The sequence below is a fragment of the Dasypus novemcinctus genome, chromosome 12 (assembly GCF_030445035.2).
Source record: "Dasypus novemcinctus isolate mDasNov1 chromosome 12, mDasNov1.1.hap2, whole genome shotgun sequence".
Classification (NCBI taxonomy): Eukaryota; Metazoa; Chordata; class Mammalia; order Cingulata; family Dasypodidae; genus Dasypus; species Dasypus novemcinctus.
This window is the reverse complement of record NC_080684.1, coordinates 85,998,931-86,220,441: the sequence shown is the minus strand read 5'-3', so window position 1 is coordinate 86,220,441 and position 221,511 is coordinate 85,998,931. Positions and strand designations below refer to the sequence as shown.

Genomic DNA, 221,511 nt, shown 5'->3' with positions numbered 1-221,511 from the left:
ATTTAAATATTCTTCTGCCCCCACCTACTTCTCCTCACTTTCATGGACTCCAACTCTACATGTTGGACTGTTTTATATTGTTCCATAGCTCAGTGATGCTCTATTCATTTTTTCCAGGTTTTTTTTTCATCTTCATTTTGGGTAATTTCTTTTGTAATGGTCAAGTTAACTTGTCTTTTCTTCTTCTTGTGATGTCTAATATGCTGTTAATCTCATTCCTGTCCAGTGTGCTTTTTAACCCTAGGGGTTTGATTTGGGTCTTTTCATATATCTTCCTTTTTTCTTGTTGTCATGTTCTTGTTTTCCTATACCTCCGTGAATATGTGGTGTACATTTATAATTGCTGTTTTAATGTCTTTTTCTACTAATTCCATAATCTTTGTCATTTCTGAGTCAGTTTCTATTGAATGATTTTTCTCATTACAGGTCTTAAATTCCCATTTCTTTACAAGCCTGGTAATTTCTCTGGAATGTATGTTTAACATTTTACAGTGCTGGATATTTTTGTAATCCTTTAAATATTTTGGGGTTTTACTCTGGGATGCAGCTAAATTACTTGAAAACAGCTTAATGTTTTTTGAGATTTACTCATAAGCTTTATAAGGTGGGTGCAAAACAGCCTGTAGTCTAGGACTAATTTCACCCTACTATTTTGAAGCAATAGCCTTCTAAAGGCTCTACACAGTTCCTTATATGTTGGGAAGTCTTTCTAGTCTGGCTAATGGGAACATAAACTCTTCCCAGCTCTACGTGCACTCCAAGGATTGTTCTATCTGCTCCCTTCCAGTAGGTCTGTTTCCAGCCTTGGTAGTTTCCTCAAATGCATGCACTAATCACTACTCAGCTAAAGACTCAAGGAAATCCTCTGCAGATATCTGGAGTTTTCTCTTGGTACAATTTTCTCCTTTCCAGTACTCTGACTGCCTTGGCCTCCGTGAACTCTGAACTCTCTCCTTTGCTCAGATAGGTCACCAAACTCGGCTGGGTTCCCCCTCCTTGTGCAGTGGTCTGGAAACTCTCCAGGCAGTAAACTAGGGTGATCATTAGGCTATTACAATTTTGTATTTTTTGTTTTATCTTCCTTCTTTCAGGGATCACAGTCCTGTACTGCCAGGTTTTTCAAAGTCTGAAAACCATTGTTTCATAGATTTTGTCGTTTTTTAGTTTAAGGAAGGGCAAATCTGGTCTCTGTTACTCCATGACCATAAGTGGAAGTCTGAAGCTTCAAATTTAATAAAACTCTTAAATTTAATTAGAATGTGAACTCCTTTGAAATCAAGGTGCTTGTCACTCTTTTTTACTGCTAGCACCTAGGACAGAGCCTGGCACACATTATTCATCCAATAAAGATTTCTTGATTGAATGTGGTTCTGTTTCTTCCCAACATTATCCTTATTGAACTTTTTTCCCTTTAATTCTAACCATCATTAATTGGTTCTCTCCCCCAAAATCAATGTTGGTGTGGTTAAAATATTTTCATATCATTTCTAAAAAAATGTTTAAAAAAAAAAACAACCCTAGAGAGGACCTACATAGACTGTAGGTACCTCTGGTTGACTTTACCTGCTGCTAATTTCTTGAGCAGAGTCTCTAATCAGTCATGTACCTATCAGATGCTGGTCTATTTCAGTGACCTAAGTTTTCCTCAAAGGAAATGCCTCATAGGCCAAAATTATTAAGCCTTTCCCTGGTCCAGCATTATAATTTATTACCTGTAGACTAGAAAGTGCTAGGAAATTGCTGGTATTGGTACAATAACTCCATTTCTTCTAAGCTACCAAGCCAAGTGCTAAAGAATGCCTTGAGTGTCTTGGGCTCTTAAATCAGATCCTCTTTTAGAAGGATAAAGTAAAGTTAACTCAAAATCAATAAATGTACTAGCACACAGTGGGCATTTAGGTTTCCTCCATCATCCCTATGGTTCATCTTCCATCTCTACTAGCACATTTGCCCCCTTGAAAAGTGGAATGACATGACAAGAGTAGAACTATATATATATCATTCCTGCATTAAGAGGGGGAAAACCTTTCTTTTTTTCCCTTATTTAAAAATCACATGTGGAATTAATGGAAATGCTTTTTTTGAAGTGAAAATAAGATGCTTAGGTAATATATTCTCCCCAAATTAAAATGGAATATAGTGTATCGTAAGAATGCCATCTAACAAGCCACAGCATAAATGGCTTATTAATGCTGATTTTCAAGGGAGCATTTCCTAACATATTGTCCTTGCTCTACATTCATTTTTCACTTTGGAACACTTAATATAGATCCTTAAGTCCCTGAAGAATTGGCATCACTTAAGCAACTTTGCTGACAGTCCCTTGACTCCTAGGACTTGTCAAAGTTAAAACACATAACTCTTTTTCTGATTTTTCTGGGACATAATATGTTAATTCCTATATATTTCTTCTATACATTGGCCTCATAATAATTATACATTTCTAGAAATGCTGACCTCACTTCAACCTTCTCTCTTTTGACAGGAAGCCTTGGGGTAGTCTTTCCTTTAAGTAAGATAATTTAATTATTTTCAACTTTATGGAATAAACTGCCCAAACAAGTCAGTAAAGCAATAATGGTAGAAGTAAAACATATCTCTGTACAGTTAATTTATTAAACAGAAATTGAGTTTGATTTTACAGGTGAATAAGTGCTGAAACATTTTGACAACAGAACTTCTAAGGTACAATGGATTTCTGCAATAACACGGGGATGGAAGGATTGAGTTTAATTTATTTTTCCCTTCTCTTACTTATATTAATAATTTGAGGGCAGAGCTTTTCAATGATGCTGTAATTATTAGGCCCAGAGATTTTAGTTGACATAAGGTTGCAACATTTATAGTGCAGGAACAACGGGACAAATCAAAGTCAAAATAAGTTTCCCCTTCAGGAGCACACGGGAGTAGGAACAGCTTGTTCACTAACTGCACAGATGAAGTCATTTTTGTTGTACTGATATTAAAGATTTGACTTGAGAATTTTTCAGTTCCCTCTTGGTCTGCAATATAATGCTGGTGACAGGTATTTAAGAACCGCCTTTTCTGTCCAAAAGGTTCACTGCCTACTGAATACTATCAGATGGTGCATATATGTAGGTAAACCGCTCCCAACTGCTTGAAGCACAGCAGACCCTGTGTGTGGCAGGAGTTCCTCAGCTTTTAACTTTCCCCTTTGGATTTCAGAGCCCTCATTTAATTTTCATTCTATCTATCATCTAACTATCTATCTATTTAAACTTGCTTACCCTTCAGGGACACTGAATAAAGTTTTGCTTTATTTCTAAAGAGGCAACTTTTATTTAAAACAAACTTACTTGGTTCCTAAATGCAAAGAGCCATGCAAAACCTAGTAAAATACTTTGCATGATGTCTCAGATCCTTGTTTAAGTTTATTTTTATTGTATAATCAGTTCCATTTGGTGGAGAATCCTTGAGGCTATTTTACATTCTGTTAAATGCTAACATACACCAAATTTGTAGCATCACAGGGATTGTTGGTGTGAAGCAGGAAGATTCTGAAAAATTAGGGCAAATTAAGCTAAAGGTCAATGCTATGATCAAACGTTACATTTTACACTAACCCACAGAAGAGGAAAAAAAAAAGAATTGGAAGCCCTGCAGTTGACAGGAATACCCTTTCTGAACAGTTACTCACTGTTACCAGTGTGAAAGCAAAAGATCCTTCAAGTACTTGCAATTGTTGTTTGATGTTCTAATAGAGATATTGGCTCCAAGCTCTATGCGGGAGAGGAGTATTTTGCAATAACCTCTTCTTTAGAAAAGTTGAGCCTATTTGGACATGTCCGACTATGACTTGCTCTGATACGAAAGTTATTAATACAAGAGACTTTTCCCTCCTTGTGTGCCTTTTAATTGCCCCTAATAATGAACCCTTAATTTTTTTTTTGTTTAAATGATTTGTATAACATACAAACTGTACAGAACACCATGGCCATTAAAACAAGCCTGCAGTTGCACTTATCTCCATGGAAATGTTGACATGCAGATAAACAATCCTGGACAATAGAGAAGAACGCAATAACCTGTTTATTACAGTTTTAATTCCTTCCTAGTGCACATGTTGGCAAGTTCCCTACAAGACAAAAGGTCAGAAAAGTCAGAGGAGATAAAATTACTTTGTTATTGCAGTAAAAAATGCTTGCTGTCCAAAAGAACAATAATATGCACCACATAAATAATTGTAAATTTTCTAGTAGCCATATTAAAAAGTAAAAAGACTCATAAAATATATTTTAATAATACATTTTATTTAGCCACATAGATCTAAAATATATTTCAAAATGTAATCAATAAAAAGGATTAATAAGATCTTTTACATTCTTTTTCTCATACTAAGTTACTGAAATTCAGTGTATATATATTTTCTCTCCCCCTCCCCCGCCCTGCTGTTTTTTCTGTCTGTGTCCATTTGCTGTGTGATCTTCTGTATCTATTTCTCTTTTTGTCTTCTCTTCTTGTTTTTCTCCTCTAGGATTCACCAGGATTTGATCCTGGGGACCTGTGATATGGAGAGAGGTTCCCTGTCAATTGCACCACCTCGGTTCCTGGTTTCTGTTGTGCCTCACCTTGACTCTCCCCTTTGTCTCTCTTTTGTTGGGTCATCATCTTGCTGCATGATTTACTTGCACAGGCACTGGCTCACCACACGAATACTTGGCTCACCGCGCCAACACTGGCTTACCATGCAGGCACCCCTTGACCAGGAGGCCCCAGTGATCGAACCTGGGTCCTCTCATATGGTAGGCAGAAGCCCAATCACTTGAGCCACATCCACTTCCCTCAGTGTATATTTTACACTCACAGAAAATCTGAAGTTGGACTAATCATATTTCAAGTGCTCAGTAGCCACCTGTGGCTTATAGCTACTGTGTTGGATGGAGTAATTCTATAGAGAAATATATATTCACTGTATTTTTAAAAGAAATAGTTTCATCAGTGGAGAGGCCTTACAGTTTTCCCCCTGGTCTTGCTTAGAGGCTACATGTTCTTTTCCACAGGGAACTGAAATGCTCCTGTACAGAATGAGTATGCATCAAGAAGCTGTGCATGTTACAAGGAAGCAAGTCCAGTGCAGAACCTCATGGTATTTTGCTTCCCTGAGTCTTCTATATTAACACTGTGCCCCCAAACCAAAAGCAAATCTTGGCTTCTGGTTATGGTATTAATCTTCTAGAACCATTCCTACTTCAGGGCCTCTGACCTAGCAGCCTGCTTCTGCAGCTGATTCAAACCCAAGAGGAGACTCATCTGCTTCTGATGGACGAACTGCTATTGTCAACCTGGACAGCCTCACAACCAACACATTTCAGTGTCTACCATGAGCTAAGCAGTAGCTTAGTTCAGACCATTTTCAGCTCAGATCCGAGGTTCTCATTTGCTTTCATTTTGGTAGCATCCTTACCCCAATTCTCAAGCCGTCCTCCATAGATTCACAGAAGACACCTTTCTTAAACAGATCTGATTTTTCTGCTTTCATTATGGATCTCTTTCATTATGGATTTCACTGCCGATAGAGTACTAATTCTGGTGCTCATATATATGACACCCATCCCACCTGGCCCCAACCCATCTCTCAAGCTACCCTCTGTCTAGTTACCTAATCTCATGGTCTCTTTCCCACGTCCCACTCCCCACATGTCCTCCAACCACACTCCAACTTCTTGACATCCTGACCATACCATATCACATTCTTTCATGCCAGGTTTATATACACAATTTCTTTTGCCTAGCATGCACTTTTTCCTTTTATCTAACTGTCAAAATCTTATTCATTCATTCTATAAATTCCAATTTAGTGTCTCAGTTTCCTTACTTAATCTATGGGGAGTTGCCTGCTAATCTGAAAACAGTGATAAGAAGTCAAGAGCCGTCTTCTTTTTAGAGGAAGTGTTTCTTCAGTTTGTTTTCTTGCTAGCTGGCTTGCTTCAGAGAAGACCTATTCCTACTACCATGAAAAAGTCTAATAATGTTCAAACTTCTGCTCTCATAATGCCCTATGCCTATCAAGAGTAATCTCTTAGGATAAACAAGTAAAAGCTTTTTAAAAAGTTTCACTTGAAAGGAAAAATTAATGCTTTTTGATGTGTCAAGAAGGGTTAAAAATACGATGTGGACCTTTTAACATGTTTTTTGGGCTGAGTCCACATAAGCTCTCATTTTGTGAGTATTTGGTGTCCCTTTAGATTTTCCAATGCAGTTTCTCATTTATGCTTTTTACACGAGAGCTATCAACATTTCACCCTCACACTTAAGCATGTCCCAAATCAATCTCATTACCATCTCTCTAAAGCCTATTCTTCTGGACTCTGAGTTCTGGAAAGGATGTAACTTGGAGTTATAGTCAGCGTGTCCTTCTCTGTCATCCTGACAACAAATTGGTTGCCAAGTCCTCTTATTCTATCTCTGAAGCATCCCTGACATTCCTTCCTTCCCTGCTGCTCCCACTGCCAACACCCTCGTTCAGATACCCCTAATCTATACCTTTGGAGTCATCTCCAGCCTTGTTTTCCTTCAACTCCTAAATTCCAACCACTACTAAAATCATCTTCTAAAGCCCTGCTCTAGGCATGTCACCTCCCAATTCAAAAACCCTCAACTCCTCTCTGTTACCTAGTAAGAGGAGTCTCAACTCTTTAGCCTGACATTCAAGGCTCACCCATGCTCTGACCTCAACATAACATTGTAATCTGACCTTTTCCTCCTCCCTTACATGTACTCTGCCCAAAATATATTAATCATCTCCCAAATACACCCTGCCCATTCCAGCATCTGGGCTTTGTTCAGGATGTTCTTGTCTTTCTCACTTCTCATACACAAACACACACACACACACGTTTATAATGTAAACTGTAGTAAGGGTCCTAATAGATATATGAATATATGATTGAAATATCACCCCATCCCTCAAGTGCCAATCAATATGCTACTATCTCTTCCATGAAGCCCTTCTGGATTCTCCAGCAGGAAATACTATTTTTTTCCTTATACATACTCTATTCAATATATCTATTCTGATCCTTACTACAGTTTACATTAAAAACTTGTTTATGTGTGTGTATATAAGAAAGAAAGAATATCTTCTTTTCTCTACTAAAATTATAAAGTTCAAAGAAAATTTTAAAAATAAAAAGTAGAAAAGAAAAAAGATAAAAAAACAAAAATATTTTAAAAAGAAAAAAAAACAAAGTGCATTTCATTCATTCCACAAAAACTTATTGAGTACCTTCCATATGCTAAAAAACACTAAGCAAGACAAGAACAGAGTATCTAGTCTAAGAGGCCGGCATTGCCATCTCTCCTTAGCACCTAGTATGTATCTTGTACTTTTGTAAGTATTCAGTAATTATTTGTTGAATGAATGACTGAATTCCCAATTTATCTGGAAGACATATATCCAGAAAGTTTTGTTTTCAGGACAGAAAAGTAAGAGCAGGAAAGAAATAAGTGAAATACTATTCATCCATAAAAAGGAATGATGTTCTGATATATGGTACAACATGGATGAACCTTGAAAACACTATGCTAGGTGAAATGTCAGGCTGAAAAGGATAAAAATGGTATGATTCTACTTAATGAAAAACCTAGAATGGGCAGATTCATAGGGACAGAAAGTAGATTAGAGGTTATCAGTTCCTGGGGGAGAGGGGTGAGGGAGAAGGGGAAGTTATTGCTTAATGGGTACAAAGTTTCTGTTTGCGGTGATGGAGAAGATTGGAATGGATTGTGGCAATGGAAACACAATCTGGTAAAAATAATTAATTCCCCTGAACTGTAGACTTAAAAAAGGATTAAAATGGCAAATTTGATGTTATATACTATATATATATGTTATCACAATAAAGTTTTTATTAAAAGAATAGGAAATGAATTTAAAAAGCTTCAGAGCCATGTTCACAGCATACGTGTGTTTCACTCTTGCAGTTGGGCCTCAGAGACCCTGGCAAGCCCTCACACAGAGCCCTTTGCTCTCAGTTTACACACAGTTCTAACAATAATAATCATGACAACAATCACAGTGAGCCTGGGTATTTGATTTCCTAACTCATATCAGATGAGAAGAGGCAAATTTAGGAGTAGGGAGTAGAAATGGGAGAGTCAGTCACACGGACATCAGCAAGATTGACAGTCCAGCAGCAGGGAGGACCCAGAAAAACTAAAAAACCAAAGCAACAATAAAAACACAGCAATCTGCAGTCATTTAGAATAGGGACAAACAGTTCTGCATACCTCAGAAGGGCCTAAGGGCTTCTCAGTGTTATAGCACAATACCACTTTTAATGACAATCCCGAGCCATCAAGCTGGATTATATTTATAATGCACTGTTTTCGAAAGCAGGGAAGATAACTATATTGGACCTGTTTCCATCCAAGATAACTGAAAGTAAAACTTTTGGTGTTTAAAAGGATAAATCTTCAGCCATCTATTAAACTCACTTATCCAGAACGACTCTCTCTCACTCCGGACCCCCGGGTTCTGGAGCCAGGATTTTATTGTACTTCCTTGCATTACTTGATTCATTTGCCTAAGAACATTTGTTGGCTCTCAGCACCTAGTCCAATTTTCATTCAGTACGTTTTATTTCCATTTTACTTGCACAACACTTTAGAAGGGCCAATGGAGGACACAAAAGATTGGGAAAATCTAGACTCTAGGCTTATCTTGGGGGAGCTCAAGGTGTGGTTAGGCTCAAACCAACGTAAGGACACAATAGAGTGAGATGCAAATAAGTGCATGGTGGCATACAAACTTTGCAATGAAGGGTTGTTTGGGAAAGCAAAGGAGTTAATCAGGAACGATTTCTTAGGGATGAACCTTTGAGCAGATGTGGAAGATTTGGGGAGGGCATTTCAGGTAAAGAAAACAGCACAGGAGGAATGCATTCTAGAAGCAAGAAAGAACAAATTGTGTGCAGGCGATGGCAAAGAGCTGGCCTCACAGGGCTGAGAGGCCCTGTTCAGGAATAAAGCGAGATGAATTTGGAACATTTCCACTGTTTTCATCCAATCCCTGTATTCCTTCTAATGTCACATGAATGTAAAGTTCCACATTGTTTGAAAAGCTTCCCCCCCCATCAGATTAGCACTCTGTCTTCAATCATGTCATTTTGTTTTAAGTTTTATAGCACCTTCCTCCAAAGAGATAATTGCAAAAAAGTTTATGTAACAGCTAGCAGCAAGCTGCAAAGCTGTCTTTAACTATTTGCCTTCTCTAAATTCATTTTACAAATGAAACCAGAAGAAATGGAAAGTTCCTCTTTGGGTTAGAATCTCTGGAGGATCTTACTACTAGAAGGTAGTGCTGCGAATGTATCTGAAGCTCTGGGCGATGGTTAATAGATTCTTGGAACATGGGGTATAAACACAAACAATAGCTTACTTTCTAAATCTCGTTAACTGATAAAAACTGGGAATTTAAAAAGGTCTAATTGTTTGTTTGTTTGTTTCCTTTCTCGCTGTACTGTAAGGTCTGGGAGAGTGGGGTATTTCCCCCAGGGTCTAACCCAGAACCTATCACAGAGATGGAACTCAGTGAACATTTGTTGAATGAATGACTAAATAAATGATTGAATGCAAGACAAATTTATTAACACTTGACTAAAGTAAAATCATATATTTCTCAAAATAAATTATTTTTATTTCATTGGCCTGAATTGGCTGACAATTCTTGTGACTGGCGAATCATGCTTTTTTAACAAATTAAAAACAAACCGCAAAATCAGGATTTTAGAGTCATTCTTTCGCAGATGTGTTTGTTGTAAGTCCAATACATGCATCCTGTTGAATTGGCTGCTTTGTGTAATTGAGAGCCAATTCCAATGTTCACATGACAATGAAATCTCAAGCTTAAATTTATTAATATGTTGTTTTGGCAGAACACCAGGCCTCTTAATAGCAAAATATGGAGAGACAGGATATTAGTCTCCAAATACTTGAATTTGATTTTGAAAATAAACTCATGTTGTTCTTAAAAAAGATCATTCATAAGAAGATGTTAACTGTGAAACTGTGAGACTATAAAGCTATTTAAAGGAAAAATAATCCAGGGGACAGAAAATCAAACACATCTTCAGTATGGTGTTTGGTTGGAGTTCCTGTTCAAGGAAGGCCCAAGGGTCAAAATATTTAAGTGTTTAGGGGCCTACCTGAGCAATTTTGGTCCTGAGTATTTGCCAACCAACCAGTCAGGCGAATTCTAATAAAGAATCCCTACAAATAATTTGCCAAATACACTAGGACATGGAACAGAAGCACTGCATATTCAACCAGATGGATCCCAGAGAAGAATAATACATCAATTCTAATAATCATGGCTATCATTTATTAAGCACTTCTCAGGTAGGTGTGCAGCACTATGCCACGTGTCATATAGATATTGTTTTATCTAATTCTTACAAAACCCCTTTTGAGCAGATCAGGAGACCAATGCTTTTTAAAAAATAGATTAAGTATATTGCTCAAGGTCAACAAACCTATAAATAGGAAAGGCAGGATTTTAACCCAAGACTGTTTAACACCAAAGCCTTTGTTCTTAACTACTCCATTCCATTCCTCTATTCCTCAAAGGGGGTCCTAGAACTGACAGCATCAGCATCACCTGGAAGCTTGTTGGAAATCAAAGTCTCAAGCTCCACACAGATCTACTGAATCAGACTATCTTGTTGTGAGCTGCAGGAGTCTGTTGTCATCAGCTCTCCAGGTAATTCTAACGCACACTAAAGGTTGAGAAGGATAGTCTACTCTATTTCTCAAAACTTTAGAAAGTGTGTATAACATTTCGCTTTGCTAGTGCAAATTCTTAAAAATAAAAAAAAAACAGAAAAGAGATATCACATCCGATTCTTTGTTTGAGCCCATGTGCACAATAGTCACCATAGCAGGGGTTCTATTTCCTACAAATAGAATATATAAAATGAGCTCCAATGTAAACAACCCAATAGCATTATTAGCCATCTAAATTATGAACAAGGGCTATAGCAATTGGAATTCTTTCAAGACCTGCCTACACATATTGATTTGGAATTAAAATGGTAATCACTTAGCTCAGTCTAAGTTTTAACAGAGAAAACAAATTTTTACTTTAAACTCAGAAATGAGAATCTTGCCAAGAGGGCAAGAAAAGGCAAGAACAACCATCTAGCGTGCTGTGACAAAAGTGAAATATAGTACATGAAAATGGCAGTCAGAATTCCAGTCTATTGCTATGAGTGATTATCTTGCCAAATAATGATATGTATTGACATTAATGCTGAGCTGTCAGTGGCATGTTATATGGACTTTGAAATTTACTAAAAAATGTTACTGGAAGTCATTCAAATATTTATAATGGTGTAATAGGTGAACTGGAGGCTTTTTCTTTCAAAAAATTTTTTGTTCCAAACTTCTTGATGAGGAAATATTTGGAAAAAACACAATAGATTTATATAAAGACTTATATGGCTGAAATTGATTTTTGTTTCCCTGGGAATTTAAGAATCTTTTTTAATAGTTGTGAGCTGGTGTACAGCTGCAAGAGGTTGGTTTAATACAGAGCCAATATTTATGCTTCTTGATAGGACAAATGAGAGCTCTTGTTCTGTTTTCTGTCTCATTTACTCTGAAAGCCTGGCAACACCTGGGATATAATACTTCTTCAAATGTTTCTAGACTGTTCTTCACTGTTTTGTATTTCATCCTCAGGCTGCTTTATTTATAATATTATTAAACCTCAGAGAAACCCATATAATGGGAAAGAATGGAGAAATTTTGTGATTTTAGTGTTTTATTCTTTTTTAATAGAATTTACATGAAACTGAAAATTGTTTGAGTCTGTTTTGCTAATTTTCAAGTAATGTGCCCATACCTTTCAACAGCATAGCTTAAACAGATGCGTAAATTATATTATATGATAAATATTATGGCTAACACTTAAAGTTCTACAGAAATTAGTCTCTTTCTAATAGGTATAAGAATGTTTATGTAGCTACTTGCTATATTTAAATGAGACAAACCCAGTCTTGCAGAAATACGTCTTTTGCCCAAATGCAGGTCTAGCAAAATTGCTACCAGCAGCCCTCACTGCTTAATAATTTCCAGGTTCTTTCTAGACTTATTTATTTCTCCTACTTACCATTTTCCTACTATATTGAGGATCTACAAAAAGCTAGCACTATGCTAAGTACTTTTCCTGGAAATCCTATGTGCACACTCACAGGAGGTCTTAACGGCTTAGATTCCAAAGCTGTAGAGCTAATATTTGGATCCCAACTCAGACATTTCCTATGTGGGAGATGCTGGACAAGTTATTAACCTCTCTCTATCTCAGGTTCTTTATCTATAAATGAGTATATGAATAGTTGCTACCTCAGGGGCCTGCTGTGAAAATTAAATGGCCTAATTCATATAAAGCCCTCTGACATATGGTAAGCAGTCATGCAAAAAGTGTCTGTCTACAGACATGTGCTGAGAATACCAATGTGTCTGTAGACAAATTAATTTATACTTCCTAGATCCTAATTCTTACCAACAGTTTTGTTTTTTTAAAACAAATTTTATTGATACATATTAATAAAGCATACAATTCATCCAAAGTACAATCAATGGTATTTGGTATTATCACATAGCTATACATTTATCAGTTCAATCATTATTACAGCATTTCATTATTTCAATAATAATGATATTAATAAACAAAAAACAGATAGACAAGAAAATTTTTTGCCTCTCAATCTGTTTCCCCTGCTGTACATAGTTACTATTTCTGGCAATTCTTGCACAATTGTTTATTTATTTATTAAGCAGTTTTATTGAGATATATTCACATACCAATCTATCAAAAGCGTATAATCAGTAGCTTTTAGTGTAATCACAATGTTGTGCATTCATCACCACAAAATATTTTAAAACAATTTCATTACTCAAAAAAAAACAAAACAACTCCACTACTTTAGCAGTCACCTCTCAATTCCTCTATCCTTCCCCAGCCCTACATAACCACTAATGTAATTCCATCTTTCTGAATTGATTCATATTTATATTTTATATAAATGGAATCATACAATATGTAGTACTTTGTGTCTGGTTTCTTTCACTTAGCATAATGGATTTTTTTTTGTCTGATATTACCATTTGTAGCATTAACATACATTTATTCAGCTTCAAAGAAAAACAGTCTTATATATACAATTTTACCCATATTCATATTTCACATGTGCTTTTACTGTGCTATGGAATTCCATGTTACATTTTTAAGCTTTCTTTTTAGTAATATACATGACCTTAGACTTCCCCTTTAAACCACTTTCATACTCACATGATAGTACTGCTAGTTACAAACATTATGTTGGGCTTTCACCTTTTCTGTTCATTTCCAAAGAGTAAGGCACATCCTTTTTACCAATTCTGCACCAGTTAACCCTCAGCTTTCCATTCTCTAAACTCATTCTATTTTCTGGTGATCCATATTCAAGTTACTAACTCCATGCGATTACACAATATATTTAGTTCTTAATAGGGCAATCATACAGTATTTGTCCTTTTGTGTCTGGCTTGCTTCACTCAACATAATGTCCTCCAGGTTCATCCATGTTGTCATATGCTTTACAACTTCATTTCTTCTTACAGCTGCATACTATTCCATCATGTGAATACACCACAGTTTGTTTATCCATTCATTGGTTGATGGACACCTGAGTTGTTTCCAACTTTTGGCAATTGTGAAAAATGCCGCTATGAATATCAGTATGCAGATGTCTGTTCATGTCACCGCTCTGAGTTCTTTTGGTATAAACCCAGGGTGGTATTGCTGGGTCACATGGAAAATCTATATTCAACTTCTTTAGAAACTGTACCATTCTACATTTCCACCAACAGTGAATAAGTGTTCTTATCTCTCCATATCCTCTCCAACACTTGTGTCTTTTAATAGTGGCCATTCTGATAGGTGTGAAATGATATCTCATTGTAATTTTGATTTGCATTTCCCTAATTGCTAGGAATGTTGAGTATTTTTTCATGTGTTTTTTTTCATTGTTTTTGTTTTGTTTGTATTGTTTGGCCAAATGTCTACAAAAGTCTTTTGCCCATTTTTTAATCAGGACATTTGTCTTTTCATTGTTGAGTTGTAAATGTCTCTTTATATATCATGGATATTAAACCCTTATCAGATGTGATTTGCAAATAATTTATCCCATTGAGTCAGCTGCATTTTACCTTTTTTTTTTTTTTTTTTTTTTTTCAGTTTTTTTTTTTTTTTTTAATTTTTTTATTTTTTATTGACTTTGTAATAATATTACATTAAAAATATATATGTGAGGTCCCATTCAACCCCACCCCCCACCCCCCCTCTCCCCCCCCCCAACAACACTCGTTCCCATCATCATGACACATCCATTGGATTTGGTAAGTACATCTTTGGGCACCTCTGCACCTCATATACATTGGTTCACATCATGGCCCATACTCTCCTCTATTCCATCATGTAGGCCCTGTGAGGATTTACAATGTCCGGTGATTACAAAGTTCTCTGTGGTGCAAAAGTGTTTAATTTCCCCAAGGTCCTATTTATCTGCTTTTTTCTTTTTTTTTTTTTCTTTTTTTAAAGATTTATTTATTTATTTTAATTTCCCCCCCTCCCCTGGTTGTCTGTTCTCGGTGTCTATTTGCTGCGTCTTGTTTCTTTGTCCGCTTCTGTTGTCGTCAGTGGCACGGGAAGTGTGGGCGGCGCCATTCCTGGGCAGGCTGCTCTTTCTTTTCACGCTGGGCGGCTTTCCTCACGGGCGCACTCCTTGCGCATGGGGCTCCCCCACGCGGGGGACACCCCTGCGTGGCAGGGCACTCCTTGCGTGCATCAGCACTGCACATGGCCAGCTCCACACGGGTCAAGGAGGCCCGGAGTTTGAACCGCGGACCTCCCATGTTGTAGACGGACGCCCTAACCACTGGGCCAAAGTCCGTTTCCCTGCTTTTTTCTTTTGTTGTGCATGCTTTGGGTGTAAGATCCAAGAAACTATCTTGAAGATGTTACCCTATATTTTCTTCTAGTAGTTTTAGGGTCCTGACTTTTATATTTAGATCTTTGATCCATTATGAGTTGATTCTTATAAAGAATTATATTCTTTTTTTTTTTTTTTTAATTTTTTTATTTTTTATTGACTTTGTAATAATATTACATTAAAAATATATATGTGAGGTCCCATTCAACCCCACCCCCCCACCCCCCCTCTCTCCCCCCCCAACAACACTCGTTCCCATCATCATGACACATCCATTGGATTTGGTAAGTACATCTTTGGGCACCTCTGCACCTCATATACATTGGTTCACATCATGGCCCATACTCTCCTCTATTCCATCATGTAGGCCCTGTGAGGATTTACAATGTCCGGTGATTACCTCTGAAGCACCATCCAGGGCAGCTCCATGTCCCGAAGACGCCTCCACCTCTCATCTCTTCCTGCCTTTCCCCATACCCTTTGTCCATTATGTCCACTTTTCCCAATCCAATGCCACCTCTTCTATGTGGACACTGGATTGGTTGTGTCCATTGCACCTTTATGTCAAGAGGAGGCTCAGATTCCACCTGGATGCTGGATGCAATCCTCCCATTTTCAGTTGTAATCACTCTAGGCTCCATGGTGTGGTGGTTGTCCTTCTTCACCTCCATCTTAGCTGAGTGTGGTAAGTCCAATAAATCAGATTGTAGGTGCTGGAGTCTGTTGAGGCTCAGGATCTGGCTATCACATTGTCAGTCCAGAGATTCAAATCCCCTAAATATATCTTAAACCCCAACATTAACTGCACCTCCAGCACATTAGCATGAAAGTCTTATGAAGGGAGATCCCATCTGAGTCCAGATTCATCACACATAAACACCATTTCCAAAGAGGGGCCATCTGCCCTGGTAGTTAACCCCATCGGCCATGACCATAACTCCCATGGGTCTCTTTAGCCCTCAAAGGAACCAATATCTGGGGGTTGTATCTGCTTTATCTGTCTCTCTGACTCTGCTCAGTTGTGCATGAGGGCAAACCTTCTGCCAGCCTCCAGACTCTTTTTTAGAAACTCGTAGCCATATAAACTCATTTCTCCTTTCCATTTCCCCCTTACTTTAGGTCAAACAGCATTTTAAAGTCATGGTATTTTATGTAGACATGGATATTCTGCTGATCCGCATTGAACCTTCCGTATAAGGTCATTTTCCAGTTGCATCATCAGTTGGTAGTTGATAGTGGTCCCTCGTTGCCAGGGAGGCTCATCCCCGGGTGTCATGTCCCACGCTGGGGGGAAGGCATTGCATTTACATGCTGAGTTTGGCTTCGAGACTGGCCACATTTGAGTAACATGAAGGCTGACAGAAGGAAATTCCCAGGCACAAAGTTGCTCTAGGCCTTGTTATTATTTTGGGTTTATCAGCTCACAAGCATAGTCATTAGTATCAGGGGCTCACTGTTGAACCCTCACTCCCTCCCGGTCCCCACCACTGTACCTGGGAGACTGTCGCTGCTCCCCTAGGGACCACGACAGAGCACCACTGGCCAGGAACCCAGTACCCCCCCCTACTTTGGTTTTTAATTGTTGCCACTATGAGTATATCCAAACATTACCATGCACCCTGGACATATGTTCTGTACAGCTCCCTGTCAGTCATATATCATCTGTCATTGGTATCCCATACCAGTATCCCTCCATTGCCATTGTTGAAACACTCTGTGATCCAGAACTCCCCGAAATTTGAAGCCCAATATAATGTCATGGTCCCTTACTAGGGAATGGCATATAGCGATGAGTTTAAAGGATAGATAAAGAACTTGGATAAAGTTAGATAAAGAACTTAGATAAAGAATGTTGACTTGAAAAAATTCCACATCCTATTTTTTTCTTTTTTTTTTTTTTTCTTTTTTTTTTTTTTTCCCCCCCCCCCCCTAATTATTCAGCTTTTCTTCACAGGAGTCCTAGACCACAGCAATGTATATATATAATATACAGCACTCCCACACATCCACCAGAAAACCTTTTCCCTTCCACAGTGATACTCTTACGCCCTATTCATATCATATTTACTTAAAGTGATGTACAGAGTCTGAGACATTAGCTTTCTAACAAGGTGACATCTGTGTTTACATTATGGTGCATACTTTAGGATACACAGTTCTTTACATTTTTAGTTATCCTATGTTTTACATTATGGTTTACATTATCAGTCTGTCATCTCCTATATGTTATGGTGTAATATTACATGTTTTATATCCATCCTTGTGTACTCTCAAGAAACTCCTCTCTTACCCCCCATTTACTTTGGTTCCACACATTTAACGTCCATTTTCCCTTCCACCTTGGTGCCCTCAGTGATAGCCAACCTCCGTTTCCTGAGGAGCCACTTCCAGAGATAGATGGAATAGTGTTCAGGGCGTAACTTGCTCAACTGCCCCAATGCCCTGGGAGCCACCCTTTCTCTCGAGGGATACAGTTCCCTCTATTGGATGGCATTAGTCCTCCCCAGGATGTGGGTCCACCCCCACTCTCACTACTTGGGTTTCTACCCCATGGTGTCACCCACTCTGGCAGAATGAGCATTTAGACATTCCCCAGGAGCCCGTCCTGCATCAGACCCTCCCCTCCGAGCATTCTAAACAGGTAACCCTCTTTATTATATTTTGATATGATTTTCTCGGCATTTTACTCTCCACCAACACCTGACCCTCTCCTGGTTCGTATGCTACCCCTCCCTCCCCCCACTTTTGGGCAACGTTACCCACCCGTCCCTCCCCAGCCACCCTCAAACCCGCAAAGCCCCAAGCAAAGGCAACCCTTTGCCCCCCTTTTATCTCTTCTTTGTGTTCATACTTACCACCATCTCGTCTTAAATTCCACCCCTGCAGACATCGGCTCATATCCTTCCTCCACCCTCCGATTTCCTGCAAGCCTATCGTTCAGTCTCTTGCTATCTAGGGCAGCTTGTTTATTTCATATCATTGAGGTCATGTAGTATTTGTCCTTCAATGTCTGGGTTGCTTCACTCAACATAAGGTTCTCAAGATTCATCCATGTTATCACATGTGTTTGTAGTGTGTTTGTTCTTACAGCCGAGTAGTATTCCATTGTGTGTATATACCACATTTTATTGATCCACTCGTCTGTTGATGGGCATTTGGGTTGATTCCAACTTTTGGCAATAGTGAACAATGCTGCTATGAACATTGGTGTACATATATTGGTTTGTGTTCTTGTTTTCAGTTCTGCTGGGTATATTCCCAGCAGTGGTATTGCTGGGTCATATGGCAAATCTATGGCTAGTTTTTTGAGAAACCGCCATACTGTTCTCCAGAATGGTTGGATCCTTCTGCATTCCCACCAGCAGTGTATGAGTGTTCCCCTTCCTTCACATCCTCTCCAGCACTTGTATTCTTCTGTTTTTTTCATAGCTGCCAATCTTATGGGTGTAAGATGGTATCTCATTGTGGTTTTGATTTGCATTTCCCTGATAGCTAGAGATTTGGAACATTTTTTCATGTGCTTTCTTGCCATTTGTATTTCTTCTTCGGAGAAGTGTCTGTTTAAGTCTTTTTCCCATTTTTTAAATGGATTGTTTATCTTTTTATTTTCAAGATGTAGGAGTTCTTTATATATGCAAGTTATAAGTTTCTTATCAGATATATGATTGCCAAATATTTTCTCCCACTGTGTGGGCTCCCTTTTTACTTTCTTGACAAACTCCTTTGAGGTGCAGAAGGCTTTAATTTTGAGGAAGTCCCATTTATCTATTAGTTCTTTTGCTGCTCGTGCTTTTGGTGAGATATTCATAAATCCATTACCTATTACAAGGTCCTGTAGATGTTTCCCTACACTGCTTTCTAAGGTTTTTATGGTCTTGGCTTTTATATTTAGGTCTTTGATCCATCTTGAGTTGATCTTTGTATAAGGTGTGAGATGGTAATCCTCTTTCATTCTTCTACATATGGCTATCCAGTTCTCCAGACACCATTTGTTGAATAGGCCACTCTCTCCCAGTTGAGAGGGTTTGGTGGCTTTATCGAATATTATGTGGTTGTATATGTGAGGTTCTATATCAGAGCTTTCAATTCGATTCCATTGGTCTATATATCTCTCCTTATGCCAATACCATGCTGTTTTCACCACCGTAGCTTTATAGTATGTTTTGAAGTCAGGTAGTGTGATTCCTCCAATTTCGTTTTTCTTTTTCAGTATGTCTTTGGCTATTCGGGGTCTCTTTCCTTTCCAAATAAATTTCATAGTTAGTTTTTCTAGTTCCTTAAAGAAGGCTGCATTGATTTTTATTGGGATTGCATTGAATGTGTAGATCAATTTTGGTAGGATAGACATCTTAATAATGTTCAGTCTTCCTATCCATGAACAAGGAATAGTCTTCCATTTATTTAGGTCTTCTTTGATTTCCTTGAACAATCTTGTATAGTTCTCAGTGTATAAGTTCTTTACCTCTTTAGTTAAATTTATTCCTAAGTATTTGATTTTTTTATTTACTATTGTGAATGGTATTTGTTTCTTGATTTCCTCCTGATCTTGCTCATTATTGGTGTACAGAAATGCTACTGATTTTTGCGCATTGATCTTATAACCTGCGACTTTACTAAACTCATTTATGAGTTCTAGAATCTTCGTTGTAGATCTCTCAGGGTTTTCTATGTATAGGATCATGTCATCTGCAAATAATGAAATTTTGACTTCTTCCTTTCCAATTTGAATGCCTTTTATTTCTGGTTCTTGCCTCAGTGCTCGAGCAAGTACTTCTAAGACAATGTTAAATAGGAGCGGTGACAGTGGGCATCCTTGTCTTGTTCCTGAGTTTAGAGGGAAGGAGTCTAGGATTTCTCCATTGTAAACAATATTGGCTTTAGGTTTTTCATATATACTCTTTATCATGTTCAAAAAATTTCCTTGTATTCCAATCATTTGGAGTGTTTTTATCAAGAAAGGGTGCTGTATTTTGTCAAATGCTTTTTCTGCATCAATAGATATAATCATGTGATTTTTTTCCTTCAATCTGTTTATATGGTGTATTACGTTGATTGATTTTCTTATGTTGAACCATCCTTGCATACCTGGGATGAATCCCACTTGGTCGTGGTGTATAATTCGTTTAATGTGTTGTTGAATACGATTAGCAAGTATTTTGTTAAGTATTTTTGCGTCTAGGTTCATTAGAGAAATTGGTCTGTAATTTTCCTTTCTTGTGATGTCTTTGTTTGGCTTTGGTACTAGGGTAATGTTGGCATCATAGAAGGAGTTGGGTAATGTTCTTTCTGTTTCGATGGTTTGGAATAGTTTCAGCAGGATTGGTGTCAGTTCTTTACGGAATGTTTTATAGAATTCACCTGTGAAGCCATCTGGCCCTGGGCTCTTCTTAGTTGGGAGATTTTTAATAACTGATTCTATCTCTCTGCTTGTGATTGGTTTGTTAAGATCATCAATTTCTTCTTTTGTCAATATGGGCTGTTTATGTGTTTCTAGGAATTTGTCCATTTCCTCTAGATTGTCATTTTTGTTGGAATATAGTTTTTCAAAATATCCTCTTATGATAGTCTTTATTTCTGTGGGGTCAGTGGTGATATCGCCTTTCTCATTTCTTATTTTGTGTATTTGCATCTTCTCTCTTTTTTTCTTTGTTAGTGTTGCTAAAGGTTTGTCAATTTTGTTAATCTTCTCAAAAAACCAGCTCTTGGTCTTGTTTATCTGTTCAAGTGCTTTCTTATTTTCTATTTCATTTAGTTCTGCTCTTATCTTTGTTATTTCCTTCCTTCTTCTTCCTGTTGGGTTACTTTGTTGTTGTTTTTCTAATTCCTTCAAATGTGCAGTTAGTTCTTCAATTTTTGCTCTTTCTTCTTTTTTGATATATGAATTTATGGCTATAAACTTCCCTCTCAGTACTGCTTTTGCTGCATCCCATAAATTTTGGTATGTTGTGTTATCATTATCATTTGTTTCAAGGTAGTCATTGATTTCTTTTGAGATTTCCTCTTTGACCCACTGTTTTTCTAAGAGTGTGCTGTTTAATTTCCAAATCGTGGTGTGAAATCTGGGCTTCTGTCCCTTGCAAATCTCCAGCTTGACTCCGCTGTGGTCAGAGATAATGTTTTGTATGATTTCAATCTTTCTGAATTCGTTCAGCCTTTCTTTGTGGCCTAGCATATGATCTATCTTGGAGAATGATCCATGTGCGCTTGAGAAAAATGTATATCCTGCTGTGTTTGGGTGTAGTGATCTATATATGTCTATTAGATCGAGCTCCTCTAATATACTATTCAGATGTTTTGTTTCTTTGGTGATTCTCTTTTGAGATGTTCTGTCCAGAATTGATAGTGGTGTATTAAAATCCCCCACTATAATTGTAGATGTATCTATTCTTTCACTTAGTTTTTCCAGCGTTTGCCTGACGTATTTAGAGGCACCCTTGTTAGGGGCATAGATATTTATGATTGTTCGATCTTCTTGACAGATTTTCCCTTTGACTAAAATGTAGTATCTTTCTTTGTCTCTCACAATTGTTTCACATTTAAAGTCTATTTTGTCTGATATTAATATAGCTACTCCTGCCTTTTTTTGGTTATTGTTAGCTTGTATGATTGTTTTCCAGCCTTTCACTTTCAATCTCCATGCGTCTCTGGGTCTAAGATGTGTCTCTTGTAGACAGCATATGGATGGGTCATATTTCCTTATCCAGTGTCCCAGTCTGAATCTTTTGATAGGTGAGTTTAATCCATTGACATTCAGTGTTATTACTATCAAGGAATTATTTGTGTTAGCCATATTTTGATTGGATTTGTGTTTGTCATATTTTGTTTGTATATTTTTTTTGTCTTTTTTTTTGTTGTTGTTGGTCTTATACTCTCCTCCAACTTTGCCTTTCCTGTTTTTTCCTTTCTTCCTGCAGAACTCCCTTTAGAATTTCTTGAAGGGGAGGTTTCTTGTTGGTATACTCTTTCAGTTTCTGTTTGTCTGCGAATATTTTGAACTCTCCATCATGTTTGAATGCTAGTTTAGCTGGATAGAGTATTCTTGGTTGGAAATTTTTTTCCTTTAGTACCTTGACTATATCATACCACTGTCTTCTTGCCTCCATGGTTTCAGAAGAGAAATCAGCACTTAATCTAATTGAGCTTCCCTTGTATGTGATGGTTTTCTTTTCTCTTGCTGCTTTTAGGATTTTCTCTTTGTCTTGAGCATTGGATAATTTGACAAGTATATGTCTTGGGGTGGGCCTGTTGGGGTTTATGACTTGTGGAGTGCGCTGTGCTTCTTGGATATGTACATCTGTCTCTTTCAGTAGATTTGGGAAGTTTTCAGCCATTATTTCCTGCAACACTCTTTCTGACCCCTTTCCCTTCTCTTCACCTTCTGGAATGCCTATAATACGTATGTTTGAGCGTTTTGCATTGTCATTCAGGTCCCTAAATCCTAATTGGATTTTTTCTATCTTCTTATTGACCCCTTCTACTATCTGTTTGATTTCTGATGTACTGTCTTCCACATCACTAATTCTCTGCTCTGTCTCTTCTAGTCTGCTGATATTTGCTGCAAGTGTATTTTTGATTTCTTGAACTGTGGTGTTCATTCCCATCATATCTGTTATGTTTTTGCGTATGTCTGCAATTTCCCCTCCAAGTGATGTCTTCATGTTGTTAACCTCTTTCATTACTGCATCAAATTTGTCGGTGATAAATGTTCTGAGATCTTTCATTGCTTGTGCCAAGTTTTGCTCCCCTTCGTGATTATTGGTTTGTTGATTGGATTCAGCCATGTTTTCCTGATTATTGGTTTGGTTCGTAGATTTTTGTTGCTTTCTGGTCATCTCTTTATTTTGACGAATTTAATCAGTTCCTTAGCTTCTTTGTCTGCTCTTGGAGGTTAATTAGTTGTTATTTTTGCACAGGTGTTATATCTTCTCTTTGTCACTTTTTTCTTCTTATTCTAGTTACTTGTTGTTGGTTAAGTTCACTTTAGAGGAAAGTATTAGTGTTGGGGAAAGGCAATTGTGTAAGCAAGGGAAAAGTGTAAAGTTGTATTGGTGATGTATGTTAATAAAGCAGGAATATGAGATCTGGAAGGATGGAGGTTAGATTCATGTAGATTGTATAGGGTTATAGCTGTAGGTAGAGTACCTTTTATGAAGTTGATGACTGAATTTGGGAGGAATATGGTATGAACTACACAGCTATTGTTTTCATGAGAGAGGGAAAAAGAAAAGAAAGGTAATAGTTTCAAGAGTGGATAATAGACAGAAAACAGAACAAAGGTATTAGAAATTAAGAGTTAGACACTTTGTGGATCAAAGAACGGGAGGTGGGGGATGGAATATAGGAGAGACAGTAGATGATAGTGGATATCAAGATGCAGGGGAAGGGGGATAGTGTAGGTAGCCTAAATCAGTTCACACAGAAATGAGGCAGTGGAGGATGGGAAAACCCAGCAAATGTGAGGTGTTCCCTGTAGCACCTATTGTATACTTGAATTAAAGTAAAAATAAGTGGAAGATGAGGGACAAGAGGGAAAGAGAAAACCGAAAAAAAAAAAAAAAAACAAACTAATTATAATAAAGAAAAAAGAAAGGCAAGAAGAAAGGAAGAAAGAAAAAGAGGATGGGCAAACGGTGGGGAACGGATAGGGAGAAGAGAGATACAGGTACACACGTGTCACAATTGCAACACTATCTAAAACAACAACTTCCCCCCGCTTTGCCCTAAAACCCCCCCGTCTGTCTGCCCAAATGGGTCTGCAAGCACCTCCCTTCCCACAAACCCCCAATAGGCCGCCCAGGGCCCACGAACTCCCCAGTACTGCAGATGCTCAAAAAAAAAAAAAAAAAAAAAAAAAATTAAGTAAAATTAAAAAAAAACAAAAAAAACAAAAAAAAAACAGAAACCCCTCCGCAGGCCCGGCTCCGCCCGCCGCGGAAGCTTGGACCGGCTCTGCCCGGCTCCTCACGCCGCCTTGGCCTGGCCTGGCTCCGCCCAGCTCCGCTCGCTACAGCGGCCCAGCCGGCTCCGGCATCCACCTCCCGCCACCGCGGCCTGGACCGGCCCTGCCCGGCTCCGTACCCGCCGCGGCCTGACCCGGGCCCGCCCGGCTCCAAACGCTACCGCGGCCCGCAGCCGGGGCCTGCACCGGCCCCGCCCGGCTCCAAGCGCTACCGCGGCCCACAGCCGGGGCCTGCACCGGCCCCGCCCGGCTCCAAGCGCTACCGCGGCCCGCAGCCGGGGCCTGCACCGGCCCCGCCCGGCTCCAAGCGCTACCGCGGCCCGCAGCCGGGGCCTGCACCGGCCCCGCCCGGCTCCAAGCGCTACCGCGGCCCGGCCCGGCCTGGCTCAGCCCCACCGAGCGGGGCTAGATGCCTCGTCTCCGCCTACCCAAGAAGGGAATCCTCTACAGGTAGCTGGGATCTCCGTGTATATTTCACAGACGAATCCTCTCTGTTACCTTCCCTCCAAATCGATGTCCAGACACCTCCGGACCAGCAAAAATCCTGAAACAATCCGGTCCCAAAGAGTCTCCAACGCCGCCCAGCCGATTCCCTGCAGAAGACTCTAACAGGGATGTTCACTCAGCCGCCATCTTGCCCCCTCCAAGAATTATATTCTTATATTCTTTAGTTTATGGATATCCAGTTCTCCCAGTACCATTTGTAGAAGAGACTGTTTTGTCCTGTCAACATGGACATAGTAGGTATATCAAAAAACAGTTGGCTGTAGAGATGAGGATTTATTTCTGGACTCTCAATTCTATTCCACTGATCAATGTATCTGTCTTTATGCCAATACCATGCTGTTTTGATCACTGTAGCTTTGTAATATGTTTCAGGCCAGACAGTGAAAGTCCTCCCATGTCACTCTTCTTTTTTAGGAATGCTTTTGGCTATTTGAGTGCACTTTCCCTTCCAAATAAATTTGGTAATTGCCTTTTCTATGTCTGCAAAGCAAGCTGTTGGAATTTTGATTGGTATTGCATTGAATCTATAAATCAGTTTGGGTAGGATTGACATCTTCACAATATATAGTCTTCTAATCTATGAACACAGAATGTCTTTCCAATTGTTTAGGTCTTCACTGATTACTTTTAGCATAGTTTTATAAACTTCTGAATATAGGTCCTGTACTTCTTTGGTTAAATTGATTCCTAAGTATTTGAGTATTTTGTTGCTATTATTGTAAGTGGAATTTTTTCCAAGATTTCATCCTCAGATTTTTCAATACTAGTGTACAGAAACATTACTGATTATTGCATGTTGATCTTGTATCCTGCTGCTTTACTGAACTCATTTATTAGCTCAATTAGCTTTGTCATAGACATTTCAAATTTTTCTAAATATTGGATTATGTCATCTGCAAATAGTAAGAATTTTGCTTCCTCCTTTCCAATTTGGGTGCCTTGTATTATTATTTTTTCTAGTCTATAACTGCTCTACCAAGAACTTCCAGCACAATGTTGAATAACAATGGTGACAGTGGGCATCGTGGTCTTGTTTCCTGATCTTCAGGGGAAACTTTCAACTTTTCTCCATTGAGTGTGATGTTGGCTGTGGGTTTTTTATATATGTCTTTCATCATACTGCAGAATTTTCCTTCTATTTCTATCTTTCAAAGTATTTTTTTCAAGAAAGGATGCTGGATTTTGTCGAATACCTTCCTTCAATTTGTTGATATGATATATTATGGTTAATTTTCTTATGTTGAACCTGGAATAAATCCCACTTGGTCATGATCTATAAGTCTTTTGATACGCTGTTGGATTCTATTTGCAAGTATTTTGTTGAGAATTTTTACATCTATGTTCATTAGAGGGATTGGTCTATAATTTTCTTTTCTTATAGTGTCTTTATCCAGCTTTTGTATTGGGTGATGTTGGCTTCACAAAATATGTTGGGTAATTTTCCTTCCTTTTCAATTTTTTGGAAGAGTTTAAACAAGATTGGTGTTAATTCTTCTTGAAATGCTTGGTAGAATTCACCTGTGAAGCCATCTGATCCTGGGCTTATCTTTTTTGAGAGATTTTTGATGACCAATTCAATCTCTTTAAAGGTGATTGGTTTGTTAAGTTCTTGTATTTCTTGTAGCATCAGTTTAAGTTGTTTGTGCATTTAGGAATTTGTCCATTTCATCTAGGTTGTCTAGTTTGTTGGTATATAGTTTCTTATGGTATCCTTTTATGATCCTATTTGTTTCTGTGGGGTCAGTTGTAACTTAAGACCATTTCATTTCTGATTTTATTTATTTGCATCTTCTCTCTTTTTTCCTTTGTTAGTTTAGCTAGGGGGTTGTTGATTTTTATTGATCTTCTCAAAGAACCAGGTTTTGGTTTTGTTCATTTCCTCTATTTTGTTTTTCTCAATTTTATTTATTTCTGCTCTAAATTTTATTATTTCTTTCCCTCTGCTCTGGAAATGGTTTGCTGTTCTTTATTACTTTCTCCAGTTGTTCAGTTAGAGTTGAGTTTAGCTCTTTCTTCTCTTTTAATATAGGCTTTAGAGCTATAAATTTCCCTCTCAAGACTGCCTTTGCTGTATGCCATAAGTTTTGACAAGTTGTGTTCTCATTTTCATTCATTTCTTTTTTTTTTTTAAGATTTATTTATTTATTTATTTATTTAATTCCCCTTCCCTCCCCCCGGTTGCCTGTTTTTCTGTGTCTTTTTGCTGCGTCTTGTTTCTTTGTCCGCTTCTGTTGTCGTCAGCCGCACGGGAAGTGTGGGCGGCGCCATTCCTCGGCAGGCTGCTCCCTCCTTCGCGCTGGGCGGCTCTCCTTATGGGTGCACTCCTTGCGCGTGGGGCTCCCCTATGCAGGGGACACCCCTGTGTAGCATGGCACTCCTTAAGCGCATCAACACTGCGCATGGGCCAGCTCCACACGGGTCAAGGAGGCCCGGGGCTTGAACCACGGACCTCCCATGTGGTAGACAGACGCCCTAACCACTGGGCCAAAGTCTGTTTCCTATCATTCATTTCAATATATTTGCTGATTTCACTTGCAATTTCTTCTTTGACATACTGATTATTTAGGAGTGTGTTGTTTTAGCCTCCACACATTTGAGAATTTTACTTCTTTCACGTCTAGTATTGATTTCCCGTTTAATTCCATTATGATCTGAAAGGTTGCTTTGTGTAATTTCAATATTTTTTTATTTGTTGAGAGCTCCATTGTAACCTAATGTTTTCTATTCTGAAGAACAATCCATGGGCACTTGAGAAGAATGTATAATCTGCTTTGGGTGCAACAGTCAATATATGTCTGTTAGGTCCAACTCATTTATCATATTGTTCAAGTTCTCTGTTTCCTTGTTGATCTTCTGTCTGGTTTTTCTATTGAATGATGTGAATGGTGTGTTAAAGTGTCCAACTATTACTGAAGAAATGTCTTTTTCTCCCTTCAGTTTGCCAGAGTTTCCCTCATGTATTTTGGGGCAACCTGGTGAGGTGCATAGATATTTATGACTATTATATCTTCATGGTGGATGTTCCCTTTTTTTTTTTCTTAAAGATTTCTTTTTATTTATTTCTCTCCCCTTCCCCCTGTTGTCTTTTCTGTGTCCATTTACTGTGTGTTCTTCTGCATCCACTTGCATTGTCAGGCAGCACTGGGAAACTGCATCTCTTTTTGTTGTGTCATCTTGCTGTGTCAGCTCTCCATGTGTGTGGCACCATTCCTGGGCAGGCTGCACTTTTTTTCACATGGGGCAGCTCTCCTTGCGGGGCGCACTCCTTGCACAGGGGCACCCCTACACAGGGGTGCCCATGCATGGCACACACTCCTTGCGCATGGCAGCACTGCACATGGGCCAGCTCATGACACGGGTCAGAAGGTCCTGGGTATCAAATCCTGGACCCTCCGTATGGTAGGCAGACGCTATATCAGTTGAACCACATCCACTTCCTGATGTTCCCTTTTATTAATATATAATGGTCTTCTGTATCTCTTATAACTTTTTTAGCATTTAAAGTCTTTTGTCCAATATTGGTATAGCTACCCGTGCTCTTTTTTGGCTACTGTTTGCATGGAGTATCTTTTTCCAAACTTTCATTTTAGCTGGTTTGTATGGATGGCTTGTGCTTTTTTATCCATGCTGTCAGCATATCTGTTCTGAGTGGAGAGTTTAACTCATTCACATTTAATAATATTACTGTAAATGCATTATTCACTTCCAAATTTCATTCATTGGTTTTCATATGTCATATCTTATTTTCATCTATTTACTCTTTTGGTTACCCTTTCTGCTGTTCTCTCTTCCATACTCTCTTTTAAGCCTCTCTCTCATATTTTTCTGTCAGGATGTAAGTCTTCCTTTAATATTTTGTATGAACTTTCTTATTTTCTGTTTGTTTGTGAATACTTTAAATTCACCTTCATATTTGAAGGATATTTTTGCTGGATAAAGAATTCTAGGCTTGCAGTTTTTCTCTTTCAGTATCCTAATTATAGCATATGACTATCTTCTCACCTCCTTGGTTTCTGATAAGAAATTCACACTAAATCTTACTGGGCATCCATTGTATGTGATGCTTTTCTTCTCCCTTGCTGCTCTCAGATTTTCTCTTTGTCTTTAGCATTTGACATTCTGAGTAATATATGACTCAGAGTAGGTCTTTTCACATTTTTTCTGATTAGGGTACACTGTGCTTCTTGGACATATAAGTCCATTTTTTTTTCATGAGAGTTGGGAAATGTTCAGCTATTATTTCCTTAAATACTCTTTCTACCCCTTTTCCCCTCTCTTCTCCTTCTGGAACTCCAATGACCTGTATGTTGTTGTTTCTCATATTATAATTCCACTTACAGAGCCTCCATTCTATTTTTTCCAATCTTTTCTCTTTTCAATTTCAGCTGTTCTTCTGTATCACTTATTCTTTCTTCTATCATTTTGAGTCTGCTGTAGTATGCCTCTAATTTTTTTTGTTGTTATCGTTGTTTTCTATTAAACACTTTTTTTATTAAAGTTAATAGGTCACAAAGAACGTTACATTAAAAAATATAAGAGGGAAAAAAAATATATAAGAGGTTCCCATATAACCCACCCCCCATGCCCCTACCCCCATCATTTTTGTAAATTGTATTTTTTTGAAGATATATACATCTCAAAAAAATTAGGGATACCATTGGGTGGAGCTTTGCATGCTTTAGGGGTGCTAAGGTTGGGAGGATGGGTTAGATGGCCCAAGGAGTTGGGGTGAGAGCCGGGGGGAGCAGTTGAATATGGGAGAATCTCAGGTATATGGTTGAAACTATAAGGTTGAGAAAACTCTTTAGAAAATATAATAAGAAAGGATTACATGTTTAAGGTGCTTAAGAGGGGGCATATGGAACAGGGGCAGGCTGCTAGGGAGTGTGTGAGTGCTCAGTTTGTCATAATGTGTTAAATCATTGGGTGGAGACCATACAATGAGTGTGAAGGTGTACCCATGTCCTGGGGAGACCTGATGTTCTCAAATGGAGAGAATTGTGTCCCTGAAGAGAATTGGTGGCTCGGAATGGGTTAGGGCAGTCTAGTATGTCAAGCCCTCAGCATTGTTGCAAGTATCTGTAAATCTGATCCCTCAAGTAGTGAAGATTGATTGTCATTGTGGGCTCCGAGGGGAGGGAGAGAGAGGTAAAGAATAGATGGAAACAGGGCCACTGGGGGTCAATGGAAGTGCTCCACAAGATCACATAATGATGGATATAGAACATGTTAATGTATACCAAAAATGTATATAACTCTATAAGCTAAAATGTAAGCCATAGTGTAAAACATCAGGAAACTAAAAATTTAGAAATTTGTACAGTCTAAAATGTAAGCCATAATGTAAACCAAAATGGAACCATATTTGATAGCTATGTTTCAAAATCTGTACATCAGCTACAGCAAATATAACATGGACATATAAAAAGATCATTGCTAGGGAAGGGGGAAAAGGTTTGATATTGGATATATGGGAGTCCCCTATATTGTATATGTGAATTACTATTATCTAAAACTTTTTTGAAGACAAAATTAAAAATTAGAAAAAATATTTTTTAAGGAATGGATGTAGACTCGGAGGAAGAAATGAATGAAAGTGCCTTGCCACTGTACATTCAGGGCAACACCTATTACAGTGATGAAAGGCAAAATATTAAAAACAAATCTTTATAATATTGTTCATTTTTATTAATACACCAATTTATTTTTACTTTATCTTAGTATTTCTAAACTAGTATGTATACTTCTAATCTTTAAACCCATCACTATATTTCATTTGCCTATTAATTGAATTTGGCAATACATTAGGCTTCATTGTTGAAGAAATTTTGGGCCACAGAGAGGTTCAATTATGGTAGAGGAGGAACACTGGTGTGGGGTGTTATTGATGGGAGGGCACATGGTTGGGAGGGAGTTCTCCAGGGCATGTATATAGGGGACATAAAAATGTTTGGATATATGTTGGGTATTTTCAGAGTAGCTACAGTTACAAATGACAACTGAGGGACTGCTGAATTCCTAGCCAGGGGAGCTCTATCACATTCCCCAATGGAACAGCAATAATCCCCCGAGTGCAACGGCAAAGAACAAAGAGGGATTTTCCAAAGATGAGCCCTTGATACAGATGACTATGCTTATGAGTCTGTGTGCCTGAAGTATGAACTAGGCCTAGAGCTGCAGGGTGCCTTAAAGTTACCTCCTGAGAGCCTCCATGTTGCTCACATGTGGCCACTCTCTAAACCAAACTCAGCATGTAAATGCATTACATTCCCCCCAGCAAGGGACATGACTCCTGGGGATGAGCCTCCCTGGCACCAAGGGATTACAACCAAGCACCAGCTGGTGATGTGAATTGAAAAAGACCTTGAATAAAAAGGTCAACTCAGACAAGCAGAATATCTCAACCCATATGCAAGATTATGCATTAAAAACTGCTTTTTGACCTTGAATAAAAAGGGAAATCAGGAAACAGACTTGGCCCAGCAGATAGGGCATCCATCTACCACATGGGAGGTCCGTGGTTCAAACCCCAGGCCTCCTTGACCCATGTGGAGCTGGCTCAGGTGCAGTGCTGATGTGATCAAGGAGTGCTATGCCATGCAGGGGTGTCCCCCGCGTAGGGGAGCCCCATGCTCAAGGAGTGCACCCTGTAAGGAGAGCTGCCCAGTGCAAAAAAAAAGTGCAGCCTGCCCAAGAGTGGTGCCACACACACAGAGAGCTGACGCAGCAAGATGACACAACAAAAAAAGAAACACAGATTCCCATGCCGCTGACAGCAGCAGAACGGACAAAAAGAAGAACACACAGCAAATGGACACAGAACAGACAACTGGGGTGGGGGGAGAAGGGGAGAGAAATAAATAAAATAAATCTTTTTAAAAAAGTGGGGGGGAATAGCAAAGACAAATAAGTTTAGATGGCTTAGAGTCTTCAAAAAAGAGTCAGGAGGTCATCATAAGGGTCATGCTTACTCACTCCTCAGAAGGATGCAGAAACAGCCAAAGTGGATACAACCCCATGTACTGGTTCTCCTGAGGGCTACAGAGACCCACAGGGATATGGTCATGGCAGATAAATCCGGAGCTCAGTACCATGTCAGTGGGTCCTACTTTGGAATTTGTGTACCTGAGTGTGATAGAGTCAGACTCAAATGTGAACTTTCTACACATGCCTCTTCTGTCACTTTTACTGAACTTTTGGTTGGTGCTAGTGTTGGTGTGTACTTAGGAGACTTGAATCTCTGGACTGTCCACATGCCAGATGGGCCCTGAGCCTCAGCAGAGTTGAAACTCCTACTCTCTAGTTCATTGGACTTACGCAGGTCAGCTAACAGGGAGGTGATGATGGTCAGTCACCACACCAGGGAACTGAGAGTGCCTACAACTGCAAGCAGGAGAATTGCATCCATTATCCATGCAGAATCTAAGCCTTCTCTCAATATAGAGGTGGAGTGGACATCACCATTGCAGGACCCACAGAATGGAGGAATAAAATATGTATTAGAGTGGATTTACTGATATCCTACTATAAAACTTTTGTGGCTACTAATAGAAGAAATTGTATCATTGATGGGGTGAAAGTGGCCACAGTAGTTGCTGAGGGCAGGGAGTGGGAAGAAGAGATGTGATGAGGGGACATTTTTGGGACTTTGGAGTTGTCCTAAATGATATTGCACGGTCAGATGCTGGACATTATATATCCACCCATAACCCACTGAATGTACTGCGGGAGAGTGTGAACTACAGAGTAAACTATTATCCACATGTTGCATCAGTGTTCCAAAAGGTGTTCGCCAAGTGGGATGAGTATGCCACAATGATTGGTGTGGGAGGAATGGAAGGGTGGAGTGTGGGTTATATGGGAACCTCTTATGTTTTTTGTTGTTTTTTTTTACAGCTTTATTTATTTTTTATTTATTTCTCTCCCCTTTCCCCCACCCCCTGGTTGTCTGTTCTCTGTGTCTATTTGCTGTATGTTCTTCTTTGTCCACTTCTATCCTTATCAGTGGCACAGGAATCTGTGTTTCTTTTTGTTGCATCATCTTGTTGTGTCAGCTGTCCGTGTGTGCAGCACCATTCTTGGGCAGGTTACACTTTCTTTCGTGCTGGGTGGCTCTCCGTACGGGGCGCACTCCTTGCGCGTGGGGCTCCGCTATGCGGGGGACACCCCTGCGTGGCAGAGCACTCCTTGTGCACATCAGCACTGCACGTGGGCCAGCTCCACATGGGTCAGGGAGGCCCGGGGTTTGAACCACGGGCCTTCCATGTGGTAGACGGACGCCCTAACCACTGGGCCAAGTCCGCTTCCTCTTATGTTTTTTTTAATGTAACGTTCTATGTGATCTATTAACTTTAATTTTAAAAGTTTTACTTAAATAAATAAATAAATGTGAAAAAATGTGTATTAAAAATGTACTGAAAAATGAAAACTATTATAAAGCTTAGTTTTTTTATAGTTAATCTTGATTTTTTTTCTTATGGGGAGGTCACCCCCCTCACCCCACTCCTCCTGCCATAACAAAAATCTCCTGCATCATCATCAGACATTCATTGCATTTGGTGAATACATCTCTGAGCACCGCTGCACCTCATGGTCAATGGTCCACATCATAGCCCACACTCTCCCACATTCCACCCTGTGGGCCATGGGAGACCATACAATGTCCGGTAACTGTCCCTGCAGCACCACCCAAGACAACTCCAAGTCCCGAAAACACTCCCACATCTCATCTCTTCCTCCCACTCCCTACCCCCAGCAGCCACCATGGCCACTTTCTCCACACCAATGCCACATTTTCTTCGATTACTAATCACAATAGTTCATGAATAGAATATCAGTAAGTCCACTCTAATCCATACTCTATTCCTCCATCCTGTAGACCTTAGAATGGTTGTGTCCACTCCACATCTATATCAAGAGGGGGAATAGATTTCAGATGGATGCTGGATGCAATTCTCCTGCTTTCAGTTGCAGGCAGTATTGACTTCCTGGTGTGGTGGTTGACCTTCTTCACCTCCATGTTAGATGAGTGGGGTAAGTCCAATAAACCAGAGTGTAGGAGTTGCAAGTCTGTTGAGGCTCAGGGCCTGGCTATCACATGGTCAGTCCAGAGATTCAGGTCCCCTGGGTATACATTAAACCCCAGCACCAACTACACTTCCAGTAAAAGTAAAAGGAGAGACTTGTGGACAAACATCGCATCTAAGTCCAGCTCCATCACACAGAAACACAAACTCCAAAGTAGGGCCAACTGAGATGGCACTGAACTCCATCTGCCATGACCATAGAACCTGTGGGTCTCTGTAGCCCTCAGGAGAACCAATACCTGGGGTTGTATCTACTTTATCTGTCTCTGGGACTCTGCTCAGGTGTGCATAAGGGCAACCCCTCTGATAACCTCCCGGCTCTTTTTGGAGACTCATAGCCATAGTAACTCATTTGTCCTTTCATTTCCCCCTTTTCTTCAGGTCAAAAAGCATTTTTAATTCCTGGTATTATATGTAGACTGAGATATTCTGCTGGTCCGAGTTGACCCTTTTATTCAAGGTCATTTTCTAGTTACATCATCAGCTGGTACTTAAAGCTTAGTTTTTAACGTTTTGCCTTTCATTACTGTAATAGGTGTTGCCCTGTATGTACAGTAGCAAGGCACTTCCTTTCATTTCTTCCTCAGAGTCTACATCCTTTCTTTTTATTTTTTCCCTGCTTCTTAATTTTGTCTTCAAAAAAGTTTTTGATCACAGTAATTCACACATACAATATAGGGGACTTCCATATATCCAACATTTCCCCTCTCCCCAGCAATGATCTTTTTACATGTTCATGTTATATTTGCTGCAGCCGATGTACAGATTTTGAAAAATAGCTATCAAACATGGTTCCATTTAGGTTTACATTATGGTTTATATTTTTAGACTGTACATATTTTTAAATTTTTTAGTTTCCTGATGTTTTACATTATGGTTTACATTTTAGCTTATAGACTTGTATACATTTTTGGTGTACATTAACATGTCCTATATCCATCATTATGTGATCTTGTGGAGCACTTCCATTGCCCCCCAGTGGCCCTGCTTCCATCTATTCTATACCTCTCTCCCCCTCCCCTCAGGACCCCAGTGACAATCCATCTTCACTACTTGAGTGATTAGATTTACAGATACCTGCAACAATGCTGAGGGCTTGACATACTAGACTGCCCTAACCCATGGGAAGCCCCCGATTCTCTCGATTCTCTCTCAAAACATAATTCCCTCTGTTTCAGAACATCAGATTTCCCCAGGATGTGGGTATACCTTCACACTCATTGTATGGGTCTCCACCCAATGATATAACTCACTGTGACAAAATCGGCACTCACACATCACACACTCCCTAGTAGCCTGCCCCTGTACCAGATGCCTCCCCCTTAAGCACCTTAAACACATAATCCTTCCTTATTATATTTTCTAAGGAGTTTTCTCAACATTATAATTTCAACCTTATACCTGACAGTCTCCCATATTCAATTGTTCCCCCCAGCCCTCCCCCTAATTCCTTGGGTGATCTGACCCATCCTCCCAACCCAAGCCCCTCTCAAGCCCCCAAAACCCCACCCAAAGGTATCCCTATGCCCCCATCTTATCCCCTCCCTTTACAAATACTTACCTCCATCTTATCATAGACTTTACCCATGTAGACATCAGCTCATAACCTTCCTCTTTCCTCAAATTCCTTTAAGCCTATCTTCCTGTCTCTAGCTCTCTGGGACAGCTGGGTTTCCTTGTTTCATATCAGAGAGGTCATGTAGTATTTGTCTTTCAATGCCTGACTTGCTTCACTCAATGTAAGGTCCTCAATATTCATTCATGTTATCCCATGTGTTTGTACTGTGTTCCTTCTTATAGCTGAGGAGTATTCAATAGTATGTGTATACCACATTTTACTTATCCATTCATCTGTTGATGGGCATTTGGGTTGATTCCAACTTTTGGCAATAGTGGATTATGCTGCTGTGAACATTGGTGTGCAGATGTCGGTTTGTGTCCTTATTTTCAGTTCTTCTGTGTATATACTCAGCAGTGGAATTGCTGGGTCAAATGGCAAATCTATAACTAATTTTTTGAGAAACCACCAAACTGTCCTCCAGAATGGCTGGATCCTTCTGCATTCCCACCAGCAGTGGATGAGTGTTCCCATTCCTCCACATCCTCTCCAGCGCTTATAGTCTTCTGTTTTTTGATAGCTGCCAGTCTTATGGGAGTAAGATGGTATTACATTGTAGTTTTGATTTGCACTTCCCTAATAGCTAGAGATTTTGAGCATTTTTTCATGTGCTTTTTAGCCACTTGTATTTCTTCTTTGGAGAATCATCTGTTCAAATCTTTGTCCCATTTTTTAAATGGGATGTTTTGCTTTTTATTTTTGAGATATAGGAGTTCTTTATATATGCAGGATATAAATCTCCTATCAGATATATGGTTACCAAATATTTTCTCCCATTGGGTGGGTTCTCTTTTCACTTTCTTGACAAACTCCTTTGAGGTGCAAAAGGCTTTAATTCTGAAGAAGTTCCATGTATCTATTTGTTCTTTTGCTGCTCGTGCTTTGGGTGTGAAGTTCATGAAGCCATTTCCTAGTACAAGGTCCTGTAGATGCTTCCCTACATTGTTTTCCAAGGTCTTTATGGTCTTGGCTCTTGCATTTAGGTCTGTGATCCATCTTGAGTTGATTTTTGTGTAAGGTGTGAGATGGTAATCCTGTTTCTTTCTTTTGCGTATGGATATCCAATTCTCTAGGCACCATTTGTTGAAGAGGCCATTCTCTCCCAGTTGAGTGGGCTTGGTGGCCTTGTCAAATACCCATGAATGTATATATGAGGATCTATATCAGAACTCTCAGTTCGTTTCCATTGGTAAGTGTGTCTATCCTTGTGCCAGTACCATGCTGTTTTCACTACTATAGCTTTATAGTATGTTTTGAAGTCAGGGAGTGTGATTCCTCCAATTTCATTTTTCTTTTTCAATATGTCTTTGGCTATTTGAGGCCTCTTTCCTTTCCAAATAAATTTCATCATTAGTTTTTCTAGTTCATTAAAAAATGCTGTGTCAATTTTTATTTGGATTGCATTAAATCTGTAGATCAGTTTTGGTAGGATAAGACATCTTAATAATATTTAGTCTTCCTACCCATGAACAGGGAATATTCTTCCATGTATTTAGGTCTTCTTTGATTTCCTTAAACAGTGTTGTATAGTTTTCTGTGTATAAGTCTTTTACATCTTTAGTTAAATTTATTCCTAGTTATTTGATTTTTTAATTTACTATTGTGAATGGTATTTGTTTCTTGATTTCCTCCTCAGATTGCTCATTATTGGTGTACAGAAATGCTACTGATTTTTACACATTGATCTTATAACCTGTGACTTTACTGAACTCATTTATAAGTACTAGAAGCTTTGTTGTAGACTTCTCAGGTCTTTCTATGTATAGGATCATGTCATCTGCAAATAGTGAAATTTTGACTTCTTCCTTTCCTGTTTGGATCCCTTTTATATCTGGTTCTTGGCTCAGTGCTCGAGCAAATACTTCTAACACAATGTTAAAAAGAAGAGGTGATAGTGGGCATCCTTGTCTTGTTCCTTATCCTAGAGGGAATGATTTTAGGATTTCACCATTGTAGATGATGTTAGCTGTGGGTTTTTCATATATACCCTTTATCATGTTCAGAAAGTTTCCTTCTATTCCTATCTTTTGTAGTGTTTTTATCAAGAAAGGGTGTTGTATTTTGCCAAATGCTTTTTCTGCATCTATAGATATGATCATGTGATTTTTTTCCTTCAATCTGTTTATGTGGTGTATTACATTAATTGATTTTCTTATGTTGAACCATCCTTGCATACCAGGAATGACACCCACTTGGTCATGGTGTATAATTCATTTAATGTGTTGTTGAATACAATTAGCAAGTATTTTGTTGAGGAATTTTTGCATCTAAGTTCATTAGAGAGATTGGTCTGTAATTTTTCTTTCTTGTGGTGTCTTTGTTTGGCTTTGGTTCTAATGTGTTTTTTATCTCACCTATCATGTCTTTCATTCCCATGCACTCTGGTATTTTTCTATTCAAATATTCAAATTCATTTTGTGCTCACTCAGTGTCTTCTTTTTTTTTTATTTATTTATTTTTTATTTTTATTTTTTTATTGACTTTGTAATAATATTACATTAAAAATATATATATATGTGAGGTCCCATTCAACCCCACCCCCCCACCCCCCCTCTCCCCCCCCAACAACACTCGTTCCCATCATCATGACACATCCATTGGATTTGGTAAGTACATCTTTGGGCACCTCTGCACCTCATAGACAATGGTCCACATCATGGCCCATACTCTCCTCCATTCCATCCAGTGGGCCCTGTGAGGATTAACAATGTCCGGTGATTACCTCTGAGGCACCATCCAGGGCAGCTCCATGTCCCCAAGACGCCTCCACCTCTCATCTCTTCCTGCCTTTCCCCATACCCATCGTCCACCATGTCCACTTTTCCCAATCCAATGCCACCTCTTCTATCTTCTTGATATCCTTTATCTCTTTAGCTGTATTATCTTTCAGCTCATTAATTTGATCCACTTGGGTGCATCTCTTTGATTAGCTCTCTCAAATCCTGTGTCTTTTCTGGGGCTTTGATATATTCCTTTTCTTGGGCCATTTCTTCCATTTTCTTACTATGGCTTGTATTTTTTGCTGATGTCTAAGAATCTAATTAGGGTGGTGAGCTTACTCAGATGCTCAATTTCTCTTTTGTAGGGTTTTATTTGCAGGTGGCTGTGTGTTACTGCCATTTTTTGATTCTCAGTTCAACCTGTTCTGGATCTTTAGGATTGTCCCCGATAGTTGCTCAAATCTGGGTGCTGGACCCAGTAATGGGCTGCAGACCCACTTCTAGTGCCTTGGAGAGGGAGGCTGGAAAGACTGGAAAAAACCTTAACTTATTTACTTTATTTTCCTCATGTGAACTTCTTTGTTCTGCCAGCAGACGGTGCTTTGTGGCAGGCCTCTCAGTTCATTGCCTGCTTTGAGTTTTTGTTGCAACATGAACCAGATCAATATGACAGTGGTTCCTGTCTGGAGTCTAAGAGCCTCATAATTCAAACTTTCTCAGGTGCAGTTCTCCAACCACCCACTGGCAGCCCCAAGTTGGAAATAATTTCACTCCCCATTTCACCCTCAGCAGCCTATCCTGGTCAGTAGAAAGGGAGATTGAAAGGCTCAGATCTCTTTTGTCCCTTGCTAGATCCCAAGGCAAACAACAGCACTGCCCCACTGTCCTGGAAAGGCTCATGGGTCATAGCAGACAAAATTTGTGGGTCAATAGGTGAAACAGCCTTAGGCTGAGCCACTTTCTCTCCCCTTTCCTGGGAAGGTGGATCCCTGGGACCCCTTTGTCTGTAGCTGCTGGCCCCAAGGCCTGATAATTCAAAAGTGTCTATAGTGCGGGGAAGTGTGCTGGCATTTGCAGCTGCATTTTCTAACTCAGTTTGCCATCGCAATTCTTTTCCATTGGCCCCCTCCCTCTGGGTAGTGTCTCATCTTCCCCTGGTCCTAAACCCTAGAAGACTTTTTCCAGGCTGTTTCTGCCTGTCCTTTATTTATTTTCTGGGAGAGAAGAGACTCTCATGTCTTTCTAATCCACCATCTTCCTGGAAGTCCAACAGAGTTTTTGTTTTTGTGTTTTAGGAGGAATCTGGAATTAAACCTAGGACCTTGTACATGGGAAGCAGTGCTCAACCACTGAGCAACACCCCCTTCACCCAAGATACTTTTGATATAATATTCATCATCTTTACTAGATCAGAATAAGAGCAAGGATCCTACCTGTTAGTATAATGTAGTGGTTACAATCATAGGCAAAAAAAAAAAAAAAAAGTTCATGGGCACTCTCTTTGCATTTTTTTGACAAGGGAGTAAAAGGGGAATTGGGAGAACTCCTTGCCTGGCCCAGAGAAGAGAGGTTCTCACATTTGAGGCTCTTATCCAATATTAAAGGTTTGATTATTTCTATAGACACATGCATTGCGCAAGATAGTTCAGGACTAATTGACAAATTAGTATTAATTGGTAGGGATGGAAGAAGTAAGGATTCTACCCAAAATATCTCCCCATCACATCTTAGGCCAGACATTTTTTTTTTTTTTTCTAGTTTCTGGGTTAGGGAATGGGGAGTTAATGCTTAATTGGTACAAAATTTCTGTTTGGGATGATGAGAAAGTTTTGGCAATGGATGGTGATGATAGCAGGACAACATTATGGATGTAATTAACACCATTAGTTATATATTTGAATGTGGTTATGGGGAAATTTTAGGTTTTATGTATATTATTGGAATAAAATATATATTTTTAAAAAGCATAGGACTGTATAACTTAAACAGGGAGCCCTAATGTAAACTATCAATTATAGTTAATAGTACAAGTATAATAATATCCTTCCACAAATTGCAATGAAAGTACTACCCCAGTGATTTATAGTAGGTGGTATATGGGAATTCTGTATTTTCTGCATGATTTTTCTATGAAGTTACAACTTCTCTAATTTTAAAAATATATATTAAAAAAAAAAGTTTAAAAAAAGGTCATGGGCAATAATAGCAGAAAGCCGAAAGCCTTTGTTTCAGTTCTTGCACTACCACATTCTACCAATGTGATCTTGAGTCAGTTGCTTAATCTGCCTGTGTGTCATAGGGCTGTTGTGAGGATTAACTCAGCTAATACTCAGAGAGTGCTTGGGACACTGCCTAGAAGGCAGTAGGTGGTCAATGTATAGTGACCATTGTTTTTTTCCCCCTCTGGACCTCATTTTCCTTGTCTATAAGGTGGAAGTAATAAATAAACAAACAAATTTTAGGGAATTGTTATGGGGTAGGCTAGTAGTTCCATGAGGGCAGGAATCATGAATGTCTTTTCACTGCTATATCCACAGCATGTAGCATAGATGCCTGCCATATAGTAGGTATAAATAAAAATGAAGGTGAATTAACAAGTGAATTATATATGTAAAGCTCTTAGCACAGTGCCTAACAGATAGCAAGTGCGCAATAAATAAGGACACTTTATTTTTAATGATAGTATTCTCCAGACTCCCTTGATAGAGTGTTTGCTCAAGCCTGACCTCTGTCCATACTACTGTTTTGTGGGGTGTCTTCACTCCCTGGAACTAAGACCTCCAAGTAGCTCTACCCAGTGGCATCATAGAATAACTCCTCCAACTTTGACTTGGAAGGAGTTAAGGTAAAGGCTCTGGGCTGGAAATCCAGGATAGTGAGATTCAAGAACTGGCTCAGCAATTACCTACTTGTGTGACTTTGGACAAGTTATTTCACAAAATTGAATCTGTTACCTCAATGTAAAATGATTGGTTAGAATTTTAAAATTCCCATAATGGCTCTGGGTTTCTACAATTTTAGAAATTACATAATAACTCTTTCTTCCTGCACATATGAACAATTATTTTTATGGCTTATTCCTCATGTATGTAGCACATACACACAAATGTGTGTATGTGTGTTTATATGAATCATCAGTGCCTACTGTGAATATTTTCATATAATGCAGGGACTTTTCTTCTGGAATACTGGATTTTTCTCTCCTTATATATGTTTTTTGGAGAGGCCTGCATGAGAGTTGTACATTTAATTGTGACATCCACATTAGATTAGAAATGTAAAGAAAGTCTTAATTAAGAAATTTTTTTTACTTAAAATTTTTTTAATTTGTCTTTTTTTTTAAGATACATAGATCACAAAAAATGTTACCTTAAAAAATATAAGAGGTTCCCATATACCCCAAACCCCACCCCACCCCACTCCTCCCACATCAACAACCTCTTTCCTCATTGTAGCACATTCATTTGGTGACTACATTTTGGAGCACTGCTGCATCACATGGAATACAGTTTACATTGTAGTTTACACTCTCCCCCAGTACATTCAGTGGGTTATGGCAGGATATATAATGTCCAGCATCTGTCCTGAAATATTAATGACCTATTTTATCCATTCCAGTCCAATGTGATTTCCTTCCTCCATTCTCGTCCGTTTTTTCTTGTTTCTGTCAATGATTTGCCATTTATCATGTATCCAACTGGTCTGATGGTGTGCCTTTTCTTTCTGTATAAGAATAGGTATTATTTATTAATTGCATATTATTTTCTAAGCTCCACATAAGGAATTTATGTTTATGATCATCAATTCTTACAGTAATCCTAAAATATTACAGATGAGGAAACTGAATTTCATTCGTGCGAAGTAGGTGCCTGATTTCAAGCCATAGTAATCGATGGAACCAGAAATTGAAGCCAAGTCTGTCTGATCAAAGTCAGTGCCCTTTCTCCACTATACTGCCTTTCAAACAGCTGTTTGCCTTGCCAAATCCAACCGTCTAAAAACTTCCCTGGAAGTAGGGATTGTTTATTATATTTATTTGAACCTCCACTTTTACCCCACCACACACACACACAGGTCGTATACACGGTAGATGCTCAGGAAATGTGTGTCAAGTAAATGGAAGAAGAAAAGGACACACTGGGCCCCCTCTTTTCTCTTCTAGAAGCTCTTTCTCTGGATCAAAACAGGAAGTGGTAAGGTTGTCACATGATGCAAATCATGGAGTTGTAACAAATGCCAACTGATTCTGAGTCATCAGTCAACCTTATTCCCCTCTTTTTCCCCCAGCACTTAGTGTATTCCCCTCTTAGGAAAGTTTCTGTAGGTAGCAGCCGTTGTGGAAGTGTTGTGGAAGGCTTGAACACTGCCCAAATTGGTGGTAGGGATCCCTGAGACCCTTGGATGCTCTATGCCTGAGAGTTTTCACTGGTATCATTAAAGTATATTTTAGGAGAAGTTGATTAGCTCTTTAGTATTATTACCACAAACACATATTTTGAAGATTGCAAAAGTAAGAAATTGAGCAAGGCTGTTTTTTTCTGGTCGTGAATGACCTCGAGAGAGCTCATTCTTAAAAGGAATAATAAATGAAGTTTTGAAATCTTTACTGGGTACTCTTTTAAATAAAAAAAATAGATTATCATGATCAATCTGTAAAGGCTGCATTAGTCACGTTGAGCTGACAGATGTTAACAAGCAGCCCCAATATATCAGAGGCTTTAAACAATTTTTAAAAAAATTTTTTTAAGATTTATTTTATTTATTATTTCTCTCCCCTTCTACCCCCTACCCCCGCCCACCCCGGTTGTCTGTTCTCTGTGTCCATTTGCTGCGTGTTCTTTTGTCCACTTCTGTTGTCCGCGGCACAGGAATCTGTGTCTCCTTTTGTTACGTCATCTTGCTGCGCCAGCTCACCGTGTGTGTGGTGCCATTCCTGGGCAGGCTGCTCTTTCTTTCGCGCTGGGTGGCTCGCCTTATGTGGCACACTCCTTGCGCGTGGGGTTCCCCTACACGGGGGACACCCTGGCGTGGCACGGCACTCCTTGCACTCATCAGCACTGTGCATGGGCAGCTCCACACGGGTCAAGGGGGCCCAGGGTTTGAACCGTGGACCTCCTGTGTGGTAGATGGATGCCCTATCCACTGGGCCAAGTCCGCTTCCCAAACAATAAAAATTTATTTCTAATTCATGCAATAGTGCATTGCAGAAATTTGTGATTGCCCAATGATGCCTCAAATAGCAACTCAAGGGCACAGGCTCCTTCTACCTTGTAGTTCCACCTTTTCTAAATTTTTAGAGTCCTCTCCATTAAGTTTCAAGATGAGAGAAGAGAGAATTGGGAATATTAAGCAGAAGATTCTTATAGACCAGGCATAGACATAATACATATCAGTTCTACCCACATCCCACTGACCAGAATTCAGTTGCATGGCTACACTTAACTGCAACAAAGGCTGGGTAACAAAATCTAGGTGAGTGACTATCTTGGTTTGCTAAAGACTGCCAATGCAATATACCAGAAATGGGTTGGCATTTATAATGGGAATTTATTAGGTTAAAAGCCTACAGTTCTGAGGCTGTGAAAATGTCCAAATCAAGGCATCATCAGAAATGCTGTCTCACTGAAGGTTGCCTGTAGCCAATCAGGCACATGGCAGGGCATAATTGTGGCTCTGCCCAAAGCAAGGCATCAAACAAAGCTCTCTTCCCAAACTCAGCTGTGGGCAATCAGACATATGGTTTATCTCTCCCCTCTACTCCAGCCCACCTCTCTTTCAGTCACTCAGGGGACTCTTTCCACGCCTCTGGTTCTACTGGTTCCAGCCTTTGGCCTAGGGACCTCTCTCTCAGCCTCTCCAAGTTTCTCTGTTTCTGCCACTTTTTCCCAGTGTGTCTGCTTTTAGGCCTCCTTTATAAAGGACTCCAGTAAAATGACTAGGATCCACCCTGGGGCCTGCAATCTAATCAAAGCCCCTTAACTGAGATGATCTCATCAAAAGTAATATAATCAAAAGATTCCTTAAATGAATCTAACCAAAATACCCCACATACAATAGGCTTACATGTACAGGAATGAGTTAGCTTAAGAACATAAATATCCAGGGTCTACAAAAAACTTAAATTAGCACAGTGACCAGTGAGAAAAGGAAATAGGTAAAGTAAATGCATATTATCCAGCATTATGGGTTTAGCAATGGCCCATGTAAAAAGCCAATAAATGGTTGCTCTTGTTACTATTAGTACCTTTAACACAATTTAATACTCATTATTTGAGCCCTAATATGATTCAAAGCCAAGTATCAATTGTGGGATGTGATAAATAAGACAGGACCTCTGTCCTGAAGGATTTGGTGCTTCCTGAAGGAATAGAGCTCTCAACCAACTCTAATACAGATAAGAATAAAGTAAGGGTAGGGAAATGGATGTGCCTCAAGCAATTGGGCTTCTGTCTACCACATGGGAGGTCCAGGGTGAGATTCCTAGGCCTCCTAGTAAAGGCAGGCTGACAGGCAGAGAGCTGGTGTACAAAAATGACACAACAAAAAGAAACACAGGGGAGAGACAATAAGAGATCCAACAGACCAGGGAGCTGAGGTGGCACAAGAGATTGAGCACCTCTCTCCCACTCCAGAAGGTCCCAGGACCAGTTCCTGGTGCGCCTAAAAAGAAAACAAGCAGACACAGAAGAACACACAGCAAATGGACACAGAGAGCAGACAACGGGGGCAGGGAGGAGAAGTGAAGTGGATAAATAAATAAATAAATAGTTTCTTAAAAATAAGGGTGAGATAGAGGTGCAAGTCTTTTGTAGCATACATTTGAATATAGGCCTGTCTGCCCCAGCTTTAAGCCTCTCAATGCCAAGACCTGATCATTTTAATCTTTGTATAACTGGTCTTTAGTCAGTACCTGACAGTAGGTACTATAAAAGTATTTTTTTTAATGAAGAAAATAAAACGATGTTGGGAGAGTACAGAGAATGAAATAATTACTCATGGCTAGGAATTGTTTTAACTCGTTCACTGCAAAATGCTAGCAGATGCAATTCACATTGTAGTCATTGTTAATGGCTCCCCATAGAATTGTATAGTGCACAACCTCCACACATGTATGTGGCAGCCCTGGGGGAAAGTGTAATCAGAAAACAAGGGAATTAAAAGTAACTAAGGGGAAGTGGACTTGGCCCAATGGATAGGGCATCTGCCTACCACATGGGAGGTCTGCAGTTCAAACCCTGGGCCTCTTTGACCCATGTGGAGCTGGCCCATGCACAGTGCTGATGCACACAAGGAGTGCCCTGCCATGCAGGGGTGTCCCCTGCATAGGGAAGCCCCACGTGGAAGGAGGGTGCCCGTAAAGAGAGACACCCAGTGCGAAAGAAAGTGCAGCCTGCCCAAGAATGGCACCACACACACAGAGAGTTGACACAGCAAGATGATGCACAGATTCCCAGTGCCACTTATAAGGATTGAAGCAGTCACAGAAGAACATACAGCAAACAGACACAGAAAGCAGACAACGGGGGTTTGGGGGGGGGGGGGAGGGGAGAGAAATTTTAAAAAAAAAGAAAAGTCATGGAGAATTTAAAAAAAGTAACTAAGTAAGAGAGGACTTTTCCAGCCTTTATATCCTCCCTCCCCAAGGACCTTAGAAGTGGGTCTGCAGACCCTTACTGGGTCTATGGCTCAGATTTGAGCAACTAACAGGGAAAATCCTAAAGACCTAGAATAGGTTGAACAAAGAATCAAAGAATGACAGAAACACACAGCCTCCCACCAGTAAACCCCTACAAAAGAGAGAAATTGAACATTAGAGTAAACTCACCATAATAATCATATGGGGGGTTGTTTAGTTTTGTTTTGTTTTGTTTTGTTTTGTTTTGTTGAGGTACTGGGGCTGGGTTTGAACCCTGGACCTCATATGTGGGAAACTGATGCTCAACTACTGAGCCATATCAGTTCCACTGAGTTTGTTTTTCCATTTGTTTACTTGTTGTTGTTTTTTGCTTGATTGTTTTTAAGAGGCACCGGGGACCAAACCTGGGAATTTCCATGTGGGATGCAGGCACTCAACCACTTGAGCCATATCCACTCCCTCTATTGGGTTTTTTTATCTTACCTATCTTGTCTTTATTCCTATGAGCTGTTATTTTTCTATTCATGTTTTCAGATTCTTCTTTGTGTTCTCTCATTGTCTTCTTCATGTCCTTTTCTCTTTAACCATATTTTCTTTCAACTCATTAATTTGAGTTTGGAAATTTGTATGAATCTCATTAATTAGTTGTCTCAAATCCTGTGCCTCATCTGGGGCTTTGATATATTCCTTTGCCTGCATCACTTCTTCCATTTTCTCAATATGTTGTTTTTTGCTGATGAATTTACTCTGATGCTCAACAGAAGCATACAACAGCAGACTGTAAATGAAAGAAGAAAGAATAAGAGATACAGAAGACAGAACAACTAAAATTGAAGTGAGAAAAGAACAGGGAGAGAAAAGCATGGAAAAAATTAAGCAGGGACTCAGAGAGATGAATGACATCATAAAGCCCAACAACATGTGTCATGATGGTTCCAAAAGGAGAAGAGAAGGGAAAAAATGCAGAAAGAGTATTTGAGGAAATAATGGTTGAAAATTTCCCAGTTCTCATGAAAGAAATGAACTTACATGTCAAACAAGTACAGCATACTCCAATCAGAGTAAACCCAAATGTCAAATGTTAAAGATAAAGAGAAAATTCAGGGAGCAACAAGGGAGAATCAAACCATCACATGCAAGGAATGCCTAGTAACACTTAGTGTAGATTTCTTATCAGAAACCACGAAGGTGAGAAGACAGTGGTATTATACAATTAGGATACTGAAAGAGAAAAATGCCAGCCAAGAATTCTTTTTCTGGCAAAATTGCCTTCAAATATGAAGGTAAGTTTAAAATATTTATAAGCAAACAAAAACGAAGGAAGGAAGGGAGGGAGGGAGGGAAGGAGGGAGGAAAAATCTGCCTTTCAGGTAGCCTAAAACCTAAAAGAAAAACACAGGAGTGAGAGGGTTGAAGGAGAATGTGGAAAGAAAGAATAGCAGAAAGGATAACCAAAAGAGTAAAAAGACAGATGAAGAAGTATATGTGGCTCAAGTGATTGAACTCCCACCTACCACATGGGAGGCCCCTGGTTCAGTTTTGGTACCTCCTAAAGAGGATGAGCAAGACAGCAAGCTGATGTGATGGGCAGGCACAGCAAACTGATGCAATAAGATGATGCAACAAGAGACAAGAAGAAAAACACAATGAGAGACACAACAAATCAGGGAATGGAGGTGGTTCAACTGATTAGCACCTCCCTCCCATATCAACAGACATCCCAGTTTCAGTTCCCAGTGCCTCCTGAAGAAACAAGGAAGGCAAACAGACACAGTACAAACAACAAAGGGGTGAGGAGAATTTTTTTAATTTGTATAAAAAATAACACAAAAATAAGATATGACATATGAAAACCAAAGAATAAAATGGTGCAAGTAAATAATACATTTACAATAATATTATTGAATGTGAATGGATAAAACCCCTAATCAAAAGATATAGGCAGCCAGAATGGATTTTTTTAAAAAAATGAGCCATCCATATGCTGCCTACAAGAGACTCATCTTAGACCCTGGGATACAAACCAGATGAAAGTAAAATATTGGAAAAAGATACTCCACACAAACAGTAACCAAAAAAGAACAGGGTAACTATACTAATATCAGACAAAACAGACTTTAAGTGCAAAAAAAAAGGTTATAAGAAATACAGTATGTTATGATATATTAATAAAAGGGTCAATCCACCAGGAAGATATAACAGTCATAAATATCTATGTACCTAACCAGGGTGCTCCAAAGTACATGAGGCAAACTTTGACAAAACTGAAGGAAGAGGGAAGCAGATGTGGCTTAAGCAATTAGGCTCCTGCCTACCACATGGGAGATCTGTGGTTTGGTTCCCAGTGCCTCCTAAAGAAGACAACAAGGTGGTGCGACAGGCAGATGTGACAAGCTGCCACAGCAAGATGATGCAACAAGAGACACAAGAAGAAAAATAATGAGACACACAACAAAGCAGGGAGCAGAGGTTCCTGGTGCCTCCTAAAGAGGATGAGCAGGATGGTGAGCTGATGCATCAAAATGACGCAACAAGAGACATGAGCGAAAATGTAACAAGAGATACCACAAAAGCAGGGAGCGGAAGTGGTTAGGCAATTAGGTGCCTCCCTGCCACATCAGAGGTCCCAGGTTTGCTTCCCAGTGCCTCCTAAAGAAACAAAGAAGACGAACAGACACAGCAAGTGCAAACAATGAGGGGGTGGGGAGAGATAAATAAAAATAAATCTTTTTAAAAAACAAACAAAAAAAGCTGAAGAAAGAAATAGACATCTCAAAAGTGGACATGGTGGCTAATGGGTATGGGGAATGGCAGGAAGAGACGAGATGTGGAGGCGTCTTAGGGACTTGGAGCTGCCCTGGATGGTGCTTCAGGGGCAATCACCGGACATTGTAAATCCTCACAGGGCCCACTGGATGGAATGGGGGAGAGTATGGGCCATGATGTGGACTATTGACCATGAGGTGCAGAGATACCCAGAGACGTACTTACCAAATGCAATGGATGTGTCATGATGATGGGAATGAGAGTTGCTGGGGGGGGAGTGGTGGGGTGGGGGTGGTGGGGTTGAAGGGGTCCTCATATATATTTTTTTAATGTAATATTTTTACAAAATCAATTAAAAAAAAAAGAAATAGACATCTCTACAATAATAGTTGGAGACTTCAATACACTGCTTACATCATTAAATAGAACAGTGAGACAGAAGATCAACAAGGACAACAAGGAAACAGAACTTGAACAATATGATAAACAAGCTGGCCCTGACAAATAGAACATTACATCCAAATCAGTGGGTTACACTGTGCTCAAGTGCTCATGGATTTTCTCCAGGATATACAGTATGTTAGGTCACAAGGCATCTCTCAATAAATATGGAATGATTGAAATTATACAAAGCACCTTCTCAGATCATAAGGGAATGAACTGGGAATCAATCATAGATGGGGAAGGGAAACTTGCAAATGTGTGGAGGCTAAAGAACACCTCCAAAATAATCGGTGGATCAAAGAAGAAATAGTTAGTGAAATTAGTAAATATATTGAGACGAATGAAAACAACCTATCAAAATTTATGGGATACAGCAAAGGCAGTCCTGAGAGGGAAATTTACAGCCCTAAATGGCCATATTAACAAAGAAAAAAGAGTCAAAATCAAAGCTCTAACTGGGCAACTGGAGAAACTAGAAAAAGCAAAGCAAGCAGATTGAAATAAGTAATAAAGATTAGAGCAGAAATAAATGAAATTGAGAAAGAAAATAAAGAAAAATTTAAAAACCAAAAGCTTGTTCTTTGAGATCAATAAAATTGACAAACCCATAGTTAGAATAACAAAGAAAAAAGAGGGAATATTCAAATAAATAAAATCAGAAATGAAGGGGGACATTACAAAGACCCCACAGAAATAAAAAGGATCCTAAGAGGATATTATGAGAAACTGTATACCAATAAACTGGACAACCTAGATGAAATGGACAAATCTAGAAATACACAAACAACCTACATTGATGCTACCAGAAATATTAGACCTTAAAAAAACCAAACACATTTAAAGAGATTGATTCAGTAATCAAATATCTTCCAAGAAAAAAAAGTTCAGGGCCAGATAGCTTCACAGGTGAATTCTACCAAGCATTTCAAGAAGAATGAACACCAATCCTGTTTAAACTCTTCCAAAAAATTGAAGAGGAGGGAAAATTACTCAACACATTTTATGAAGCCAACATCAACCCAATACCAAAGTCAGATAAAGACACTACAAGAAAAGAAAATTTCAGACCAATCTCTCTAATGAATATAGATGCAAAAATTCTCAACAAAATAGTTGCAAATAGAATCCCACAATATATCGAAAGACTTTTACTCTATGTCTGAGTGGGATTTATTCCTGATATGCATGGGTGGTTCAACATAAGAAAATCAATTAAAATAATATGCAACATTAACAAATTGAAAGAAAAAAAACACATGATCATCTCAATCAATGCAGAAAAGGCATTCAGCAAAATCTAGTATCCTTTCTTGAAAAAAAAAAATCTTCCTTCAAAAGAAATAGAAGGAAAATTCCTCAATATGACAAAAGGCCTATATGAAAAACCACAGCCAACATCATACTCAATGGGAAATGGTTGAAAGCTTTCCCTCTAAGATGTGGAACATGACAAGGATGCCCACTGTCACCACTGTTTTACAATATTTTGCCAGCAAACAGACAAGAAAAAAATAAAAGCCATACAAATAGAAAAGGGGAAGTAAAACTCTCACTATTTGAGGATGACATGACCCAATATTTAGAAAAATGTGAAATGTATACAACAGAGCTACTTGAGCTAATAAACTAGATTGGCAAAGTGACAAATGATCAAAATGCAAATGTCAGTAATGTCTCTGTACACTAGTATTGAACATTCTGAGGAAGAAGTCAGGAAAAAAATTCAATTTACAGTTGCAACAAAAAGACTTAATATCTAGGAATCAATTTAATCAAGGAAGTGCAGGACCTATATTCAGAAAATTACAAAACTATGCTAAAATAAATCCAAGAAGATCTAAACAAATGGAAAGACATTTCATGTTCGTGGATTGGAAGACTAAATATCTTGAAGATGTCAATTCTACCCAAATCGAATTATAGAGTCAATGCAATACCAATCAAAATTACAAAGGCCTATTTCACAGAAATAGAAAAGACAATTACCAAATTCATTTGGAAGGGAATGTGCACAGGTAGAATTCACCTGTGAAGCTATCTGGCCCTGAACTTTTTTTTCTTGGAAGATATTTGATTACTGAATCATATATCACATTAACTGAATGTTAATGTGGCATATTATGTTAATTGATTTTCTTATGTTGAACCGCCCATGCATATCAGGAATAAATCTTACTTGGATTTTTTTTTCCAAGAAAGGATACTAGATTTTGCTGAATGCCTTTTCTGCATTGATCGAGATGATCATGTGGTTTTTTTCTTTCAATTTGTTAATGTGGCATATTATGTTCATTGATTTCTTATGTTGAAGCACCCGTGCATATCAGGAATAAATCCCAGATTTAAGCCAAAAGCATCCCTAAAAAGAAGAGCAATGTAGGAGGACTTGCACTGCCTGAACTTGAAACACATTACAAAGCTACAGTGGTCAAAATATCATGGTATTGGCATAAAGACAGATATGTTGATCAATGGAATAGAATTGAGAGTCCAGAAATAAACCCTCACCTCTACAGCCAACTGGTTTTTAACAAACCTACCATGTCCATGTTGATGGGACAAAATAGTCTCTTCAACGAATGGTGCTGGGAGAACTGGATATCCATAAACAAAAGAATGAAAGAAAACCCCTCTCTCACTCCCTATAAAAGAATCAACTCAAAGTGGATCAAAAATCTATATATAAAAGCCAGGACCATAAAACTACTAGAAGAAATTGTGAGGAAACTTCTTAAAGACATTGTAGTAGATGGTGGTTTCTTGGATCTTATACCCAAAGCATGCACAACCAAAGAAAAAATAGATATATAGGACCTCATCAAAATTAAACACTTAGTACCTCACAGGACTTTGTCAAAAGGGTGAAAGAGCAGCTAACTCAATGGGAGAAAATATTTGGAAATCACATATCCAATATATAAAGAATGTATATATTCTTGATATATAAAGAGATGCTACAACTCAACAACAAAAAGACAAATGACCCAATTAAAAAAACGGGCAAAAGACTTTGTATTAGTCAGGGTTCTCTAGGGAAACAGAATCAATAAGAGATATCTGTCAATAGTATGCAATTTTATAAGAGTCTCTCATGTGACTGTGGGGATGCACAAGTTCAGGTTCTGCAGGCAGGCTGTAACCAGGGGCTCTGATGAAAGTCCAGTGAAGGTTCTTCACGAGTTCTGGGAGATGTTGGCTGTCCAAAGACGAGCTGGGCAATTCTCACTCAATGCTGGAATCACTTCCCCTTTTAAGGCATTCAACTGATTGGATAAAGTGTCACTCATTACTCATGGCAATCTCCCTGATTGATGTAATTGTAATCAGTTATCTATGATTTATCACTGCAGGAAAGTCAATGGTGACTAAAGTCCATAAATGCCCTTGTATTACAGTTAGCCTAGTGCTTGCTTGACCAAACAACTGGGCACAATTACCTGACTGAGTTGACACATTAGCCTAACTATCGCAGACTTGAATAGACATTAATCCAAAGAAGAAACACAGATGGCAAAAAGTCACATGAAAAAATGTGCAGCATCACTAGTGATTAGGGAAATGCACAGCAAAGCTACAAGGGAATATCATTTCGCACCTTTTAGAATGGTCACTATTAAAAAGACAAAACTACAAGTGTTGGAGAGGTCTAGAGAGATAGGAGTGCTTATTCATTGATGGTAGGAATGTAGAATGGTATAGCCACTGTGGAGGACTATTCGGCAGTTCCTAAGGAAGTTGAATATAGATTAGCCATGTAACCTGGCAATACCACTGCTAGGTATAAATCCAGAAGACCTGAGAGCAGTGACATGAACAGGCATCTGCACACTGATGTTCATTGAAGTTTTACTCACAATTGCCAAAAGTTGGAAACAATCCAGTTGACCATCAACTGATGAATGGATAAGCAAACTGTGATGTATATAAATAATGGAATATTATGCAACTGTAAGAAGAAATGAAGTCGTAAAGCATATGACAACATGGATGAACCTGAAAGACATTATGTTGAGTGAAGCAAGCCAGACACAAAAGGCAAAAACTATATGATTGAGCTATTATGAACTAAGTATATTGTATAAATTCATGGAATTAATACTAGAATATGGGCCACCAGAAAATAGAATGAGGTTAGAGAATGGAAAGCTGAAGGTTAATCTGTGCAGAACTGGTAAAAACTTGTTTGGTAATCTTTGGAAATGAACATCATAGCGTTTATAACCAGCAGCGCTATTGTATGGGTATGACAGTGGTTGAAAGAGACTGTCTAAGGTCATGTATATTACTAGAAGGAAAACTAAAAAATGTAACATGGGATTGTATAACATTGTGAAACCTCAAGTGAAATATGAATGTGGATAATATTGCATATATAAGACTTTTTTTTGAAATGGAATAAATCTTATGGGTGTTAATGTTACAAAATGTACTAGCAGACAAAAAAACCATGCTAAATGAAAGAAACAAGACAGAAAGTACTACCTTTTGTATGAATGCATTTACATAAAATGTAAATACAAATCAATTTATAAAGATGGAATTACATTAGTGGTTATGGAGGACTGGAAAAAGATAGAAGGATTAAGAGGTATCTCCGAAGGGAGTGGAGTAGGTTTTTTGTTGTTGTTGTTATTGTTGTTAAGTAATGAAATTGTCCTAAAATTTTTTTGTGGTGATGAATGCACAAATTGTGATTATACTAAAAGCCATAGATTATACACTTTGGATAGATTGTATGCTATGTGAATATATCTCAATAAAATTGTTTTAACTATATATATTATTATCAAAAATTTTAAAAACAGAATGACTACTCTGTGGAAGATAGGCTGGAAAGATGAAAGGCAGGGAGAGCATGTAGAAGACCACAATCATAATTAAGCTGACGGATGAAAAAGACCTAACTGGGACCGTGACAAGTCGGTGGAAAGGAGAGGATTACAGGGACTTTGTGACTTACTGGCTGCCCCAGATGAAAGAGAGGAATGAAAAATTACTCCAAGCATGACTTGGAAAATAGTGGGGGCAATTAACTGCAAAGGGAGACAGGGTTTTAAAAAAGGGGAGATGATAAAAGCCATTCATGTAACGAAAGAAGTAAAACTATTTCTATCTGTAGACAACATGATCTTATATATATAGAAAATTGTAAGGAATTCACTAAAAAACTATTAGAACTGGAAAGCTGAAGTGGCTCAAGCAGTTGGGTGCCCACCTATCACCTGGGAGGTCCTGGGTTCAGTTCCCGATGCCTCCTAAAAAAGAAGAAGCCAAGCAGGCACAGAGAGCACACAATGAACAGACACAGAGAGTAGACAGTGAGCACAAACAACAGGGGGGTGGGGGAGAGAGAAAGAAATAAAATAATCTTTAACAAAAAAGGGTACGCATTTTTTAAAATCTATTAGAACTAAGAAATGAATTCAGCAAGGTTTTAGGATTAATTCCCAAAAATCAATTGTATTTCTATACACTTGCAATGAGCAATCTGAAAACAAAATTAGGAAGATGATTCCATTCACAATAGTATAAAAAATCCTTAGGAATAATTTTTTTAAAGGGAAATAATGGGTTCAAGTTGGTATGTATTGAGTCTCAGGTGCCAGCAAGACATTTACATAAATACCAAGTTCAAGCTCAGAAAACAGGTGAGATGAAGGTTTCTAAACTATCATTCCATGGATGATGGCTGGAACCGTACGGCCCAGGTAGAGAGCATATAGCAATAGCAGTGGCTTAACAGGATTGTGTATGTGTGCATGTGTGTGTGTATGAAGGAGGCAGGGGAGGGTTGTTCTGGCTTATCTATTAGCAAATAATAAATAAACTACCCCAAATGCTTAAAGGGTCACTTATTTTACTCACGATTTTGTGGGCCAGGAATTTGGGAAGGATTGGGCCAGGTAGTTTTGTTCCACATGGTATTAACTGTAGTAGCTGGACCTGAACAATCCACTCCAAGATGGTTCTTCCACTCATGTATACGGGGCCCCAATGCTCTGCACATGGCGTTTCATCCTTTGAGTTTTCTCCATATGGTTTGGTTCCCCCTGACAAGGTAGTCTCAAAATAATTCAACTTCTAACAAGAGGCAGAAAGTAAAAGCTGACGTGCCAATAAAGGGCCATACCCAGGTGACACAGCACCATTTCTGTTATATTCTCTTGGTCAAAGATGCCACAGGGCCCACCCATATTCAAGGGAGTTGAGAAATACACTCCATCTCTGGAAGGGGTAATTGCATGGTCACATCGTAGGGGGGCATGTAGGCTGGGAGATATTTGGGGGCCAACTTCAGAAAATACTTCATGTTACATGGGTGTTCAGAGGAGCTTTTTCCAAATATGACTATTATACATCTGAATTTTGAATAAGTTGCACAGGAAATTCTGACAATATTTTTGGCTATGAGCCAGTGATAAAGAACATTTAAAAAAAATTTTTAATTAATAGAACACAAGGAATGTTACATTAAAAAACATAAAAAAACAAAAAACATAAGAGGTTCCCATATAACCTACTCCCTACTCCCTACCACATCATTATTGTAACTTGTACTTTTTTGAAGATATATACATCACCAAAAAACTGTTACACTAAAAAATATAAGAGGTTCCTGTATACCCCCCACCCCTCCACCCCACTCCTCCCACACCAACAACCTCCCCCATCATTGTGGCATACACATCACACTCGGTGAACACATTTTGGGGCACTGCTGCACTACACAGATAATACTATACCCTGTAGTTCACACTCTCCCCCAGTACATTCAGTGGGTTATGGCAGGATATATAAAGTCCAGCATCTGACCCTGCAATATAATTAAGGCAACTCAAAATCCCAAAAATGCCCCCACATCACATCTTTTCTACCTTCTCCCTGCCCTCAGCAACTACTGTGGCCACTTTCTCCACCTCGATGCTAAAATTTCTTCTATTACTCGCCACAATAGTTTTACAGTAGAATATCAGTAAGTCCACTCTAGTCCGTATTTTGTTCCTTCATTCTGTGGACCCTGGGATGGTGATATCCACTCCACCTCTAGACCAAGAGGGGGATTAGATTCCACATGGATGATGGATGCAATTCCTCTACATAAAGTTGTAGGCACTCTTGATTCCCTGGTGTGGTGGTTGACCATCTTCACCTCCTGTTAGCTGACCTAGGTAAGACCAATGAACCAGAGAGTAGGAGTCACCACTCTGCCAAGGCTCAGGGCCCAGCTGGCACATGGGCAGTCCAGAGATTCAAGTCTCCTGAGTATGGACCATGCCTAGCACCAACCATAGGTTCAGTAAAAATGACAGAAGAGGGATGTATGGAAAAGTCACATCTGAATCTAGCTCCATCACACTCAGGAGCACAAATTCCAAAGTAGGGCCCTCTGACATGGCACAGAACTCCAAATCCATCTGCCATGATTATATATCCTGTGGATCTCCATAGCCTTCAGGAGAACCAGTACCTAGGGTTGTATCTATTTTGGCTTTTCCTGGGATCCTGCTGAGGTGTGCATAAGCATGACCCCTCTGATGACCTCCCGACTCGATGAAGAACATTTAAAAAGTGGCTCAGGATTGAAATGTTAAAGGAAGAGTAACTGCATAGGGAGTTTCTGCTAATAGACCAGAGAGGAAAGAAACAAATTAGAAGTATTATAGGAGCCAAAGGAGGAGAGAATTTCAAGGAGGATTATGATAAGAAAAATTAAATGGTGTGGAGACAGTGAGAATGAGAAGTAAGCAGAAGATGCTGAATTTGGCTTGAAAAGCTCTCCAGACACCTATGAAATCTGTTTCAGTTGGAGTTGAAATCCGAATTCAGAAACTTGTAAAGTAAGTCATGAGTCTGCAACCAGAATTGGTACTTTTTTTTTTGAGTAATTTAGCCATCCTCATGAATTCTTATTTGTAAGGATTGAAATAGCAGTTGCTAACAGCAATAAACCCTGTTCTGTGAATAAAATGTTGTGACAAAATTTCAAGTCAGTAAAGATGTGAACTTCAAGTAAATGGGGGGCATTTTCCTTATGCTGCTCTCCATTAGCTTTTCTAACAATTTAGTTGGTATTTAGTTTGATGCTTTTCTTTATTTGGGATATGATTCCAGAATCACATAGTTTATCAGTTAGCTCTTTCTATATAACAAATCATTCCAAAACTCGGTGGCTTAAAATTAGGAGCCAGCAAACTACAGCCTATGGGCCAGACCCCTGTTTTTAGAAATACAGTTTTTATTGGGATACAGCCATGCCTATTTGTTTACATATTGTCTATGATTGTTTTTGTTTTGTTTTGTTTTGTTTTGCTCTATAGCAGAGGGGAGTTGTGAAAAAGACCATATGGCTTGTGGACCTAAAATATTTATTATCTGGCCCTTTAAAAAAGTTTGCCAAACTCTGCTTAAAATAATAACTGTAAATTATTGCTCATGAGTCAGCAGGACAGTTTTTCTGGCCTCACCTGAACTCATTCTTGCCTCTATGATCACTTGTGACTTAGGTAGGCAGCTCTGCTGACCTTGACGAGGCCCATGTGGTGGTTGATTAATTGTCATCTGGTCAACCAGGCTTTGCCTGGAGTAGCTAGGTTCTTCTCCACATGACTTTTCATTCTCTAACAGGCTGGCCTATTCTTGTTCAAATAACAGGAGTAGAGTTCCACTAGAGCAAGTGGAAACATGCAAGGTCTTTTGAGGCCTGGGCTCAGAAGTGAAGCACCATCATTTCTACCATGTTCTAGGTCAAAGCAAGTCACAAGGCAAACCCAGATTCAAGAAGTGGGGAAACAGAGGCTATCTGAGGATGGGAGGAGCTGCAAAGTCATACCGTAAAGGACATGAATGCAGGAAGGTGTGAGGAATTACAAAAATCCTTTGCAATCAGTCTGCCATTTATATTAATAATATAGAAAGCACAGCTGGCTGGGACTTGAGAAAACTGAATTCAAAATCTGGCTTGGCTGCAAACTCACTCTGTAACCTTACACAAGTCACTCGGTCTCTCTGGGGCTCAGACTCCTTAGCTCTAAATTCTATAGTAATACTAAAAATTCCATACTCTGTTCTTGTTTGCATTTAACAAATGTTTATTTTCGTGAAATATTTTTTAACTAGACTTGAAAATACTCTGTTTTCTAGTGTGGTATTACTTGGGGCCAACATAAGGGAAAACATCTGCTTTTATTTCATTCCCTTGACAGGGATTCTAAATATTTGTAATTTACATGAAAAAAAAATTACAACAGTCATACTGGGTTTCTTTCAAATGTGAAGAAAGAGAAAAGGTTTTCGCAAATGAGGATGAAAAAAGCCACCTTAGCAGGAAAATAATTTGAAGATGGTGTTTTTCAGGATGGCTCACAAAATGCCCCCAATTCCTTGCCTTCACCAGGAAGTACTGGTAGATAGATTATGTAAGAGAGTGTTAGGTGAGTGCTTACCAAAAGAAGGGTTATAGTGACTGGATTTGCTGTTTATTTGTCAATCCCTTTCCAAATGAATCTAGGAAGACAGTGGTTTAAGCCTGGACTTTCCTGGGATCAGCCACTGGGAGATCCTTTGAGTAGCATCCCCCCTGCTCTACCTCCACAAGAGCTCTCTCGGGGATCTGCTTCAGCAGAACTAAGGACCAAAGCATAGTTTGCACAGTCCAGCCTGGGTTTCATGAGGATCTGCATTCTTTGTTATCTGGTTCTCAGTGATACTTTGGGATACCTCTGAAGACGACAAGCCAATTAAACTACCGTCATCAAAGAAATTATTACCCAACCTTCCAATTTCCAAATCTAAGCCCTTTCCATTCAGTCTTGTCCCTTCCTCTACCCCCTAAGCTACTCCCTGCTCAGTCCCAACTCCATGTCTTTGTTCATATTTCCCATCTTCCTCTTTCTCCAGGCTAAATTCTGTCTCTACCTTGAAGCTTCCTTTGCCAACTCTGGGCCTCTCTGACCTCTCCCACCCAGAAATGAACTACCCAATAATAAGTCAGAGGTCTCACTCTACTACCACTGCCCCAACACACACACACACACACACACACACACACACACACACGATAGGAAATTAATGAATGATTCCAGAATGAAAAAATTTCATTTTAAACTTTAGCATAGGTAAACTTTGTGACATTTCAAGAAATAACATTTTATTCTGCATAGACAGGGTGTAGAGGTACCAACATACTGTAGTTTTTTTTCAGTTTAAGGCCTTTAAAGTTCTTAATTTTTTGCTAATCACTCTTCTGAAATTATAGTGCATTTTTTGTGTTTACCATACATGTAAAAATATTGGCATTTAGCTTATATTGTCATTTGTATGTGTATGGTATAGTAGCTGAGCACATGGATTCTAAAGTCAGACTGGGGAAGCGGATGTGGCTCAAGCACTTGGACTCCCATCTACCATATGGAAGGTCCAGGGCTCGATACCTGGGGTCTCCTGGTGAAGGCAAGCTGGCTCACACAGCAAACTGGCCTAAATGGAGAGCTGGCCCACACGGAGTGCTGGCGTAGCAAGATGACACAACAAAAGGAGACACAGAGGAGAGAGAATAAGAGTTCGCAGCAGACCAGGGAGCTGAAGTGGCACAAGATATTGGGCGCTCCTCTCACACTTTGGGGGGGTCCCAGGATTGGTTGCCAGTGCCCCCTAAAGAGAAGATAAACAGACACAGAAGTACAAACAGCAAATGGACACAGAGAGCAGACAATGGTGGGGGAGGAGGGTAGTGGCTAAATAAATAAATTTAAAAAAAAAAATAAAGCCACCTTAAAAAAAAAGTCAGACTGATGTGGTTAGAAAATTGACTCTAATACTTACTAGCTCTGTGACTTTGGGCAAAGTATTTGTGGTAGATGGTCTCCAAGCATGGCCATCATCAATTCCATCCCTCCATGGACACTCATGCTAATCCTCCTTTGAAATGAAATTTGTTACCCCTTCCCTTAAATCTGGGCTGGCCTTGTGACTGCTTTGACCAGTAGAATGGGAAAGAAGTATCATTCTGAAATTTCTGAACCTAGGTCTTAATAGGACTAATAGCTTCTATCTCTTTCCTCTTGTAACCTCTTGGAAACCAGCTGCCATCCTGTGAGAGGCACATGTAAGAGAACGGACATGCTCTGGTGGACAGCCCAGAGCTATGCTCCCAGCTGACAGCTAGCACCAATTGCCAACCACATGAGCGAGCCATCTTGGATGTTCCAGCCCAGTAGAACTTCCAGATCATGGTAGGCCCCAGACAACATCACATGGAGCAGAAGAACTGTCCAGATGAGCCCAGTCAACTCACATAATTGTGAGATAAAATAAAATAATTGTTGTTTCAAGCCACTGAATTTTGGAGTAGTTTGTGATACAGCTATAGATAAGATAAACAGTATTTAACCTCACTAAGGTATGGTTTCTTGTTATGTAGAATGGGATCAATAGTGGTACCTATCTCATAGGACTGTTTTGAGGATTAAAAGAGATGAAATGTATGGTAAGTGCTCAACGCTGTGCTTGACAAGTATTAGGAAAATCCATATGCTCATTTTCATTATTTTTTTTAATCATGTGAGGAAAGGCTAGGTCACCGGTTAAAGTAATTTCAAGAATCAGAAAGAAGATGTTAGTGCAGAAAGTGGTAGGGACGGGGAGTAAAGAAAGGTATAGAATATAAATGGATCTATCGTTTATTGGCATCTACTATGTGCCCGACCCCAAGCTAGGTTTTCATGTATATGATCTCACTTAATCTTTACAGCAAACTTGTTAGACATTTATTTTTATCCTCATCTTTGAGCTGAAGTTCAGAGAGGTTAAGTAGTTTACCCAAGGTCATACAGCCAGGAAGTAATGCAAGTACTTCAAGCTCCTGGCATTATGAATACAAAGCTTATTCCTTTTTTGTTTGTTTGTTTTTTCACCTTCTCATACACTTTGGACAGAGGAGCTTCCTGAGATCTTCCAGAGCTTAATTATTATTCTCAATGAGAAATTATATATTAAAGCAAATTCTATTCAACCTAACCAAATTCTGTCTCTGACAAGAATACCGAGGAAAACTTAAGAACATCTCCCAAAGTCCTTCACTTCCAGCTTTATAAATATAGTATAAATTTATTGCAAATCTAGTACCAAGGAATTTAGAAAACTTAGATGAAATGAGTTATTTTTAGCTTAAGTCACTGCTGGGAAATAATTTCCAGGCATGTAAGGCAGTAGTTCCTTTTATTTTCTCTGAAATTTTTACCTTCAACCCTCCTGGAAGGGTGGCCTCTCATGCCTGTATACCTTGCTGCTTAATTTATAGATGGGAAGTTATTTTATTTTACAGAGCCAGTGTGCTCATAAGGTCAGCACAAAGCTGATAGGAAAACCCAATCTAGGCCCCTCAAATCAGGCCTCCAGGATCCTGGCTGAAAGCTCACCACAGATCTGCATCCAATAATAAAATCCTTGAATCTGGGAGCATTCAACTCATTCCTGCCTTCTCAATCTTTTAAGTGCCTCCTTCCCATGCTCCTTCTTTTCCTTTCCCCAATCTCTTGCAAAATCTTGTTCCAAAATGTCAGTCAACCATCAGCTAATGGGATCAGAAATTGCCTTATAATCACAAAATCCTCCTGGTCCCTGGCCCAAGGGGCCCCCATTACATCTAGTGTCCCAAGATGACCTCGTAGCCTTCATGACATAAGAAGACATTTCAGAGCAGCTTTATAAATGGAGAAACTCTTCGTTATTTTTCCAAGGGACCAAGAAAAGAAAATGTTATGAACAAGGAAATTGTTGGTGGGTCATTGGCCAGGAAACTGAAATTTGAACATTGAACAATTAATTTGAGGATAATATAAACAGGTTTCCTTGTACAGATTTTAGGAATATGATATGAATAGGCTGTTATTTTGAGTTCTAGAATGTTCCTCCACCCCCATCACCAGGAGTTGGCCTTCTTACTCTTACTACTCTCTACTCTGCTGGTTGTTCACTTCATCGACGACTGCTGTTATAGTACAAATGTGAACTCTCTCTGTGACTGGTTTCATTTGGTTGCCTTGCCAACATTTATTCTGGTTTCCTCTTGTGTTGCTGACACACTTTTTAAAGGGTTCCATTATGCTAGTTTTTTTTTTCCTATTCCCTTTTCAAAGGAAGATCTTTTTTTAAAAAAAAAAACTTTTTGTTTAAAGAAATAAGGTTCCTTCTTGTTCTTTGTCCTCTTTCACAATTACAGCCATGTAATCCATAAGGAATCCATTAAAGTGTAAGAAGCTTTGAAGCTGCTAGATTTGTGTGTGTGTGTATGTGTGTGTGCTGTTTTTTTCTCTTTCTTTCAGAATCTTGCTGCTGCCAACCACTGATTTAGGAATGTTTAGGGGTATATGCCAATTCAATAATCAAAATCATTTTGGTACTGGGAACCCAACCACAGTCTCTGTAGACCAGTGGAATTTATTGCTTGCTCCAGTTTATTAAGTAATAGTACCAACAACTTGAATAAAGAAGAGTCTGATAAGATGTGATATAATGTCAGGATAATTCATTTTGATCACAAAACAATGCTTGTTTTGAATTTGTAATATTAAAAGCACCAATAGCCTGATGGTCCACAGAGGCTGTGGACCTTGACCTGGTGTGGGAACAGGATTCATAACTCACTTCAAGAGTCTCAGTAGAAACTTCTGGTTTTCTGCTACATGCACATCCCTGTTTTCATTCCAGAAGTAGTTATCTAGTCTTGATTATGGGCCAAGCCCTATGCTAGGCATTGGGACCACAGTAGTGAACAGGATAAACACAATTCCTGCCACATGGCACTTATTGCAGGAAGATATCTTGGCTTCATAAATTACTTGTTGTCTGGACATTTGAGGCACACACAAAACAGAGTAATGGTGAAGCTTGTGTATTCTAGACTCTGACTTGACTGTGTTCTAGTGCAGACTATACCACTCCAAGTTGTCTTATCTTGGGTAATTTAATGAATGGCCTTGCTAAGATTCAGATTGCTAAATAGCAGTAGTACTTACCTCATGTATTTTGAGGCTTATGCGAAAAAAAATAATCCTTTTGCAGCTTTTAGCAAAAAGCCTGGTTAATAGGCAGTAGTAGTAGTAGTGGAGATGGTGATGGTGGTGGTGGTAGTGGTAATGGTAGTAGTAGTAAGAGTAGATGGGCCACAGGGACCATCAACAGAAAAGGCCAATTGTCCTCATCCAAGGAAATGCAGCACCTTACTGCCCAGCAACCCAGTACAGTTTAGCTGACAGTTCCACCTTGGCAAGGATCCCTCACACTACCTGAGCTCTGACATCTCTGACCCCAGCAATGCAACTCCCCTCATCACCCTTGATACTTCCCATCGAATGCTGTGGCTAAAGACACCTGCCATCCTGTAATGTAGACTCTTCTCATCCCTCTGTCCATTGGATTTCAGCAGGAGTCTCATCCTGCTCCACCCTGAGCTCAGAATTAACAGATTGGGAACTTCCAGTCATGCTGGAGCCCTCAGGGCTCTCAAGAGACTCATATTTCTTATGGCCCCTGTATCATCTACCACTCTCCTCACCTCTGCCCCCTTGGACAACCCTGATTTCAAACATTTGTCTCCAAAAAAGCATTCACAGTTATCATTTGGCCACCATGTGCTCTGATGGTTTGAATGTGACTGCCATATCTACCAGCCTCCTCCCAAGAACCACCAGGAGGTTTTCCTTAAAACTTGGCACAAGTTTTGGGGTTGCTCTGCCCAAACTATGACTCAGGGTCTAGATTTCAGCCCTCCTAGTGCCTCTGCACCTTCACCTGTCCAGCAGCTGCCACTCCTAAATCACAGGAGAGAGAGAAGCTCACTTGGTTTCCATTCAAGGGATCCAGACACAGAAAGAACCCATGGAAGCCAATCCACCCACTCCCTTCCCTATGAGGTGAGCAGGCATAGAAAATCCCACCTGACTCCAACCAGCCCATCTGCCCCCAAAGGCCTTCCTATAACCAGCTTGCGAGTTAAGAGCAAATTTAAAGGAAATAAACCTGAGTTTCCTCCTAACAGTAATAATTCTATTCATTCAAAGCTTACTGAGTGTCCAGTGATTGGTGCTATCGGAGAGAAAAGTCCCAGCTATTGGTCCTTCAGCAAGAAGCTGACTGAGCTGGTCTGAGCTAGCTTGAGGCAAGAACAGGCTGAGACAGAGACAAATCTCTGGAAGCTCCACCTTTCCACAACCAGAAAGTTCCCGTTATTACATCATGTACTAGATATTCTCTGCCATCCCTTTCCTATATATATGAAGTATAGTACAGGGACAGAATCCTTTTCCTGGAACCATTTCTGAGGTGTACCTAGCTCTGCCCGAGCAAGCACACACCTATCAGATGACTGCACCCCATGATATCCATGCATTCTGCTACCTTTCTAACATGTCAGCATGTCTTAGTTTCCTAAGTGGCTTAAAATAACAGAAATTTCTTACAGTTCTGGAGGCTGGGAGTCTAAAATTAAGGGGTCGGCAGGGCCATGCTTCTTCTGAAATCTCTAGGGGAGAATCCTTCCTTGCCATTTCCTGGCTGCTGCTGATTCCTTGGTGTATAGCTACAGCACTTTACTTTTTGCCTCTGTTGTCACATGGCTCCCTCCCTTTTGTCTTTTCATCTCTCTGTCCAGATTTCCCTCTTCTTTTAAGGACATCAACCATATTGGATAAAGGCACACCCTAACCCAGTTTAACTGCATCTTAAAGATCACATCTTCAAAAGAACCTATTTCCTAAAAAGGTCACATTCCTAGGATTTAAATATTTGGGGGGGACACAGTTCAAATCCTAATGCCCTGTAAACCTTGCTTCACTATATGCTGCTTGCTGCTTCTCAGGTGTGTGTCTGTGTTGCCCCAGCAAAGTAGCTGGGATGCTGAACATAAGTCCCTACACACACAAAGTTTACAGTCTTATGGAAAAGAAACCAAGGGGAATAATGATATGAACTTACTTATGGACAGCTCAGGTAAGGAGGGACTTTGGGAGGCCATTCCTCCATCTCCACCCCCAGGCAGTAGATACATGTGCAGCAATCATGATCTCAACCAAGATGCATAATTCTGCCCACTTAGCAAAGTCCTGAGGACTACTCCTTTGAGATACATAAAGGGGGCCAAAACTGATTCCTACACTCTCATTTTCACCCTCTAGGGAAAGGGAAGGCTCCACCCCCTCCCCAGATCTGTACCCTAATTCCTACTGGAACAAACCCAAAAGGAGAAAATGTTCACTAAAGTGGAACTAGTTTTTGTGGAGAATAAACTGCTCACTATTTGCTTACATTCACTCACTGAAGAAAATTAATAGAGTATACAAGTTTTGGCTATACCCATAAGTAATATTTCAACAAGAGAAGACACTCCAAGTGAATGAAAACATGGCAGTTGGCCATTTGAAATGAGATGACAAAGCTAGGAAAATACTCAGGCCTGGGCTGTTCTGTTCAGGTTATGCCTTACGTAAGTGTGCTGAGCTGTGGGGATGAGGGCCTGAGGGAGTAAAGGGGTGTTAATATCTGGCTTACACCTCTCCCTCTGTATGTGTGTGGGGGGAGGGTACATCACCTTAGAGGACAGGACATCATATTTTTACTTCACACAAAGACACTCACTAAGCCTACAGGAGGCCACTTCTCCTAATTTATCTGCCAAGTAGGGTACCTTTCAAAAATTTGTATATGCTAGCAGGTACTCCTGAATTCCTTCATAGCTTTCCCAAACATGATGCTTCTGAGAATAAGTACTACTAGTACATTGAAACCTCCATCCACAAATTAGAACTTCCTAAAGGGCTTGAACTTATATGGACTTTGGTCTTCTACCAGAGGAAGACCAGAAGCTGTAGAGAATTATTGGCTTTGTTCCTTTAGAGGTTTTTCCTTTTAAACTGTTTATTTTGAGATATGGTAGATTCACATGCAGTTGTAAGAAATAGTATCAAGAGAGCTCATGTGCCCTTTACCCAAAGTTCATTTTCTTAAAAACCAACATTTACTGAGCACTCATTTTTTACAGGCATCAGAAAAACAAAGATGCCTCAGACGGAACCCCTGCCCTTCAGGACCTTATATTGTCCTGATTAAGACAGACTCAGAAGGACCCTTTGATGAAGTTCATTGTGCCCTGAGAAAAGTGAGCATTTTAGGAGAAGAATTCTGGCAGTATCTTGGAGGATGGATAGGACTTTTCCAAGAGAAGTGGATGTTGGAAGGGCATTCTGAGAAGAGAAGACAGCATGAGCAAAGGCTCAGAAGTATGAAATAGCGTGGTGTGTGCTGGGAGCCATTCAATTAATTCAGCATGTATGGGAGTAAAAAATTCAAGAAAGTGAGTTCAGAGGCATCTTGGGAATGAGAAGGGAATGCAGTATGATCCTGGCCTCCCACATTCATGCTAGGGAAATGAAAAACAGATGGGAAATATGTTCCCAAACATGGCCCAAGCATGGCTCTCTGAGAGAGGCAAGAAAGAATCTCATTCCAGACTGAGGAGCCTACTTCCAGCCCCTGGCTCTTGGCCTACTTCCTTCTGTGACCTTCACCCAAAGCCAAGGACAGGAAGTCTAGCTCACCTCCTTCCAATGGAGCAGAAAAATTCCTCTTCTCCTACACAAAGGCAGCAATTAGAATGAAACAGTATCACCTCTACAAATCTGGGCTGCTACTTTAGGCAGAGTGAAGTCTAGCCATTCTCAGCTCCCATGTGGTGTGATGAGTGTCCGTAATTGTCAGGTGCCCAGTGAAGGATGTAAAAGATAATTGATTGCGCTGTCTGAAAAACTCAGCAGAGAGTTACCAAAGTGAGAGCTGCAGGGCAGACCACCTCAGCTGGAGAATCAAATGGAAATAGTAGCCAGACTTTAAAGAACTATACAATAGCTAAGATAAGACCAAGTTAGCTAGGAGGTCCCCAGGTCCTGAACTGAGCTGAAAGACAACAGATCTGGAGGATTCTAGCCACAGATTCCCACAGAAGATTCTAGCAGAACAAGGAGTGGCCAGATAGGCAGGGAAGAGCATTTCTTCAAGATGGTAAGGATCCAGGAAGTAGCATGGCACCAGCATGCAAATATGAGTTCCCACTTTCCACCACCATGGAGATGAAATAAGCAAACCCAAGCAACTAACAGACCAGGTTCAGGAGAATTCAGGGAAAGGATACTAATGAAGTCAATGTAAGTTTCCTTGTTACTCAATAGGATGAGGCTCTAATAGGAAGATTAGATCATTTATAGAAAATAAGAACGCTAAGTTTCTTTGAATAAATGACTCTGTATATAAATGATCAACCCCTCTATATGTCTTTATAGACATTCCCAGTCAGGTTTTAGATGAAAAACTTCTATTTTAAAACTCAATTGCAAGGATTCTATGCTGGTTGGTGACTTCTGAATCATGTCATACTCTCTGCCAGTGCTAAAATATTCTCTCTGAAGAAGAGATGAGCTTGTTTTTCACCTGTCCTCAGGTCTAAAGAAATAACAACTGGTACCTCTCCAGAAAGTGGGACATGATTTGCTACTTAACAACAGAAGGTGCATGTAAACCTTGTATCTGTGAACTGGTTTACTTCTGTATAATTGATTTCATAGTGTTCCACCTTGAAACTGAATGGGAAAGGGGAGAAAACAGTGTAGAATAAAGAAAAAAGTGGTATCCTTTAAGGGCAGGACTTAGAATTCGGTGGCTTATGTGTCACTGATGACTATATTTTTAAGTGTGTTCTTTAAAATAAAGCAATTTTATTAGCGAACCTTGCTGTATTAATAAACAAACCTCAGGGGAGTGGGTATAGTTCAGTGGTTGAGTGCCTGCTTCACATGTATGATATCTCAGTTCAATACCCTATACCTTCTAAAAAATATAAAAAATAATAAATAAATAAATAACAACTTCCAAATCTCCATGGCTTATGACAACATGTTATGTGGAGGCTGAGGTGGATCATGGCTCTCTGCCAGGGCCTGACTCTGCTCTGTCTTCTTTTTCCAGAACCCAGACTAAAAGAACAACTGCTATGTGGGATGAAGCTGTTCTCCTGGCAGAGAGAAAGAGAAAGAGAGCTGGCCAAAACTCAAGCTATATCTAAAACCTTCTGCTCAACATAGAGAATGCCATAATAACTCACATTCCATTGACCAAAGCATGTCACAAAGCCAAAGCCAAATCTAATGAGGTGGGAACATAGACTTTTCCCATAGGAAGCCCAGTAAATCATGTGCCAATAAGCAGGGATAATATAATATAATATAATATAATATAATATAATATAATATAATATAATATAATATAATACAAACTCATTATAGAAAATTTGGAAAATATAGAGAAGTTTAAAGAAGAAAATTTAAAGTATCTATAATCCCACTATCATTTTTATGTATATGTGTATAAGTTTGCTTGTTTTGCAAATTTAGGATTATATAATATATACAAGTATAAACCTGCTTTGTAGGCTTCCTGTTTATATAAAATCATATATTGAACTATTTCCCACATAAATATTATTTTAAAATATCACTTTAGTGCCTGCATAATATTCGTATCAGTCAGGATAGACTAGGTTTTGTAGCAATGACAAACAATTCTCTACTTTGTTTGTTGCTTCAAACAACAAGAGATTTATTTCTTATTAAGGCTACATGTTCAGTGCAAGCTGGCACAGAGGATCTGCTCATCTTGTTTACTCCAGAACTGAGGCAGATAGAGTAGCCATCATTTCAAATGCATCTGGCTACAGTACAAAAGAGAAGGGAGAATATAGGCAAGCATGTGACGGCTCTCAAAGCTTCTACTCCAAAGTAGGCCAAAGTAAGTGTGATTTGTTTTTTCAAATGACCACAATATTTTGCAGCTCCTCCAAGCAAATGATTGAGACTTTCTCTACTCCTTGACTCTGGGCTTGGCATTGGGACTTGCTTTGGCTAATGAAACATGAAACATTAGCAAATGCAATGTAAGTAGAGGCTTGAAAAGTCCTTCTGCATTGGTGCTTGCTCTCTCTCTTAATGCTTTCAGAACAGCCCAAGGTTGACTTATGGCTGAGAGAACACTTGGAGAGAAAGGCCTAGCTATATTAGCTGTTCCAGCTGTCCCAGCCCCAGGTGAATCAGCCCAGAACAGAAGAACCAACCAGCCAATCCACAGAATTTTGAGATTGTTTTAAACCACTAAATTTAAGGGTGTTTTTTATGCAACAAGATCTAGCTTATACACATGTTTACATCTAATTTCAACTGAGAGGGAGCCATGATTTTTTGAAGAGTCTTAATGACTACCTCAATCTTAAATCTTTATATGTTAAATAAATAAAATTAAAAGAAATAAAAATAATTTTTAAAAAATTTTATGTGTGCCATCTTTTAACCATTTTCTTATTGTAAGAATTGCATCATTACTAATATATTATAACTATAAAAACACTACTATGGATATCTTTTTTTGCATAAATCTTTATCCAAGTTTCTGATTATTTCATTATAATAGATTGGAGAATTACTGGATCAAAATTTAAATCTCTTAATAATTACCAAATTATATACCGTATAATTTTGTATTTATATATCTACCAAACTAAGTGGGCCAATGTCCCTGCACACTCACCATCATTGAGTATGAGCGTGTTTTCTTGGATGTTAAAATAGATACCAAAGATGGCATCAGATTAGGCAGACAAGGCTCAACTCACTCTCTAAAACAATAGAGAAAGAACCAAAGCAGGAAACCTGCTTTGGGGGTCACCATACCAGGACAGTGCTTCACAACTCCCAGGAGAATTAGGGACAAAGAGATGAAGAACCTGAAACAAGAAACTGTGAGTTACTAAACTTCCTGGTGGCAGGAAAGGCTCCCCTCCCCAACCCCTGACTTATTAAACAGGATAAAACCCTGGCTCATTGCAGCTGGCTGAGAGGTAAGCAGACATCTTCCTCCCTATCAGCTGTTGAAAGGGAAAACGGAGGGGTAATCAGGGAGCTTTTCTTCAGTGAATTTGGCCAGCAGAGTCGCTTTGATTCTCAGCTCTAATCAGACCAAAACAAAGGGAAACTGAAAACACCTCTGTGGAAAGGTGAGCCAAAAAGTCTGGAAATTGCATGGACAAAAACTGTAACTGGGTCTCTCTGTTCCCTAACTTCTGGAAGAAAACCTGTGCCCCATTAGTGAGCCCCTGGCATGATTTTGACAAATGAAGCACGGTAATTTTAAAAGATTTAGTATAAGTTGAATATCAAAGAAGAGTTATGAAAAAATAATAACAGTAGGCAAGAGAGAGAAATTGGCCAATGGAATAAATTCACCAACATATCCAGATGCCTACACATCAGCAAAAAAATTACAAGCCATACTAGGAAACAGGACGAGATGGCCCAGCCAAAGGAACAAGCCAAATATCCTGAAGTGATACAGGCTTTAAGATAATTCATCAATGGGGAGTGGATTTGGCTCAATGGATAGAGGATCCACCTACCACATGGGAGGTATAAGGTTCAAATGCAGGGCCTCCTGATCCATGTGGTGAAGCTGGCCCATGTGCAGTGCTGATGTGCACAAAAAGTGTCGTGCCATACAGGGGTGTCCCCCATGTAGGGGAGCCCCACACATAAGGAGTGTGCCCCATAAGGAGAGCCACCCCGCGTGAAAAAAGTGCAGCCTGCCCAGGAGTGGTGCTGCATACATGGAGAGCTGATGCAGCAAGATGATGCAACAAAAAGAGACACAGATTCCTGATGCCACTGACAAAAATACAAGCGGACACAGAAGAACACCCAGCGAATGGACACAGAGAGCAGACAACTGGGGGGGGTGGGGGCAGGGGGAAGGAGTGAGAAATAAAAATAAATAAATCTTGAAAAAAATACATTAGAGGCACATATTGCAGATATGAATTGCTCAAAGACAGAATTAGTGATTTCAAAGACAGAACATCTGAACTGGAAAAGACAGGAGAACAGAAAGAGAAGAGAATGGAAAAAATGGAACAGGATCTCAGAGAATTTAATGACAATTGAAATGCAAAAACATATGTATTAGTGGTGTCCCAGAAGGAGAAGAAAAAGGAAAAGGGGCAGAAAGAATATTTGAGGAGATAATGACTGAAAACTTCCCTACTCTTATGAAAGACATAAATATCAACAACTCACCCCAAATAGAATAAATTGAGATAGACTTACCTTAAGATACCTACTATTCAGAATGACAATTATCAGAGATAAGAGAAGTTTCTGAAAGCAGCAAGGAAAAGAAAGCATCACATATAAGGGATGTATGCCAATCACTCATCAGAAACTATGGAGGAGAGAAGATAGTGGTATGAGGTATTTAAGGTACTAAAAGAGAAAAACTGCCAGTCAAGAATTCTGTATCTGGCAAAATGAAGAGGAGTTCAAAGTCTTCACAGACAAACAAAAACTAACAGAATGTATTACCAAAAGATCAGAATTACAAGAGATACTAATGGGAGTGTTGTAGCCTGAAAAGAAAAAACAAGGGTGAGAGACTTGGAGAAGAGTGTGGAAATGAAGATTATTAGAAAGGATAAATTAAAGGGTAAAAAGACAGACAATAGTACAAGATGACAACAGAAAGCCAAAGTCAAAATGGATGAAGTAAGTAATGTCTTTACAGTAATAACATTGAATGTTAATAGCTTGAACTCCCTAATCAAAAGACATAGAATGATAGAATGGACTTTAAAAAATATGAGCCATCTATATGTTGTCTACAAGAGATTCACCTCAGACAGAAGGACACAACCAAGTTACATGTGAAAGGCTGGAAAAAGATATTCCTTGCAAATAACCAAAAAAGAGCTGGAGTAGCGATACTAATATTGGATAAAATAGATTTTAAATGCAAAACTATTATAAGGGATGAAGAAGGTCATTATATATTAAGAAAAGGGGCGATTCAGCAAGAGGAAATAATTATACTAAAAATTTATGCACCTAACCTCCATGCCATAAGATACATGAGGCACATACTGGCAAAGCTGAAGGGAGAAATAGATGTCTTAACAATAATAGTTGGAGACTTCAATATGCCACTCTCAGTATTGGATAGAACATCTGGACAGAGGATAAATAAAGAAACAGAAACCTTGAATAATATGATAAATGAACTAGACCTAATAGATATCTACAGAGCACTGACCCCCAAACAGCAGGATACACATTCTTTTCAAATACCCATGGATCCTTCTCCAAAATAGACCATATGTTGAGTCACAAAACAAGTCTCAATAAATCTAAAAAGACTGAAATTATACAAAATACTTTCTCTGATCATTAAGAATGAAGCTAGAAATCAATAATGGACAGAAAAAAAGGAAAATTCATAACTGTGGAAATTAAATAACATACTCTTAAATTATCAGTGGGTCAAAGAAGAAACTGCAAGAAAATTAAGCAAATATCTTGAGATGAATGAAAATGAGAACAGTATCAAAACTTATGGGACACTGCAACAGAAGTGATGAGAGGGAACTTTATAGCTTTCAATGCTTACCTTAAAAAAAGAAGAGGGAAGCAGATTTGGCTCAATGAATAGAGCATCTGTCTACCACATGGGAGGTCTAGGGTTCAAACCCAGGGCCTCCTGACCCATGTGATGAGCTGGCCACGCACAGTGCTGATGTGCGCAAGGAGTGCCGTGCCATGCAGTAGGGGAACCTCATATGCAAGGAGTGCACCCCATAAGGAAAGCCACCCAGTGCGAAAAAAGTGCAGCTGCCCAGGAGTGGCACTGCATACCCGAAGAGGTGATGCAGCAAGATGATGCAACAAAAAGAGGCACAGATTCCCAGTGCCACTGACAAGAATAGAAACAGACACAGAAGAACACACAGCAAATGGACACAGAGAGCAACAACTAGGGAGGCAGGGGACGACGGGGAAGGGGAGACAAATAAATAAAAATAAATCTTTTTTAAAAAATTAAAAGAGAGAGCTAAAACTGAAGGCCTAACTGCACACCTGGAGGAACTAGGAAAAAACAGCAAGCTAATCCCAAACCAAGCCAAAAGAGAGAAATAGTGAAGATCAGAGCAGAAATAAATAAAAACAAAAGCAAAAGCAATAGAATCAAGAAAACCAAAAGTCGGTTCTCTGAGAACATCAACAAAATCGACAAACACTTAGCTAGACTGTCAAAGAAAAAAAGATAGGAAACACAAATAAATAAAATCAGAAATGAGAGGGGTGACATTACCACTGACCCTTCAGAAATAAGAGTGATCATAAGAAGATACTATGAACAACTGTATGCCAAAAAAACTTGTAAATGTAGATGAGATGGACAAATACCCAGAAAGACACAAACAAACCTACACTGACCTTAGGAGAGATAGAAGACCTTAACAAACCAATCACAAGTGAAGAGATTAAAACAGTCATCAAAAACCTCCCAAAGATTAAAAGCCCAGAACCAGATGACTTCACAGTTGAATTTACCAATCTTTCAAAGACGACCTGTATCAATCTTGCTCAAGCTCTTCCAAAAAAATTGAACAGGAAAGAATGTTACCAAACTCATTTTATGAAGCCAACATCATCCTAATACCAAAACCAGATAAAGATACTATGAAAAAAAGAAAATTACAGACCAATATCTCTTGTGAATATAGATACAAAATACTTGCAAACAGAATCCAAAAGCACATTAAAAGAATTATACACCACGATCAAGTATTCAAGGGTGGTTCAACACAAGAAAATCAGTTAGTGTAATAAACCACATTGATAAATTGAAGAAGAAAAGTCATATGGTCCTTTCTATTGATGCAGAAAAGGCATTTGACAAAATACAGCACCCTTTCTTGGAAAAAAAAAAAAACTCCAAAAGATAGGAATAAAAAGAAGGTTTCTCAACATGGTAAAGTACATATATGAAAAACCTACAGCTAGCATTGTACTCAAAGGTGAAAGGTTGAAACTTTCCTGCTGGAATCAGGAGCTAGATAAGGATGCCCACTGTCACCATTATTATTCAAAGTGCTAGAAGTTCTATCTAGAACAATTAGGCTAGACAAAGAAATAAAAGGCACCCAAATAGGAAAGGAAGAAGTAAAACTTTCACTATATGCTGATGACATGATCCTATATTTGGAAAATCCTGAAAAGTCTACAACAAAGCTACTAGAATTAATAGACAAGTTCAGCAAAGTGGCAGGATACAAGTTAACATGCAAAAATCAGTAGCATTTCTATATATTACATGTGCAATCTGAGGAGGAAATAGGGGAAAAGTTGCATTATTTTTTTTAAGATTTATTTTATTTATTTTTCTCCCCCTCCCCTCTGCTATCTACTCTCTGTGTCCATTCACTGTGTGTTCTGCGTCCGCTTGCATTAACAGGCAGCACTAGGAATGTGTGTCTCCCTTTGTTGCGTCGCTTTGCTGCGTCAGCTCTCCGTGTGTGTGGCACCACTTCTGGGCGGACTACGCTTTTTTCATGCAGGGTGGCTATCCTTGAAGGGCGCACTCCTTGTGTCGGGGGCACCCCTATGTGGGGGTGGCCCTGCGTGGGACAGCACTCTTTGCACACGGAAGCACTGCACGTGGGCCAACTTACCACACGGGTCAGGAGGCCCTGGGGATTGAACCCCTGGACCCTCCATGTGGTAGGCGGATGCTCTATCAGTTGAGCCATGTCTGCTTCCCAGTTCCATTTTTAATAGCAACTAAAATGATCAAATATTTCGGAATAAACTTAACCAAAGACATAAAGGATCTGTATAAAGAAAACCATAAAACTTTGCTAAAAGAAACTGAAGAGGACTTAAATGGAAGGATATTCTGTGTTCATGGATTGGAAGATTAAATATCATTAAGATGTCAGTTCTACCCAAACTGATTTACAGAATCAATGCAATCGCAATAAAAATCCCAACAGCCTTTTTCGTAGAAATCAAAAAGCTAATAATTAAATTTATTTGAAAGGGTAAGGGGCCCCGAATAGCCAAAAATGTCTTTTAAAAAAAAGAACAAAATCGTAGGACTCCCACTTTCTGACTTTAAAGCATATTACCTAGCTACAGTTGTAAAAAACAGCATGGTACTGGAATAAGGACAGATGGATTGACCAGTGGAACTGAATTGAGAACTCAGAAATCGACCTTTACATCTATAGCCAAGTGATTTTTTTAAAAGATTTATTTATTTATTCTCTCCCCTGCCTGCCCCCCCACACCCCGGTTGTCTGTTCTCTATGTCTATTTGCTGCGTCTTCTTTGTCCGCTTCTGTCATCAGCGGCACGGGAATCTGTGTTTCTTTTTGTTGTGTCATCTTGCTGTGGCAGCTCTCTGTATATGCAGCGCCATTCCTGGGCAGGCTGCACTTTCTTTCCGGCTGGACGGCTCTCCTTACGGGGCACACTCCTTGTGCGGGGGGCTCCCCTACGCGGGGGACACCCCTGCGTGGCAGGGCACTCCTTGCGGGCATCAGCACTGCACATGGGCCAGCTGCACACAGGTCAAGGAGGCCCGGGTTTTGAACCGCGGACCTCCCATGTGGTAGATGGACGCCCTAACCACTGGGCTAAGTCCGCCCCTAGCCAAGTGATTTTTGACAAGGCTATTAAGTCCATTCAGCTGGACCAGGACAATCTATTCAACAATTGGTGCTAGGAGAACTGGATAGCCATATCCAAATGGAAGAAAGAAGACCCCTATCTCACACCTTATACAAAAATTAACTCAAAATGGATAAAGGACTTAAATATAAAAACAACCAAAAACAGAGGAAAACATTTTCAAGATCTTGTAGTAGGCAATAGTTTCTTAAGCCTTACAGCCAAAGCACGAACAACAAAAGAAAAACTAGACAAATGGGACCTCCTCAAAATTCAACACTTTTGCACCTCAAAGGACTTTATAAAAAGGATTTGGCAATTACATATCTGATAAGGGTTTAATATCCATGATATATAAGTAGATCATACAATTCAACAACAAAAAGACAAATGATTCAATTAAAATATGGGCAAAAGACAACTGTCCAAAGAAGAAATACAAATGGTGAAGAAATACATGAAAAAATGTTTAACATCACTAGCAATTAGGGAAATGCAAATCAAAACTACATTTCACACCTATTAGACTGGCCGCTATTAAAAAGTTAGAAAACTGAAAACCTTGGAGAGGATGTGGAGAGAGAGGAAGGCTTATTCACTGTTGGTGGGAATGTGAATGGTACAGCCACTGTGCAGGACTGTTTGGCAGTTCCTAAGGAAGTTGAACACAGGCTTGCCATGGGACCCAACAATACCACTACTAGGTATATACCCAGAAGAATTGAGAGCAGTGACTCTAGTAAATATCTGCAAACTGATTTTCATAGCAGCATTATTCACTATAGCCAATGCTGGAAGAAACAACCCAGGTGTCCATCAACTGATGAACGTATAAACAAATTGTGGGGTGTACACATGATGGAATATTATGCATCAGTAAGAAAAACTGAAGGAAGTTGTGAAACATATGACAATATGGATGAACCTGGAGGCCATTATGTTGTGTGACGCAAGCCGGAAAAGGAAAAATACTGTATGAATAAGCTATTATGAACTAAATAATTAAGTGAAATATAAATATATTATGTGAAATATGAATGTAGGCAAAATTGCATATATGACTTTTTCTTTGAAGTTGAATGAATGTAGGTTAATCTACAAAATGTTAATATCAGACAAAAAAAAAAAGCAATTATACTAAGTGCAGGAGACCAGACATAGAGTACTACCTATTGTATGAATCCCTTTATATAAAATGTAAATATAAATCAATTTATAAAGATGAAATTAGATTAGTGGTTTTGTAGGGCTGGGGAAGGGACGGGGCATGGAGTCTTTCTTTTTAGAGTATTGAAATTTTTCTAAAATTTTTGAAATGATGAATGTACAACATTGCGATTATACTAATAGTCATTGATTACACAATTTAGGGAGAGCATATAGTATGTGAATATATCTCAATAAAACTGCTTCATCAACAAATAAATAATTGTGCAAAATATTTTTTTAAATGTTAGGCATAAATGATCACTATGAAATGTGAAAAAGTATGCTATAAAATTATAAATCACAATTTCATATATGTGTATATTTATAATATTGGAAAGATATAGCTAATTTTTTAGTTATTTTTAGATAAGGAATCAGAGGTGATTTTTGTTTTCTTTTTTAGATTTTCTATATCTAAAAATGTTTAGTAATAAGTACACGTATCTTTTAAAACCCAGAATATGACAGTTATATTATTTTGATAAGTGTGCCAGGGCAAATTAAGAGAAAATTAAAAAATTAAAAACATTGTTAGTACAGTTTAAGTTTGTAATGAGTTGTTTACTGTACACTGAATGCTTCTGACAGTAATTATAAAAAAGGCATAAAATTTATTTCTGAAAAAAAATTATATAAAACAAAGACAATTAAAAATCCTCCATTAAATCATCAATTCAAATGAAGTCTAGGTAGCAGTAATCACAAACTCTTGCCATGTGAATCTCAACTTTGAGTGGAATTTAAAATGTTAATTTTTAAGTGATGATTATTTAAACGAAAATTAACAACCTAATTTTGCTGTGTTATATTTTACTACAGACATTTTTCCTTTATGACTATATATTTTCCAGAAAATAAACATTACTTCGGTATACTCTCTAATAAAACTGGCTGGACTATACAGATTATTAGTTAAGTAGACCTTCCAATCTGTAAGGACAAGGATCTGACTGTTGAATAAGCAAAGTGGCTGATAGTTCTCACGTGTCACTTAAGGGAGCTCGGCTCATGCCGGGTTCTTCAGGTTTCCTCAGGCTCCTCTAGGTTGCTGATTTCCAAATGGGAGTGAGTGCCGCTTCTGGAGATTTAAAAATATAGATATTCTCTATTTCCTTTCTTTACCTCCTACCAATTGGAATTGGGAGCTTGAAGGATATATATATTTTTCACAAATGATTATGACATGCATGTCTTGTTTAGTAAACACTCCTTTAAAATAAAAAATAAAAATAAGCAGATACCATACAATGGCTTTTTTTTTTTTTTTTTTTTTTTTTAAAAGATTTATTTATTTATTTAATTTCCCCCCCTCCCCTGGTTGTCTGTTCTTGGTGTCTATTTGCTGCGTCTTGTTTCTTTGTCCGCTTCTGTTGTCGTCAGCGGCACGGGAAGTGTGGGCGGCGCCATTCCTCGGCAGGCTGCTCTTTCTTTTCACGCTGGGCGGCTTTCCTCACGGGCGCACTCCTTGCGCGTGGGGCTCCCCCACCCGGGGGACACCCTTGCACGGCACTCCTTGCGCGCATCAGCGCTGCGCATGGCCAGCTCCACACGGGTCAAGGAGGCCCAGGGTCTGAACCGCGGACCTCCCATATGGTAGACGGACGCCCCAACCACTGGGCCAAAGTCCGTTTCCCAAGGCTTATTTTAAATAACAGAATTTAATTGGCTCAAAGTTTTGAGGCTAAAAGAAGTCCAAAATTGAGGAATCAGAAAGGCCATGCTTTCTCCCTGAAGACGGTGGCGTTCTGGGCTGGCTAACTGGAGATCCTTAGTCCTTGGTTTTTCTGTCACATGGCAAAGCACATGGAGGCATCATCTTTCTCTTCCAGGTTCTGTTGACTTCTAGCTTCTGGCTTCTTCTGTGGCTTTTCCTTCCTGGTTCTTCCTTCCATATCCAATTTCCTTTGCTTATAAGGACTTAAGACATATTGGATAAAGGCCCACCCTTAATCCTTTATGACTTTTTGGCCATACACATTAACTAATACCATCTTAGTTTGGGCATACCTTAACTAAAAGCATCTTCAAAGGTCCTATTTACAAATGGATTCACACCCATAGGACCAGGAGTTGGGACCTGAACATGCCTTTTGTGGGAGACATTATTCAATTAAAAGCCACCTTTTTCAATTTCATGGGGGGTGGGGGGGGTGGGATCTTATTTAAATTTTAATTTCTTTGCAAATTGAGGTTGATTATTTTTTTTTATATGTTGTTAACAGTTAGGAATTCTTACACAACACTCAAAATGTGTACAATGAACATTTCCTTGTTTTTCTACATAAACTAAAGCCAACCTGAGTACCCCACAGGATTAAATCGGCAGGAAGCTCAATACCAGATATCTTTCCCTGTTTCCTCTCCCTCCCTTAGACGGTGGGGAGCCTGGAACTCTACAAGGATCATGTGAAGATGATGGGGCTCTGTACTGGTGCCTCATGTCCCTCCAACTAGGCACAGGGGAAACCTCATGAAGGGGAGACTTCACCTGGGTTCCACCATGTCTCATACTTGGACATACCCTTCTGACATCATCCCAAATCAGAGACATTGGAATGTGCATAGGATAAATCTTTAACCACCTGTCACTTGCCTGATACCACATTCTGTCAGCACCACAAGAAGGCAAGATGCAGACCTTTAGTTCCCTTTACCTGGCAGAGTTATAATTTGCAAAAGCTGAAGTGTGTCTTGTGGGGTAGGAGGAGGTGAAGGTAGGTGGCTGGGATGACTGGAGGTCGATTATGTGTATTCCTTAAAAATTCCAAAATGTTTTCTTTTCCCAGTGGAATATCCAGATGTCTCAGAGGACAGATGTCTCAGAGGACTGTTTTTTTCATACCATTGCTCTGTGAAAAAGCTTCATTTCTATTAAAAATTGGTGGGCGTCACTTTGGTGGGTTGATGAATCAACAGCTATTCTCATCCATTGGGGTGGTCAGTGGACCCAAAACCCAGACAGAGTTGCTTGCCTCCAAGAAGAGTATAGTAGTGTGTTCAACTCTTCTTTCAAGAAAAGTAGCTGAGTGTAAGAGCAAAATCCTCATAAAGGTAATTAACCAACTCTCTGTAGGTTCTACTGGCCTCTATGTTACAGAGGTGAGACAGCACAGGGCCAGGTTGCCTGCATCTAAGATGAATGAAGAATGGGCTAGAAACCACATGAAGGCTGCAATGCAAAACACGTTATGAGGTAAGGCTTGCCAGTGCAATCTGTGTACACTATTTTTTCTATAAAGGAATGCCAACAAAGGAAGCAAATGGAAATAATTTCCAGTGTAGGCAACTCCCCTGCCCCACACAATAGAGCTAGGGCAGTGGATGTAAAAGCAGGCACAGGAATAGGGACCCTTGAAAAGGCAGATCAGAAAAGGGGTCAACTCTCCTACTTTGTATTTTTCACTAGAAAAGAGAAGGGTTTTATATGGGTTCCAATGCAGCTGTTTTAATCTTCCAAGTCTACTTGGAGTCCTTTTGATGTAGTTACTCCACCACAAAATCTCACATCTCCTTAAGGTTCAATTTCAGCAAATGGCCTTGAAAAAGCAATGTCTCTTTTGAAAGAACGGAAGAGCCTAGAAGCCCGTGGGTTCAATGGGGCAATGTCTAATGACAACCTGCTCTCCAGCCTCCAGGATGACAAAACTTCACAGACTGGGAGAGAATTCCACCGGCAAGAATGTCTACTCCTGAGAGCTCACTCTGCCCTCATCCCCCATTAACAAAAGCAGGTATAAAGTAAATATTCAACGTCAATACACGTTCCTCTCTGCCAATGTAGTTTGGCACTTCAATATGAGTAAATAGTTTATGAAGCAGAGTTGAACTTTTCTATAACATTGCGTTAAGTGATGAACTCACATCTGTGTACTAGGTTAACTTAAATTAAATATCTATCGAGGCAAGCGGACTTGGCCCAGTGGTTAGGGCATCCATCTACCACATGGGAGGTCCGCGTTCAAACCCTGGGCCTCCTTGACCCATGTGGAGCTGGCCCACGCACAGTGCTGATGCATACAAGGAGTGTCCCCGCATAGGGGAGCCCCACAAGCAAGGATTGCACCCCGTAAGGGGAGCCGCCCAGCGCGAAAGAAAGTTTAGCCTGCCCAGGAATGGTGTCGCACACATGAAGAGCTGACACAACAAGATGACACAACAAAAAGAAACACAGATTACCATGCCGCTGACAAAAACAGAAGCGGACAAAGAAAAACACGCAGCAAATAGACACAGAGAACAGACAACTGGGGGGGTGGGGGGGTAGGGGGATGGGGGGAGAGGAGAGAAAGAAATAAAATAAATAAATCTTAAAAAAAAAAAAAAAGAATCATAGGGGGCACCTAAATTCAAAGTCTAGCTCCAGCACTTATTAGCTCATGGCCTTAGATAATTTGCTTTTCTTCTTCCTCAGCTGTAAAACAAGGATGCTAAAGACAGTGTCTACCTTCTAGGATTTTTGTTAAGAATGAGTTAATACTGGACTGACAATGTGATAGCCAGATCCTGAGCCTCAACAGACTCCAGCACCTACAATCTGATTTATTGGACTTACCACACTCAGCTAAGATGGAGTTGAAGAAGGACAACCACCACACCATGGAGCCTAGAGTGATTACAACTGAAAATGGGAGGATTGCATCCAGCATCCAGGTGGAATCTGACCCTCCTCTTGACATAGAGGTGCAATGGACACAACCAATCCAATGTCCACATAGAAGAGGTGGCATTGGATTGGGAAAAGTGGACATAATGGACAAAGGGTATGGGGAAAGGCAGGAAGAGATGAGAGGTGGAGGCGTCTTTGGGACATGGAGCTGCCCTGGATGGTGCTTCAGAGGTAATCACCGGACATTGTAAATCCTCACAGGGCCCACTGGATGGAATAGAGGAGAGTATGGGCCATGATGTGAACCAATGTATATGAGGTGCAGAGGTGCCCAAAGATGTACTTACCAAATCCAATGGATGTGTCATGATGATGGGAACGAGTGTTGTTGGGGGGGGGGGAGAGGGGGGATGGGGGGGGGGGTTGAATGGGACCTCACATATATATTTTTAATGTAATATTATTACAAAGTCAATAAAAAATAAAAAAATTAAAAAAAAAAAAAAGAATGAGTTAATGTCTATAAATCATAAAACATGTAAATCCTGGCATATAGTAAATATCCAATAAATATGAGCTATTATTAAAATCAGCTATTAAAGTATATAAAGAATAATGGTGGGAAATGGACTTGGCCCAGTGGTTAGGGCGTCCGTCTACCACATGGGAGGTCCGTGGTTCAAATCCCGGGTCTCCTTGACCCGTGTGGAGCTGGCCCATGTGCTGTGCTGATGCACGCAGGGAGTGCTGTGCCAACCAGGGGTGTTCCCCGCGTAGGGGAGCCCCACTTGCAAGGAGTGCACCCTGTAAGGAGAGCCTCCCAGCACAAAAGAAAGTGCAGCCTGCCCAGGAATGGGCCGCCCACACTTCCCGTGCTGCTGACGACAACAGAAGCAGACAAAGAAACAAGACGCAGCAAATAGACACAGAGAACAGACAACCGGGGGGGAGGGGGGAATTAAATAAATAAATAAATCTTTAAAGAATAAAAAAATAAATAAATAAATAAAAGAGGGCAATTTTAAAAAAAAAGAATAACAGTGTGCCCAAAAGGAGCAAAATTTAAGTTTATTCTGCTCTCAAATCAAAGGTATGCTTTTAAAAAAAAATTTTAAAGAGCATTTCGCAAGAATCTTTTCAATAACAGTATGAGCACAAAGAAGAAAATGAAAGCTCAGAGATGTTAAACAACTTGCCAAAGATCACCTAGCAGGAAGGGGCTATGATAGGATTCAAATCTAGGTCTTACTCCTCCAAATTCCTTGCATTTTCCACAAAGCATCACTTGTTTTTAGATGCAAGGAATTGTACTGCTTTTCGCTCTATTTTTCATTCATGCCCTACCCATGTATTTTTTGCAAAGTGGTTCCCAGGCTAGATTTTTCTATTAGTAAATAATCAAAAGGGGCACCCAAATTCCCCAATGAAGGAATTATGTTTTCTATTCCCTGACACAGCTCAAATGTAAATATGCCCTTTATTTGATCACATAATATGTTAGCCCTAGAAGACACTTTGAAGAAAGGGATCCAATCAGGGTTCATCTCAGGAATAGGGGTAGAAGAGCCTTGATCCACCTTGATTGCAATCTGGATAACTGGGCCTGATTCTGATTGACATTTCAGGCTCATCTGGAGAGGGGTGCAAAGAAGAGCTGAGTAAGTGAGGCAAGGCAGGAGTGAGGCTTCAGGACAGCGCATGTGTTTTGAATGGGCAATTTTTGTAACAGAAGCAGTTTGGAGCCAGGACTGGGGAATCCCACTACTAAGTGGAATGTTGTAGCCATTTTCAATGTTCCTGAGATAAGGGCCAATGGCTCTCATTGTAGCTGGGAAGATTAAGTCAGACACGAGAAAGAACTTACTCTGAAAGTTATGAAAGGTAGGCACAAATGTGGTTCTGCTTTCTTTGTGAATTTGAATAATATACAGGAAAAATATCTTTCATAGATAGACCATGAGTTGGGCCAAGTCTGCTTCCCCCTACTAGGAAACAGGAAGTGAAATCAAAGAAAGTAATGGTATAATGGTTCTGAGCTTTGGTTCCTCAGTCAAAACAGACCTAAGCTCAAAACCTAGCTTATGGGAAGCAGACTTGGCCCAGTGGTTAGGGCGTCCATCTACCACATGGGAGGTCCGCGGTTCAAACCCCGGGCCTCCTTGACCCGTGTGGAGCTGGCCCATGTGCAGTGCTCATGCGCGCAAGGAGTGCCCTGCCATGCAGGGGTGTCCCCCTCGTAGGGGAGCCCCACACAAGGAGTGCACCCTGTAAGGAGAGCCGCCCAGCACGAAAGAAAGCACAACCTGCCCGGGAATGGTGCCGCACACACGGAGAACTGATGCAACAAGATGACTCAATGAAAAGAAACAGATTTCCAGTGCCTCTGATAAGGATAGAAGCGGTCACAGAAGCGCACACAGCGAATGGACACAGAGAGCAGACAACTGGGGTGGGGTGGGATGGGGTGGGGTGGGAGAAATAAATAAAAAATAAATTAAAAAAAAAAAAACTAGCTTACTAGTTGGGTGTTTTGGGCCAATTTCCTTAATCACTCTGATCTTCAATTTCTTCCTCTCGACATTATGCTGAGTGAAATGAGGCAGTTCCAAAAAACAAATATTGTATGATCTCACTTATATGAAATAATTAGAATATGCAAATTCATAGAGTCAGAAACTGGAATACCAGGTTTACCAGGTTTACCAGGTTTACCAGTTTACCAGGGCCAGGATACGGGTAAGGAATGGGAGTTAAGGCTTAATTGGTACAGAGTTTCTATTTGAGGTGATAGGAAAAGTTTAGTAATGGATGGTGGTGATGGCAGCACAATACTGTGAATCAAATTAACACCCATGAACTGTGTATTTGAATGTGGTTAAAATGGGAAATTTTACGTTGTATGTAAGTCATCAGAACAGAAATTGAAAAAAAAAATGTAGAACTGTATAACGCAAACAGTGAACCCTAATGTAAACTATGGACTATAGTTAGTAGTATAATTATAATAATATTTTTTATCAATTGTAAACAAAGGGACCGCACTAATACAAGGTGTTATTAATTGGAAAAATTGTATGGGGGCATGTATGGGAACTCTGTCTTTTCTGCATGTTTTTTTTTCTGTAAACCTACATCTTTTCTAATTTAAAAAAATTTTTTTAAGAAAAAAAGGGGATCACTATATCCCTATCTCTGAGACTGATTGTGAGGTCAAAATAAAATAAGTCCAGTAATATGGAAGGTGTTCAATAAATATTCATTTCAACCTTTCTTCATGAATCTTTCCTATTCTGTGACTCTATGATTCAGCACTTCCTGGAATGCTAAAGCCCTAGAAACTTTCCAGAGAGCTTAAACTGCTTAATTTCTAGCTTCCAAGCTCTTCCCAGCATGACTTTATGAGAGGTGAGTGGTAGGGATGGAATCAGGAGTCAGGCAGGCTAATTGGACTTTACTTGCTGGTCCAATAGGCCCCACTTGGATTCCATTTAATCCACTGTTCTCATGAGGACAGAAGTGGTATTGTTGAAAGTAAGCTGCTCCATGCAATGTGTAGAATTAGGGTGAGGTGTGGCTATTGCTCGCCTGCCCGGCTGCCTCTGGAGATGAGGACCTGAAATCTCCAACCTGAGGTTCTGAGACTGTGACCTGGCACAGGACAGTGGGAAGGGCCCTGCTTTGGGGGTGGGGGGGGTGGGGAGGAAGTGACCAGAAGCTCAGGGAGCAGCCAAACTGGCACCTCCCCATATGACTTGGAGACCCCAGTCTCCTCATGCGTAGAATGAAAGAATGAGATCAGGTACATGCTGAAGACTCTCCAAGCTCAAATTTCCTCTGAGCCTCCAATGTAGAGAATTTCTCTCAGTGGGAAGTGATTTCTCTCTCTTCTGTTGGTTTCTGGGGACTGTACTCCTGAATCTTGTTTGTGATTTCTCTTGAGGAAACATTTTAAAACACTATACAAATTCTTCTTCCTAAATGGGGGGTTTTGTGGAAGGACCGCCTTGTTGGGTGAGGAGATATTCAATTCAGTTTCTGTCCTTTGCTTTATAAAAGGTCTCTGTTCAGTAAATATTTATTAAACACCTACTATACACATAGTTCTGTGCTAGTTGGACAGTACAAAGAAAGGCAGAGCAATGTACCATGTTGGATAACAGCAAAGGTTTAGGGGTAGTTCTAGTTCTACCACATCCTGGCTGTGTATCTTTGCGCAAGTTACTGATCACCTTTAAGACTCCATCTCCCAACCTATACACTGTAGATAATACTACTATGTACTTCACAGGATTATTTTGAGGATTTAAGTAGATAATACATATAAATGGTGATGGTGAGGGAAGTCAGGGAGGAAAAATGGCCTGGGTTTTTACCACTAAAATACCACCTTAGAATCAATAATTCCATAAATCTCTTGGGTTCGGCTTGAATAGGGAAGTCTGGCTGCCTTGTTCAACCTCACAGGAAAATGGCAAAGAGACAATAATTGAGAAAAGTCTGTGTAGATCCGTTCTGCCCCCCTCCCCCACACACACACACCCTTAAAAAGTCTTATTTTGTAAGCCTTTGTACCCAAAGTCTAGGAAAACATTTTTAATTGAAAAAGACTTAGATCCTAACAAAGTTTGTTCTTCTTTTCACCTGTATATATATTTTTCCTTTAAAATGACTTGTGAAGGAAGGAATTTCTCTCTCAACTCATAGACTCTATGTTTAGTCCAACAGGAACTTCCACTTACATCCAATGTAGCTGCCCTGAAGTGAACACAAACCATCTACAAGCAGCTGAAAAGAGTTGCTTGGGTGATTTTTCTATCTATAAAGGTAAAAGGAAAAAGTAAGATGTGACCTATCCTGATTCTATCCCATTTCTTTCTCCAAAGAAAGAGAGGGAGGGAGAGACCAAGGTAGAGGAGTATTATCGCAGTAGCTTTCCATTCAGCTGGGGAAGGAGTTGCTGAAGTCCTTCTGGTTTTTTGAACTTTGGTTTGCCCTTTTGTGCTTAGTTTGGGGAGAGATGGCCATTACTGCAATCCACTAGTGCTCCCTATTGCCCATTTCTGGAAATTAGCAGGGTGGCATGAACTGCTAAACTGTAATCTTATTTTGAAAACCCCTAAACTTTTCTGACAAGGAAATCTAAAAAACTGAAATTGTGACTTCACCTTAAACTCACTGAGAGGCAGTTTACAATGAAGTTACATTATTATTTCATAGACTCATAGAATGTTAAGAAAGGTCCTCAGAAAATATGTTTTTACCAAGTGTGGATATTAGTTCTGAGTGATATAGCAGTTATGTGAAACTAAAGGGGTTAGGAAATGGGTTTAGATAAGCATAAAGTAAACATTAAATAATAAGACTTTTTACCATCCAAATTCTCAGAGCCTTTAATATGATTGTGTATCTCACAAGGGGAAAAGAAAATTTCCAACTGTACTTAAGCACAGAATTACTTTTTAGATGAAATTCTTGTAGGACCAATATTCCAGGGCACAGACGTGGAAAGTGCTGATCTAGTCCAAATGAGTCATTCTACAGATTTGGAAACTGAGTCCTAGAAAGGAGCCAGTGATTTGGTGGTAGTAGAGCATGCAAGGACCCCGGTCGGGTGGTGTCCAGTCTCACACACCTTCTCCTCCACCAGGGTGCACCTCCTTTTAATTAATCTATAAAATCTCTCTATGCACAAAGTGTGTTTATTTGTGGAATGAGGAATGGTATTGCCTTCTGCTAAGGGTACTGGGAAAGTTAAATAGACCTCATTTAAATATGTTTGAACCCTTTGGGAAGGAAAACTTGTTTCAGATATTTTCCATTCAATTTCTCTCTCTCAGAAAAAACTCATTGCTTTATAAAAAGCCTCTAGTCAACAAAAAACTTATAGAACACCTACTATGTACATAGCTCTGCATTAGTTGGGCAGTACATAGAAGGGCATGATAATTTACCAGGTTGGATAAGAGTAGTTTCGAGGGTCAAGTTCTGGTTCTGCCACATTCTGACTGTATACATTTGGGCAAGTTACTTATCACTTTTAAGACTCAGTCTCCCCACCTTTAAAGTGGAGATAATACTAATATACACTTCACAGAATTGTTTTGAGTGTCTATTTAGGTAATACATGTAAAATGTTAACACATATAAGCAATCAGTAAATATTAGTGTTATAATCATTATCATTATTGTAATCCTTTTCATTGAGACTTGGCCTTCAAGGACTTACCAGCCTAGTTGGAGAAAGAAGACAACTTTAAATTACAATCTAAGGGAATGGAGCAGAGGTAGCAAATAGCTTCCCTGTCACTTGACAATTTTATTCAACTTTTAGTGGCTGCCTCCAGTGCTGTGTAGAGAATAATTCTGAGACTATTGCCAGCTTCAGAGGCAAAAGCACCAAGATCAACTGGTGTTTGTCATGGGAATAGGAAGTGTGGACCTCTGTTTACAGGGCAGGTGTTTGCCACTCTCGGAATGAATAATGAAATGCCAGGTGTGGTAGATTAGACAAAACAGTCATTTCTGGAGGAGGTAAAGTAGCTATACCTGGAGGATGGGTATACTATGAATAGAAGGAAATGAAGCAGGGCAGGGAGGGGTATCTGGAACCAAGAATAAAACACACATGGTCCATTTGGGTGGCAGTAAGTAAACCAAGTGTTGGATGCTGAAGATTAGCTTTATAAACATGGTAAGCAGAGAAGCCAAGCTGGTCACTCAACATCAAACTGTCTCATGATTCACATAAATTCCATCATTGTATTGGACCATGTCCTGCATTTGAGGTTCAGAAAATATGGACAACATTAAGTCTCTAATACCATCTTCTCTACCAGGGAGCTATTCAAAGGCTCTTTCCCATACCACTTACTCATGAAGACCATCCTTTGGTATTAGGATGTAGCTGCTATTTAGAGTCCTTCACTGTAGTGCACTTTAGAGAGTCCTTACAAATGTTTGCCATCATGTATAGATGACATAGTAGCCCAAGTTGAGGGTCTTGACAAATGCACACTAGGAAAGAAGTCATTGAAAAGGAGAAGAGTCTATCAGAAACTGTTTAGTTAGGACTTGTGTAGTAGTTACAAGTGACAGAAACCTAACTCAAACTCATTAACCAAATGTGGAAGTTTATTGTAAGGGATAATGTGAAGTATGTGAAACACAAAAGTGAGAATGTGCCTAGGGCATAGGAACACCTGGAACCAAACACTCAAGGCACCATTAGGGTTTTCTCTTCTTGTCTGCACTTACTGTCTTCATTAGCTTCATTTTTCACTCTAGCTTTCTCCATATGGTGAAAAGCATGGCGGCCAAGAGCTCCCAAAAAAACAGCATATCTTAGAGCTTTGGTCACTAGAAAGAGATATCTTATCACTTCTTTTCTGGTTCCAAGTCAAAAAGTCTCAGAGAAGGGCTCATTGAAACAGTTTGAGTCAGGTAAACTCCAAAGAAATCCCCCGGGACCAGAAAGTAATAAAACAACATGGCAACTCCTGTGGGAACCACAAGGTTGAAGCTGAAAGAACAGGAGATGCTGACCTAACAGAACAAAAGGTGCCTGTTACATCTGCCCTGACTTTTTCATGCCAACTCAACTTAGCTATCAGGAAACAATTCCATTCACTCAGTTAATAAGCACTTTTCGAGTGTCTGCCATGTGCTAGGTAACCGTGCTAGATTTTAGGGGCATGAAGATGAATATGATGCTTTTTCTATTATGTGCCTCATAGAGTGCTAGGCACTCAGAGATATAAAGAAATATAAAATAATTGATTAGGGACCTCTAAGGATTTACTATGTAACTGGGAAAAAAAATGACTAATGTATGTATTTGGAGACATACATTAAGCTGTCTGTGGAGTGGGTGTAGCCCAGTGGTTGAGTGCATCTTTCACACATATGAGGATCCGGGTTCAACCCCATATACATTTAAAAAAAAAAGAGTTAAGCTATTTGGCATGGATAACAAGGGTAAGAGAAGGTTCAAGACAAGTGAGGTCAGGGAGACCTGAGTAGTCAGGAAGCATCTTCTTCGGGGTCTTTAAAGAGTGAGGATGTTTCCGTTTATGACTACATGTGTTGAAGTGCAGTATTTTCACAACATCACACTAAATGAGGTCCTCTGCTCAAAGTTCTGTGCATCTGGAGGCATTCTGGAATGCAGCTGTCAGCCAGTGGCCCTCGTCCTTTCTCAGAGACAGGGCTACCCACCCACAGCCCTTCTGATAGCCTTGTTTTTAATTGCTGTGGCCTGTTGGATCAAAGCCTCTGAGTTTGATGCAAGTTCAAAATAATTTCCTTCAAGGATTAACTCATCTTTCTGGGCTTAGGGAGCTACACAAGCAACATCTGGTACAGCCTTCAGAGGGATTTTTCACCCAAGGAGTTTCCGATTTCAACATGTGAGCCATCCTGCTGAGTAACATCATCGATGGGAAACAGCACTCAGACCTTATCTCGTAATGAAAACTCCATATAATACCCCACAGTCATGTTTTGCACATGACTATAATAAATGGCACAAACTGTAACAGGTTTCTTATTTTATCTCTTGCCAAAATGACTGAATTCCAGATTGATGGGGTTGAAATCCCCTTGTGGGTTTCCTGGGGGGCCTTTCCTTAGGCCATCTTAGCCTATTAATAACACCTTCCCACGCATGGGCTAGCCCAGGGGCTCACATTTTAATGTAGTCACAGGGAATCTCTTGGTCAGTTACTGTTGGAGGATCCCATCTGACACCCCCTACCTTTCTGCCCAGCCTCTCTGGAAAATCCTTGGTTGGGACCATCTCCTAGTCTCGATTTATTCTGCCTTTATTCTTCCCTGCTATGTTTTTTATATTCGTGGTTGTGTCCCTTGCATCCCATGGGCTAATCCCACCATCCCTGGATTGCCTTCAAGGTCAAAATTTTACCATGTTTTGAAAGGTGAAACACTGTCATAGCCAATACTTGAGTGCTATGTGGTAGGGATGTATTGTTATAGGAGGTATTATCACTGCCCTTGACTTACCAGTGAGGAAATCAGACTCAGAGAGTGTGAGTGCACTGCCCAAGTACAAGATACAAACCCATGACATTTTCACTCCGATGATTGTGTGTTCTTTTAAAGGGATAAATATAGAGGCCCAAGAAAAAGCTATAGGAGTCATGCAGGGGAAGGAGAAGGAAGCAGGAAAGAGAAATTAGGAAACTCCAAAGAGTAGTGGCTTGAATCCAAAGGAGGAGAATTTTGAGACATGGTTAACTGTGTCGAAAGCCAGAACAGGTCTGAAAATATTGAGACCACTGGCATGAAGAAGGCCATTGGCAAATGTTTCCAAGAAAAACTTCAGTTGTGGGTCTGGGAGAGCTTATGAAGTGGGTAGAACAATACAGACCACAAACAAAAGGAAAGAGCTGCTAAATAGATGGTGGAAAATAAAAATTTTTAAAAAGTAAAACAAAAAGACAAAATAAAGAAAAAAAATAGAAATAAACAGGTAGTAGAATAAAGTGGAGGGCTGTTTTGTTTTTAGGACAAGCTTGTCAAAAGGTAGGAAAATATGAGAAAACTGGAAAGAATAGACTGAATGATGCCATGGAGTAGCAGTTCTCAAAGGGTGTTCCGGAACGTGTTAGAAATGCAAATTCTTGGGCCCAACTCCAAATATACTAAACTTGATACTGTGGGAGTAGGGCTCGGGAATTGTGCTTTAACAAGACCCCCAGGTGATTCTGATGCAAGCTAAAGTGTGTGGGCTTCTGCTATAGAACAGTGGTTCTCAGCCATGGCTGCACATTGGAATCATCTGGAAAGATCATATGTCTGTCCCATTTCCAGAAATTCTGATTTAATTGCTCCGGGCATTGGAGTTTTACAGAGCTCTCCAGGTGATTCTAACATGCAGCCAGAGCTGAAAATCAAAGATGTAGAGATAGAAGAGAGTTGAGGGTGTAAAGTCAAAAAGGAGGTGGAAATGGATAATACAGGTGCAATGCAGAGCCTTGACTGTGCCAGGTGTTGTGCTAAGGCCATGCTTTTCCAAGCTTTAACGGACATGCAAATCACTCAGCACATTCCCATGTGCTTTATAGACATTGCTTCAGTGAATTCTCACGACAAGTCTATAAGGCAGGTGCCATCACTATCCCCATTTTACAGATGTAGATACCAAGTCTCCAAGAAGTTACCTGACTTACCTGGGGAGACACAGCTAGGAAGTGGCAGAGCTGGAACTTGAAAATCAGCTCTCTGAGACTCCAAAGTATTCATTCTTGGAATACTTTCAGGTTGTGCTCAAAGAAGAGGTAAAGGTACTGAATTTGATCAAATTTCTTCCTCGAATGAGGGTTTCTCTGAGCTAGGTGCCCCCCCCCACCTTCAAATGTGCTCCCCAAAAACTGAACAACTTGTAATTCCCCCCAAACAGCATATTGTCTCCAGCCTCTGTGCCATGGAACACGTGAACTCCTTCATGTGGAGTCTCTTTTCCCATTTCACCTCCATTTAGCAAACTCTCTCCTCCTCCAAGATTCATCCAGGTATGACCAACCCTGGGGAGCTGAATCAAGTGCTTTAGTTAGTGTGGTCCATAGACCAGGGCTTCGCAAACAAACACCAACTAACATGAATCACCGGGGCATCTTGCTAAAATGCAGATTTGGATTCAGAGAGTGTTTGGGCAAGTTCCCAGGTGATGCCCATGCTACTGGTCCTCAGAACACACTGTAAGAAGCAAGATCATAGGATGCTGTGTCTTGGCACTTACATTTTACTATGATGTTCGTTGGCTGTTTCTCCACCCCACTATAAATACTTTTTTTTTTTCCCTCAATTTTCTATTCCACTATAAATACTTGACAGCAGAAACCCATCTTATACATTGTTAAATTCCCAGAGCCTAGCACTGTGGCTTGCGTGGAGCAGACACTCAATAAATGTTGAATGGATGAATAAATGAATGAGCTCACAGGATGGAAAGATAAATAGGAACCAGATTGTGAAGGTCCTCAGAAGCCATACTAAAGAGTTTGAAATTCGTCCTGAAGTTATGGGACCACTGAAGAATTTTAAGTAAGAGCGTGATATATCAAATTTGTGTTTAGAAGGATTACTCTGGGCAGTGTGTAAGATGAGTTGGAAAGGACCAAGATGGAAGTCAAGGAAACAGTAGCAAGCTCTGGCACTAGTTCAAGGAAACAGTTATGATGGCATGAACTAAGGCAATGATGATGGGAATGGGGAGGAGGAGGAGGATCCAAGACCGATAGATGGGATGACCACAGGTCCCCATGTGTTCTGGACAGACCAAGTTTATTCCAGGTATAATTATTAATAGCACACCTTTCACTGTCCAGTATGCCCTAGTTTAGACGATAATTATCTGGCCACCCCATACATTTGGAGGTCAAGTAAGTAGAACATGGGTGGGAACAGAGTGAGGGATCTACGATGATTCTCAAGTTTCTGCCCTGGGGACACAGTAGACGGTAATGCCATTCACCAAGCTAGAACCCAGGAGGCGAAGCAGTGCTTTGAGGAAAGGGGATCGATTGTAGGAGGGAAAGTTCCTTTTTAAAATAAAAATATGTAAGTAAAAAAGTGAGTCACTTATGAGCATTAAGTAAATCGTAATACATAGCATGAGGAAGACACATACATGGCTGAAGTTTTTGGAACACTGATGGCAGGTATCATCAAATTGAGAATATCCTCCCTTCCTACAGTTCTGAATTAAGTTAGACCCAGAGCAATTTGTTATTTTAGGAAAACTGCCCTAATCTACCATTCAGACTGCTGCAGATGGGGTGTCAAAGTGGCCAGTTCTGGTCTTTGTTTCTCACTCCCCATTTTCCTGTCAAGTCACCACTGCATCTCCTCCAGACAACCAAGGACTTTTGACTGTCTTCAGAATTCACTGGATCACTGATGATGGTGGTCATTTAGTCAAAATAACGACTTACCACGCCAAGGCATGGTTAATTGAGTTGGAAGAACACATGGCCTGGTTTGATGGTCCTGAGCCAAAGGTCAAAAAACACCAAAATGTTCCACCTCATTTATAGCCTCATGACCCAAGAGCCTTACTAATCTTTGCTCATCCTTGCCAAATACCTCAGCTTTTTTCCTCCCCTAACAACATGTCAACAACTCAGTAATTATTTAATAAACTTCAGAACATACCTTTGCTTCTTCTCTTGGCAAGAGAGACCCAGGATTTTCCCGGTTTCAATTTCAAGGTGGCTCTCACTTAAGGGTTCCAAATGAGGTCAAAAGGAAGAATAAACTCATCCACGAGAGCCTTTTGAGGGAACTTTAAAACAAAACTGTGGCTTTTCAAGTATTAAGAAGAAATGACAGACTGAACTAAGTTCAGTATTAATTTTAATACACGTGTTAAAGGTTATGTGAGCAGCTGTCAAGATGCTGGCCAACTCTAAACACATCATTCTTCACCTTAAGTCAGATGTCCTGGTTGGTACTTGGGACTAGCTACTCTGGGCTGACCCTGAGCAAAAAGATTGTTAAAGAAGGTGAAATCTGTCTCTCAGACTTTCCTGTCACTTGTGCAACTATTAGCCCAATGAGCAACATAGAACAAGACAGCCAGACCCTGACTCCTTTACCACTTCCTGCTGCTGCTTCAATCCCAGAGGAGACTTTGTATTACATGCAGTAAGTCTGATGCCTAACCAATATGTCTGACAACTGTGAACACTGCAGACTTCTGCCTAGCCCAGTGGCAGCCTAAATGGCCTTGAGGTTGCCTCCCCTCTTGCCCCTGGGCCCCACCATGACTTCCTCAAGGAGTTCAGAGCAGAAGTTCCCCACAGGAGACCAGTCCCCAGTTCATCTTACTGCACTAACCAGAAGCAAAAGATATAAAGAGATGAGAATCCTAAGAAATCACACCCTTCCACCACCAGAGCCATAATCATACTGAGAGTCCCTGCCCCTGCCTCCCTACCCAGTGGAATCCTTGGCCACTTCAGTGCCCCCACCACCCCAGGGTGACATGCGGGTGTGAGGGAGCTAATCTCAAACTTCCACCAAAGATCAGGTGCATCATACAAGCCATCTCTTTTACGATGTCTCCCATCTTGATTCCCAGTACTTCCCCCACCCTACCCCACCCCATTTCTAAGATACAGAGAGTTCAATCAGGACCTGCCCTTTTGAAGCAGCAACCATTTCTCTAAACACGCCAGTCAGGAGTTTCATCACTTCAGGGACTCATATGAGTATAGAAAAGCTGACAAATGACTTCATACTCACATGATAATGATTGATAATCACATTGGTAGCATGGAAAAGGTTGAATTTGTGAGTCAAAGCCCTGGGTTTGATCCCAGCTCCTTCATTTGGTACCTGGTGACAAACTCACTGCACCCTAATTTCCTCATTAGCACAATGGGGATAACCATGAGGCAATCCCCTTCTCACAGTGTCTGTACTATGGGAGATGCTAAATCAATGTTAGCAGAACCTGAGTGAGAATGCAAACAGGTAAAGAAATCTTCTTGGAGGTTAAACAAAAGTCCCTGAGTACCTGGTACTGAAAACATTTATGATGCCCCCTACAGTGGGCTGAATGGTGGCCCCCAAAAATGATATGCCTCTATCCTAATTCCTGGAACCTGTGACTGTGACCTCTTTTGGAGAAAAGAGTCTGCAGATATAATTATGTTAAGGGTCCTGAGATAAGAAATCATTCTGGATTGTCGGGATGGATCCTAAACCCAATGCCAAATGTCCTGATAAGAGAAGAGAAAGGCAGAGGGAGATTTGAGACAGAGAGAAGAGAAGACAGACACATAGAGGGTGATGTGAAGATGGAGGCAGAAACCAGAGGGATGGGGCATAGCCAAGGAAGTTAAGGTTTGCTGGTTTCTCAACTCATTCTGTCATTCTGCACGCACCACCAACCTCCAAGGTCAGGGAGAGGCAAAGGTCTATGAACTCCTCCTGGTGTTCTGTAAGGGGTTAGTCTCACAAAAAGAGGAAAGGGAATATTACACTTGATTACTGATGTCTATAAAAGCACAATCTTCAAAAGGTAAGGAAGCTTCAAAGAAGTTATTGATTCTGAAGAAGTGGGTTTTGATGGAGTTGACTGTTTTTTTAAAAACTTTGGATTGTCATTGTGATGAAGAAGTTATAGTAACAAACATTTAGTTTAGTATAAATTATTTCTACTCTGGTGGATAAGCTCAATAAAGGTCATAGGTCATATCCCAACCTTAAAAAAAAAAGGTAGGAAAGAAGTGAAAAAGAAGTGGAAGTCCTGTAAAGAGATACAAAAAAGGGAAAGTGGGTAGAAAAGGGATGAAATTAGAAGAGGTAATAACTAAAGTGCAAAATCAGAATAAAAATCCAAAGCAGTGAGCTGAAGACACTCGACCATGAAAATGAGGACAGTCGGAGTCAGAGGAGAGGACAGAAGATAGAAGCATTCTGCTTTTAGAAGTCTTGCACCTGGCCCAGGTGTTTAAGTAAAAGAGGGAATGGAGATTGAAAGTGTTTGTCCCACACCATGTATAGAGAATCCAGCAGGCACACATTCTTAAGATGAACTTACATTTAACATCCTCATTTTAGAAGTGTATAATACTTTGAAAGGATTCCAACAAAAATGTTCAAGTAAAAAGGTACTCAGGGCAAGATGACAATCTCTGTCAAATTACAGATGTAGTACTCTATGTTCCAGCATCCCACTTATGGGATTTCTCCTACAGATTTGTTTGCACGTGTATGAAAAGATGTATGTATGAGGTCATTTGCTTGTTATTGCAAAGGTTTGGAAACCACACAATTGTTCATCAATAGGGAACTCGTTAAATAATGATGGCACAGCTATCCAACAATACTATACAGGTGTAAAACAAAACAAAAAACAATGTACTGATAAGGCAACACCTCTAAGATATACTGCTAAGTCCAAACCAGAAGTTTCAAAATGGGATATAGTATGTTACCTTTCGGGTGAAAAATAAGGAAAACATTTTTAAATGTTTGGTTTTGCTTTTATTTTCATTTAAAAATCTCATAAAAAGTAGATATCTGAAGTGGAAGGAGTGAACTGAGTATATGGGGATAGAGGAAAGTAACAAGGCTTTTCACAATATAACTTAGATTGTTTAGATGTTTGAATCATGAGACTGTATATCATTTATTTGATTATTTTTAAATAAGAAAAACTGGTTCTGAGAATAAGAGTTGTGAGTGGGGGCAGTTGACTCCACTAGACATTTTTCCACCCCAGCGCCTATGGTTCCAGATAATGGCAGGTTACTATATTTGCATATTGTGAGTTCGAAATTGTATGTACCCTAGGAAATCATGTTCTTAAAGCTAATCTATTCTGTGGTTGTAAATCTATTCTAAGTAGGACTTTTTTAATAGATTACTTCAGTTAAGGCATGGCCCAGAGTGGATCTTAATCTTCTTACTAGAATCCTTTATAGATGGGATGAATACAGAGAAAGAAAGCCATGTAAGCAAGAAACTAAAAGCAATGAAACCTGGAAGAGAAGGGAGAGACCAGCAGATGCTGTCATGTGCCCTGCTGCCATGTGGCAGAAGTCCAGGATCACCAGCAGCCAGTCGGCAGAAGCAAGTATTGCCTTGATTCAGTTTTCTCAGCCTGAAAACTGTAATCTTGTAAGCTAATAAATTCTCTATTGTTATAAGTCACCCCATTTAATGGTATATTACTGTAAGCAGCCTAGCAAACTAAAACAGATTTTGGTAAAAGGAGAGTGGGGTGCTACTTTGCAAATACCAAAAATGTTAAAAATAAAAAATAAAAAAAAAAGCCTTTGTAATTGGGTGATGAATTAAGGGAGGGAAAATTGTGAGATGCTTGCTAGAAAAGTCCTAGATTGCTTTGAAGAGACTGTTGGTACAAATATGGACATCAGAAGGTACTTCTGATGAGGCCTTAGACAGAACTGATGAATTATCATTGCAAACTGGAAGAAAGGTGACCCTTGTTTTAAAGTGGCAGAGACCTTCACAAAATTGAATCTTGGAAGAATTTAAAAGTGACAGGTTTGGATATTTAGCTGAGGAGATATCCAAATTAAATGTGGAAAGTCTGCTTTGTTTCTCCTGGCAGCTTGTAATAAAATGTGAGAGGAAGGGGATGTGCTGAGACCTGAACTCCTGGGCATAAAGAAACAAGAAACTGATGGCTTAGAAAATTCTGAGCTTCTGGAAAGTGAGTCCCAGAGAACAGTGCCCCAACTGATGGTTTAACTGAACATGAACCAGTCAGCCATTTCAGTGCAAGTCAGGACTAGAAATGCAGTTATCCAGAAAGGAGCTGTTGAAAGTTAAACTGCTAAACTGACAAGTTTTGCTAAACTGACAAGTTTTGGGTGAGATCTGTATGACTAGAACCACTGCCAGCATGGACTAAAAGGAACAGAAAAGGGACAGATTGAAGGAAAAATGACTTCAAGGACAGAACCATGGAGGCTGAAGTCTGGACCAAAAACATCTTCTCAGGCTAAGAGCGCAAGCCCACCTATGTGTGGAAAGGGTGAGTATGCCCCAGGACTTGGACAAGCCATGCCTTCTGCCTTGTTGTTAAGGAAGAATGTTACCACCCCAGTTTTCTCAGATGCCTGGGGGATTGCAGAGTCTAGCCACCACTCTAATGCTTGACAAGGGTGGAGCTGAGACCCTAGCCATCATCCCAATGATCAAAGATGTTGAACTCTTCACCCCAGGGTTTGGGGAGAGCATGGTCACTGCACAAGCCCTTGGAAAGGGTGGGACTGCCACTCCATCAGGCCTGGAGGACAAACCATCATTCCATAGATAACTCTCAGACTTTGAAATCTAACAGAATATGCCCTGAAAGATTTCAGAATTGTTTGGGACCATGACCCCTGTTTTCCTTCCAATTTTTCCCTATGGGAATGGGAATGCTTATCTTATGACTATCCCTCCATTGTATATTGGAAGCAGATAACTTATTCTCTAAGTTTCACAGGTCCACGGACTCAGGGGAATTGTGCCCCAGGACAGACCACATCTATATCTTATTTTGATGAGGCTTTGTACTTAATGTTGCTACTGAAATGATTTAAAGCTTTTGGGATATTGTGATGGAATGAATGTATTTGCATATGGAAGGACCATGTCTTTTTGTGGTCCAGAGGGTGGAGTGTGGTAGTTTGAAACTGTATGAACACCAGAAAATCCATCCTGTAGGTGTAAACCTATTGTAAGTAGGACCCTTGGAATAGGTTACGTCAGTTAAGGTGAGGCCCAGGGTGGGTCTTAATCTTCTTATTGGAGTCCTTTATAAATGGGATGACTACAGAAACAGAAAAGCCATGGAAGCAAGAAGGTGGGAGAAATGAAACCCAGAAGAGAAAGGTCAGACCAGCAGATGCCACCAAGTTCCTTGGATGTTGCAAAAGAGTCAAGGATCACCGGCAGCCAGTCTTCAGGAAGAAAGCATTGTTTTGATGCCTTGCTTTGGACATTTTTCTCAGCCTCAAAACCGTAAGCTTGTAAGCTAATAAATTCCCATTGTTAAAGCCAATGCATTTCATGGCATATTGCTTTCAGCTGCCTAGCAAACTAAAACACACATGAAGGAAATTCTTTTGCATTTGTATCAGCCAGGACTCTTATAAGTGTAAGCATCAGAAATCCAACTCAAGTTTATTGAAGTTACAAAGGGACTTTAATTGGCTCACATAACTGAAAAGTCCAGAGGAGGACCTGGCCCGAGGATGGCCAAGCACAAAGCATTGCTTATTGCTGAGCAACTGCCTGAGCTGCAGGTTTACTACGCATCTCAATGCACCCTGGTTTCTTAAGCCATAAAGCAGGTTGCTGGTATCTACTTCAAGATTTTCTAAGCATTGATCTTGGAGGACACCGCCACCCCTAATATGAGTGTGGGATGCTGTTGCCCTCATTTTAGAAGATGAGTTTGCTGGGGGTGACCGAGGAGAGTCAGCAGCTTCTCCTCCAGTGCTTGAAGCTGTGGTTGCTCTCTTGTGCAACAGCCACGACGCAAGCAGGCATATGAGATTCTGGACTTGAGAATGTGGGGTATTCAGAGCCAGACCAAGGAAATGTGTGTGGGGAGACGGCTGGGCTTGCTGGCTTGCCAGAATCAGGGAGTGGGAGAGAACGGGATAGCACTTATCTCCTTCCCACTCCCCCTTCCTCATTCCAGGCCCAAACACCAAACCAGTATGTCTCCAACTGAGTAAAAGATGGGAACATGGGACAATGCCACATGTAAAGGATGTTAGGAAACCAAAACACAGCACAACACTGATGTATTTAATTTGGTTTATGGAAATGGAATTTCTGTGGAATCCTGTGTTCATATTTTTTTAAAAAGACCCGTTTGATTAGGAATCAGGAAAACAAACTGAAATCTGTTGCCATCTGGCTGCAGGACTGTCTGGAAGCCACAGAAGAACCTCTCTGCCTCAGTTTCCTCAGAAAATGTGACAACTCGCCTGAACAACCTCACAGAAATTAAATAAGAATACAAGGAACTTGAAAGAGTATAAAAATAACTTTGAAGTTAACAGAAGGTATTTTTGTTATCTAACTAGCTTTCATTCACTTTTTTAAAATCTGAAAAGCTTGTTATTTGGTTTACTCTGAGTTAGGTTGGTTTGGGGGCGGGGGGCAGGGAGGGGTACCTGTAATTCCACAAAGGATTCTGCTGCTTTCTGCTGCTTTTTGCCTGCCAGGATCCATTTCTCAGTCACTTTTGAGAAACAACCTTCACCACCATCAGTCCAGTGGTTTGGGAGTGTTAACCCCATCCTTGCTCCAGGGGTGGACATGTGCCTCAGGTCTAACCAATCATAACATCACACTTCCCTGATTCAGGGGTGGGCATATGACCCAAGCCAACCAATCAGAGAAAATGAGTTTAAATTCTCGGACTTCTGTTGAAACATTTGAGGAGTCCTCTCTTTCCGCTGGATAGGTTGTGAGCCTGGGGCTTCCAGAAGCCTTCTTACTCCCTCTGGGGGAACACCTGCCCGAGAGTGATGCCAACTGAGAGGAAAGCAGAGCTGAAAGAAGGAGAGAGTAGGGAGACTCCTGGTGGCACTTTGGGTCTAGCCATCCCTAAAGCCAGCTCTACCCATGGACTTTTTAGTTACTTAAGTCATTAGGTACTTTTTTCCTTCAACAAATCTGAGTTGGGTTTCTGATGCCTTCAATTCTAAGAGTCCTGATGATGGCAAATTTCTGATACTAATGTTTGAAAACCTCTATAAAAATGAAGCAATTATGCCCACATGCAAAGCTGCATGGATTAACAACTATAATTATGTTTAAATGAGACCTTTATATAGTTCAAGTGGTGTGATAGTTTTCTCCTAAATAGACATAATTCATACAAGTACCCAAACAATGTTTTATAATTTAAGAGACACGAATTACTAAAATAAAGAAATATTTCATTTTATTTTACTTTTTCAACCACAAGGTCCAAGAAAATGCAACTTCATAGAAATTAATAACTGTACCAAAATGTGGATAAGGCAGGCCTTAGAGGTTGCACGGAAACAGCAGAATGTGATGATCTGGAGTGGTTTGGGGTCTTCTCAGTTTGCCAAACCAGGTGTACATTTTTTGTCTAGCCCATGTAACAATTTCTGTGGCAACTGTCCAGGTTGAAGAGAGTTGTCATAGAATGGTGAAGCCCAAACAACTGAAACATTTACAGTACATAAAGCAAAACAGTCAACATTTCTTGGTGATACAGACTTGATTTATCGTTAAACTAACTAGAAAACCAGAACTCATCCCATTATATAGTATACTGTATACTGAGTCATTCCTTCATTTGTTCATTCATCTAACAACCAGCGAGTATTTAAAAGCACCTACTATGTGCCAGGAGGCACTGTGTTAAATGCTAGAGTTATAAAGATGATTAAGGCATGTACTCTGCCCTCAAGGAGCGCTCAATCTAACTGTTACAAACTTTAGGTGTGAAAATGAAAAAATGACAACACATTGTGAGAAGTGCTTGATAACAAAAGTCTGTTCAAAGTGAGGCATGATCCTCAATTCCTTCCACCACAGGTTCCAAGAGAACAGTACGTGGCGTTCCTTCTCTTCGGAATAATGGAGGCTGCTGTACACAGCCTTTATTACTGTCTTTCATTCCAGCATGACAATGGGGGATCCACAGCATCGTTATAAGTTACAACAGACCCGGAACTGATTATCAGGTTCCCACTGCTGATGCGGTTTGTCATTGCAGAGGTCGCTGACTGTGGCTGAGCTTCACCTTCACTCAACAAAGAGCTTTTGAGGATATACCACATGATCTCCAGCCCTAGACAGCCTCTCAAGCTGTCCAAACAGACCTCCCTGTCCTTGGTCTATGACCTTGAAGTTCAGTCTTGACTTGGCCAGGTCCAGGTTTGTGTTCTAAGGGTCTTCAATGTTCAAACCTAAGCCTTACCTCTCAAGGACCACTGCTTTCCCCTAAGTGACTTGCTTCTCACTCGTCTTTTGTGCCTTGGGTAAAAAGATGGAATCTATAGTTTCTGCTTAAGGCAAAGGGCCTGATTCACATTTCCTATGTGTGTGAATCTTGAGCCTCAGGCATTAAAAGGAAAAGCAAATAAATAGCACCCAGAACCTAGAAGTTTCTGAGGTCCCTTCTCCTTTCTCCTTGTCTCTCTGAGGCCTATGTTCACTTTGACATGTTTACTGGCATAAAACTGAAATCAAGACTTGTGCTTCAGCTTCTGGATTATGCCAGTAACAATAAGGAGTGGTTTTATCAATAGTATGGTTAGAGTGCCTTTCACAGGTTATCTTTTGCAGAGTTTTTGTGTAGGCACAAGTCTCCTTTCCACAACCCTGCTTTCCTGAGACATGCAGAGAACACTTTCCCCAGCAAAGCCACTATCTAGCATCTGGAATCTGCCTTGCTGAATCCATCCCACCTGATTGCCGACTAGTAGCATGGGTGAAAGCTGTGGCCCTGTGAGCTGGAAGGTCTAAGGAGGAGAGTTTGAAAATTGAGCTCTTTGGTATTACTTAAGAGATAATATGCACAGCAGTATTGAGGCCTCTCAAGAGCTTTAGTCCATCTAAAAATCTGAGTACCTTAGTTAGTGTTAATTTATTAACTAAATCCATTTTAATTAGATAAAGGTCATTATAAGTTGACCTTTATAAATGTTCTTGTGATATAAAATGACACATTCTTTAAAAGTGAAATTTTAAAAAGTAATCGCCTGGATTTTACTTTTTGAAGAAAGTATTAAACTCAAAATTTAGTGTATTTCCATAAATTACACAAAAAAAACCAGAATCTGTATAAAAATAAGAGCTCTCCATTTCCAATAACACCTTATCTTTTCTGTATATGAATTTGTTAATATAAAAAGTGTGCCCTAAGAAAATTATAAAAACATTGGTACAATGTCATAAATTACCTACATTGTCTAGGAAAACATACCTTTAGAAATAGTGCAACTATTGGAAATTCTTTCTTAATGAAATTCAAGTCCTGGATGAGCCATTCGAATCAGGTCAGCATCCAAACCCTGTCCATCCTCTGTACATTTAGAAATTGTCTGTGACATTTACTGACTGAGATATAATTCTTCTTTCTTCAAATGTCATCATTGATTTCTGTGGATATCCTCAAGGTGACACTCTTTATTAAAGAAAAAAAAAAAAAGTTTAAAAGAAGGTAAACAATTCCAGTGCCAGCTATGAAACTCTCAACAGCTCTGCATCCCCTGATTGATGATCACACTTTGCTTTGTGAGATGCTTGACTTGGGTCCTAAAGGATTTTCTTGGCTTTCTATATCCTTTAGCATATCATTAACTTGCTTCAAAATGTAAGATGTTCCCTGTTTCCAAATCTGATAAGATCCACCTTCTCTGCCTCGGCAACACTTTTTAATTGCTCACTTTATTTTTAAAAAAGACATATTTCATATTTTTTAAACTACTAAGAGAGACATCCTCAAAAATAATTAGGATGTATGACTGTAAACATTAAGAGGCAGAAGACATAGGAAATTTTATGGGTTTGGAGCACAGTTAAAATGCTTCCCTTTAGGAATAAGTGAAGTTGCATTAATGTGCATTTTTTCCAAAAAACATAAGAATAAAAAGAAAGGAAGATAGTACCCTTAATATTTAAAATGCAAGAAATCTTCTGAGGATTCTTACTAGTTCAATTTATAACATTTGAATTGATAAACACCTACCTGGAAGTCTTGGATGAACGTTAGAAAGTAGAAAATAAAACCAAAGGCCACTGTCCACTCACAGATTGCACTCACTACGTGGTATATATAATCCTGATAGCAATAATAAAGAAACAGAAGTTAGCTTCAATCAGTGTACATACTGAACTAATAATGAGAAAGTTAGACCAGTGGGAAAAGCTGTCCCCTGAGCATAAATCAGCTATGCAAATAAAGGCACTGTAGAAAAAGATGCAGGCACCTGGACAAGGAGGATGTTCAATGCAATTATTTAGAAAGTTTTCTTTGGCTCTCACATGCTCTGGTTTTAAGACTTTGTCTATAAATTTTCAAAAGCAGAATATGGACCACAAAATGACTGATACAGGGAAGTAAATGTGAACTCAACAGAAGAAATAACTTTCTGCACAAGGCACAACTTGCTCCATCATGGCTGGGAACCCCAAAGTTGAAGGGCACACGAAATCATCCAGAGAATGTTCGTGCTGTCATGCCAAGGAATGAGAGTATGAATCTAGACAAAATTGCCTGACCATTAGTTTTCATGTTTCCCTATTACTACAGAAAATACCAGCTTAGAAAATATTTCTGCTTAATGCTCTAAGTAAAGAAAACTACATCTATAGACATCTATATGTAAACTAAGTCTGTATCTTCTTTGGGATGGGAATGAGAGGGTGGAAGATGAGAATAAAAATTGTTAGGAGTTCCAAAATCAGCTGCCTGTTTGGGGCGAATTAATGAAAAGAAATGGAACTTGTGAGCCCATACCTCATCAGCTCAGTTCCATTTTCACCAAATGGAAATGTGGTCCCAAAACTGCTTTGAAGGAAGTGGAAAAAAAAAGCCAGCGTGCATGTGTGTATTCTCATTTTAAATAGCCCTAGCACCTGACGTTTTATTTGTGATGGAAGGTCTCCCCCAAGTGGCTATACTGTGAAGTACACCTAGGGCTGCTCTGCTATGAATTGTTTTCAGGAAGAGGTTCTCACCAATGGAAAGAACTGAACACCCTTCAAATGAGGCTAATTCCTTACACGTCAAAGGAAACTGCCTTTTATGTGGGTCTAACCTAATGACTGATCTACTCATTTTAAAGTTACATTCAAAGGAAGTATTTTTTTGAACTTCTGTCTGGGTCATTCTCTCCCTCACCATCATCTTCCATCTCTCCCTGTCTCTGCTAGCTTTCATCTCACATGAGCACCCACTATCTTGCAAGATGCTTCCCCTGGCCCTAAAATCCCCTCTAGCCACCTCTTTCATCCTTTTCTTCCTCTTGACAACAGTTCAGAAAAAAGACTGGGTATATAATTGATAGCTGAATGAATGAACCATTTTCTCTCCCCACGTCTTCAACCTCCTACAATTGGCTTCTGATCCCAACACTCTACTGAAACTTCTGTTTGAAATACATTAGCAACTCCCTTATTGCCAAATTAAGAGAACTCATTCTTAAAAACTCTTCAGCTACCTTTGCCTCGGTTAATCATTTCTCTCTCCCTTGAAAAATGCCCTATCCCATAGCCTCCGGGATAATATCTCTTCTCATTCCTTAGGACAATTAATTACTGTTGCTTCTGCATTTACACTACATGTTATTCAAATTAAAAGAAGTTTAGCTTGTCTTTTATTCTCTGCAGTATTACATTTAGCAGGAAATAACTGGCTTTTGTTCCCATTGAATTATAAGCCCCTGAAGGCAAAGGACCCTCAGTCCATGGCTGCTCTTTCCACAGCCAGCCCCAGAAGCTAGAGTCTTGCTTGTGATAGGGAGTGGGTCAGTGAGGTTGGCTATCCTATATTTCTGGCTCTTCTCTTCACCTGTGACTCCTCCCTTTTATTTCTCCTTCACAAGGTATGATTTCTCCACCTGCCCCTTGACAACAGCTCTCCTGCTGTCCTCTCTCTTTGCTCTTGGGACATCGTTCATTCCCCTGCATGGCTTCAAGATGAAATACCACTTTATGTACCCAAATGTATGAGTCAATCTCGATTCCAAACATTCAGTTCCATGTGTTCAGATGATCGGTCTGGAAAACAAGCTATCCTACCCTTTCCTTTCATGGCCCCAATCCCACCAGAGGTCTAGTCCACTTTTCTAACTGGACATTTCTCCTGAATGTCTCACTGAAGCCTGAGATTCAACAGTGCTAAAACCAAACTCACGAGCTTCCCGCCTAAGAAACCATCTCTCCCTGTTAGCAGCCATATCTCTGTTCATGGCAACGTATTCTTTGGTTCATACAAGATAAAAACTGGGAGGTCACCTTTGATTCATCTAGCCTCTTCAATCTTTAGCAGGCACCCATCAAAAATTTTCCCTCTTTATTTCCAATCTAGGCAAATAATGATTTGAGATCTGAATTAGCAGAACAGCCCTCTCCCTGCCCTCCTAACTCCTGGCTTTCTCCTTTTCAACTTACCCTGTTGCTGCCTTTCTCCGCCCTTCCTCCCCTTCCAGCCCCCGCCGCCCTTCCTCCCCTTCCAGCCCCCGCCACCCTTCCCTCCAGTCCCGCCCATATTACCAACCTACAATCTGCCCTCTTCCCCAGTAACTGCTTACGGCATATTACCAGAGGTCTGCCCCCCCAGTTTTAGCCAATCCGCAGCCACCCCTCCGCCCTGCTCTCCCCTTCATACTCCACCCCCTTCCCTGCCTATATAACCAAGTGTACTTCCGCAATAAAAGAGACCTGTTCTTGCGCTCAAGCGGTCTCCGTGGTTTTTCCTCAACCGCGCGTCCCCCACGCCTGGAGAACCAGTGTTCCCTCTTGGAGCACCCCCCGCCGGCGGTTCGGCAGGAGCAAGCCCCCCCGACTCTTGGGCCTGAGCGAGGACGAAACCCTCACGCTCAGCTACAACTGGCATCCAACGTGGCAGCTCCTCCCCCGGCCCCTCTCTGCTGCTGCTGCTGCTGCTGCTGCTGTGATCGTCCTCCTCTCCAGGTAGGGACCCCTCGCCGTCGTCCCGTCCCTATCCCGTCATGGGCACCTCTTTGTCATTGCGTCAGGTGCCGCAGGTCAGGGCCCTCGCTGCCCTGCTCGATGCCAATGGAGTCCGCGTCTCCTTGCGGCAGCTACAAAAGTACTGGGATCTCTTGCTCCCTTTTAATCCGTGGCTCGCCACCTGCCAACTTTGGAGCCCGGACACATACTCTCGACTCATAGATCGAGTCACTTCTGCCATGGAGCACGAGAAACGCACCTTCCCAACAGGCCTCTTACCCGTTCTCGTTGCCATTCACGCCTGTCTCCTTGGCGCTCCGACCGAAGCCGTTTATGAAGCTTCTCCCAAACGGCCTCTAGACTGTGATCCCGATGAGTCCGCTGACACTGACTCTCTGTCTAACCAACTTGCTGCTGCTCTCGAGCGCAAACCTCCCCGCCCGAGCTCCCCGCAGCAGACAGAAACCACTCCTGCCGCTCCCCAAGATGGCGGACTTCCCCCTTCTTCCCCCACTTCTGCCCAAGATGGCACACATCCGGCTTCTTCTCCACCAGTGTCCTCCTCCTCCCGCCTCTACCTGCCTCTTCCTGCCCAGTCAGCTCAGGTTCAGGCCCAGAAACTGCATGGTCGCCATCTTCCGCTAAACCGGAAACGCCCCTCGCGCCATTTTGTCCGCTGCCGGATGTGGCTGCTCCGCCATCTTGGCTGGCGCCCGGAAGGGTCCCGCCGCCATCTTGTTGTTGCCCAGAAGCCGCTAAGCCGCCATTTTCTCACCCGTGTTCCGCTTATCCCTTGCCGCCGCCGTACGGCAATAGCCCTTCACCTGCCTTGGCTGCTCCATCAGTCCCCAGTGCCACGTCTTCTCAAACTCCCCAGCTGTATCCGCTGAATCCGCAGCCCACGCCGCAGCGACCCCAAACTTGGCTACCCTTTACAGCGGAAGAGGTCAGGACCCTCCGCAAAGCTGTAAAGGAAGACGGGATTGGCAGCCCTTATGCGCAGCAACTACTTGAGGAGTTGGGGACCCAACTCGTTCTCCCATATGACTGGATTGCACTAGCCCGTGCCATCCTGACACCGGGTCAATTTACTGAATGGCGCGCCCATTACCAAGCGGCTGTTGACCGGCAAATCGTGGAGAATGCCCAAGCTGGCATCCTCGATCCCTCCGATGCATACACGGGGACCAACAATTATGCAGACCCTCGTTCTTACCTCCAAATTGACCCAGGGTTTTGGCACCGGGTAAAAGTCCTCGTCCAGCGGTCTTTCTCTCTAGTTATCACCAAGCAGCCCACCAAGCTCGTGCAACTGCTTCAAGACTCTAATGAGACTTTCCCAGCATTTGTCGCCCGCGTCCTGGAAGCCTGTCAGTGGAAGATTTCCAGTGAGGATGCCCAGTTTGCGCTGGCCAAAGAACTTACCATAGACGGATGCCTTGCGCCATTCCGAGCCGTAGTCCTTCCCATACGTGATAAAGCTCTGCACGAGTGGGTCCTTGCTTGCCGCGACGTCGACCCGCAAGTCAAAACGCTCACCGCTGCCTTTGCGTCTGCCATGGCTGTTTCATCCACCTCCACTTCCGTCTGCTTTCGATGCGGCCAGCCCGGCCATTTTGTCCGCGAGTGCTCTCAGCCAGGCCCAGTGCCTCGCTTCGACCCGCCGTCTCGGCGATCAAGGGGCCCTTCTATGCCATGTCCGCGTTGTGGGAAAGGATATCACTGGGCCCGTTACTGCCGTTCTGTCCAAAGTCCTCAGCAGCCTTTAAACTCCCAGCGGGGCAGGCCTCAGCCCCTCCCCCAAGAGGCCTCCAGAAGAGTTCCCAAGCCATAATGTGGACGATGCCCATCACGCACTGCCAGAGACCCTCATTGGAGCTTAAAATCGATGGGCAATGGCTCGACGGGCTCCTTGATTCCGGCGCTGAAGTCTCCTGTGTTCCCTTTGAAGTCGTTGCGTTCAATCACTGGCCCCTAGAAACTGGCCCTCAAGTCATTGGCGCCACGGGAGCCACTACCTCCTGGAAAACGTCCCAGCCTCTGCATTGGAGCGACCGGGAAGGCCACGAAGGCCAAATTCGCCCACTCGTCCTTTCGTCTGTCCAGACCATCTTATGGGGGAGAGATGTCCTCAGCCAGTTAAAGGCCCGAATTACCACAGAGGCCTTCTCAGCTGCGCTGCCCCCCCCCACTAGGGGCCACTGCTCACATCTCAAGACCTGACCCTATTCCTCTGGAGTGGGACACAGAGGAGCCCATCTGGGTCGAGCAGTGGCCCTTACCAGCTCACAAATTACAAGCTCTCTCCACCCTCGTCCAAGAGCAGCTACAGGCAGGGCACATAGAGTCATCCACTAGTCCCTACAATTCACCAGTCTTTGTCATCAGAAAAAAGAGCACTGGCAAATACTGCCTTCTCCACGATCTCCGCGAGATCAACAAGCATATCAAACCAATGGGGTCACCTCAGCCAGGATGCCCGCACCCCACTGCAGTCCCCCAACATTTTCATGCAGCAACCATTGACATCAAGGACTGCTTTTTCTCTATTCCTCTTCACCCGCGAGACTGTCTGCGATTTGCGTTTACAGTCCCACGCACCAACAACCAGGGCGCAGCGCTTCGATTCCAATGGCGAGTGCTACCGCAAGGTATGCGGAACAGCCCAACCATATGTCAGCTCTATGTCAACCATGCCATTGAGCCGCTGCGCTCAAAGTTTCATCCAGAGCAAACATACATTCTCCACTATATGGATGACCTTCTCTTAGCAGCGAGCTCCAGCGCGCTCCTCAATGACCTGCTCTCTGCAGTGATGACAAACCTTTCAAGCCTCGGACTTACCGTGCAATCAGAAAAAATAAACCTCCAACCTCCTTTTCAATTTTTGGGCTTTCATTTTCATCACTTCATTCAGCCCACAAGCACACAAATTCATGTCTCTCACAAGATGACGCTGACTGAACTCCAACAACTTTGCGGACAAATCAATTGGCTTCGCTCGGCGCTGCCCATCACAACAGCGCAGATGCAACCCCTCTTCGAGCTCTTGCAGACCAAAGACAGCCCACCAACTGCAGCCACCCGCAGCATCACCATCACTCCTGCTGCTCGAGAAGTCGTCCAGCAAGTTAGCGCCGCTCTGCAGCAATGCCGCCTGGAGCGGTTCTCCCCTAACCTTCCAATTTTGGCTTTAGTTCTGCCAACGCCAATCACTCCCACAGGTCTCTTGTGGCAAGATGGCCCTCTCCTTTTTCTGCATACGTCAAAGAGCAAACTCCCGAAAATCTGCCCTTTTACAAGGGCCTGGATTGCGTTGGCCACTGACTTAGTACTTCTCTCCATACAAACGTATGGCATCCCGCCACACACCATTGTCTGGCCTTTCGATGCCAAGGAAGTTACCTCCCTCATCATGAACAATGCCCAAATGCAGAGCCTGGTAGAGCTCTTTCGCGGCTCCTTTGACAACCACTATCCTCATCACCGATTGCTGCAGGGAATGTCTCAATTGGCGTTTTCCAACCCGTTCCATCCATTGCCCGCACGGAACCCAATCCCCTCAGCCATCACTGCCTTCACAGATGCCTCAAAAATGGCATTTGCAGCCATTATATACACTCCTGGAAATCCTGAGCCACAGCAACTGCTGTTCACAAATGACTTCTCTGTTCAAGCAGGTGAGCTTCTAGCCGTCGCTGCAGTCCTTAACCTCCACCCAAACCAGTCTCTCAACATCTTCACTGACAGCCTATACACCCTTCAAGTGTGCCGCAGCCTCCCGCTTGCCACTTTCTTACCGAGTGACTCAAACATTGACCGAGCGCTCGCCTTCGTACAGCGACTGCTTGAGGCGAGGCAGCAGCCTTGGTTCATTGCTCATATCAGAAGCCACTCTGGCCTACCAGGACCGCTGGCTCAAGGGAATGACCTCGCTGATGCTTCTGTGTCCAGCCGCCAGGTAAACCCAGTCCTCCTCCATGAAAGCCCTGCCGACGGGCCGCGACTTGGAGACTTTGTCAATCAAGCTAAGCTCTTGCATTCCCAATTTCATTTCTCTGCGCGGTCCATCCGAAAGCTCTTTCCAGACATACCCATTGAGACTTGCAAACACCTTGTGCGCGCGGGCTGGACTTGCGCGCCATTGTTGCCACTTGGACCTTTGCAGCCTCAAGGTGTTAACCCCCGCGGCCTCCGCCCAAACTCAAGGTGGCAATTAAATGTCACTCATGTCAGTGCATTTGGCCGCCTCAAATATCTTCATGTGGTAATTGACACCTTTTCGCATCTGTGCTATGCGGTCCCTCTTGCGGGAGAAAGTGCTAAACACTGCGTCCAGGCGCTTCGCCAAGCTATTTTGTTCATGGGAATTCCATGGGATCTCAAAACAGACAACGGACCAGCGTATTGCAGTGCCTCCTTCGCCAGCTTTGTGCAAATGTATCACATCACGCATCATTTTGGCATTCCATACAATCCACAGGGGCAAGGAATCGTCGAGCGCACTCACCAACAGCTCAAGCTACTCATTCAAAAAGAGAGGGCCTCTTCTCCCCACAAGGCCCCAGCCGACGTCGTGACTGCCTGCCTCATTCATCACAATCTCCTAACCTTCGATGACCGTGGACTCTCCCCCACCCATAAGCACTGGGGACCCATGTGGCAGCCCTCGCAAGTTCCCCTCGTCCATTGGAAAGACCCTGCCACAAATCATTGGCAAGATCCAGCTCCCCTCCTAGCACAGGGGAGGGGCTTTGCTTGTGTCTTTCCAGATTCTGAGCCGCAGCCGCTCTGGGTTCCTGGGCGCTGCATCCGGCCTGCCACTGACCCACTAGTTCCACCGAATGATCAACACCCTATGCCTTCGATGCCGCACCGTCAGATGATGCCTCTACACAGCCTCGCAGCCGTTCTCTTCGTCCTGGCTTCCCTCACTCTCCCAGCCGCTGCCAACCCGAGTCACCAGCCCTTCAATTGGACCCTCTCCCTCTGGCAACAAAAAAGGCTCCTCGCCTCGAACGTAACCGCCTCCGCCCCCTCTTTCACTACTGATGTCGCCAACCTCACTGGACGCACGAACCTTCCGTCTTATGAGTGGGGGGGACACAACCCCGCTGCCACAGGTTTCTCCACCTACTCCAGACCGCACGCCTATAGCTTCTTGTCTTCCTCTCCTTACTTCTCCCCAACTACTCCTCCCCCTCGGGCGAGGGGTACAGGGGCATCACAGGCCCGTTTCGCTGGCAAGGCTTGGCGCGCGCCAGGCGCCGGCGTGCGCTGACCCTAATGGCGGGCACATGCATCCTGGCCAGATGCTATGCTGTCCGCTCACGACCGGCCGGTCCTCGTGGTCTCCCCCCACCCCTCGTCTTATCCCCGTGCCCATCCCTATAACCTCCTTTTCCTCCTACTCTTCCTCCTAATCCTTGTCTTTTGTTGCTGTGCACACCGAGCCATTCACACCCACCGTGCGCACCAAAACTTGTTGCTTCAATTTCTTTTTAAAACAAAAGGAACAATTGTTGCCGCCTTTCTCCGCCCCTCCTCCCCTTCCAGCCCCCGCCACCCTTCCCGCCAGTCCCGCCCATATTACCAACCTACAATCTGCCCTCTTCCCCAGTAACTGCTTACGGCATATTACCAGAGGTCTGCCCCCCCAGTTTTAGCCAATCCACAGCCACCCCTCCGCCCTGCTCTCCCCTTCATACTCCACCCCCTTCCCTGCCTATATAACCAAGTGTACTTCCGCAATAAAAGAGACCTGTTCTTGCGCTCAAGCGGTCTCCGTGGTTTTTCCTCAACTGCGCGTCCCCCATGCCTGGAGAACCGGTGCTCCCTCTTGGGGCACCCCCCGCCGGCGGTTCGGCAGGAGCAAGCCCCCCCGACTCTTGGGCCTGAGCAAGGACGAAACCCTCATGCTCAGCTACATTACCCAAGTGTTGCTGCCAGCTAATATTCCAGTAATACTCTTGCACTTTACTTTCCTATTCGAAAGACCCCAAAGGCTTGCTCCCTAAATCAAGTATCAGCCTTTCTGCCTGCCTCTTAAAGCCTTGCAGAAGCTATTCCCTTGCCAACTTATCCCCTGACCACATTTATTTCTCATTCTATCCTGAAATTAATTATCTATTGCACCAGAGCTTGTCTCATCTGTTCTCCTTACCATTCTAAGTTTCCTCTGGTCTCTATCAGCCTCAACCACCTTATTCCCCTGCCTTTAACTGCCCACCCTCTTACTGAGCATAGATGGTTGAGGTGGTTAAGAATTGGGATTATCCTGACAGCTAATTACTATGCACACATTGCCAAATAATTGGACAGTAATTTGATTATATAATGTATGTACACCACATTTTTCAACTTGCTCCAAAAAGTGGCAACACTTCTTTCTAGGCTTTGGCCAGCCACAACTCTCATGTAACCAGGTTACAATCATACTGAAAGTGACTTAAATTTTACCTTTTCTTTTGGATTCCACTCCAGTTTGGTTATAGAAATTAACGAAGCACAGGCAATCACTAAAAAAGGAAACTGTTAAGGAAACCACAGAAGAAAACAGGTCCTTTAATGTTGATATCAGATCAGTATAATAATGTAATCATTTACAGTGTTAAAACATATTAATATCAACATTTCTGTAGTTAATTTACAACCTTAAGTTCGGTTATTATAGCAGTTAAATTATAACACAAAAATAGTCATTTCTTAGCAAACTTTTTTCAGTTACAGATAGTAAAATTTTAATCTGTGGCTATAGTTTGCTTAACCTTGCATGTTTCTTTGCTTCCAGTTAATCAAGCTGTTTAAATTTGCTCAAAAAGGTTGACAGAAGTCTAAAATGGGTCCTTTTTGTGTACTTGCTTCTGAATGAAAGTACTTTTTCCCTAAAATACTATTTCAAGGTAACAGTACGAAAGAAAGCTTAACATTAGGAACATGGTTATATGCTTTGTTGTTAAATTTATCAATACTAGGGCGTGATTCCTCTATGCTTGGAAATTGTCATTAAAATTCTCCTTCCCTAAGACGGAAAAAAAAAAAAAAAACTCCAACCATATTCACACTTCAAATTTTGTGAAGTTTCTATTTTAAAAGAGAAATGTAAAGTTTAACATTCAGAAGCACATGATGTGTCACTCAGTTTTGCCCACTTTAAACCATACTCAACCCAGACTAACGAAACTGTCTCTGAATAAAATAGTTCCCTATTTCCCACAATCTGACATTATTGCCATTTTTAATGACTCTTCAGCTTTTTCTGATTTGACTACAGATGGTATTTCGTAAGATGAGAAATTTTCTACCCCTTAAACACTAGTTTTTTTAGATTCTTTGCTAAATATGTCTTTAAAGAAAGAAGGAAGAAAGTAAGGGGAAGGAAAGAAAGTGATGAAAGAGCATTCATTTCCTCTAAATTAGACTATATAAGCAAGATAGAGTTATATTTTATTTTATTTTCACATACTACTGAATTAGAATAGAGAATGAAATCAGTAATTATAAAATGAAAAGGCCAAAATGTATTTTAAATGACTTGGTCTCAATATGGATGAGTATATCAAACCAGCTTTTTATCATCTACATAGAGGGAGAAAGGAGAGTCTGGCCTCATGGGACTTCACAGGACTATTACTGTAAGTACAATATCAATATTTGGTGTCTCTAGCTAAGCACTACAAAGGAAAATAAATATTTTCACATGACTCATAAAACTGACCCTGTTTGAAGGAAAGTAAACAGAGATTAAAGTGTTCCTACATTTTTCCACACTCCTTTCATCACCATTCTTTTCCCCAATGAGTTGAGATATTTTCTTAATGATTTACAACTTTTCTCCCAATTGTTCTTCTGAAGTGTATAGAAACTTGGTTGTTAACCTTTGCTTATTTCATGCTATTTTTTTTTTGGCGGGGGGGGCGGGGTGTCAAGCCTGTGAGAACAAGGATACTGGGCACCACTGCTGCGCAGGAAACGGCAGAAATGGCCATCCGGATGTGGCACATCAAGAGGCTGTTCCAGTGAGGATAAGCTTTGTAAGAGATGATAGACTGCAGGAGTGTGTACACGACACCGCAGATGAAAGCCAAAAGGGCACCCCCGTCATGGACCACTGGGACGGCTAACTCCTGGAGAGAGAATCACAAACATGCCGTTGCTTGTTACTCTCATGGAGCGTCAACATTGATACCCAAGCCCTCACTCTGTTTCTCAAAGCCATCCGTCATCTTTGAGGATCCGTCATCTTTGGAACGTGGGGCTGCTTACACAAGAAAAAACCTTCCACACACTAAAATAAATGCCAAGAACTTGGTTGTTCCACAGCAAACTTGGGAAAATGAGACCAAAAAAGAATGACAGCTACCTTAGGGGTGAGAGAGTTGGGTATGCTGAGTTTCGGAGTCTGACAGACCTGGATAAAAATCCTAATTCCACCACTAGGTTCTGAGACCTTAGTTTCAAAACTCAATTCCTGTTACCTGTGAAATGGGGGTAATAATTTCCCCAGTAACTCCTTAAAAAAAATGCCATAAGTGTACACAAATTGTTCCAAGATGGTGCCCATGGTGGCTTGATATATTTCAGGCCTCCTATGCCCCAATAATCTCTACTAGTCTCCCCCAAGCTACCCTAAATCAACATACAATCAAAGTAAGTGCTTCTCTTGTGCTCCAACGTGAACTTAAAGAAGCCCCCAGCTCCCCACCATCTTCTCACCTGCTGCTTCAACCAGACAGCAACCCTATGCCCAGGCTATGCAGTCTTGTCCTTGTACATGCTCATGTCCGACAGATCCAGGAGCCTCACATTAGGCTTCTTTCCAGTGTTCAACAGGTACCTACCTCCAGGCACCCACAACATTTAGACTGAACTACCGTGTCTTGGCTTGAACTCGAAAACACAAGCTTTGCAAAGGAGCAATTTAAAGTGTGGTCCAAGAGAGCCTGTTTTTGGCCACAGGAACCCAGCTGGCCCCCAGATATTGTCCACACTTTCTTTTTTTTTTTTTTTTTAAAGATTTATTTATTTATTTAATTTCCCCCCCTCCCCTGGTTGTCTGTTCTTGGTGTCTATTTGCTGCGTCTTGTTTCTTTGTCCGCTTCTGTTGTCGTCAGCGGCACGGGAAGTGTGGGCGGCGCCATTCCTGGGCAGGCTGCTCTTTCTTTTCACGCTGGGCGGCTCTCCTCACGGGCGCACTCCTTGCGCGTGGGGCTCCCCCACGCGGGGGACACCCTTGCGTGGCACGGCACTCCTTGCGCGCATCAGCACTGCGCATGGCCAGCTCCACACGGGTCAAGGAGGCCTGGGGCTTGAACCGCGGACCTCCCATATGGTAGACGGACGCCCTAACCACTGGGCCAAAGTCCGTTTCCCTGTCCACACTTTCTATTCTCAACTCTTCTTTGACATGGGCCACAGTATTTTTCATCAAGGTTGTTCAACCTCAAGCTGAAGCATGAATTAACTGATGATAAATTTCCATCTCTACATGGGAAAGGGGGTTTTCAAAAAAAAATATTTGCTAAGGAAATCAAACTCAGGAAGATGAGGAGAAATCCATTACTTGTTTTGTGTATATTCAAATAGGGCTGCATTAACATTCTCCAGTTTGTCCTATCCGTTACTCAAGTGCTAGATATAGATTCCCTATGAAGCACAGGACAATAGATTTAGAGAAGTTACAGATGAAAAGTAAAATACATTCTATGCCCTTGAAAATTGTGTACACCTCTAAGAATTAAGGAAAATAAATCATTTTCCTCCTTGAATGTGAGGCACAATAGGGTAATGGATGTGAAACAAAAGGTAAAGCATTTATAGCTCAAGGACTCACTTCCAGGAACAATCTTCCAAGAATGCTGGTACTTTTTGCTCTCCTTTTTCTTTTCCTGCTAAGTAAATCCATGTCTGGAATTTACATAACTACTTTCCTCCAATTAACACTGGCAAGGAATTTGCTTCCTTCACTGTGACCAATCCTTTATGATCTTAATCTGCAAACTTCATGGACACCCACATTAGCCACATCGGCTATTTGTAAGGTGTCTTTTTCCCACAGTACAATATGTAGTCGCTCATCAAGGATGTATTTTAGAAAGGAAATGTATTTGTATTTATAATGTGTCTTTTTTCACAGTGCAATATATAGTCACTCATCAAGGATGTCTTTCAGAAGGGAAATGATTCTTAGATCAGACATGAATTTTGGATAGAGAATTAGAATTCTGAAACCTTTTTCAGACCCCTTTTGAGAAACTCTCTTGCTAATTTAATAATATCAAATATAGAGAAAACTAGAATATTGAAGAGGGTTATACCATGGAAAACTTCTTTTCCAAAGAGGAACCTTCTCAAGGGAAAATAAAGCATTGACAAAACTTAGTGAGGACACACCAAAAAGGAGCTACCACTCCCACCTGCTCAGGAAAGAGGGGTATCTGTGAACCTGATAAATGTAATTTACTGCTACTCAAGAAAAATACCCAAGTCAATGCTCTTATATTTCTGAGCCTTCTCAGAGTAAGAGTTCAAGTTGGTTTGCTTATCGCATGCTGAAAATGAATTACAGGATATCGAATAAGGAAGTTGTAGAGCTATATTTATGGAAACAATGAAAAGGCAAACACTTTGCTCCCAGAGAAGGTAAAGACGATATTTTTAGTTTTTCAAGGAAACCTTAAAAAGAACAAAAGTTTAATTTTCTAATCATCTCTGTATTCTTTCTAAAGTTTGGCTTTCATGGTTTAAAATTTGATATCTGGATCTCTCATGATGTTGAGTTGTTCAGAGGATAAAGGGATCTATCATAAAGTGAATACTGCGCCCCACCAGACCATTCATATCCACACTATACTAGGCAAGTTAGATCATTCCAGGTCTCCTTTTTATATGTTTTTCCATCGTGCTTTCTTGCTCTAGAACGGTGAGTTGTGTCCATGCTTCTTTCCTCACAGAGATGTTCTCATTCTGACATTCATTAACTTTCCTACAGTCTCTGGATAGACAGCCTTGGTTTGAAGCCCAGCTCTGCCATGCATAAGTCATGTGATCTTGGGCAATTACTCTGGACCTCTATTTCCTCATCAGCAAATGGGGAAAATAATAGCACCTCTCATTATAAAGTTATTATCAGAATTTTATGAGCTAAAGCATGATATATTTTCATAAACATGTCTAACAGAAAAATTCCAATAATTGTTTTTATGAAAAGTGCACACTGTCATAAAATGAGGAAATGTCACAGAGAGCCTCTCCCACGTAACAGATGTCACATGCCACCATGCATTACAGCTCTTTGTGTGCATGTCTTATTTCCTCATATAGAAATAACAAGGGTAGGAAAGTCAAATAGAGCCAGAAGTAAACTGAGTTCACAAAATACCTTCCATGAAGCCCTATACACTGCTTGGGGGCGGGGGGGGGGGGGGGGAGGGTGCTACAAATTTCACTCTCTCCTTTCCAGCCCCCAGTATTAAAGAAGAAGGACTAATCATAGGGTTTGTAATGCCCAAAAACTAAACTAAAACTGGTTGACCCTGAGACCTGAGAGCGTATCCCTGTCCCACGGGTCTGGGTGGCCCTGAAGAAGACACTGTGTAAGGCAGGGCACCTCCCCTAACACCAGGTAAACACAGCAATGAGTCTCCTGAGGGGACTTTACTGTAACCTTCCTCCCTACTGACAGGTGGCAACCCCAAGTGCCGTGCGGAAGAGCGACGCCATGAGGCCCACATGGTGGAGGTCACACAAGACTCTGAGGCTCATCTGACGTCATGCTGGCACGGATGGTAGGGAATCGGTGGGAAGGAGGTCGTACAGGCAGAGGGCCTGAGGTTACCAGACTCCCAGACCAACACCTGGGTGCAGCTCGGTGACGCTGCCACTTCAGCTTAGAACCACAGACCTTCACGGCCAGCTAAGTTGAGGAGGATGGTGACTTCTTGTGAAAATAAGATTACCAAAGAGCACCTCAACTCCGGTGGGAAGAAAGTTAAAGGAGTGCCTCTGTGCAGAACCAAAAGTCCTCCAGGAGTAACTTCCCTCCTGCTCTCAGAGACAAGAGGTGATGGAGAAGGCAGGTCCGCTGTCACGATGCTGACAATGAGCATGACAGCACAGAGGACCGACTGTGGGTACTGGACCTTATCCCACTGAATCCTTGCAATAGCCCTATGGGATGGACATTATTACAGCTAATATAAATTTGAAACACAGCAATTAAATGTTTTTAAAATATTAAATATTGTCTCTGTAGAAAAGTGGGTTCCATGCTTCCCTGAAAGAGCCCTGGGATGAAGAGGAATACACAAATTAGAATCATAAGGGCCTTTTCAAACACCTGACACATAATGAATATATCCAGGGAAGCAGATGTGGCTCAACTGATAGGGTGTCTGCCTACCATATAAGAGGTCCAGGGTTAGAACCTAGGGCCTCCTGGCCTATGCAGTGAGCTGGCCCACACTCAGTGCTGATGCACACAAGGAGTGCCGTGCCATGCAGGGGTGTCCCCCGCATAGGCGCATAGGAGAGCCCCACGCACAAGGAGTACACCCCGCAAGGAGAGCCACTCCATGTGAAAAAAGCGCAGTCTGCCCAGGAGTGGTGCTTCACACACAGAGGGCTGACACAGCAAGATGACGCAACAAAAAAAGAGACACAGATTCCCAGAGTTGCCGAGAATGCAAGCAATAACACAGCAAATGGACACGAGAGAAATCAACGGGGGCGGGGGGAGAGGGGAAGGGAAGAGAAAAATAAAAATAAAATAAATTAAAAAAAGAAAAGGAATATATCCAGTAGACTGAACAGTAGTCACCATACAAGCTATTTTGCTTCAGTGGGCCATATTTTGGCTCTGTAACTAATTAGTGGAGTAAAAAGTCATTTCACCTCCATGTACCTAGAGCCTCACTGGCAAAAAGGAAGAGACTGGGTATGGCTCTTTTTTTCTTTTTTTAAGATTTATTTATTTATTTATTCCTCCCCTTGTGGCTTGTTCCTTTTTCGTTTGCTGTTTCTTCTCTGTGTCCATTTGCTGTGCGTTTTTTCTGTATCTGCTTGTCTCCCTTTTGTTGCATCATCTTGCTGCGCCAGCTCTCTGCTGGCACACGGGCTGTCAGCTCTCCACAGTACATGGGCCAGCCTGCCTTCACAAGGAGGACCCTGGACGTGAACCCAGAGCTTCCCATATGGTAGGCAGGAGCCACAGCTGCTTCCCTGGGTATGGGTCTTTGCATTGGATGCCAGAGGTTCAAATGGTAAGTGTCTGTAAACACACACAAACACATGCACTCACACACACACTCGCATGCACAAATATTTTCACACTCTTAGTGAAATCATTACAATGACAGAAGTAGCTCTCATGATGCTTTGAACCACATCAGTAAGAACATGGAGCAATGCAGAATCCCACAGCATCAGCGCAAACTCTCCTCCCACCATCATACAAACAGGTACCCTCACGTCTCCTAAGTACCAGGCAGGACTGACTTTCAAAGGTTAAAGAATTTTTTTCTAAAAACAAACTACCCCAATTTTTATAAACTCATTACTATGGGTTGAACTGTGGTCCCCAAAGACATGTCCAAGTCCAAAACCTGTGAAGGTGACCTTATTTGGAAATAGGGTCTTTGAAGATATGACTGGTTAAGATGAGGCCAAACCCAATGTCTGGTGTCCTTTTAAGGTAGAAGAACACAGAAAGGAGAAGCCATGTGGAGATGGAGATAAGGAGGAAGGCCATGTGGACATGGAGGCAGAGACTGGAGGGATGCGTTTAGAAGCCAGGGAGCACTGACGATTCCCCACAAACATCAGCCTAGAAGAGGCAAGGAAGGAGGAGTCTCCCCTGCCGACCTCTTGATTTCGGGCTTCTGGCCTCCAGACCTACACACGATACACTTCCGTCCCTTTCAGCCACCTTGTTTGCCACCTTGTTTGCCAGTTAGGAGACTAAGGCCCTCATCAACCACTTAAGAGCTGCCTGCTATTAAAACGGGAAGTAAAGCGCCTGGCCGGGATCCCACTCTGGGTTCAGCAACGGTCTCCCTGCTCACTTCTGAGCTCCCAAGCCTTCTGTGCTCCTGCCTCTCTCTCCCAGACACAGATACTCAACCGCCCCCAATAACTGCAGAAGACACAGGTCATACCTGAAAATTGGCTACAATGCCCATTCCGATACATCCCACCAATCCAAGAACTAATGACACCAAGTTAAAAACAGGAGTGCTGAAATAGTAAAATTGATTCTGCTTCTCTACTATTTTATATCTTGTGTACATCGTGGCTGCACCTGAAAAAGAAAGGGGCTTTCATGAATTTTCATTATTTGGGTTTTTTTTTTTAGAATGATAATCATAGAAGCAGTTTTGTATTGCTTTTTAAAAACTTGTGCTTTCAATTTCCTGCTTACAACAGTTTCCACATTCATCCACCCCTGCCTTTCCCTATCCCATCTTACTCTCTTCCCATGTGATGGAGACTTTTACACACACAAACACTCCATCTTGATTGTTATCCTTTCTACAAAAATGCTAACATAGTACATGTGTTGTTGTGACTTGCTTTTTTCCCTTAACAATGTACAACAGAGGTATTCCCACATCAGTACAAATAGATCCACCTCATCGTTTTTAGGGATCTCATCATGGTCTATGGCATGACACCATATTAATTTCATCATTCTCCTAATGCTGGGTTTTTACATTGCTTCCATTTTTTCCCATTACAAACAAAGCTCATTGAACATTATTGTATATAAATCACCAGGCACCCTTTCAAGTGTTTCTGAAAGACCAATTCCTAGAAGTGGTATTACTGAGTCAAAAACCTGCATAATGAAAATGTTGAGAAATACCTCCAAACTGTTCTCCAAGAGATTGTTAACAACTTAGTCTCACTGCAGAGTTTGAGCACAATTCTACATGCCCTTCCCTTTTTAATTACTGTAAATCTAATGAATGAAAAATGGTAATCTGTTGGGATAAATTTGCATTTTCCTGATAATTAGTGAGACTGAGTGGCTTTCAGTAAGTCTGTTGGCATTTGATATTTCTTCTCCTTAGCATTTGTATTTCTTCTTCTGGAAATTATATGTTTATAACTTTTTCCTTTTTTTTTTTTTTCCTTATTTTTCTCCTGGATTTATTTATTCATTTCAAATGTGCAATTATTTTTTTTTAAGACTTATTTATTTATTTCTCCCCCCCACCCCCACCCCTTGTTGTTTTTGCACTTGCTGTCTGCTTTCTGTGTCCATTCACTGTGTATTCTTCTGTGTCTGCTTGTCTTCTCTTTAGGTGGCACTGAACTGATCCTGGGACCTTCTGGAGTGGGAGAGAGGCACTCAATCTCTTGTGACAGAGTGCACAGGCCAGCACTCTGCATCGGCTAGCTCTCTGCTCGGGCCAGCTCACCACAGGGGTCAGTTTGCCTTCACCAGGAGGCCCCAGGAATCAAACCCTGGATCTCCCATATGGTAGATAGGAGCCCAATTGCTTGAGCCACATCCGCTTCCCTGCATTTATTTTATACATTAAGCACATCGTTAGTCTATACTCTATTATAAATCTTACAAATATTTTCTTCTAGTCTCTTGTGTTTGTCTTTGTTTCTTGTGTCTTTCATCATTTAGAAGTTTTAACTTTTTATTCACTCTGTGTCAAATCTTTCCTATGTAGCTTCTGGGTTGTGTAGAAGCTTAACCTTTTCCATGCCAGAGTTTTAAAAACTCCTACGATTTAATCCTTTTATTGTTTTGCTCTTCATGTTTAGTTCTTTAATTGCAATTAAATTTTATGTAAGGTGTGGTGAGGCACTAAAGATATGGTTTTCCAAATAGCCAGTCAATTACCAAATACCACTTACTGGTTTGGAGATAAAATATAGTCTCCATGAGAGCAGGCAGGGGCCTTATCTGTCTGGTTTGTTGTTGTGACCCCAGCACTCAGTACAGGCAAAGAGCCTATCAAATAATAGATACTTAATAAATGAATGTTGAATACACCAAGAGCTATCAAAATTTTGGATAAATTCCTTTTAACGCAGGAAATGTACAGAAAACTCATAAATACACAAAGAAATTACTAAAAGGGTGTGCACTTCAGCATTGCCACTGCAAAATATCAGAAACCTAAATGTTCAAAAACGAGGGATGATTTTTAAAATTACAGTACACCCATGTGAATGATATTATGCATTGTTAAAAGGACAAGGTAGATTTGTATGGATTGATTTTGTGATAGCCATAATATTTTGCTGTATTTTTAAAAGCAGGCTAAAAACTAATTGATTATCATTTCAATGATTTTTTTTTTTTTAGTATATGTGCCTAGAAAAGATCTGGGTGGAAAAACATGAGAGTGTTCACAGTGGTTTTGGTGGAGCTATTACAATATCGATGCATATTTTTGCTTTTGACTTTCTACATTCGGATTTCTGTTTTCTGACAATGAGCACAAACTACTTTTTCAAATAAACAATAATGCATATGCTGACATATGGATAAAATTTTCTAGAAGGATAAACAAGACAATTTAACACGGTTCCGGGAAGCAGACTTGGCTCAATGGATAGGGCGTCCGCCTACCACATGGGAGGTCCACCGTTCAAACCCAGGGCCTCCTGACCCATTTGGAGCTGGCCCATGTGCAGCGCTAATGCACACAAGGAGTGCCGTGCCATGCAGGGGGGTCCCCTGCATAGGGAAGCGCAACGCGTAAGGAGTGCGCCCCATAAGGAGAGCCACCCAGTGCGAAAGAAAGTCCAGCCTGCCAGGAGTGGCGCTGCACACAGAGAGCTGACACAGCAAGATGATGCAACAAAGAGACACAGATTCCCGTGCCGCTGACAAGAACAGACACAGACACAAAAGAACACATAGCGAATAGACACAGAGAGCAGACAACTGGGGGGAGGGGCAAGAGAAATAAATCCAAAATAAATAAATCTGGCAGCGGACATGGCCCAGTGGTTAGGGCGTCCGTCTACCACATGGGAGGTCCCCGGTTCAAACCCCGGGCCTCCTTGACCCGTGTGCAGCTGGCCCACGTGCAGTGCTGATGCGCACAAGGAGTGCCGTGCCACGCTAGGGTGTCCCCCGAGTAGGGGAGCCCCACGCGCAAGGAGTGCACCCCGTAAGGAGAGCCGCCCAGCGCAAAAGAAAGTGCAGCCTAACCAGGAATGGTGCCGCAAACACGGAGAGCTGACACAACAAGATGATGCAACAAAAAGAAACACAGATTCCTGTGCCGCTGACAACAACAGAAGTGGACAAAGAAGACACAGCAAATAGACACAGAGAAGAGACAACCGGGGTGGGGGTGGGGGGGAAGGGGAGAGAAATAAATAAATAAATCTTCAAAAAAAATAAAAATAAATCTTTTAAAAAATTAAAGATAAAAACAATGGTTTCCTCTGGGGTGTAGGCAGATAAGTACATATGTATAGACAGGGAGACTTTCACGCTTGTTTAACATGCATATTCTTGGGCCCCATTCCCAGAGGTTCTGGTTGAGTAGACCTGCAGTGTGACCTGGGAACATGCATTCTAACCATACCCTAGATGATTTTACCATAAATAAAACATTAGCTTGAGCATTAGGTATTTTTACTTACAGATGTGCGTTGCTATAAATTATAATAACTTTAAAAATCAAATTACATTTAAAATAAAAATTTGACAAGTTTGGTGTTTAAAACCATCTTCAGCAAATCCTCTGGCAAATCACCAAATAAAGCACAAACTTGTTTTATAATGAGGTCATGAATAATTCTGGATTTTTAGTCACTTAAGTTTCTTAAAGTATAACAAAATCATAATCACAAAGACTGTACTTTTAAAAAATTATTCACAAACTGTAAATATTATACTTCACTTGAGATTGTGTTTTTCATTTATTTATAACTATTGTGTACTTACCTAGAAATGCAGAGAAGTTTATCATGAATCCAAAAATACCACTTTCTGGAGGTGTTGTTCCTGTATCACTGCAAAATAAAAGAATGTCTGAATTATTAAAAAGGACTTGTGTGGTATATGAATATATCTCAATAAAATTGCTCTTCTAAAAAAAAGAATTCTAGTTCAGATATCCGGGCAGGCATGTATTTGGCAGACTTAACATTGTTCATTGTGTTTGTTCAACCACTTTGAATTCTGTCTGATTTTGTTCTAAGGTATTTTCATGTTGGCTCTCAAAAATCTAAAATTTATTTTTCTACCAGAAGACATTACTTTTTTTTCCCCGATAGTGAAAAGTCATAAGATGTTTAAAATGAAAGGTATTGGTGTTTCTCAAATGATAAAACCTAATAAAGATGTGTCTACAGTTTTCAGTGAAGACCTGAACTTGACCATTAAAAAAAATCTAACATCATATTTGAAAATGATATTATTGGGATTATAAATATAAATACATCATTTTCATTTTTTGAATAATTTGGCATATGTTCAAAATAGTTTACTTTGCTGAAAATACAATGTTGAAAAGACATTAATATCTATGTACTTTATGGAAACAATAGGATATTATTAATTGTGTAATATATAATTAATTGTGAAAAAGCATATAACTGTGATAAGGCAATTATTTTAACAAAAAATAGTTTCTATATTTTTATTTCATATGTATTCTATCAATTAATTAAATGAATTGGGGGAGTGGCTATAGCTCAGTGGTTGAACACCTGCTTCCAATATATGAGGGCCCAGGTTCAACCCCCAGTACCTCCTAAAAAAAAAGAAAGAAAGAAAAGGAAATGAATTGGGAAGTATTGTCTGACATGTTCTGTTTTCTATTAACTATCACAAAGTTTTAAATTTTTACATTTTCATAATGCTCACATAGAGCAAATTTTCCAGTCTAAAATTGATGGGAAAAGAGCTCCCAACAAATAACAACATCTACCTATTCTGAGTATTTTCACATTGAAAAACAGCTCTGAAATTTTAAATAATGAAAAATTGATCACACTGAAAAGATGCAGTTCAAGGTATTTGAAGATTTCCACAAGAAGCCTGCATGAGCAGAAAACAGGGAACTTTTAAGTTTTGTGAACACTTAAATTTTTAATATTTCAAGAGGAATATAAAGAGGTTAATATTCCCTCTAACAAATGCCTTTACTCCCAATTATTTCAACCTCGAGGTCACTTGAAAACCAAAAGAACATGCGAGGCTTAGTATTTAACATTACCACCTTTCCTGCAATATCCATTTTTTTCATGCTAAGGTGGGATTGGGGTGGAGGACTTGGTTTGCTGTGAGGGAGACCCTTCTGAGCACATCATGCGCGGGCAAAGAGCAGAAGGGACCCCCATCACAGGAGAACAGCAGAAAGAGCCTACATCCTGGGGCAACACTTTTCCCAGATTACCATCTCTCACAGGACAATGAAACCTTCCTCTGCTGGCCTCAGGGTATAAAAACAGCAGTGACCAGGTGACTCAACCTAGACTACTTGTTACCACAGGTCTAAGAGTGATCTGTTGGGAAGCAGATTTGGCCCAACGGATAGGGCGTCCACCTACCACATGGGGGGGTGCAAGGTTCAAACCCCAGGCCTCCTGACTGTGTGGAGCTGGTCCACGTACAGTGCTGATGCGTGCAAGGAGTGCCCTGCCACGCAGGGGTATGCCCCGCATCAGGGAGCCCCACACGCAAGGAGTGCGCCCCATAAGGAGAGCCGCCCAGCGAGAAAGAAAGTGCAGCCTGCCCAGGAATGGCACCGCCCACACAGAGAGCTGACGCAGCAAGATGACGCAACAAAACAAGACACAGATTCCGGGTGCCGCTGACAAGAATACAAGCGGACAGAGAAGAACACACAGCCAATGGACACAGAGAGCAGACAAATGGGGTGGGGGGGCCCAGGGAAGAGAAATAAATTTTTTTAAATTTAAAAAAAGAGTGATCTGCCACCTCAGGAGTGGGAGGAAAAGCAGCTATGTGTTGGGAAGATCATTGTTTGCTTGTTGATGGAAAAAGGGAATGACACAGAAGAACAAGGAGGATATCTAGGGGCTGGATAGTTACAGGGACGAAGATACTCTAGCAGGAGATGGGAAGCCCAAACTCGGGGGACTATCAATGGCAAACCAAGACACCTGTCAAAGGCCCTGAAGTGCAGTTCCCATGGCATCAAACAGACAATCTGAAAAAATTAGAATCTCAGGGTAGTATTTTCTTCTTGTTATGTATACATTTAAAACCACACAGAGAGAATCAAAAGAACTTTTTAACTAGTCATTCTAAATGTATTAGTATTTGATGAATGAATATCAGTACCGGCAAAAAAAAAAAAAAACTTTTTTAACCTAATAAATGCCATTTATTGAGCATTTACTACATACCAGGTTACTGTTAGATGCTCTCCATACATCATTAATTTCATCTTCATAACCCTAATCTGGGTCCTATACCAATCCCATTCTACTAACAAGGAAACTGAGTCTGAGACATTACATAAGTTGGTCAAGGTCCCAGAGCACCTAAATAGAGGAATGAATTTTCCAATCCAGATCTGGCTCCATGGTTTTTCTGTGTCCCACTAAACTTTAACACCAGGCAAGGAACAAAGAAGGCAATTAGAAAAACAACTGGGGAGGACTTCCAGGAAAATGGTGGCTTAGAAAGACACAGGACTCTCTCCTCTCCAAGAAAAATGACTAGAAGACAGGCAGAAACGGCCTGGGAAAAAAATGTTCTAGGGTTTAGGACACCAGGGGAAAGCTGGATACCACTCAGAAGAGAGGGCATTCTTTTCCTGAAAAGAATCTCGATGGAGACTGGGAGTGGAAGCAGCACCTGCTGCGACCGGCGCCCCTCCCCCACCCTAATGAGCATACAATTTTGAGGGGACCGCAGGGATCCACCCCCCCCCCCCCAGGAAAGGGGAGAGAAAGGGATGTAGCCAGGGGCTGATCCAATTTTTGGCCCACAGATTTGATCTGCTGTGTCCCAAGGGCACTTCCAGGCCAGGTAGGGCTGAGCCATTTCTTAGCCTCTAAGCAGGACCCTCTGTCACACTGATGGAGTCCTCGTTGCAGCAAACACACTCCCACCTGGGTTTGAACCGTCAAAGAGCGCCATCTGCTTGCTGACCAAGGAAGTGCACGTAAATAAGAGAGGCTTTTTCTGGCCTTTACAGCCTCCCTCCCCAGGGCCTTTGGAAGTGAGTCTACAACCCATTACTAAGTCCAGGGCCCAGATATGAGAAACTAACAGGGGGACAATTCTAAAGTCCTAGAAAGGCTGAACCAAGAATCAGGGAATGGCAATAACACAGCTTCCTGCCACGAAATCCTACAAAAGAAAGAGAAAAATTGCCAGCTGAGAATTTCTTTATCCAGCAAAATTGTCCTTCACATATGAAGGTGAAGAAAAGATCAGTCAATACATAATTAGCTATTCTGGAAAAAATAAAGTTGGCTCCTTTACACTGTAAAAAATAAAATAAAAAATTATATCAAAGTATAAGGGGCCCCAAATAGCCAAAACCTTTTTAAAGAGCAAAGTTGTAGGTCTCACACATCCCAATTTTAAAACTTATTACAAAGCTATAATGGTCAAAACAATGGTACTGGCACTATGACGGATGTACAGACCAATGGAATTGAATGGATAGTTCAGAAAGAGACTCTCACATCTACGGCAGTTTTAGTTTTCCTGACTCTTGAAACAAATTACATGCAATGGGTTCGCTTAAACAATGGGAATTTCATGGCTCATGGTTTTTAGGCTAGGAGGAGTTCAAAATCAAGCCACATAGGGAAGCGGACTTGGCCCTGTGGTTAGGGCGTCTGTCTACCACATGGGAGGTCTGCAGTTCAAACCCCGGGCCTCCTTGACCCGTGTGGAGCTGGCCCATGTGCAGTGCTGATGCACGCAAGGAGTGCCCTGCCAAGCAGGGGTGTCCCCGCGTAGGGGAGCCCCACGCGCAAGGAGTGCGCCCCGTAAGGAAAGCCGCCCCACACGAAAGAAAGTGCAGCCTGCCCAGGAATGGCACCGCACACACGGAGAGCTGACACAACAAGAAGACACAACAAAAAGAAACACAGATTCCCGTGCTGCTGACAACAACAGAAGCGGACAAAGAAGAACACGCAGCCAATAGACACAGAGAACAGACAACTGGGATAAGGAGGGGGAAAAGGGGAGATAAATAAAAATAATAATAACAATAAAAATTTTAAAAATCAAGCCACATTAAGGTGATAGTTTATCTATGCGGCTTTTTGGGGCTGGTTGCCAGCCTTGGTCCTTGACTTTTCTGATACACGGTAATGCACATGGTGGACCCTCCAGGCTTCTCTCTTCTCTTCCATGTTCTACTGACTTTCAGCTTCTAGCTGCTCCCTTGTGGCTTTCTCTCTCTGTGGCCTTTCTTATAAGGCCTTCAGTAATAGAATTAAGATCCCTCCTGATTCCATTGAGCCACACCTTGACTGAAGTAAGCTCATCAAAAGGTGCTATGTACAACAGTTACATGCCCAGAGAAATGGATTAAGTTTAAGAAGATGTTTTTCAGGGGTACAAAGCTCTAAACCAGCACAATGGCCAATTCATTTTTGGCAATAGTGCCAAGTTTACTCACTCAATTAGGAAAGAATAGTCTCTTCAACAAATGGGGATGGGAAAACTGGATCTCCGTTGGCAAAAAAAAAAAAAGAGGAATGGCCCTATCTCCTATAAAAATTAACTCTAAGTGCATCAAAGGCCTAAATAACAGAACCAAGGCTATAAAATTCCTAGAAGCGAATTTAAGGAAGCATCTTCAGGACCTTGTGTTGAACAATGGTTTCTCAGACTTTACACCAGAAGCATGAGCAATGAAAACAAAAATTAGGTACCTGGGACCTCATCAAAATTAAAACCTTTTGTACAACATCTATAATAAAAAGTAAAAAGCAAACCTACAGAATGGAAGAAAATATTTGGAAGCCCCATAGCTTAACATCCAGAATTTATAAAGAAATGCTATAACAACAACAAAAAGACAAACAACTCAATTTAAAAATGGGAAAAAATACTGTGAATATATTGTGTAACATATTGTATGATTTTTAAAAAGTTTATATGTATCCAGTACATTTCATTGAGAAATGTATGTTTTTATGCAAGTGTGTTTTCTTTTTCTTTTTAAATTATTGTTTATATTTTCAATTACTTAATGTACAAAATAAAGTTTTAAAAAATGGGCAAAGGACTGAAAAGACATTTCTCCAAAAAGATACACAAATCACCAAAAAGCAATGAAAGGATGCTAACATCATTAGCCATTACATAAATGCAAATCAGACCCACAATACTTTTTCACACCCACTAGAATGGCTACTATTATTAGAAGCAAAAAAAAAAAAAAAAAAGTGTTGAAGAGGTTGTGCAGAAATGGGAACACTCATTCATTGTTTGTGAGAATGTAAAATTGGGCAGCCACAATGGAAAACAGTTGGACACTTCCTCAGAAAGCTAAGTATAGAATTATATATGACCCAGCAATCCTACTTCTATGTATATACCTAAAGGAATTGATAGCAGGGACTCAACGTATTTATATCTGCACACCAAAGCACATTAACAGCAATATTCACAATTGCCAAAAGATGAAAGCAACCCATGTGTTCAGCAACAGATGAATGTATACAAAAAATGAAATGTTATTCAACTGTGAAAAGGAATGAGTTCTGATACGTGCAATATGGATGAACCTTGAAGACACTGTGATCAGTGAAATAAGCCAGACATGAAGGGGAAAATATTGTATGATCTCACTGATACGAAATCATTACAATAAGCACATTCAAAGAGTCAGCATCTAGAATAATGGTTACCAGAGGCCAAGGTGGGAATAGGGAATGAGGAGTTAATACTTAATTGGTACAGAATTTGTTTGGGGTATTGGAAAACTTTTGGCAATGGATGATGATGAAGCACAACATTGTGAATGTAATTAACATCACTGAATTATATATCTGAATATGGTTAAAAGGAGAAATTTTAGTTACTAGAAAAAATTTAAAAATCAAAGCAAACAGGGGACTTGAGGGAAGATGGCAGATCAGAAAAACAGGGTACTCTCTTCTCTCCCAGAAAAATAGCTAGAGGACAGGCATCCAGGCTACTTCTAAATGTTCTAGGATTTATTTCACCAGGGGAAGGCTGGACACCGTCCAAAAGAAAGGGGCACAGGAAAAGAATATTGACAGAAAGACTGAGTAAAAGCTGCAGCTGCAGCCACCAGCACCCTTCCCCTACCCTACAAACAGACAGTTTTGAATCCTCCAGCCTCAGGATGGCAGCTCTGGGCAGAGGGGACCACAGGGATAGACTCCTCAAGAAATGGGAACGAGAGAGACACACACCTAAGGCTGATTCAGCTTTTGGCCAACAAGTTTGGTCTGCTGTGTCCCACAAGCACTTCCACGACAGGTCGACCTCACTACTATTTGCCCTAGAAACTGCTACAGAACTAGAGAGATGAGACCTTCTCAATTACCTTCCCTACTGATCGGGACTGGCTGTTAAGGATGCAGAGGAAAGGAGAATTAGTTCCTACCCACAGAATGGGAGAAGACTGCCAACAAAGGTTGGAGAACAGCCTCTGAGAAAGTCTGAACTGCTAGGCTCTGAATAGCCTTGAGGCAAAACCCTCTGTCACACTGATTCAATCCATGTTGCTTCAAACACACTCAGGGTTTGAACTGAGAAGCCTGTTGAAGAGCACCATCTGCTGGTCAACCAAGGAAGGACATGTGAAGGAATTAAAAGTAAATAAGGAAGTGGGTCTCCCTCCTTAAGGCCCTTGGAAGTGGGTCTGCAGCCCATGACCCAGTCTGTGGCCCAGATTTGAGCATCTAACGGGGTCAATCCTAAAGACCTAGAAGAGGATGAAACAAGAATCAAAGAACAGCAGTAACACACAACCTCCAGCCACTAAACCCCTATGAAAATAATATCACTGAATGTGAATGGATTATATTCCCCAATCAAAAGATATAGACTGACAGAATGGGTTAAAAAACATGAGCCATCCATATGCTGCCTACAAAAGACTCACCTTAGAACCACAGCTACAAACCAGCTGAAAGTGAAAGGCTGGAAAAGGATACTCCATGCATACAATAACCAGACTTGACCAGGGGTAGCTATACTAATACCAGACAAAATAGACTTTAAATACAAAGAAGTTACAAAAGGTACAGAAAGTCATTATATATTATTAAAAGGGACAATCTTCCAGAAAGAAATAATAGTCATAAATGTCTACGTATCTAACCAGGGTGCCCCAAAACACAAGCCCAACTCTGGAAAAACTGAAAGGAAAAACACATCTCTACAATAATAGTTGATGACCTCAACACACCACCCACTTCATTAGATAGAACAACAAGGAAACAAGAGAAATTGAGCAATATGAGAAATTAAGCACCCTAAATCAGCCAGAGTTGAATTCTTCTCAATTGCTCATGGATCTTTCCCCAGGATAGAAACACATGCTGGGTCACAAAGCAGGTTTCAATAAATATAAAGAGTTTGAAATTATACAAAGCACCTTCTCAGATCATAATGGAATAAAACTGGAAATCAAAAATAGCCAGTAAAGAGGGAAATTCACAAATGTATGGAGGCTAAAAAACATACTCCTAAATAATCAGTGGGTCAAAGAAGAAATTGTAAGCAAAAATAGTAAATATATTGAGATGAATGAAAACTAGAACACAACTCATCAAAACTTATAGGATACAGCAAAGGCAGACTTGAGAGGGAAATTTACTTTTTTTTTTTTAAAGACTTTATTTCTCTCCCCTTCCCACCCCCCCCCGCCCCAGTTGTCTGTTCTGTGTCCATTTGCTGCGTGTTATTCTGTTGTTGTCAGTGGCACGGGAATCTATATCTCTTTCTTGTTACGTTATCTTGCTGCGTCAGCTTTCCGTGTGTGCGGTGCCATTCCTGGGCAGGCTGAAATTCCTTTCACGCTGGGCAGCTCTCCTTACGGGGCACACTCCTTGCACGTGGGGCTCCCCTAACTCGGGGGGCACCCCTGCGTGGGGGGGCACTCCTTGCACGTATCAGCACTGCACATGGGCCAGCTCCACACAGGTCTAGGAGGCCCAGGGTTTGAACCGTGGACCTTCCATGTGGTAGACGGACGCCCTAACCACTGGGCTAAGTCTGCTTCCCATCGAGAGGGAAATTTATAGCCCTAAATGCCTATATCAAAAAGGAAGAAAGAGCTAAAATCAAAGATCTAACTGAATAACTGTAGAAACCAGAAAAAGAACAGCAAAACCAAAGCAAGTAGAAGGAAAGAAATAATAAAGATTAGAGCAAAAATGAATGAAACTGAGAACAAAGAAATAGAGAAAATTAACAAAACCAAAAGTGGGTTCTTTGAGATCAATAAAATTGACAAACCCATAGCTACACTAACAAAGAAAAAAAGAGATAAGATACAAATAAATACCATCAGAAATTAAAGGGGGATGTTATGACTGATCCCACAGAAATAAAAAGGATCATAAGCGGATATTATGAGAAACTACATGCCAACAAACTAGACAACCTAGATGAAATGGACAGATTCCTAGAAAAACACAAACAGCTTACACTGACTCTACAAAAAACACAAGAACTTAACAAACATATTTAAAGAGATTGAATCCATCAAAAATCTCCCAACAAAGAAAAGCCCAGGACCAGATGGCTTCACAGGTGAATTTTACCAAGCATTTCGAAAAGAATTAGCACCAATCCTGTTTAAACTCTTCCAAAAAAACTGAAGAGAAGGGAAAATTGCCCAACATATTTTTTGAAACCAACATCACACTAATACCAAGCCAAATAAAGACACTTCAAGAAAATTACAGTCCAATCTCTCTAATGAACATAGATGCAAAGATTGTCAACAAAATACTTATAAATAGAATCCAACAGCATATCAAAAGACTTATATACCATGACCAAGTGGGATTTATTCCTGGATGCAAGCATGTTCAATATCAGAAAATCAATTAACAGGGAAACAGATGTGGCTCAAGCAGTTGGGCTCACATCTACCACATAGGAGGTCCAGGGTTTGATTTCTGGGGCCTCCTGGTGAGGGCAAGCTGGCCCATGCAGCAAGCTGGCCCACACAGAGTGCTGGCCCACATGGGAGTGCCACGCCACATGAGAGCGCCGCCCCGCACAGGAGTGCTGGCCAACGCGGAGAGCAGGCACAGCAGGATGATGCAACAAGAGACGAGACACAGGAGAGAAAATAAGAAGCCGTAAAAAAAAAAAAAGCCATAGCAGAACAGGGAGTTGAGGTGGCGCAAGACAGATTGCCTCTCCCACTCCAGAAGGTCCCAGGATTGGTTCCTGGAGCTGTCTAATGAGAATACGAGCAGACACAGAAGAACACACAGTGAATGGACAGAGAGAACAGACAACCGGGGGAGGGGGGATAAAATAAATAAATAAATCCTTAAAAAAAAAAAAAAAGAAAATCAATTAACATAATACACCACCTTAACAAATTGAAGGGGAAAATCCAAAAGATCATCTTGTTCGATGCAAAAAAGGCATTGGACAAAACCCAGCATCCATTCTTGATAAAAACACTTTGAAAGATTTCTACCCAAACTGACTTATAGATTCAATGCAATACCAATCAAAATTCCAACAGCCTACTTTACAGAAATAGGAAAGGCAATTACCAAATTTAATGGGAAGGGAAGTGCAACTGAATAGAAGAGCCATGTTGGAGGATTTCACTGCCTGAACTTGAAACATATTACAAAGCTATGGTCGTCAAAACAGCATAGTACTGGCAAAAAGACAGACATATCAATCAGCAGAATAGAATTGAGGGTCCAGAAATAAACCCTTGCCTCTATGGCCAACTTGTTTTTGACAAACTTATCAAGTCCATGTTACTGGGACAAAACAGTTCTTCAACAAGTGGTGCTGGGAGAACTGGATATCCATAACCAGAAGAATGAAAGAGGATTCCTATCTCACTCCTTATACAATAATCAACTCAAAATGGATCAAAGATCTAAATATAAAAGTCAGGACCATAAAACTACTAGAAGAAAATGTAGGGAAACATCTTTAAGATCTTCTGGTAGGTGATAGTTTCTTGGATCTTACACCCAAAGCATATACAATAATAGAAAAAGTAGATAAAATGGTCTCCTCAAAATTAAACACTTTCGCACCTCAAAGGGCTTTGTCAAAAGGGTAAAAGGCAGCCGACTCAATGGGAGAAAATATTTGAAAATCACATCTCCAATAAGGATTTAATTTCCATAATATATAAAGAGATGCTAAAGGACAACAATGAAAGACAAACAACCTAATTAAAAAATGGGCAAAAGATTTGAATAGACATTTGTCCAAAGAAAAAATACAAATGGCAAAAAAACACATGAAGAAAATGTTCAATATCACTAGTGATTAGAGAAATGCAAATCAAAGCTACAATGGGATATCATTTCACACCTATTAGAATGGTCACTATTAAAAAGACAGAACTACAAGTGTTGGAGAGGATGTGGAGAGATAAGAACACTTATTCACTGGAGGTGGAAATGTAGAATGCTACAGCCACTATGCAGGACTGTTTGGCAGTTCCTAAAGAGGTTGAATATAGACCTGCCATGTAACCCTGCAGTACCACTACTGGGTATATATCCAGAAGAACTGAGAGCAGTGACATGAACAGACATCTGCACACCGATGTTCACAGCAGCATTATTTAAGATTGCCAAAAGTTGGAAACAACCCAGGTGTCCATCAACTGATGAATGGATAACAAACTGGTGTATTCACACAATGGAATACTATGCAGCTGTAAGAAGAAATGACGTTGTAAAGCATATGACAACATGGATGAACCTGTAGGACATTATTTTGAGTGAAGCAAGCCAGACACAAAAGGACAAATACTGTATGATTGTGCTACTATGAACTAAATATATTGTGAAACACATTGTATGATTCCATATATAAAAAATATAAATATAAATCAATTTATAAAGAGAGAAAAAAAGTAATTGTGCAAGAATAGCCAGAAATGAGAGCTGTGGACAGCAGAGGAAGCATAAGGAAACCAAGGGGTGATGGGTTTTCTTATTTGCTTTTTGTTTATTATTATTATTGAAATAATGAAAGTGCTCTATTGATGACTGAGGTGATGAATGCACAACTATGTGATTGTGCCAAATACCACTGACTGTGCACTTTGGATGAACTGTATGCTTTGTTGATATGTATCGATACAATTGATTTATTTAAAAAAAAATTAGAACATAGATCACCTGAAAATACAATGAGGTTAGAGAATGGAAAGCTGAGGGTTAACCTGTTCAGAATTAGTAATGAGCTGTTTGTCAGTCTTTGGAAATGAATAGAAAAGGTAAAAGCACTTCACAGTGTTTGTAACTAGCAGTATTATTATGTGGGTGTGACAGTAGTTGAAAGAGCAAGCCTAAGGTCATGTATATTACCAGACGGAAAGCTACAAAATGTAACATGGGGAAGCAGATATGGCTCAATCACTTGGGTGCCCACCTACCACACAGGAGGTTCCGGGTTCAGGTTCCAGTGCCTCCTAAAGAAGACAAGCAGATACTGTACCTGCAGCAACGAGCTAGATGCCCAAATGAGCAGATGCCACAAGGCAGTAGACACTGTAGCCTGCAGGAAGCAGATGTGGCTCAGGCCTTGGGTACTTGCTTTCCATGTGCAAGGTCCCATCCCATGTGGGAGGTCCCGGGTTCGGTTCCGGGTGCCTCCTGAAGAAGGCAAACAATGAGCAGACAGATGAGAGAAACATGTGTGGGGAGGTAAAGATTAAAAAAAAAGTAGGGAAGCAGATTTGGCTCAATGAATAGAGCATCCGCCTACCACATGGGAGGTTCAAGGTTCAAACCCAGGGCCTCCTGAACCGTGTGGTGAAGCTGGCCTACACACAGTGGTGATGCGCGCAAGGAGTACCATGCCACGCAGGAGTGTTCCCTGCATAGGGGAGCCCCACGTGCAAGGAGTGCACCCTGTAAGGAGAGCCACCTCATGCAAAAAAAGTGCAGCTGCCCAGGAGTGGGCTGCACACATGGAAAGCTGACGCAGCAAGATGATGCAACAAAAAGTATATGTGAATTACCGTGATCTAAAACTCATGTGAAGACAAACTTAATAATTAGAAAGAAAAATAAAGAAAGGATGTAGACACTGAGGAAGAAATGGAAGAAATCGCCTTGTCACTGTACATTCAGGGCAACACCTATAGCATTGATGAAAGGCAAAATGTCAAAAACAAAGCTTTTTCATTTTTCCATTTTTTGATACCCCAATTTATTTTTCCTTTATTTAATTTTTCTAAATTACTATGTATTCTATATCTAACCTTTAAATCCATCACTATATTCCATTTTACTAGTTAATGGAAATTGACAATATATTAGGCTTCCTTTTTAAAGTTTTGGACTATAGAGAGGTTCAACTATAGCAGGGGAGGAACGTTGGTGTGGGGTGTTATTGATAAGGGGCACATGGTTGGGAGGGAGTTCTCCAGGGCATGTACACAGGGTACATAAAAATGTTTGGATATTTTCATAGTGGTTTCAGTTAAAAACGACAACTGAGAGAGTGCTGAGTCCCTAGCCAGGAGAGCTGGATCACATTCCCCAATGGAACAGCAACAATCCCCCAAGTGCAATGGCAAAGACCAATAAAGATGGATGGTCCAACAATGAGCCCTTGATACTGATGGCTCCGATTATGAGCCTGTGTGCCTGAAATATGAACTAGGCCTAGAGCTGTAGGGTGCCTAAGAGTTACCTTCTGAGAGCCTCCATGTTGCTCAAATGTGGCCACTCTCTAAGCCAAACTCAGCAAGTAATTGCATTACCTTCCCCCAGCATGGGACATGACTCCCGGGGACAAGCCTCCCTGGCACCAAGGGGTTACTACCAAGCACCAGCTGATGATGTAACTAGAAAAAGACATTGAATAAAAGGGTCAACTCAGACCAGCAGAATACCTCAGCCTATAAGGAATAACAGGTGTTAAAAACTGCTTTTTGACTTTGGAATAAAGGGGGAAATGGAAAGGACAAATGAGTTTATATGGCTATGAGTCTCCAAAAAAGAGCAGGGAGATTATCAGAGGGATAATGCTTACGCACGCCTCAGCAGAGTACCAGAGACAGCCAAAGTATATAGAAACCCAGGTACTGATTCTCCTGAGAGCTATAGAGACCCACAGGTTCTATGGTCATGGCAGATGGCTCTGGAGTTCAGGGCCATGTCAGTTGGCCCTATTTTAGAGTTTCTGTTCCTGAGTGTATGGATTTGGACTCAGATATGACCTTTCTACACGTGCCTCTTCTGTTACTTCTACCAGACCTGTGGTTGGCATTTGGGTTAGTGTATATTCAGGAGACCTGAATCTCTGAACTGTCCATGTGACAGCCAGGCCCTGAGCCTCAGCAGACTTGCAACTCCTACCCTCTGGTTTATTGGACTTACCCTGGTCAGCTAACAGGGAGGTAAAGAAGGTCAACCACCACACCAGGGAGGCAAGAGTGCCTACAACTGCAACCAGGAGAATTGCATGGATGATGCAGCCATCATCCATGTAGAATCTAAGCCCCCTCTTGATGTAGAGGGGGACTGGACATCACCATCCCAGGGTCCACAGGATGGAGGAATAGAGTATGGATTAGAGTGGACTTACTGGTGTTCTCCTGGGGACCTATTGTGATTAGTAAGGGAAGAAATTGTAGTATTGATGTGAAGAAAGTGGCCATGGTAGCTGCTGATGGTAGGGAGAGTGAAGAAGAGATATGATGTGGGGGCATTTTCAGGATTTGGAGTTGTCCTGGGTGGTGCTGCAGGGACAGATGCTGGACATTGTGTGTCGTGCCATGGCCCACTGGGTGGACTGGGGGAGAGTGTAGACTACTGCCCATGTGGTGCAGCTGTGCTCCAAAATGTATTCACCAGGTGCAATGAATGTGCCACAATGATGGAAGAGGTTGTTGATGTGGGAGGAGTGGGGTAGGGGTGATGGGGGGTATATGGGGATCTCATATTTTTTTAATGTAACATTTAAAAAAAAATAAAGGGAAAAAAAAAAAGAGACACAGATTCCCGCTGCTGCTGACAAGAATGTAAGTGGACACAGAAGAACACACAGCAAATGGACACAGAAAGCAGACAACTGGGTGGGGGGGGGGGGAGAGAAATTTTTAAAAATAAATCTTTAAAAAAAAAAGTAACAAGGAGTTGTATAGCATAATAAAACCTCATGTGAAATATGAATATGGGTAATATATATATAAGACTGCTTCTCTTTGAAATGGAACAAGTGTTATGTATGTTAATGTTACAAGATGCTAATATTAGGTACAAACAAAAAACAAAAAACATTATGCTAAGTGAAAGAAACCAGACACAAAATACTACATATCGTATGATTCCATTTATATAAAATGTAACTATAAATCAATTTATAAAGATGGAATTAGATTAGTGTTTATGTCTGGCTGGGGAAGGCTAGAGGGACTGTGAAGTGACTGCTAAGGGGTGTGGAGTTTTTTTTTCTGGAGTAATGAAATTGTTCTAAATTTTTTGTGGTGATGAATGCACAACAATGTGATTATACTTAAAGTCACTGATTGTACACTTTAGATGGATTGTATTGTGTGTGAATATGTCTCAATAAAACTTTTTAAAAAAGCAGCAGAGATGGTACAATACAGTGAATCCTTTTTTTTTTTAAAGATTTATTTATTTATTTATTTCTCTTCCCTTCTGCCCCCCCCCCCCGCCCAGTTGTCTGTTCTCTGTGTCTATTTGCTGCATGTTCTTTGTCTGCTTCTGTTGTTGTCAGCGGAACAGGAATCTGTGTTTCTTTTTGTTGCATCATCTTGTTGTGTCAGCTCTCCGTGTGTGCGATGCCATTCCTGGGCAGGCTGCACTTTCTTTCGCGCTGGGTGGCTCTCCTTATGGGGCACACTCCTTGTGTGTGGGGCTCCCCTGCGCGGGGACACCCCTGCGTGGCACAGCACTCCTTGTGCACATCAGCGCTGCACATAGGCTAGCTCCACACGGGTCAAGGAGGCCCGGGGTTTGAACCACAGACCTCCCATGTGGTAGACGGATGCCCTAACCCCTGGGCCAAGTCCGCTTCCAATACAGTGAATCCTAATGAAAACTATGGACTATATTAAATAGTACAATAATATTCTCTCATTAGTTGTAACCAAGGTACCACACTAATGCAACATGTTAAAAATGGAGTGAGTATATGGGAACTCTATTTTGTGCATGATTTTTCCATACTCCTACAACCTCTCTAATAATACCAACAATAATAAAATCAGTAGGACCTTATGGCACCCTGCTTGACTCTCCCCCACCTCTCACCATCTCTTCACAGAGCTGGCGCACACTCCCAGTGGGTAGATTCCAGTTCCAGAGGGAGCAAAGTAACCCTCATGCACATACTGGGAGTATATACTTCTGGCCCAATCTGGTGGTAATCTGAGGGACTCACCATTCCAGGATTTGCCCTGAAGGTAGAAGGAAGCTCACCTAGTATTCCTACAGAATGCTATGGGACAGCAGTCAAGTGGCTTCCTAGGGGCAAGGGATTGCCAGCTGTAGAATAAATAGTGCAGTGCTCATGTCTGTGAGGAAACCGCTTCAAGGAAAGAGGGGTCATCCAGAACTGTGTAAATGAGGGAATTCCTAGAGCCACATGAAATTGCCCAAAACAAGACAAGACACATGCAGAAAGACTCAGAGAGGCCCCTATGATTTGGCCTGGAGTTATTCTCCAAACTCATTGTACGGATAAGCTCTGAAGGAGACCACTTGCACAGGTCAATCCATAAAAACTGGGAGAGGTGTTTCTTCTTTGCTCCTCCTTTTTGTTGTTGTTCTCATCTCTTGACATTCAAGGAAAGCCCTGTCCTAACACCACTGACACCTCAGAGTCTAAATTCAGCAATATAATACACTGAAATATCAGAAGGTCCAAGTTTCAACAAAAGATTATAAAACATAAAAGAAACAAGAAGTGATGGCCTAGGCAAAGAAGATTAAAGCATGAGAAAACATCAATGAGGGCAGCGGACTTGGCCCAGTGGATAGGGTGTCAATCTACCACATGGGAGGTCCGCGGTTCAAACCCCAGGCCTCCTTGACCCGTGTGGAGCTGGCCCATGAGCAGTGCTGATGGGTGCAAGGAGTGCCGTGCCACACAGGGTGTCCCCGCGTAGGCGAGCCCCACGGGCAAGGAATGTTCCCGGTAAGGAGAGCCGCCCAGCGCAGAGAAAGTGCAGCCTGCCCAGGAATGGCATCGCACACACGGAGAGCTGACACAACAAGATGATGCAACAAAAAGAAATACAGATTCCCATGCTGCTGACAACAACAGAAGTGGACAAAGAAGACGCAGCAAATAGACACAGAGAACAGACAACCGGGGGGAAGAGGAGAGAAATAAATAAATAAATAGATAGATAGATAGATAAATAAATAAATAAATAAATAAATCTTTAAAAAGAAAAGAACCATCAATGAGGATCAGTCCTGGGACTTCACAGACAAAGGCTTTAAAATAGAGGTCCTGGGAAGCGGACTTGGCTTGGGCATCCATCTACCACATGGGAGGTCTGCAGTTCAAACTCCGGGCCTCCTTGACCTGTGTGGAGCTGGCCCATGCACAATGCTGATGCGCGCAAGGAGTGCCGTGCCACGCAGGGGTGCCCCCGCGTAGGGGAGCCCCACACGCAAGGAGTACATCCCGTAAGGAGAGCTGCCCAGCGCAAAAGAAAGTTCAGCCTGCCCAAGAATGGTGCCGCACACATGGAGAACTGACGCAACAAAAAATAAATAAAATAAAATAAAAGTCCTAAATTAGCTAAAGGAAAACATGGACAAAAGAACAAAAGGAAATCAGGAAAATGACAGATGGACACAACAGATTTTAGAGAGATGGAAATTATTAAAAGAAACCAAGCAGAAGTACAGACCACAGTAATAGAAACTAAAACTTCCCTGGAGGGGTTCAACAGCAGATTGGATCTGGCAGAAGAAAGAATCAGACAACTTGAATGTAAGACAATTGTAATTATTCTGTCTGAGGAGTAGAAAGAATGAAAAAAAAATGAACAGAACCTGAAAAACCTGTGGGATACTTTTAAACATACCAATATACACATCGTAGAAGTCCCAAAAGGAGATGAAAGAGAGAAAGGGGCAAGGAGAATATTCAAATAATGGCTCTAAACTTCCCAAATTTAAGGAAAGACATGAATATACACATCTAAGACACTCAACAACTCCAAATAGGATACATCCAAATAGGCCCATGCCACGCCATGTTACAGTCTCTCAATGCCAAAGATAGAATTCTGCAAGCTGTAAGAGCAAAACTGTCTTCCAAAAATGAGGGAGAGATTAAAACATTCCCAGATAAACAAAAGGTGAGGGAATTTGTCACCACTAGATCAGCCCTACAAAGAGATGCTAAAGAGTTCTGCAGGTTGAAAGGAAAGGAAAATAAGACAATATATCAAACAGCACGAAGAAATAAAGATCTATAGTCAGAGTAATTACATAAGTAAATATAAGTGCTAGTACTTATTGTATCTTTGGTTTGTAACTCCATTTTTACTTCCTACAGGATCTAAAAGGCAAATGCATAAAATGTAATGCTAAATCCGTGGTTTTGAGCTCATGATGTATAAACATGTAATTTGTGAGAAATACGTAAAGATTGGGGGACAATAGGGTGTAGGAAGATAGTTTATGTATATTATTATAGTTAAGCTTGTATCAAAGCAAATGAGATTGTTAAAGATTTAGGAATTTAAGCCTCAGGATAACTACAAGGAAATACTGAAGAAAATACAAGCTCATAAAGACAGAAATTAAAGTACAGATTGCCAGGTACAGGCAGCAGGTAAAATAGGGAGTTAATGTAAAATGGGTATAGGGTTTCTGTTTGGATAGATGGGAAAATTTAATAATGGAAGGAGTTAAGGGTACCACAAGAGAGTGAATGTGATTAATCCCACTGAATGATATACTTGGGAGTGATTAAGATGTAAAAGTTTACGTTGTATATGTTCCCACAATTAACAACAAAAAAAAAAACAGCAACTAAAGAGACAATGGTTGCTGGACGTTGTGTGTCCTGTCGTGGCCCACTGGGTAGACTGGGGGAGAGTGTGGACTACAATGTGGACCACTGTCCATGTGCTGCAGCGATTCTCCAGAATGTATTCGCCAGGTGCAGTGGATGTGCCACAATGATGGAAGAGGTTGTTGATGTGGGAGGGGTGGCGTGGGTGGGGTGGGGGGGTACATGGGGACCTAAAATTTTTTTAATGTAACATTTAAAAGAAAATAAAGAAGAAGAAGAAGAAAAAAAGAGAGACAATGGTAATTAAAGGCAATATATGACGATGGCCTAGATTTAACAATGGAGGAAAGAAGGCTCAAAAGGAAGTTATTGGGACATATGAAAAAAATTTGAATGTAGACTATACACTATATATCAATTTTAAATTTCTTGAACTTGATAACTGTACTTAAGGAACATACATTAAGTGAATATTCTTGTTCTTAAGAAATGTCATGACAGTATTAAGGGTTCAAGGAGCATGACGTATCAAGCTATACTCAAGTGTTCAGAAAATGGATTGATTAACTAGACTGACAGATGGTTGTGTTTATAGATTTAAGGAGATTAAGTTTGAAATTATTTCAAAATAAAAATTTCATTCTGAACACTAGAGGAACAATTGAGTTTGTAGTTAGAACTGGATGAGATAAAAGTCTCTGGACTGGGAGTGGGTGTAGCTCAGTGGTTGAGCACCTGCTTTCCAAGTATGAGGTTCTGGGTTCAATCCCCAGTACCTCCTAGGGGGGAAAAAAGTGCCTGGACAGAACTTGTTAGGAGTAATGCTTCCATAACTTGCTGAGCTGCCTTTTGCGAGCTTTCCTTTTTTGTTTTTTTTTTCCTTGCAATAGTTCAAAAAAATTTTTTTAATTTAAAGGTCTCTTGTTTCTCAATGAAAAATGCTCTTAAAAGTCAATTTATGATTTTGTATCATAAATAGATTTTGCATCACAGTTTCTGATGGATTTTAGAATCCAGGTGAACATAACACCAAGGGAGTAACTGAAAGACCCTATGGATTGCCTTTTCTTTTTAAGCTCAAACTAACCAATCCCATTGTCTAAGGGCAGAGATAAGAGTACCATGGGTTCTAAGAGATAAGCTGTAGCTGGGAACCTGATCCGGAAAACTGGTCCAGGAACCTGGGGAATCAGTGAGAGGCAAAACCAGTTACCTCCCAACCTGGCTTAAGTAGTCTTTCTACCCAGCTCCCACCTACCACGTGACTATGCACCTGTGGTTTAAGCACTGCGGTTCTTACCCTGCCCCCAGCCCACCCACCACCTCACTTGCCTCTTTGTTAATAAGGTACTTCCTGGAAACCACTGCAGGGATAAGGAGAGCCTGTAGTTTAGAAGCTGTTGAAGCCATTATGTGCACACGGTTGTTTCTAGGGTAGGTCGTGCCTAGGAAATAGCTGATGTCCACATTTCCTGTGTTTCTATTTCTACAAGCTAAGCTGACCATGGAAAATTCCAAGTGGTTCATGTAACATCCTTCGCCAAACTAATTTACAGGGTTTAGCCAGTGTAGCACCACTTGATGTTCAAAAGGAAACAATATAAGCCTTTCCCAAGCTTGCCAAGCTCTGTTCTTTAAATCAATGCATGTGATTCCACTACTCCAAAACCTGGAGTTACTGGTGTGTTTGGGGGGACTTAGATGCTGACACAATGCTTTATCTACATTCCCAGCATACAGTGTATTAGGTTGTCCTTAAATCCTAAGTACACGACTTGGAAGCTTGATCAGGACTTATAAGCTTAAAAAAAAACAACAACAACAACAACAATGCAACAGTAAGAAGAGACCATTTCCTTTACACAATATTTAAATGTATTAATTAAAATGAATTAGTATAATAAAATACCATATTAGGTTCTATTAAATATCTTTAGTTATTAGAGCTAACATTTTGACAGCTTTACTTGGTGATGATTATTCTTGAGTGGCAAGCATATTTTTTAAATTACTCTGTGGAAAAGAAGCAGAATCAGAAAGTAATGTTATTTCCATTTTTGGTACACTTCCAGCAGTTAAATCAGACCACCTTAAGCTGAACCCTTGAGGAAGATCAGTAGCAACCATTATCTTTGTTCTTTATTTACCATACATTTTTAAAATGTTGCAAAAGAATGTATCATACTTGGTAAGCATGGACCTTTTAAAATTAAAATGTTATTGAAAATGCTTTCAGTTCAGCAACATCTTAGCTATTTGTTCTTCTGTGCTGTGTCATCAAAGTTTAATGGGTATTGTTTCACAACTGTAGATATGTTTGTGTGTATATTTGATTTTTTTTAGGAGGTACTAGGTATTGAACGCAGGAAGCAGGTGCTCAACCACTTGAGCTACATCCACTCCGTTTGATTTTTATGAATATGGTAGTAAGTAAAAACATAAATTAATAAGTTTTTACTCATAATTGTAAACAAGCTACTCTTTTCTCTCTCTCAATCAATCCAAATGACCTCTTTTTTTTTAAAGATTTATTTTTTATTTCTCTCCCCCCCCCTCCCGCCATTGTCTGCTCTGCATCCACCCACTGCATGTTCTTTGCGTCTGCTTGTATTCTCACTAGGCAGCTCTGGGAAGACCCTGGGACCCTCTGGAGTGGGAGAGAGGCAATCATTCTCTTGCGCCACCTCAGCTCCCCGATCCACCGCATCCCTTACTGTCTCTCCTCTGCGTCCTGCTGCACGATCCTGCTGCATCAGGTGTCCGCGCAGGCCAGCACTCATGCACGGGGCAGCTCTCCCATGTGCAGCAGCACTCCGTGTGGGCCATCTTGCTACACAGGTCAGTTTGCCTTCACCAGGAGCCCTGGGCATTGAACCCTGGACCTCCCACATGGTAGATGGGAGCCCAATCACTTGAGCCACATCTGCCTCCCCCCAGGTTTCCTCTTTATTTACTCATTTAGCAAACTTTTTAAAATTAGTAAGCACCTTCTAAGAGTCAAACTATGGTAGGTGATGGGGATGTAAAGATGAAAAGAAAACAATTCACCACTTTCAAGAAACTTAATATCTAACCACAAATGCAAAGATTCATATCCACCACTGTAACTGAATGCCTTCTACATAACGGGCACTTTTGAAGGCACAGGGAATATATGGTGAACAGAACAGAAAAAGGCGCTCCAGGGAGCAGATGTGGCTCAAGTGGTTAGGCACCTGCTTTCCACATGGGAGGTCCCAGGTTTGGTTCCCAGTGCCTCCTGAAAAAACAAAGACAAACAACAAGCAAACAAACGAAAAACCAACTCGGGGGAGCCAACGCGGCTCAGTGGTTAAGCATCAGTTTCTGACTTTATGAGGTTCTGGGTTCATTCCCTGGCCTTGGTAAACATTTTAAATAAAAAAATAAAAAGGCTCTCCATTGTGGAACTTATTTTTCTGTGGTAGGACAGAAGCAATAAAAATAAAAAATAGTAGCAATGAGTAATGCAAAGAAAAATAAAGCTGGATAAGAAGACGGGGAGAGATGGGTAGGCTGCCTACTTAGGACAGGGTATTCCGGGCAGGCTACCTTGAAGAGAGACCCAAATGAAGTGAGGGAATGAGCATTGGAATACCTGCACCAGGAAACTTACAGAGGAAACAGCAAAGTGCAAAGGCCTTGAGGTGGAACTGCAAGGAAGACACTGTGACTGGAATGAGTCCAAAGAGGATGTGTGTGTGCGCCTGGGTACTGGGGGGAGGGATCATGGAAAGCTCCTTAGGGCATGGTAAGGATGTTATTCTAAGCACAATGGGAAGCCATTGAGAGCTGAGAACAGGAAAATGATGTGAAGTTGATGGATGCTTTTAAAGAATGTTATACAAAGACAAGTGGGGTAAACACAGAATGAGGAAGACCATGGAAGTAGTTTGTCAAGAAGTGACAGTGGACTGGACCAAGGTGGTAATGAAGAGAGAGGTGAAAAGTGGTCAGATTTAAGGAGCATTTTTAAGGGAATTCTCTAGAAACCATTCTGTCTGGACTACAGGTACTAATGCTACAAATAATAATAGTTAAATTAACATTTGTTCAGTGCTTATACTGGGCCAAGCACATCATATTTAATCTTGACAATAATATTACAGGGAAGATGCTTATCATCCCCATCTTAAAGATGAGGAAACTCTATCTTAGAAAAGTATAATACCTTGTGCATCTAGGCTGTCCAATTTCAGTGGACACAACTTAGGAATTCTTCTCTACTGTGCTCTATTATGTTTCTTTAAAACTATTATTCTCATTTGTGTTTACATTATTACATATCTACAACCAGACCTGCATCAGTTCCAGAGCCTTCACTAAGATGTCCTTGGCTTACAATAACTCTTCGGTGCATGCTCTGGACTGTCTGAACTCTGCAATCTCTGTCAAGGAGTATGTAACTTTTAGGTGAAGCACTTTTGTTCCAAATTGAGATTGCTCCCTTATATTTGAAAGTTGCCAACCCTGCATCAGTCAAGACTTCCGTAAAATTCCCTCACTAATGTCATTTTTAGTAGAAATAACAGAGGGGAAAAGTTGACAATTTTATTTAGTTCAGTGTAAAACAAAATTTGATGGACTTAAATGATAATGGATAATTTAAATTAAAATTTGAAATGATATATTTACAATTGTCTCAGCAGCCTAACAACACTGTATTCCTAACCTCTATTAGTTTTCCAACTCTGAAAGTTTGGGTTCTACAATTAATTCAACTAATTGCTCAAATTAACTAATTTATGTTATGCTTTCTTGACATATTTAAAATATTAAATTACAAATGCTCATCTCAGGGAAGATACTTTTCTAACTAAAAGTTTTAAATGACAGGCCTGCTTTTTTATCTTTATGATATTTAGGCTTAGGGATACTAAAGGAGATAAAAAGCACTGACTGCACTGTGACGACTCAAGAGTCATTAACAACATACCAGAATGTGAGGCTGTATGATCACAGAGCTCATTATCTAAATATTTATTATCCCAGTCGCCTAGTTATAGTTGAAAGGGGAAGTAAAAGTCACTATTAAACAGGAAAGCATTAAAAATTATATGTCTAGGTACACACTATAACATTTTAACTTCAAGCAATAAATGTACATTCATTTGCCTGTCTGTTGATGTAGGACCAAGGCTGCTACATGAGTACAGCCCACTGTATATCTTTCCAGCATATAAATCACAGTCATAATGAATTATCTCATTTCCAGTTTTGGTTTCTTTAAAGTTTCTTTAGCATTCAACAGTTGTCTTAGAAACTACAATTCTTTTTTTTAATCACATATCAACACTTCTACATATATTTAGTTAAAGCCTACAATTGCAATAAAAAATAATATTGGCATAAACACAATTGGGAACAAACACACCTGACATTTGATAAGGCTACAATGAAACAGATGGGAGGAAAACTGAGCAAACAGCCCAGAGAATAGCCACCAGGGTTTGATTCCCGGGGCCCCCCGGTGAAGGCAAGTTGGCCTGCATGGCAAACTGACCCGAGCAGAGGGCTGGCCCATGCAGAGTGCTGGCCCGCACAGAGTGCTGGTCCACACGAAGAGCTGGCACAGCAAGATGACACAACAAAAAGAGACACAAAGGATATGGGAACCCAGGGTATCAGAATTCTCAAATTACCTCAGCTCTAAGCGACTTCCCTATACGAAAGTTGGGGAGCCACCCTAGGTAGGCATTCTAATCCATTCACTGCCATGTATGCTCCCAGACATGGGTGCTGTAACTGTGCCAACAAACATAGAATGTATTATATTTCCAAGGGCTTTTGTATATATAAACTTACTCGAGCTTGTCAACAGCTCTATTAGGGCAGGGGTGTTCAGCCCCATATGAAAGATGAGAGAGAGGATGTGGCTCAAGCAATTGGGCGTCCACCTCCCACATGGGAGGTCCCATGTTTGGTTCCTGGTGCTTCCTACAGAAGACGAGCAAACAAGCAGACAGACAAGAGAGCCATCTTGGGGCATGGGGGATTGAAAAAAAAAAAGGTGAATGCTGAGACCACCTTTCCAAAGAATATACTAGTTATCAGTGAAATAAAAGGCTTTTGAAATAATAATATTTTGGATATATTGGGTTAAATAAAAATATTTAAATTTAAAAAAAAAAAATGCTTCCAGGAAGATGGCAGACTAGAAGGACTCGGGACTCTCTTCTCCTCCAGAAAAATAGCTAGAGAACAAGCTGGGACAGCCTAGAAAAGGGTTTAGGACACCAGGTGAAGGGTGAACACTGCCCAGAGCAGAGAGGGACAAAGGAAGGAAATCATGATGACAGAATTGTGAATTGAAACCAGAGGCTGCTGCTGCCGGCACCATGCCCCACACTAAAAACACTTTAGAACTCTCCGGCCTCTGTGACTACAGACAAAGGCGGATCCAGGGATCTACCACTGCAGGAAAGGGGAGAGAGAGGGACACAGCCTAAGGCTTCTGACCCACAAGTTTGGTCTGCTGTGTCCCATGAGCCCTTCCAGGCCAGGTGGGACTGCACCATTGTTTGCCTTGGAAGCCAGCAAGGAGCTAAAGATATACAACCCTCCCAATCTCCTCCCTTACCAACAGGGACTGATTATTGAGGACTCAGAGGGGAGTGGAAGTATTTCCAACCCGAGAAAAGGGAGAGGGCCGCCAGAGAAGGTTGGAGAACTGTCTCAGAGAAAGTTTGAATTACAAGGCTCATGGCCTCCAGATGGGAAGCTCTATCACATCGATCCCATCTGTGTTGCAACCAATACATTCCAATCAGGGAAAATTAAAAAATATGTAGGGGAAGCAGACGTGGTTCAACTGATAGAGCATCCGTCTACCATACAGAGGATTCTGGGTTCGATCCCCAGGGTCTCCTGACTCGTGTGGTAAGTTCACCCACACACAGTGCTGCCACGGCAAGGACTGCCATTCCACACAGGGGTGCCCCCGCATAGGGGGGCCCCATGCGCAAGGAGTGCACACCGTAAGGAGAGCTGCCCAGCACAAAAAAAGTCCAGCCTGCCCAGGAGTAGCACTGCACACACGGAGAGCTGACGCAGCAAGATGACGCAACAAAAAGAGACACAGTGTCTGGGTGCCATTGACAAGAATACAAGCAGACACAAAAGAACACACAGCGAATGGACACAGAGAGCAGAAAATGGGGGGGGGGGGCGGGGGAAGGGGAGAGAAATAAATCTTTAAAAAAAATCTCAGAGATAAAGAGAAAATTCTCAGAGCCGCAAGGAAGAAGCAAAACAGAATCCACCTTTGCAGGAAATATAAAGGAAGCCTCAGAGCCTGAAAAAAAAAAAAAAAACAGACAGACAAAAATAAGATATGATGTATGAAAACCAAAGAATAAAATGGAGAAAGTAACTAGTGCCTTTACAGTAATTTCATTGAATGTGAATGATTAAACTCTCCAATAAAAAAATACAGGCTGACAGAATGGATTTTGAAACATGAGCCATTGATATGCTGCTTACAAAAAACTTACCTTAGACCCAGGAATACAAACTGGCTGAAAGTGAAAGATTGGAGGGCTGGCCCATGCGCAGTGCTGATGCGCGCAAGGAGTGCCCTGCCATGCTTCAGTGTAGGCTGTTTGTGCATGTCTAGGAATCTGTTCATTTCATCTAGATTGCCTAGTTTGTTGGCATACAGGTTCTCATAATATCCTCTTTTGGGAAGCAGACTTGGCCCAATGGATAGGGCGTCCGCCTACCACATGGGAGGTCCGCGGTTCAAACCCCAGGCCTCCTTGACCCGTGCGGAGCTGGCCCATGCGCAGAGCTGATGCACACAAGGAGTGCCCCGCCACACAGGGGTGTCCCCCACTTAGGGGAGCCCCACGTGCAAGGAGTGCACCCCATAAGGAGAGTCGCCTAGCGCAAAAGAAAGTGCAGCCTGCCCAGGAATGGCGCCGCACACACGGAGAGCTGACACAACAAGATGACGCAACAAAAAGAAACACAGATTCCCGGTGCCGCTGATAAGGACAGACGTGGTCACAGAAGAACACACAGCGAATGGACACAGAGAGCAGACAACTGGGGGGGGGGGGAAGGGGAGAGAAATAAATAAATAGATAATAAATAAATAAATAACACATGGCAATTATATTAAAAAAAAAAAAGATACCCCACACAAATAGTAACCAGAAAAGAGCAGTGGTAGCTATACTAATATTGGACAAAACAGACTTTAAATGCAAAAAAGTTATAAGAGACACAGAAGACCATTACATATTATTAAAAGGGACAATCCAAAAGGAAGATATAACAATCATAAATATCTATGCACCTAACCAGGGTGCCCCAAAATACATGAAACAAACTTTGGGAAAACTGAAGGGAGAAATAGACATCTCTGCAATAGTCACTGAAGACTTCAACACCCCACTCACATCATTAGATAGAACTAGAAGGAAGATCAAAAGGAAACGGAGAACTTGAAAAATATGATAAACAAGCCAGGCCTAACAGACACACACAGAACACTGCATCAAATGCAGCAGGTTACAAATCCTTCTCAAGTGCCCATGGACCTTTCTTCAGGATAGACCACATGTTAGGGCACAATGCAGCTCTCAATAAATATAAAAAGATTGAGATTATGCAAAGCACCTTCTTTGATCATAATGGAATGAAACTGGAAATCAATAATAGACAAGAAAAAAGACACGTGCAAATGTGTGGAGGCTGAACAACACACTCCTAAATAAGTGGGTCAAAAAAGAAATTGCAAGTGAAATCAGTGAGTATACTGAAACAAGTGAAATTGAGAACACAATTTATCAAAACTGATGGGATACAGCAAATATAGTCTTGAGGGGGAAATTTATAGCCCTAAATGCCTATATTAAAAAAGAAGAGCTAAACTCAAAGATTTAATCAAACAACTAAAGAAACTAGTAAAAGAACAGCAAACCAATCCTAAAGCAAGCAGAAGGAAAGAAATAATAAAGATTAGAGCTGAAATAAATGAAATTGAGAACAAAAAAACAATAGAGAAAATCAATAAAACCAAAAGCTGGTTCTTTGAGAAAGTCAATAAAATTGACAACCCCCTACCCTAGCTAGACTAACAAAGAAAAAAAGAGACGATGCAAATACATACCATCAGGAATGAAAGAGGGGAAGTTACAATGCCCCCATAGAAATAAAAATAATCATAGAGGATATTTTTTTAAGATTTATTTTTTATTTATTTCTCTCCCCTTCCCCTCCCCCCTCAGTTGTCTGCTCTCTGTGTCCATTCATTGTGTGTTCTTCTGTGACCGCTTCTATCCTTATCAGCGGCACTGGGAATCTGTGTTTCTTTTTGTCGCATCATCTTGTTGTGTCAGCTCTCCGTGTGTGCGGCGCCATTCCTGGGCAGGCTGCACTTTCTTTTGCACTGGGCAGCTGTCCTTATGGGGTGCACTCCTTGCACGTGGGGCTCCCCTAAGTGGGGGGCACCCCTGCATGGCAGGGCATTCCTTGCGCACATCAGCAAGGGCCAGCTCCGCACGGAGGCCTGGGGTTTGAACCACGGACCTCCCACGTGGTAGGCAGATGCCCTATCCATTGGGCCAAGTCTGCTTCCCAATAAAGGATATTATGAGAACCTGTATGCCAACAAACTAGGCAATCTAGACGAAATGAACAAATTCCTAGAAATGCACAAACAACCTACACTGAAGCTACAAAAAATACAGGAACTTAACAAACCAATCACATTTAAGGAGATTGAATGTGTCATCAATAATCTCCCAGCAAAGAAAATTCCAAGACCAGATGGTTTTAATGGGTGAATTCCACCAGGCATTTCAAAAAGAATTAGCACCAATCCTGTTTAAACTTCCAAAAAATTGAAGAGGGAAAATTACCCAACACATTTTATGAAGCTAACATCACCCTAATACCAAAGCCAGATAAAGATACTACAAGAAAAGAAAATTACAGACCAATCTCTCTAATGAACATAGATGCAAAAATTCTCAAAAAAATATTTGAAAATCGAATCTAACAGCATATCAAAAGACTTATACATCACAACCAAGTGGATTTATTCCTGGTATGCAAGGCTGGTTCAACATAAGAAAAGCAATCAACATAATACACCACATTAACAAATTGAAGGAAAAAAAAAAACCACATAATCATCTCATGATGCAGAAAAGGCATTTGACAAAACCCAGCATCCATTTTTGATTTTTTAAAAAATGTGAAAAGATAGGAACAGAAGGAAAATTCCTCAATATGATAAAAGGCATATAAGAAAAATCCAGAGCCAGCCTCATACTCAATGGCGAAAGGTTGAAAGCTTCCCCTCTAAGATCAGGAACAAGACAAGGATGCCCACTGTCAATACTGTTATTCAAAATTGCACTAGAAGCTCTAGCTAGGGCAATTAGACAAGAAAAAAAAATTTTTTTTTCTTTTCCAAATAGGAAAAGAGAAAATAAACTCTCACTGTTTGCAGATGACACGATCTTGTACTTAGAAAATTCTGAAGTATCCATAACAAAGCAACTTGAGCTAATAAATGAGTTCAGCAAAGTGGCAGGATACAAGATCAAGACACAAAAACCAGTAATGTTTTTGTACAGTAGTATTGAACAATCTGAGGGGGAAGTCAGGGGGGAAATTCCATTTTCAATAGCAACAAAAAGTATCAAACACCTAGGAATTAATTTAACTAAAGAAGTACAGGACCTATATGCAGAAAACTACAAAACAATGCTAAAAGAAATTTTAAAAGACCTAAACAAATGGAAAGACATTCCATGTTCATGGACTGGAAGAATAAATAACGCGAAGATGTCAATCTTACCCGAACTGATTTATAGATTCAATGCAATACCAATCAAAATCCCAACAGCTTTCTTTACAGAATCAGAAAAGACAATTACCAAATTCATTTGGAAGGGAAAGTGCACCTGAACAGCCAAAAGCATTCTGAAAAAGAAGAGCTATATAGGAGGAATTTCACTGCCTCACCTTGAAACATATTACAAAGCTACAGTGGTCAAAACAGCATGGTAAGATAGACACATCAATCAGTGGAACAGAACTGAGAACCCAGAAATAAACCCTCACCTATACAGTCAACTGGTTTTGAACAAACCTACCAAGTCCATGTTAACGGGACAAAACAGTCTTTTCAAAAAATGGTTCTGGGAAAATAGTATATCTATAACCAAAAGAATGAAAGAGGACCCCTATCTCTATAAAAGAATCAACTCAAAATGGATCAAAGACCTAAATATAAAAGCCAGGACATAAAACTACTAGAAGAAAGTGTAGGGAAACATCTTCAAGACCTTGTAGTAGGTGGTGGTTTCTTGGACCTTATACCCAAAGCACGTGCAACAAAAGAAAAAAATAAATGGGACCTCCTCAAAATTAAACACTTTTGTACCTCCCAGGACTTTGTCTACAGGGTGAGCAAATATTTGGAAATCACTTGTCAGATAAGGATTTAATATCCAGGATATATAAAGAGATGTTTACAACTCAACTATAAAAAGACAAACAATCCAATTTAAAAATAGGCAAAAGACTTGAATAGACATTTGTCCAAAGAAGAAATATTAATGGCAAAAAAACACATGAAATCCTCAACATCACTAATGGTTAGGGAAATGCAAATCAAAACTATGAAATGTCATTTCACATCTATCAGAATGGCCACTAGGGAAGCAGATGTGGCTCAACCGACTGGGCTCCCGTCTACCACATGGGAGGTCCTGGGTTCAATTCCCAGGGCCCCCTTGTGAAGGCAAGCTGGCCTGTGCCCACAGAGAGCTGATAGCCTACGCCCATGGAGAGCTGGAGCAGGCAATATGACACGACAAAGGGAGACAAGCAGACACAGAGGAATGTGCAGGGAATGGACACAGAGAGCAGACAGCAAGCAAGCTGCAAGGGGCAGGGAATAATTTTTTTTAAAAAATCACACACACACAAAAAAAAGAATGGCCACTATTAAAAAGAGAACTACAACTAATGGAGAAGATGTGGAAAGATAGGAATACTTATTCACTGTTGGTGGGACTGCAGAATGGTGCAGCCACTGTGGAGGACAGTTTGGCAGTTCCTAAAGAGGTTGAATATAGACTTGCCATGTGACCCTGCAGTACCACTACTGGGTATATACCCAGAAGAACTGAGAGCAGGGACAAGAACAGACATCTGCACACCGATGTTCATAGGAACATTATTCATGATAGCCAAAAGTTGGAAACAGCACAGGTGTCTATCAACCAATGATTGGATAAACAAACTGTGGTCTATTCACACAATGGAATATTATGCAGCTGTAAGAAATGAAGTCATAAAACATATGACAACATGGATGAACCTGGAGGACATTATATTGAGTGAAACAAGTCAGACACAAAAGGACAAATACTGTATGACTGTGTTACTATGAACCAAATATATTGTGTAACATACTGTATGATTAAAAAATTTTTATTATGTATCCAGTACATTTAAATGAGCAATATATGTCTTTATTCAACTATGTTTTCTTAACTTTTAATTGTTTATATTTTAAATATTACATTATTAAATGTATACAAAATAGTTAAAAAGAGAGAGAGACAGAGACAGAGAGACAATAAGAGACACAGCAAAAAAAAAGAGACACAGAAGACCAGGGAGCTGAGGTGGCACAAGAGATTGAGCATCTCTCTCCCGCTCTGGAAAATCCCAGGATGAGTTCCCAGTGCTGCCTAAAGAGAAGACAAGCAGATACAGAGGAACACACACTGAATGGACACAGAGAGCAGAGAGAGAATGCAAAACAACCAGGGCGGGGTGGGGACGAGGGCAGGGGGATAAATAAATAAAATCTTTTTAAAAAATTCATACACTAACTCATTTAGTCCTCACAACCACCTCACCAGGTGGGTACTATTAATAACTATATAGCAGCAAGGTAACTTGTCCAAGCTCATACAGTTGGAGCATATGATGGAGTCATATTATAATGAGGCCGCCTATTCCAAAGCTATTGCTCTTAACACCACCTCAATCCCTCTTGTATGGTTACCAAATGTAAATATCCAACAACAGAAGAGAAGTTAAATTAATTTTAAAGTGAAATTACAATCTTGTAAAACATGGAAGAATTCATGAAGTCAGCGAATATGGTATAGGAGAAGGCAGGCTTAGAACCAAAGTCAATGAATAAATTAGGGGTTGGCAGAACCAATTAACAATTAAAAAGGAGAAAACTGACAAGGTTAGTGTACTAGTCAGCCAAAGGGGTGCTGATGCAAAATACCAGAAATTAGTTGGTTTTTATAAAAGGCATTTATTTAGGGTAGGAACTTACAGATACCAGGCCATAAAGCACAAGTTACTTCCCTCACCAAGGTCTATTTGGAGCAAGATGACTGCCAATGTCTGCGAGGGTTCAGGCTTCCTTGGGTTCCTACGTTCCTAGGGTTTGCTTTTCTCTGGGTTCAAGGTTCCTTTCTTCCTGGGGCTAGCTTCTCTTTCCTCTGTGAGCTTACACCCCTGGGCTCCTGCTTAAGTCTTCAGCATCAAACTCCAACATCAAAAACCCTCGCATCAAAAGCTCCAACTCTGTCCTTTGCAACGCCTTTTATCTGTGAGTCTCCAACCAACAAGGGCTGGGGAATGGGTGGGGACTGGGTGGGGACTCCATGCCCTAATGATAACTCAATCATGCCCAGGTACAGTTCAGATTACAAACATAATCCAATATTTCTTTTTGGAATTCATCAATTATATCAAACTGCTATAGTTAAGGGAAGTGGATTTGGCCCAACGGATAGGGTGTCCACCTACCACATGGGAGGTTCCCGGTTCAAACCCCAGACCTCCTTGACCCGTGTGGAGCTGGCCAACGTGCAGTGCTGATGCACACAAGGAGTGCCCTGCCACACAGGGGTGTCCCCCGTGTAGGGGAGCCCCATGCGCAAGGAGTGCCCCTCCTAAGGAGAGCTACCCAGCGCAAAAACGTGCAGCCTACCCAGGAATGGTGCCACACACACAGAGAGCTAACACAACAAGATGATGCAACAAAAACGAGACACAGATTCCAGGTGCCACTGACAAGAATAGAGTTAGTAACACAGGCCCCTGTGACATAATCTTATTCACTATTCAAGCAATATCTACTGAGTACCTACTATATGCCAGACACTGTTATAGGTGCTAGAAATACAGCAGTGAACACACTCCAAATCTCTATCTTCAGGGAGCTTATGTTCTGCATGAGACCAACAACAAACATCAATATCCTTACGCATAAATTAAGAATGGCTCTTGAGACTTGAATAGATATTTTTTCAAAGATGATATACAAATAGCCCATAAACACATGAAAAGATATTCAACATCTTTAGTCATTAGAGAAATGAGATCCCACTTCTTGCCCACTAGAATTGTCATTATTTTTAAAAATGGAAAATAAGTGTTGTGAGGATGTGGAGAAATTAGAACTCTCATGCATTGCTGGTGGGAATGTAAAATATGGCAGTAGCTAAGAAAACAGTTTGACATTTCCTAAAAAAGTTAAGTATAGAATTATCATACCACACAGCAATCCCACTTCTCCCTATATATGCAAAAGAATTGAAAACAGTAACTTAACTGTTACTTTAAGTTACACTTAAATCAACACTATTGATTTATGGATGTGATTGTGGCTGAAAGGGTAGTCTAGAGAGTTTAACATTAGTTGAAGGATAGCTGGAGGCTAAGATAGGGAATGTATAACAATGATTTTAGCAATAGATAAGGACTGTGGTTAATAATACAAATACAGGAAAGGAAAGTTTTTCTACTACAAGCTGTTAAGAATGCAGTGATACATGGGAAAATACAACTAATGTAATTTATAGACTATAGTTAGTAAAAACATTGTAGTGTTTTTTGTAGCAAAAGCAAAATTCGTACTATACTAATGCCTAAGATTAAAAAAAAAAAAAGAATATGGGGTTTGGCTTTGTGAGATATGAATATGATCAAGCTTTTTTTTCTCTTCATTTTTTTCATTAGTAAAGAGACCTTGACTATATCATTTAACTAATCTGTGTTCAGCTGTGTCTTTCTGAACTCTAGAGGAACAATTGAGTTAGTAGTTGAAATTAGATGAGATAAAAGTGCCTGGACAGAACTTTTAGGAATAATGCTTTCATAACTTGTTGAGCTGCCTTTTTCTGTTGTTGTTTTGTTTTTTGTTTTTTTTAATTTGAAATAAAAAGTTATTTAAGGGAAGTAGATGTGGCTCAACTGATAGAGCGTCCACCTACCATATAAGAGGTCTAGGGTTCGAACCCAGGGCCTCCTGGCCCATGTGGCAGCTGGCCCATGCACACTGCTGCCATGCACAAGGAGTGCCATGCCACACAGGGGTGTCCCCATGTAGAGGAGCCCCACGGGCAAGGAGTGCGCCCCGCAAGGAGTGCCACCCTGTGCAAAAAAAGTGCAGCCCACCCAGGAGTGGTGCCGCACACCTGGAGAGCTGATGCAGCACAATGATGCAACAAAGAGACACAGATTCCTGGTCCCGCTGAGAATCCAAGTGGACACAGAACACACAGTGAATTGACACAAGAGTGCAGACAATGGGGGGCAGTGCAGGGCAAGGGGAGAGAAATAAAATAAATCTTTTAAAAAAAGTTATTAAAAAACAAACAGTAACTTAAACAGATAATTGTATGCCAATGTTCATAGCAGTATTACTTGCAATAACCAAAAAGTGGAAATAATTCATGTGTCCAACAATAAATGAAAAGATAAAATGTGATACAGTTATACAGTGGAATAGTATTTATCCATATAAAAGAATGGAGTTCTGATACATGCTTCAACATGAATGAACCTGAAGACATCACATAATAAGCCAGACATAAAAGAACAAATACTGTATGATTTCACTTATATAAAATATTTAGATATGCAAATTCATGGATACAGAAAGCAGATTAGAGATCACTAGATATCAGGAGTGGGAGACAGAGAGTTATTGCTTAATGGTTACAGTTTCTGTTTGAGGTGATCAAAAAAAGTTTTTGTAATGAATGATGATGATGGCAGCACTGCCTTGTGAATATAATACCATAGAATTGGATATTTGAACATGGTTAAAATGGGAAATTTGTGTTATATATATATTACCAATAATTAAAAAAAGAATAAAGAAAAAAAATGAATGACCCTTGGGTAGATTAAAGACATCAAACATTTTTCAAAAATTTATCTCTTCATAGCTCCCTTCAAAAGCCAAATGTGAGGGAAGCAGATGTGGCTCAAGTGGTTGAGCTCCCACCTATAACATAGAAGGCCCTGGGTTCAGTTCCTAGTGCCTCCTTAAAAGAAGACTGGTACACAACAGACACAGGAAATGCAAACAACAAATGAAGGGGGTGGGGGAAAATTAATTAAATCTTTAGAAAAGAAAAGCCGAATGTGAAATAAAGGGCTGTGTATCTTTCAATCATAAAGTATTGGAAAAATATGCAACCCCCCTTAAAAAATAGCAACTGAATCATTATTTGTTCATTTTAAGAATTAGCATATCATTGTGATTATAACCTAAATTACAAATAACTAAATACAACATAAAAGTTATTTTCCTAGTTTTTAGTTTCAATTTTGTAGTTAAAGACTACAAAATTTTGGTGCCCTTTTTAAAGTGGCTTAATTCTAGAAGACCCATTTTTCTGCATATCACTTAGGACGGATTGTGGCCATAAGAAGGAACAATGAGGGTAGCCAAAGATCATAATCTGTCCAACAAAACCGTATTTGCACAAAGAGTGAGACAAGTGTAATTTAAAAAGCAGTATCAGCATTTAGAATTGGTAAAACATTAAGAGGAAAGGCCACTGAATATTCTGAAAGCATGGGACATGTGCCAGAGAAGAGGCTATAAAAGTTCACCAGCTATAAGAAGTAGATTCAAGATAACCTGTAGGATTTAGCCAGAGGAAATATAAGAACCTATCAAGTTTATGTGTTTATGGGTGTTGCTTTGCAAAAATCTATTCTTTTGAGGTTTACATTTATTTGTGCTCGGCTTGGATTTTGACATCTTTTGAATAAATGGCTTCATAATATAGAAATTTTGTGTTATGCTATTCCTACTTGTTAAATGTAGTGTTTGTTTGAATCCCTTTTTTTTTTTTTTTTTTTTTTAGGAAACCCATCCATTTGGCTGAAAAATAAATAGCAAACAGAAAGTATGCCAGAAAGTCTTATTTGCATCCTTATGCCACCTCTCACTCCCCCATCTACTCAAGTCTGGCTGACCACAACCTTCTCCCTCTGTTATACACAGATAAAACCACTTTTTACTAGTTCCTTTTTGTAAGAAAATACAAATATATATTACTTTTCTCCTTTCTTTTTCCACTAGTGGTAGCATACTTTGTGATGCATCTTGCTATTTTCTTGGAGATTTCCTGATACTAATGCATTGATGATAATAAAGGAAGTTTGCTATGAATAGAGAAATTTCACTTGAGGTATTCTTTGGATAAATTATTTATGTAGTCATTCTTCTGTTGATGGACATAACTATTATTTCCAATTTTTTGTTATTAAAAGCAATGCTATGAGTAATTTTGTAGCTATACCATTCTTCACATGGCCATGTATACCTGTAGCATACATTTCCAAAAGAGAAATTGTTGCATCAATGGGGAGTGTGTGTGTCCCTCCGTAGAACTGCTTCAATTTACATTCCCATCCACAATGCATGTCAGAACATGTTTTCTCAAATTCTCATCGATAGTGTTATTCAACACCTGGTTTCCTGCTAATTCAGTGGATAAAAACAAGGCTTTGGTTGGGTGTTACTTTGAAGTTTTTCTTCAAATTGAAAACTTTAAATTTAAATTTTAAAATGTTCAAGAGTTGAGCATCTTTTCATATGTCTAAGGGCTGTCTGTCCCTTTATCTAATATACTGAAAAGTAACAATGTCATGAGAAGAAAATATCTAAGAGGAACCTGATTGGGTTCCATGATATATTGGAAGGAGGGCCTCCTTATGGTTCTGGCTCTTATATAAAGCAGAATGCTCTTATGTAAAGTGTTCAACTATGCTAAAAGCATCAGAGCAACAGCAGGTTGGTTGGGCATCATTAGTGTGTAAAAGATTCTCATCCACTCCAAAATGTACTCATCAAATGTAATGACTGTACCACACGAATGAAAGAAGTTGTCGATGTGGGAGGAGTGGGGGTGTGGAGAGTGGGGTATACGGGAACCCCTTATATTTTTTAATGTAACATTTTGTGTGATTTATGTATCATTAAAAAAAAGATAATAAAGGGGAAAAAAAGATTCTCATCCTGAGAACCATGCAAATTACTGACCAACCAAATGATCTATTTACCATTCCCAAAAGGGGTCTGTTCTGCCCTAGGGCACAAACGTGGCAGCAGAATAATGATATCCACAGCACAAGCTCAAGAAATATTCACTCAACATTTACTGAGAGTCTTCACGGAGCTTACATTCCAGTGCAGAAAAAGACACTCAAAGTAATAAATAAGAAAACTATATAGTTAGAAGGTGGTAGGTGCTATGGTGAATAATAAGACTGGATATGGGGGATCAGGAATATGAGGGTGCACTTTTAAATAGTTTGATCAGGGAAGGCCTCACTGATATGATAATATTGAAAAAAGACTTGAATGAGTTAAAGGAGAAAAGCTAGCATTATCTGGAGGAAAAGTGCTCTGGGAGAGAGAACAGCTAAGGAGAAGGCCATGAGTTGGAAATACCTGGTGCATTCAAGACATAGTAAGGGGAAGCAGATGTGGCTCAAGCAACTGGGCTTCCCCTACCACATGGGAGGTCCCGGGTTGGGTTCCCAGTGCCTCCTAAAGAGAAGAGCAGACACAGAGAGCACACAGCAAATGGACACAGAGCAGACAGCAACGGCAAAACAATGATGGGGCGGGCGGATAAATAAAAATAAATCTTAAAAAAAAAAAAGACATAGTAAGGTGTTCAGTGTGGCTGGGAGAAATGCAAGGGGTGGGGGGGTTGGGAGGTTAGAGGTGGGGAGAGTGGGACACATTGCCATCAGAGCTCAGTTTTAAGAGATGAGATCAGATGTTTGTGGGTCAAATGGAGAAGTTCCTGAGAGCCCCTGTGGCATTACTCCCATCGCTTCTAGACATCTTGTTCTTTTCTACATCTTGCCCTTGCCTCAACAGGTTGGTTTTTTAGAAAAGGCAAAGGTAATCCAGTGCTCCAACTGCTCACATCATAGAGAAAGTAAGTAACCCCAAAGCTCCAGGCACATGTGGACAATCAATAGACATGTCTGCTGGCTGATGCCTCCCAGCAACTAGGGGATAATCTCATCCCCTTAGTCTGCTATTATTCTGCTGGTCCTGAAAGGTTCCTTTTGTTACTAAATTTAAGACCCTATCTCCTTGGAGTGTCTGGGGTGTGAGCCTCTCACAAGTCCTGTCACTTATTTTCCCTTTCCTAAATGCCTTCATTTCAGTGACATCAGACACCCCCACAAAGACCCCAACCCTGTCCCTGACAGACTAGTTAAGGAGTATCAAATATTGTTTGTCCCTGAACTTCGGCTCTGGAGAGCAAACCCAGCTACTATTCTCTCAATAAAAAGTATCACGGGGACAGCAGCTCTTTCTTTTTACTCAAGTCTAAGGATCTACCATGCTTCAGAAATGAGAGGAGTGAGACACTGGCACTTGGGACGGATACGCCAATGAGAAAACAAGCCCACGTTTCTGCGGGGGCACAAGTCCCCATGGAAAAGTCTCCTCAATGTATAGAACGTCTTTTCTTGCGTGGGCAAAACCAAAACTGTTACTGCAGATATGTTTCTCTACACGATTTTCCATATTGCTCTCTTCTTTGCATCTTTAAACTCTTGCTCCCTCTAGCCTCTCTCCCTTCCTACCTCTGCCACCCCAAAAAAAAACCAGTACAGGACATTGTTCACTCTCAGGGAGGGAGAGGCTCTACAACCTCCATCACGGATTGGTAAAACACCTACCTCTGCCACCCCAAAAAAACCAGTACAGGACATTGTTCACTCTCAGGGAGGGAGAGGCTCTACAACCTCCATCACGGATTGGTAAAACACTTTGGCATCACCAACTCTTATCAACTTCCCAGCCAAATTTTGCAGACCCACAAAAGTCACCCCATTTAGATAAGAATGAATCATATTATTTAAGGGATGCCTACCCTGGGCAAGGCACAGAGCTGGGAAAAATACAGGGTGAGTCACTACTTTGTACCTGGCACTCACAAAGTGACCCTCTGGGAAGGTGGAGGCCAAAACACATGAAAAGTAAAACAGCAAAATGACAAGAGATGGCACAAAGTGTTGACAATTTGAGGGCTCTGACTTTGGAAGTGCAGTCCCCAGAGGGACCGTGGGCAGCTCCACCAAGGGAGAAGCTTAAGCCAGACTCCCAAGGACCCAGAGGTCACTAAGGGTTGTCTTTGGCATGGGACAGATCTGGGTGTGAATTCTGCCACCACCATTTACTAGCTGTGACATCAGCATCACATTGATGACATTTTGTCATTGGCTTAAACTTCAGTTTCCCTGCATGAGAAATGGGCCTAGACCCTCTCTTCATTGGGAGGTCGAGAGGTGAAATGTGTGCTGTTTAACACAGGGCCTGGATCTACCTCTCACACACTCAGTAAATGACAACTACAGGAGCTTCCCTTTGTTTCGTGTCGCCAAAGCATCTTCCCAAGGTTCTGTCCCACAGCCAGTCTGAAAAGTTCTACCATTGGAACGCCTCCTGGTGCCACTGTTCAGTGTTCAACGTCAAGTCAGTGGTGCTCGCCTCCACCACCCCCCCCCCCCCAGCCTCCCTACACATCGCAGGGGCGCTCCGTCCTCTTTGCCCGGGATGCCTCTTCCTTCCTCCCCAGAGGCGCTCCCCCACCATCCCTCTGCCAGGTCCCCGGCCCCTGCCACCCACCCTGCCCCTCACCTGATGTAGGGGAGGAAGGGGTTGACGTGCCCGGAGAGCACGGCGACCACGTAGGAGATAATGAAGGCGGCGGACGACCAGGTCACCAGGAGGAAGGGGACGAAGGCCATGCCCCTCAGGAAGCACCACATCGCGCCGCGGTCCGCAGAGCGCTGCGCCCAGTGGGGCCGGGGCGCGCACACGGCGGGCGGGCGCAGGCTCCGCGACGGCCGGGCGAGGCGGCCCGGGAGGGCGGGCAGGCGCGGGCGGCGGAGCGAGGCTGCTAGCGGCGCGGCGGCGGCCGGGGCGGGGTGGGGCGCGGGCTGCCCCGGCTTGTTGCGAAACGCGTGAAGTCACAAAGCGGCCCCGGGGCCGACGGGGGGCGCGCGGCGGCGTCCCCGCGGGCGCGACGCGGGAGCCCGCCGGGCCGCGGCGGGCCGGCTCCTTTCGCTTTTGGTTCGGACCCGCGGCGGGGGTCGGCGCGGGCGGGACCGGCCGCCCCTCCCGGCCGCCCGCGCGCGCCTCAGCTCTTGCGCAACTCGGGAGAAGTGGGCGCCCTCCGCCCGGCCCCTCCTGCCCGCGGGGTTTCCGGGGTGCCGGGCTTCGAGCCCCGAGGGTCCCTCCCGTCCAGGGCCAGGCGCCCGCGCGTCGCGGGGGAGACGCCGGCCCCGCGCGGTGGCCCACGCCCCGCGCCGCGTTCGGGGACGTGCCCCGGGCTTCGGGGGCGCGGACGGGGTACACCTGGCTGGGGAGCCCCTGAAGAGCCAGGCTCCGCGGGGCCGGGGTGCGCCTGAACTCCAGCCGAGCCTGCGGGGGCCCCTCGTGCTGCCCACACTTCTGCTTTTCTCCAGAGCGGACTTTCAGTATTTGTTTCCTAGAAATTCGATTTCCCTTTCCCCCCTCACGGATCTGGGTTAGCCCAGGCTTGGAGCGCTGACCTAAGCTGCGTCTTGGTGTCTCGATCCGTTTCGATCCCTGCGAAAGGGATGTGTGTTGTGGGGCGTTGGCATGGCGACTTTGGGAGAGAGTTTGCCGAGTCTGAGCCCTACCCTGGGTGCCGAGGTGTGCGGGCACGGGTGACCACAAGTCGGGTTCATTCCGGCCACATCGACGTTTTGTTGGGCACCGCCGCCGCTAGGGGAGGACACAGACACAGCAGAAACTGGACTCCGAGACTGACACATGACAATAAAGTTAAATTATATGGAATATTAAATAAGAGGACATGTTAAAAACAGAGCTTGGCCGGGAGGGGGGTGAGGCGAGAAGGGGAGGGGTTTGCAGCGTGCATGAACCTGGGACCGAGGAAGGTTTCCTGGCAGATGACACAGATTTTTAAAAGGTAAATAATTGATGAGTTGTCCAAGGCATGGGACTGTATGACGCAGAGAACCCTGTGGTGGATGGACTGTGGTTAACAGTACAAATATGAGAACGTTCTCATGAACTATAACAAGTGTGCAATACTAATACATGATAATATTAGGGTGGTTTATGGAAAAACTACACCAAAGGTAAGCGATAGACTATAGGTAGCAGTAATGTTTTGATGACGTGCTGTCATCATTTGTAACGAATGTGCCATAACAGTGCGCGGTGTTCTTTGAGAGTCCTATATATAGTGCGTAATTGATTTATAACACAACTTTTCTAATTAGATCATTTAAAACATTATGCTAAGTAATAGAAACTAGATACAAAGTACTACATATTAAGATTACATTTATATAAAATGGAAATATAAATAAACCTGTGGAGACCAAAATAGATTAGTAGTTATATAAGGCTGGGGATGGATACAGAGATTAAGCGGTACTGTTAAGGAGTAGGGGGTTTTTCTTTTCAGAATAAAGAAAATGTTCTAAAATTGATTGTGGTGATGAATGCATAATTCTGATTATACTAAAATCCACTGTACACTTTTGATGAATTGTATGATATGTGACTATATCTTAATAAAGCTGCCTTGTAAAAAGGTAAATAATTACTAACCAAGGAAAGATGAAATTAGCTTCTCAGGCTGAGGAAACAGCAGGAGCAAATGCAGACTGTGAAATTGCTTGGCTCCCTGGAACTACAAAAGTGCTTAAATATTAAGTGCTAGGCAGGAAATGGAGAGATGGACCAAGAGGCCAAATCACTGGTAGTGAAGAGATCTCTGGGTTTTAAGCAAGGAACAGGGACAGACTTGTATTTCAGGAGATCACTGTGGCTGTGGGATGATTGCCTTTTTTGTTTTTTTTTAATTTTTAAAAAATTTGTGTAAGTTTTTTTTTTTAATTTCTCTCCCCTTCCCCACCCTGCCCCCACCCCCAGTTGTCTGCTCTGTGTCCATTCGCTGTGTTTCTTCTGTGTCCACTTATATTCTTGTCAGCAGCACCAGGAATCTGTGTCTCTCTTTGTTGTGTCATCTTGCTGCGTCAGCTCTCCGTGTGTGCAGCACCACTCCTGGGCAGACTGCACTTTTTCGCACTGGGTGGCTCTCCCTACGGGGCACACTCCTTGCATGTGGGGCTTCCCTACACCAGGACATCCCCTGCATGGCAAGGCACTCCTTTCGCGCATCACCATTGCGTGTGGGCCAACTCATCACACGAGTCAGGAGGCCCTGGGTTTGAACCCTGGACCTCACATGTGGTAGGCAGACGCTCTATCCATTGAGCCAAATCCATTTCCAACCTGTTTTTATTCATTACAAAATTCGATTCCACCATATTGAATAAAGCAGAAGTTTCAACTTAAGGCTTTTTAAAAGTTGCCATCCACTGTATATCTCTGCCTAGTTTCTGTACTCTGAAAAGCACTCCTTTCCCCTTCCCTCCCTTTTCTCCTTTCCTACTCTACTACTGATTCATCTTACTTTAAAAACCCTCCCTTAGGCAGAGGAATTATGGCATTGGAGGAAACTTTCCTTTCAGCTGTTTATGTAATTCCCATAAGTTATCCAATAGACTGGTTTTTTTTCCTCCTTTTTTTATTTAGGAGGCACCAGGGATTTGAGCCAGGAAATTGTACATGGGAAGCAAGTGCTCGACCACTGAGCTACAACTGCTCCCACTAACTGCTATTTAACCTAAACATAATTACCAGAATAGTCTGGTTATAATGGTGATAGGTATTTTTCTATTTAAAATAAATGTGTCTATATACATATATTTAAAATAGGCCTATAACCAACCATATATAGTTATATATTTGCTATCCACGTAGCCCTCAGAAGCCCAGCATTGCTTCCCCTCCAGAAGCTTTGGATACCACAGGTCTGAAATACTCTCTCCTTTGAAGAGTTAAGTTTATAGTGGTAAGAAATGCAAAAGTCAAGGAAAACCACCTTGCTGAGTACCTGTGGGATATATTTTTTTAAAGTTGTGTTTCTCTTATTGATTCCTGGCTTCTAGCAAAGAAAGTAACAGCAACTCAAAGTAAGGGTCTGGATGGAATGTCCTTTTGAGGATGAAGTCATTCTTTCTTGGTGACCACTATTTAACCATTACTCAGATATTATTATCCCCTTTTTATGGATGAGGAAACTGAGGCTCAAGATTATGCAGCTAATGAATAGAGGTGCAGAATTTGAATCCAGGTCTTTCTGACCCCAAAACCATGACTATGAGGAATTGTCTCTCTTTTAAGTCCTCAAACTCCAGAAATACAGAAGGAAGTTTCCAAAGATATATTGCAGTTATGTAGCAGTTTGATTTAATTGATGAATTCCAAAAAGAAGTATTGGATTATTTTTGTAATCTGATCTGTACCTGGGCATGATTGAGTTATGATTAGGGCTTTGATTGGCCAGGTCATTAGGGCGTTGAGTCCCCACCTTGGTGGGTGGGGACTAACAGATAAAAGGCACAGCAAAGGACAGAGTTGAAGCTTTTGGTGCAAGGGTTTCTGATGTTCAAGTTTTGATGTTGGAGTTTAATGCTGAAGACTTAAGCTGGACCTGTGGGAAGTCAGCACACAGAGGAAAGAGAAGCCAGCCCCAGGAAGGAACCCAGAGAAAAGCAAGCCCCGGAAACGTAGGAACCCAGGAAACCTGAACCCTCACAGACATCGGCAACCATCTTGCTCCAAACAGAGTTTGGTGAGGGAAGTAACTTATGCTTTATGGCCTGGTACCTGTAAGCTCCTACCCCAAATAATACTGTTTATAAAAACCAACCAGTTTCTGGTATTTTGCATCAGCACTCCTTTGGCTGACTAGTACAAGTTACCTCTTATTTTTGTATTTTTGTGTATGTGTAATTTATTTGTGCATGGATGCATTTATGCAATTTGAAAAAATTTCATGAAGTAATATAGTATAAACAATAGAAAAGCACCCATACCTCCTTGCCAATAAGTCGACTTTCTCAATTTGCTTATTTCTGTTTGGTTCTTATTCATAAGAATAATAAAAATCCAATTATAGTAATAGTCTGATTATTTTTTATTTTTACTTTTTTAAAGATTTATTTATTCCACCACCACCCCCACCTCGTTTTTGAACTCACTGTCTTTCTGTGTCCATTCACTGTGTGTTCTTCTGTGTCTACTTGTCTTCTCTTTAGGCAGCACTGGGAACCAATCCTGGTACCTTCCAGAGTGGGAGAGAGGCACTCAATCTGTTGTGCCACCTTAACTCCCTGGTCTGCTGCATCTCTTATTGTCTGTCCTCTGTGTCTCTTTTTTGTTGTGTCATCTTGCTGTGCCAGCTCTCCACAAGGGCCAGCACTCCTGTGCAGGCCAGCTTGCCTTCACCAGGAGGCCCCAGGAATCAAACCCTGAACCTCTTACATGGTATATGGGAGCGCAATTGCTTGAGCCATATCCACTTCCCATGATTATTTTTTATGTATCAAATGTTTTACTCCATGTTGTTGCAATCTTCAAGTTATCCCTTGAATTGATGAACTATAATTTACTTCACTGTAAATGACTAAACATTTATATTTCCAGATTTTTCTCTATTTTAAATATTAAACACTTCAGCTTCTTCTGTGTTCAGTTTATTTTTCTTTAAGATAAATACTCATGAATAGGATTGCTCTGTCAAAAGGTCTGAACATTTTTAAATCTCGTAAACATCCTAAATTTCTTGAAAGTATTGTATCAATTCCATTGCCTCCAACAATTATAAGTTTACACAATTCAAACTGCAGTCCTTTGGCTCACCTATTGAAGGTGATTTTTCATTCCTAGAGTTCCTATTATATTTTAAGGTAACACATTAAGTTATCTTTGATTGAATACTAGGCATTATAGTTGAAAATTTTTAGAAATAATTTTAGGTCTTGAATGATGTTGCCTTTCTCCAGAGAATATTTTTGTTTATTTCTTCCTGGTACCTGGACAGTTGCTATTCAGCATCAAGGCCATCCCATTTTAGGTCTTGAGATTTTCTAGGCCACCAGATAAATTGATGTCAGACTTGTGGCCTGGATAAGGATGAGGGGTGATTATATCTTGCTCACCCCTACTTTGGCCTCACGGGCCTGGCCTCCAGCACTTACTCCCTCCCCTGTAGGCCCTACCTAGAAACTAGTCAAAGGCCTCTTCAATGGCATTTCCTATATTAGCAGATATCCCTGGGCAAAAATAGACCAGGACCTGGGCTCGCCTCTCTTGATTTCTATCTCTTAATAGATCTTGGCCCAGTAATTCATTATTTGATGCTTTTAGGAAAATACCTTTAAATCTCCCAAGATTTTTCAGTTGTCTGAATTACCTAGTCCACCATTAGGAGAAGCAGAAGCTGGGGCATTGCATTAGGTCAGGGGTTCTTAACTTTTTATTCCACAGACCCCTTTGTCAGTTTGGGGAAAACCACAGACCCCTTACAAGGTCCATGCTATACTGTGTATTACTTAAAAAATATATCACACTTGCACCAATACATCCCCACAAGAATAATCTTTTTTTTGAATTTCAATTCAAGCTCATGGACCCCTGGTTAAGAACCCCTGCATTAGATCCATTTCTTTTTTTAGAAATAAATTGTCATGTTTCTCACAAAAGCAACTTTCACAGTTCAGCAGCTAGGTTACTTGTCGTTACTGAAGTCTTTAATACAGATAAAACTATAAAATTGTTACTGTATAAAATAGCTTCACTTATTCTTTATGTTTTTATTCATGGCAGTAGAAGCCTCAATCATTTCCCTATTTTAAAAGTTGCAGTATAGGAGACCAGCTGTAGCTCAGTGGTTTGAGCACTTACTTCACATGTATATGAGGTCCCGGGTTCAATCGCTGGTACCACCAAAAAAAAAATTGCAGTATCTTCCCTTTGAATGTGGACTGGTCTTAGTGACTTACTTCCAAAGACTAGAGTATGGAAAGGGAAAAATAGTAACTTTATGAGGAGAAACCTGACAGACACCACCTTAAAGTGATCAAAGTTAACATTGCCTTATCAATGTTTATATAATGAGATATCAAGATATGATGGGATGAGAAGGAGCTTCAGCTCTGTGGAAAAGTCTTCCCCAGGACACATAACCTTAATTTAATAATGAAAAAACATACAAACCTAAATTGAGAGACTTTCTGTAAAATACCCAGATAGTATCTTCAAAAGTGTCTCCAGGTCATGAGAAATAAAGGCAAACTGGAGGAGATTAAGGACACTTGATGACCAAATGCCCTGTGGTATCCTGGAGCAGAAAGAGGCTTTAGTAGAAAAACGGTTGTATTAGTCGGCCGAAGTGGTGCTGATGCAAAGTACCAGAACGCTGCTTGCTTTTATAAAGGATATTTATTTGGAGTAGAAACTTACAGTCACAAGACCCTAAAAAGTCTAACTCAAGGTACCATACAGGTACCTTCTCATCCAAAGTCTGTTCCCACATGTCAATGCAAGATGGCTGCCAACATTTACAAGGATTCAGTCTTCCTCTTTCCTCTTAAGGCACCGTGGGTCCAGCTTCCTCCAATCTTAGTTGTAGGCTGGCATAGGGTTTGTCTTTCTTCCAGGGGCTCATTTCTTCCCAGGCTCAGCTGCTGTGGGCTCTTCACAAGGTCAGCTGTAAACTATCAGTCTCATCTCTTCTCCCGGATCTCCAGCATCAAAACTAACTTCTCTCCTCTGCCGTGTCTTTTTCTGTGTGAGTGTCCATCCACCAAGGGTGAGGACTCAATGCCCTGCTGACAGTGGCCGAATCACAGCCTTAATCTTATTTATTTTTATTTTTTTATTTTTTTTAAGATTTATTTATTTATTTATTTAATCCCCCCCCCCCCCCCCCGGTTGTCTGTTCTCTGTGTCTGTTTGCTGCATCTTGTTTCTTTGTCCGCTTCTGTTGTCGTCAGCGGCACAGGAAGTGTGGGCGGCACCATTCCTGGGCAGGTTGTGCTTTCTTTCGCGCTGGGCGGCTCTCCTTATGGGGTGCACTCCTTGCGCGTGGGGCTCCCCTACGCGGGGGACACCCCTGCGTGGCGCGGCACTCCTTGAGCGCATCAGCACTGCGCATGGGCCAGCTCCACACGGGTCAAGGAGGCCCGGGGTTTGAACCGTGGACCTCCCATGTGGTAGGCGGATGCCCTATCCATTGGGCCAAGTCCGCTTCCCTAACCTTTGAATTTAATACAGTCAAAGGGTACCACACCCAGTTTACAAACATATCTCCTTTTTGAAATGTATGAATATCAAACTGCCACCATGGTGAAATCTAAATAAAGTCTATAGCTTAATTTTTTATATAAACTTTATTTTTAGAATAGATTTAGATTATGGAAAAGTTACATCAAAATTATAGGGGATTCCCATATAACCCCGTTTCCCACATTTTCCCCTATGAATAGCATCTTACATTATTGTGGTGCATTTGTTACAATTGATGAACCAATATTGAAGCATTGCTACTAGGTAAGGTCTATAGTTCACATTATGTTTTACCCTGTGCATTGTACAGTTTTATAGGTTCTGATAAAATGTATGATGGCCTGTATCCACCACTACCATATCATGCAGACCTATAGCTTAATATCACTGTACCCATGTTAATTTCTTAGTTTTGACAAATGTACCATGGTTATCTAAGATGTTAATATCAGGAAAAGCTGGGCATAGCATATATAGAAACACTCTGTACTATCTTTGAAACTTTTCTGGAAATCTAAAAGTATTCCAGACAAAAAGTTTATTTTAAAAAGTTAGTAATTTATTCACCAAAACTCAATGTTAAGTTTTATTTATTTTTATTTTTTTATTTATTTCTCTCCCCTTCATCGCCCCCCCCCCCCCCCCCCGCCCAGTTGTCTGCTCTCTGTGTCCATTCACTGTGTGTTCTTCTGTGTCCACTTCTATTCTCGTCAGCGGCACGGAAATCTGTGTCTCTTTTTGTTGCGTCATCTTGCTGCATCAGCTCTCCATGTGTGCAGTGCCATTCCTGGGCAGGCTGGGCTTTCTTTTGCACTGAGCAGCTTTCCTTACGGGATGCACTCCTTGTGTGTGGGGCTTCCCTGCGCGGGGGACACCCCTGTGTGGCACGGCACTCCTTGCGCACAACAGCACTGCATGTGGGCCAGCTCATCACATGGGTCAGGAGGCCCTGGGTTTGAACCTTGGACCTCCTATGTGGTAAGCGGATGTTCTACCCATTGAGCCAAATCCGCTTCCCCCAAATGAATTTTCTAAATTATATTGTAAAAGCAGAAAGCCTACATTGTGACAGAAATTATTAGATATCCATCAAAGATCTATGCTTCTTTTCCTTTGTGTAGTTTTTGCTGGGGTGTAGCTTCCAGACAGGACTTCAGTTCCCTAGCCAACTTGCATGAAGGTAGGATCATAGGACTATTCTTGCCAACAGAAGATTTGAGTCATTTCCTAGTACTGGTAGTTAAAAAGCAGCCATGACTTCTTCCCTTTCTTTTGTCCCTTGCTGACTGGATGCCAATGTCCAGGATGAGCTTGGAAGTCATATTGTGAATAGAGACTGTCAACTTGCTCTGAAAGAGGCAGAGCAGCCACCCAAGCCCCACCCACCTAGCCAAAGATTCATTTGGATCTTTATGTGAAGGAGAAACTTAAGCCTCTGACGTTGAGACCTTATCTTACAAATACATCTGCTTAACCTGACAGTCCCACCCTGTCAATCTCATCTTAACTACATTGAATTACATGGTCATTATGGGTTCAGAGAAAAGCTCAGACCAATGTAAACAAGCATTGCTATGAAAACAAAACAGGAAGAACTGAAAAGTGAATAAAAGAATGATTGCATTTCACCACATATAAAATTAAATCAAAATAGTATATTTTTCAATGGCAGGGTCACACAGATCATTCCTCCCAAGTAACTTATCATCTTTCTTACAAGGGTCCTTGGAAATAATCATGTAAATTTATTTGAAAGTGTGTAACCATTGCTCTGGAGAAAAAGGGACCCATACTGGTGTGTACCATCTCTTTAGAAAACACCATACATGCTATAAGTCCTATTCTCTCTTTTGGGGTCCAGAGGAAACTTAAAACAGCTCTTGAGGGGATGGGGGTAGGATGCAGCAGTAGTCCTTCTCCTGGCAAAGGGTCACTGTGACAGTGGGATTGTATAAATGACACAGCCCACACACGTGCATGGCACTGCTCCCTGAGTTTTGAATGGATTCTAGGCCCCGTTCCCATATATGGAGGAGTCACCCCTCTGTACACAGAGGCAGGATATTTCAACATGTTTTCAGCATGTTTTTGGACAAAACTGAGAATATACAGTGAACCAGTCTATTCTAGTGCCTTAGCGATACTAGTTTCTTGTACATAATTAACCTTGAAAGATATATTGTTCTTTTTCTTTTTAAACTGTTCACCTGGCAGACTCTTCCTCATTCTTCACATTTTTCTCCTAGAATGCCAGCTCCATGAGATTAGGGATTTGTTGCTGTTTTGTTCAATGTTTTGTTCACTATTTCCAGGCCAAGAATAGTGCTTGACATAGGTGCTTCATGAATATCTGTTGAATTAATTCACTTCAGCCATCATCTTCTTCAAGAAGTCTTCTCTGACAACCCCAAGGTCTAACTTCTGTGCCATTCTTCTGCATCTGGAAGGATCCTGGGGCTGCCTCTATTGTAAATTTCACAATGTGAACTTGTCAGCTTCTAACAGACTCTAAACTCCTCGTGAACAGGAACTGAATCTTCTATATGCTTATCTCCAGTGTCAAACACTAGCACAAAATACATGTTTAATTTTTTTTTTTAAGATTTATTTTTTATTTATTTAATTCCCCTCCCCTCCCCCGGTTGTCTGTTTTCTGTGTCTTTTTGCTGCGTCTTGTTTCTTTGTCCACTTCTGTTGTCGTCAGCGGCACGGGAAGTGTGGGCGGCGCCATTCCTGGACAGGCTGCACTTTCTTTCGCGCTGGGCGGCCTTATGGGTGCACTCCTTGTGCGTGGGGCTCCCCTACGCGGGGGACACCCCTTCCGTGGCGCGCCACTCCTTGCGCGCATCAGCACTGCGCATGGGCCAGCTCCACACGGGTCAAGGAGGCCCGGGGCTTGAACCGCAGACCTCCCATGTGGTAGACGGACGCCCTAACCACTGGGCCAAAGTCCGTTTCCCTACATGTTTAATTTTTATTGAATATTTAATATTTACATGTACAGATAAATACTCAATGCTAGTTGAATACTATTACCTAGAAAATCCGGTCTTCATACATTTGTATGTACCAGCAGTAACCTAGCATCTCATTAGAGACACTGTTCAACCCTTATTGCTGAGTACAGAAATCAGAAAGTGGCAAAGTTTGGCAATTACTTAAAGGGGAAAAGTACCAGAGTCCTTCATGGGAATGAAACCTGTTTTGAGGACTTCCTGTAATAGTGATAGTTACATGTGGGAATTTCCATTATAACAAATGAAAGTAAGAATTTCTAGTAAGTTTCATGATGTTGGACTTTTTTCCCCCTCCCTTCCCCTTATGAATAATTTCTAAATTTACTGTCAAATATAGGAACTCAGATGACCTGATTTTCTCAGTTTGCCTATTTTAAAATCTCTATTCACTTCAATAAGCCTGTATAGGGTTTTCTTATGAGGTGCATAGCTGTCATTACCTATGGAAAAACTGAGATAGGATGCTCACATTTACAAAGATCTCCTTGATTTATTTCTTAACATAGTAAAGATACTACAGATAGGAAAAAAGAGGTCTTTGTCAGCCTGTTGCTCTTTCAATAAACATGAATTGGACAAGATTTGAAAATGGCTGACATCATGACAGAAATTTCTGGTCAGCAGGCAAGCGTTTGCCCTCCTCCCCACCCCATCCCCAAAGTAGGTTTTTTGAGGGAGGGATTTCTTTCATAATTCTATTAATTTATGCTTTTTTGAGGAACTATCTAAGATTTGTGGTACATTCATTCAACAAACTGATTGAGGACATACAATTTGTCAGACATTATGCTTTATGATTAAAGATATATAAATATAACAGTCAATGCCTCAGATCAAGATGATCTCAGTGTTTGGATGAACTTGGTTTGTTCAGGGGATGATAAGCGGTCCAGGGTGATTGGGACACATGAAGTTAAGGCTGGAAAGATTGGGAATGATGACATTGTGAAGATTATATTTTACCTTGAAAGGAACAAGGAGACAGTGAAAGTTCGTGAGTAAGGTAGTATCATTATCAGATTGGTTTTTTGTGGTCATAACACCAGCAGCCTTTGTGTGGATAACTGGATAGCTGTGGGGATTAATGGTAAAGAGGACCTTTTATGAAATACTAAAGCTATAACTTAAGGCAATGGGCTGTAGATGGAGAAAAAGGATTTGGTGGCCAATTGGATCGGTGGAATAAGAGAGATAGAAGAGTTGAAGACAGGGTGGAGTTGATTCCCAGCTAGTGAGGATCAAAGGATATTAATCATTAATTGAGCTAAGGAATAGAAGTATAGAGGATTATGAGTTTGGTTTTAGACATCCAATAGTTTAATCAACCATTTGAGATATCTGTAGTATACCTAGGCAAAGATGTTTGGTAGGGGGTTGGAAGTCAACTTGGGAGGCACCAGTGGACAGGACTAATACACCAACAGAAGTAACGAAATCACTGAGGGAGGAAAGCAAAAGTGGCTCAAGTAGTTGGGCCCCTGCTTACCACATGGGAGGTCCCGGTTTCAGTTCCTGGTTCCTCCTAAAGAGCACAAGTAAGACAGTAAGCCGACGTGACAGGCTGGTGTGGTGAGCTGATGCAACAAGATGACGCCATGAGATGACACAAGGAAACACAATGAGAGACACAACAAGCAGGGAGCGGAGGTAACTCAAATGATTAGGGGCCTCCCTCCCACATGGGAAGTCCCGGGTTCAGTTTCCGGCACCTCCTAAAAAAGAAGACAACCAGACAGCAAGCACAAATGAGGGGAGGGAGGAAAGAAAGAAATTTAAAAATTAATCTTTAAAAAGAAAATCACAGAGGGAGCAAACGCTGCAGTGAAATCAAGCACAGTGAGAAAAGAAAAGATTGGTATGGGCAGATAAGCAGTCATTGATGATCTTCATAAAAATAATTTCAGTAGAGTGGTGTGAGAACAAGTTGGACTGCAGTGGACCAAGGAGTAAAATGGGAAATGCTCATGTTGGTGCTTAGAACAGAATCCTATCTGAGTAATAGTCTAAGGATTCATGAGCAGAGAAAACAAGGGATGAGGCAAGGTCACAGAGGAGGATGGAGCAAATAGGAACAAAAATAATCTTACTTTTCAGAAGTTTTAGAGTTTACTGATCTCAGTCATATTATTTCTGTGCCCCTGCAGTTAAACTGGACATACTATGAAGGAATTCTTTCCATTCTGGTCAAGTTTAATAACTCAGCCCCTAAAGAGTTGAAGGATTACATAACAGTAGTGAAATATATTCCAAGTCCAGTAAAGGGTAGACATGTGACCCATGAATAACTGTTTCCTGCCATATTTATGGACAGTCAACCGCCTGAGTCTTTTAGGAAATCATAACTCTGCACTGATGTTGGAGTTAGAGAAGTTCCTTAGAGATCATCTGGTCTAATCCTTTGAATTTTCATAAAAGGAAACTGTAAAATCAGAGATATAACATGTCCAAATTCAATATGTAGCAGCAGAGTCTTGACCATAACCCAGGTTTCATGATATCATCCAGGGCCTTTGTCCCAATATTATTTTGGTTAGGAAATTAAACTCTTCACACAGAGAATGGACACAGACAGCAAGAACAGCAGGGAGGGTAGGGAGGGGGGAGAAAAAAAATAAAAGCAGTGTTCCATATAACCATTTTTTTAAAAAAAAGCAAATGAGGGGGAAAAAAAAGAAAAAGAAATTAAAGTCTTTTTTATCTGCATGATTTTTCTGTAAATCTAAAACTGTTCTATCAAAAAAAAAAAAAGTCTCTTAAAGACTAGCTCAAAGTACTTATCAGCAGACCAAAATCTGAGATGATATGCATTCTGATTCCTTCTAAGTCCAGATTGTTGTGCTTTTGCTCAATTCCATAATCATTACCTTCTTTAGTATTTACTGAGCTCTAACATTTTATGGCCAAATTTAAATATTATATCTCAGCTATGCAAAAATGTAAAGCTTCTTGATTTTCTATAACTAATCTAAAAATTGTGCTAAGAGGAACCCAGACAACTTCTTGGGAAGTAAAAGGGGGAAGAATGAAAAAGGACACTCAAATTTGCAAATTAAAGGAGGCGGTAACTGGTATAATATTGCAGAAATACCTCTCCAAATAGTTTGTATTCTGTAATCTGTTTCCTTCCCTTTGCAAAACATTCTTATCTTTACGGTTGGGAAAGGTTTATTGTCTCAGAGAAAGAGAAGGAAAGAACTAGCTTTAGGTTTAAAAGAAGATTTTCTAAAAGGAAAATCTGCCCAGAGAAGCCTTCATCTGGTCTAGTGGAAAATGGGGGACAAAAGGGTTAGACACAGTGTGTATTATGGGCCATGCTAAGATCTTCAACATGTTATCTCATTTACTCCTCTCAGCACCCTTATGAGACAGGTTATTATGCCTATTTTGGAAATGAGGAAACTGAGGCTTAGAAATAGTAAGAGAAATGGTATCAAATCCACACTAATTAATTCCAGAGCCTATTATCTTGAGCAGTTCCCTGTAATGTTTTCCTTATAGGTCTAGTTCAAGGGTTCTTAACAAGGACTCCATGAGCGTGAACTGAAACTCAGAAAAACATTATTCTTGTGGGGATGTGTAGGTGTGAGTGTGATATATTTATTAAATAATGCACAGTTTAGTATAGACTTAGTAAGGAGCCCCTAGTTTTCACCTGACTGGCAAAGGGGTCAGTGGAACAAAAAAGGTTAAGAACCCCTGGTCTAGTAGGATACTTAAGATGAAAGCTTCAGTACCCAATTAATTGATTCAGGTTATATATATTACCCTAAAACATTGTGTCAAGAAATCCCAAACATCATTCATTCAACAGGCACTTATCAAGTGCTTACAATATGTTAGTCAGTGTGCTCAGGGCTAGGTGTGTATTAGTTAACAAGCTGCATTTGATAAAATTGGGGTAGTTGACCAATAGGAAGTCTTCATCTCTTGTCAAGTTCTCAAACCTGAGCCAGTTTTTAGACCTGGTACTTGTTGACTAAGAGGTGGCCAGGTCATTAGGAAAGAACTTTGAAATACCACAGATAATTCTTTAATGATTTCCCCAGTCATTCCTCAAATGAACCTATAGCCACTTACTTAGTTGGCTATGTACTTTATTTGAAGGCTATCAAACACAGGGTCTGAACTGACAAATATTTAAAGGCCCAAAAAGTTATCAAGGGAGATTTTAATTTGATAATAGGCATATTACATCTTTAATATATATGACATGCAAATACTTTTTTCTTATAATCTAGTTTTCTTTTGACTTTATAGAATATATAATTTGTCAAAATAAGGTTTTAATGGTTATGAGGGCCTTTGTGGTTTTTGGATTGCCTCCAGCAGACGTATTACCCTCCTAGTAGCAAGTTGAGTACATTGGATGCTCTCCATCCTGTAAGAGCTAGCACTTCATTCTCAATTGAATGGTCATCTATTCTGACCATGGGTTTGCCCTACCTGCCCACAGAGGCTTAGCCAGCATCACTATCCTGGGGGCTTATGGGTGCCTAATCCACATACATGGAACCCCATGAAACATAGCATCTAACTATGGACCCACCTCACAGTGAAGGATGTGTGGGAATTGGATCCCATGGGATCCCCTGCTTGTATCATGTACTGCGCCCTCCAGAAACAGTCGGCATTATAGAACAATGGAAAGGTGTGCTGGATAGCTAAAATGACAGTTTGGAGACAATACTCTGTAAGGATGGGCCACCTTATAGAATCAGAGTCCTTTATGGTGCTCTGCCCCCAATAGGAAGAATACATGGGTCAGAAAGCCAAAGACCCAATGTGCTAATCACCTCTTGCTCGCCTTGCCAGATTAACGTGATTTCATAAGGTAATATGATGTAATGTGATGTTATGTGGATGTCCAGCTGGTTCAGATTTCTTCTGACTATATTATGGAAGAAAGAAGAGTATTAATAGCTTTGGAGCCCCATTCCTAATGCCTAGTGAGGGACTTTGTACTTCCTGTCCTTGCCATTGGAAACTTGCAGTGTAAGAGACCCTGGTCCCCAAAGGGAGTGCATTCCTGCCCTGGGACACAGCAACGTCCCCACTGAATTAAAACGCACAGTTGTCACTGAGACATTTTTAATCAGGGACCAGCATGCAAGAAGAACATTTACCACCAAGGCAGGAGTAATTTATTCTGATCAGCAGGAGGAATTAGAGTTGCCATTACACATGGCAGCAGGAAGGAATAAGTGTGGTAATCAAGTAAATTACTTAGGCAGTTCTTGTTGTCCAATTTAGGCTGTGAGTAGACAAGTACAGCAACCCAGGTTTGAAAGGAGTATGTTTTCAGGGGCTCAGAGCACTCTGGAATGAGGGTTTGGTTCATGCTGCCAGGTAATCTACCAAGACCAGCAGAGATGGTAATTGAGGGCAAGAGAAATTTAGGATGAGTAGTGGAGAAGAGAGGTGATGAGTACTAGCAGCAGCTCTGAAACCATCTGCAGGTAAGAGGGCTGTAGTTTCTACCATGAACTTCCCTCAGGAAGAATGGCCCACCTGGACCTTGAAGGACCTACTTCCTTAACAAGTATGGAGAAATGGATCCTTACAGCACAAGGGGTGGACTATGGAAGTCATAGAGTAAGACTACTGAGACCTTCCTTCAAGATGATTGGTTATGAGGAGGGCAGTTAGTTGAAGTCTCCAAAACCAGAGCCTTTGCAATCTCTCACTATGAGCCAAGACTGTGCTCTTCCTGGGCAGCTCCCAGATAATATATCAGCATAATGAGGGCATTAGGGTCTAGTGATTTATGCCCAATCAGGACCTCTCAGTGGGCAATATTTACTCTGGATCTTTACTTTGGGCTGGTCAAGGCTTTCTCAGATCTGTACTGTAGTTTAAGGCTCATCCTACCCAGCTTTTGATTCTTTCCCCTCTCCTTTCACAGATGTGAGACCTGCATCACAGTCTAAAGCTCTTGCAGCCTATTCCTGGTCTTCCACTTCATCTTTCACAAGCATTTATTCCTAATAAATATCTCACACTTTTAAGTCTATCTTGGTATCAGCTTACCAGAAGACCCAACCAATTCAAGAACAAACTAAATGGCTATTAAGAGTTACCCAAAAGTGACCATAATTAAAACAGCATAGCAATGGCATAGGAAAAGACAAATAACTTCATGAATGTTTTCCCAATAACTGTACTTGTACTGCTGCTGGCACATGAAATATTTTGGAAGTATACAAATGAATGTTTGAATTTTTAAACAGTTATGTGTTTGCTTTTGAAGTTTTTATTATTTTTTGTATTTACTTTAATGTATAGTAATGACAAAGTTTTTTCCTTAAATGTATTTAGCTAAAATAAGTGAGTTAATAGAAGGAAAAACAGCAAGCATGACAGTACAGAGGCTAGCAGATAAATCCTTGAAATGGTTCAAAAAATACTATAGTTTGGGAAAAATTCTAGATCACTGGAACAAAATAGAGTTCAGAAATGTGCTCAAATAAATAAGGGCACTTAATATATGACAAAAGTGACTTTAAATTTTAATGGGGAGAAGCGGATTTGGCTCAACTGATAGAATCTGCCTACCACATGGGAGGTCCAGGGTTCAAACCCAGGGCCTCCTGACCTGTGTGGTGAACTGGCCCACGCACGGTGTTAATGTGCGCAAGGAGTGCCATGCCATGTAGGGATGACCCCCACATAGGGGAGCCCCACATGCAAGAGTGCGCCTTGTAAAGAGAGCCTCCCCACACGACAAAAGTGCAGACTGCCCAGGCACACAGAGAGCTGACGCAGCAAGATGATGAAACAAAAAAGAGACACAGTTTCTGGGTGCCGCTGACAACAATACAAGCAGACACAGAAGAACACACAGCAAATTGACAGAGAGCAGACAACTGGGGGGTGGGAGGAAAGAGAGATAGATAAATAAAAAATAAATCTTTTAAAAAAATTTTTAATGGGGTTTTCTATTTAATAAATGGAGATGACCTGATCATTTCTCTGAAGGGAAACAAAATTAGTTTCCCCTCCTATATATACAAAAGTAAATTCCAGATGGGTTAGATATATAAAATATGAAAATTAATATAATTTTTTGGAATGAGGAACACCTTAAGTAAGACAGGAAGTTTCAAAAGCACAAAGGAGCATATAAATCTTTAAAACTTTATTTTGGCAAATGATATGTTACATAAAACTAAAAGAAAAACTAGATTCTAAGGAGGGAAATGCAATCTATATGTGCTGAAAAGGGTGGTACATCTATTAATAAGTAAAACTTAAAAAGAGATAAACAATACCATTGAAAAATGCATAAAAAGTATAAACAGGCTAATTCCCAGAAAGGGGAATGCAAATGGACAACAGGCATGAAAAAATGTCCAACTTCAATAGTAGTGAGGGTAAAACAATTTAGAAAAACAATGAAAAACCATATACATATATTCATATATTTGTATGAATATGGTACCTAGAGAGAATGGCACAGGATTTGGGGGGGAATTTTATTTTCTTCCTATATATTTTTCTTCTTTTACGTATTTAAAAAAGATTTAAAAATAGGCAAATAAGAGGTAAAATGTAAAGAACCACAACATTAGATATAATGTGAAAACAACAAAATCCACAGCTGCACATTTTTAAAAAGGTAAGAACTAACATGTTTAAATGGAGCTTGAGAAGGAGAGGGTAGACAGAGGGAATAAAAGCAATAATTAAAGAAATAATGATTGATAATTTTCTTAACCTGATAAAAGACGTGACTTTATAGATATTGATATAGGAAACAAATGTATATCTAGCAGGATAAAATAAGAAGGTATCACAACTGATATTTTTAAAAGTCTATAGCCAGCAGTGGAACTGCAGAATATCAAAAAGAAAGAAAAATACAATTTAAAAGTTGTCAGGAAAAGACAACTGACTACTGACTTCTCAACATCAACAATGGAAGCAAGAAGAGTATGGAATATCTTCAATTATCTTTAAATTCATGAGGAAAAAAAACTCTTTCAGGAATGAAGGCAAAACCAAGACATTTCAGATAAACAAAAACTGAGAATTTTTTTAACCAACAGACTTTCTCACTTAGCCAACATCTATATGCTGTCCTTTTTTTTTTAAGGATTTATTTTATTATTTATTTATCTTCCCTTTCCCTCTCCCCCATTGTCTGCTCTCTGTGTCCATTTGCTGTGTGTTCTTCTGTGTCTGCTTGCATTCTTGGCAGCACCAGAAATCTGTGTATCTTTATGTTGTGTCATCTTGCTGCATTAGGTCTCTGTGTATATGGTGCCACTCCTGGGTGGGCTGCACTTTTTTCACATGGGGCAGCTCAAAGTGGGGTGCACTTCTTGTGCATAGGGCTCCCCTACACAGGGGACACCCCTGTGTGGCACAGCACTCCTTGCTCACAGCAATGCCACATGTGGACCAGTTCACCACACAGGCCCTAGATTTGAACTCTGGACCTCCTATTTGGTAGGCAGACACTCTATAATTTGAGCCACACCTACTTCCCATAAATGCTGTGCTTTAGAAAGAACAATTTCTATTATTCTTGTCCCAATATTCGCAATATTCTAGAAGGAAGATCTGTGATTCAAAAAAGAATGGAGAGTGGAAAGTGGACTTGGCCCAATGGATAGGGTGTCCACCTACCACATGGGAGGTCTGTGGTTCAAACCCCGGGCCTCCTTGACCTGTGTGGAGCTGGCCCATGCACAGTGCTGATGCGTGCAGGGAGTGCTGTGCCACGAAGGGGTGTCCCCCACATAGGGGAACCCCATGCGCAAGGAGTGTACCCTGTAAGGAGAGCTGCCCAGTGCAAAGGAAGGTGCAGCCTGCCAAAGGATGGTGGCACACAAATGGAGAACTGACACAACAAGATGACGCAACAAAGGGAAACACAGATTCCGGGTGCTGCTGATAAGGATAGAAGCGGTCACAGATGAACACACAGCAGTTGGACACAGAGAACAGCCAATTGGGGGGAGGGGAAGGGAAGAGAAGAGAAATTTTTTTTTAAAAAATGAAAAGATCATAAATTCTAAAAAATGTAGGGAACTCTAAACAGACAAACAAGTTTTTATAAATGGCGAATAGACTATGTGTGGATTGGGAGACCCAATAGGGTTAAGACGTAATCTCTCCAAATTGATCTAAGGATTCAATATCATCCTCATCGAAATTCCTGTAAGCATTTTTTAGGAATTGCTAAGCTAATACTTAAAGTTTTTGGAAATGCAAAGGACCTAGAATAGCCAAAACATTTTTAAAAAGAAAAACAAAGTTGAAGGATTTACACTATCAAATTTCAAGACTTTCTATAAAGCTATAATAATCAAGGCAGTATAGTATTGGTGTAAGGAAAGACATAAAGTTCAATGGAACAGAACAGAAAATTTAGAAACACACCCACAAATATAAGGTCAGATTATTTTTTTTAATAAAAGATGTCAAGGAATTCAATGGGAAAAAGAAATTATTTTCAACAAAAGGTGCTGAAATGGAGCAGGTGTAGCTCAGTAATTGAGTGCCTGCTTCATATGTACAATCCAGAGTTCATTCCCTGGTGTCTTCTTGATCCATATCTCACACCATATATAAAAAGTAACTCAATTATATGGCTATGAGTCTCCCAAAAAGAGCTGGGAGGTCATCAGAGGGGTCGCCCTTAAGCACACCTCAGCAGAGTCCCAGAGACAGCTAAAGTAGATACAACTCCAGGTATTGGTTCTCCTGAGGGCTACAGAGACCCACAGGTTCTATGATCATGGCAGATGGAGTTTAGTGCCATGTCAGTTGGCCCTACTTTGGAGTTTGTGTTCCTGAGTGAGATGGAGTTGGATTCAGATGTGATCTTTTTTCACAAGCCTCTCCTGTCACTTTTCCTGGACCTATGGTTAGCGCTGGGGTTTAGTATACTCAAGGGACCTGAATCTCTGGACTGTCCATGTGATAGCCAGGCCCTGAGCCTCAACAGACCTGCAACTCCTACCCTCTGATTTATTGGACTTACCACAACCAGCTAACAGGGAGGTGAAGTCAACCACCACACCAGGGAGCCAAGAGTGCCTACAACTGCAAACAGGAGAATTGCATCCATCGTCCAAGTGGAGTCGAGGCACCCTCTTGATAGAGGGGTGGAGTGGACATAGCCATCCCAGGGTCCACAGAATGGAGGAATAGAGTATAGATTAGAGTAGACTTACTGATACTCTATTCTGGAACTAATGTGATTAGTAATGGAAGTAAATGTAACACTGAGATGGAGAAAGTGGACATGGTAGCTGCTGAGGGTGGGAATGGGAAGAAGTGATGTGATGTGGGGGCATTTTCAGGACTTGGAGGTGTCCTGGGTGGTACTGCAGGGACAGTTACTGGACATTGTATGTCCTCCCATGGCCCACTGGGTGGACTGGGGGAGAGTGTAAACTATAATGTGGACCATTGACCATGTGGTGCAGCAGTGCTCAGAGATGTATTCACCAAGTGCAATGAATGTCCCATGATGATGGAGGAGGTTGTTGTTATGGGAGGAGTCGTGTGAGAGGGGTAAGGGATATATGGGAACCTCATATTTTTTGAATAGCATTTTAAATAATAAATAAAGATGAAAAAAAAAAGTAACTCAAAATAAATCATAGGGACTTCAGGGAGATGGTGGAATAGAAAGACATGGGTCTTTCTTCTCCTCCAGAAAAATAGCTAGAGGAGAGGCAGAAACAGCCTTGAAAAAGATCTTCTGGGGTTTAGGACACCATGCAAAGGTTGGATCCCAGAAAAGAGAGGGACAAAGGAGGGAAATCATGGATGACAGAACTGTGAGTTGAAATCAGCATACTAAAGACACTTCAAAATTCTCAGGCCTCAGGGCCTGCCGCTACAGACAAAGGGGGCTCTAGGGATCTACCATCTAGGGATCTATCAAAGGTGAGAGAGAGGGAAACAGCTTAAGGCTGACTCAATTTTTGGTCTGCTGTGTCCCACCAGCCCTTCCAGGCTGGGTGGGACCACAAAATGTTTTGTTTTGAGAGCCAGAAAAGGACTGGAGAAATCTGACCCTTGTGATCTCCCTCTCTTCAGGCTGGAACTGATGGTTGAGCATGACCCAAAAAAGGGAAGGAAGAGGGACACAGCCTAAAGCTGACTCAGCTTTTGACTCACAAATTTGGTCTGCTGTATCCCAGGAGCCCTTCCAGGCCAGGTAGGGCTGCACCACTGTTTGCCTTGGAAGCCAGCAAAGGACTAAAGATATACAACCCTCCCAATCTCCTTCTCTACTAACCAGGACTGACTTTTGGGGACTCAGAAGGGAGTGGAAATATTTCCAACAGGGGAAAAGGGAGGGGTCTGCCAGAGAAGGCTGGAGAACTGTCTCAGAGAAAGTTTGAATTACAAGGCACATAGCCTCCAGACATAAAGCTGTATCACATTGCTCTGGTCTGTGTTGCAACAAATACATTCCAACCAGGCTTTGAACTGAGAACAGCCAAAAAGCACCATCTGCTGGCAGACAAAGGAAGTGAAGGCAAGACAATTAAAAATAAATAGGAGAGGCTTTTTCCAGCCTCTAGCCCCCCTCCCAAAGGCTGTAGGATGCAAGCCTATAGCCAATTACTGGGTCCAGTGCCCAGTTTTGAGCAACCTGCAGGACAACCCTAACAATCCAGCTAATCATTTGCCTAGACATCAGCAAAAAATTACAAGCCATGCTAAGAAAAGAGAAGATGTGGCCCAAGAAAAGGAATATACCAAAACCCCAGAAGAGAGGCAGAATTTGAGAGAACTGATCAGTGAGATGCACACAAATTTCCAAAATCAAATTAATGAGTTGAAAGACAATATGGTTAAAGAGATAAATGACATCAAGAAGACATTGAAGTGCCTCTCACCCTGCAACACACCTGCAGTCTATGTCTCAGATTATGTACTCTTATTTTGTTTCTTAATAAATTCTTTATTCCCTTGCCTAAAAAAAAAAGAATTTGAGCATGTGCAAAGAATTTGAAATCCTGACAGAAAAGTAACAGAGCTCATGGGAAGGAAAGAGACAATAGGTGAGATTAAAAAACACACTAGAGGGGAAGCGGACTTGGCCCAGTGGTTAGGGCGTCCGTCTACCACATGGGAGGTCCGCGGTTCAAACCCTGGGCCTCCTTGACCCATGTGGATCTGGCCCTTGTGCAGTCCTGATGAGTACAAGGAGTGCTGTGCCACACAGGGGTGTCCCCGCGTAGGGGAGCCCCAAGCACAAGGAGTGTGCCCCGGAAGGAGAGCCACCCAGCACGAAAGAAAGTGCAGCCTCCCAGGAATGGCACCGCACACATGGAGAGCTGACACAACAAGATGACTCAACAAAAAGAAACACAGATTCCCATGCTGCTGACAACAACAGAAGCAGACAAAGAAGAAGACGCAGCAAATAGGCACAGAGAACAGATAACTGGGGTAGGGGGAGAAATAAATAAATCTTTAAAAAAAAAACACTAGAGGCATACAACAGCAGACTTGAAATGATAGAAGAAAGAATAAGTGATACTGAAGTTAGAACAGCTAATATTGAAGACAGAAAAGAACAGAAAATAATGAGCAGGGGCTCAGAGAGTTGAATGACAACACAAAATGCAACAACGTATGTGTCATGGGAGTTCAAGGAAAAGAAGAGAAGAGAAAAGGGGCAGAAAGAGTATTTAAGGAAATCATAGCTGAAAATTTCCCAACTCTCACAAAAGAAATGCACTCATATATTCAAGAAGCACACCATACCCCAATCAGAATAAATCCAAATAGACCTACTCCAAGACATGTCTAATTTTACTCAGATGTCAAAGATGAAGAGAAAATTCTGAGAGCAGACCATCACATATACAAGGGATGCCAAGTAAGACTTCATGCAGATTTCTCATCATAAACCATGGAGGCAAGAAGACAGTGGTATGATACAATTAAGATACTGAAAGAGAAAAACTGCCAGCCACAAATTCTTTATCCAACAAAAGTGTCCTTCAGGGAAGCGGACTTGGCCCAGTGGTTAGCGTGTCTGTCTACCACATGGGAGGTCCGCGGTTCAAACCCTGGGCTTTCTTGACCCATGTGGAGCTGGCCCATGTGCAGTGCTGATGTGTGCAAGGAGTCCCGAGCCACGCGGGGGTTCCCCTGCTTAGGGGAGCCCCACATGCAAAGAGTGTGCCCCATAAGGAGAGCCATCCAGTGCGAAAGAAAGTGCAGCCTGCCTAAGAATGGCGCCACCCACACGGAGAGCTGACACAACAAGATGATGCAACAAAAAGAAACACAGATTCTCATGCCGCTGACAACAACAGAAGCGGACAAAGAAGACGCAGCAAATAGACACAGAGAACAGACAACCGGGGTGGGGGGGTGGGGGGCATAGGGGGGAAGGGGAGAGAAATAAATAAAAAATCTTAAAAAAAAAAAGTGTCCTTCAAATATGAAAGTGAGTATAAAATAGTCATAAACAGAAATTAGGTGATTTCGTAAAAAAAAAAAAAATCTAAATCTGCCTTTGCAGGAAACATTAAAGGAAACCTCAGAACCTGGAAAAAAAAGACAGGAGAGAGAGACTTGGAGGTATGTATAGATGAAAGAATAGCAGGAATGGTAACCAAAAGAGTAAAGACAGGTAAAAATAAGATACGATATATGAACCAAAGAATAAAATGGTGAAAGCAAATAATGCATTTACAGTAATATCATTGAAAATGAATGTATTAAACTTCCCAGTCAAAAGAGTTAGGCTGACAGAATGGATAAAAAACATGAGCCATCCGTATGCTGCTTACAAGAGAATCACCTTAGACAAAGGTACAAACCAGCTGAAAGTGACAAGTTGGAAAAAGATATTCCACGCAAATAGTAACCAAAAAAGAGCAGAGGTAACTATACTAATATTGGACAAAATATACTTTAAAGGCAAAAAGATTTTAAGAGATACAGAAGTCCATTATATATTAATAAAAGGGACAATCCACCAGGAAGATGATGTAACAGTCCCAAATATTTATACACCTCACCAAGGTGCCCCAAAATACATGAGGCAAACTCTGGCAAAATTGAAGGGAGAAATAGATACCTTTACAATAAGTGTTGGAGACTTCAATACACTGGTTACATCATTAAATAGAACAACTAGAAAGAAAATCAACAAGGAAACAGGTGGGGCATTTTCAGGACTTGGAATTGTCCTCAGTGATATTGCAGGGACAGATACAGGACATTATATATCCTGCCATAATCCACTGAATGAACTGGAAGAGAGTGTAAACTACAACATAAACTATAATCCATGCTGTGTAGCAATGTTCCAAAACGTATTCATCATACTGGTATGGGATACCATTGACAGGTGATATATGGCTGACAGGGAGCTGTACAGAACATATGTCCAGGGTGCATGGTAATGTTTGGATATACTCATAGTGGCAACAATTAAAAACCACAGCAGGGGGGGTACTGGGTTCCTGGCCAGTGGTGCTCTGTCGTGGTCCCTAGGGGAGCAGCAACAGTCTCCCAGGTGCAGAGGCGGGGACCGGGAGGGAGTGAGGGTTCAACAGTGAGCCCCTGATGCTAATGACTATGCTTGTGAGCTGATAAGCCTAAAATAAGAACAAGGCCTAGAGCAGCATTGTGCCCGGGAATTTCCTCCTGTCAGCCTTCATGTTACTCAAATGTGGCCAGTCTCGAAGCCAAACTCAGCATGTAAATGCAATGCCTTCCCCCCAGCGTGGGACATGACACCCGGGGATGAGCCTCCCTGGCACCGAGGGACCACTATCAACTACCAACTGATGATGCAACTGGAAAATGACCTTATATGGAAGGTTCAATGCGGATCAGCAGAATATCCCTGTCTACATAAAATAACATGACTTTAAAATGCTGTTTGACCTAATGTAAGGGGGAAATGGAAAGGAGAAATAGTTTATATGGCTACAAGTCTCTAAAAAAGAGTCTGGAGGCTGTCAGAAGGATTGCCCTTATGCACAACTGAGCAGAGTCTGAGAGACAGATAAAGCAGATACAACCCCCAGGTACTGGTTCCTTTGAGGGCTAAAGAGACCCATGGGAGTTATGGTCATGGCCGATGGGGTTAACTACCAGGTCAGATGGCCCCTCTTTGGAACTGGTGTTTATGTGTGATGAATCTGGACTCAGATGGGATCTCTCTTCATAAGACTTTCATGCTAATGTGCTGGAGTTGCAGTTAGTGTTGGGGTTTAAGATATATTTAGGGGATTTGAATCTCTGGACTGACAATGTGATAGCCAGGTCCTGAGCCTCAACAGACTCCAGTACCTACAATCTGATTTATTGGACTCACCACGCTCAGCTAAGATGGAGTTGAAGAAGGACAACCACCACACCATGGAGCCTAGAGTGATTACAACTGAAAGTGGGAGGATTGCATCCAGCATCCATGTGGAATCTGAGCCTCCTCTTGACATAGAGGTGCAATGGACACAACCAATCCAATGTCCACATAGAAAAGGTGGCATTGGATTGGGAAAAGTGGACATGGTGGCTGATGGGTATGGGGAAAGGCAGGAAGAGATGAGAGGTGGAGGCGTCTTTGGGACATGGAGCTGCCCTGGATGGTGCTCCAGGGGCAATCACCGGACATTGTAAATCCTCACAGGGCCCACTGGATGGAATGGGGGAGAGTATGGGCCATGATCTGGACCATTGACCATGAGGTGCCTAGGTGCCCAAAGATGTACTTACCAAATGCAATGGATGTGTCATGATGATGGGAATGAGTGTTGCTGGGGGGGTGGGGAGAGGTGGGGTGGGGGTGGTGGGGTTGAATTGGACCTCATATATATATATTTTTAATGTAATATTATTACAAAGTCAATTAAAAAAAAACATATTCATCAAATGCAATGACTGTACCACACTAATGGGGAGGTTGTCAATGTGGAAAGAGTGGGGGGTTTGGAGAGTGGGGTATATGGGAAACTCATATATTTTTTTTAAGATTTATTTATTTTACTTATTTCTCTCCCCTTCCCCACCCCCGACCCCAATTGTCTGTTCTCTTGTGTCTATTTGCTGCGTGTTCTTCTTTGTCCTCTTCTGTTGTTATCAATGGCACAGGAATCTGTGTTTCTTTTTGTTGCGTCATCTTGTTGTGTCAGTTCTCCGTGTGTGCAGCACTATTTCTGGGCAGGCTGCACTTTCTTTCACTCTGGACGGCTCTCCTTATGGGGCACACTCCTTGTGCATGGGGCTCCCCTACACGGGGACACCCCTGTGTGGCACAGCACTCCTTGCACACATCAGCACTGCACGTGGGCCAGCTCCACATGGGTCAAGAAGGCCCAGGGTTTGAACTGCGGACCTCCCATGTGGTAGACTGACGCCCTAACCACTGGGCCAAGTCCACTCTCACTCTTATATTTTTAATGTAACATTCTGTGTGATTTATGTGTCTTTGTTAAAAAAGAAAATATAAAAAAGCACAAAAACCCACAAGGAAACAGGAACTTGAATAATACGATAAATGAGTTAGACCAGACAGACATAAACAGAACATTGCATCCAAACTCAGCAGGTTAACTTCTTCTCAAATGCCCATAGATCTTTATCCAGGATAGGCCACATGTTAGGGCACAATGTAGCTCTCAATAATTACAAAAAGATTGAAATTACACAATGCACCTTCTCAGATTATAATGGAATGAAACTGGAACTCAATAATAGACGAGAAAAAGTGAAATTTCAAATGCATGGAGGCGAAACAACATACTCCTAAATAATCAGTGGGTCAAAGAAGAAATTGCAAGTGAAATCAGTAAATATATTGAGACAAATGACAATGAGAAAACAACTATCAAAACTTATGGAATACAGCAAAGGCAGTCTTGAGGGGGAAATTTATAGCCTCAAATGCCTATATTAAAAAAATAAAGAACTAAACTCAAAGATTTAATCGAACAACCAGAGAAACTAAAAAAAGAACATCAAACCAATCCCAAAGCAAAGAGAAGGAAAGAAATAATAAAGATTAGAGCAGAAATAAATGAAATTGAGAATTTAAAAAAAGAGAAAAAAAGCAAAACCAAAAGCGGTTCTTTAGGAAGATCAATAAAATTGACAAACCCCTAGCTAGACTAACAAAGAAAAAAGAGAAGATACAAATAAATACAATCAGAAATGAAAGAGGGAAAGTTACAAATAACCCCATAGAAATGAAAATGATCTCAAGAGGATATTGTGAGAACCTGTAGGCCAACAAACTAGACAGCCTAGATGAAATGGACAAATTCCTAGAAATGCATTAATAACCCCTATTGATGCTACAAAATACACAAAAATTTAACAAACCAATCACATTTAAAGGAGATTGAAGCAGTCATCAAAAATCTCCCAGCAAAGAAAATTCCAGGACCAGATGGCTTCACAGTTGAATTCCACCAAGCATTTAGAAAAGAATTAACACCAATTAATTGAAGAGGAGGGAAAATTACCCAACACACTTTATGAAGCCAACATCACCCTAATACCAAAGCTGGATAAGCATATTATAGGGAAAGAAAATTACAGACCAATCCCTCTAATGAACATAGGTGCCAAAATTCTCAACAAAACACTTGCAAATAGAATCCAATAGCATATCAAAAACTTATACATAATGACCAAATGGGATTTATTGCTGTCATCAAGAGTAGTTAAACATAAGAAAATCAATCAACATAACACAGCACATTAACAGTTTGAAGGGAAAAAAAAACACATGATCATCTCAATCGATTTAGAAAAGGCCCTTGACAAAATCCAGCATCCTTTCTTGATAAAAACACTGCAAAAGATAGGAATAGAAGGAAAATTCCTCAATATGATAAGAGCGATATAAGAAAAACCCACAGCCCACATTGTACTCAATGGGGAAAGGTTGAAGCCTTTCCCTCCAAGACTGGGAGGATGGCAAGAAGCCCTCAGTCACCACTGTTATTCAACATTGTGCTAAAAGTTCTGGCTGGAAATAAATGAGTTCAGCAAAGTTGCAGGATACAAGATCAACATGCAAAAATTAGTAATGTTTTTGTACACTAGGAAAAAATTCTCAACATCACTAATGATTAGAGAAATGCAAACCAAAACCACAATGAGATATCATTTCACACCTATTAGAATGACTGCTATTAAAAAGACAGAGAACAACAAGTGTTGGAGAGGATGTGGAGAGATAGGAACACTTATTCACTGTTGGTGGGACTGCAGAATGGTGCAGCCACTGTGGAGGACTGTTTCGCAGTTCCTAAAGAAGTTGAATATAGACTTGCCAAGTGAACCTGCAATACCACTATTGGATACATACCCAGAAGAACTGAGAGCAGTGACAAGAACAGACACCTGCACACCGATGTTCATAGGAACATTATTCATGATAGCCAAAAGCTGGAAACAACACAGGTGTCCATCAACCAGTGAATGGATAAACAAACTGTGTTCTAGTCACACAATGTAATATTATACAGCTGTAAGAAGAATGGAGTCATAAAGCATATGACAACATAGATGAACCTGGAGGATATTATGTTGCGTGAAGCAAGCCAGACACAAAAGGACATATACTATATGACTGCATTACTATGAACCAAATATAGTGTGTAACATATTGTATGATTCAAAAAACTGTTTATAGGTATCCAGTACATTTAATTGAGAAATATGTTTTATTCAACTCTTTTCTTTTTAGTTTTTAATTTGTTTATATTTTCAATTATTAAATATACAAAATAAAGTTTAAAAAAAGTTCTAGTTAGAGCAAATAGACCAAAAATTTTAAAAAATTAAAGGCATCCAAATAGAAAAGAGGAAGTAAAACTCTCACTATTTGTGGATGACATGATCCTATACTTAGAAAATTCTGAAACGTCTACAACAAAGCTACTTGACCTAAGAAATGAGCTCAACAAAGTAGTAGGATATAAGATCAACATGCAAAAGTCAGTAATGTTTTTGTACACTAGTATTGAACAATCTGAGAAGGAAATTAGGGGGAAAATTCCATTTACAATAGCAAGAAAAAGACTCAAATACCTAGGAATCAGTTTAACCAAAGAAGTACAGGACCCATAAGGAGAAAACTATAAAACAATACTAAAAGAACTCAATGAAGACCTAAGCAAATGGAAAGACATTCCATGTTAAAGGATTAGAAGATTAAATATCATGAAGATGTCAGTACTACACAAACTAATTTATAGATTCAATCCAATACCAATCAAAATTCCAACAGTCTACTTTATAAAATTAGAAAAGGAAGTTACCAAATTAATTTGGAAGGGAAAGTGCACCCAAGTTGCCAAAAGCATTCTAAAAATGAAGAGCGACATTGGAGGAATTTCACTGCCTGACCTTGAAACATGTTACAAAGCTACAGTAGTCCAAATAGCATGGTACTGGCATAAATATAGACACAATTGATCAGTGGAATAGAATTGGGAGTCCAGAAATAAACCCTCACCTCTACAGGTTGACAAACGTAACAAGTCCATGTTAATGGAACAAAGGAGTCTCTTCAAGAAATGGTGCTTGGAACTGGATATCTATAACCCAAAGAATGAAAGAGGACACCTATCTCACTCCCTATACAAGAATCAACTCAAATGGATCAAAGACCTAAATGTAGAAGCAAGGACCACAAAACTACTAGAAGAAAATGTAGGGAAACATCTTCAAGACCTTGTGGTAAGTGGTGGACCTTACACCAAAAGCATATGCAACAAAAGAAAAAATAGATAAATGGTACCTCTTCAAAATTAAACAGTTTTGCACCTCTCAGGACTTTGTCAAAAGGATGAAAAGGCAGTCAACCAATGGGAGCAAATATTTGGAAATCCCATGTCCAATAAGGGTTTACTATCCATGATACACAAAAAGATGTTACAACTCAACAAGAAAAAGACAAATAACCTGATTTAAAAATGGGCAAAAGACTTGAATAGACATTTGTCCGAAGAAGTAATACTACAAATGGAAAAAAAAAAATGAATAAAATGTTTAGTATCACTAATGATTAGGGAAATGCAAATCAAAACTACAATGAGATATCTTTTCACACAATCAGAATGACTGCTATTAAAAATAGAGAACTATAAGTGCTGGAGAGGATGTGGAGAAATAACACTTATGCACTGTTGGGAATGGTACAGCCACTGGAGGACTGTTTGGCAGTTCCTAAAGAAGTTGAATATAGATTTTCCACTTGACCCTGCAATACCACTATTGGGTATATATCCAGAAGAACTGAGAGCAGTCACACAAATAGATATCTGCACACCTATATTCATAGCAGTGTTATTAATAATTGTCAAAAGTTGGAAACAATCCAGGTGTCCATCAAATGATGACTGGATAAACAAACTGGTATATTCACACAACAGAATATTATGCAATTATGCAGCTGTAAGAAGAACTAAAGTCATAAATATATCTGAAGGACATTATGGTGTGTGAAGTAAGCCAGAACCAAAATACTGTATGATTGTGTTACTATGAACTACATATATTTTGTAGCATATTGCATGATTCCATTGATACAGATGAAAATTGATTAGCGGTTATGTAGGGCTAGGGAAGACATGCTAAGGGGTGTGGAGTTTTCTTTTTGGAGTAATGAAATAATTCTTTAAAAAAAATTTTTTTTTGAGGTAGCAGGGCCAGGGTCTGAACTGTGGACTTTGCATATGGAAAGTTGGTGCTTAACCAGCAAACCACATCAGCTCCCCTGAGTTGGCCCACACGCATGTTTCCCTATTGCTGTCCCTTTTTTCTGTTTGTTTATAGGAGGCACCAGGGACTGAACTCAGGGCCTCCCATGTGGGAAGCAGGGACTCAACTCCTTGAGCTACATTGGCTGCCCTCTAAAATTTTTGTGATGATGAATGAACAACATCATGATTATACTAATCAATTATACACTTTTGAAAGATCAGATGGTATGTGAATATATTTCAGTGAAGCTGCTTAATAAATAAATAAATGTGCAAGAACAGCCAGAAATAGCAGCTATCTACAGCAGGGGAAACAGAGAGAGGTTGAGAGGTGAAGAATTTTCTTGTTTGTCTGTTTTTTGTTCATTATTATTATTATTATTGAAATAATGGAAATGCTCTAATAATGATTGAAGTGATGGATACACGAGTATGTCATTATACAAAATGCCATTGATTGACTTTGGACGAATTGTATACTTTGTTAATATGTATTAGTAAAATTGATTTGTTAAAAAAAAATCATGAAACAACTCCAGTTTAGAGTAAAAAGAATATCTTAAGAGTAATTTTGCTGAACAAGACAGGGGCATAAGGTTAAAAGCATTTCCATAAAACTTAGTTGTTGGCCCCCTGAGGGCTAACGGATGAGGCAACCAATCAGAACAGCAAACAGATGGGTCCCCTCCCCAACATTAGGAAGGGGGTGGAGGAAAGGCCTTAAAAAGGCCTAGCCTGGAGCATGTCACCCTGCAACCTGCCCGAAATCATGTCTAGGGCTGTGTACTCTTTCTCTTTTCTTGTTTATTAAAAAATTCCTTACTTCCTTGCCTACTATATTAGTCAGCCAAAGGCATACTGATGCAAAATACCAGAAATTAGTTGGTTTTTATAAAGGGTATTTATTTGGGGTAGGAGCTTACAGAGACCAGGCCATAAGGCATAAGTTACTTCCCTCACCAAAGTCTATTTGGAGCAAGATGGCTGCCGACATCTGCGAGGGTTCAGGCTTCCTGGGTTCCTACGTTCTTGGGGCTTGCTTTTCTCTGGGTTCAAGGTTCCTTTCTTCCTGGGGCTGGCTTCTCTTTCCTCTATGAGCTTACTTCCCAGGGCTCTAGCTTAAATCTTCAGCATCAAACTCCAACATCAGAAAACCCCCAACTCTGTTCTTTGCCACACTTTTTATCTGTGAGTCCCCACCCACCAAGGCAGGGGACTCAACTCCCTAATCATAGCTCAATCATGCCCACATACAGATCAGATTATAAGCATAATCCAGTATCTATTTTTGGAATTCATAACCATATCAAACTGCTACACCTACCCTAAAGCAAAGTAAAAAAAGAAAAAAAACTTAGTTGTGTAGCTTTCCAGGAACAAGACTGTTAAATACAAAATTTGCTTTATTAATGAAACTAAGCTGTATTTCAAAAAAACCTTGTGACATTCCTTTGGTATTTAGGACATAAAAACACAAAGGCAGGAAGTGAACTTGGCCCAATGGATACAGCATCCACCTACCACATGGGAGGTCTGCGGTTCAAACCCCGGGCCTCCTTGACCCATGTGGAGCTGGCCCATGCGCAGTGCTGATGCACTCAAGGAGTGCCCTGCCACGCAGGGGTTCCCCTGCGTAGGGGAGCCCCACGTGCAAGGAGTGAGCCCCATAAGGAGAGCCGCCCAGCGCGAAAAAAGGTGCAGCCTGCCCAAGAATGGCATCGCACACACAGAGAACTGACACAACAAGATGATGCAACAAAAAGAAACACAGATCCCCGGTGCCGCTGATAAGGATAGAAGCAATCACAAAAGAACACAGTGAATAGACACAGAGAGCAAACAACTGGGGAGGTTGGGGGAAGGGGAGAGAAATAAGAAAATAAATAAATCTTTTAAAAACACACACAAAGGCGTTGCTATTGTGTAAGTTAAGCCTCTGTGGTTGTAACTGTAAAAGAAACCTGGGAAACATGAGCAACATCTTATAACTGGAGAGTCTACATGATTACTTTGCACTAACATTTGCAGGATGTTCTTCCAATTTTAAAACTGTACTACCGTGTGTGGCCTTTTTGAAGTCTACTCTTGGCCCTAGTAAAATGTAGTTTGAAACTTGTAAACAACTGTTTGCCAGAAACATCATTCCTGTAACTATGCAAGTTTCCTCTTTTTCTACCCTTCTCCTGATCTAATTGTAAACCAATCCAGTCTGAAGGCCATAGCTGTTACTCTCTTGCCATTTGGTTCTTTCAAATGCATCCTTATACTCGTGCACAAAAATTGAGGAATAAGTGCCCACTGCTTTTGGTTTTGAAAAGAAAAAATAAGTTTGCATAGGAAATATCCAAGGAAAATGAGGTAAAATAATTTGGGCAGTAAATAGGAAATGCTCAACAAACACTGAGGTTTTGACTAATGAACTTTCTTTTTAAAGATTTATTTTATTTATTTCTCTCCCCATCCCCCCTGTTGTCTGCTCACTGTGTCCATTTGCTGTGTGTTCTTCTGTGTCCACTTGCATTCTTATCACGAGGCACTGGGAAACTGTGTTGCTTTTTTTGTGGCATCATCTTGCTGCATCAGCTGTCCATGTGTATGGTGCCACTCCTGGGAGGGCTGCACTTCTTTCGCGTGGAGCAGCTCTCCTTGTGGAGTGCACTCCTTGTGTGTGGGGCTCCCCTACATGGGGGAAACCCCTGCGTGGCATGGCACTCCTTGCACACAGCAGCACCTTGCGTGGGCCAGCTCCACATGGGACAGGAGGCCCTGGGTATCGAAACCTGGACCCTCCATATGGTAGGCAGATGCTCTATCAGTTGAACCACAGCTGCTTCCCTAACTAATGAATTTTTGTTTTTTTCTCAATCCGATTTGAGAGAAATGTATCTTAATATAAAAGCATGTTTGTTTTTTTAAAGATTTATTCATTTCTCCCTCCCCCTCCCCCATTGTTTGCCCTTAGCTGTGTCTGTTTTTCTTTCTTGTTTCTTTTAGGAGGCACTGGGAACTGAACCTAGAACCTCTAAGATGTAGGAAGGAGGCACCTAATCATATGAGCCACCTCCATTCCCTGCTTTGTTGTGCCGCTAATTGTTTTTTCTTCTTGTGTCTCTTGTTGCGTCATCTTGTTGCATCAGCTTGCTGCACCTCCTCGATGTCTTGCTCGTTTTCTTTAGGAGGTACCAGGAACCTCTGCTCCCTGCTTTGTTGTGTGTCTCGTCATATTTTTCTTCTTGTGTCTCTTATGTCATCTTGTTGTGTCAGCTTGCTGTGCCCACCCATCATGCAGCTCACTGTCTTCTTTAGGAGGCACTGGGGACTGAACCAGGACCTCCCATGTGGTAGGAGAGAGCTCAGTTGCCTGAGCCACATCCCTGAAAGCTTGTTTTTATCTTACCTAAAGAATTCCTGAAACTAATTTCCAGCAAATCTACGCATTGTGAAATGAAAAGAAACGCCAGAAGAATGCCTCTTTACCTATTGAATTTAGTAGTGAAATGTGAAATATGAATGAACCTAGCTCCACCTTATCTGAAATGCAACTTCTATGCTACTGCTTTAAATTAAGAACACAAACTGCCTTTGATAGGAGTAGGACTTTCCCCATTGGAAGGGGACTAATATGTACATTTTAGACCATTTTGTTTTGAATATATTTCACAGGAGATAAACCTGCAGCTCCTTTGTACTTGATGACTGAAAAAACAAATCTATTTTGGTTTTTTTTCATGAGCTTCTCTCTAATCACACTATCCCTAATAACGAACTCTCTTCTTTTCTACCCTTTAGAGCTTACCATAGTCATTTCCTCACCCTTTCAGCCTGAAAGGTCAGGGGCACCAGTCTTTTGCTATGACATTTGTCTTTTGCTGTGACCTTTACACTTTAGATAAACTAACTCTAGAATTTAGTGTCCTAAACTATATCAGTTGACATCACTTGGCTTTATGCTATTTCCATAGAGTTGGTTACAGTGACTATAATAAATGTAGAGCAAATTTTGTAGCAAAATATCAAAGTATAACTGACAATCTTCCAGAAAGCAGACTGCACGGTATAAGAATCAACCTATTTATTTCTGCACTTAACATGGCAGAGTTAGATAACGGTGTTTATGGATAATAAAAAAATATATAGATTTAGTGCCTAGTATGTGGTAGTATTGCTATAAGGAACAGAAAGTTAAAAATCAATAAGGAAAACTGTGGAGATCACAAAGTTTCAGAAGCTTGGAGATTACAAAATGATCCAACTTTCAAACATAAGGGTAGGAGTTAGGTTTTGCAAATAGGTAGATTCTGCAACTATATCATCAAACCATGGTGGCCATGAAATTGATGGCTCTTGACCAGGTGTCCATGAGCTTGAAGTGAAATTCAAAAAAAACACTATTCTTGTGGAGATGCATTTGTGTGGGTGTGATATATTTATTAAACAGTATGCAGTATAGTGTAGACTTAGTAAGGGGTCCATGGTTTTCACCTGACTGGCAAAGGGGTCCGTGGAACAAAAAAGGTTAAGAACCCCTGCTTAGAATCTATTGTCAAATGGATGGCTTTGTGAGAATATAAGGGAAGTAGAATATGTTAGGAGGCTGGAAAGAAAGAGAGAGAAGGGGAGGAGATAGGAGGGGAGGGGAGCAGAGGAGAGGAGAGACAGTGTTTGAGCAAACCTAAAACTTTGACAAGAATTGGCAAGGTACTAGGCAACAAAGGAGGCCTTAATGAATTCCAAAAAGCCACTATCTTTTGAACTACATTCTCTTATTTGTAGGTAAAATCACTGTTTTGTTTTGTTTTTTTTTCAGAGGTACCAGGGCTGGGGATTGAACCTGGGACCTTATGTGTGGGAAGCCAGCACCCTTAGCAACATGGGTTGCCCTGAGTTGGTTTTTATTGTTTTGTCTTTTGCTGTTTATTTTTGTTGTTGTTGTTCTCAGGAAGCACGGGGAACCGAACCTAGGACCTCCCGTGTGGGAAGCAGATGCTCAACCTCTTTACCACATCTGCTCCCAGTCTACTCTTGCTGACTTAAGAGAGAGGAATTCAGCTGATTTACCCATGAGCCATTAGGCAGGCTTAACAGAGTTTAGGTTACATTTATAGGAATAGCTCCAAAACCTCAGCTGAACTGAGCTGCTGTCTCCGCTATGATCAAGAAAGGTATCCTCAGGATGTCTCCCACAGAGCTAGAAGCCCCTCCAGCAGTGCAGGTTTCAGATCCACACAACATCTGCCTTGACTCACATTAGCAAAAATGAAGGCCCTTTGCCCTGTTCTCTCCCCATGACACTCAGTCCCAGATTAAAATATCCCATGATTTCACACTATTAGGAGAACCTGAATCACATCTGGAACCCTATCTCCAGCTATCTATTATTATCTCTCAGCTCCAAATGCACCTTTCAGAACCTGCTCTGGACTCTAAGCATTTCTCCCATACAGTGAATGTGCTGCTACACTTGGCCAGTAGAGGGTGGTAGAAAGACCCTTAAGAAGAAGGGATCTTTCTTAACCCAGAGGAGAGAGTTCTTTGCTTTTTCCTTCTCCAGCTACACAGTTAGCGTGTAGTGAATGAGGAGATCAGTTCACTGGTTCTGTGACCCAGCCATGCACACCCAGAGAGCACGGCCTCTCAGTGACCTTGCAGCCCTGGCCAAGGCCTGGTGATTTTGTGGCAGTTCCCTAATGTGAACAAGTCTTGCACCCACAGGGATGGCCCAACTCCCAAAGTGAGCCTGTATTCACTCTAACATTTGTGAGTTGTAACAAAATTAATACTTAAAGGGAAATTTGTAGGTTTGAAAACATTTACAAGAAAACAATAAAGACTGAAAAAAAAATTGAGCTAAGCATGACATTTGAAACTAGTACAAGAGCAACAGAGCAAACCTAAAGAATAAGAGGAAATGAAATTACAAATATCAAGGCTCCAATCAATGAAATAGGAAACCACGAAACAGTAGAGGGGATGGGCAAAGGAGTAAGTTGATGCTTTGAAAAGATTGTTTAGGGAAAAATAATGCAAAGAGAAATAATATACAAAATGAACAAACATAGAGTAAATAGTGGCAGACATAACAGAGATTTTAAAACCTAAATCATATGGAAATCCCCTGTTAAAAAATACTCCAGGGGGAGCAGATGAAGCTCAAGTGGTTGAGCTTCTGCTTTACATATATGAGGTCCTGGGTTCAATCCTTAATACCTTCTAAAAACAAAACAAACTAATGAAAAAAACAACTCTCATTGGAGAGGAAATGTAGCTCGGTAGTTGAGTGCCTGCTTCCCATGCACAAGGTCCTGAGTTCAATCCCCAATACCTCCTAAGGGGTTAAAAACACTCCAGGCCCAGATAATTTTGCAAGTAAGCTCAACCTCAACATTTTAGATTTGTTCACCATAACATTCTAGTTTCCTTTAATAATGCATTGCAGTTCTAGTCATTGAAACTTTATTAACTCTTTATTTGGCACTTTTCTCAGAGGAAAGTATATTAATTTGTATAATAAATTTTTACCAGTTGGCTACAAAATGCAAGGGACAGGGCTAAAGGTAGGGATACAATTGTGAAAAAGATGAGCAAATTCCTTGCCTTTATGGTGCTTATATTGCAGTGGACAAACAAGAAATAAATATCAAATAATAAATATTTAAAGCATAGTCATGGGAAATGGATTTAGCCCAATGAATAGGGCATCCACCTACCACCTGAGAGGTCCAGGGTTCAAACCCAGGGCCTCCTGACCCGTGTGATGAGCTGGCCCACGTGCAATGCTGTTGTGGGCAAGGAGTGCCGTGCCGTGCCGTGCCGTGCCGTGCCATGCCGTGCCATGCAAGGGTGTCCCCCACATAGGAAAACCCCACGCACAAGAAGTGTACCCCATAAGGAGAGTCGCCCAGCGCGAAGAAAATATAGCTCTGCACAGGAATGGCGCCGCACACATGGGGAGATGACGCAGCAAGATGATGCAACAAAATGAGACACAGATTCTGGGTGCTGCTGACAAGAATACAAGTGGACACAGAAGAACACACAGAATGGACATAGAGCAGACAACTGGGGGGAGAGGAAGGGGAGAGAAATAAATTTTAAAAATAAGTCTTTAAAAAAAAGTATGATTATGAGGTGGGCTATGAGTGGGAGGCTCTTTGTCTCTTAATAGATAACCTAAGCTGTCTGTGACTTGTGGGTGTGGGACAATAAGAGACTGCAGTCCTGCCCTCAGTAACCATGGCGGCGACTCCAGTCCCAGGAAACGGTTTAACAATGCAAAGTCTATAAACTTTAAATATTCAGGGAAAATGCAGACCAAATGGGCTAGAGGCTTATCTGGAATGTGTGAAGTCCATGCTGGGGGCTTGCCTAAGATGTAGAAGATATATGCTAATTCAAGCCTATTGAAAACTGAGACAAAGGACCATTTGGCCTTTCTTCTCTGTATAAAAGGGACTCAGGAGTCTTGTTCGGGGCTCGGGATTGAAACAGAAAGCTCCCAAATCTGGCCAGCCGTCAATAAACCATTTTTCCTTCTCAAAGTCGTTCCTGAGTCCTGGCCTTTCTATACGCAAATAATTGAACCTCTCTCAAATTCTACAACATTTTGGGGGGCTTGTCCGGGACTGCAAACGAGGCCAGAGATGGTAGCATTTTGCTGCCCCTTGCAAATCCCCGAGGAAGCCGGGAGGACTCGGGTGAACCCCAAATCTGGGCACCCCTGGATTAAATTTAATCCAGAAAAGATGTGGGCTCCACCAGAATCTTCCCAACAAAAATCAAGGGCAGTGGAAGGTCTGAAGAGAAGGATTCTGGGAACAAAAAAGAACTCAACATGGAAGAAGGTAAGACTCCCCGGGTGAGCACAGTCTGGAAATCCCTAGCTTTAATTACTAGGAGGGGAGGCTGATCACCTCCCGAGAGAACCCTAGTAGCCCCAGAAAATTGGGGGGAAGCCATTCTCTCTAGGTCTGGAAAAAGGAGAAAAACTGGGAAAAAGCCTGGTGTTTTGGGTTTGTCTAACTGCATATTAGAATCTGGTACTGGTCTTATATCCACTAAAGGAGTGGAGGCTTGATTATAATAGGAAGGGTTGTTTATAGGTTCGAGTCCTAATGTCCTGGAAATTGGTCTGGATTTTTAAAAAACTTGGCTACAGAAAAATGGATTGGCTTTTCTAGTGAAGCTTGGTATGGGTGTAAAGTTAAACAGTGAAAAAGGTCTAGCTGGAATCTTTTGTTATGGTGCTGAATTGTGAATGAATTCACTTTATACCAAATGTTAATGTTAAGTGTTCTCTCTAAGGTTTGTGATGGCTGCGAGAGCAGCCATGCTGAAAAAATATATATAGAACTTGTGGGTCAGATTAGTGACCTTTGTGCTTCTGTCTGTGTCAGCTCGATGCTAGTGTTGGAGTTGTGTGGTTATGTAAAGTAGAATTTAGTTGAGCTGGAGCCCTCCCTTGCCATTGGCAAGGGGGTGAAATGATTATGGGGCAAAATTGAGGAGTCTGGATGTTTGCGGAATCTAGATGTTTGTGCATGCTCTGCTGTCTTGTCTCTGGTCTGCCCCTTTGCCGGGGCTTGGAGGCCATCTGTGTCCACGCCACGCACCCAAGTTTGTTGGGGCTGCCCCAGTCAGGGTGGCTGGGTCCCCAGGAGGGGTGCCAAATTTGAGTAGGTTCTGTCTGCCCATTTTGGCAGAAAGCTGGAAAGGGGGGAGCGGCTTGCCCCTTTCCAGTGAGTCCACACCTTCTATTCAGAAGCTGCATTTCTATTTGATTGTTGTGTATCCGACTGCCTGGAAGGGGGGGGAAGTGAAGGGGGTGAAAAACAGAATCAAAATAAATGCAGTAAAGTTCCCTCCCTAGGGTGTCAAGGCCAAAATCTCTCTTTCTGTAAGACTGTAGAAATACTTTGGAATGTTTTAGCACTGTAAAATCGTCTTAAGAAAGGAGGCTATGGCTTGAAACAATAGACCTCTAATCACTTAATAGCCTTTTCAGTGATCTGGCTAAGAGCTTCAGGGTTGTGAAACTGTAGAGGGAAATGGGAAAAAAAAGAATGAAATGCCACTTTGAAATCTATGTTTGGCTTTTATCAGTTGCTGGTGCCTAAGAATTCACGGTAAAAAAGTAGTTTAAAATGAATCTTAAAGTGCCAATTTTCTCTTGCTGGTGAATTAAATGCATAACTTGCAGATGAGAATTTGTTCCATTACTAAGAAAAGGCAGGACTTCAAAGAATTGTTATTAATAAAATTCTTGTAGCTTAATTAATAAAGGTATCCAATTCACCTTAAGGTTAAAAAAATTAATAAAAACTGTAACTGAGTTAAGATCATTTATAAATGCATTTATATTATAAAACAGCAGAAAGATAATAACTGAAATTATAGCTGGGTGAATCTAGCCTGAAACTATTATTTAAGTGTAAATTCTACACTAACCTTACCTTCGTTTATGGTTGCTTGGAGCCTAGCCTCACCCCTTGCCTTTGCCTGTGTTTGTTTCATAACGGCTCCTGTTCTACTGGTATTAGTAACCCTGCTTCCTCTCATGAATCTAAGTGTGGACTGGATTGCTGCCTGGTGGAATTCTTAGCTCTTGGGTTTAAACGACCACTGGAGTTTTATTATCTCCAAGGACTGGGGGGAATAAAGGGAGCCTCCTGCCTTGACTGTCAGTGTTCCTAGGAGTGGCAATTCATGAGAGAAACCAGTTTGTCTCTCTGAGGCTTCCAGTAGCCTCAGTGAATATACATAGATGTAATCTTGTTGCTTATCCAAAATTCTGCTAAATTCAAGGTAAAATATAAAGTTCTGAAACAAAAAAAATGGTACTAAAGCATTGGGAACATTTTGGTTACAAGCCATTAGTTAAGAAACAAAATTCTTGTGTAAACTACATGGTCATAGTGTAAAACTGCACAGTCATAGCGTAAATTAAGAAAAGTTTCAGGAGTCTGAAATGTTTTGCAGTCACACTTATTTTGTAAAAATTGGAAGTTTTAAGTAACTAAAGTTATGTTTTTGTGTCAAACTATTCATGTCTGCCTATTTGCTCAAATTATTGAGGTTAAATAGGCAGTTATATAAGTAATATGTATTTCTGAAAGTCAAATTAAGCTAAGCAGTATATAAAATAATGCAAATTATAAGTAACATCAATGAGTTGTGTTTCTGTGTCTACCTCTATTTGTGTCTGCCCATTTGCTCAGGGTATGTCTTCATACATCAAGATGATAATATCAAATTAACAAGTGAAAATTACTAAAAAAAACTCTATTCAAATTGTTAAAAATTAAATATGAAGTTATATATGTGAATAAATATTCTTGGAGCCCAAATTAGACTAAGCAGGATGAAAAGGTCATATAGAAATCTGATTATAGGAACTATTGAAAAAGGGCCTCCTCTTTGCAAGAGCTTTGAAGGCAAGACTAGGTGTGGCAGATTAAACCTATCTACTAGGCTAAGGAATTAAGAATCAGTTTGCCCTATAATTTCCCATTTTAAACCTTTTGTCAGCTATAAAATGTAAAAAAAAACAGATTGGTTTAGTTTTCACATAAAGGAAGAAAATATTAACTAATGTAACCTGGCAGCCTACTACCTCAGTCTCCCACTCCCAGGTTAAACAGCAACAAAGGAAACCAGCTTAAGCCAGTCCTATATAGGCAATAAAAGATGCCCAAGAAAGAGCTAAGTCAATACCAATTCAGCACTAAATTCCATTCCTTATTTGACAAAGGGGAGCAGGCAAAAACTAAAATGGTTGGAATGTGATAAAGGAAGCAGTTAAATCACAGACTTTTGCGTGGGAAAGTTAGATCTTCTTGGATAAGCTGTAACTTCTGAAGTATCCAATCTATGGAGAAACAGAGGAAGAGCTTGCTTGCTAAACTTAGGGGTATAAATTGTGTCATTTTTCTTTGTTCGGAGTGCCAGCCATATTTTCTGGTTCTGCGCCCCTTCTTGCAAGATTGAGAATAAATTCTTTTCTTCTCCACAATCAGGTGAGCCTTATTTTCTTCCAGAAGAAGATTTCTTTCCAACAAAATAAAGGTAATTAGTGGCTCTGTTGACAAATTTCAATAAGTAAAGAAAAATTCATAAAAACTATGGAGAGATCTTTCTTGGATTATGATTAAACAAATTAAATAATTGTATAATGTGTTTTGAAACCTGGTAGTCAGTATGCTTTTAAAAATTATTCATTTTCATAACTTAAACAAAGATAAAGTTTTGGCTTCCTGTAAAGATAAAAAGAGAACATTCCTTACATAAACTATAATGGTTTCAATTTTATTTAGCTTGAGTGTAATCTCCCATAGTTAACTTATAAACTAAATTAACATTATATGTACAAAATCTTTAGAGTAATAAAAATTTAAGTTCATGTTAATAAAATTAAGCTAAAGAAAAAGATTATAAATATGCTTTCTTAAAGAAATAAAGTAAATTTCTTTGGTTAGTAATTATAATTTAATAAGTTTATTTAAATGTAAGGTAACTAGTCAATGTGGTTGTAGTCAATTATAAAACGTTTATAAAACATCTTCCAAACTGTGAAAACATTTAAATAGTTCTAGTTCTAGAAGTCATTGTTAACTAAACACCTGGATTAGTATTGGTTGCAAAAAATAACTTCGTGGTAATAAAATCTGTCTGAAGGCCACTGCAAGGTACATATTTAAGTAAATGGAAATAAAAAGTTATCTTAATTCTATTGGGAATCTTCTGTTTTTATTTTAACAATGGAAAATAGTTTTTCCCTCTATTACTAAAGTAAAATATCTACTATTATCTTCATAGTAAAATTATATAAGTAAACAGTCATTTGATATATGTATAATGTGTTGCATTAAATTGTTTAAAAAATATATAAAAACAAGGAACAAACTTTAACATTGTCAAACTCTTTTGTGCATTCAAACCAGGCCTTGAATACATTACAGGTTGCCTCTCCATGTGAGTTATTGGCTAGGCTGGTCACTGACCCCTCAATTAGATATATTTGCTATATCAGCCTCTGGTTCTGCTCCTGAAGTCGATGGAAACTACGTTGCAGTTTCAAGCTCCTGCAGCAGCCAGTTATGACTCGGCACAGCCAAGTGTGGAGGATATCACCTCCAGACTGGCACTGTTCCTTAGTGCCAGAGAGCACTATGTACCAGGCTAGTAGAATACTGGAAAATCTCTCTAGGATCAACAATGCTGCGACTTGCTCACTGTGTGAAGAACATGCTAAGTGGAGCCATGATACCAGGATACTGTAAGTAAAACTTAAACACAATTGGCATTATGGCCTGCTCCCATGGAGAAATAACATGTAAAGTATTACAAACCTGAAACTTAAAACTATTAATTGCAACTCTGAATCCTTATGCATTAAATAATACATTAGTTAATATTAAATGCTGTACTTTTATCCTGTACTAAATATATGCCTAATAATTATAATGTTATCTTTTCTATTTTGGATCAAGTGCAAAAGTATATTAGACATGTTAAATTCCTAGTAAATTCATTTTCTAATCAGTTAATAAACATGTCTATAGAATAAGGTGGCAATCTCAGCCAGGCTCAGTCTACTTACTATTCTACTGTACTCTACTGTGTAGCAAAAATGAAGCTTGCTTACTAATAATGAGTCACCTATTGAACAAGTCAAAATTATCAGAAATTGTACAATTAAAACCAAAATGTAAAAAACCTTTATTCTGTAGTTCTGATCACTCCTACAGCTGAAAACTAAGAAAATTTTCAACTTGGTATACTAATCCTGAATGAAACCAATTGCCCAAAGGATGCCAGTTTGCCAGGAGCATCTAACAGAGCACATGAGTGCCAATCATTAAACAGCTTGAAATGTGTCTTCAAACAAAGCTAAGTATCTATTGCGATTTCTCTCTGAAAACAAATAACTTAGAAAAAATATATATATACTGTTCCCACCAGCTTTTAAAAAGGGGTGCCATCTTTATAAGCACCTAACCTTGTCTACCTCTGTAATCCAATGTCCTCTTTTAAAAACGAATATTCCAAAATTTTAATGAAGTTTGTTTCTTTCAGAGTGAACATCTTATTAACCATATGAAAACTTCATCCAATTTCGTACAGAAGGCCAGATCCATCTTCCTCCAGTTAAAATAAAATAGAGTTTTACACCTTGTTAGGCAATGACTACAGCCCATGGCCAGCAGGAAGCAGTTACAGAAAAGAGATGATCTCCCTTCAGCACCCCTTTAAGATTAAAGGTGTAAACTCTTTAAGGGTAAAACAAAATTAATAGATGGATCTGGAGCCTGACTGAAAATCTACGTGGGCGCCAGAGGCCCCGGGATGACTGCAGGGAGGCCTCTGCCCCAGAATTCTACTGTCCGGAGTAAAACCTCATAAACTTTTGGGAACAGGCTCCTGGATGCTACACTGAAAATTGATAAGTAAAGTAATCAATCAAAACAACAAACAGCCATCCACCTCATAGCTCCAACAATAATTATGCCAAAGCTTAGCAAGTTAAACTTTGGCATAAGGAGGGAATGATGTGGGCTATGGGTAGGAGGCTCTTTGTCTCTTAATAGATAACCTAAGCTGTCTGTGACTTGTGGGTGTGGGACAATAAGAGACTGCAGTCCTGCCCTTGGTAACCATGGCAGCAACTCCAGTCCCAGGAAACGGTTTAACAATGCAAAGTCTATAAACTTTAAATATTCAGGGAAAATGCAGACCAAATGGGCTAGAGGCTTATCTGGAATGTGTGAAGTCCATGCTGGGGGCTTGCCTAAGATGTAGAAGATATATGCTAATTCAAGCCTATTGAGAACTGAGACAAAAGGAACATTTGTCCTTTCTTCTCTGTATAAAAGGGACTCAGGAGTCTTGTTCGGGGCTCGGGATTGAAACAGAAAGCTCCCAAGTCTGGCCGGCCATCAATAAACCATTTTTCCTTCTCAAAGTCATTCTTGAGTCCTGGCCTTTCTATACACAAATAATTGAACCTCTCTCAAATTCTACAACAGTCATATTTACATGAAAATTACACATAATTGTTTATATAGTATAATGTATTTGAACTCATTAAAAATGTAAAAGAATAGGCCATGCTATGATTTGTCTGTTGAAATTCTATCAGGTGCAGTTATATTTCTAATAATTTTATATTATTCACTGTTTTGCAAAAATTAAAAGCTGTCCTGGCTTTTTTTAGATGAAAGAAAGTGATAAGGTCTTTTACATCACGCATGTATTTTATGAATACTCATTATGTCCTGAAAGGAGAGAGGGACAAAATCAAAACATCTTTTCTGATAAGTTTTTCAAGTCTGTAGCTTGAAAGCATTTCACAACATGATCATTTAATCATTTTACCTTGAATAAAGCAATGACTCCCTAAATATAAACTTAGGAGTTACTTCAACTTTGATTAATCACCTAGTTGAAGCTCTTTATTTATGTTCAACTGTTCTTATCAGCTCAGGGTAGGCCCCTATAAGCATGTCTCTGTATATAAATGTCTGTAGGCCCAGGGCAAGAGGTTCTTCTTTGTACAGGGTTTTTGTTTTCCCTGGTTGTTCTCCCCTCCCCTCTAAAGAGCAGAAAAATAATTTATTCCAAAAGATGGGAGGAAAATATAGCTTGGTGTAATTCTATCATGTGAGGACAGATCTTTCCTCCGAAGGTGCTGTCCTCTTAACTGCCCACTGCAGTCTTAGTTGCCTTGCAGCAGTTTCTGGGCTGGTCAAACACTTTGCAGATTCAGACCTGAGCCATCCTCAAATCCATAGATTCTAAGTGAGTACTGTATATCTCAGAATAGCACCTTTCATCTCAGAAGACTGCATGCACATTTTGTAGAGTCGCCACAGTTTAGGTTAAGCCGGCATATCATTCATCCAAGTGTAAAAACGGTGACAGGAGAAAGACTGCATTTTAGAATAAAATAATCAAATGCGGTGTGAATCTGTAAGGATGTGAAGGAAGGTGGTCTGGGGTGGGAGGCAATTTTGCATCTAAAGAAATTCTCTTCCTGACCTCAATGACTTAAGCCCCGTAGAGGATGTCCTCTCGCTCAAGGTCAAAGATAACTTGAGATACCAGATGATTTCATTCTTCAAAGAATGTTGAGTTGGGCCACAACTGCTATCAGCCAAAAGAGATAGCAGCAAACTGAACAGGTCACTAATGTGGTGATAACTCTCCCATTAGGATCCTTAGAGACAAACCTGGGCACCAAGAGGCTGACAAAGCCTCGGGACACGTTCATCATGATGAGAGATACTGTAAGGCCATTAGTCGCTCAGTTGCCGCCCCAAGCTGCCAGCCCGTCTCTCAACCTCACATTGGTCCCACCTGGAAGTCCTTGGTTGTTCATTTTAACCAAGCTTGAGTAAAAGGAGATTCAACAATGGTTGATGTTTTAGGGTCCCACGTATAAAAGGATTCTCCCAGTCTCCAGAGTTTTGAACCAACTAAGAGAGCCATGCAGGATACAGATAGATAGAGATACAAGCATCAGCTTTAGGACTATTGAAGTTAATTGAAGGGGAAGTGGGTTTGGCTCAACTGATAGAGAATCCACTTACCATATAGGAGGTCCAGGGTTCAGTACCCAGGGCCTCCTGGCCCATGTGATGAGCTGGCCCACGCACAGTGCTGCCGTGCACAAAGAGTGCTGTGCCACGCGGGGTGCCCCACCCGCAGGGAGTACGCCCAGCAAGGAAAACCACCCTGCTCAAAAAAAGCGCATCCTGCCCAGAAGTGACACCGCACACAGGGAGAGCTGATGCAGAAAGATTACACAACAGAAAAAAGACACAGATTCCGGGTGCTGCTGGGAATGCAAGTGGACACAGAAGAACACACAGCAAATGGACACAGAGAACAGACACGGGGCTGGGGGGGGGGGGGGAGGGGCGGGGGGAGGGAGGAATGGTGAGAGAAATAAATAAAAAATAAATCTTTTTTTAAAAGATTGTGAATAAAATGTAAAAAAAAATGTGTGTGTCTTGAAATGAAATACAGCACTTGCAAACACCATGGGATTTATGCTCTCTGGTTTTGTGGTTTTTAAAATTGTTATTGTGGTAATGTGCAGCATATTTCCCATTTTAACCACTTTCAAGTACACAATTCAGTGGTGTTAATTTGATATAGCCTGTGCATTAAAACAAAATTATTTCCAAGAGTACCTAGTCTCCAAGATGGCCAAATAAGTAATATAGGCCCTACAGTCTTTGAATGTTCAGAAGGGATGTGAGACTGAGTGTGTATTCAGGGCTGCCTCCAGACGATGTGGAAGATATGCTAATCCAAACTGGCTTGGATGTGGAGAATATGTAACTCACTGGGAGGAAATAACCTATTTGATACTAAGATCTGAAGAACCTAACCAAAGGTCTGTTTACCATCACTGTTAGTCTTCCTAATCCTATATCCTCTGTATAAAAGGGTCTGGAAAAGGCTGTTCGGGGCTCGGTTTTTATTAGGACAAGAGTCCGCTGAGCCCGGCCGGTCGAAATAAACCAACTTCCTTCTCGGTATTCTCTCGTGTCCTGGCCTTCGAAACCGCGCCTATCCGAATTTCTCCACTACAAATTATCTTCTCAATGTTGTACTACCATTACCACCATCCATTACCAAAACTTTTCCATCACCACAAAGAGAGACTGTACCCATTGAGGATTAACTCCCCATTCCCTACTCCATCCCTGCCCCCATTATCCTGTAATCTACTTTCTCTTTCTACACATTTGCATATTCTAATTATTTCATATAAGTGAGATCATACAATATTTATTGTTTCGTGTCTGATTTACTTCACTTAACATATTATGTCTTCAGGTTTCATCCATGTTGGCATATACCTGAACTACATTCCGCTCTTAAGGCTTAATTACATTCCACCGTATGTATATACCACATTTTGTTTTTCCACCCATCTATCAATGGACACTTGAGTTAATTCCACCTTTTGGCTACTGGGAATAAAGTACATTGGGTGCAAATATCTGTTCCAGTTCCTGCTTTCAATTCTTCTGGGTATACATTTAGAAGTGGGATTGCTGGGTCATATGGTAATTCTTTTTTTTTTCCCATTAACAGTCATCTGTCATTTGTTTATTTTTCTGTCTCGTGCCAAGTCTGTGTGCTAGCAGACAACAAACACAGGTGCCTCTGTTTTTGATAAAATATTGGGGAAGAATGGAAGAAATGCAAAGTTTGATGTCTTCAGACTGGGGAGAGGAAGTCTTCTCATTTTAGAGGTCTGCAGCAATGCCATTCTGACATGAAGCGGCTGGGGCTGGGAGCATCATCAGAAACCAAGCTTTGGACAACTGGGCTCCCCAGATGAGCACTGTGACATCTCCAGGATCCTCCAGGCAATGAAAGGGAGGTGAGAAAGCCCCTTCCATCCACATTCATGGTTTGAAGAAGCACACAGGGTGGCTTGAGGTGCGACCAGCTCAGCAACCATCAGCTGCTGAAAAGACCATGTGGCAGAATGGGACATCAACCAGCCATTTTTGTGCAGGGTCCTGGACTTGAGCATGTCACTTCCACTGCTGACATGACATGACTGATGCCCTGAAAACAGACCAGAAGGCTGCCCCTAGCCAGGAGGGCTCCCCCTGGACAGGGCGCTCCAGCTGGGGGCGGAGGTGGGGAGCAGGTCGGCTGCCCCACCAGGGTCCATCTGCTGGTGGCAGGCCATACAGACAGTCTGCTGGACTGCTACTTCCCCTTCTCAGAGCTGCAATTCATTCTGGAATAGCTGGCTCAGTGTTGTTTGCCTGCCCTCCCCGCAGATGAGGACACGGAATGCCGGAGCACCCTTGCCCCTCTGGGCGGCAGCCTCCGTGCATGGCCACCAGGTGCCCCGCCACATCCTTCATATGGTAATTCTTATTTTTATTTTTAGGAGGTACCAGGGATTGAACCCAGGACCTCCTACATGGGAAGTAGGCACTGAACCACTGAGCCTCATCCCCTCCCCAATGAGAGGTGGTTGTTTTTTGTTTGTTTGTTTTTAGGATGTACTGGGAATCTAACCTTGCACACCGGAAGCAGGTGCTCAACCACTTGAGCAACATCCACTCCTCCATCTGGTAATTCTGTGTTTAACATTCTGAGGAACCATAAAACTATTTTCCTTAGAGGTTGTACCATTTTACATCCTTACCAACAATGCACAAGGCTTCCCATTTTCCCCATCCTGCCAACTTTTTTTTCTGGTTTGTTTGTTTCAGTAATGGTCATTGGTGTGAGGGAGTATCTCATTGTGGTTTCATTTACATTTCACTTATGTATGACCTTTGCTTTTATTCCAACCTGCAGCGCTCTCCAAATCAGCCAGAAGGCATTGAAAGTATATTCCATTCTTAACTCTTCGTCCCTAGGACAATTAACTTTCTGAGAAATTCTTGTGGCATTATAATTTGTTTTGATAAGATTCCACCTATCCCAGGATTTATCCCCTGGGGGCAGTTTGCTTAGATGTACATAAGTTTGGGAAGGTAAAAGAATGAATCTCGCTTTACCAATCTTGCAAAAGCAATCTTGCCTTGCTTTTAATCTCATTCAACAATTCAACAAACTGGCTGTTGCTTTAATTTAGGCATCAGCATACTATATGCATAAGCATTTTTTCTTTCTACACAGCACAAAACCCTCTCCCTTTTTTTCTTGAATCACATGGCTCCCTCTCTCTTTCATGTGCCACTTTTGATAAAGGTGTGTGCACCAAGAAATATATCATTTCCTGTAAAAGAAATTACAGTGCAAACACTATGGTAAATGTCAATTGACCCTCAGGCTCAGGGTTGGAGAGCTCATACTCTGTAAGATGGAGATAAGCACTCACTCCCTACAGTGGGGGCAGCCCCTAACAAGTCCCAGCTAATGGTTGCCATTTGGAAATTGGCAGCACTGTCACCAGATTTTTTGGTTGTTCAAAAGAAGCTATAGGGAAAAGGATATGGCTCAACCAAATGGGCTCCAGTCTTCCATACAGGAGGTCTAGGGTTTGATGCCCAGGGCTTCCTGGTGAGGGCAAGCTGGCCCATGTGGCAAGCTGGCCCACGCGGAGTGCCAGCCCATGTGGGAATGCAGCCCCAAGTAAGAGAGCCGCCCTGCGTGGGAAAGCCACCCCGTGTTGGAAAAGCCGCCCTGCGCAAGAGTGCCGGCAGTCATGGGGAGCTGTCACAGCAAGAAGATGCAACAGGAGACACAGAGGAGAGAAGGTAAGAAGACATAGCAGAACAGTTGAGCTGAGGTGGCACAAGAGAGTGATCTCAGCTCTCCTGCTCCGGAAGGTCCCAGGATCGGTTCCCAGAGCCACCTAATGAGAATACAAGCAGACACAGAAGAACACACAGTGAATGGACTCAGACAGCAGACAATGGGGGGAATGTGACGGGGGAAGAAAAAATAAAAATAAATCTAAAAAAAAAAAAGCTACAAATCAGAGGAAACTTTTATTATGTTTGAAGTTTTGATCTTAATGTCAAAAAATATATCGGGAAACGGACTTTGGCCCGGTGGTTAGGGCGTCCGTCTACCACATGGGACGTCCGCGGTTCAAGCCCCGGGCCTCCTTGACCCATGTGGAGTGCCGTGCCACACAGAGGTGTCCCCCGCGTAGGGGAGCCCCACGCGCAAGGAGTGCACCCATAAGGAAAGCCGCCCAGCGCGAAGGAGGGAGCAGCCTGCCCAGGAATGGCGCCGCCCACACTTCCCGTGCCGCTGACAACAACAGAAGCGGACAAAGAAACAAGACGCAGCAAAAAGACACAGAAAATAGACAACCGGGGGAGGGGAGGGGAATTAAAGAAATAAAAATAAATCTTAAAAAAAAATATATATATATATATTGGGAGAAGGACATATTGGAAAGAAAAAGTAGTTTTCTTTATTTTGTTATGGATTTGGGAGTTAAAAAACTGGAAAAGTATACCAATAAAAATATAGTCATTTATCTAGTATTTGGAGAATAAGGAGATCCAATTTAGTAAACTTTCTAATTTTTTTTCAAACATGTATCAAACACAAAACTCTTCCTATTTTCAGTAATTAGTCCATTTTGGAAATATATCTAATTCTTATGCTTCATCCTTGCTCCACCTTTGTTGTCCCCTATTTCAGGAATCGGCAAAGAGAATAGTCACTTTCATCCACTTAGCTGTTCAAGCCAAAAACCTGAGAGTCACCCTTGACACCGTCCAATCAATCACCAAGCCGTGGCAGTTCTACTTACTAAATATATCTGGGACTCTTTCTGTTGACATTATTACTACCCTCTCCCAAGCCGCCTTGAACTCCTGCCTACCCTCTCCAGTACCCTCCCTCATTGGGTTGTCAGATTTAGCAAATGAAAATATAGGCTGTCTGGTTAGGTTTGAATTTCAGATAAATATTAAATAATATTTTTAGTATAAATATGTCCCAAATATTGCATGGGATATAGGTATTCAAAAAAGAAATTGTTATCTAAAATTCACATTTGATGGGGCATCCTGTTCTCCTATGGGTCTCACTTACTCCTCAGGGACCCCTCCAATTCATTTTCTTTCTTTTAAAAAAATTTTTTAAAGTAAACTTTATTTTAACTTAAAAAAAGAAACAGGCAAAAGGCAGCTTAACAAAATATGGAAGCATTACTTTAAATATTTCTGTCCAGGCACATTTATCTCATTAATCCTAAAAACTAACTCAATTGTTTCTTCAGTGTTGAGAAAGGTACATAAATGAGCACAGGTTGGTTTAATAACGTGACCAAGGTCTCCTAGTTAATGAAGGGGAAAAATGCTTAATCAAATATATACCTTCTAAAACTAAATTCCATGTATTTTTTTTTACCTTTAGCATTGATATAGTACCTTCTTGCCTTTACTACAAAATATTTTTCCCATGTAGCACCATGTTCTTAACATCTTATAGTAGAAGAACATTCTTGTATTTATATTATTCACCACAATCCTTATCTACCACCAAAATCACTGTTATACAGTCCCTAGATTACCCTCTAGTTGTCTTTCAACTAACAGTAACCTCCCTACACTACTTCTTTCAACCGCAATCATGTTTAGAAATCAGCAGTGTTAGTTATACTCATTGTATTATGCTACCATCAACTTTATCCACATTTTTACATTTGCCCTTATTTTTCTTAACAAATCAATTTTAGTGATACATCTTAATAAAACATACAATTCATTCTAAGTGTACAATCAATGGTATTTGGTGTAATCACATAGTTGTGCATTTGTCACCTCAGTCATCATAGAGCATTTTCATTATTTCAATAATAATAATAAACAAAAAACAAATAAACTAACAAAATTCTTTACCCCCTCAATCTCTTTATGCTTCCTCTGCTGTACATAGCTGCTATTTCTGCCTATTCTTGCACAATTACTTATTCTTTTTTTTTTTAAAGATTTATTTATTTATTTAATCCCGCCCCCCCCCCCCCTCGGTTGTCTGTTCTCTGTGTCTATTTGCTGCGTCTTGTTTCTTTGTCCGCTTCTGTTCTCAGCTGCAGAAGTGTGGGCGGAGCCATTCCTGGGCAGGCTGCACTTTCTTTCGCGCTGGGCGGCTCTTCCTACGGGTGCACTCCTTGCGCGTGGGGGGGCACTCCTTGCGCGCATCAGCACTGTGCATGGGCCAGCTCCACATGGGTCAAGGAGGCCCGGGGTTTGAAGCACGGACCTCCCATGTGGTAGACGGATGCCCTGACCACTGGGCCAAGTCCGTTTCCCTACTTATTCTTTTATTAAGCAGTTTTTTGAGTTACATTCAGAGACCATACAATCTATCCAAAGTGTATAATTAATGGCTTTTAGTACAATCACAATGCTGTGCATTCATCACTACAAAAAAATCTTAGAACAATTTCGCTACTTCAAAAACAAAAACTCTACATCCCTTAGCAGTCCTTCCCTAGCCCTATATAACCACCAATACAATTCCATCTTTATAAACTGATCTATATTTACATGTTACATAAATGGAATCATGCAATATGTAGCACTTTGTGTCTGATTTCTTTTACTTAGCATAAGTTTTTTTTGCCTGATATTAACATCTGTAGTTTAACACGCATTTGTTCAATTTCAAAGAAAAACAGTCTTATATATGTCATTTTACTCATATTCGTATTTCACATGCAGTTTTACTAGTCTATACAGTTGCATGTTACATTTTTTAGCTTTCCTTTTAGTAATATATATGACCTGAACTTTCCCTTTAAAGCCCTTTCATACCCATATAATAGCACTGCTAGTTACAGACATTATGTTGGACTTTCACCTTTTCTATTCATTTCCATAGATTAACACACATCTCTTTTACGAATTCTGTACAAGTTAACCTTCAGCTTTCCATTCTCTAACCTCATTCCACTTTCTTGTGACTCATTGTAGCAGTTTGATATTATTGATGAATTCCAAAAAGAAATATTGGATTATGTTTATAAACTGATCTTTTCCTCTGGGCATATTATATTATATTGGATTCATTGATTTACTTTAAAGTAATTACGTAAACCTCTTGTGCCAGTAGGGTGTAAAAGGCATGGCAAAGGACAGAGTTCAGGGTTTTTGATGTTGGAGTTTGATGCTGAAGGCTTAAGCTTGAGCCCTGGAAAGTAAGCTCAACAGAGAAAAGAGAAGCAAGCCCCAGGAAGCCTGAACCCTTGCAGATGTTGGCAGCCATCTTGCCCCAACATGTAAAAATAGACTTTGGTAAGGGAAGTAGCTTATGCTTTACAATCTGGTATCTGTAAGTTTCTACCCTAAATAAATACCCTATATGTATAAAAACCAACCAATTTCTGGTAGTTTGCATCAGCATCCCTTGGCTGGCTAATACACCCACATTCAAGTCATTACCTCCATGAAACTACACAATATATTTAGTTCATAGTAGCAGAATCATACAGTATTTGTCCTTTTGTGTCTGGCTTGCTTCCCTCAACATAATGTCCTCCAAGTTCACTAATGACTTCATTTCTTCCGGCAGCTGTGTAATATTCCTTTGTGATTATACACCACAGTTTGTTTATCCATTGATCAGTTGATGGTCACCTGGGTTGTTTCCATCTTTTGGCAATCGTGAATAATGCTGGTATGAACATCGGTGTGCAGATGTCTGTTTGTGTCACTGCTCTCAGTTCTTCTGGGTATATTCCTAGCAGCGGTATTGCTGGGTCATGTGACAAGTCTATATTCAACTTCCTTAGGAAATGCCAAACAGTCCTCCACAGTGGCTGAACCATTATACATTCCCACCAACAGTGAATAAGTATTCTGTCTCTCCACGTTCTCTCCTGCACTTGTTACAATCGACCTTATTAAACATTCTTCATATATATAGTATCTCTATCCAATTCGTTTTCCATACCACAGTTACGATGATTCTTGAAATTCATATTTGATCATGTCATTATTCAGATTTTATTGAAATTCTGCATTGTTTTAAGGACTAAGTCCTTTAATTTTTTTGTCTTTTTAAAAAAATTTATTCCTTTTTTGTTGTTGTTTTCTTTGTTTTAATTCTTTTATTTTTAACATGCTATTCAAGGCCCAGCCAACCTCTCCAACTTTGTCTCCTTGTACCTCTAGCCCCTCTTGCCTTAGATTAGAGCCTTCAACAGCCAGCCATGTCTGAATGCTCTTCCTTTCTCATCCCCATCTTTTTTTTTAAAAAAGATTTATTCATTTCTCTCCCCACTCCCCCACCCTGGTTGTCTGTTCTCTGTGTCTATCTGCTGCACCTTCTTCTTTGTCCGCTTCTGTTGTTGTCAGCAGCACGGGAATCTGTGTTTCTTTTTGTTGCATCATCTTGTTGTGTCAGCTCTCCATGTGTGTGGCGCCATTCCTGGGCAGGCTGCACTTCCTTTCGCACTGGGCGACTCTCCTTACAGGGCGCACTCCTTGCGTGTGGGACTCCCCTATGCGGGGGACACCCCTGCGTGGCACGGCATTCCTCGCGCATCAGCACTGCGCATGGGCCAGCTCCACACGGGTCAAGGAGGCCCAGGGTTTGAACTGCAGCCCTCCCATGTGGTAGACGGATGCCCTATCCACTGGGCCAAGTCTGCCACCTCCACCCCCATCTTTAGCTCTTAGCTGTCAGCTTCAGCATCACCTCTTCCAAGAAGCCCTCCCTAACTTTCAGGTTAGGTTGTCCCCTCACAAGACTAATTCATTACTTATTTGTCCTTCTAGAGTATAAATTCCATGAAAGCAGGGGTCATGTCTTCTTAGATCACTACTGTAGCCTCAATGCCTTATAAAGTGCCCAGCATAGAATGGTTACTAATGAATGCTGAATAAATAAGCACTAAACACTACTTACACTTTCCCCAAAGATTGAGGTCATCTTTATATGATCCATTATTCTACTGTACTGGGAAACACTGGTGCTTTCATATCTCTGCTCTAGCCTCTTTCTACATTATTGGCTCTGAGATGGTTATATTGTTGGCACTCTTTTGACTCCTGTTTTAAAAATACATATATTTTTTCTCTAATTTTCTCTCAAGATTGAGCTGATTACAGTCACTTCTTGCTTGGAGGAAGGGCAGGAAGGGGAGCTTCTATTTTTTTCCCTGATCTACTATGGACTGATAACCCAGATAACAAAGTTTCTCAGAATTCCATTTATCAGATGTTGAGAGAGACTGAGGATGTATAAAAGCAAACTTTATGGATTTCAGTGAGCTACTGATAGTTTTTTAAAAATTATTATTAAATTTTTTATAGTATTTATTTATTTATATCCCCTCTCCAAGATGGCTCCCTTGTTTGTCTGTTTGTCTTCTTTAGGAGACACTAGGAACCGAACCTAGGAACTCCCATGTGGGGAGCGAGTGTCCAACCACTTGAGGCCCTTCTGCACCCTGCTTGTTGCAGTGTCTGCTCATTGTGATGCCTGCTGGCTGCAGCGTCTGCTCATCTTCTTTAGGAGGCACTGGGAATTAAACCTGGGACCTCCCATGTGGGAGGGGGGTGCCCAATTGCTTGAGCCACATCCCCTCCCCTGATAGTCTTTTTGATTTCTTGGGTTTCTTCTGTGTTCAAGCTATTTTAGGTTCCCAGATAAATGAGGTGTCACTGTGTATTTCTTCAACTGTCCAGATACTGATAGTCATTCCTGTTACATTAATCTTCTTGAAGTTCATATTCGGTCAGTTAATTTTCCTGCTCAAAACCCTTACCACTTTAGAACAAGTTAAATATTCTTTTCTTAATATTTTTCTACATTTAAAATGTCTTGGCTTCTGAACTCAAGCATTTTAATGCATTGTTTACTGACCTCTCCTAAAAACATTGTAAGATGTATCATATACATTTATTTTATACAAGTTCAACCGTATTGGCTCGGTTGGGAGAGTGTGAGAAAGAGTGATTTCTTTGAACAGAAGGACTTATTATACTCCTGGCTACCATAAATCTCTCTGGTTAAAGCATAAAGAGCTAGAAAAAAAAACTTAAGGGTAACTTGCACTATAGCAAAGCATACTTTTTAAGAAGCAAAGGTCTGGGTCTGCCTCAGGAAAGTGAGGTAAGTGAAGCACTTACACTTTGGGCATGAAATTTAAGGGGAAGCCAAAAATCCCAGGAATCAAGACACATAATACTTTAACACAATATTTAAAAAATAAAAATTAATACAAAAATTCATGAGTACAATTTTTTTAAACAGTTCAGTTTTACTGATATTATTAAAGCATACAATTCAACCAAAGTGTATAATCAATGGTATTTGGTATAATCATATAGTTGTACCTTCATCATTTCAATCATTATTAGAACATTTTCATTATTTCAATAATAATAATAAACAAAAAACAGACAAACAAGAAAATTCTTCATCTCTCAGTCTCTCTGTTCTACTCTTTTCTAAAAAGAATCCTACCCTTCATTTGCACAACTCATCTCACTTGCCTTCTCCATCCCTGGCTCTATTTAAGAGCACATTAGCTGGTTCAAATCTCAAGTTTGTCATTTATGAGCTGTGTGATGTACTTTACTTAACCGCTTTACCCCTCAGTTTCTTTGTCTGTAGGATGATGATAATTGGTATCTCCTTCGTAAGGTTTTTGTAAGAATTAGATGAGTCCAGTATATGATATATGCCAAAAACATGTTGACCATCATTATCCTAGAAACATACTGTCAAACAAGAGTCCTGTTGAGTGATAAACAGTTGTGTTTTTTTTTGAGGTACTGGGCTGAGGATTGAACCTGGTACCTCGAATGTGTGAAGCTGGCGCTCAACCACTGAACTATAAATGGTTTTATATCTGTCACCGCCGTCTTTGAGAAGACCTCAAAATGGGACAAGGGTCCTGTCCTACTACCATCATCTCTGTCATGTACATATAGCATGTATCAGCTTCTCCCAAAGGAGTAAAATAACTGAAAAGGGTAAAACCCTCACCTTGAATTTAAGAGAATCTAATCTGTTTTGCAACTGTGTTGATTTCATCTGTTTGGTTTGCATTATGTAGCCTGTGACCACTTAGTGCATATTTTGAGTACTTCCTGCAATAGGTTCTGAAGATACTTCAAAAAACGCCTTGACTGAATACAACATGGGAAACAATGTGTTGTTTCCTAAGGTGACTAGATTTAAGACAAGTCATTTGATTATATTAAATAGATTATATATTGGGAGAAAAATCTCCCGTTAAGCAGCAGCCAGGGGAGGACTTCCTGAAAATAACCTGGAGTCAGAGTAGAATTAATTGACCACTCCTATGTTGGT

General features: G+C 40.8%; 1 protein-coding gene and 1 non-coding gene across 4 annotated transcripts; one reads left to right on the top strand and one right to left on the bottom strand.

Moving 5' to 3' along the window:
• Positions 1-41,310: 41,310 nt before the first annotated feature.
• On the bottom strand, positions 41,311-163,829 carry DRAM1 (DNA damage regulated autophagy modulator 1). Of its 3 annotated transcripts, none has more exons than XM_058308631.2 (8): positions 163,449-163,676; positions 124,235-124,302; positions 120,465-120,607; positions 114,260-114,437; positions 112,771-112,829; positions 103,364-103,456; positions 102,599-102,799; positions 41,311-41,606 (listed from the first exon to the last, which is right to left on the bottom strand). In XM_058308631.2, exons 1-7 carry the CDS (start codon positions 163,577-163,579, stop codon positions 102,755-102,757), a joined length of 717 nt encoding a protein of 238 aa, XP_058164614.1. In that variant the 5' UTR covers positions 163,580-163,676; the 3' UTR covers positions 41,311-41,606; positions 102,599-102,754. The 3 variants fall into 3 exon arrangements, with proteins under 3 accessions (XP_058164614.1, XP_058164613.1, XP_058164611.1); XM_058308630.2 differs by lacking the exon at positions 41,311-41,606 and adding an exon at positions 100,554-100,828; XM_058308628.2 differs by lacking the exon at positions 41,311-41,606 and having other exon boundaries at positions 100,554-102,799; positions 163,449-163,829.
• Positions 143,166-143,240, top strand: TRNAG-UCC (transfer RNA glycine (anticodon UCC)). The gene has a single exon. It is a non-coding gene; the product is annotated as a tRNA-Gly (tRNA).
• Positions 163,830-221,511: the final 57,682 nt, after the last annotated feature.

Bases quoted from the DNA above. Each gene is read 5' to 3' on its own strand.
- DRAM1 (XM_058308628.2), bottom strand. From the start codon at position 163,579: ATGTGGTGCTTCCTGAGGGGCATGGCCTTCGTCCCCTTCCTCCTGGTG. The intron at 120,608-124,234 runs GTAAGTACACAA...TTTCTTTTTCAG, and splicing joins AAACTTCTCTGCATTTCTAG to GTGCAGCCACGATGTACACA. The intron at 102,800-103,363 runs GTAGGTGTTTAT...TCTTTAATAAAG, and splicing joins CGTTCATCCAAGACTTCCAG to AGTGTCACCTTGAGGATATC.